Source organism: Typopeltis vanoorti, chromosome 12 (assembly GCF_054136105.1).
Source record: "Typopeltis vanoorti isolate ZY-2024b chromosome 12, IOZ_Tvanoo_1.0, whole genome shotgun sequence".
Classification (NCBI taxonomy): Eukaryota; Metazoa; Arthropoda; class Arachnida; order Uropygi; family Thelyphonidae; genus Typopeltis; species Typopeltis vanoorti.
Genome location: NC_143560.1, coordinates 105,130,686 through 105,374,478, shown reverse-complemented (window position 1 = coordinate 105,374,478; position 243,793 = coordinate 105,130,686). Strand labels below are relative to the sequence as shown.

Below are 243,793 nucleotides of genomic sequence, written 5' to 3'. Positions count from 1 at the left end.
TATTTTTTCAGATGTGCCATGGATGTAGGGTATGGTGATGGCATTTTTAAATTCTTGTTGATGAGGACAGGGAATGAGGGAGGAGCTGATTATTTTTTTGATACTGTGTTCTCTGTAGCAAATGGAGAGGAAAGTGCTGTGTATGTGTTAAGCTTAGTAGTGGGAGTGGTTCCACTGAAACAAAGATTGTGGGCTCTCTTGGTAAGAGTTTTAATAATGCCATATTGTTGAGAGGGGTGGTAGTGGGAGAGTTTGTGAATGTATCTGCCTGTGTGTGTGTGTGGGTTTTCTGTATACCGTGAAGGCAAGTGTATCATTAGGCAGGCGTGTGACTAAGGTGTCTAGGAAGGGTAAACAATTGTTCTTTTCCATAGTAAACTGGATTCTTGGATGTAGGCTATTGAGATGACTGAGGAATGAGTCTAACATGTCTGGGCCATGAGGCCAAATAGAGAACACATCATCTACATATCTTAGCCAGATAGAAGGTTTGAGTGGGGCTGAGTCTATGGCTCGTTTTTTGAAATCTTCCATATAGAAATTGGCAAGGGGGGTGAGAGGGGGGAACCCATGGCAGTTCCTTCTATCTGGTTGTAGATTTTGTTCTTCCAAGAGAAATACCCAGAGGTAATGGCAAAGGAAAAGAGATCTAAGATGCCAGAGGGAAAAACGTTTTTTTTTTTGTTGCTGTTGTTATATATTAATCTCATTATTCTTCTATTAAAAAAGAGATCATGGAACTATTAGTAATTATTATTATTATCCTAAGACTTCATTTTGTCATACACATAGCTCATCATACCATGCTTAAACATATTCAAATTCTCTGCAGACACCACACCCTCAAGCAATGCATTCCAATCATTCACAACTCTCCATGCAAAAAAAACCTGCTTCTCACTCCCTTGCTCACACCCTTTATACAGCTTCCAGGAATGATCTCTTGTTCTCCCTCCATCTCCCAATGTTTTATGAAAAACCTCTTCAACGTTAATCCTATAACAACACCTTACCAACTTGCATGTCTCTATCATATCAACCCTCTTCCTCCTATCCACTAGACTCTTTAAATTGCATCTTCTCAACCTTTCTTCATATTCAGAATTCCAGAGATCAAAAACTATTTTGATCAATCACCCTTCTCAATATCTCATCCTTTGAAAACCAGGTGACCAAATATAGGCACGATTAGTCCATACATGACCTAATCAAGGCCTCGAATAATGGAAACAGATTCTCCTTACAAGTTAGTGTCCTCTGCGTTATTGCCAGAATCTGTTGCATTGTGCTCAATTTTGGCAATGTGTCCTCTAAATTTTAGGTCCCTATCCACCATCACTCCAATGGCTCTGTTTTCCTCTGCCTGCAACAATATATTCCCATCCAGAGTAAATTCTACATCCCACCTTTGTTTTCCAAATCTTAAAATCTTACATTTTGCAACATTGAGAACTGTTATATGCACTCCCATGCCCATTAACTCTGTCTATTCAAGTCTTCTTGTAAGGCCACAACATCTACTCTACTCTACTCCTCATAGTTTGTCCTAACTTTGCATCATCTGCAAACAACTGAATATCTTAATTCAAATCCTTCCCAACATCATTAACATGATACCGGGAAGAATTCCAGTATCATGTTAATGATATTGTCATGGAAAAACAAGTTGTTTTTCCAAGACAACTATCAAAATGTTCCTGCTGTTACCATTTACAGATGTGCAATGCCTGATTTAGCTTTTGTTGCTCATTATTATCAATCCATTCCTGTACAATGCTATTACAATTGCAATAGCTTTCAACAGAAGGTAATAACATTTTCAAAGTAAGCTGACTGATTTCATATTAAGATGGAAAGGTCTTAAAAGCACATTGACCAGAAGAAAACATGCTATTAATGAGCACAATACACTGTCCTCAGCTGCTTCAATTGTAATCTGAGATAGCAAGATTTTCAGTTCTTTTGCTGTTTTCATCACTGAATCTTATTTTTTTGCTTGTTCTCATCACAGCTTTCATGTTAATCTTATAATGAACATAAGCAATCCGAGAAACTATGCCTGTTGGGTTAAATAAATTATAAAACATCAAAAAATAAAATCAAACGAAACCTTCCATAGTTTCTCTAAAATTCTATTCCTGTTGTCAACTCCTTCAGTAAGTGATAGCAGAATACGATTTCTTTTTCATTATTTTTGCAAGGGTGTGAAAAAAAGTATTTTTTTAACACGTTGTTCATAGATTAACAGTGAGGGGCATATGGTGGAAATAAGTGGGACTGTCGAAATCATTTGTAAGATTTGCTAAATTCAAATATTTAATCTTTTTGCTCTTCTATCATGTTAGTGACATGATTGCTTTCCTTTGTTGTTCTTTTCCTTTCATAATTTTTCAAGCAAAGGAGTAAAGTTATTATCGATCAGTTCTATAATCAGCAGTCATCTGTGCACTTTTTTGACCATTTGACAGTGCTATGTTGATTAAATTTTTGAAAAAGATTTGGATTTTCACATTTGCAAATTAAAGCATCAAGTTTAGCATGATTACTTGTAACATTACTGTAGGTAAGACTGGTCAGACTTGTTTACTATGTAACATGCTAGGTGGAAGATACAAAGCCAAACTCATTTTGTTTCAGGCTGCTGATTGAAAAAAACACTGCAGTTGAATTCTTTGCATTGGTTAAAATGTAGTGTTGGTGACTCTACTGTATTAGTACTGTAGCGGTACAGTACAGTAAATCATGCCATCTCAGCCACCCCTTTAACAATGTAGTATTTAATTGTTACTCCAAACCAGTCATCTCTGTGACTGATAATGATCTAGCAACATGCAACTCTAGATCATCAGTATTATCGTTTTTTTTTATATTGAAAATTCCATCCACAAAAGGCTGTAAACCTATTGCATATTAATAATGTGGGTAGATTAAGATAGCCCATAAGTTTAGATAATCCAGAAAGCCTACTCTAGATCTAGAAAAAACACGGTACTATTTAAATCCACTTTAGGCCACCAATAATTAGGGTGGAAGTCTCGCACCGGGCAAAGAGATTCATCTTCCACCAAAAGGAATTCATAAACATTCATGCTGGGAGTGAGAATTGAACAAACAAGCTGCTGGTTGGAGAGCAGAAGTGCACTATGCATTTAGTCAGCAAGGTTTGCAGAGATAGCCAGCCTGGTTAGCATATCTGCTCTCCAGCCAAAAGGCTGCAGGTTCGAATCCTGCCGTGGGCATGGATGTTTGTGATTGTCTGTGAAAATCTAGTGGTGGTTCTGGGCAGTAGATAGCATTGGTGTAGATGATGATGGTAGTTGTGGTTGGTGGAGACAGAGCATTGTAGAGTAAGTGCCTCCTTCGATGAGTCTTTGGACTCCATGGAGGTGTCATGTAATAATAATAATAATAATAATAATAATAATGATGATGACTAATTTGGAGAGCTAGTGAAAGTTTGATTTGTTGTATCATAAAAACTGTTTGGGTAGCATTTGCTATGCTTCAGAATAAGATCAATAAAACCTGAAAATGAGCAAACAAAAAAAAACCCTCTATTTATACACCATTTTACTCATGTAGTTGCTTACAAAGTATTATGACTTCAATGTTAAATTTAACTGCGGCAGTTTTTAGAGGAAATCTTTCAAATGTTTTATATCCTCATTAGCTTACTGATTTACATATGTTCAGAATTTCGAAAAACATACATGGTTTTAGGAACTGATCACTTAGCTGAAAAACATTACAAACAGCAAATGTACACCATTTTATGTACACCGTCACTTAAAAGCTATGCTGATCCTGAAAGTTTTCTTTCATTATATACATCACTACCTCACTAAGAACTACTTTTCCACCTTGTAATACAAAAAAATACATACAAAGAACGATCTTGATGGTCACAGATAAGTTGAGATATTTGAAAATGGTTGTTGGTTGGTTTTTAGCTATTGTTCTTATAACGCATACTGCGTAAATGATCATTAGACAAAAGATATCCATGGCAAGTTCTAGTTTCTACACATTCTTTCTTGTTAGCAATCCACCTGAGAAAAAAATTCATTTTCAGCATGAAAATATAACTTTTAGAAATGAAATTCAAAATTAGTTTTGATATATAGAAATCGTTCTAATATTAAGGAAACTAATATGGTTAACAATACATGTGGAACATACCAAAACTTATTTTGCTGAACATTAAACATGAATGCAAACACCAATCAATCAGGATATTTTTAATTTACATAACTTTTTATTTGTTGTTCAATGAACACTTTATTGGAATATTCCATCCTGGAAAAGTAAGTTTTAATACTAGAGGGATAGAGCAGGTTCGAGGTTTAGAGGAGGGTGTGTTCCAAATACTGAGTACTCTGGATGTCGGTAAAGCTGTGGGACTGGATGGTATTTTGCCACAGGTTTTGAGAGAATGTGCTAAAGAACTGACAGCTCCATTGACCTGGCTTTTCAATGAAAGTCTGGCTACAGGAAAGGTACCCAAGGAATGGAAGTAAGATAAAATAAAGTGACAAGAGCACTTGATGAGGGAAAGGCATATACTGCCATTTTTTTGGATTTTGCAAAAGTATTTGACAGGATGCCACATGATAAGCTGATATTTAAGTTGCAGCACATGGGTTTAGATGTCGGCTTAGTCATCTGGATTCGGGATTGGCTGTCTCATAGGTATCAGAGAGTTGTGTATGGTGGGCAATATCAAGGAGGCAGAAGTATTTGTCATTGACAATGTCATTGAATTGCAAGGAGATATTCAGTTGTTTGCAGATGATGTGAAGCTGGAAAGGGTTATCAGTATTAGTGCAGATGCGGCAGCCCTGCAAGTGGATTTGAATAAACTAGACAGATGGGCAAATGAATGGGGGATGTCGGTTTAATGCAGCAAAATGTAAAGTCTTGAAGTTTGGGAACCATTGATGGGAGGATGCATACTCGATTGGAGGAGCTATACTGGAGGAAGTAAGGGAGACAAGAGATCTGGGGGTGATAACTGATAGAAAACTGAAATTCAGGGAGCATATTGCAAAGGTGGTGAAGGTAACACAAAGGATTGCTGCAATAATGAGAAGGACGTTGACCTGCAGAAATAAAAGAGTTATCATTCCATTGTATAAGACCCCTGATCAGACCACACTTAGACTACTGTTTTCAAATTTGGTCCCCAGGATTTGCAGGGGATAAATTAATTTTGGAAAGGGTACAGAGGCAGATAACAAAGATGGTTTCAGGACTGTACAATGATAGTTATGAGGATCGGCTGAGGGAATGTGGACTGCAGAGTTTGGTGGATAGAAGGAGAGGTGATATGATTGAGACTTTTAAACTGTTGAGAGTTAGTTACAGGGTTAACACTGGGGACTTCTTTTACTTGGTGGAACAGCAGGAAGGAGCGATGACAAGGGGCCATCCCTGGAAGTTACGAAAGGAAGCTATGAGCAAGAGGGTGAGGAGTGGTTCCATTTCATGGAGGGTAGTTGAACCATGGAATGCATTGCCTGATAGAGTGGTGAGAGCAAGAACGGTCAATAAGTTCAAAGAGTGGTATGATATACTTTGTTTCCTAGGAAGGACCTCCCACGATGAGTATTTTGACTCCATGGAGGCCTTGAATAATAATAACTTTCAATTTTGAACATCACGTGAGCAATTTATTATTAACTGCTTACTGAGATAAAATTATAGTATTTTTATTTAGATTAGGGTGTGTGTTTTATTTTGATGTATATGCTAAATCTACAAGCAAAACAACAAGCTTAAATACATTTTTGATACCATTCCTACAGGTGTGAAAGTCCTGACATGCTTAATCAATCTATCCATCTATATATATATATATAGATGTGTGTGTGTGTGTTTCAAAATCATATTCTGTATTATATTATTGTTATTATTATTATATGGGCACCTCCATGGAGTCTGAGAACTCATCGTGGGAAACCCAATCTATCTACACAATCTATCATAACACTCCTTGAACCCATTAACAGGCAATGCACTCACAACTGACTCTGATAACCATTCCACTCATTCACAACTCTCCAAGCAAAAAATCTAGTCATCATACCTCTACTAACCACATCTTTACTCAACTTTCAGTGATGACCCCCCTTATTCAAAACATTTCCCCCTGCATCTATCCTATAAAACTCTTTAAGCAGCTTAAATGTTTCTATCATATCCCCCTCTTCTCCTCCTATCAACCAACTTGTGCAATCCACTTCAATCTATCCTCATAAGAAACATTCCACAGGCCACTCACCATCTCTGTCACATGCCACTGAATCACCTCAACCACTTCCTCATATCCAAGAAACCCTGGGGACCAGACTTGAGCACAGTAATCCATATGTGGGCATATCAAGGCATTATAAAGAGGAATGACAACTTTCTTAACTCTACTTGTTAATAATTATTATTATTATTTGACACCTCCAGGGAGTCCAAGGACTCATCGAGGGAGGGCACCTGCTCTACAACTGTCTCCGCTACTCAATCTACCAAATGACTGCAACTACACCAACGCCATCTACCGCTGACCACCACCACCACCATTACCATTTCCACAGACACTCACAAACATCCATGCCCATGGCGGGATTCGAACCCACAGCCTTTTGGCTGGAGAGCGGATAGGCTAACCACTCGGCCAGCCAAGGTGGCAAAATTAATGCACTGGGCTCGTCTGGGATGTGTTCTTCAATAGCCAAGTAATCTTATGGGCTACTTTAGCAACCTTACCAGTATATCTTCTGAAATTTAACTCTGTCTTCTATCACCATCCCTAAATCCCTAGTTTCATCTATTTCCTGGAGTACGGTGCCATCAGTGTGATACATGGCTTGTAATCTGTTTATCCCAAAATGCACAACTTTACATTTCTCGACATTAAACTGACACCCATTAACTTTTTTTTCAGAGTCTAGAAGATCCATCTGCAACCCATATTGCATTCAGGTATAGAATAAGAAGTCAAAACTCCAAAAACCTCTGAACCTGGTTAATGGACAAAAAAATAAAAAATAAAAAAATAGAATAATCACAATGAATTTCAAAATGGATTTAGAAAAGAATGCTTTACAATGGATGCAGCTTTTTGTTTAAAACTACTTATAGAAAGAAGATAATTTAATTTAGAAACTAATTTTTTGTTTATAGATTATGAAAAAGCATTTGACAAAGTAAAAAGATATATACTGTTTGATATATTACATACTGCAAAGAATAAATATACCTAATATTTTACTACACACAATATTGAAAATACACAAAGTTAATGAAATAAAAATCAATGAAAAAGCATGTCTGAAAAAAATCTGTAAACCAAGGAGTAAGACAATGATGACCTGTCTTCAACACTTTTTAATCTTGATATTAATGAAATAGTGATACAATGGAACACTTTAATTAACCCAAGTACAGAAATTTCCCAGAATAACAAAATAAATACACTATTACTTGCAGATGATCATGTAATAATATCAGATAAGGAAGACAATTCACAAAGAGATATTTGCTCATAATCAGCAATTTGCTCATATTATATAACAATGTTCGGAATGAAAATATCCATAGATAAAACTAAAACAATGGCATTTTCTGGACAAACACCAGTTAGAAGTAAAATAGCTATAATTAATAAAATAATAGAATAGGATAAGAAAAAGGATCAGAACAAGAACAGGCAAGAAAGTACTGAACTTGATAGTCAAAATATTAACAACAACAACAGTGGTGCACTCAGGATTTAATCTAGGGAGGAGGGCAAGTTTAGTATACGATTTGAGAATACACACTACACATTGCATACCACCTATGACTGAGCATCTGCAGTGATCGCCAGTACATGATACCTGTGATCTCCTTTGGCCCGGCTTGGGCAAACGAAGTAGTGCTCGGTCCGACGGAGCAATACTTCATTTGCCTCACGTTCAACAGTGGCCATGATTCCCGAGAGCTGTAGGGTATTCCCACCTTATGTGACCGCTAATTCATAAGTAGTATAGAAATAGAAGACATGGCACAATATAAATTAAAAAAAAAAAATTAATCAGGAAAAGATTTTTGGAAAATTTTCTAGTGTTTTTTCCTTTTTCTTTAGGGGGGGCCAGGGCCCCTGGCACCTTCCCTGGGTGCACCACTGAAAAACAAGGTAAGTCAGTTAAAATCTAAGAAAAAGGAGGCCATATGGTATGGTGACTCAATTTTAAAATTTGAGCTTGCCGAGGAAGTCACTCATCACTTCTAATTTCCCAGGAGCGAAAATTAAAAATATGACAAATGTAATTGAAAACCAAAAAAGAAAAGTAAAATAGATGGTATTTCTGGTAGGTACAAATAATTTAAGTAGTGACAAATATAGTATGAGAGAAGATATGAAAGGTCTGTTGGAAGGGGCGAGAAAGAAATGTGAGAGAGTAAAAATTGTTGGATAACTACCCAGATATGACAGTACTGAGTTTAGAAGGAGGATGATGATGGCAAACGATTTCATGCATAGGCCATGTAGAAGATATGGATGCAAGTTTTTAGATGTGTGGGTGTGTTTGATGGCAGAAAAGACTTGTATAAGAAGGATGGCCTGCACTTGAATTCATTTGGCATCAAAAGCCTGGAGAAATTACATAGTGGGTAAGCTATGGTATGCAAACATGATAAAGATATGAATGTCTTCGAACACGGTTATGTATATGGCCAAGAGGTGGAAAAATATGCTTTCGGTTTGGACGTTTTAAATATGTTCATTATTGTTTTGTATTTGGTCACTTAACATTAAAACTTGAGTTTTTTCTTAGTTTTATTCATTGATCATTTGTGTATATAATTTATTAATGTATGGTCAACAAATAAAACCAAGAAAAAACTCAAGTTTTAATGTTTTAAGTATGTCTGGGGAAATAAAAGAGGAAATTCTAGAACAAGACCAAATGGATAGCATATCTAATTATAAGAATAGGCCAGGTGGTAATTTATTATGTCTATACACAAATGTCAATATGGCTATTTTACCACCAACTGGTGACAGTGATCATGCTGTACTTTCTTGGGAAATATCTAATTGTATTAATGCTCCGATTAAAACAGGTTACATGCTGAACTACAAAACTGGAAATTGATCAACTTAGGAAAATACTATCTTTGATCCCATGGTATCAGTTACTGAATGGGAAAAATGTCAGCAATGCATGGGAAATTTTAAAAACGTGCTTAAATGAGGCGGTATCTGAATATCCCTAATGCTCGAAAAATAAATAGGTTGAGAGTGAAATGGATGACCAACGTTATTAAGCAAGAAATCCACAAGAAGATAATGTGGAAAGAATATCATGAGAATAAGAGTGAGAAGGTTATGAAATATATAAAGCTCAGTCCAGAAAAGTCACGCGTATTGTGAGCTAAGCTGAAATATAGTGGGAAAAGAAAATTGACCATGCAAGCTAAAGGCAATCCAAAAGAATTTTATTGTTATGCCACAAGTTAAAGAAAGAATGAATGTAGAAGAATAACTTTAATTATTGCAGATGGTACTCGAGTGAGAAGCTAATGAGATTGTTCAGTTAATGAGTGCTCACTTTGCTAAGATAAATCAACCATGTATGTAATATGGTGCACAGTGCTACCACTACATTGAATGAAGGGTTAGAGATTCATGAAAATGAGGTTGAAGACTTGTTGCATAACTTGACTAAAAATTTGTCTATAAGGACAGATGGAATATCAGCCTGTTTGCTAAAGGAATATTCAGCCGAATTGGCTATGCCTTTCACATGTTTGTAAAACTTGAGTCTCAGCTCAGGAAAGACACCACAGGAATGGAAGGAATGTATGATAATTCCTGTACAAAGGTTGTGCAAAAACTGATGTGTCTAACTACTGACCTATCAGTTTCTCTGCTGTGGTAGTGAAGATTTTAGAGAAGTTGGTAAGAACTTGCATACAGAAATGGGTAGACAAACATGTTATACTCTGCAAGGAACAGCATGGGTTTACTAAAGGAAAGTCATGTTTTAGCAATTTGCTCATATTTTATAACAATGTTACAGCCGAGTTGGATAAGGGGAATAGATACACTATGATAATGTTGGATTTTTCAAAGACATTTGATAGGATACCACATGAAAGGCTGTTGCATAAACTGGAGAATATATGATTGGAATATAAACTCTTGATTTGGATCAGGGGATGGTTGACAGAAGATATCAAAAAGTGGTATACAGTGGGTGTGAATCTGCCAGATTTAAGGTGACCAGTGGTGTACCTCATGGTTCGGTCCTTGGGCCATTATTGTTCAATCTATACATTAATGACATCAGGAAGGATCTAACATCAGATGTGCAATTGTTTGCCGATCGGGGATGTTACCGATATTCAGCAATTACAAAATGATTTGAATAGACTGGAAATTTGGACAAACAAAAATGGCTGGCAATTTAATGTTAGAAAGTGTAAAGTTATGCAATTTGGTGTGATTAGAGTTCCAGTGGCATATTGTATTATTGGGGTTATGCTACAAGAAACTGAAGAGGAAAGGGATCTTGGCATATTGGTGGATAGGTATTTAAAGTTCAAAGATCACATAGCAAAAGGTGCAAATACAACTCAGAGGATAATTGCGATGCTGAAGTGAACCTTTACATGTAAGGATAAGAAAGTCATTTTACCTCTTTATAAGGGTTTGATAAGGCCACACCTGGATTATTGTGTGCAGATTTAATCTCCCAGGTTCCAAAGGGATAAAGAAGCTGTGGAAGGGGTGCAAAGAAGAGTTACAAAGATTATATCTGGATTTTGGGATTTAGATTATGAGGACAGATTGTATGTGGATTGCAGACTCCGGTTAACAGGAGAAAAAGGGGGAATATGACAGAGGTCTATAAACTTTTGAATGGGTGTTATAGAATATCAACTGATGAAATGTTTCGTTATATGGAAGGTGGGGAGAGAACATGGTGGCATCCATGGAAGTTAAATTCATTTGCAGTCAAGAAAGGGATAAGAGCTAGGTTTTTCCTCCCAGAGAGCAGTGAGTGAGTTGAATAATTTGTGTGAATGAATTTAAGGGAAGGTATGATTGCTGGTTTGGGTGATTTACAGCCTCCTTTGATGAGTTCTTGACTCCCTGGAGGTCTCAGATAATAATAATACTTTCAGTTATCTGGGATATGAAATATCATATGAAGGAGAAAAAGACATAAAATTAAAAAGTTCAAAATTTTTACAGATTATAGGCCTGATAAATAGAACACTCAATCTAAATACTGTACAAAAAGAAACACGCTTGAAAATATACAATACTTTAGCACTGCTCACATTATTATATAGCAGTGAAATTTGGGCAGTAAACAAACAAGATAAATAAAGAATAAAAACAAGTGAAATGAGATTCATGAGAAGAACTGCAAAATACACATCAGACCAAAAAAGTAATGAAGATATTTTATAAGAACTAAAAATAAAATAAAATTTTAAAAATAATGATTTTCATTATTTTTAAAATTTTCTTCTAATGATTATTGATGATATAGAATATGTAAACCAAATGGCCAATAACCAATATCCTATACAAATAATAAAATATAAACCAATTAGAAAGAGAATATTAAATCTGGATAGACTTCAACAGAGGATTAAATTAAATTGAATTTTCATGTGATGATACAGTGAAATTTGTATCATCACAGTGCCTGTGAATCCATTTTACGGGAGGTAAGGCACCATCTTAATCCCCTTGAATTTTATCCAGGCTCGGAACCGGCATAGTTGATGAATCAGATCTATGGATGGGTCAGCATTCCTGACTGTAATCCGCGTGTGTTCACGATGCCAGTTTGCCTGCTTGCGGGAAGAAAAATCCCAGATAAACTGGTAGAAAAAATCCTGCTGTCCACGCCCAAGACTGGCTAACTTGATTATGGCTGAGGAAGATCCTTAAACTCCTTGTGTCGTCAATGGGAATCGAACCTAGGACACTCCTGAAAAGAGGATATTAGATGGATGAGACCGGACCAGATCAATATGCCTATATCCATAATTACATTATGATGACGATACTAAATTTTAAAAATAACAGGACTGTATAGAATTTTAACTACTAGCTGATGAATTTTTGAAATGTTGAATGTTATTCTTCTTAATTGCACTTGCACTTGGTCAAGTTCCTAAAGAGTGGAAGGAGGGCAAGATTGTGCAACTTCATAAAGGAGGTGATCGAACTCAAGCATCAAACTATAGGCCTATCTCTGTGTCAGGTGTTGTGGTTAAGTTGTTGGAGAAGCTTGTGAGAACTAGGATCCAGAGTTGGGCTGACAACAATGGTATAATCTTTGATGGACAGCATAGATTTGCTAAAGGGAGGTCATGTTTTAGTAATCTACTTACTTATTACAATAAAGTGACTGCTTCCTTGGACAGAGGAGAAGGATACACAGTAATATACTTGGATTTTGCAAAGGCTTTTGATAGAGTACCTCATGATAAGTTGACAGTCAAACTAGAGCAGATGGGGTTGGATATTAGATTAGTGCATTGGATTGGACACTGGCTATCTGATAGGTATCAACAAGTTGTGTATGGGGTGCGATATCCAGGAAAAGGAAAGTCACTAGTGGAGTGCCTCAGGGGTCTGTTTTAGGGCCATTACTGTTTAACTTGTATATTAATGATATTGGTGAAGATTTGGATGGAGATATTCAGTTGTTTGCAGATGATGCGCAGTTGGAACGAACCATAAAGAGTAGTGAAGATGTTGTGGCCTTGCAAGAAGACTTGAATAAATTGAGTGATTGGGCAAGCAAATGGGGATTTGAGTTCAATGTTGCAAAATGTAAGGTTTTAAAATTTGGAAAACAAAAAATGGGATGCAGAATTTATGCTTGGTGAGAATATATTGTTGGAAGTAGAGGAAATAAGAGATCTGGGGGTGATAGTGGATAAGGATATGAAATTTAGGAGACACATAGCCAAAATTGTGAAGACAACACAAAGACTTCTGGGAATGATGCGGAGGACACTGACGTGTAGAAGTAGGGAGATTCTTGTTCCATTGTATAAGGCTTTGATTAGGCCACACAGACTATTGTGTCCAGATTTGGTCACCGGGTTTTCAGAAGGATGAAGAGATGTTGGAAAGGGTCCAAAGGCGACTGACTAAGGTAGTTTCTGACCTCTGGAATGTCGAGTATGAGGAAAGATTCAGAAGATGTAATTTGCAGAGTCTAGTGGAGAGAAGGAAGAGGGAAGATATGATACAGACCTACAAGTTGGTAAGGGGTTGTTATAAGATCAATGGTGGAGAAGTTCTACAGAGAATAGTGGGAGATCAGGGGAGAACCAGAGGTAATCCCTGGAAACTGTATAAAGAGGGCGTGAGTAGGGGAGTGAGAGGCAGGTTTTTTACGTGTAGAGTTGTGAATGATTGGAATGCCTTGCCTGAGAGTGTGGTGTCTGCAAGGAGTTTGAGTGAGTTTAAACACAGTATGATGAGATGTGTGTGTGATAAATGGACCTCCCAGATGAGTCTTTGACTCCATGAGGTCTTGTTTAATAATAATAATAATAATTGTAAGTAATGTAATTGCCCTAACATTATTTTGTCTCCATAAATTCTATACACTGAACAGTAGCTTGATTTAGTTCCACTTTTAATGTATTTTTTTTTTTTAATTTTTTGTTTAATTTTTTTATATACAATATATGGCCCTGGATGGCCGAGTGGTTAGAGTATCTGCTCTCCAGCCAAAAGGCTGCAGGTTTGAATCCTACTGTGGGCATGGATGTTTGTGATTGTCTGTGAAAATACTAGTGGTGGTGGGCAGTAGATGTCATTGATGTAAATGATGGTGGTTGTTAGCTGTATTTAATGGATTGAGTGGTGAAGATGGAGAGCTGTAGAGTAGGTGCCCTCCCTCAATAAATCTTTGGACTTTTCGAGGTGTCACATAACAATAATAATATTTTATTTTAAGGATTTTTTAACCCTTAATCTCTTTCTTTCCTTCACTATAAGATCAGGCTAGGGTAAACAGTTTACAGAACAGTTATTATTATTATTATTAGCCAAGACCCCATGGAGTCAAAGACTCATCTAGGAGGTCCTTTTATCATACACACAACTCATCATACTGTACTTTAAACACATTTAAATTCTCTGCAGACCCCACACTCTCAGGCAAGGTATTCCAATCATTCCATCTTTCCTCATACTCGACATTCCAGAGGTTAGAAAATACCTTACTCAGTCACCTCTGGACTCTTTCTAACATCTCTTCATCCTTCTGAAAACCAGGTGACCAAATCTGGGCACAATAGTCCATGTGTGTGTGTGTGGCCTAATCAAAGCCTTATACAACAGAACAAGAATCTCCCTACTTTTACAAGTCAGTGTCCTCTGCATCATTCCCAGAAGCCTTTGTGTTGTCTTCACATTTTTGGCTATGTGTTCCCTAAATTTCAGATCCTTATCCACAGATCTCTTATTTCCTCCACCTCCGACAATATATCCTCACCAAGCATAAATTTTGCATCCCATTTTTGTTTTCAAAATTTTAAAATCTTACATTTTGCAACACTGAACTCACATCCCCATTCCCAGTCACTCAATTTATTCAAGTCTTCTTCTTTGCATCATCTGCAAACCACTGAATATCCCCATCCAAATCTTCCCCAATATCATTAACATATAGGTTAAACAGAAATGACCCTAAAACAAACCCACTAGTGACCTTCCTTTTCCTGCATATCGCTCCCCCATACACAACTTGTTAATACCTATCAGATAGTTAGTCTCTAATCCAATGCACCAATCTAATATCCAACCCCCATCCGATCTAGTTTGACTATCAATTTATCATGCGGTAATCTATCAAAAGCCTTTGCAAAATCTAAGTATATTACTGTGTATCCTTTTCCTCTGTCCATGGAAACAGCCACCTTATTGTAATAAGTAAGTTGATTACTAAAACATGACCTTCCTTTAGCAAATCCATGCTGTCCATCAAAGATAATACCATTGTTCTCAACCCAATTCTGGATCCTGGGTCTCACAAGCTTCTCCAACAACTTAACTACAACACCTGACACACATATAGGCCTATAATTTGAAGCTTGAGTTCTAGCACCTCCTTTATGAAGTGGCACAATCTTGCCCTCCTTAGGAACTTGACCCAGTGCAAGACTCATATTAAAAAAATATGTCAAGGCCGGTGTCCAACTCCCTGGCACATTCCTTCAGATTACGTGGTGATATATTATCACGTCCACAGCCTTATTTACATCTAGTTTGGTTAACCCACCATATGCCTCTTGTTCACTTACAGTCAGTCTCTCTTCCCCATCATCAACTGCTCTCAATCTCTCCATGAAGTCACATTCACAAGATTGAAAGACCTTTATGAACTGCTCATTAAGGATCTTCACCACACATTCTGCAACAGCTGTCTTTATACCATTTTCTCAAATCAATGTCATCCTTCCATAATCATTTTTTCTTTTGCTGGCTACATATTGAAATAACTGCTTAGGATTTTTTTTGGCTTCATTAGCTAACTGCTGTTCATACCTCTCTTTAGCTACCCTCACCAACCAAGTCACCTGCTTTGTCTGGTCTTTGTAGTCCTCATGGAATTGGTTATTTCCACTTCTCTTATGCTGCCTCCATAATGCCCTTTTTCTCTGTATCACATGCTTAATCTCTTTATTCATCCATTTCGCACCTACCTTAGTTAACCTTCTCACCCTTGGAATACATTTAGACATTGTATCTACTAGACAGTTTTTGAAAATCCCCCAAGCTTCATTGATCTCTTTTCCAGCTATCTCCTCATTTCATGCTACACCTGCTATGGCTTGTTGAAGTGTATTGTAACGCCACTTAATGTCGAACCATCAAATGTTATTTTCTCTTAGCATTAAGTAATTACACCAACACATGTGTTTTGCCTCCATAATTTGTACATAAGAAATACCATGTAACCATGAGAGAAAAGACTGATGATACCTCACCATAAACTCAACAAGTACTGGCACCCTGCTCAGGCAATCCATTCTATCCATTCACCACCTTCCAAAAAATATAGTCTTACTACACACAATTTCCACAGTTGACCTATTGCTCTCTTTCTAATTTCCCATGTGCTCTTGAACTTTGTTGTAATAAGCACATAAATAATGAGATCATGGTTGTAATGAGCAAAAGGCCATAATGATTTTAATTTACACATATTCCCATACAACTGCTCAATTTATAATGAGTGTACAACATTGATGTACTGTACAAATTTTGGTAACTATGCAAACATGCTTAATTGTTCTTGTAGTTCTTGAAATACAACAAAAATGAAAGGAGTGACTTAGCTTTTATAAACAGCTGCATTGAATTATGGGCCAGTTAATAACCTAATCTTGCCCTTGGGAACCATCCTCCATTCTACCAACCTCTCCAGTGTCTAGCCTCCAGACTTCCTCCCTCACTTTACTCAAACACTGCCATGACTATAAAATCAGTTTAAAATAAACCCTTAAACTGGAAATTTGTCTACTAAAAGAAAGTGTCTCTTGGTTTGTGAAAAAGTTGAAATTATTTGTGAGTTAAGAACGTGGTGTGAAAAATTTTGTCCTCTTCAACAGTATCAACACTGTGGAAGAATAAAAACGTTTATATATCAGCAATGGAAAACAACATAACCAAAAAAAAAAAAAATTTGAATATGCGAGCTTGCAAATGTTGATGAAGTTCAATAGTTCACTACAAAAGAAGCGAGTGCTGGATTCTCAATAAATGGTCTGATCTTGAAGGCTCAAATGGAAAAATTTGCTGAAAAATTTAGATGTGACAATTTTGTGTGTGACAACAGTTGGCTGGATAACTGATATCATGTTTATTATTAATTAGTATTATTTTAATTATGGAGAAATAAACTGTTTAGTATTAAATGCATAGTTTTAAAATTATAAACAAATAAATTGTGTTTAATATTAAGTGTATTTGTAGTTCATAGAATCATATTCATACAAATAATATCTAGGTATTTAATTATATTTTTTTTCTCTTTCATACGTCTTTTGTTTGTTTGTTTTTAATATATTTTTTTACTGAGTTATTGAGAATTTAAAAAAAAAATATGAGGTAGATTTACCTCATCACTGATAATAGTAATAGATAGTTCCTTTGGTTACAGCCCTAGTTTCTATAACACACACACATACCTTCAACTCTATCCTCATAGTAATCCTCATAAACATGCCACAATCTTGGTCACTCAGCTCTGAATCTGCATTCACTTCTTTTACCAAGGAATCTAAGCAACTAGATCTGCATACAATAGTGCAAGGAATAATAACCTGCCTATAACTGCTTGTCAGTGTGTTCCTCAACAAATAATCTGATGTGCTATTTTGCAATATGCCCTGTAAATTTCACCTCCATGTCCAGAATCACTTCCCAACTCCTGGCCTCAGTTTCTCACAGTTCATTCCATCAATGTTGTACAATGCTTGATCTCTTCATCTCAAAGTGCATGACCTACTTGGCAATGTTAAACCAGTAGAATGGGCAAAGTTGGGAAACATCGATGGGACACTGCATACTCTATGGGAGGAGTTATATTGGAGGAAGTATGGGAGACAAGAGATCTGGGGTTGATGATTGATAGAAACCTGAATAGGGGACATATTGCAAAAGGTGGTGAAGGTAACACAGAGGATTGCTGCAATAATGAGGACACTGACCTGCAGAGATAAAAGGGTTATCATTCCATTGTATAAGACCCTGATCAGACCGCACTTGGACTATTGTTCTCAGATTTGGTCCCCAGGATTTGTAAGGGATAAATTAACTGTGGAAAGAGTACAAAGGTGGATAACAAAGATGGTTTTTTCAGGACTGTACAATGATAATTATGAGGACTGGCTGAAGGAATGTGGACTGCAGAGTTTGGTGGATAGAAGAAGGAGAGGTGATAAGACTTTTAAGTTGATTGAGACTTTTAAACTGTTGAGAGGTGGTTACAGAGTTGACACTGGGGAGTTCTTTCACTTGGTTGAACAGCAGGAAGGAGTGATGATAAGAGGCCATCCCTGGAAGTTACGAAAGGAAACTGTTTGCAAGAGGGTGAGGAGTGGTTTCTTTGCATGGAGGGTGGTTGAACCATGGAATGCATTGCCTGATGGAGTGGTGAGAGCGAAAACGGTCAATGAGTTTAAAGAGTGGTATGATAGACTTTGTGTTTCTCAGGGGGAACCTCCCCTCGATGAGTCTTGATAGACTTTGTGTTTCTTAGGAAGGACCTCCCACGATGAGTCATTTGACTCCATGGATTCCTGAATAATAATAATCTATTTAAGTCATCATGCAGGATCTCTATACCATCTTCACTATCACTCTACTTGGTTTTGAATCATTATCAAATAACTGACGATTTCCTCTGAAATCATTTTTATATCATTGATGTATGAATTAAACAGAAGAAGACTAAAACTGAGTCTTGCAGAACATCACTACTCACCCCACCTTCTCCTGGATTCAATTCTTCCATTCATTGATGCTTGCTCATCAGCCATTCTCTTTTCCACATTACCAACTTCATATCCATCACCAATTGTTTCAATTTCTATGGCAAAGTTGTAGCAACATCCTGTCAAATGTATTTGCAAAGTCCAGCAATATCCATTTCCTTTAATCCATTTCAAGCATATATCCATTTCCTTTATCCAACTCAAATGTCACTATTATTAAAAGTGTAAGCAAATTACTAAAGCAAGAGCTATCTTTCACAAAACCACACTCCCTCCTATAGAGTATCATATTCCTGTATACCCATTCCTGAATTCTGCCTTTTACAGATTTAAAGTATACTTGCTAAGAAATTATATTCTTATTGAATTCTTTATTCAAGTGTAAGCAAACAAAATTTGCAGGTGAAGTATCTTTGCAACTAAGCTACTTATATACAGAGGCTGATAACTTCACATCAATGGTTGTAATATCCCAAAATGCAAAGCACACTTCCTTTTGGACATGCACGTTGCTATGCATTATGAGAGGGTCACTACCAAATGTAGTTTCAACTTTAAGGTCTTATCAGTGGGAGCCACCAAATTTGAGGGATTTGAATCAACTGGCATTGTAAGCAGATGAGGAAGATAACAATGAATGTATTATACATAAGGGCTGGTTTGTGTTTCTGGGCAGCTTGTCTCTGTTCTGAGGGATGAAAAACCCCACTTTCTAGGAGAATAATCTCTGCCACTTTTGTGAGATATTAGCTAATTGTTTTCAGATGAAAACCCATGTAAAGGTTCCATCTGTCCAATAGAATTCAAACCCATGCAGAGATGGATGGAAGGAAGCAAACATTAGAGGGATTGTGCAGAGGTGGTGGTGGTGAACAGGTGGAATTCAAAGGACATATTGGTGAAAATAATAGATTATAGCTATGATTAAGAGAATTTTAAAAATAGGGACAAAAAAAATGACCGTTTCTTAGCACTGAGTATCAAAATTGGTATAATTTAATTTAGTACGGTATAAATTAGTATAATTAGTATATAGCAGGAGTGGCCAACTACGCATCCTTTTGGAACCAAAATAATTCCGGTAAGACTTATAAGAGCTACAACCTTTGACCAATGCAATGGTACAGGAGTAAGTGTGTGTGCGTGTGTGTGTGTGTGTGTGTGTGTGCGCGCACATGGTGAGGTGGGGATGCAGAAGCTATGCCTGCCTGCCACAACATGTTAGTTATGCTTCTGGTGCTCATCTATCGGTATCGTTCAACATATTCTTGAGCGAGTCCATTGAGAGTGCTTGTTATCGTTGAACTCTTTTTGTGCTTAGAAATATTGCATAAAAAACGTAAATATGAAGAAGAACACCCAAGTTTTAGGCCAGAGCGGGAAGAGGAGTTTCTTTTTGTGAAATGACAGAGTAAACCAATGTGTGCCATATGCCAAATACCACTTGCGCAATTCAAAGTCAGCAATCTCAAGCATCATTATGACATGCAGCAGAGTAATTTTACTAAAGAATTTCCTCTTGGTTCTGATCTGAGGGGAACTAAACTTTCAACTTTGAAAAAACAACTCCATAGTCATAGTAAATTGATGTCCATGTTTATTAAAGAGGCTGATGTTAATACCGAGGCTGGTTTTATTTTAGCATTTAATATTGCACAGGCAAAATGTCTGTACACAGAAGAATTTGTCAAGAAGAATATTGCACAAATAATTTCAGTTTTAGACCTGGATAATAAAAAATTATTCAAAGTGATTGCACAGATGCCAGTCTCCGGGCATCTGTTCAATCAGTTTGAATAATTGTATGCCAGTCTCCACTCATACAACTGAAAGGAGAATTTCTGTTATCAGTGCAGACATTGTAAATAACTTACACCATAACATGGAAAACTGTGCTGCAATGAATCTGGCTTTGCACGAATCTACAAATATTCAGGACAAACCACAACTAGCTACATTTGTCCGCTTTGTATCTCACAACCTAGATGTCAAGGAAGAGCTATTGCACTTGATACCATTGAAAGATACAACATATGGCTCTGGCATCAAAGAATTCCCTATGTTGCACTTACAAAAGCTTCAGTATTGCAAGAAAAAATCATCAGCATTGCAACCAATGGTGCTCCAGCTGTGAGTGGTAAAATTAAAGGACTCCTTGAAAATGATGAATCATATCCAGCTTTCCCACCTGTATTATTCACAGGGAACATCTAGTTGCCAAGTGTTTTAAATTTGAACACATAATGGAAGTAGTTCTAAGAATTGTAAATTTTATTCCTTCAAGTGCACCACACCGACAATTCAAAAGCTTTCTCAATGAGATGAATTGTGACAAGATTCCTAATGATGTATCAGTGTTTTGCTTATGAGGGTGGTATGAAAAGTTCTCGGCCTTGAACATAGATGGCAACACTATCGGCAAGATTTTTTTTTCTTAGTTGGTACATCTGTCATAAGCATCCATGTGAAATTGCAAGTCATTCTATCAAGTAGTTTATTTTATACGGCTGTCTGAAGTAAAAGTGTTGTCTGTATCCCTTGAAATGGATAATATTGAGTATCGTACAGTTATAAAATTCTTTGTAAAAGAAGGTTAACGCCAAAGGAAATTCATTCAAAGTTCATAGAAGTTTATGGAAACTCTTCTCCTTCGATTTCAACAATTAAGAAATGGGCTGCCAAGTTTAAATGTGGCCTTGAAGATGATCCACACGAAGGACGTCGAAAAAGCGTAATAACACCAGAAATCATTGATCAAGTGCACGATATGGTATTGGATGACCGGCAAGTCAAAGTGTGTGAAATTGCTGAGACTATAGGCATTTCAAAAGAATGTGTGGATATATTTTGCATGAAGATTTGCAAATGAAAAAGCTTTGCGCAAGATGGGTGCTGCGCTTGCTCACAGCAGATCAAAAATGCACTTGCATGAAAATCTCTGAACAGTGCTTGGAGAGTTTTAACAAAAATAAAACTGATTTTGTGCATTGATTTATTACTATGGATGAGACTTGGATTCACCATTACACACCAGAATCTAAACAGCAGTCAAAACAGTGAACAGAAGCCGATTGTTCAGCACCAAAGAAGACAAAGTCGGTTCCATCAGCAGCAAAGATCATGGCATTTGGTGTTTTGGGATGCTAAAGGCATTTTGTTTATTAATTATCTTGAAAAGGGTAAAACAATAACCAGGGAATATTATTAAGATCTTTTAACCAGACTAGACGAAAAAATTCGTGAGAAAAGACCCAGTTTGCAGAAGAAAAAAAATCATCTTTCATCAGGACAATGCACCTGCCCACAAAGGTGTTTTGGCAATGGGAAAATTTGGGAAGATTTTGCTCCCTCTGACTTCTATCTTTTCCCAAAACTAAAACTCTTCCTCGCTGGTCAGTGTTTTTCTTCAAATCAAGAGGTGATTGCAGCTGTAGAGGGGTAATTTGCATATCTCCACTTCACTGAAAACCACTACAGGGACGGGATAACGGTGCTGGAGCATCGCTGGAAATAAATGTATTAGTCTTAAGGGAGATTATGTTGAAAAATAAAAATATTTTTGAAATTATAAATTCGTTTTTTCATTGTTAGGCTGAGAACTTTTCAGATCACCCTCATAGTAAGGTGGCTCTCAGTTAGCAATGTATTAAACAATTGTTGGTTTTTTGTTGTTAGACCAAATCAAACAGATGATATATATCCTCTTCTGAATATCATCTGATATTCAGAAGAGGGTAATTTGCTTAATAGATGACCCATCCCTCAGAGACTTCCTTCAGTCACTTTATCATAGGTGCTCTGTTTGAGTGCTGTGCTTGTTCTTATAGGTACTTTCATGTGCATTGCTCCTCTGAATTTGCTGCTACCACTCCACTTTCTTCTAACCACAGAAGAACTAGATCAGCCCCTGGCCAACAACATACACTGTTCAGCTTTGAACACACCGAAATAACTTCACATCAGTTTCCTTCATTCCATCCACTTCAATTCTTTGAAACAATCCCCCCCATACTGTTTTCCTACTGAGTACAACCTCCCGCATTTTAAGAAACATATCAACAGGCTACATTTTACTCCTTAATCACTTGCCCACACATGCCACTGTAGTGTTATAGGTCTTGTGGCCTTTCATGTGTGGGGTCATCATAAAAATCAGACTGCACCTAAACTAACATGCACAGACAGGTTAGCCTGAATTTATGTATACCGGAAACTTATAATTTGTGGATAAAAAGCATTGTTTTGGAATGTTATGAGTAAAAATTGAAGGAATGTGATCTGTAAATCAAGGAAGACTGGAAAAGAAGAGACAATCTGACTTAGACATTGCTAACTGAAAAGAGCTTGAAGACATTATTTCCATGCCTCTGTGGAATTGCTAGATTCATTACAGGAGCGCTTTCTATTTCACACATACAAACACTATCATACTTCACCTCAAATTCTTTCATTGACATCACACTGACCACCCACTCTGGAAATGCATTTTACTCTCCATATATAGAGGCTACTTTTTATTCACTTGCTCATAGCATCTTTACAACTTCAAAGTATAATCTTTTGCTCGCTCTCTCATAACTCACTTGTAAATCTCAGTCAACTCTTCTTTTGACCTCTTATTTGCCATACTCTGCAAATCACATTCTCTCAATTCATTTCATAGATTCCTTACTTCTGATATGATCTTAGTTAGCCTTCAATTCTCTCCAGCATTTATTGTCCAGATATTCATGAGACCCAGAATGGTGCACAATAGTTTAAATTCAGCCTGACTATTGCCTTATAGAACAGCAGTAACAACAATAGTACACTCGCATGAAAATTTGTCAACATCCATGAAGTGTGTCTCTTTTTCAAGCTTAATCCAACATTATTCCCTGGAAGTTACGAAAGGAAACTGTGAGCAAGAGGGTAAGGAGTAGTTTTTTTGTGTGGAGGGTGGATAAGCCGTGGAATGCATTGCTTGATGGAGTGGTGGGAGCGAGAATGGTCAGTGAGTTTAAAGAGTGGTATGATAGACTTTGTGTTTCTCAGGGGGTGACCTCCCCTCAATGAGTCTTTTGACTCCTTGGAGGCCTGAATAATAATAATAATATTCCCAGGTTGCCAAAAAACTATTTAACATTTTGAATGGTATGTTGGCAGAACATGGGAAGAGAAAGGGGTACAGTTTGCAAATGTGTGGACAAGTTTGAGGGATTAATGGCACTGTATAAGAGCGATGGACTGCATTTGAATGGTTTTGGAGTGAGTCATTTGGAAAGGCTGCAAGGAAGTGTAATGAGTGATTCAAACAAAGCATCAATGGAAATCAGAGATGATGTAAATGAGCAGGAGAATGGATCAGGTGAGACTGATGGAGTTGTGAGAATGTAGAGGAAAGTGTGAGAACAGGAATGCAAGTTGGACAGGAAAATGGAGTAAATCATGGGGTTTGAGTCGGGAGGGGGGGGGGGAGAGAAAAAGCGAGCAGACAGAAGCAAGTATGGAGAAGAGACAATGTAGAGCAGCATGAGTAGGACTGGTTATAAACCAAGAAATGAATCATTATGCTTATTTCTAAATGTCAGGAGTATCAGAAATAAGGGAGATGAAATTGTTCCATTGATTGAGTTTATTTGTACTAAAATAGTTGGAACAAGTGTAACATTGTTAGATGAGAATGACATTTTGAGAAGAATAGAAATGGAGGGACATGATGTTTTTCGTAAAGAAAGAAAGGCAAAAAGGGGAAGAGTGCTGCTGATGATAGCAGTGGAATTGACTGCACAAGGTTGAGATACATGGGAAAAAAAGTGGCAGTGGTTTTGGAGCAGTATGGTATGAAGTGTGGAGGTTGATGGAATGAGATATTTGGTTAGGTGTTGCTACAGGCCAGGGAATGTGGAAAAGAAGACAAAGAAATATATAGGCAATGTATCTTAGTAAGCAAACAAAGAGTAATCATTATGGATGATTTCAACTTTTTTTTTAATTTTATATTAACATAATAGATTAAAGATCAAGAGACCTATAAGCATATCAATGCAATGAGAACTGAGATAGAATTTTATTTATGTTTTTTTTTTTTTTTTGAAGAGCTGTAAGTTGTCATTGTTAGGGAATACTTCACGAGGAAGGCTGTTCCAGAGGACAGAGGTGGACGGAATATAAGAGGAAGAGGAGAAGCAGTTTCAGTGTGTTTGCAGCTACACAGTAAAGGAATAATAGCTGGAAATTCACAGGAGCAGTGACCATGGGAGAACCTGTAGAATAGACACAATGCTGAAACACTGAATCTGTGTGACAGATGTTGAAGTGAATCTGTAAGAGAGGAAATATCAGTGAGCTTAATTGCTTGCCTCTAGACAGCATCAAGGATTTTACGAGAAGTGTTAGGGTGCAATACCCCAAACATGTGAGTAGTATTCTAAGCATGGGAGGATTTGGGATTTGTATACAGTTAGGAGTTATTTGAGTGTAAAATAGCCTTCTGAACAAAAGAGAAAGCCTAGTTTCTTGGATGCTGAAGCAGCTATTGATCTGATGTTTATACCAGGAGATACTGGAAGTAAACATTAGTCCAGGCAGAGAGATCTGATCTTGTCTGGTGATTTGTGTGTTACTGAGAGTAAGCATAGGTGAGCTGAGATCTTTTGTGAGAGAAAAGGGAAGGCTATGTTTTGGTGGCACTGAACATGACAAGGTTGTCCTCGTCCCCATTAAAGGATAGTATGAAGATCAATGTTTAAGGCACTAGTTTGTAGATGATCTTGTAGCCTGGGATGTCAGAGTACTGCATGGTTTGCCAAATGAGTAGGATGAGTGGAGAATACTATTGTCAGGAAAGCTGTGGATAGAATTAGTAGTGATTGCGAGTAGGTATTTATAAACAAGAGAGTAGGTGTTTGGGCAAAGCCTTCAGGCACTCCAGCACTGATGGTGAAGCTCGAAGAGAGGAAGCCATCTATCATGACTTGCAGAGAATGACCAGAGAGAAAGCCGACTACTCAATTACAGAGTGTGGTAGGGAGACCAAAGGATGGTAATTTATTAAGCAGGCGAGAATGCCACACACACACACACACAGTCAAAGACTTGGAAATGTCAAGGACAACAGCACAAATTTCTCTGAACCTTTCCATGGAACATGTTCAGTGGTGGGTGATGTAAGCTACAAGGTCAGCTATGGATCTTTGAATAGCAGAATCCATACTGGTAATTGCTGATTAACTGGTGTTCCTCTAAGTATTGGAGGAGTTGGCTATTGATGACTTTCTCCATTATTTTCAAGAGGACTGATGTGATGACAATTAGTCAGTAGTTTGATGGTTGACTTCCATCACCCTTTTTAGGAATAGGATGGATATGAAATTGCTTCCATGCATTGAGATAAGTAGCAGATATGTATAATATTGTAGAGACGATGCAGGATAGGTGTTAATTCTAGAGCACAATGTTTAAGATCAGTTGGAGAGATGCCATCAAGACCAGAAGACTATCTAGTATCCAAGTTTTTAGTAGCTTCCCGATTTCTTTTTGTCCAAAAACTAAAAGGGAGCATACGATGCTTGGATTCCAGTATGGCAAGAGGTGATTTCCCCTTGTTATCAATGTAGAAGTTTGAGGAAAAGGGTGATGCCAGGAGATCAACTTTATCTTTGGTGTGAAGTAACAGTGGTGCCATCATAATGAGATAGAGATGGAAGTGCAGGAGAGCTGAAGTTGCATCCAATGGCCTTAGCAAGGGACCAGAAGGCACAGCTTCCATTTGAACAGGAGGCAAATTTTTTCTGGCCGACCTTTATGAAATCAGATTTGGATCTGCTGATGTATGTTGCATGCTTTAGTGTAGGCAGAGTATGAAGCTGGAGTTCTTGAAGTGAGCCACTTGTATAGGTTAAATTTCTTTCTTTGACTTCTTGGTACACTTTCTGTTAAACCAGAGCATAGAAAATGGATGAAGATTAGGCCTTGAATTGGGGATGAAGGTCTTCATGTCAGTGAGAATAATTTCTATAACTTGTTTATGGCAAGTGGTAGGGTCATATGAGCAGAAACAATAGTCAGACCAAGAAAAGGAGGAGTAGAAATTCTGGAAGTCATCCCAGATGTCTCCTTTGCAGTGCCAGAGGATGCAAGGTTGGGAGTTGATGAGGGGGGTGGGGGTATTCTATGACAGAGGAGACTTGTACAAGATTGTGGTCAGAGTTTCCGAGAAGAGAGGTGACCTCTACATTGTATCTGAAAAGAGATCCAGAGTATTTGGAGAGTGAAGTGGGTTATTAAGAATTCAAGTAGTTAGATGTATGATTTGTGTTAGGTCATTACTTACGACAACGACTTCTGTTTCTCATCCAGCTTGGTCAGTGGTGTTGGAATAGGGGAGCCATTTGGAATTGTGGACACTGAGGTCACCCAGGAAGATGTCTTCCTGGAAGATTATAGAGTTTCATGGAAAGAAATGAGATCAGAATCATGAAAAGAAAAGAGATCAGAATCATTAATAGTGTTTGTTGACTGGTAAATGTAACTAAATGCTACTAAATGGAGCAAGGAAATCTTGAGCCAGAGAATGTCAAAAGCAGGAGATTCTAAATTAGCCATTCTCTGGAAGAATATATCAATTTTCACAAAAGGCACAGGTGCCACTATTATGGCAAAAAAGGATTGTGAAGTGTGTAGTTTGGGCAGTGGATATGTACAGTAGAAGATGTAGTTGGAAATCTGTGTTTCTGTCAGGAATAGTATGTCTGGTCTGGAAGACTGCAAGTGATGGTGAATGTTTGTGTTTATGTCATGGTTGTTAGTAAAGTGGATGTGAACGTGAGTTTTTAGTGAATATATTCTGGCTTGGTTTGTGTGTTGTCTGTTTGTGAAGACTTTTTTTTTTTTTTTTTTGATAGGATTGGTTTATGAGGAAGAGTCATTTTTGTTGCAGTGTTAATGTTATGGTTTGTAGGAGCCTTCATAAGTTTAATTGTGATTAGCTGGAAAAATATAGTGGAGACATGGAATGAGAGAGAGAAAGAGAGAGAGATTCTCAGACATAACTTCCATACAGAAAGAAACCAGTTTCTGTACCATGGCATGGCCTCGACAGTACCCCCCCCACACACACACATTCCACTACTCGGACTCTCTCTACAGGCACAAGATGGGAGTATGTGGCAGCAAGATTATGCACAAACTGACTGGAAGACCTCCTGACTCGTTACTGACAGGTTCAGACCCATAAACTAATTGGTAGTTGGCCTGCAGCAGCACCACCATTTTAACTGTTGTACCCTCAAAATGGAGGAGGTTATGGGTCTCAAAGGAATGAAAGGTGGGAAAAATTGATCCACTTCACAAAGGGGGGGGGGGATAAAATTGGAGCTACAAATTATAGGCCAATCTGTGTATCTAGGGTTGTTAAGATTTTGCAGAAGTTGGTGAAGGATTCAGAAATGAGCTGATAATAACAGTATTCTTTATGATAGTCAGCATGGGTTTGTTATTGGGAGGTCATATTTTAGCAATCTGCTTATGTATTCTAACAAAGTGACATATTCACTTGATAAAGAAGATGCATATATGGTGGTGTACTTGGATTTTTCAAAGGCCTATAAAAAGCTACCATATGACAAACTAGTAGCTAAATTGAAGTAGATGGGATTAGATAACAGACTAGTGAATTGGATAGCTTTTTGATTCTCAGAAAGCTATCAGCAGGTTATATATGGAGGGGTGGTATCCAAAAAGAGGAAGATCACTACTGAAGTAACACAGAGACCATTTGGGACCATTATTGTTTAACTTGTATGTTAATGACACTGGGACCATCTTAACTGAAGATGTGCAGCTGTTTGATGTGCAGGAGAAGTAGAGCAGATGTTGTGGCCTTGTAGGAGGATCTGAATAGATTATGAGTAGGCAAATGAGTGGAGCCATCAATTTAATGTTGCAAAGTGCAAGATCTTGAAATTTGGTATGCAAATTTGGGAGGCAGAGTATACAATTAATGGAACATATTTGGAGGTAGAAAAGATAAGAGATCTGGAGATGGTGGATAGACTTGAAATTTAAGGGTTTCATTGCTAAAATGTAAGAACAGCACAGTGGATTATGGCAATAATGAGGAGCACAGTTACATGTAGAAGCAAAGAGGTTATGGTTCCCTTGTATAAGAACTGATCAGGAGCTATAGACTACTGTGTGCTGATTTAGTCACTTGATTTTCAGGGTAATGAGGATGTATTGGAGAGGATCCTGAGAAGTTTACTAAGCCAGTGTCAGGTCTATGGAATGTCACATATGAGGAGAGATTGAGGGAATGCAACTTACAGAACTCTGTGAATAGAAGAAAAGGGAGATAAGATTGAGACATAAGTTGGCGAGGGTTTTTTACCAAATTAATGTGGAGGAGATATTTCATAGAGTAGGAGGCAAAATAGACCTAGAGGCCTTCCCTGGAAGCTGTATAAGGAGGGTATGATCAATGGAATGAGAAGCAGGGTCTTTGCATGGAGAGTGATTGGTGAGTGGAATGCACTGCCTGAAAGTGTGGTGAGTGCAAAAACTGTGAATGGATTTAAGGCACAGTTTGCTGATCTTTATAATGAGAGAGTATAGACCTGGCACAATGATCCCTTTGACTTATTCAGTTTTGGTTCAGTGAAGTAACACAGTGTTCAGTTCAGTATTAACCAGTTCATGTTTTGGTTTCCTCTCCCACCCACCCTCAAAATTTTTTTTTTTTAGAGTGACAGTCTTGATAAGTGGTAAACATGCTGTCACTGGTGTCTTTGGCAACTGCCTCAATGACACAGCAAGCTTACTTAATATCTGAAACATCAATGTCAAGCTTATCTAATATCTGAAACATCAATGTTAAGCTTATCTAATATCTCAAGCATTTCAAATTCATCAACTTCCAATCTCCTTTCTTCTCTCTTTCTATTATAATTAATGCTATTTCCCCTATCCCAAACAAAATATCCTGATGAAATATTCATTAAATATTTCAACAATACTATCTGCTGCTGGCAGCCCAACAATATATCTTAAACAACTAAGATCATTTTCCATATTCACTCCTTTTACCAAACTACTACCTAGGACTATACCTGGCTTATTCAGTCAGCATCTTTTCATATTTCATTTTCTCCTTTCTTACCATATATCACTTTTCTTGTCTATGCTTCATTAGTTGATGTTTATCCTCCTAGTTCTAAGAATGCAGTCTGAGATAACTGCTTTCAAATGGTCTCCAACTACTTCCCAGTACTGTTGATTTCCTTCCCATCCAATTCCTCATGCTACCTCCTTATTCTATTGTAATCTTCTTCTGTGAAGTTCACATATCACTTCTCACAGGAGCATGCATCTGAGTTGCTGCTTTCCATGTTAGAACTGCATAATTACTCTCATCCCTAAACGTAACTTGGATAATACTTCATCTGCTACCATATACTGAAACACTATCATCAAGCCAGATGCTCATATATTCCTCTCACTCACTTTACTACATAACGTGATAGCAAATGATCCCTAAGCCCTAATGGTCACTTTACTTCCAGTTTTTTTTATCTTTTTTATTTTATATATCAAGTCTACACATAAAATGCTGCTAAGCCCTATAGCACCTGAATGCTGTCAGTGCCAAAAGGTGGTCAAGAAGAAAGTGGGGAAAACTGTGGGGATGACTGTTCCAAAGCACAAAAGCAGATGGAATGAAAGAGGAGATAAGAACTTGGTTCACAATGTTTGGAGCCGGACAATGAAACACATGCAGGCTTTAGGTAAAGTGGAGGGTAGCATCCAGTTCAGAGGAATAACACCCATGAAAATATCTGTAGAAGACACATAAGGTGGAAAGAGCATGTTTATGTAAAAGTAATGGAGCACACCATCTGCTAGAAGAATCACCAATTAAATTAATCATACTGCTGTATTCTAGAAAGCATCAAGCATTATTAGAGAGATTTGTGGGACACCAGTCCAAGCTTGCTTTGATGCTGATAATTTTTGATATGACTGCAATGATATCAATGCCAAACTCCTCTTCAATATTTCTAATATTTCTAGCATTTGAAAATAAATAAAACGTCTCCCTAATTGCAGATCTGTATGTGAAACAAATCTGGAGCTAGAGATGTCTTTACCTAGGCCATCATCAGCTTTAGTTAAGTCATCCAATCCCCATTCTTTATTACATTTTCTGTCCTTCCACTCGTGAAAGATACTTAAATTTGAATTCTTTTTAGGTCACTTCTGCGGTCATCTCTTCTTTCTACTTGCTTCACATTCCTCTAACACCATTTCTCTCACCCAATAACAATACCTCCAACCTCTCATTATCTATCAGGCTTAGATGCAAGCTTCTTCTATTACACATAGTAGTAGGAAAAAAAAAACTATATATGCATTTATTAAAAGAAAGAATAATAAAGACCTGTATATTTAACAGCCAAGTTACAAAACAATGTTTACTTCTGAAACTTAAACTCTCTTTTTGAAAAACTTAAAAAATTTTCAAAAAAGAGAGCTGAGAAAGTTTGTATTAAATACATTAGTACAATATACTGCCCTACTGTTACTTAAATGCAATTTAATTAATATAACTACTTAATACAAGCAGAGTTTATAATATTTTAAATAATGCAATGCTACTAAGGAAGCTTCATGCTGAAGATTGTATTCTCACAAGCTTTTGATCACTTCTGCAATTAAGTATCAAAAGCAAACATTGTTTTGCTTCTTGGATGTATAACATAATATATTTATCATCCTTTAATAGTAGTTTTATTATTTTTTTATACGAAATGAACCTTTTTAAACTCGTATTATATACAAAATATACTGCAGTGCAACTAATTAATAAAAAATGAAAAAAATTAAGAGGCAAAGAATGTCATGATATGAAGCAGTTTACGATCACAGGCATAGTCATTTATCATTAAAACACTGCAACTTACCTCGCAAAATAAGGAGAGGAAACTTTTCTTCTGTGTAATACAGTGTTATGGATAATAGGCGATCCTTGATGACTAATTAGATGTGGACTAGCTGTGCATGTTTCTGTATTTCCTCTTTGTAACTTATACCTATGGATACTCATATTTCTGGGAGAAGGCGTAACCACATTTCTCTGGCAATGAAATGACTCATTCTTTTCACCTGGTCTAAGTGACTGAATTCCAACATGAGTTGTGCTTCTTGCCTGTGTTGGTTTCCATTGCATATTAGCACCTTTTTTGCTATTTGTATAATTGGTTTTTTTTGACTGCGACCTGTTCTGTTCTTGAAATGAAGAACGCTGTGAAGTAGTATCCGTATCAGGAATAATCTCCGAATGTTCTTCATTCTTCAGATTATCTTCTGCGGTTAGCCTATTTTGTGATAATCCTTTTCTGCATGTTGCTTGTTTGAATGATGATGAATCAGTTAGTGAAGAATTCAGAAGTACCCTTCTATTTTGCCTTAACATTCTAGATTGAGAACAAAATGGCTTATCATTAATGTCTGCTGAAGGACTAGATGGCATTCTCACAGATGTGTGGCTAGGTATATTACATGATTCAACAGCTTGATTTAATGTTTTTATAACCCTTTTGCTTCCTGTTGCACTTTCTTTTGTATTTCCAACATATTTACTTGACTTAAATTTATTTTTAGACCCAATACTAGAAATTTTAGGATCTGGTAGTAATCTGTCACTTGTAGTTGAATTCTTATTTTGTAGCAATATTTTCTGTTTTCCTTTGAATGCAATTTCCTTTGCAGAATGAGCATTTTTAGATTCAAATGATGATTCTTTATTCTGACATTCAATTGTATTTTTTTCATTTTCATTTTCAGAATGGTTGTCAATCTGCTGAGATGAAGGTGATAAAGGAATGCTAACACTACTAAGTAACTCTGATCCTTGACAAAGTGCTGATATTGAACCATAAGTTGATCCAGCTTGGCTTGGATTTGATGATTTTCTCTCTCTCTCAGTATTTGACTTATGAATCCTAAAAGAATTTGTCATTTCCAATTGATTTACACTAGTATCTTTTTGTAAATTTATACACTTGTTAAACTGAGAAATGAGCTCTGAAGAACAAGGTAGTCTATCCTCATCTGCTGCTGTATAATAAGAAGATTCTGACCATTTTCCATCCAATTTGTATGAAGAATCAGAAGCAGAGCCACACTGCATAACTTGCTGACCATACCTTGATTCTTGTGAAGGAGTATTCTTTACTGAATATCTTTCAATATCTGGAGACCAGCATACAGATTTCTTTGCTGGTTTTTCTTTTCTCATCGAGTCAGTCAATAAATGATACATGGCATACACATGATCATATTTATTGTCATTACTTTTTAAACGCCTGTCCAAACTTTTTTGAGACATGCTTAGCAGTTCTGCCACTCGACTGATAGCCTGTTAAGGAATCAAGTTAAAACATATTGTATAGTATATAGTAATGTTAAATTGCATACTTAAATTTTGAATTAAACATTCTACATTATACTCAGGTTTTTCTTTTTTTTTTTTTTTTTTCCTCTCAGGAAGTACCATTCCAGAACTTTTTATTTTTGATTGGAAAAAATTACAATATAACATTAAAGTACCCATCATTTAAACCAGCACCTGCTAATTAGACTTCTTATGACTGCTGGAAAGTGTCAAGACTAACTCAGTTATAAAGCTGCACGGCCAGAACATTTCAGTCTTCTGAGGACTAGTTAGAGAAAGTATTCAGGACTCAGGACTTTTTCTTTCCAATTCAATAATTGGAACATTCATCCCCAAATACATGCAAATCTACCAATACAATGAAAACAGGACAAAGTATTCACATTTCTGTGAATAGGATACTTTGTCTTATTCTCAGAAATACATTATTAAGTTTAAAATCCTCATGTAGATCGGGCTGTTCTGGAAGTATGGATTACTAACTGAGTGAATGTTGTGCAATCTACTGATAATAAAACACCTAATTTGCTTCAACCCAGATATATTTTTCTCCTCCAAGCTTCCTCAGGTTATACTGGATGGAGTAAGCAAAAACATACTGAAAGAGAGAGAGAGAGAGAGTGTTCCTGGTAAGACTATCCCAGGCATGAAGATTGCTCTGCTCTGTCCAGCTTAAGCTTATGGTTGAAGAAAAAAGAGGTGACAGGTTATAAAACAAAATATTATCAAGTAGTTTGTTTTATACAGCTGTCAGAAGCAAAAGTGTAGTCAGCATCCCTTGAAATGGATAAAACTGAGTATCATGTGGTTATAAAATTCTTTGTAAAAGAAGGTTTAACACCAAAAGAAATTCATTCGAAGTTCATAAAACTTTATGGGCACTCTTCTCCTTTGTTTTCAACAATTAAGAAATGGGCTGCCGAGTTTAAACGTGGCTGTATCAGCCTTGAAGACGATCCACGTGAAGGACGTCCAAAAAGTGTAACAACACAAGAAATCATTGATCAAGTACACGATATGGTACTGAATGACGATGAGTCAAAGTGCATGAAATTGTTGAGACTACAGGCATTTCAAAAGAACGTGTGGGATATATTTTGCATGAAGAATTGCAAATGAAAAAGCTTTGTGCGAGATGGGTGCCGTGCTTGCTCACAGCAGATCAAAAATGCGCTCAGCAGATCAAAAATGCACTCGCATGAAAATCTCTGAACAGTGCTTGGAGTGTTTTAACAAGAATAAAACTGATTTTGTGTGTCAATTTATTACTATGGATGAGACTTTGATTCACCATTACACACCAGATCCAAACAGCAGTCAAAACAGTGGACAGAAACTGGTTGTTCAATGCCAAAGAAGACAAAGTCTGTTCCATCAGAAGGTCATGGCATTGGTGTTTTGGGATGCTAAAGGCATTTTATTTATCATGAAAAGAATAAAACAATAACTAGGGAATATTATTCCAATCTTTTAACCAGACTAGATGAAATAATTCATTAGAAAAGACCCGGTTTACAGAAGAAAAAAAATCATCTTTCATCAGGACAATGCACCTGCCCATAAAGGTGTTTTGGCAAAGAGAAAATTAAGGGATCTGCACTATGAATTGTTGGGACATCCACCCTATTCCCCCAGATTTGGCTCCCTCTGACTTCTATCTCTTCCCCAAACTAAAACTCTTCCTTGCTGGTATTTTTCTTCGAATCAAGAGGTGATTGCAGCTGTAGATGGGTATTTTGCAGATCTTACTGAGAACCACTACAAGGATGGGATAATGGTGCTGGAGCATCGCTGGAATAAATGTATTAGTGTCTTAAGGGAGATTATGTTGAAAAATAAAAATAATTTTGAAATTATAAATTCGTTTTTTCATTGTTAGGCCGAAAACTTTTCAGACCACCCTCGGAGATAAAATGAGAAGTTTGACTGAGAACTATGATTGGAATGTTAGATTATTATATCAAAGTGGTCAACTCAAGATATCACAACAGGAATTTGCATGCTACGAATGGTCTATCATTGGTATATACAAAACAGAATGGCCAGAATCTGGAGAACTGTAGTCACTCAGATGCTCAGTGATGTGCTACACCATCCATCTCACTGACAGTCTACCCCTTACCCTTTTTCCAGGAACTTTACCTTCTATTACTGATCTAAGAAGTCCTCCTTCCATCCTTTCAATGTGTACAAAGTATTTCAACTTTCTTCTGTGAATATCCTTAAGAAGCCTTAAAGTTCTACTGATCCTTTCTAGCACACATACATTTGTCTGCTTTTCAGTATACGACATCCTCAACACCTTCTGTAAACACCACATCTCAAAAGCAGCTATCCTTTTCCTATCAGACTTCTTTAGGTTCCAAATCTCACATCCATAAGTTTTTGTTGGAATAACAGCTGCATCTAAAATTCTCAACTTTATTCTCATGGAGACAGATTCATCCTTCCAAATTTTAGACAAGTCTCTGACTGTTGTTTTAGCCATTTCTAATCTTCTTCTGATGTCGTCTGATCAGTGGCGGGCCATACATAAACACTGCGACACTGCAGTACCCGCAAGGAAAAAATGAAAATTTTAAATTTTGTTTGTGTTTATGAATAATAACAATGCTTACAACATTATATAAATGCATTACAACATGTATTGCATTTACATAATGTAAATGCAATACATGTTGCATAAATACATAGTCTACAGCTTATGTTTTGACATTGAATAGTTAATAATTGGAATTGTTCGATTAACACTTAAGATTAAGAAACAAATGCACTGCGACCTAACACCGATATTCATTTGCACTTGTCACTGCAAGTTATGTCATTCAGACACTGACCAAACAGCATTGTATTTTTAGTATCCTTATGCAATTTATTTCTGTGAGATATGAAAAGTTTATTATTGGTGCATGTGCTTGGTGAACTACTTTTTGTCAATATTATTTTATTTTGTTAAAATAACAATTATTTATTTATTATAGATACAAGGCTTAATTATGACGAGTGTCACTGTTGAAAATATAAAAAGAATTATATTTTTTCAATTATTGTTACACGAAACAAGAGCACTGTGATCTAATGCCGATATTCGTTGGCGCTTGTCATTGCTATTGATACAAAACTTTTATTATTGGTGTTGTTTGTGGTGAGGATGAAATATTTTTAATAAAGCAATTTTTAATATGTAAATTTATTTATTAATAAATTCGTTACTGATTAGAATTTTTTTTTTTTTGTATATGCAGCACTCCCACTTAAAATTTTCACCGGCTGCCACTGCTTCTGATAGCAATTTTTCACATTAATAATAGATCCCAGGTACTCTAACTTGCTCACTTCTTCAATTCTTTCTCCATTAAGGTACCCTTGGTTTTCAGTATCTTCCTTGTCTGTATTTCTTTTGAGAACCATAATCTTTGTCTTGCTGGATTGAGCAGAAGTCCTCTGTTCTTACTAATGTCATTAACTTTGTTAAGAATTTGTCGTAGTTCTTCCTTGTCATTCTACCACCTATTCTAATTCCTATCTTGAGCTCATCCAATGCCACATACATGATGTCCTCAGCATAGATACTAAACAAGTAAGCAGAAAGTATAATTCCTTGCCTAACTCCTTTCCAAAGCCTGAAACCAATCAATTAATGCAACACCTGTTCTTACTGTGGTTTCTTGTTCCCTGAACAAGTTAGCTATCAGCCTGATAGTGTGTTGAGGAAAACCCATTCTTTTCATTACTTCCCACAGTTTCACATGCTGAACAAAGTCAAAAGCATTAAAGTAGTCTATGAAACACATTGCCATAGGGAGTCTAAATTCTTTATACTTTTCTATGATCTGTCTAAAGCAAAGGATCTGATCTCTGGTACCCTTACCTTTCCTAAAACTTGCTTGTTTGTCAGGCATCTCTGCTTCAATCCTATTTAGAATGATCTTTAATAAAAATATCGCTTGCATGAGATATTAAACTAATAGTTCTACAATTCTTGCAATCCTTCGTAGTTCCCTTCTTATGTAGTGGTATGAAAACCGACTTCTTCTAGTCTCTAGGCCATGATCCTGTCTCCAATATCCTTGTAATCAATCTATGAAACACTCTTATTCCTCCATCCCCTGTATCTTTAGTTAACTCTCTTGGGATTCCACCTGCATCAGAAACCTTATTGCTATTAAATTGTTCAACTGCTCTTTCATCCTCATGCTTAAGTGGAGGAGGTTCCAAATCAAAATTTTTCTGGTGAGAGAGCTCCTCCAAATTTTCTTTATCCTCTCTGTTATACAATTCCTCACAGTATTCTTTCCATCTGTGTTTGATTTCCAGTTCTTCTGTTCTCCATTCCTGTCTTTGATGACATTCAATTTGGGCTTAAACTTGTGCTTTAGGTCACAAAGTAAACAAAACATCCTTTTATAATTGTGCCTCCTCATTTGGAACTCTATCTCTTCACATTCATTAATATGAAACACCTTTCCTTGTCCTGCCTGATGGCTCTTCTGATTTCTCTATGTAATCTCTTATATTCTTCAGTCCCTGTGTTGGTTTTCCAACTGGCTTCTTTCGATTAGATACTATATTGAATCTGATATCCATGGGTATCTTGGTCTTCTAATGGGCTGAGTTCTTGGCTGAATCCCGTATTATGATCTCAATTCCTTCCCAAAACATTTCTAGTGAGTTCTCCTTACTAGTCTCCAAAAAATCATCCAACCAAGTTGATGTTTCTTCTGTGAACCCACTAGGAATTACTGACTTGGAAGGTTTCATACTCTTAGTCGTACTTTGGCTCTTACTAGCTGATGGTCTGTACCACAGTCTGCTCAAGGACAAATATGTACATCATAGATGCTTGTATTCCACCGTTGGAGAGCCAGGATGTAATCAATCTGGTGACTTGACCTACCAATGTTAGATATCCAAGTATAGGTTCATCATGGGTGTTTCTAAAAGCAGGTATTGGCAATAACTAGTCTATTAGCATGGTCAAATTCCAACATTCTTTCACCAACAGTGCTATGTTCACCACGACCAAACATGCCACACTCAGACATAACTTTCATACTCTTTTCCACTTTTGCATTAAAGTCCATCTCTCCTTGATAGGCAGTCCAAAACAATCCAAGCTTTCCTAGAATTCCTCACTCTCTTCATCAGGTCTATCTGTGTGGGGTGCATAAACTACATGATTGACACATTGGTATGATGAGCCTTAAGTCTAATGCAAAGTACCTGTCATTGATGGAAATATAACCAAGAAGGGTTCTTGCCTGAACTTTCTTCAGTATTGCAGCTACCCCATTATGCTTTGAGTCACATCCTGAATAAACAACTAGCTTACCACCCTGTCTTTAGAAGTAACCTTCTCCATCCCATCTCCCCATCTGTAGACCCCAAACATTCCATGTGACTATATAAAATTCTCCTCTAAGATTAATCCTATACCTTCTGTATTCCTCATTCACAATATCACTGACTTTTGTTGGAGACTGTAATATACTTCTCAAACAGAATCCTCTGCCTAAGCCCTGAATGCAGCTCTGATTATTCTGTGCAACAAGCCGATGCAACATGAAATGTATTATAAGGCACAACCATATTAGCATTTTGGAGTGAAGTCACTGCAGAAAATAAAAGTAGTATGGTTGCAGAGGTCCTTTCCACATATCTTGGAAGTTTTGTTCCCCAATTCATCCCACATTGGCCAGGTGGATTGGACTTCCACCTACTAGGCGAGGTACACTCCTAATGCATAAGTCGAAATAAAATAGCAAAACCTAGCCTCAAATATTCTAATAACATTGTGGGGAAGGAGCAAGAAGAAAAGAAAGAAGGGGAGGGACCAGTCTACAGATAATATAACAGATGTATATTACACGAAGAAAGGCATGGTCAAGCATCAGATACCTCGGATTTGCCAGCCATATTCACTAAAGGGGACCCTTGAGGTAAAAACAACAGATGGAGGAAATCTCTTTCTTAGGTAAGAAAGAGATTTCTGAAGGACATCAAGAAGTGATTGGATTTGTGATCCAAGGGAACATAAAGCAGTCACATACTTTAAATCTCTGAATAGTAGACTTGCTATGTTCAAATTAAAGGGTAAACTGAAATATATCTATAATACAAGTATATACAACCTCAATCTCTTATAATGATCAGGAAGTGGATCTGTTTATGACCAATATAACAGAATATAAAGAACATAAAGAACATAAAGCACTGTCATATACTTTAAATCTCTGAATAGCAGACTTGCAGTGTTCAAATTAAAGGGTAAACCGAAATATATCTATAATACAAGTATGTACAACCTCAATCTCTTAATATAATAACGGAGGATTCTCATAATAAAGATCAGGAAGTGGATCTGTTTATGACCAAATCAATAACCTGATCTATGAGACACCCAAGAAATATTTTCTAACAATGAAAAGGACTGGAAAGCAAAAACTGGAACAGATATAAGAAAAAATTTCTCCCCTTTATTAGCCATTTTGAACTAGGAGAAACAAATGCCAGGGGGTAAGAAAGTGATAAAAAATTTGTTTCAAAGAATGACCTTAACATAACTAACAAACTCTTTCCTGCATCAAAGGTCAGAGAAATGGACCTAGACCTAGATCTCCCAATATAAAACCTGTATAAACTCAGCGAGAACTAGATCCTTCCCAGGTGCTGATATTGGAAGTGACCATAATTTAATTAGCAACATTTTTGTTGAAATTAGGACTCATTCCACAAGAAAAATAAGATGGCAAAAGTTTAACTTTATGCAATTCGAATCAAATACCACTAAAGAACTGTTTAAAACAAATATTGCCTCCTCTCTATTCAAACTTCCTGCTGATTTTCTTGATTCTGATACATCTTACCAACAGTATTCCCAGACAATTCTTGAAGCAGCTGAAAATATTCTAAGAAGAGAATACAATGTCAATAAATCTTACCCAAGAAATACCAGATCTCTGGTGAGCAGCATAGAAAGCTAAGACCGATTCAGAACACTGAAAACAGCAATGAACAGTATAATTATCAGAACAGACTATTTAAAAGGATGACAAAGCTTGCAAAAAATAAGTGGTTGTCCAAAATATGTGAGGAAATTGAGAGTAATCTTCAAAAGGCTTACTCTACAAAAGCATACCAAGTAATTAACAAGTCAAGAAAGCCCTTTTGCTCATAAGAGCTGGATAATTGAGGATTAGAATGGAATTAATATGACTGATCATGAAAAAATATTGAAAAGATGATATGAATATTCAAAGTAAACTATTCAAATATGATAATAGTGTGGATGAGAAAAATTTAAAGAGAATTGTTCCAATGATAAGAGAGAACAGTGATTATTCTATACTTAGAGAAGAAGTAGAATTTTAAGATTTAAAAAAAAAAATAGGAAAAACATAGTGTACTAAACTTCACAAAACTTGTGAGCAGGTGTGGAATACAGAAATCTAGCTAAAAGACTGACACACAGTTCTTATTCCCATTCAAAAAAAGTCAATAATTTTAGAATAATTAGCCTTATCAATTATCCAAGAAAAACATTTTTGGACATCTTACCCTCATGAATTGAAACAAAAATGAAATCCAATTTCTCTGACTTTCAGGCTTGATTTAGGAGAACAGGCACACCAACAGTAACAGACCATATATTTGAATATACATATATATTTGAATATACATAGAACATAATAAAGTAATTATTATTATTATTATTCAGGCCTCCATGGAGTCAAAAGACTCATCGTGGGAGGTCCTTCCTAAGAACATAAAGTCTGTCAGGATTCATCGAGGGGAGGTCTTCCTTAAGAAACAAAGTCTATCACACCACTCCTTGATAATTTTGCATGATGCCCTCTGGAAAATTCTACAGAATTATCGAATAGATAGCAAACTAATATGGTTAATTGCATCCCTATAGTCATCTTCTGACATGAAGGGTGAAGGTCAAGGAGAACCATAGCAATCACTTTCCAATGGAGTGTGGAGTACAAAAGGGATGCAAACTATCATTGTTACTTTACTGCTTCCTTGAATATGTTGTAAATGAATACATATCTGGAGAACTGTGATATTGGAGTAACAGTAGGAGGAAGAAGAATACACATTCTAAAGTAAGATTATGATATTGATCTCCTAGTGGAAAACAAATCAAATCATACTTAAAAAAAAAAAAAATTACAATCATAAGTCATATGTTTGGTACTTATGAAATCATAAGTGGTTCTGGACAAGAGGGAAATGCTGTATCAGTGGCCTGAAAAAACTAACTCAAGGGTAAATTTACAAATGTTGATCAGTTCAAATATCTACGCAGTATCTTTAATAATGAAAGAAGATTAAGATAGGATATTAGGACAAAAACTGCAAAAGCAACAAAACTCCTTAAAACTAACACTATAATATCATACCGATTGTATTACAAATTCAGAAGCGAAGCAAAGAATCAATTCTTTTGCTGATCCAAGAAATAACATCATAAACATTCAAGGAAAACTCATCTGACTTGACCGTATTAGAAGATCTAATGGCCTCCCAATGCAAGTCCTTGAAGGACTTATTCCAGAAACATGGGTAGGAAGAATATAACAAACTGGAAGGCTTCAATTACAGAGTTGAAAGTTAAGTGTCGATCAAGAATTGACTGAGGACCTCTGTAAGGAATGTTTCCCGAGATCTGCCTAACAATCCCTTTATGGACTATGGGAAGAAGGAGATTTTTCTTTTATGTTAAAATATTTCACACAATTATTTTGCATTTCTTTTCCATTTTAATTTTCAGCAGTGATCTGATCATATGCTAAACAATTAAAATGACTTATGGAAAGTTAATATAAGTGACATGCTATAGTTAGCAAAAAATCTTATTTCTTTTCATCTCTATTATATTCAACCAAATGAAAATATTTGATTGTACTGACATCACTTCATGATGGCTTTTTTTTTTATACTGAGGATCTAACTATACATTACACAACTCAAAATATGGATCTACTAATTAAACCTACTAGTTATTTTGATTAATTTCTAACATATTGTGCAATGACTAATAAAAGTTCCCTAATACTCATAAGGCTTTAAAGTTGTAAAATAAAATTAAAAATGATGATATAATTTTTAATTGTATTTTACCCACCAGCTAAATGAGATCTCAATAAAGGTTGAAATCCACACAGATGACGACTCTTAAATATACTATAATGAAATGCAATATTATTATTATTACCCTAGCATCCAAAAGCTAAGAACAAACTACATTTTTACCTGTATATGAAAATATTTTCGTGACTGCAGTCAAATGTAGACAAATTTATTGCCAGCATACTAATAAATTATATTACACAAAAAATGTGTTACAAATTTCATATAAATTAAATTGCAATATGATTTTGGTAAAAGTTACAAATTTCCTAAGAACGTAGTTAAGGAATTAACTACGTCCTTCAGGATTTCTCGAGGCAAACTGGCCCACTCCTCCTTCAGAGCAAGGATAAGATCTTGTTTGTTTTCTGGAGGGGGGGGGGATTTTGAGCAGCAATGCATCTCCTTATTGTGTCCCAAACATGTTATATGGGGGTTCAGATCTGGAGAGCATGCTGACCACTTCCTAAGAGATTGGAAGTCCTCTTCTGTTAGTTTGTTTGTGGCTTCCTGTCATGGCTCTTTGGTTGTTTTCTACATATTTTTGTAGATAAGCTTATACGTTGGTGATACATAACTCTTAATTTTAAAGAAAGAACAACGTATATTATAATATTAAATAAATAACTTTAATTAATACTTCCAGTATTTCGGTAATGTTACATTACCATCTTCAGGGAACATAAAAATTAATGAAATGTGCACGCAGGCACTAACACTGAGCAAAATTGCTGAAGAAAACAACTGAAGTCAGTCCTAGAGTCCTAAAGGGTGCCACCTAGTGGGCCAAATTGGGTATTAATCTTAGCTATTTGGGTGATGATTATCTTGGCTGATGTTCTAAGAATGCAAGCCTCCAATATTTGGGATAAGCATTTATTGAGGTTTGGGGAGTTTTTTTAAGGTTGAGACTGATTCTAAGAATAATCTCTCATATTTAAACTTGCTGCGGTGTAGTAAGGAAGCTTTCTTCCAACGTATTTTATGGCAGGTGTCCAAGGCATGGTCAGCAAGTCCTGAGTGGCTATAACAGTGGAAACGGATATAATTCTTATGTTCAGATATCCTGATATTAGCAGTCCTGCCTGTTTGGCCATAGTAAGACAGTTTCTACATGATTTTCTACATGATTACTTTTTCTTCTTCAGCTTGAGAAAAAGAAAAAAAGTCACAAGGTGATAAGTTGGGAGAGTACAGTGGCTGTTCCAATACTGGAATTCCTTTTTTGGACTAAATACTCATGAATTGATAGGGCAGAATGAGAAGGCGCATTGTCGTTATGCAAGATCCAATCATTTGCAATCTTTTGACTAATAAAATATAAGAGGAAATTAGCAAAACAGACCAAAGGAAAGCCTAGAGTTCTTTCACTATGTGAAAGAACTCTAGGCTTTCCTTTGGTCTGTTTAGTAAAAAAACAGGTATAGTGAATAAATAAAAGGTATAGTGAAGCAGAAGAAATATTTCAATTACTAATGATTACTTTGAGAGGATGGTATCAACAAGGTGGAAATATTTATCCAATGATAGATGTGAAAACACAGGTACATGAACTGAAAGTGTTTATCACATTAAAAAAAAAGATGTTAAAAAATACAGAGAAATGCATGGATCCATGTTCCATCCATGAGAAACTGGATGGGATATGGGTCCAAGCATTTCAAGAATGTGCAACAGAACTGATGTATCCAAGCAATTAAATTCTTGGCACTGGCAGGATTGCACAGAAATTAAAAGAGGATAAGATAGTTCTACCTATGTAAAGAAGACTCCAAGACAGAGGTAGCAAATTATAGATCAATCAGTATTGGAAAAGTTTGTTATGGGTAAAATTCAGGAATCAGTAGGTAGGAATATGATATTCTATGGGAAGGACATGACTTTTATAAAGGATGCATCTTACCTTAGTTATTTCCTAACTTTCTATAATAGTGACAACTGAGTTGAAAAAGAAAATAGCTACAGCATAATACTGCTGGACTTTGCCAAGGTATATGACAGGATACCACACAAAATCCAACTAAATAAATTAGAGTGAATGGGAATGAAGATGGTGGCTGATGGATTAACATCACTGAGTCGCATATGATAAAGTAGATCAAGGAGATGGCATGCGACCAAAAATGTGCCACAGAACTTTGTGGGGAGAGGTAATAATTATTATTATTGTTGTTGTTGTTCCGGGCAACTCCAAGGAGTCGACAGACTCATCGAGGGAGGCCCTAACATCATGTCAAGAACAACTATTCGACATTCACACAGTATCTATCATACCTTGCCTTGAACTTATTCACGGTCGTAGCACCCACAACAGACTCTGGAAGCTTATTCCACTCATTCGCCACTCTCCAAGTAAAAAACCTAGCTCTAACTCCCTTGTCAACCACACTCTTGCCTAGCTTCCATGCATGGCCCCTAGTCCTCCCACCACTAGTCATATTTTCAAAAATATCTTCTGGATCAATCTTATAGAAACCCTTCAGTAATTTGAATGTCTCAATCATATCACCCCTCCTTCGCCTATCGTCCAATCTCTGCAATCCACAAATCTTCAACCTATTCTCATAAGGTTCATTCCACAGACCTTCTATCATCTTGGTCACTCGTCTCTGGATCCTCTCCCCTTCCTCCCCATCACGAAGAAACCCTGGTGCCCATAACTGGGCACAGTAGTCCAGATGGGGTCTTATCAAGGCTCGATACAGAGGAACAACAACTTGTTTGTCTCTGCATGTTAAAGTATTTTTCAGAAGGCAAGTGATTTGATGAGCTGATTTAGTCACTTTTGCAATGTGCCCTAGAAACTTCAATTCCCTATCCACCAACACTCCCAAATCCCTGGCCTCATCAATCTCCTGGAGTACGGGTCCACCAATGTGATATACTGTTGCTATTCTTTTCACCCCAAAGTGCATAACCTTACACTTTGACACATTAAATTGACATCCATTTTTCCTAACCCAGTCCTCCAAACTATCCAAATCATCCTGTAAAATTTTGACATCCTGTGCACTCACAATTGCTCTACCCAACTTTGCATCATCAGCAAACAAGTGAACACTTCCTCTCAAATCCTTTCCTATATCATTGATGAACAAATTGAAAAGCAGTGGTCCAAGAACAGAGCCCTGCGGCACACCACTAGTCACAAGCAGTCTTTTAGACTCCACTCCTACATAAACCACTCTCTGGTATCTCTCCTTCAACCACCCTCCTATCCATCTCACCAACCCTATATCTATCCCCATCTGCTCCAGTTTACTGATTAGGGTTCCATGTGGTATCCTGTCAAAGGCCTTGGCAAGGTCCAGTAGTATCACTGTAAACCCATTACCCTTATCCAGTTCAGCCGTCACTGTGTTATAAAACGTGAGCAAGTTACCGAGGCATGATTTACCCTTCACAAAACCATGTTGTCCCCCCTACAATATCCAATTTTCATCTATCCAAACCTGTATTCTTTTCTTGACTAATTTCTCTAAGACCTTGACAATGATTCCTGATATGCTAATTTGTCGGAAATTTACAACAGCAGTCTTGGAACCATCTTTATGCAGTGGAACTATTTTCCCCTCTTTCCACCCCCTTGGGACTAACCCAGACCCGAGACTCAAATTAAACAAAATGGTCAAGGGTACTGACAATTCTTTAGCTGCTTCTCGTATGACACGAGCTGGTATACCATCCAATCCCACGGATGTATTGACACCGAGGTTATGCAATAGACTACTCACCTCCACTTCATTCACCACAATTCCCATATTATTATTAATGTTCCAGGATACTCCAAGGAGTCGACAGACTCATCGAGGGAGGCCCTAACATCATGTCAAGAACAACTATTCAACATTCACACAGTATCTATCATACCTTGCCTTGAACTCATTCATGGTCGTAGCACCCACAACAGACTCTGGAAGATTATTCCACTCATTTACCACTCTCCAAGTAAAGAACCTAGCTCTAACAATCTTGTCAACCATGCTCTTGCCCAGCTTCCATGCATAGCCCCTAGTCCTCCCACCACCAGTCATATTTTCAAAAATATCTTCTGGATCAATCGTATAAAAACCCTTCAGTAATTTGAATGTCTCAATCATATCACCCGTCCTTCGCCTATCGTCCAATTTCTGCAACCCACAAATCTTCAACCTATTCTCATAAGGTTCATTCCACAGACATGCTATCATCTTGGTCACTCGCCTCTGGACCCTCTCCACTTCCTCCCCATCACGAAGAAACCCTGGTGCCCATAACTGGGCACAGTAATCCAGATGGGGTCTTATCAAGGCTCGATACACAGATACAACAACTTGTTTGTCTCTGCATGTTAAAGTATTTTTCAGAAGCCAAGTGATTTGGTGAGCTGTTTTAGTTACTTTTGCAATGTGCCCCCTAAACTTCAACTCCCTATCCACCAACACTCCCAAATCCCTGGCCTCATCAATCTCCTGGAGTATGTTTCCACCAATGCGATATACTGCTGCTATTCTTTTCACCCCAAAGTGCATAACCTTACATTTTGCCACATTAAATTGACATCCATTTTTCCTAGCCCAGTCCTCCAAACTATCCAAATCATCCTGTAAAATTTTGACATCCTGTGCACTCACAATTGCTCTACCCAACTTTGCATCATCAGCAAACAAGTGAACACTTTCTCTCAGATCCTTTCCAATATCATTGATGAACAAATTGAAAAGCAGTGGTCCAAGAACAGAGCCCTGTGGCACTCCACTAGTCACAAGACGTCTTTTAGACTCCACTCCTGAATAAACCACTCTTTGATATCTCTCCTTCAACCACCCTCCTATCCATCTCACCAACCCTATATCTATCCCCATCTGCTCCAGTTTACTGATTAGGGTTCCATGTGGTATCCTATCAAAGGCCTTGGCAAGGTCCAGTAGTATCACTGTAAACCCATTACCCCTATCGAGTTCAGCCGTCACTGTGTTATAAAACATGAGCAAGTTACTGAGGCATGATCTACCCTTTACAAAACCATGTTGTCCCCCCATACAATATCCCATTTTCATCTATCCAATCCTGTATTCTTTTCTTGACTAATTTCTCTAAGACCTTGACAATGATTCCTGATATGCTAATCGGTCGGTAATTTACAACAGCAGTCTTGGAACCACCTTTATGCATTGGAACTAACCCAGACCCGAGACTCAAATTAAACAAAATGGTCAAGGGTACTGACAATTCTTTAGCTGCTTCTCGTACAACACGAGCTGGTATACCATCCAATCCCACAGATGTATTGGCATTGAGGTTATGCAATAGACTACTCACCTCCACTTCATTAACCACAATTCCCGTATAATCTACTGGTTTATTCGTTTCTGCAATGTCACCACCTGGATGATATACTCTTGCAAAGTGCTCACTCAGTAACTCAACTATATCAACTGATTCAGTTACCTCCCTACCATCGGCATTCTTTAAAATCAATCTGCCATGTACATTTTTCCTTTTACTTGCTACATATCTAAAAAACTGTTTAGGATTCTCTTTAGCCTGCATGGCCAATGTTCTTTCGTAATCCTTTTTTGCTTTTCTTACCACACTCGTTACCCTTCTGGCCTGCGCTTTATACCGTTCATGTGCCTGCCGGTCACCCTTCTCCTTAAATTCCCTCCATAGTTGTTTCTTTTTTTGCAGCTCAAGCTTAATGGTGTTATTCATCCATTTAACCCCTACTTGATTTATTATTCAGACTCTAGGTATACAGTCAGCCATTGCTTCATGCAAGCACTTCTTAACTACCTCCTGTGCTCTATCAACTTCTAGTCCTTGCAGTTGTACATGCCATGGCACTGAACCAATCAAACTCCTAAGCTTGTCATACTTTCCAGCCCGATAATTCCACATGTACCCTGTCTTAATTGAAAATTCTACACCTTTAGCCACCTCCTAAGTTAAGACCCTATGATCACTCTCACCGATTGGTGGCAATGTGGTCATATTTGTTACAGCCAAATCCTCAGATGTAATTACTAGGTCAAGCACTCTCTGACCCCTAGTATTTTCCATTACATGCTGTCGCAGATAGTTACCCCTTAATAACCGCATAAAATCCAGTTCCTTCCTTCCGTGTGTCCTCTCCTCACTCCAATCAATGCGACCATAGTTGAAATCTCCCATAATAATCACTCTCCTTCCACCCATTTCTTCAATTTGCTTGTGCATAATACTGTCACCACCATCTTTTCCATCACCTGGTCTATAGCAGCATCCAATTGTATATTTAGTTCTGCTAGCCACAATCTCACACCAAATGGCCTCAAATGTGCTCTTTTCTCTATCCTGCAATTCAACTTCTATTCTCCTTGGCTGGAGCTCATCAGCTATCATCAACAATACTCCTCCCCCCATTTTATTCTCTCTGTTGTTCCTGAACACACTATACCCATCATATTCAATCCCACTAGTTATATCATCTACAGTCAGCCATGTTTCACTAATACCTATAACCTGTTGTCTGGAAATGCCAACCATGGCCAAAAACTCTTCCTTCTTGTTCCTAATACTCCTAGTATTAGTGTACATGAATTTAAGACCCCCATTAGCCTCAACCCTACCTTGATGCCTTATATTAACTATCCCACTCAGATTTGTTGTCCTTAGTTGCTCTGGCATATTATATTCATTCTTACATTCAACTGCCTCCATAAGGACTGTATATCTACTCCCCCCCCCTTAACAAATCTAGTTTCCCTGAATTTGCACATCCACTACATTCAGCAACACTTTCTCGAGTCTTCTTACACTGTAACCATTCAAATGCAAGCCATTCATCTTATATAGATCCTTTCGCCCATCAAACTCACTCCACACATCCACAAATTCCACACCCCTCGTCATACATAACCCACGCATAAAGTCATTAGCAATTATGGCCCTCCTTTTAAACATTTCACTGTCATACCATGGCAAAAGACTAATCATTCTAACTCTCTCACTCTTTTCTTTTGCTACCTCAAACAATTCATTCAGGTCTTCTATCATTTCCATTTTATCTCCTTTCAAATCATTCATACCTGCCACAACAATCAGTTCTTTCACCCTTTCCTTTTGCTCTCTAATAGACTCAGTTACATCCTTTATGGTCGCACCAGGTTGGTACGATTTTGTCAAATCCTCTACTAACACACCTCATGCTAACGAGTCTCCATACAGCACTCTATCCTTCATTTTGTTCATGTTCACATTCATACGTCTATTTTTCCTGTCATACCATTTATTATTGGTTGGTTCATTCAGTCTACTTTTGTTCATGCGCTCTAGCTGCTGTTTTGCTCTTTCTATCGCACTATTCAACAACGCGATCTCACTCAATGCATCTATCTCATCTTTTTTATTCTCTGAGAAACCATTTATACTATCATTCACACTCTCACAATTTTCATGTACAACCTTGCCGTTTCTTGTCATATCGCTATTTCCTTCATTCTGAAGGTTGACAAAAATATCACACCCACGATCCGAAATACACTTCAATTCCTCATTCTCCCTATATTTTCTACACATTCAATCCTTTATTATCATCTAACCACACTCCGACCGTACTCCGCAAAGCGTACATTTCACAGCTAGTACACCGACTCATTTCTTTTATACTACCGTTCTTTGATAAGGATGGCGAACCATCATTACTGGCCGCCATTTTCCTTCGCACAGGTGCCATACTTATTTGCAACGTGTTTTGTCAAATTATACGTTATAACACACCAAAAACAGACGCACTAAAATACGCAAGGCAAACAACAAAACTACTCAGTTATCGATACAAATTAAGTAATTTGTATCGATAACTGAAAATGATACTTATCTTATCTGGAGCTTGCACGAACACTACACATTACGAATTCATCTAGCGGCGACTACTGGTTTATTCGTTTCTGCAATGTCACCACCTGGATGATATATACTTGCAAAGTGCTCGCTCAGTAATTCAACTATATCAACTGATTCAGTTACCTCCCTACCATCGGCATTCTTTAAAATCATTCTGCCATGTACATTTTTTCTTTTACTTGCTACATATCTAAAAAACTGTTTAGGATTCTCTTTAGCCTGCATGGCCAATGTTCTTTCATAATCCTTTTTTGCTTTTCTTACCACACTCGTTACCCTTCTGGCCTGCGCTTTATACCGTTCATGTGCCTGCCGGTCACCTTTCTCCTTAAATTCCCTCCATAGTTGTTTCTTTTTTTGCAGCTCAAGCTTAATGGTGTTATTCATCCATTTAACCCCTACTTGATTTATTATTCGTACTCTAGGTATACAGTCAGCCATTGCTTCATGCAAACACTTCTTAACATAATAATGATAATAATGAGAGCGTGCAAGAGAGAGAGAGAGAGAGAGGGGGACAGTTATTAGTTCAATGTACCAGAGTGTAAGGTTCAACTTTGGGATGATAAGATTACAACGATCTATTACACTGATAAGAAATGGATTGCAAGAAATTGTTGAGACTCAAAACGCCCTTGCTAACTGAATCTGGGGATGGTGGTAGACAGAGAGTTGAACTTTATACAGACACTGCAAAAATGGGCAAACTAGCTGCTTAAAGGATCGTTTGAATATTGAAAATACACTGACTATTGTCTTCAAGAATTGAAGAATTCAAAATTGGCACTGTCAGAATAAGAAGCATCAACTGAAAAGAAATGGAAGTAATAGAAGAATTGGATAAGTCCTGGATTGACATAAATAGGCAGAAGTGAAACAAGGAAGGCAAAAACAGGTAAGATATTTCTAAGCAACAAATTCAAGGTATTATATTCGGGCCATGGTAATCAGGGAAAAGAAGTAGTAGCTATAGTATTTAACACTAAATACAAGTAAAATCTTCTTGAATGGCAGGCAATATCAAGTGGAGTGATGTGAACAAATATCAGAATAGGGAACTGGACAATAAGACTTATTGGTGCTTATGGTGCTGCAGAATATTCTGCTAAGGAAGAAATGGAGGAATTTTTCGAGGCATTAGAGAAGACAGCTGACATATGAAAAAAGGAAACATTGGTCCTTATTGGAGATCTAAACAGCAGAGTAAGAAATGATTATGAGGCATAAAGAAATATTCTGGAAAAGTTTGGAGAAAACAACAAAACTAACAATAATGGTAAATGCCTGCTAGATTTCTGTTCAGGACATGGACGTTATTACTAACAATGTTCCAACCTAAAAGAAGTGCACAAATTTACATGGAGATAAGATGCAAAAATAAGAAAGTTCCATTGACTATTTATTGTTGATAGAGATGTTTTTTCACTGGTTCAAGACACAAGAGCAGTGGTGACCACAACGTGGCTTGCAAGCTGCATGCGGCTCTTCACAATCTACCAGGAAAAAATAAAAAAAAGAGAAAAGAGAGAAAAAAAACAGGGTTAATAAAAATTACTGCAATAAAAAAGTTTAATTTGAAACACATTAAAGTCGAAACACAATAATTTTAGTTACTTATTTACTAGTAGAGGCCTTCCTTATATCCATTTTCTTAGTAAGCCTCTTAAAATTAGGTGTGTAATTAGTCAAAGCAGTTCTTATAACCTTGCCATGGCAACACTCACTCACTCCAGTACCACTGAATCGGTCAAAGGTTGAAAATACACTGACTATTGTCTTCAAGAATTGAAGAATTCAAAATTGGCACTGTCAGAATAAGAAGCATCAACTGAAAAGAAATGGAAGTAATAGAAGAATTGGATAAGTCCTGGATTGACATAAATAGGCAGAAGTGAAACAAGGAAGGCAAAAACAGGTAAGATATTTCTAAGCAACAAATTCAAGGTATTATATTCGGGCCATGGTAATCAGGGAAAAGAAGTAGTAGCTATAGTATTTAACACTAAATACAAGTAAAATCTTCTTGAATGGCAGGCAATATCAAGTGGAGTGATGTGAACAAATATCAGAATAGGGAACTGGACAATAAGACTTATTGGTGCTTATGGTGCTGCAGAATATTCTGCTAAGGAAGAAATGGAGGAATTTTTCGAGGCATTAGAGAAGACAGCTGACATATGAAAAAAGGAAACATTGGTCCTTATTGGAGATCTAAACAGCAGAGTAAGAAATGATTATGAGGCATAAAGAAATATTCTGGAAAAGTTTGGAGAAAACAACAAAACTAACAATAATGGTAAATGCCTGCTAGATTTCTGTTCAGGACATGGACGTTATTACTAACAATGTTCCAACCTAAAAGAAGTGCACAAATTTACATGGAGATAAGATGCAAAAATAAGAAAGTTCCATTGACTATTTATTGTTGATAGAGATGTTTTTTCACTGGTTCAAGACACAAGAGCAGTGGTGACCACAACGTGGCTTGCAAGCTGCATGCGGCTCTTCACAATCTACCAGGAAAAAATAAAAAAAAGAGAAAAGAGAGAAAAAAAACAGGGTTAATAAAAATTACTGCAATAAAAAAGTTTAATTTGAAACACATTAAAGTCGAAACACAATAATTTTAGTTACTTATTTACTAGTAGAGGCCTTCCTTATATCCATTTTCTTAGTAAGCCTCTTAAAATTAGGTGTGTAATTAGTCAAAGCAGTTCTTATAACCTTGCCATGGCAACACTCACTCACTCCAGTACCACTGAATCGGTCAAAGGTTGCGGTTCTTCTAAGTCTTGCTGAAATTATTTTGGCTAAAAAAGAACGCATAGTTGGCTACCCCTGCACAAGAGTATATAGAGGACTGCAAATTGAAAGTGATCGCCATTTAGTGTTGAGTAGGATAAAACTGAATTTCATATTGAAAAGAAGAGTGTTTAAGAAAGGTTGAAAATGAATCAAAGTTGAGCAACTTCAGAAGTGAACTGTGGTCTCAAATACACAAACATTATTTAAAAAAAAAAACGAGTTTGCAAACAAAAAACCAAACCTTGGAGATTCAGTGGCAAATGCTAAAGAAAACATTCATAAATTCAGCTAGAATTATGTGATGAGGTTGTCTGCGACAGAAAAATCAGAACTCCATGGTGGACTCGGGAAGTAAAGAGCCAGTAAAGAAAAGAAAACATATCAAAATTTCCTGGCAAGTAAGTCAGCTTGTGCTCTTAGAGAATACAGAGAAAAATTTAAGAAAGTGAAATACTGTATAAAACTCATGTTAGAGGATTAATGGAGGGAAACAGTACTGAGAAAGGATTAAAAATATCATTTAATCCTTCCAATATTTCTTCTTAGTCACTGAAACATCATCAGAGAATATAATATGAAACTGCTAACACACGGGCACACACACACACACACATATGCAAAGGCAACACAAAACTAAGTGAAACATGGATGAAAGACCAGAGTCCTAACTTCATGGGATGCCCTCTGTGGGCACCTATTGACAGCCTAGAATGTAAACTGGGATCTCAAAGTATTAGTGTTTCCCATATTTTGGGAAGTTTAATGCAACCATATTTATTTAAATTAGGCTGATTTCTGAGAGTAGCTGCATGTTCCAAAAATAGTCTTTCTCTTCTAAATCAACTGTGAAAGAGCATCATGGTGGTCTTTCACAGTAGATTTAGTTCGATTTATGCGGTTCATAGAATCAGTTTTCCAACTGATTCTATGAACCGCATCTGAAGCATGGTCCACAATGCCTGACTGCAAATGTATTTTTTGTGTTCTGCCATGTGGATGTTGGCTGATCTTATTTGTCTCCATAGTAGGCCAGCTTGCAGGAACAGGGCACTTTATATACTCCAGGCATGCGTGCACGCACACACACGCACACAGAGAGAGAGAGAGAGAGAAGGAAGCTGATCTTTAGTAGAATGTATATGGATAGAATACTTTTGGTAGGACTTGAAAGCCATGCAGAGATTGTATTCCTTTAAGACTGGCTACTTTTTCTATTTTTTTCTTTCCGTTAGCTATATCCGAAGCAACATTCATAACACCATTAGGCTTGATGTTTCCAGCATTCCTTCTAAATTTCACTTCTTAAAAGAAATCGCTATCTCCAACTCAGTACCTTCAAGAAACTATGCAAAGATAGCAGTGATCACCAGAGCTGATAAGGAGAGTGCTACTGTTATTCTTAATACCAGTGAATACAACAGAAAAATGGATCATTCTCAGAGACCACTCCACTTACAGCCCTTTAGATTACAATCAAATCAATTTAAAAAAATGATTTGATTAAAAAATTGAAAAGTCTGCTCAAAAAGGTTTTTCAGAGCCTCCTGAATTCACAAAAAAACTCAAACTTTTCAGTTCTCATCCCCCCCCCCTTTCCATGGATATATGGACTGCCAAAAAATACACAAATCCAATTTCCCCCTTAAGACCTATAGTAGATGCTACAGATTCTCCATAGTATAAATTAGCAAAACAATTAGCGCTCTTACCATTCTCACTGGTCGTACCACTTACTATATAAAAAAAACTATCCATTTTAAAACCTTGATTGAAAATCTAACTTTAAATAATACAGATATTTTGGTTAGTTTTGATATCACCTCCTCACTCTTCATCAATATTCCCTTCAAGGACACCTTATCACATAAAGTTTTTAACTCCTGATATTACTGATTTGTTTTCCTTTGCTATCCATTCTGGATATTTCTCTTCGAAGAATAAAATTTATCAACAGACCAAGGGTAGTATCTCTATGGGTTCTCCATCTTATCCCCCTTGCTAATTTTTTATAGAATATTTAGAAAGACAAGCCTTGACTCAGTCCCTCTCAAACCTTCTATCTGTTAAGAGATGTGGATGATGTGTTCTCCATTAGGTTTCATGGCCCAGACACATTAGACACTTTCCTTTCTCACCTGAATAATCTTCACCCTAGAATTCAGATTACATTGGAAAAATAAACTAATAATAGTTTAGCCTTTCTAGAAACCTTGGTAACACACCTAACCAATGGTAACGTGTCCTTTTCAGTATACAGGAAGCCCACCCACACAGGCAGATTCATTCACAAACTTTCCCATCATGCCCCCCCCCCCAACCTCAACAATATGGTATCATTAAACACTAACCAACAGAGTCCATAACTTTTGTTTTAATGAGTCCTCTCTTACAACAGAACTTAATCACATGCATCAAACCTTATCTAATGGCTATAATTTCCCCAGTATAAAAAAAAAAAAAAAAAAAAAAAAAAAATCGATCATTCCCACAGTCTTTCAGCCATATCCTCAGAAGAATTTAGTAATGCTATCATCATCATCCATATTATTATTATTATTTCCCAAGACCTCACGGAGTCAAAGCCTCATCTGGGAGGTCCTTTTATCACACACACACACATCTCATCATACCGTGTCTTAAACACACTCAAACTCCTTGCAGACACCACACTCTCCGGCAAGGCATTCCAATCATTCACAACTCTGCACGAAAAAAACCTGCCTCTCACTCCCCTACTCACACCCTCTTTATACAGTTTCAAGGGATGACCTCTGGTTCTCTCCCGATCTCCCACTATTCTCTGTAGAACTTCTCCACCATTGATCCTATAACAACCCCTTACCAACTTGTAGGTCTCTATCATATCTCCCCTCTTCCTCCTTCATACTCGACATTCCAGAGGTCAGAAACTACCTTAGTCAGTCACCTTTGGACCCTTTCCAACATCTCTTCATCCTTCTAAAAACCCGGCGACCAAATCTGGGCACAACAGTCCATGTGTGGCCTAATCAAAGCCTGATACAATGGAACAAGAATCTCCCTATTTTTTTTTTTTTCTTTTTTGCCTCTGCTTCTGCCTTAGTATCTCCACTCTGGGCCTGGCTCCTGCTGAAGAGACCTCAATAAAAGTCTAAACTAGTCTGGGTAGTGGCCCTTCCCTTAATGCATAACATTATACATATCCACAAGGAGATGTGTTTTACATTATGGGAGATACTGAGATAGGAGTGTTGGTAGCTTGCTCCACCTTTGCAAGGAATTGCCTGGTGTTGTACCACTTTACCCCAGTCCTGAAGATACTTTCAGGTGCAAACTTTGTTTGCACACACTTGGATAAAGGATTAAACTAAATTTATTATAGTGTGACCAAGTGAAAAATAAACTTTCAACATCTTTCTCTAAATCCAGCTGCCAAACGGTGTGCCCCTTTTAATATAAGGGGCACCCTGTTTGGCAGCTCCTATAGGAGGAGATGACCTCTCCTATTGCTTCTGCCTTAGTATCTCCACTCTGGGCCTGGCTCCTGCTGAAGAGACCTCAATAAAAGTCGAAACTAGTCTGGGTAGTGGCCCTTCCCTTAATGCATAACATTATACATATCCGCAAGGAGATGTGTTTTACATTATGGGAGATACTGAGATAGGAGTGTTGGTAGCTTGCTCCACCTTTGCAAGGAGTTGCCCGGTGTTGTACCACTTTATCCCAGTCCTGAAGATACTTTCAGGTGCAAACTTTGTTTGCACACACTTGGATAAAGGATTAAACTAAATTTATTATTAAGAATCTCCCTACTTCTACACGTCAGTGTCCTCCGCATCATTCCAAGAAGTCTCTGTGTTGTCTTCACAATTTTGGCGATGTGTCCCCTAAATTTTAGATCCTTATCCACTATCACCCCCAGATCTCTTATTTCCTCCACCTCCAACAATATATCCTCAACAAGTATAAATTCTGCATCCCATCTTTGTTTTCCAAATTTTAAAACCATACATTTTGCAACATTGAACTCACATCCCCATTTGCTTGCCCAATCACTCAATTTATTCAAGTCTTCTTGCAAGGCCACAACATCTTCACTACTCTTTATGGTTCATCCCAACTTTGCATCATCTGCAAACAACTGAATATCTCCATCCAAATCTTCGCCAATATCATTAATATACAAGTTAAATAGTAATGGCTCTAAAACAGACCCCTGAGGCACTCCACTAGTGACTTTCCTTTTCCTGGATATTGCACCCCAATACACAACTTGTTGATACCTATCAGATAGCCAGTCTCCAATCCAATATGTTTGAGACACTTCAGAAAAAAATAGACAGAATCTTAAAGAAATACAATCTCTGCACTGTATTTCAAGCCCCATCAAAAGCTTGCTACCCTTCTACATTCTACTAAAGATTAGCTTCACTTCTCTCTGTGCATGGAGTATATAAAGTACCCAGTTCCTGCAAGATGGCCTACTATGAACAGACAGGAAGATCAGCCAACATCTGCATGGAAGTATACAAAAAATACATTTGCAGTCATGACTATGATCATTGAGCCTTGCAGACCATGCTTTAGATGAGGCTCATAAAATCAGCTAGGAAAAGACCAGCATGCTCTATTGTAATAAATTTAGAAGAGAAGACTTTTTGGAATCTGCAACTATTCTCAGAAATCAGCCTGATTTAAATAAATACGGTTGCATTAAACTTACCAAAATAGGCCAATAGATGCCCACAGAGAGCATCCTACCCAGTTAAGACTCTAGTCTTTCATCCACTTGTTTCACTTAGTTCTGTGTTGTGTGTGTTGCAAGTCTCATATTGTACTCTCTGATAATGTTTCAGTGACAGACAAAATACTGGAAGAATTAAACAGTACTGTTTCACTTTGAATAGTCTTCCCAAGAAAAAAGTCTTGGGAAGACTATTGAAAAACTTAGAAATGGAGGAAAGACTACTGCAAATGAATCAGAGATGATTCCTATTGTTGTCCTGGTGACTATCTGGAATAATTACTTTAAAAGAATGCTAAACGAAACTAGCAGTGACAGAATGGTGGTAGAAAAGGAGGAATGCAATAAGGTATGTGTATCAATACTTGAAGTAGAAAAATCTATTATGATTATTATTATTGTTACATGATGCCTCCAAGGAGTCCAAAGACTCATCGAGAAGAGGGCATTTACAAGTCTCCATCTCCACCACTTAATCCACCAACCATATCAAACTGCCACTACCATCATCATCTACACCAATTTCATCTACTGCCCACTGCCACAGTAGTATTTATTTTTTTATCCATAAATTATGTGGGTTCTCAAGACCGATTTGTCTGTATTAAGAACCTGAAATGTGGGAAGGCAGCTAGAGTTGATGATATTATTATTAACACCAGACCTCCATGGAGTCAAACTCCATCTTGATATTTGACCCGAAAGGCTCAGATATGGAAATGTAAAAGTTTTGCAGTGAATGCACTTAATAATGAAAGTGAGAAGAATGATAGCGAACGTTGGATACATGTTAGACTGAAAGTACAGAAACAAAGAAAGATGAATGAGAGTGAAAGTGAGAAGAGGGGGTCGAGAGTTAGAAAGTTAAAAAGATTGAATGATAGAGAGAATGTGTCGCGTGATTCGGAAGATGAATTGGATTGCATGAGGCAAGAAATAAAATGGATGCAGAATGAAATTAAGAGAATTCAGGTTAAAACTATTAAAATACCTCATGATGGCATGAAAGAGTTAATGAAAGATGAACAAGTGGTGCTGTATGGCGACTCCATTATTAAAGGTGTGCTAGAGGATAGAATGCACAAGGTAGGTTTTCCAGGCGGTAAAATGAGTAGAGTGACCAAGGCATTTGATATGGGGCAGGAGCGAGCTAAAGAGTTAATAGTATTAATTGGTACAAATGATTTCAGAGAGGACAAAGAGCATGTCAGAATGGATATCAGGAGGCTGCTTGGAAGGGTAAAAGAGAATAGTGACAGGAAGGGTAGTCAGTGTGTTGCCTGTGGTATGACAGTAGGTATGACTGTGGTGACATGAGGCAGAGAGCAAGGATTATGAATGATATGGTGGCTGAAATGTATGAGGAGATGGGAGTACAGTTTGTTAATGTGTGGAATGAGTTTGAGGGACGAAATGAGCTGTATGGGAGCAATGGATTGCATTTGAGTGGTTATGGTGCGAGTCACTTGGAGAGACTGCTGCTGGAAGGTGGAGAAGTGAATAGAGAGAATGAATCAGATCAAGAGGGGAGTGATGTGGAAGAGCAGTAGAGTAAGACAGGAAAGATTGAAGAGGTGGATATGAATGGGGAAGTGAGTGGTATGAGTATAGAAAATGAGAGAATGGGTGTGCAAGAGGATACATGAGAAAGGTGGATGCTCCAAGAGGAGGTCAGAGCATGTGTAGGCAGGAAAGGAATGCGATGACCAGGGATCAAGAGGAAATAGTTGGAATTGAAAAGCGTTCTAAAATGAAGAAGCAGAAAGGGAAATGGCCCCAGTTGAGCATGGAGAGATCACATCGAATGAGTGGTATCAGTGGAACTAGCTGTAGAGCCAGAAATGAGCTGTTGTGTTTGTATACAAATGCTAGAAGTATAAGAAACAAGGCAGATGAAACGGTTGCACTAATTGAATCTGTTCACCCAAAGATTGTCGGAATAAGTGAGACATGGTTGGAAGAGGAGGACATCCTGACAGGAATAGAGATGGAAAGGTATGATGTGTTTCGTGAGGATAGAAGGTGTAAAAAAAGGGAGGGGGAGTGCTATTGATGATAGAGAAAGAGTTATGTCCACAAAAAGTAGAAAATATATGGAAATAACCAATTTCATGGTCCACAAAGACCAGGCAAAGCAGGTGACTTGGTTGGTGAGGGTAGCTAAAGAGAGGTATGAACAGCAGTTAGCTAATGAAGCCAAAAGCAATCCTAAGGAGTTCTTTCGATATTTAGCCAGCAAAAGAAAGAATGATTATGGAAGGATGACACTGATAGGAGAAAATGGTATAAAGACAGCTGTTACAGAAGGTGTGGTGGAGATACTTAATGAGCAGTTCATAAAGGTCTTTCAATCTTGTGAATGTGACTTCATGGAGAGATTGAGAGAGTTGATGATGGGGAGGAGAGATTGACTGTAAGTGAGCAAGAGGTGTTTGGGGGAGTTGAGTAAACTAGATGTCAATAAGGCTGTGGGACTTGATAATATATCACCACGTATTCTGAAAGAATGTGCCAGGAAGTTGACACCTGCCTGGACATATTTTTTTACTACGAATCTTGCACTCGGTTGAGTTCCTAAGGAGTAAGAGGACAATATTGTGCCACTGCATAAAGGAGGTGATAGAACTCAAGCATTAAATTATAGTCCTATCTGTGTGTCAGGTGTTGTGGTTAAGTTGTTGGAGAAGCTTGTGAGAACTAGGATCCAGAGTTGGGTTGACAACAATGGTATTATCTTTGATGGACAGCATGGATTTGCTAAAGGAGATCATGTTTTAGTAATCTATTTACTTATTATAATAAAGTGACTGCTTCCTTGGACAGAGGAGAAGGATACACAGTGATATACTTGGATTTCGCAAAGGCTTTTGATAGAGTACCTCATGATAAGTAGACAGTCAAACTAGAGCAGATGCGGTTGGATATTAGATTAGTACATTGGATTGGAGACTGACTATCTGATAGGTATCAACAAGTTATGTATTAGGATGTGATATCCAGGAAAAGGAAAGTCACTAATGGAGTGCCTCAGCGGTCTGTTTTAGGGCCATTACTGTTTAACTTGTATATTAATGATATTGGCGAACATTTGGATGGAGATATTCAGTGGTTTGCAGATGATGCAAAGTTGGGACGAACTATAAAGAGTAGTGAAGATGTTGTGGCCTTGCAAGAAAACTTGAATAAATTGAGTGATTGGGCAAGCAAATGGGGATGTGAGCAATGTTGCAAAATGTAAGGTTTTAAAATTTGGAAAACAAAGATGGGATGCAGAATTTATACTTCATGAGGATATACTGTTGGAGGTGGAGGAAATAAGAGATCTGGGGTGATAGTGGATAAGGATCTAAAATTTAGGGGACACATCACCAAAATTGTGAAGACAACACAAAGGCTTCTGAGAATGATGCAGAGGACACTGACGTGTAGAAGTAGGGAGATTCTTGTTCCATTGTATAAGGCTTTGATTAGGCCACACATGGACTATTGTGCCCAGATTTGGTCGCCGGGTTTTCAGAAGGATGAAGAGATGTTGGAAAGGGTCCAAAGGCGACTGACTAAGGTAGTTTCTGACCTCTGGAATGTCGAGTATGAGGAAAGATTGAGAAGATGTAATTTGCAGAGTCAGGTGGAAAGGTGGAAGAGGGGAGATATGATAGAGACCTACAAGTTGGTAAGGGGTTGTTATAGGATCAATGGTGGAGAAGTTCTACAGAGAATAGTGGGAGATCAGGGGAGAACCAGAGGTCATCCCTGGAAACTGTATAAAGAGGGTGTGAGTAGGGGAGTGAGAGGCAGGTTTTTTTCGTGCAGAGTTGTGAATGATTGGAATGCCTTGCCTGGGAGTGTGGTGCCTGCAAGGCGTTTGAGTGTGTTTAAGACATGGTATGTGAGATGTGTATGTGATAAAAGGACCTCCCAGATTAGTCTTTGACCCCATGAGGTCTTGGGGTAATAATAATAAATAATAATAATAATAATAATAATTCAGAAGTAATGGTCAGAGGGGTGAATACCAGATGATTGGTGTAGAGCTCTCATAGTGCCTATCTACAAAAAATGGAAATAAGGCTGAATGTGGGAATTTTAGAGGAATTTCCCTATTGAGTGTTCTGGTAAGATTTATGCAAGTATACTTGAGAAATAGCTGAGAAAAATTGTGGAAGGAAAGCTTTTAGAAGAACAGGCTGAATTCAGGCCAAATCGAGGTTGTCATGATTAGATTTTCACTTTAAGATAAACAGTTGTGAAATCATGGGAATATATACAGAAAGTAAGTTCCATTTTTAAATATTTTCACCGCAGGGCTGCGATCGCAATGGTGCGCATGCATGCTGTGTTTGTTGATTCTTTAGCAAGGTATTGGTTCCATTTTCAGACATTTTCGCACTGCATATGCTTCTTGGTGTGTGTTTATAATGTCTAAGAAAATCGAATCACCTGCCGCATGTGAAATTAGGTCAGTTATCCGTTTCTTGAATGCAAGGAATGTTAAAGTAGCTGTAATTCATCGGCAAATTATTGAGGTTTATGGAGAACATGCAATGAATGATTCAATGGTATGAAGATGGGTAAGACTTTTTAATGAAGGAAGGACAGGTGTGCACAATGATGAACGGAGCGAGGAACCATCTTTAGTGACTAATGATTTGGTGTGTTCAGTCGAAGAGAAGATTCGATAGAATAGGGGATTCACTATGACGTCACTCTCACTGCAATTTCCAGAAGTTTCACGCTCGTGTCTTCATGAAATTGTGTTAGAGAAACTGAATTATCAGAAATTGTGTACATGTTGGGTGCTCCCATATAGTCCTGACCTCGTGCCAAGCGACTTTCACCTGTTCAAACATCTGAAATCTTTACTTGGTGGGCGGCGGTTTCAAGATGACGACGACGAGGTCAAAGAAGCAGTCAATACGTGGTTTGCATCACAGGTGACAATCTTCTACAATGAAAGTATACAGCTCATGGTGCCCCATTATGACAAGTGCCTGAAATTATGTAGAAAAGTAGTGAAAGATGTCCACTTTAATTTCCAATAAAGATTTTTTTGTAAGTATATTTTTTGTTTCTCTGACAGCCCATCGGAACTTACTTTCTGGACGTCCTTCGTAATAAGGATCTGTATTTAAATTTGTAGATCTGGAAGATGCATATGACACGGTACCAAGAGAAAAGCTGTTCAAAATTCTAACATTTATATGGTGTATATGGTAAGTCAGCAGTTAGAAATGAAGGAAGTACAGGAAGATTGTATGATGTTAAATCAGGTGAGACAAGGTTGTTATTAAACCTGATATCAAAACTGGAAATTTTAATCTCAGCTCTTTACTTTATGTGGATGATGTTAGTTGTTAGATATTAGTGGTAAGCATATCCGCTCTCCAGCCAAAAGGCTGTGGGTTTGAATCCTGCTATGGACATGGATGTTTGTGATTGTCCTTGGAAATACTAGTGGTGGTCGGCAGTAGATGACCGTGTAATTGCGGTCAGTTGGTGGATTGAGTGGTGGAGGCCCTCCCTCAATGAGTCTTTGGACTCCCTAGAGGTGTCAAATAATATTAATAATAATAATAATAATAATAATGTTATACTTCTAAATAAATCCAGTACAAGTCTGCAGTATTCCCTAACTAAAGTAAATAACAGCTGTAATAAATTTGATATAATAATCAGCAATCAAAAGACAAAGACAATGAAAATAGGTAGAAACAATGAAAACATTAACTGCATCCTTAATGGAGAACCTATAGAACATGTAAAATATTCCAGCTATTTAGACACAGTTTTTAGTGAAGATGGCAAATTCAATATGGAAATCAGCAACAGAAGTGGCAAAGCTGGTACGGTATGGAATCAACTGAATTAATTTATATGGAATAAGTCACAGAAAATACTAAATTAGCTGTATAAAAGGCAGCATTCAAACCAATTTTAACTTATGGATCTGAGAACTGGTTTAGAAATAAAACACTTGATCAAAGACTGGAGATCATAGATATGAGAGTTCCGAGGAAGATTAAGGGAGTAAATAGATGGCAGGAGTCGCAGTATCATATTAAAAATGATGATATTAGGAAAGAGCCCGATATTGTTAGCATTTAGTAATGTGTCAGCACAGCTAATCTCAGGTGGTATAGTCACCTAAATAGAATGGGAGAGGAAAGATTAGCAAAACAAGCATTCTTTGCTAAGTTGGAAGGGGAAAAAAAACTTGAGGAAGACCAAGATCTAGGTGGATTAATATAGTAAAAAGTGCCTTAGAAGAAAGAATATAATATCTAATAATACTGGAGTCTTGATTGATAATAGATGAATTTGGAGGAAAATTGTTTTCTTTTAGGCTTACACGGTGATCCGAATGCATTTTTGAAAATTATGGAGACAACTACCGTTGTTTCAATAAAAACTTTAGTTTAATATAACTAAAATCTACATTCGACCTTTATGTCAAGGTCATCTTCTGGAGCATACAACTATACACAGGAAAAACAAGCTATACTACAATGTTTGTTAAAGACACTGACCAACCACTACAACAATTGTTGGCCTGACCTCTGGTGAGAATAAAATAAAATAAATAAATAAATTAAAAAAATATATATATAAAAAAATAAATAAATAAAATTAAAAAATTAAAAAAATATAAAAAAAATAAATAAAATAAAAAATTATACATCAATGCTAGAGTCCTATTATTAGTGTTCTACTATATACATATATTAATATCATTCCAGCCAGTTGGTATGGAATGGTTTCTAATACTAGCTAAGGATTGGCTAGAGTCCTGACTTATGCTGGATCTTTCATATTAGGATGGCACACATTCAGCCTGCCTAATATGAAAGATCCAGCATAAGTTCCATTCCATACCAACTGGCTGGAATGATGTTAATATATGTATATAGTAGACAACACTAATAATAGCACTCTCTAGCGTTGATGTATAATTTTTTTATTTTTTTATTTTATTTATTTTTTTTTTATATATATATTTTTTTAATTTATTTATTTATTTATTTTATTTTATTCTCACCAGAGGTCAGGCCAACAATTGTTGTAGCAGTTGGTCAGTGTCTTTAACAAACCAGTTTGATTGTAGTATAGCTTGTTTCCTGTGTATAGTTGTATGCTCCAGAAGATGACCTTGACATAATGGTCGAAACATCGAATGTAGATTTTAGTTATATTAAACTAAAGTTTTTATTCAAACACAGTAGTTGTCTCCATAAATCTCCATAGTTGTCTCCAAAAATGCATTGGAGGAAAATTGTTGATCAGAAGCTAGTAATGATGTAACTTTTTATGTAGTACTATCATAATATCGTGCAGGGCCTGAGGGTACACACCGGAAATCTGAAGGTGGCATTGGCGTTTTTTCTTTTTTTAAAGCAAAATTTAGGCCATAGTGTGAAATGTATTCCCTGTAGTGGGTCTTGATCAGAAAAGTTTGAAAAATACTGCATTAAATAGTCAGGTCAATGGCATGGTCAGTTCCTTATCATAATTTCTTAAAACTTGGTGAAATTACATGTAATCATACTGTTTTATCTTACTGATATCTAACGTTCTTAGTATTTGAAATATACCCTGTTTATTCACTTCTAAATCATTTACCTCCTCCCATCTCTCTAAGAACAAAACTTATTTTAGAAGGATTAAAAATCCTAATAAGTGATAATTAAACAGCTCTACTGTATCTGCATTGGTCATTAGAATACCATCTCCATCCAAGTTGAAGAGCCTGGTAAACAGAGAAGGAGTAACATAAATTGACATATATTTATCAGAGAAGATTACCAGACGATATCTTGAAAATTTTTCAAAATGCAAAGGAATAAGAACAAGAGGCTATCCCTCTAAGTTTCATAAAGATGTGGTGAATAAGAATGCAAAGATTTCTCTCTCTCTCTTTTTTTTTTTTTAACATGTAGAGTGATGAGTGATTAGAATGTCTAAGAGTATCCTGAATGCAAAGACTTTGAATGAATTTAAAAAGTGATAAGACAGGCATAATGCACCATTCACCCTTAATAAGTCTTGATGCCATGAAGGTAGGTTGTAGTAATAATAATAAAATGTATGGTGTAGTAATTGATGATATCAATTGCATTTTAGTAGAGTACTGTTTATTTTTATAGCTTAGTGTAACTGTGTGATTGTGGAGCTTTGTGGATGTTAATCATGTTTCTTTTGCTGACTTTTAAGCTTGCTTTGAATGAAACAAAATGGTAATATGAACAAGTGACAGCGAAACAAAATAGCAATACATGCAGTGCAAATAAAACTTAATTAATGATGTAGGTTTTTTTTTGAGAATGGTTTGATGTCATGAGTGCAACATACAGTGGTGCACTCAGGATTTAATCTTGGAGGGGACCGAGCACTCATGATTTAATCTCGAGGGGAAGGCCGAGTTGAGTAGACGATTTGAGAATACACACTCATTGCATACGACCTATGACTGAGCATCTGCAGTGATCGCTAATACATGATACCCGTGATCTCCTCTGGCCCAGCTCAGACAAATGAAGTAGCGCTCTGTCCGCCTTGCATTCACAGCGGCAGTGATTCCCGAGAGCTATAGGGTATTCCCACCTTATGTGACCACTAATTCATAAGTAGAAATAGAAGACACGACACGAGATAAATAAAAAAATGAATTTTAGTTAGGAAAAGATTTTTAAAAAATTTTCTAGTGTTTTCTTTCTTTTTTCTTTGGGAGGGGGGGATCAGTAGAGTTGAACAGTTGAGACTGAAGTACTTGTTAATAGAAATAGTAGTACTGTGAGAAATTAAGAGGGAACAGGAATACAAGAGAGACAGGAAAATGAGGGGAGTCAGGGTAGACAGGGAGACATGTCACAGGGGGAGTGGATGCTGAAAGCAGTAGTGAATGGGTGTATGGAGATGATCACCACTGAAATGGCCTGGGATCTGAATGGGGGTGAATAGTTGAGGAGATACACGACATAAGTAGTGATAAAAGTAACTGGGGAATCGGCAAGGTGTAGTGGGGAAATCACAACCAACAGATGGCATGAGTAGGTGTGGTTACAGACCTAAAAGTGAACCGATGTTTATTTATGAATACTATAAGCATCAGAGAACCTTCGTAGCTTAGTCAGTATAGACGAAGCCCTTTGGTCAGAAAGATCTGGATTCAATTCCTGTCGGTGATGTGAAGAACCATTATCTGGTCTCTTTCGATGAAAGATGAGTTAGCCAGTCTCATATGGAGGTAGGGTTTTTTCATCCAGAAACGTGGGTTTTTCATCCCCCCAGAACAGGCAAACCGACCCCATGAACACACACGTGGAGTACAGTCATGAATACTTCCCAGCCATATGCTGGTCCTAAGCCAGGATAAAATGGGGAGGGAGCAATGGTGAACTACCCTGTAAAAAAACTCACCAAGAACACTTTGTGGGCAAAGCCTAGAAAGTCACCTAGAGTTGGAAACGAATGAAAGAGAAAAATCACCACCACCACCATGAGCATCAGAAATAAGGGAAATCAAATTGTTTCACTGATTAAGTTTATATGCCCAAAAATTATTGGAATAAGTGAAACATAGTTGGATGAGGATTTTTTACAAAGATAGAAAGAACAAGAAAGGTGGGGAGGGGGGGAGGGACTGTTGATGACAGCAGGAGAATTATGTCCACATCAGGAAGAGATACAAGATGAAAATAATGGAAATGGTTTGAGGCAGTATGGTGTGAGGTAAGAGTTGACAGGAGGAGATATTTAGTTAGATGTCGCTACAGGTCAGAGAATGTAGACGATGATGATGATGAAGAAACGTATAAGTAATCTGGGTTAGTGAACAAGGAAGAGGTGATCATTATGGTGATATATATATATATACTGGAATGAATAGATAGCATTGCATTTGGGAATAAGGAAAATGAATTTCTACAGTTCTTGACAGACTATTATCTTATTATTATTATTACATCACACCTCCACGGAGTCCAAAGACTCATCGAGGGAGAGCATCTACTCTACAATTCTTCGTCTCACTACTCCACCAACCTTCATCATCTAACACCAACGCCATCTACTGCCAACTACCACGACTAGTACTTTCACAGACAACCACAACATCCATGCCAACAGCGGGATTCGAACCCGCAGCCTTTTGGCTGGAGAGCGGATACGCTAACCACTTGGCCAACCAGGCCGGCAATCTTATCTACTATCTTAAAATAATAAATGGAGAATTTCATTAAAAAAAAAAAAAGTGTGTTCTCTTTTTCATAGTAATTTTGATAAGTATTTTGCATTAAACATTATCAAGTAACCTTGCCACTTGCCATTCAAGAAAAAATACATTATGAGGTATAACCCAAATCTGATTTAACACAAATGAAAGTAGCTAAAAAGTTAACTTTTCATAGTTTTATACTTAAATTCCAATGTTTCATACTAGCTTGAATTAGATTTCTTCAAGGACCATTATTATTAGTATTATTCTCTGTGGAATCCCAAGTTAAGAACCTACCTAAACAGGTAGGTTCTTAACTTATCTACAGTAAAGTGCAAAATTTCATTAATGTCACTGAACTCATACCCATTTTTTGTGACTCCCATTCAAGAAAGGCTATAAAGCCTGCAGTATATTTAGTACCTGGGATGCTAAGGATTTTGTTTGTTTGTTTATTTATTACAATTTTTAAATTTATTTTTTTTACATATTGCTGGAAGCTCTAGAGACTAAACATGAAATTTTTTTAGCCCACTTCAGGCCATCAAATAACTAAAGCAGTGGTGTCACACCATGCAACGAAATGCATCGCCCACCTAAAGACAATCAAAAACATCCATGTTCACCTACAGCCTGCTGGTTGGACAGCAAGCATATTAGCCACTCTGCCAATGAGGTCAGTAAAAAAATGTGTTGGCAGAATGCATGCTTCTGATAATGCATCAGTCTCCAAACACACAAAAATTCTGCTCATCAGTCCCTTACTTACAGTCATGAGATACAATCCTCATGATCCCTTACTCAACAATCACCTACTGCCTTGTGGAATATATCTCTCCTATATATTTTAATGACAATCCCTTCTTCCCCATGAAAGTTTGCAAACCTATTACACATCAGTACTCTGGATATGTAGAGAAGAAATAATCAAGAAAGGGGTGCTCTTGTTTTAGCAATATGCTAGCCTTTTATAATAAAGTTACAAGAGCATCAGATGAGGGAGAGGCAAATACTGCCATTTTCTTAGACTTAGCGAAGGAATTTGACAGGGTGTCCCATGATAAGCTGATATTTAAGTTGCAGCATATGGGTCTGGATGTCAGATTGGTCAACTGGATTCAGGATTGGCTGTCCGATAGGTATCAGAGAGTTGTGTATGGTGGGGGATTTTCAAGGAGGCACAGGGTTACAAGTGAGTTCCCACAGGGCTCAGTACTGGGACTTATATTGTTTAACCTTTATATCAGTGACATCGTCAATGGATTGCAAGGGGATATTCAGTTGTTTGTGGATGATGTGAAGCTGGGAAGGATTATTAGTAATAGTGCAGATATGGCAGCCCTGCAAGATGATTTGAATAAGCTAGATAGATGGGCAAATGAATGAGGGTTTTGGTTTAATACAGCAAAATGTACAGTCTTGAGGTTTGGGAAACATCAATGGGACGCTGCATACCCTATGGGAGGAGTTATACTGGAGAAAGTAGGGGAGACAAGAGATCTGGGGTTGATGATTGATAGAAACATGAAATTTAGGGGACATATTGCAAAGGTGGTGAGGGTAACGCAGAGGATTGCTGCAATAATGAGAAGGACACTGACTTGCAGAGATAAAAGGGTTGTCATTTCATTGTATAAGACTCTGATCAGACCATACGTAGACTATTGTTCTCAGATTTGGTCCCCAGGATTTGAAGGGGATATATTAACTGTGGAGAGGGTACAAAGGTGGATAACAAAGATGGTTTCAGGACTATACCATGGTAGATATGAGGATCGGCTGAGGGAATGTGGACTGCAGAGTTTCGTGAATAGAAGGAGAGGTAGTATGATTGAAAGTTTTAAACTGTTGAAAGGTGGTTACACTGGGGGAGTTCCTTCACTTGGTTGAACAGAGGGAAGGAGCAATGACAAGAGGCCATCCCTGGAAGTTACGAAAGGAAACAGTGAGCAAGAGGGTGAGGAATGGTTTCTTTTCATGGAGGATGGTTGAACCATGGAATGCATTGCCTGATGGAGTGGTGAGAGTGAGAACAGTCAATGAGTTTAAGGAGTGGTATGATAGACTGTGTGTTTCTTGGGGGGGGGGGACCTCCCCTCGATGATCTTGATAGACTGTGTTTCTTAGGAAGGACCTCCCACGATGAGTCTTTTGACTCCATGGAGGCCTGGATAATAATAATAGTATTGCAATTATCTTTTGACTTGTATAGTGATACCTCGGGACCCTGCTAACGAATTTTTCAGCTCACGAAGATTTTTTTCGCTATTTTTTGGACTCGTCTAACGAATGTTTTAGTGGATGTGCACACTAATATAAAGCAGCAAACATGAACAGTCGGGCCATTCCAGGAGCTTATCTTTTCCATCTGTGTGTGTGTGAGACAAAGAAATGAGCTGACCACATCACATAGGGGAGACCCACCAACCCGATTGGGTTGTTTACGTTCAAAACAGCAAGAAGTGAGATGTCTCATACCAGTGTCAGTACCGTGCACGCTCCGTGTGGCTGGAATGCAAGAGGTAAGTATGATAGCATTTATTCTTTACTTGGCTAAATTCTACTATGGGAGATTAATTTAGAATTAGTAAATCTATTCTTATCTAATTAAATAAATAATATGCTATATGTCATATATCTTTTATATTTTTCAGAAAAAAATTTTAAAAGTGAAAAAAAATTTTCTTGACAATGGGTCCAAAAAAAGTAAGCGACAAACCCAAGGGAAGCAGAAAGTTGCTCACAATTGAGCAAAAGAAAGAAATAATTTCAGCATATGAAAGAGGAGTCAGAATTGTGAATTTAGCAGTCAAGCATGGCATAGCATCATCATCAATAGCTACAAGTTTGAAGAAGGAGGAGGAGATTAAGGCAGCTTCAGTTGCACCTGGTGTGAAGACCTTGGCCTCTCAATCCCAAAGAAGTTCTCTGAATGAAGAAATGGAAACGTTTCTGATGATCTGGATAAATGAGCGTCAAATGACTGGTGACACTATGACTCAAGAGATGATCTGCAGCAGAGCCAGAATGATTTATGAAAATTTGAAGAAAAATGTGGCAGGACACAGTACAGCAGAGGAAGAATTCAAAGGAAGCAGAGTATGGTTTGAGAAGTTCGAGAGAAGGTCAGGGACCCATAGTGTAATTAGAAATGGAGAAAGAGCCAGTGCAAATAAAGAGGAGGCTGAGAAGTTTGTTAGAGAATTTCAGGAGTGGACCATGGAATCAAGCCAGAACAAGTGTTTAATTGTGATGAAACTGGGTTATTCTGGAAGCAAATGCCTAAAAGAAGTGTATGGCAGGGTACAAACCTAAAAGATAGAATAACTCTTTTATTTTGTGCTAATGCAAATGGTGATCTCAAAATGTAACTAATGTTGGTCTACCACTCGGAGATGCCAAGAATTTTCAAGAGGGCGAATGTTTGCAAGCCCATACTTAGTGTTTATTGGAAATCAAACACCAAGACATGGGTAACAAGAAGCATATTCACAGAGTGGATCATGGAGGTGTTTGGATCCACGGTGAAAAAGTGCCTGAGAGAAAAAAACTTGCCTGAAAAAGCTGTGCTTCTTCTGGACAATACTCCAGGGCATCCACCTGGCTTGGAAAAAGATTTGGAAACAGAATTTAACTTCATCAAGATAAAATTTCTTCCTGCAAACACCACATCTATTTTGCAACCCATGGACCAACAGGTCATATCAAACTTTAAGAAATTGTATACAAAACACATGTTCCAAAGATGTTTTGATGCAACTTCATTTACCAGTCTGACTCTGAGGGAATTCTGGAAGGATCATTATCATATCCTTCATGCAATTCAAGTCATGGGACGAAGTGTCAGTTAGGACACTTAATGCTGCCTGGAAAAGGTTATGATCAGACTACTGCAAGATAAGAAGTGCTGTTTCCAGTGTTCAAGATGCTGCTGAAAATGCTGACATTGTAGATAAGATAGTCTCCTTGGGCAAAGCATTACATTTGGAGGTAAATGAAGAAGATGTAGAAGAATTAGCTGAAGAACACTCAAAAGATCTGACAACAGAAGATCTTGAAGAGTTGAAAAAGCAACTGAATCAGGAAAGAGACAAGGAAGATAAAGAGTGCTCATCAGAGGAGGAGGACAGCAATAAAATGGGAAGAGTGCCAACAGGTGACATTAAAAAAATGCTGCACTACTGGGAAGGGTTTCAGTCTTTGGCTACAAAGACAAACTCTTTGTGAAGTGGCATCCCAACAAAGCTGAAATGAACAAACTTTGTGCCTTGGTTGAAGACAAGTGTCTGAATCACTTCAAAAACATTCTGAAAAAGGAGAAGTTCAATAAACTTTGGACAGATTTTTGACTTCTCCTTTAGCAAAGAGACAGAGGCCAGCTACTGAAGAAGAAGAGACTTACGTTGAATAAACTTTGAAAATTTGGAAGAATAATAATAAAAACGTTGTGTATATATTTTCAGTTTAATAAAGTCTATATAATAGTGAAAAGATAGTCAGTTTTTCATTTTACTTTCCATTCTCCTTCATCTAATTGGGTAGCTGTTCATCTCAACCTTTGGTGAGTTTTTGCCCTTTTATTGTGTGTGCTTTTTATATTTTATAAAACTTATCTTTAAATAGTAGGCAGCATCCAGAACGAATTAAACGATTTTCTATAGAAACCTACGGGAAATCACGTTTCGGCTAACGAATGTGATTCCGGAACGAATTATCTTCATCAGCCTAGGTATCACTGTATTTGCAATCTTTGCTATATAGCCTTTGAACTTCAATTCCTATCTACTAACACCCCAATCAGTTTCTTCTAACATAATTCCAATAGTATAATATGACACTGGATATCTAATCATGCCAAAGTACATAACTTTACTTTTAGTGACATTGAACTGACATCCATTTTCCCATGTCCACAATTCCAGCCTATTCAAATCATTCTGCAAGTACTGCATATTAGAAACATTCCTGATTACCAAACCTATCTTCTCATCATCAGCAAATAGCTATATGTCGCTTGTCAAATCCTTCCCAATATCATTAATGTACAGATCGAATAACAGTGGAGTAAGCACTGATTCTTGTGGTACACCACTGGTTACCTTAAATCTTGCAGACCCCCATATACCACTTTTTGATATCTGTCAGTCAGTCATCCATCCTCTTATGGACGTTAATATTCTATACTACAAACCCATATTCCCAAATTTATGCAGCAATCTACCATGCTGTATTCTGTCAAAAGTCTTAGCAAAATCCAACAGTATCATGGTGTATCCATTCGCCTTGTTTAGTTCAATGGTAACATTGTTACAGACTGTGAGCAAGTTGTGAGCTAAAACATGACCTACCCTTAGTAAACCCATGTGCTCATTGCAAAGTAGAGATTCGCTGTCAACCTATTTCTGAATGCGAGCCCTAACCAATTTTTCCAAAATCTTCACCACCACCACTCGTGAGATAATAATTGATCGATAGTTGGATATATCGGTCATTGCACCATCCTTGTGCAATGGGATTACAATGCATTCCTTCCATCCCTGCGGAATCTTCCATGTTTTGAGACTCATATTCAAAACAGCCTGGTCAAACGAATAGCCAGTTCAGCTGAACACTCTTTTAGCACACGTCCTGATATCCCATCTGTCCGTATTGCTGAATTCTCATTCAGTTTTGTGGAACAGCTCTAACACCTCGTCCTCCCACCTGAATATCTTCATCTAGTGGAGAGGTAGCAGTCAGCTCAATATTGCGTAGACACGTTTGATAGCTTTTAACAAAATGAGCACTCAGTTGAGTAACCTATTCTGCATCTGTAACCCTCACGCCATCTGGATTTAGAAGAGTTATTCTTTCATATTCATTCTTCTTTTACTTGCAACATATTGATAGAGTTATTGTGGATTGTCTTCAGCACGAAAAGCCAGTTTCTTTTCATAATCAGACTTTGCTTTCCGTACAACTGTTGTGACTATTCTAGCCTGCTTGTCATAATTTTATAATGCACACCATCCTCATGTAGTATTCCTTATACTCATCCTTTTCTTACGCATCTCTCGCTTAATAAGATTACACATCTATTTGACCTCTACCCTATTTATTCTTCCGACTCTCGGGACACACTCAGATATCGCATCATTTAAGTATTATTTAAATGCTTCCCATGCACTGTCGATAATCTTCCCGTCCAGCAACCGATCTCATTCCACTGAACTCAGTATACTCCTCAGTTGGTCATCATTTCCTGCTTTGCAGTTCGGCATGTAACCTTTTCTGAGTGGAACATTCATAAACTTAGTCACTTCCCAAGTGAGTACTGCATGATCACTGTCACCAATCGGAGGAGAATAGTTATATTTTTAACTGAAACGCCCTCTGGTACTATAATCAAATCTAACACTCTTTGCCTTCGAGTTCCTTCTGTCATATGCTGCTTGAGGAAGTTGTCCCACAACAGCTCAATAAATGCATTTTCATTCTTCTCATGAGATTTTACTGCTACACAATGAATATTTGGATAATTAAAGTCTCCCATTATGATTACCCTTTTCACTCTCATCTTGTCTATATGTGGATGCATTTCTTCATCACTAGCAGCCGATCCACCAGGTCTGTAACAATATCCCACTATGTAATTGATCTTACTAGATTCCACCTCACACCAGATGACTTCAAACTCACTGCCACAGGAAATACTCTTAGTAGTATTACTTCAATCATAGGTTTCAACTCTAACAGGATTCAAGTCATCCGATATCATTAGAAGCACGCTCCTTCTTCCGCTATCGTCTCTATCCTTCCTAAAAATACTGTACCCTTGACACGCGATACCAGTTAGTATCTCTGACCTGATAGCCAGCTCTCACTAATGCCTGCAATCTGAAGTCCCAACATATTGACTAAGGCAACCAACTCTACTCCATTTTTGTGATACTCCTAGCATTCTTGTACGACATAATAATAAACCTGCATTTTCTTTTGTACACTCTTGTCTGTTGTCTGCATGACAAAGATGGACAAATTGCAGATCTCTATTCTTCTCTAATGCGTTACACATGTAGACATCTTTGCACACGTTTGATGGGTCCGAACCGGACGAACACAAAGTCGAAGTCGTTCTCTCCTCGTCAACATTTCTATGACAAAGCCCATTCGCATCATTAACACTGTTATAGAACATTGTCGCTCTTACACTCACCATTCCTCCCTTTATAATTTAGTTTCCCTCGCTCTCTGTGCTAGGTCTCATACCAGTTATCAGTTTTTCCAGACGCCTGATACCAAACCCCTTCAGGTTTAGGCGTCCCTCCTATACAAATCTACTCTTCCCTCAAACTCATTCCACACATACAAGAAACTCGCATCCATTCCTTCTGCATTAGTTTCTGAAATGAAGGAAAGAGTGTTGTATGGTGACTCGTTATTAAGAGGGGTGATAGATGGCAGTGTAACTAAATCGTACTTACTGGGTGCAAAATTTAAGGATGTAAGTGAGAGTATTAGAGTGCAAAAACAGAGGGTGAAAGAATTAATAATTGTGGCAGGTACGAATGAATTGAAAGGTGATAAATTTTTTATGAGAGAGGTCTTGAAAGTATTGTTAAAGGTAGCGAAAGAAAAGAGTGACAGAGTTAGAATGGTTAGTCTGTTGCCGCGGTATCACAGAGAGGAGTTCAGGAGGAGGGCCATAATTGCAAATGACATTATGTGTAGGTTATGCAGACGGTGTGGTGTGGAATTCGTGGACGTGTGGAATGAGTTTGAAGGGCGAAAGGACTTATACAAGATGGATGGCCTGCATCTGAATGGACTTGGTGTGCGGAGACTGGAAAGAGTGCTGAATGAATGGAAAATGGATGTGCAAAACCAGGGAAACTAGAACTACCAAGGAGGGGGGAGGGAAATGGATATGCAGACATCAGTGAGACAGATGAGTGTAAGAATGTATATAATGTACCCGAGCCAGCACTAAGGACAAAAAATGGGAATGGGTCGTTTAGAATAACGTATCAATATAGGGGTGGGACTAAGGGATCACTGCATTTCATGTATACTAATGCCAGGAGTATTAGGAACAAGAAGGAAGAATTTTTGGCCTTGATTGGCTCTTCCTGGCCACAGGTTATTGGCATTAGTGAAACATGGCTGACGGAAGAATATATAGTTAGTGGGATAGAATGTGTAGGTTATAGTGTGTTTAGGAGGGACAGAGAGAATAAAATGGGGGGAGGGGTATTATTGATGATAGCTGATGAACTGCAGCAAAGGAGAATTGAAGTTGTATCGCAGGATAGTGAAAGGAGCTCATTTGAAGCTATTTGGTGTGAGATTGAGACTGGCAGAATAAAATATACAGTTGGGTGCTGCTATAGACCAGGTGATGGAATAGATGGTGGAGATAGTATACATAGGGAAATTGATGAAATGAGTGGAAGGAGGGTAATTATTATGGAGGATTTCAACTATGGTAACATTGATTGGAAGGAGGAGAGGACACATGTGAGGAAGGGAAAGGATTTTATTCAATTATTAAGGGATAACTATCTGAGACAGCATGTAATTGAAAATACTAGGGGTGTGAGAGTGCTTGACCTGGTAATAGCATCTGAGAATTTGACTGTAATGAATATGACCATGTTCCCACCTATTGGTGAGAGTGATCATAAGGTGGCTGAAGGTGTGGAATTTTCGATTAAGACAGGGTATATGTGGAATTACCGTGCTGGCAAGTATGACAAGCTTAGGAGATTGCTTGGATCAGTGCCATGGCATACAACTGCAAGGGCTGGACGTCGATAGAGCATGGGAAGTGGTCAAGGAGCATTTACAGGAGGTTATGGCTGATTGTATACCTAGGGTCCGAATAGTAAAACAAGTAGGGGTTAAATGGATGAATAACACCATTAAGCTTGAGCTGCAAAAAAAGAAACAACTGTGGAGGGAATTTAAAGAAAGGGGTGACCTGCAGACACACGAACGGTATAAAGTGCAGGCCAGAAAGGTAACGAGCGTGGTAAAAAAAGCAAAAGCGGATTATGAAAGGAAACTAGCTTTGCAAGCAAAAGAGAATCCAAAACAGTTCTTTCAATATGCTGCAAGCAAGGAAAAAACTGTACACGGTAAAATGATTTTAAGGAATGACGATGGTAAGGAGGTCACTGAATCAGTCGATATAGTGGAGTTACTGAGCGCGCACTTTGCAAAAGCATATCATCCAGGTGGTGACATTGAAAAAATGAAGGAACCATTAGTTTATACAGGAATAGTGATGAATGAAGTGGAGGTGACTAGTCTATTACAGAACCTTAATGTGAACACATCTGTGGGATTGGATGGTATACTGGCACGGGTCTTGCGTGAAGCGGCTAAAGAATTATCAGTGCCCTTGACCATGTTGTTTAATCTGAGTCTCAGGTCTGGCTTAGTCCCGAAGGTGTGGAAAGAGGGGAAAATAGTTTCACTGCATAAAGGAGGATCCAAGACTACGGTTGCAAATTACCGACCGATCAGCATATCAGGAGTCGTTGTAAAGGTCTTAGAGAAAGTAATCAAGGGAAAAATACAGGAATGGATTGATGAAAACGAGATACTGTACAGGGGACAGCATGGCTTTGTGAAGGGTAGATCATGCTTCAGTAACTTGCTCAAGTTTTATAACAAGGTGACGGCTGAACTGGATAAGGGAAACAGGTTTACAGTGATACTGCTGGACCTGGCAAAGGCATTTGACAGGATACCACATGGAATACTAATCCGTAAACTACAACATATGGGAATGGATATAGGGTTGGTGAGGTGGATAGGTGGTTGGTTGATGGAGAGATATCAAAGAGTAGTTTATTCAGGAGTAGAGTCCAAAAGACGGCCTGTGACTAGTTTTGTGCCGCAGGGTTCTGTTCTTGGACCACTGCTGTTTAATCTGTTCATTAACGATATAGGGAAGGATCTAAGTGGAACAATTCATTTGTTCGCTGATGATGCAAAGTTGGGTAGGGCAATAGTGAATGCAGAAGATGTCAAAGTCTTGCAGGATGACTTAGATAGATTGGAGTTCTGGGCTAAGGAGAATGGATGTCAATTTAATGTGACAAAATGTAAGGTTATGCATTTTGGGGTGAAAAGATTAGCAGCAGTATACCACATTGGTGGAACTGTACTCCAAGAGATTGATGAGGCCAGGGACTTGGGAGTGTTGGTGGATAGGGAGATGAAGTTTAGGGGGCACACTGCAAAAGTAGCTAAATCAGCTCATCAACTCACTTGGTTGTTGAAAAATACCTGGACGAGCAGAGACAAGCAAGTTATTGTACCTCTGTACCGAGCCTTGATAAGATCTCATCTCGACTACTGTGCCCAGATTTGGTCACCTCGGTTCCTTCTTGATGGGGAGGAGGTGGAGAGGATCCAGAGGCGGGTGACAAAGATGATAACAGGTCTATGGAATGAACCATATGAGAACAGGTTGAAGATTTGTGGGTTGCAGAAACTAGTTGATAGGCAGAGGAAGGGAGATATGATCGAGACATTCAAATTGCTAAAGGGAATCTATAGGATTAATTCAGAGGATATTTTTGAGATCAGGACTGGTGGTGGGAGAACTAGGGGACACCTATGGAAGCTGGGCAAGAGTGTGGTTAGCAGGGGGTGTTAGAGCTGGGTTCTTTACTTTTAGAGTGGTAAATGAGTGGAATAAGCTGCCAGAGTCTGTTGTGGGTGCTATGACGGTGAACGAGTTCAAGACAAGGTATGATAGATACTGTGAGAATGTAATCGTATAGTTGTGTGGACATGATGTTTAGGGCCTCCCTCGATGAGTCTAAGGACTCCTGGAGTCGCCCGAAATAATAATAATAATAATAATAGCCTAAGCATCAAATCATTTGCCATCTTAGCCCTTCTTCTTAATTCATTTTAATCATATCAAGGTAAAATACTGACAATTTTCACTTTCTCACTCTTCACTTTTGGCTCTTCCAACAACCCTTTCATGTCCTCTCTCATACTGAACTTATCGCTAGTTTAATCGTTAGTACCTAGTACAATTATGATCTCATTTACATTTTTTTCCCTGTTTTTGAATTGCTTCCTTTATATTCTTAATTTTCACTCCGGGAAAACTTTCACTGCAATCTAAGGTCACAACTCGAAGTTTTAAGTCATTTATCAATAGCATGTTTTATTATAGTCATCATACCAAATAACTTCTTTCTTTTTACTAATCACTTATCTGATTTGCTTTTTCTTCCCTCTCAACACAACTTTCCTTTTCTTCTTGCTTCTCTTCTATCTCACTCTCTCCTGTGAAAGACCTCACTTGCATAAGCATGCTATTTCTCTCATGACAGCTACTTCATTTTCCTAATCTTCTACCACTTCTTGCAAATTATCATACATAATTTATATATATCCTCACTTCTGCAACTACACTCATATTTACATTTTCTCTGACACAGTTTTATACCTTTGTTAACAAGGTTTACCATTACTTTATTTAGCTTTGGACATGACTCACGTGTCTAGTATACACTTTTGGAACACTTGTTTGAAACTTTTCAGACTGTCTAACAATTATCCAAAATTTCTATTTCATTTAAAAAAAAAATGCCCTTATGAATCAGCATTCTAATTTCTTAATTTGTCAATAATTCTGTACACTATTTTTAATGTCATATTAAGAGTGTTTACAAAAAGATTTAAATACTTTTACATGCCATTATCTCCATTTCTACCAAAAACATGAAATTTTTATTATTATTATTATTAGGGGTATCTCCATGGAGTCAGTAGACTCATTGCGGGAGACCCAAACTAGCAAAACAATATCTGTCATATCTCTTCTTGAATTCATTTACAGACGAGCTCACAACTAAGTCAGGCAATGAATTCCATTCATTCACCACCCTCCAGGCAAAAAAACCTTGTTCTGACACCCTTGTTAACCACACTCTTCTTTAATTTCCAGGGATGACCTCTTGTTTTTCCATCACTATCAACACAGCTGAAACCTTTCCCCTGCATCAATCCTATAAAACCCTTTCAGTAATTTAAATGTTTCTATCATATCCCCCTCTTCTCTGCCTATTAACCAACCTCTGCAATCCACACGCTCTCAATCTATCAATGTAGGGAGCATTTTTTTTTACATCACTCACCAACTTAGTCACTCTTCTCTGAACCCTCTCCACAGCCTCCTCATCTCCAAGGAATCCAGGTGACCAGATCTGAGCACAGTAATCCAAATGTGGAAGTATCAATGCTTTATAAAGGGGAATAATAACCTCTTTATCTCTGGATGTCAGTGTGTGTTCTTCAACAACCAAGTAATCCTATGTGCCATCTTGGACCCCTTAGCAATGTGTCCTCTGAACTTCATCTCCCTATCTACTAACACCCCTAAGTCCCTAGCCTCATCAATCTCTTGGAGTACCGTTCCATCAATGTAGTACACAGCTGGTAATCTTTTAATCCCAAAATGCATGACTTAACACTTTTCCACATTGAACTGACATCCATTACCTTTTGCCCATTCTACCAGCTTATTTAAATCATCCTGCAAACTTTCAACATCGGCTTGATTTGTTATTGCACTACCCAACTTTGCATCATCAGCAAACAACTGAATATCTCCCTGTAAGCCATTTCCTATATCATTTATATACAAATTAAACAACATTGGCCCAAGTACAGAGCCCTGAGGCACACCACTGGTCACCTGCCTCATCCTGGACTCGGCTCCTCCATACACCACCTTCTGGTATCTCTCCCTGAGCCATTCTCCTATACATATCACCAATTTAGTATCCATTCCCATCTGCTCCAATTTGCGTAACAGTGTTCCATGGGGTATCCTGTCAAAAGCCTTAGCAAAATCCAAAAGTATCACTGTGTAGCCAGTTCCTTTGTCCAACTCAAATGTCATTCTATTATGAAAAGTTAATAGACTGCTAAGGCAGGATCTACCTTTAACAAAACCATGTTGGCCTCTATAGAGTATCATATTCTGATCCACCCATTCTTGAATTTTGTCTTTAACCAACCTTTCCAATACTTTTACCACTACTCCTGAGATGGTGATTGGTCTGTAATTAACTACTGCAGTTTTAGAGCCACTCTTATGCAAAGGAACCACTTTGCCTTACTTCCACTCCCTAGGGACCATCCAGAGTTCAAACTTAAATTAAATATCCAAGTAAGAGGGGCTGACAATTCATTTGCACATTCATGCAACACCCAAGCTGATATTCCATCTAAGCCTAGAGCTGTGTTTGCATTTAAATTTTGCAATATATTAAATACCACTGATTTCTTAGCTTCAATTCTCACATTAGTTATTGCTACAAGTACAGAGATATCCTCACTTGGGGTGATAGATTTTTGAAAAGTGATCACTCAGTAACTCGACTATTACATCTGTTTTTGTCACCTCAATACCATCAGCACCCACTAAAGTTATCCTTCCGAAGTCATTCTTCCTTTTACTTGCCACATAGTGGAAGAACTCTTTGGGATTATCCTTGATCTCTTTGGCTAAGGTCTTCTCATAATCTGATTTAGCTTTTCTTATTATGCTGGTAACCTTCCTAGCTTGAGCCTTGTACTGCTCATGGGTGTAATGATCGCCTTTCTCCTTGTAAATTCTCCATAACATTTTATTTTTTTGCAGATCAAGCTTGATACTAGTGCTCATCCATCTAACGCCTGCCATGTTTGACTTCCTGACCATGGGGACACAATCTGATATTGCTTTCCTCAGATACCCGCTGATTTTATCCAATGCACTGCTAACATCTTTCCCTTGCAATATGTTCTGCCATGGGATGGCTGCAAGCTCACTCCGAAGCTTGTTATAATTGCCTAACCTGCAGCTCCATATATACTTCTTCTTAACAGAAAAATCCACCGATTTTGCAACCTCCAAAGTCAATACCACATGATCGCTTTCACCAATTGGAGGTAACGAGGACACCTTACTTATGCATATAATCTCTGAACCAATAACCAGGTCCAACACTTTCACATCACGTGTGCCTTCAGTTATGTCCTGTTTGAAGTAATTATCTCGTAAAAGATGTATGAACTCCATTTCCTTTTTGCTACGTGATATTTCCTCCTTCCAATTGATATCACCATAATTAAAATCCCCCATAATAATCACTAAACCTGCACTCATTGCACTAATTTGCTGATGCATGAATTCAATATCTTCCCTTGTACTCCCTATACCAGCATCCAACTCTATATTTGGTTGCATTGGTCACTATTTTGCACCAGTGAATAAACTCAAATGAACTCTCATTCACATGTCTATCATCTTGATATACTACTTTCTTTGGCTGCAACACATCAGCTATCATCAATAGTACTCCTCCCCCTATTCTATCTTCTCTATCCTCCCTGAAAATACTGTACCCATCACAATCAATTCCAGTGACCACGTCTTCTACTGACAGCCAAGTTTCACTAATGCCTACAACTTTTGGTGAGATTGCACTGACTAATGCCAAAAATTCTTTTTTTTTATCTGAATGCTTCTTTAGTTTTAGCAATTAGTTAATTACTACATTATTCAAAGACTAGAAAAATCCTAAAAACCAGGAGTCTCTAGACTCCAGGCATCCCATGAAAGCCCACAAAGTTGAAAGAGTTACAAGTAAAATAAAAAAGTAAAAGATTGCAATAGAGATAATTAAATCAGAAAAATTTCACTTTGAAAAACTTGTCCAGGATGCAAAAAATCACATGTCGCTATATTTAAGATATTATGTAAAAAATTACTAACCTTAGAATGCAATAGATTTGTATTATCAGGATTATCTTCTATTATTAAATTTGTTAATCTCGAATCACTACCAAACCAAGAATGAGAAATGGCATCTATCAGAGTGAATCTTTTAGTTTGATCTGGTTGCAGAAGGCCATATAAAAGATTATGGCAATCTAAACCCAAAGGAAATGAACATAATTATTTATTTAAAGAAAAAAGAAATATGTATAATTTTATTCATATAATAAAAGACCAATATACTTAAATTACTTGAAATTATACAGCATGACTGATGGAAACTTCCCCAATTGCCGGCTCTTGCTTAGAATCAATGAAACTGATCTGTAACAAATCTTGCTCAGACGAAATGTTTTGTTTACATAATGTCTTGGTCAACATACGAGGCAAGATTTCTTTATAAGTCATGATAAACTACACATATATAGATAAGTATCTATCTATCTACTAATTGTATTTATACTGACACACACAAGAATTATTACCTGTGTTGTCAGGTGATTTGAATTTGCTGGATTTTGTGCAGTGTGTGTGAAATGTATTCATCGAGAACAACATTAAAGGATATGCGGAAGGAAATTGAAACTGGAGAGGGCATGTGTATTAAATGTTTCAAAAGCAAGTGCCTAATAGGTGACAAGCATGCAGCAAATGTTAGTAGAGTGGAGAGTTCTAATGGTAAGATGGAAAATGATGTTATTAATGCTGAACATGTGGCAGTGAAAATAGAGGAGAAGAAAATGGACATTAAGAAAGAAATAGCATGCTTGAATGTTATCCTTCACAGCACAAAGCATGAAATTAAAAAGCTGCAGAAGCAGGAAGAGATTAGCAGGGCTGAAAAGGGAAGGAAGGGTTGTCCAAAGTAATAATAAAGACAGAGAACAAACAAGAAAAACAAGTTAAGGATAAAATTATAGATGGAGACTCAATGCTTGAGGGAGAAATTAATGAATGTGTGACAAAATCGTGTTTCCCTGGTGCATAAATTCACAACATTAGTCATGCATTCTGGATACAAAAAGGCAAGTCAAAGGAAATGATCGTCTTGGCTGGCACAAATGATTTGAGAGGCGAGAAGTATTCTATGAAGGAGAATGTAAAGGAGTTGTTAGAAGAGCCAAAACTGAATAGCAAGACGGTGAAGATTATAAGTTTCCTACCATGCTATCATAGATATAAACTGGAGAGAGGCAATGCTAGCTAATGAGTCTATATGTAGATTGTGAAGAAGGAATGATAGGATTTGTGGATCTGTGGTCCGTGTTTGAGAGAAAGAAGGATTTGTATAATGTTAATGGACTCCACCTAAATGGTTTTGATGTTATGTGTCTAAAAGAGATAGCTTTGTTCAACGAGCATGCTAAAGCTCAAATTCAGGAAAACTTAAGCAATTAGGATGGAAGCAGGTGAGTTTGTGTGAAAGTGCCCATGAAGCGAGTGAGTGTGAGAATGACCAAATGAGGAATCTAGTCTCTCAATCAAAAATATTGAATAGAGTAGTCAATTCAGAAATAGCTACACAATGATTCTGCTGGATTGTGCAAAGGCATTTGCACAATCCACCCTCTTATCCACCAGTTAAGTGGATAAGAGGGTGGCTGCAGGACAAATATCAAAAAATGGTATATGGAGGGGCAGAATCAGGGTGAAAACAGGTGACTAGTGGTGTGCCACAAGGTTCGGTGTTGGGACCATTACTGCTTAATTTGTACATAAATAATCTAGGAATTAACCTGAAAGAAATATTCAGTTGTTTGCTGATGATGCAAAATTAGGTATAGTAATAGCTAATCAAGGCATTGTGTAAAGCTTGCAGAATGATTTAAACAGGTTGTCAGTATGGGCAAAATACAATGGATATAAGTTTAATGTGGAGAAATGTAAAGTTATGCATTTTGGGATAAACAGATTACAAGCTGTGTATCACACTGATGGCATTATACTCCAGGAAATAGATGAAGCTAGAGATTTAGGGGTGTGGTAAATAGAGAGTTATAGTTTAGAGGACATACTGCTAAGGTAGCCCATAAGATTACTTGGCTATTGAAGAACACATCAACAATAGATATAAGGAAGTTGTTATTCCTCTTTATAAGGCCTTGATATATCCACATCTGGATTACTGTGCTCAAATCTGGTCTCCTGGGTTTCTTGGGAATGAGGAAGTGGTGGAGAAGATTCAGAGGCAAGTGACCAAGATGGTGAATGGTCTGTGGAATGTTCCCTATGAAGATGGATTGAGGGTGTGTGTGTGGATTGCAGAAGTTGGTTAATAGGAGAAAAAGAGAGGATATGATATAAACATTTAAGTTGCTTAAAGTTTTATAGGATTGATGCAGGGGAAATGTTTCAGCACTTGGCTGGAGGAGCCAGAACAAGGAATCATTTCTGGAAGTTGAATAACGGTGTGATTAATAGGGATGTGAGGACTAGATTTTTTGCTTGAAGAGTTGTGAATGAGTAGAATGGGTTACCAGAGTCGGTTGTTAGTGCTTTACCTATTAATAAATTCAAGGAGAGGTATGATAGATTGTGTGGATAGTTTGGGTCTCTTGTGATGAGTCTTCAGACTCCATGGATGTACCCATACAATACAACCCCTGGAAAAAAACATCCGATCAATCGCTTATCACTGCGATGACTGTAATACATTTTCCCCATATATTTCTTGGAAAGTTTAACATACCAACATTTTAGCATGCAAAAAATGAAATCGCTCACTTTAAAATATAAAATGAAAAGAAAAATTTATATATGATTCAAAGATTTAAAGGTTAATTTAAAGAAAATAATTATCTGGGTTAGAAAAGAGTATCTAATTAAGTTGACAGTTTGAAAAAAGTAACCGATCGCTGAGGAAACAAATGCTTATCATTCCCCAATATGCAAATCTACAATTGTTTGTGCACACCTAAAGCATAGATAAAACATTTATAAGTAGCAGAATCGTGGCTGTGAAATCTGAATTCTCTCTCTATAGTGTTAAGGGATGGCTACTGTGAAAGAATTTTCCAGTAATTTAAAAAACAGAATGATTGCATATCTGAAAGACAGAATGTCTCAAAGACAAGTACCTAGATTACTAAAATGTGCTCAAAGTACTGTATGTGACATTTGCAAAAAATATCGTTCGACTAACAGTATAAAAGACATGCCTTGAAGTGGATGTCCACATGCCACCTCACGCAGACTGGACAGCTACATGGTCAAACAAGGTAAGTGACCGCACAGTATGAAATCAGCTGAATGGTCAAGGATTTCGCTTTTGCAAATCAAAAAGAAAACCTTTTTTGAGAAAGCAACACAAAAAAGGGCATTTCCAATGGTGTAAAAATCATGTAAATTGGGAATTTGATGACTGGAAAAAAAAAAGTCATTTTTAGTGCCAAATCTCAAATTTGCTTGGAACCAGTGATAACGGTACCTTTGTATGGAAAAGAGTTGGTGAAAAGTTCTTTGATAACTGCATTAATACCAAGGCTAAATTTTCTCCCTCATTTACCATTTGCGGTTTCATGACATCACAAAGTGTTGGAAAACTATGTATCGTGTTATGTACAGTCAACTTCAAAGTCAACAAAGAAATTTTAGACCATTTTTTGGTTCCTAGTATTGAAAAATCATTTCAGAATTCCAATGACTTCATTTTTCAAGATGCATCTTGTCACCACAGCAGACAAATCAAGAACTATCTGCAAAACAACGAAAACACTCCAATTAAAGCTATGACTTGGCCTTCGAATAGCCTAGATCTTAATCTGATTGAAAATGTTTGAAATATTTTAAATCAAAAAATTGACACAAGAGGCCGACAAATGTTGAATTACGTCAAGCAATTACAGAAAGCTGAAGTGAAATTCTGCCAACTGACTATTAAAAGCTTACTGAGTCCATGCAAGAGATGAAAGTCACTATTTGGCCTAAAGAAAGAATAACAAAATAGTGAGTTCGGTGATCAGATATATATTTCTCGATGAACCAATGATTGCATACTCTTTTCTTTAGTGTTTGATTTTCCATTCACCTAATTTCTGGTTAAAAGTAACTATAAAATATTTTTTGTAATAATTTTTTTCTTTTTTAACTAATAGTCTAAGACGTCAACTTGGAGAAGTTTCATGGAGGGAGGAATTGGAAGGCCAGGATATCATTAATACGTGGGAAATTGTGAAAGAATATTTGTTAGCAGCAATGGTAAGTTGTATACCACGAGTGAAAAAGAGGACGCAATTTGGAGTAAAGTGGATGACAAAAAATATTAAACAGGAATTGCATGCGAAAAAGAGGCTATGGAAGAGATATAAGGAGACAGGTGAAGAGAAGATGCATGAAGAATATAAGACACAGGACAGAAGAGTGACTAGTATGGTAAGGAAGGCAAAACTGGAATATGAGAGATTGGCCCTAAGATTCAAAGAAAATCCTAGGGAATTTTTTAGCTATGTGGCCAGCAGGAGGAGAAATGACTGTGGAAGAATGATATTGTGGGATAAAAATGGGAATAGAGTGACTGATGCAGAGGACGTAGTAGAATTGTTCAATGAACACTTTATTGGAATATTTCATCCTGGAGGAGTCAGTTTTAATACTAGAGGGATAGAGCAGGTTTGAGGTTTAGAGGTACAGGAGGAGAGTGTGTTTCAAATGCTGAGTACTCTGGATATCAGCAAAGCTGTGGGACTAGATGGTATTTCACCATGAGCTTTGAGAGAATGTGCCAGGGAACTGACAGTGCCTTTGACCTGACTTTTCAATGAAAGTCTGGCTGCAGGAAAGGTGCCCATGGAATGGAAGGAAGGTTAGTTTGTAGCAGACTGGAAGTGTTTAACTATAGGCCAGTTTGTGTCATCAGTAGTTGTTAAGATCTTGGAGAAAGTAGCGATGGACCATATACAGCATTGGGCAGACGAGGGTAATGTTATCTGTGAGAGTCAACATGGATTTGTAAAGGGGCGCTCTTGTTTTAGCAATATGCTAGCCTTTTATAAAGTTACAAGAGCATCAGATGAAGGAAAGGCATATACTGCCATTTTCTCAGACTTAGCGAAGGCATTTGACAGAGTGCCACATGATAAGCTGATATTTAAGTTACAGCACGTGGGCCTGGATGTCAGATTAGTCAACTGGATTCAGGATTGGCTATTCAATAGGTATCACAACTATTGGCTGTCCAATAGTTGATACTATTGGACAGCTGAAACTTCCCCCTGTTGGCTGTCCAATAGGGGGGAAGTTTCAAGGAGGCAGAGGATTACAAGTGGGGTCCCACAGGGCTCAGTATATACTGGGACCTATATTGTTTAACCTTTATATCAGTGACATTGTCAGTGAATTGCAAGGGGATATTCAGTTGTTTGTGGATGATGCGAAGCTGAGAAGGATTATTAGTAATAGTGCAGATATGGTAGCCCTGCAAGAGGATTTGAATAAGCTATATAGATGGGCAAATGAATGGCAGTTTTGGTTTAATGCAGCAAAATGTAAGGTCTTGAGGTTTGGGAAACATCAATGGGCTGCTGCATACTCTATGGGAGGAGTTATACTGGAGGAAGTAGAGGAGACAAGAGATCTGGGGTTGATGACTGATAGAAACCTGAAATTTAGGGGACATATTTAGCAGGGAAACAGGGAGGCTCAGGGTGGACAGGGGTATACACAGCATGAGAAAGGTGGATGCTCCAAGAGGAGGTCAGAGCATGTGTAGGCAGGAAAGGAATGGGATGACCAGGGATCAAGAGGAAACAGTTGAAATTGAAAAGGGTTCGAAAATGAAGAAGCAGAAAGGGAAATGGCTCCAGTTGAGCATGGAGAGATCACATTGAGTGAGTGGTATCAGTGGAACTAGCTGTAGATCCAAAAATGAGCTGTTATGTTTGTATACAAATGCTAAAAGTATAAGAAACAAGGCAGATGAAATGGTTGCACTAATTGCATCTGTTCAACCAAAGATTGTCGGAATAAGTGAGACATGGTTGGAAGAGGATCACATCCTGACAGGAATAGAGATGGAAGGGTATGATGTGTTTCATGAGGATAGAAAGGGTAAAAAGGGAGGGGAAGTGGTATTGATGATAGAGAAAGAGTTATGTCCACACAAAGTAGAGATGCAAGACGGAAATAGTGCCAGTGGTTTTGAGGCAGTATGTGAGATAGAGGTGAATCGAATCAAATACTTGGTGGTTTGTTGTTATAGACCAGGTAATGTGGATGGTGGTGATATTGAAATGTATAGTCAAATTAGCCAAGCAAATAAGAAAAGGGCGATCATTATGGGTGATTTTAATTATGGCAATATAGACTAGAATGATGAGATAGACTGGAAGTAAAGAAAATGAGTTTCTTGAGTTTTTGAGGGATAACTACTTCAGACAGTATGTAACAGAGAGCACACGAGGATAAAGGGTCATGGATTTGTGTTAAAGATGCCAAGCTATTTTAAACCTGGTTTTACTCCATTTCCCAAGTAAGCAAACAGACAAACAAGTCAAGTTTGCTCCTGCAAGTGTTGGAATTCTAGCTGACCCTGCACATAGTGCAAGAGCAAGGCAACTGATGGTAAAAGTAGAATAAGCTCTGATCACTAATCTTAATATTTACCCTTAATGCAAAGCACATCTCCAGGAGGAGATGTATGATGCTTTGTACTAAAGGCAAGGAGATGTGCTTTGCATTAAGGATAAATATTAAGATTAGTGATCAGAGCTTATTCTACTTTTACCACGAGTTGCCTTGGTCTTGCACTATGTGCAGGGTCAGCTAGACTTGCAGGTGCAAACTTGACTTGTTTGTCTGTTTGCTTACTTGGGAAATGGAATAAAACCAGATTTAAAATAGCTTGGTATCTTTAACATTTATTACACCCAAGGTAAAATACTTTCTACAGGTCTTGGATTTGGTCATCTCATCAGAGGATGTAATTATAAATGAGGTGTCAGATCATCCACCAATTGCTGAGAGTGACTATGAGGTGATTACCTGGATGGTTGCCAGCAGTGCGAGGACCCCTGTGAGTAAAGGGTATATGTGGAACTATAAGGGTGGGGGGTTGATTATGAAGTGCTCAGGAGACAGCTTGCGGGTGTAGCGTGGAATGAGGAGTTAGCTGGAAAAGAGATCAATGCAGCTTGGGGGATATTCAAAAACACTATCTAGTAGATGCAATGTCTAAATGTATTCCAAGGGTGAGAAGGTTAAACAAGGTAGGTGTGAGATGGATGAATAAAGAGATTAAGCATGTGATACTGAGAAAAAGGGCATTGTGGAGGCAGCATAAGAGAAGTGGAAATAATCAATTTCATGAGGTCTGCAAAGACCAGGCAACGAGGGTGACATGGTTGGTGAGAGTAGCTAAAGAGAGCTATGAACAGCAGTTAGCTAATGAAGCTAAAAAGAATCCTAGGGAGCTTTCGATATCTAGCCAGCAAAAGAAAGAATTATTATGGAAGGATGACATTGATAGGAGAAAATGGTATATAAAGACAGCTGTTGCAGAATGTGTGGTAGAGATACTTAATGAGCAGTTCATAAAGATCTTTCAATCTTGTGAATGTGACTTCATGGAGAGATTGAGAGGGTTGATGATGGGGAGGAGAGATTGACTGTAAGTGAGCAAGAGGTGTTTGGGGAGTTGAGTAAACTAGATGTAAATAAGGCTGTGGGACTTGATAATATATCACCACATATTCTGAAGGAATGTGCCAGGGAGCTGACACCTGCCTTGACATATTTTTTTAATACGAGTCTTGGTCAAGTTCCTAAGGAGGGGAAGGAGGGCAAGATTGTGACACTTCATAAAGGAGGTGATCGAACTCAAGCATTAAATTATAGTCCTATCTGTGTGTCAGGTGTTGTGGTTAAGTTGTTGGAGAAGCTTGTGAAAACTAGGATCCAGAGTTGGGTTGACAACAATGGTATTATCTTTGATGGAGAGCATGGATTTGCTAAAGAGAGGTCATGTTTTAGTAATCTACTTATTTATTACAATAAGGTGACTGTTTCCATGGACAGAGGAGAAGGATACACAGTAATATACTTAGATTTTGCAAAGGCTTTTGATAGATTACCGCATGATAAGTTGACAGTCAAACTAGAGCAGATGGGGTTGGATATTAGATTAGTGCATTGGATTGGAGACTGACTATCTGATAGGTAACAACAAGTTGTGTATTGGGGTGCGATATCCAGGAAAAGGAAAGTCACTAGTAGAGTGCCTCAGCGGTCTGTTTTAGGGCCATTACTGTTTAACTTGTATATTAATGATATTGGTGAAGATTTGGATGGAGATATTCAGTTGTTTGCAGATGATGCAAAGTTGGGATGAATCATAAAGCGTAGTGAAGATGTTGTGGCCTTACAAGAAAACTTGAATAAATTGAGTGATTGGGCACGGAAATGGGGATGTGAGCAATGTTGGAAAATGTAAGGTTTTAAAATTTGGAAAACAAAGATGGGATGGAGAATTTATGCTTGGTGAGAATATATTGTTGGAGGTAGAGAAAATAAGAGATCTGGGGTGATAGTGGATAAGGACCTAAAATTTAGGGGACACATCACCAAAATTGTGAAGACAACACAAAGGCTTCTGAGAATGATACGGAGGACACTGACGTGTAGAAGTAGGGAGATTCTTGTTCCATTGTATAAGGCTTTGATTAGGCCACACATGGACTATTGTGCCCAGATTTGGTCGCCGGGTTTTCAGAAGGATGAAGAGATGTTGGAAAGGGTCCAAAGGCGACTGACTAAGGTAGTTTCTGACCTCTGGAATGTCGAGTATGAGGAAAGATTGAGAAGATGTAAATGCAGAGTCTGGTGGACAGGAGGAAGATGGGAGATATGATAGAGACCTACAAGTTGGTAAACGGTTGTTATAGGATCAATGGTGGAGAAGTTCTACAGAGAATAGTGGGAGATCAGGGGAGAACCAGAGGTCATCCCTGGAAACTGTATAAAGAGGGTGTGAGTAGAGGAATGAGAGGCAGGTTTTTTCCATGCAGAGTTGTGAATGATTGGAATGCCTTACCTGAGAGTATGGTGTCTGCAAGGAGTTTGAGTTTGTTTAAGACACGGTATGATGAGATGTGTGTGTGTGTACGATAAAAGGACCTCCCAGATGAGTCTCTGACTCCATGAGGTCTTGGGGTAATAATAATATTGCAAAGGTGGTGAAGGTAACACAGAGGATTGCTGCAATAATGGGAAGGACACTGACCTGCAGAGATAAAAGATTTATCATTCCGTTGTATAAGACTCTGATCAGCCCACACTTAGACTATTGTTCTCGGATTTGGTCCCCAGGATTTGAAGGGGATAAATTAACTGTGGAAAGGATATAAAGACGGGTGACAAAGATGGTTTCAAGACTGTACAATGTTAGTTATGAGGTTCGGCTGAGGGAATGTGGACTGCAGAGTTTGGTGGATAGAAGAAGGAGAGGTGATATGATTGAGACTTTTAAACTGTTGAAAGGTGGTTACAGAGTTGACACTGGGGAGTTCTTTCACTTGGTTGAACAGCGGGAAGAAGTGATACAAGAGGCCATCCCTGGAAGTTACAAAAGGAAACCATGAGCAAGAGGGTGAGAAGTGGTTTCTTTGCATGGAGGGTGGTTGAACCATGGAATGCATTGCCTGATGGAGTAGTGAGAGCGAGAACGGTCAATCGATTTAAGGAGTGGTATGATAGACTTTGTGTTTCTTAGGGGGGACCTCCCCTCGATGAGTCTTGATAAACTTTGTGTTTCTTAGGAAGGATCTCCTACGATGAGTCTTTTGACTCCATGGAGGCCTGAATAATAATAATAATAAATTTATGTACTGAGGAGAAATCAATCCTAATATATGTAGGCTGTACAATAAGTAATAAGACTATATTTATACAGAAAACAGATTACCTTTAATCGTCATCATTTACATGGTCTTTTTCGAAGTAACTACCGTGAGACGCGATGCATTTGTCCCAACGTTGCGTCTTCTTAAACACTTCTTAAACACATGTGAAAGTCCGTTTTTTGAGAGTTCTTTCAAAAGTGCCTCTGCAGCTTTAACACATGCTTTGTTGCTCTTGAAATGGCGGCCTCTTAGTGGTTTCTTGAGCTGAGGAAATAGCTAGAAATCGCATGGTGCGAGATCAGGACTGTATGGAGGGTGTGGTAAGATATCTATGTTGTTCTTTTGCAAAACGTCCACTACACAACCAGCAATATGTGGCCTTGCATTATCGTAGTGCAATAAGAAGCCATTCTTCAGCAATGGATGCTTCCTTTTGACATGCTGTACCATTGTCCGTATAAACATCCGCATAGTATGAGCCATTTACAGTATTCCCGGGTTCTACAGCGTGTTGGTAAACAATGCCTTCGAAGTCAAAAAACATTATGGTCATAACTTTACCAGCCGATTTGACAGTTTTTGCTTTCTTGGGGATAGGCGAAGACGGATGGATGCTTCCATTCACTGCTTTGTTCTTTCATTGTAGGGTCATAGTGATACAACCATGCTTCATCTGCTGTAATGATGTGTTTTAAGAAGTTGTCACCTTCTTGTTCCAGTCTTTCTTTCCATTCTGTGCACACATCAACTCGATGCTGCATTTGCTCCGGTGTCAAGAGTTTGGGAATCATCAGTCGCAAACATGTTTCAGTCCCAAATGTTCCACAATGATTGAGTGAACACTTCGCACAGAAATATTCAGGACAACATGCAGCTGGCATACTGTAATTCTACGATCCTCCTTGATGATAATCGCTGCTGTGTTGATCATTGTCTCTGTGATGGACGTTGAAGGTCTTCCCTCGCATTCAAGGTCTTCCACATTTTGCCTTCCTTAAAAGTTTTATGCCAGCGAAAAACACTTGCCCTCGACATTGCTTCATCATGGAAAGCCTCATGTATCATGTTAAAAGTGTCCGATGCTGATTTTTGCAAACGCACACACAATTTAATCGCATAACGCTGTTCCAAGGACACTTCCATTTCGACAACTGGTCGCGGCTTGTAGGCGCACCGAAACAAGCTTGCGTTTAGTCACGTGACACTCTGGCACATCAGCCTGTATATGCCATCTATCAACCTCTTTTGTTAATACAGAAAGCAACATTTCTTTATCCCACAGAAATTAATATTGTGATGAGTGGTTTCACGACAGTAAAATTAGTCTTATTACTTACTGAACAGCCCTCGTACATACGATGTTAGTTTTACAGTTGTTGTTGTTGATCGTCTACTTTTTGCAAGGGGTTGTAATAATAATATGAGAAGAATTATTAACAAACCTCCATGGAATCAGACTCATTATGGAAAGGACTCACTATCATATACAAAGTTCATCAAACTGTGCTATTATTCTCATTCAATGATTATGCACTCACCAATACTGTCCATGCAAATACCACTTAGGCCTTCCCTATACAGTATGTATGGAATAACCTCTTGTTCTACCTCCATTCTATGGAAACTCTTCTACATTACCCTGGTAACAATTTCTTACTAACTTATGTCTGAAGTATATCACTTCTCCAAAGCCAGCAAGACTAAATTGCATTCCTTTAATACCTAATATTTCAGAGACCTGACAATATCTTCGTCACTCTTCTATAAGTATACCGCATTGGAAAACAACTGACCAGCAAAATAAGGTCCCTGCTGTTTTTTGTCAGGGAACCAGGATAGCCAATGTAAAATCAGTAAGAACAAAACTCATCCTCAGAAGAATTTGAAGATAAGCACTATCATTGTAAAAGAGCAACTGAAAAGAAACAGAACTAAACAGAAGAATTAGAGAAGTACAATTAACATAACTGGATTTATCAAGACAAAGAAGACTAAAACAGGCGAGATATTGACCAAATAGTTCCAAAATTCACCACCAGGGTGTGCTGTGAGCAACAAATGCACAGAATTAGCATATTATGCGACTCATCAGGTGCCAGGAGGGTTTAGAAAAATGGACAAGGGATTTTTCCCTTCATTCTGGTTATTAATATTGTCCACAGTGATGGCACTAACATTGTCCCAATGCTCACTGCTTGAGAAGCTATACTACCTAAACAAATGCAATGCTGTTACTGCACACTGCGAATTTCATTGCCTGAACAACGATTGATTAGCTGTATTGAAGAAACAGGATCGTTATGAGTAAGACTTGGCTCGCAAACTGGTCAGTTTACAAACAAACGAAGTTGCTGCATTGTGGAGCAGGCCATGAATAACAGTTGTTCAAGACACATGGATGTGTCTTGAACAACTGTCTGGAAAATACTATGGAAGATTCTGCATTTTCAGTCATTCAAGATAATAATCCTGACAAAAGAGTTGTGCTGCAGGACTTTTAAAGTCAACAACATTCACTTTAACATTCCTTGCTTAAGTGGAGTTGGATGCTGCATGGTCATGGTTGATTTTGTGGGGAGATTAGGCTTAGTTATGTTCACCTGAAAGGAGCTGTGAATATCCACAGTCAGTTGCTAGGTGTGGGCTATGCAAAATCCACATGCAATCCACCAAATTCCTTTGCATTCACCCAAAGTTACTGTCTGGTGCAGGTTTATTATTAGGCCATTGACCAGCAGGGTTCTGTGACTTGCTCAGTTACTGCAGAGATATATCACAATATGATAAACAATTTTGTTGTGTCACAGCTATGGCAGCACTTGTGCATGGATTCAGTCATTATCATGCAGGATGGCCTCTTCACACATCAGTGATCCCCCACAGGAAGTTCTTCGAGAACATTTCACAGAAGCCAGAATGATCAGCCATGCATTTCTCACTGCATGATCTGACCCCTGTGACTTCTGGCTCTGGGGATTTCTCAAAGACAGGGTTTATCAGGATCATCCTGATATCTTGCCAATGATGAAAGACAGCATGATGCAGGATGTGCTTAACATCAGTCCTGACCAGCTGCATTCTGCCATTGAACATACTATGCAAAAGATGCAGTTTGTGGCATACCAGGAAGGGCAGCACATTGAACAGTACGGCCCATGAATGCCTAATGAAAGTGAATAAAAATGGTGTTATTTATACTTGTGTCACTTTTCTCCTTACGTAAGTAAACACACAGAAAATTACTACATTTACATTATACAGTGCCCCTGGTGGTGAATTTTAGAACTACTTTTTTTTTCTCTCAGATATTGCTTCTGCATGATGCACAATATATTTGTGCAAAGTTTCACAGCATTTGGATCACTGGGTGATGCTCCACAAGGCCTTAAACAGGGATACTTTAATTTTGATCACCTGTATGATAAAAATAAAAGTTTGAAAACATGAAACAAACCTTGGATACTCAGTGGCAAAATCTGAAGAAAATATTGATTCAGCTAGGGAAGCATACAGTGAAGTTATCTGCAATGATAGAAAAATCAGTGTCCTAAGAGAATACAGAGAAAAATGCAAGTTAAGCAACCTGTAAAAGTAGCTAAAGAAAAAGCTAGTGGTTAGAGGCTATTGAAAAAAGCTTAGAAATGAAAAAAGGAATAATGTAAATGAAATCAGATATGATGATGAAAGTGACAAAAAATTAAAATATTTTGGGTGTGGGGTAATTATTATTTTCCTGACCTCCATGGAGTCACAAGACTCATCATAGGAGGTAAACACAAAGTCCATCATGCCACTCCTTAAACCCTTTTACTCACTCCCTTTTGCATGGGAAAGGAATGGACCCCTGTCCTTTCTCCTTCCACCATATCAAAAATCCCCTCAGTGTTAACACAATGATAACTCTTTAATAGCTTAAATGTCTGGATCATATCCCCCCTTTTGTCTTCTCTCCACCAAACTCTGCAGTCTGCATACTTTCAGTCTGTTCTCAATCAATATTGTACAGTCCTTATATCATTTTTGTTATCTGTCTCTGCAACCTCTCCAAGGTTACTTCATCCCCTTCCAAATCCCAGTACCTAGATCCAAGCACAGAAATCCAGATGCTTTCTGATCAAAGCTTTATACAATGGAATACTACACTTTTATCTCCTGTGGTCAATATCCTCCTCAGCAGCAATTCTCTGAAATGTCTTCGCAACCTTTGCAATATATCCTCAGAACTTCAGCCTGGTTAGCAGAGTGGTTAGCGTATCTGCTCTCCAGCCAAAAGGCTGCGGGTTCGAATCCCGCCGTGGGCATGGATGTTTGTCTCTGAAAATACTAGTGGTGGTGGTCAGTGGTAGATGGGGTTGGTGTAGATGATGAAGGTAGTTGCAGTTGGTGGAGATGGAGAGTTGTAAAGTAGGTACCCTCCCTCGATGAGTCCAAGGACTCCCTGGAGGTGTTATGTAATAATAAAACTTCAAATCTCTTCCCCAATCACTCCGAGATGCCTTCCATTTATTCGAGTATAACCCCACCAAGTGAGTATGATCCCTCTGTGGATCCCATTTTAATTACTTTAAAAGATTGTTAAATAAGATAAGCAGTGACAAAAGGTGGAAAATATTCAAGAGCAATGCAATCAGGAATACGTAACAATACTTGAGATGGAAAAAAGTGATCAGAAATATCAAATGTGGAAAGCAAGCTAGAGTAGATGATGTTCAACCAGAAATGCTCAAATATGGAGATAAAAAAGTTTTATGGCGATTACACTGCATATTTTGGAAGGGCAAGTCAGTATATTGAATTCTGGATGATTGCAGTAGAATTCTCACAGTACCCTCTATTTAAAAGAGAGAAATAAAACTGAGGTTTTATTTCTCTCTTTTAAATAAAAGTGAAACAACCACTTAAATATAAAGAGCTAATAAGCTTCATTTCAGCAATGAAAACATTACTTAAATTAAGGGGATTTAATATATTACTATATTTAATATTACTTAAATTGTGGGATTTAATATCCCCTTAATTTAAGTGAAACAACCACTATTTAACTAAACCCAGCTTAAGGAAAGAATAAGCTGGGTTTAGGCAAGTAGTGGTTGTTCAGATTACATTTTTTACTTTCTGGATAGACAGTTCAGTAATTATAGAAATATAACAAGAATCTACTTTTGTATTTAAGTTTTGTTCTTAAATGCATAGATCTTTTGGTCGATCTATGTATTTAAGTTCTGAATAGACATTCAGACATATCAAGGAGAAAGGAATGTATGTGGAATCATAAAGCACGCAGGGGAGAATGCTGGTCTTGAAATTCATGTTTGCTCTTGTTATCATTCAGGAAGTGAGAGGTGTGATTGAAGTCTGATTAGCAGAATAATGAATTACTCACTATTTAAAACTATATATTTAGAAATTTATGTACATTTAATCACACAAATACAACATTTATTTTACAAATGATATTCTATCTTTTCAAATTTAGCTACTTGAATACAAATTCTACCCTACGGTTCTTCTTTATGAACTGGTCAATAACATCGGCATAAAAAGTTGGTTGTAACTTAATTTTCCCAAGCAACATGCACACTTGTAAAGGCTAGCTGAAGCTCACTGGCTAGAGCTACTTTCACTGCGTATTTCCTGTGTTTAAGATGATGTGAAGGGAGCAGAAATGGCTATGTGTGCACATGAAATCACAGAACTGTAGCGAGGACCTGGAAGCTCCTACAACCAAGCAAGCCAAGATAGCTTTGACTAGACAAGCAAGCATACACAACGCAAAGCTCAATTATTGCTGCGCAAGCTTAAGACATCTTCTGCCTACAAAAATAAAAGCCTAAAGTTTATAAATGCATGCATTTATTAACAAATAAATATTACTTCTTTCTCAATTAATGAGCTTGTGCAGCAATGATAGCAAGCATGGAGAATTCGCCCCTAAAAGCAGGTGACAATAATAATCTAAGAAATCAGCCAGAAACAGTTCCATGGATGGAAGAATCTCAAGGGAGAGATATCAACAGTGTATATAAGTGTTTGAGAAACATTTCACAACAGCAATGGCAAATTGCATTCCTTAATTGAAAAAGATAACCCAATTTGTTGTGAAGTGGATGACTAATGAAATTGTGAAGGAATTCAGGTGAAAAAGAGGTCATGGAAAAAGTATAAAGAGAGGGAAGTGGAGATTAGTTATATGTGGACAAGCCAGGAAAGTGACTATACAGTAAGGAAGACGAAAATGAAATACGAGAAGGGATTAGGAATTCTTTTGTTATAAGGTCAGCAGGAGGAGAAATGCTTGTAGACGAATGACCCTATTAAATGAAAAAGGAGATCAAGCAATACAATACGGAAACGGTAGGAGAGATGGAATGAGAGAGAGGTATGGGAATGCTAGAAGATGAGCGGATGGAAACAGTAGTAGGAGAGACAGAATGAGAGAGGGATATGGAAGTGCTAGAAGTGGAGAAAATGGAAACAGGAGAGAGGGAATGAGAGAGATGTATGGGAGTGCTAGAAGAGGAGAGAATGGAAACAGTAGAAGAGAGAGGTATGGGAATGAAAGAAGGGGAGAGAATGGAAACAATAGGAGCGAGGGAATGGTAAGAGGTATAATGTATGGCAACTCAATGATCCGTGGTGTTCAAGATAGGATGCGTGAGGAGTGTTTGCCAGGAGGAACAATAGAAAGGGTGGCTATGGCAATTAAGAGAGGTGAAAGGGTGGATGAGATGATTGTGATGGTAGGAACGAATGACTTGAGTGGTAATGTAAGTCGGGCAGCGAGAGATATTAGATTTTTGCTTGAGACTGTACGGAAGAAGACAGAGAGAGGAAAAATAGTGTGCGTGTTGCCTAGGTATGATAATGATGAATGGCATAATAGCGAGAATGTGTGACAAGAGAGGACTGGTATATGTGGATGCTTGGAGTGCGTTTGAGGAAAGAGAGGAGTTGTATGCGAGAGACCGTTTACATTTGAATGAGGAAGGACGTAGGCATCTGGAGAGATTGCTGTTCTGAACGAGTCAGTGTGTCCCAGGGAGGATGATAGCAGGGGTGGCCTCTTGTGGGAATGGATACTTGGGAGAGGGGGGACAATGTCAGGTAACACTGAGCCCAGTGGAGTCTAGAAGGGATAAGGCTGGGTATAGAAACAATGGCATTTATATGCTGTATACTAATGCCAGGAGTATCCGGAATAAGGGAGAGGAATTGGTGGCGCAGATAGCATCAGCCTGGCCAAAAATTATTGCGATCACTGAGACGTGGTTGACAGAAGAGGATATAATAACAGGAATAGAAGTTGCTGGGTATAGCATTTTTCGTCAGGATAGGAGGGGAAAGCGTGGTGGTGGGGTGCTGCTTATGATAAGTGATGACCTATGTCCTCTAAGAGTGGAGAATTTGGAAGGAAGTGAGACAAATGATTTTGAGAGCGTATGGTGTGAGCTAGAGGTAGGCAAGACAGGATATTTAGTGGGGTGTTGCTACAGACCCAGGAGCACAGAGGATGGGGACCAGGAGATGTTTAGACAGCTAAGTTTGGCAAGTGCAAGAAGAATGATTGTTATGGGAGATTTTAACTTCAGTAGTATAAATTGGAGAGAGGAACATGCATGTAACAATAGGGGAATGGAATTTCTAGAATTCTTGAGGGACAAATGTCTTAGGCAACATGTAACAGAGGGAACAAGAGGTTCAAAAATTTTGGATTTGGTTATAGCATCAGAAGAGTTGATAATAACTGAGTTGACGTCTCTCCCACCAGTTGGAGAGAGTGACCATATGGTGTTGACATGGAAAATGAATAGACATGCAGGAGTATCAAAGAGACGGGAACTTATGTGGAATTATAAGGCAGGTGATTATAATAGTCTTAGACGTCAACTTCGAGAAGTTTCATGGAGGGAGGAATTGGACGGCCGGGATATCACCAGTGCGTGGAAAATTGTGAAAGAATATTTGTTATCAGCAATGGTAAGTTGTATACCACGAGTGAAGAAGAGGGCGCAATTTGGAGTAAAGTGGATGACAAACAACATTAAACAGGAACTGCATGTGAAAAAGAGGCTATGGAAGAGATATAAGGAGACAGGTGAAGAGAGGATGGGTGAAGAATATAAGACACAGGCCAGAAGAGTGACTCGTGTGGTAAGGAAAGCGAAACTGGAATATGAGAGGAGATTGGCCCTAAGATCCAAAGAAAATCCTAGGGAATTTTTTAGCTATGTGGCCAGTAGGAGGAGAAATGACTGTGGAAGAATGATATTGTGGGATAAAAATGGGAATAGAGTGACTGATGCAGAGGACATTGTGGAATTGTTCAATGAACACTTTATTGGAGTATTTCATCCTAGAGGAGTCAGTTTTAATGCTAGAGGGATAGGACTGGTACGAGGTCTGGAGGTACAGGAGGAGAGTGTGTTTCAGATACTGAGTACTCTGGATGTCAGTAAAGCTGTGGGACTGGATGGTATTTCACCACGAGTTTTGAGAGAATGTGCTAGCGAATTGACAATACCTTTAACGTGGCTTTACAATGCAAGTCTGGCTTTGGCAAAGGTGCCCAGGGAATGGAAGGAAGGTAAGATAGTGCCATTGCATAAGGGTGGTAACAGACTGGAAGTGTCTAATTATAGGCCAGTCTGTGTGTCATCAGTAGTTGTTAAGATCTTGGAGAAAGTAGTGAGGGACCATGTACAGCATTGGGCAGATGAGGGTAATGTTATCTGTGAGAATCAACATGGATTTGTGAAAGGACGATCTTGTTTTAGCAATATGCTAGCCTTTTATAATAAAGTTACAAGAGCATTAGATGAGGGAAAGGCATATACTGCAATTTTCTTAGACTTGGTGAAGGCATTTGACAGGGTGCCACATGATAAGCTGATATTTAAGTTGCAGCACATGGGTCTGGATGTCAGATTGGTCAACTGGATTCAGGATTGGCTCTCTGATAGGTATCAGAGAGTTGTGTATGGTGGAGCAGTTTCCAGGAGGCAGAGGGTTACAAGTGGGGTCCCACAGGGCTCAGTACTAGGACCTATATTGTTTAACCTTTATATCAATGACATAGCCAGTGGATTGCAGGGGGATATTCAGTTGTTTGCGGATGATGCGAAGCTGGGAAGGATTATTAGTAATAGCGCAGATGTGGTAGCCCTGCAAGAGGATTTAAATAAGCTAGATAGATGGGCAAATGAATGGGGGTGTCAGTTTAATGCAGCAAAATGTAAGGTCTTGAGGTTTGGGAAACATCGATGGGATGCTGCATACTCTATGGGAGGAGTTATACTGGAGGAAGTAGGGGAGACAAGAGATCTGGGGTTGATGATTGATAGAAACCTGAAGTTTAGGGGACATATTGCAAAGGTGGTGAAGGTAACACAGAGGATTGCTGCTATTATGAGAAGGACACTGACCTGCAGAGATAAGAGGGTTATCATTCCGTTGTATAAGTCTCTGATCAGACCACACTTGGACTATTGTTCTCAGATTTGGTCCCCAGGATTTGAAGGGGATAAATTAACTGTGGAAAGGATACAAAGACAGATGACAAAGATGGTTTCAGGACTGTACAAGGATAGTTATGAGGATCGGCTGAGAGAATGTGGACTGCAGAGTTTGGCGGATAGAAGAAGGAGAGGTGATATGATTGAGACTTTTAAACTGTTGAGGGGTGGTTAAAGGGTTGACACTGGGGAGTTCTTTCGCTTGGTTGATCAGCGGGAAGGAGTGATGACAAGAGGCCATCCCTGGAAGTTACGAAAGGAAACTGTGAGCAAGAGGGTAAGGAGTGGTTTCTTTGTGTGGAGGGTGGTTGAGCCGTGGAATGCATTGCCTGATGGAGTGGTGGGAGCGAGAACGGTCAGTGACTTTAAAGAGTGGTATGATAAACTTTGTGTTTCTCAGGGGGGGGACCTCCCCTCGATGAGTCTTGACAGACTTTATGTCTTAGGAAGGACCTCCCTCGATGAGTCTTTTGACTCCTTGGAGGCCTGAATAATAATAATAATAATAATAATAATAATAATAATACAAATGACATACTGGAACTGTTTAATGATTTCTTTATTGGGGCATTTCATCCTGGAAAAGCAGGTTTTATTCCTGGAAAGATGGGAAGGAATAAAGGTTTAGAAATGCATGTGGAGAATGTGTTTCAAATATCCTGGAAATCAATAAGGAAGTGGGAATGAATGAGATTTTGCTGAATGTTTTAAGAGAATGTGTTAAGGAACTGACAGCACCATTGACCTGGCTGTTCAATGTAAGTTTAGCTACTGGGGAAATTGCCCAATGAGTGTACCACTCTGCAAGGGTAGTAGTAGAATGCAGGCATCAAACTACAGAGTAGTTTGTATTTCTTCTGTAGCTGTTAAGATTTTGGATTATTATTAACATCTGCCTCCATGAAGTCAGAGACTCATCATGGAAGACGCCCACAAAAACTCATCCAACTGCCTTAAACAGATTCAATGTGACTATATTCACCACACATTCAGGCAATGCATTCCACTCACCAACCACTCTCCATTAAAAGAACAATCTCCTCACTCCTCTGCTCACATCCTCCTTATACAGTCTCCAGGGATGGCCACTTATTCTGTTTCCCCTGTCCCATTCTATGAAAAATGTCTTCCATGTCAACCTGATAACAACCGCTGACTAATTTACATGTCTCAATTGAGACATTACATATAGCACAATAAGTTGATATTTAAGTTGCAACATATGATGTTAGATAACAGGTTAGTGAAGTGGCTCAATTAAGTGCCTCTATAGCACAGTTGGAAGAACAGCAGAACATTGTGCTCTTTGATTGGAAAAGACCTGCTTTCAATTCTTGTCATGACAAGGGGAACCCTTATATGGACTTTTTCAATTGAAGGTGAGTTAGCCAATCTCATACAGAGGTAGCGGGATTTTTTCTCCTGGAAAACTTAATTTTTTCATCCCATGTACAAACAAATCAGCCTTCAGAACACATGCAATTTACAGACAAAAAAATACTGTTGTTGGTGATGATGGGCAGTAGATGGTAATAGTGTCATAGTAGGAGAATTAAGTAGAAGTGGAGAGGGCAAGATGCGTTTAGCAAAGTAGAGTAGATCGCCCTCCTGCGACGAGTCCTTGGACTCCATGGAGATGTCATGTAATAATAATAATTTAGATCATATTCCCCCCCCTCCTCCTATTCACTTTGCAATTTACATTCTCTCAATCTGTCCTCATACTCCACATTCCAAAGACCACTGACCACCTTTGTGAGTCTTCTCTAGATCCTTTCTAACATATCCTCATCACAATGAAAACCCAGTGACCAAATCTGTGCACAATAATCCATATGAGACCTGATCAAGGCCTTATACTATGGCACCATAACCTCTTTATTTCTGCATGTCAGGGTCCTCCACATCATTGCCCCTGCTATCATCAGCAGCACTCCTCCCCCTCCTCCCACCTTCTTGTCCTTTCTATCTCCTCCTGAAAAGAACTGTACTGTAACGTCTTCACATTCTCTTGTTTTATTATCTTTTATTGTTTCTTTCCTTCTCTTTATTTCTATCTTTAGTTTTATACCTTATGGTTACTTGTACCAGAAGTTAGCTTCCGACAAATTTATTTATTTTAGATCGACTGCGCCAGCTGGTAACTAGTTCCTGATACTTAAGCTTACTCTACTAACCATCTCGACAATATTATTTAGCATTGGGAATACGTGGTGTGCAGTCGCGGCTCCCCTCTTTATCTTACATCAAATCTCTCTTCCCCCCCACTTACACAGGTTCGAACTTTTATAAGTGGTAAGTCAGTCTCAAACAACAATACGTACAAACTTTGATTTAAAATAAGACATTCTAATACAACTAAAATTCATATACAGGAAATTATGTAATAATAATAAAAAAGAAAAAAGTTCATGCACAAATGCTCACGCAAATGCAATAAGCTCGCTCAATCCCTCTCACGTACTTCTTAATATGCAGGCTCATGCAATTATATTCAAGGGGCATCAGTTAATCAATCTTATTTCCGTGGTTTACGTTAAGATTAAATGATACTCGAGTGGTTATGCAAGCTCTGGCAATACAAAGTTAACTAGATTACACATGATATGTTCACTCAATCTTATCAACTACTATTTTTGTTAAAATAAACTCCTTGCTATAAATCTTATACAAGTCACAGGCTTTGCAATATGTCCCCAAAATTTCAGGTTTCTATCAATCATCAACCCCAGATCTCTTGTCTCCCCTACTTCCTCCAGTATAACTCCTCCCATAGAGTATGCAGCATCCCATCGATGTTTCCCAAAGCTCGAGACCTTACATTTTGCTGCATTAAACTGACACCCCCATTCATTTGCCCATCTATCTAGCTTATTCAAATCCTCTTGCAGGGCTACCACATCTGCACTATTACAAATAATCCTTCCCAGCTTCGCATCATCCACAAACAACTGAATATCCCCTTGCAATCGACTGGCAATGTCATTGATATAAAGGTTAAACAATATAGGTCCTAATACTGAGCCCTGTGGGACCTCACTTGTAACCCTCTGCCTCCTTGAAACTGCTCCACCATATACAACTCTCTGATACCTATCAGACAGCCAATCCTGAATCAAGTTGACCAATCTGACATCCAGACCCATGTGCTGCAACTTAAATATCAGCTTATCATGTGGCACTCTGTCAAATGCCTTCACTAAGTCTAAGAAAATTGCAGTATATGCTTTTCCCTCATCTAATGTTCTTGTAACTTTATTATAATTGCTAAAACAAGAGCGCCCTTTCACAAATCCATGTTGATTCTCACAGATAACATTACCCTCATCTTCCCAATGCTGTATACGGTCCCTCACTACTTTCTCCAAGTTCTTAACACCTACTGATGACACACAGACTGGCCTATAATTAAACACTTCCAGTCTGTTACCACCCTTATGCAATGGCACTATCTTACCTTCCTTCCATTCCCTGGGCACTTTGCCGAAGCCAGATTTTCAATGAAAAGCCAGGTTAAAGGCACTGTCAGTTCCCTAGCACATTCTCTCAAAACTCTGGTAAAATACCATCCAGTCCCTCCCAAAGTTTTACTGACATCCAGAGTACTCAGTATCTGAAACAAAAAAAAAAAAAAAAAAAGAAAAAAAAAAAAATGGCAGTATATGCCTTTCTCTCATCAACTGCTCTTGTCACTTTATTATAAAAGACAATCATATTACTAAAGCAAGAGCGCCCCTTAACAAATCCATGTTGATTCTCACAGATAACATTACCCTCATCTACCCAATGCTGTATATAGTCCCTCGCTAATTTCTCCAAGACCTTAACAACTACTGATGACACACAAACAGGCCAATAATTAGACACTTCCAGTCTGCTACCATCCTTATGCAGAGGCACTATCTTACCTTCCTTCCATTCCCTGGATACCTTTCCTTCAGCCAGACTTTTACTGAAAAGCCAGGTCAACTACAAGCACCAATATCATATCCTAATAGAGGCAGTCCCTAACTTATGTAAATTCAACTTACATGAATTCATACTTACACAAATTAAGCTAAAAGGGTTATGAAATAATTTGAGTTATAAAACTTTAACTTACCACACACATTACTCCCACACCATATAACAAATGTCATCCACAGGGCAGATATTCTATGTGGTACATAGATGTACATTCCTTTCTATTGAACATGGATGTATTGTGTATTTGTATTAAAACATTTAGAACCTCCATAGCTCAGTTAACATTGAAGTTTCCCTTTGGTAGGGAAAGACCTAGATTTGATTCCTGTCCATGATGTGAGGAACTTTTATCCAGTCTTTTTCAACTAAAGGTGAGTTAGCCAGTCTCATATGGAGGCAGACGTTTTTTTCACCCAGAAAATTGGGTTTTTCATCCCTCAGAACAGGCAAACCAGCCGGTGAACACATACAGATCTACAGTCAAAAATACATACTTAAAATCCCTCAATGGCAAGGCTCAGCTGGTCCTAAGGAATGGATGAGGAAAATTGGGAAAATCCCACACAACAACAACAACATTCAAACATTTTCATAATTATTAATGTTTGTGAATCCAATGCTTAAATGGACCAAAATTGATGAAAAAATTATCAATACTTATCTGATAATTATCTTTTAAAAAATTCTGTACCAGGTACATAATGTGTCCAACTGATTATTTAGAAGTTCTCAAAGATGATGTCTGTGCCACAGCCAGCATTAATGTCTTTACTGTAAGTTCCTCTTGCTTTGTGTTCCACACTTTATCAATGCAAATTTCTGGATCATACCAGTAAAGAATTTTTAACATCAGCATGAAGAAACATGTTATTGGAGGGTGGAGGCTTAGAAGTCTAAAGAGCAATAGATGATGCTTTTTTTAAACCTGTTATTAAGAGATTTATGAAGTCATCACTTGATAACAGCAATGTAGCTAGGCTTTTAGCATCCTTTGCGAATTCATAGCTAAGTGTCTTTTGTAGTGTGAAAATTTCATTAAATGGTAAAATATCCTGTGTGTGCCACTCTTCTGGCACTGCCTCCCCCCCTTGCCAAATGCCCACTGCAAAGTGTTTCTATGTCTCTGCTTGATAATTTCATACAGAAGGCAGAAATAAATTAATTTTTTTTCTATTTTTTCTCATTTATTGTTTATACTTTATTATACTACTTTGCATTAATAATTGCATACCGAATTTTAATTTGTGTGTGCATCCTATGAAAAAACTATCAGAAGTGTCCTTTAAAACACATTATTGCATTCTACATACCGATGCTGTAAACACAGAAGCAATAGGGTATGATTAATAGATGAAGGTATTAAATTTGACATATAAAATTCTAGTTACAAAGTTTGTGGATGCAACTCTTACATAAATCTAGAACTGCCCATAGTGTTATGTTTACATGACTGTACATGAAAAAGATATTCCGCATGCCGCTACTTTGTTGTTTTTTTGAATTTCTCATCATCTAGTCTGTTGCACTAATGATGGTTTAAAGATACTTAAACCAAAATATCTGTATGATTAATTACAGTTTATTAACTGAAATTAATTATATACTTTTATAATACTTCTTCAAGCTGGAAACATGATAAGTATAATAAGATAAGTGAATATTATTATAATTGTGTGACACCTTGAAGGAATCCAAGGACTCATTGCAGGAGGGCACTCTACTCTACTACACATCTCACCATTTCCTCTACTACTTAATCCTCCAACTATACATAGCTCATCAACTTTGCTACTTAACTCTCCAACTACACACAATGCCATCTACTGCCCACCACCACCACCACAACAATAGAATTTTTTGTAAATATTCTGTAAATTATTTGTTTTTTCATGGCCAATTTTGCCTGCATGTGGGACAAAAAACATATCAGCAAAATAACAGAATATAGAAGAAATGCAGCCAACATGAAGAGTAATGATTATAAATATATACCCTCATGAAGCATGTTTTAGTCCTAAAGCAAGGAGACTGATTGAAAATAAGTGAATGAAATGGATGTATTTAAATTATTAAACACTGGATGACAACAATTTGCTACATTGTTTAAGGGAATCTCCTGAAGAATTTATAGAGCCACTAACCTGACTGTTTAATATTAGTTTCACAATTGGTTGATTCCCCAAGAATATCATTGTAAATGCACATGATAAAGGTGATGCTAAAAATAGAAATACAGTATCAAATTATAGACCAGTTTGCATTTCTTCGTCAGTAGTTAATGATTTTGGAAACATTGGTAAGGACTCATATGCAGGAATGGATGGATGACTGACAAACTTCACAGAAGGCAGCACTTTAACAGATTAAGAGAAATTTCCTAACAGATTTGTTAGAACAGTCTTATTTTAGTAATCATTTTATATGGTTATAAATATAGCTGATGAGAGGAATGCACAGAATAATATTTATGGATTCACAACAGCATATGATAGTTTACCACATAAGTTGATATTTAAATAGGCTTAGAAAATCAACTAATGGAATGTATCAGCAGTAGAATCCAACTGCCAGTATCAATTGTACATGGAAAAGCACTGTATAGGGAAGCAGTGTCAAGGAGAAGATATGTAACAAGTGGGATTCCACAAGTTTAAAACTGACTCTTACAGTTCAATATTTGGTAAAGTAGATGCAATGTCTAAATGTATTCCAAGGGTGAGAAGGTTAAATAAGGTAGGTGTGAGATGGATGAATAAAGAGATTAAGCAGCATTCGATACAGAGAAAGAGGGCATTGTGGAGGCAGCATAAGCAAGATTCTATGAGGTCTACAAAGACCAGGCAAGGAGGATGACTTGGTTGGTGAGGGTAGCTAAAGAGAGGTATGAACAGCAGTTAGCTAATGAAGCCAAAAGCAATCCTAAGGAGTTCTTTCGATATTTAGCCAGCAAAAGAAAGAATGATTATGGAAGGATGACACTGATAGGAGAAAATGGTATAAAGACAGCTGTTACAGAAGGTATGGTGGAGATACTTAATGAGCAGTTCATAAAGGTCTTTCAATCTTGTGAATGTGACTTCATGGAGAGATTGAGAGAGTTGATGATGGGGAGGAGAGACTGACTGTAAGTGAGCAAGAGGTGTTTGGGGGAGTTGAGTAAACTAGATGTCAATAAGGCTGTGGGACTTGATAATATATCACCACGTATTCTGAAAGAATGTGCCAGGAAGTTGACACCTGCCTGGACATATTTTTTTACTACGAGTCTTGCACTCGGTTGAGTTCCTAAGGAGTAAGAGGACAATATTGTGCCACTGCATGAAGGAGGTGATAGAACTCAAGCATTAAATTATAGTCCTATCTGTGTGTCAGGTGTTGTGGTTAAGTTGTTGGAGAAGCTTGTGAGAACTAGGATCCAGAGTTGGTTTGACAACAATTGTGTCATCTTTGATGGACAGCATGGATTTGCTAAAGGGAGGTCATATTTTAGTAATCTACTTACTTATTACAATAAAGTGACTGCTTCCATGGACAGAGGAGGAGGATACACAGTAATATACTTAGATTTTGCAAAGGCTTTTGATAAAGTACCTCATGATAAATTGATAGTCAAACTAGAGCAGATGGGGTTGGATATTAGATTAGTGCATTGGATTGGAGATTGGCTATCTGATAGGTATCAACAAGCTGTGTAAAGGGGGAGTGATCTCCAGAAAAAGGAAAGTCAGTGGAGTGCTTCAGGGGTGTGTTTTAGGGCCATTACTGTTTAACTTGTATATTAATGATATAGGTGAAGATTTGGATGGAGATATTCAGTTGTTTGCAGATGATGCAAAGTTGGGATGAACCATGAAGAGTGGTGAAGATGTCGTGGCCTTGCAGGAAGACTTGAATAAATTGAAGTCTTATGAAAATGAGTGATTGGGCATGGAAATGGGGATGTGAGTTCAATGTTGCAAAATGTAAGGTTTTAAAATTTGGAATGCAGAATTTATGCTTAGTGAGGATATATTGTTGGAGGTGGAAGAAATAAGAGATCTGGGGGTGATAGTGGATAAGGATCTGAAATTTAGGGGACACATAGCCAAAATTGTGAAGACAACACAAAGGCTTCTGGGAATGATGTAGAGGACACTGACATGTAGAAGTAGGGAGATTCTTGTTCCTTTCTATGAGGCTTTGATTAGGCCACACATGGATATTGTGCCCAGCTTTGGTCACCTGGTTTTCAGAAGGATGAAGAGATGTTGGAAAAGGTCCAAAAGCGACTGACTAAGGTAGTTTCTGACCTCTGGAATGTCGAGTATGAGGAAAGATTGAGAAGATACAATTTACAGAGTCTGATGGACAGGAGGAAGAGGGGAGATATGATAGAGACCTACAAGTTGGTAAGGGGTTGTTATAGGATCAATGCTGGAGAAGTTCTACAGAAAATAGTGGGAGATCGAGGGAAGAACCAGAGGTCATCCCTAGAAACTGTATAAAAAAGGTGTAAGTAGGGGAGTGAGAGGCAGGTTTTTTCATGCAGAGTTGTAAATGATTGGAATGCCTTGTCTGAGAGTGTAGTGTCTGCAAGGAGTTTGAATGTTTCAAGGCACAGTATGATGAGCTATGTGTGTTATAAAAGGACCTCCCGGATGTGTCTTTGACTCCATGAGGTCTTGAGGTAATAATAATGATGATGATATTTTGAATATAACGTAGGACAATTGGACCGCGTTATGCATCACTTGACCAAACAGCAAATTGATATTTTTGAAAAAAAATATTTGAAAAAAATAAATTGATATTTTTGAAAAAAATATCAATTTGGCACTTGGTCAAAAGGAACTTATTCTGTTTGGTGTTTAGTTCTTTGAAACAAAACTGTGAAAATATAGACTCCTGCTCGGTCGCAATTATTTTATAGCTGGGTTACATCATTATACGTCAGATGGCAAACTAATCTCCAAAACATCAATTTGGCATTTGGTCAAGTAATGCATAACATGGTCCAATTGTTTGATTAGCTTTATTCGAATGATTTATTTGTTTTGCTTTCTTTGTATCTTCTATGGCCCTGAACCAGAATATAAATTGATTAGGAAAGTAGTCAGGGTAACTTGGGGACTAATAAAATTTTTCCTATTATTATTATTACATGGATATGAGGATGGCTGATGGGTAAATACCAAAACATGGTATATGGAGGAGCAAAATCCAAGAGAATACAGGTCACTAGTGGTGTGCAGCAAAGTTCTGTGGGGCACCACTGGTTAATTTGTACATAAATGAATGAAGAAACAATTTGAAGGGTATTCAGTTGTTTGTTGATGCTGCAAAATTGGGCAAACTAATGGTTAATCAAGATAATGTTGCGAGCTTGCAGGATGATTTAAATATGCTGACAGAATGGGTAAAATATAATGGATATCAATTTAATGTGGAAAAAATGTAAAGTTATGCATTTTGGGATAAATGGATTACAAGCTGTGTACCACATTCATCGAACTATTCCAGGAAACAGATGAGCAAGGGAATTAGGAATAATAGTAGACAGAGAGTTGAAATTTAGAAGGCAGCTCTCTACAGTTCTCCTATCTACTATTATTCCTCTTTATAAGGTATTGATACTTCTACATCAGGATTACTATGCTCAGGTCTGGTCACATGGTTTCTTGGGGATGAGAAAGTAGTTGGAGAGGATCCTGAGGTAAGTAACCAAGATTCTGAGTAGTCTGTGGAATGCTCTCCATGAGGACAGACTGAGGGGTTCAAGGTTGCAGAAGTTGTTTGATAGGTGAAAAAAGAGGGTATATGACAAAAACATCTGTTATTTAAACAGTTTTATAGGACTGATGAAAAGGGAATTGTGTTTCAGCATTTGGCTAGAGAAAGTTTTGTAAGTTTTTGCACTTGATTATACTATAACTTAAAGATACCAAGAAATTATATACTTGGTTTAATCCTATATCCAAGGGTAAACAAACAAATTTGCACTTGAAACTATTTTCATGGACTGGGGCAACTTGTATAAAAAAGCTAAGACTTCACATCACTTGCCTTAGTATCCCATAATGCAAAGCACATCTCCTTGCGGACATGTATAATGCTATACATTATGGGAAGGGTCACTATCCAGGATCGGTTTCAATCTTCATTGAGATATCATCAGTGGAAGCTAGACCCCAAGGTGATACTAAGGTTGAGGATTTGATTCAGTGTACCGTTTGCGAAATGTATGTATTGAGGAGAGCGGTTGGAGTCTGGTTATACAACGATAGTGGAGTGAATGTGTGCAGAAAATGTAGGGAATGTGAGGAGGATTTAAAGAGTGTTTCAGGTCACGAGTGTGATATCTTTGTTGAAAGTGAGAATGTAGAGAATAGTGATATGTGAGATATGAATGCGAGTGATATTTGCGAGGTAGTAATAGATAGCTGTGAGAGTGGCATTGAAAGTGAGAATGAAGGTAAACATACAGAACGAATGAATTAACGGAAAATAAAAATGATGAGACTGAGGCAATGAGTGAGATTGCACTGTTACGTGGAGCAATACACAAAGCAAATCGGCAGCTGGAGCGTTGGCAAAAATGTTTACCGAGCGTACCGACTAATAAGCTGCAAAAGTATGATAGTGAGTGTAAACAAAATGAAAGAGCGATTGTTGTAAGGAGATTCGTTAGTAAGAGGTGCGATAATTGAGAGTTCGACAAAATCTCGTTGAACATTAGGTGCGAACATTAAGGATGTAAGCGAGTCAATTAGAATGCAAAAGCAGTGGGTCAAAGAATTCATATTAGTAGCAGGTACAAATGATTTGAAAGGAGACGAAATGGTTATGAGAGAGGATTTGAAGGAATTGCTTGAGGGAGCAAAAGAGAAGAGTGAGAGAGTTAGGATGGTGAGTCTGTTGCCACGGTATGACAGTGAAGAGTATAGAAGGAGGGCCATAATTGCTAATGACGTTATGACTGAATTATGCAGGAGAAGTGGTGTGGAATTTGTAGCTGTGTGGAGTGAGTTTGATGGGCAAAAGGATTTATATAAGATGGATGGGTTTACATTTAAATGGATTTGGTGTACTGAGACTTGAAAAGGTGTTGAATGTAGTGGAAGTGGATGTGCAGAATCAGGGAAACTAGAGTTATTAAGGGGGGGGGGAGTAGATATGCAGACTTTGGGAGATAGTTGAGTGTATGAATGTGTGTAATATGCCCGAGTGAGTACGAAAGACAACAAATCAAAATGGGATAGTTAGTATAAGACATCAAATTACGGATGGGACAAATGGGCTTCTGCAATTCATGTATACTAATGCCAGAAGTATTAGGAACAAAAAGGAATAATTTTTGGCCTTGGTTGGCACTTCCATGCCACAGATTATTGGCATTAGTGAAACATGGCTGACAGAAGATGATATAGCTAATGGGATTGAATGTGAGGGGTATGGTGTGTTCAGGAATGACAGGGAGAATAAAATGGGGGGGGAGGAGTGTTATTGATGATAGCTGATGAGCTACAGCCAAGGAGAATAGTAGTGGAACTGCAGGATAGAGAAAAGAACACATTTGAGGCTATTTGGTGTGAGATTGAAACTAGCCAAACAAAATATACAGTTGGGTGCTGCTATAGACCAGGTGATGGAATAGATGGTGGAGATAGTATGCATTAGCAAATAGAAGCAATGAGTGGAAGGAGGGTAATTATTATGGGGGATTCCAACTATGGTAACATTGATTGGAAGGAGGAGAGGACACATGGGAAGAAGGAATTGGATTTTATGCGGTTATTAAGGGATAACTATCTGCGACAGCATGTAATGGAAAATACTAGGAGTCAGAGAGTGCTTGACCTAGTAATCGCATCTGAGAATTTGGCTGTAACGAATATGACCACGTTGCCACCAATTGATGAGAGTGATCATAGGGTTTTGACTTGGGAGGTGGCTAAAGGTGTGGAATTTACAATTAAGACAGGGTACATGTGGAATTATCAGGCTGGTAAGTATGACAAGCTTAGAAGTTTGATTGGTTCAGTGCCATGGCATGTAAAACTGCAAGGGCTAGATGATGATAGTGCATGGAAGGCAGTTAAGAAGTATTTGCATGAGGCAATGGCTGACTGCATACCTAGAGTCCAAATAATGAATCAAGTTCGGGTTAAATGGAATAACATTAAGTTTGAGCTACAAAAAAAGAAACAACTATAGAGGGAATTTAAGGAGAAAGGTAACCTGCAGACACATGAACGGTATAAAGCGCAGGCCAGGAGGGTAACGAGTGTGGTAAGAAAAGCAAAAACGGATTATGAAAGAACATTAGCCATGCAGGCTAAAGAGAATCCCAAACAGTTTTTTCGATATGTTGCAAGTATAAGAAAAAATGTATATGGCAAAATGATTTTGAAGAATGCCGATGGTAAGGAGGTAAGAGAATCAGTTGATATAGTTGAATTACTGAGCGAGCACTTTGCAAGAGTATATCATCTAGGTGGTGACATTGCAGGAATGAATGAACCAATAGATTATATGGGAATTGTGGTGAATGAAGTGAAGGTGAATAGACTATTACAAAACCTCAATGTCAATATATCTGTAAGATTAGATGGTATACCAGCTTGTGTCGTACGTAAAGTGGCTAAAGAATTATCAGTGCCCTTGACCATTTTGTTTAATTTGAGTCTCGGGTCTGGTTTAGTCCCAAGGGGGTGGAAAGAGGGGAAAATAGTTCCACTGCATAAAGGAAGTTCCAAGACTGCTGTTGTAAATTACCGACCGATTAGCATATCAGGAATCGTTGTCAAGGTCTTGGAGAAATTAGTCAAGAGAAAAATACAGGATTGGATAGACGAAAATGGGATACTGTATGGGGAACAACATGGTTTTGTGAAGCGTAAATCATGCATCAGTAACTTGCTCATGTTTTATAACACAGTGACGGCTGAACTTGATAAGGATAATGGGTTTACAATGATTCTACTGGACCTTGCTAAGGCCTTTGACAGGATACCATATGGGATTCTAATCAGTAAACTGTAGCATATGGGGATGTATATAGGGTTGGTGAGATGGACATGAGGGTGGTTGATGGAGAGATATCAGAGAGTGGTTTATTCAGGAGTAGAGTCCAAAAGATGGCCTGTGACTAGTGGTGTGCCGCAGGGTTCTGTTCTTGGACCACTACTTTTCAATTTGTTCATTAACGATATAGGAAAGGATCTGAGAAGAAGTGTTCACTTATTTGCTGATGATGCAAATTTGGGTAGAGCAATAGTGAGTGCACAGGATGTCAAAATTTTGCAAGATGATTTGGATAGTCTGGAGGACTGGGCTAAGGAAAATGGATGTCAATTTAATGTGGCAAAGTGTAAGGTTATGCATTTTGGGGTGAAAAGATTAGCAGCAGTATGTCACATTGGAACCATATTACAGGAGATTGATGAGGCCAGGGATTTGGGAGTGTTGGTGGATAGGGAGTTGAAGTTTAGGGGGCACATTGCAAAAGTGGCTAAATCAGCTCATCAAATCACTTGGTTGCTGAAAAATACTTTAACAAGCAGAGACAAACAAGTTATTGTTCCTCTGTATCGAGCCTTGATAAGACCCCATCTAGACTACTGTGCCCAGATATGGGTGCCAGGGTTTCTTCTTAATGGGCAGGAGGTGGAGAGGTTCCAAAGACGAGTGACCAAGATGATAGCAGGTCTATGGAATGAACCTTATCAGAACAGGTTGAAGATTTTTGGGTTGCAGAAACTAGTTGATAGGCAGAGGAGGGGAGATATGATCGAGACATTCAAATTACTGAAGGGTTTCTATAAGATTAATTCAGAAGATATTTTTGAGAATAGGATGGTGGTGGGAGAACTAGGGGACATACATGGAAGCTGGGCAAGAAAGTGGCAAGGGTGTTAGAGCTAGGTTTTTTACTTGGAGAGTGGTGAATGAGTGGAATAAGCTGCCAGAGTCTGTTGTGGGTGCCACGACTGTGAATGAGTTCAAGGCAAGGTATGATAGATACTGTGTGAATGTCAAATAGTTGTTCTTGACATGTTAGGGCCTCCCTCGATGAGTCTGTCGACTCCCTGGAGTTGCCCGTAATAATAATAATAATACTAAGGCAGGTGATGTGAAGTCTTAGCTTGTTTATACAAGTTGCCCCAGTCCTGAAAATAGTTCAGGCGCAAATTTGTTTGCTTACACTTCGACCAAGTATATAATTTCTTGGTATCTTTAATTTATAGCACTTGACTAGAGGGACAAAACAAGAGGTTATTCCTGGTAGTTAGGTAAGAGTGTAGTTAGTAGGAATGTAAAGACTAGATTTTTTGCTTGAAAAGTGGTGAATGAATAGAATGAATGAATTTCCAGAGTTATAGAGAGTGCTTTCTTATTATTATTATTACGGGTATCTCCATGGAGTCAGTAGACCCATCGCGGGAGACCCAAACTAGCAAAACAATATCTGTCATATCTCTTCTTGAATTCATTTACAGACGAAGAGCTCACAACTAAGTCAGGCAATGAATTCCACTCATTCACCACCCTCCAGGCAAAAAACCTTGTTCTGACACCTTTGTTAACTACACTCTTCTTTAATTTCCAAAGATGACCTCTTGTTCTTCCATCGCTATCACACAGCTGAAACATTTCCCCTGCATCAATCCTATAAAAACCTTTTAGTAATTTGAATGTTTCTATCATATCCCCTCTTCTTCGCCTATCAACTGATCTCTGCAATCCACAAGCTCTCAATCTATCAATGTAGGGAGCATTTTTTTTATATCACTCACCAACTTGGTCACTCTTCTCTGAACCCTCTCCACATCCTCCTCATATCCAAGGAATCCAGGTGACCAGACCTGAGCACAGTAATCCAAATGTGAAAGTATCAATGCTTTATAAAGGGGAATAATAACCTCTTTATCTCGGGATGTCAGTGTGTTCCTCAACAACCAAGTAATCCTATGCGCAATCTTGGACACCTTAGCAATGTGTCCTCTGAACTTCATCTCCCTATCTACCAATACCCCTAAGTCCCTAGCCTCATCAATCTCTTGGAGTACCTTTCCATCGATGTAGTACACAGCTAGTAATCTTTTAATCCCAAAATGCATGACTTTACACTTTTCCACATTGAACTGACATCCATTTTCTTAACAGCTTAGAGAAGTATGGTAAATATTGTGTGGACAGAATGGGTCTCCTATAATGGAAAGTCCGAAGACTATATCTCCTATAGTCTTCGGACTCCATAGAAGTGGCCATACAACAATGATAATAATATATAATTTACTCAGTGGCATAGCTGGGGGGGGGGGGTTCGGCCCCAGAGAGCACTTTTCACATGAGACACAATTTTATATTTTCACAATTCTTTTATTTATGTTAACTTAGTAATTTTTATTACTTAATTAATAATTAGTTTTTAACACTATACTTACAACTAAAATAAACATAATGTTTTAATTTATTTCCCTATATGTCGTTTTGACTTTTTGTAGTATTTTTGGTGTGTATTGAGAGGGCCGGAAAACTCAGGAACCACCCCTGGTGAGAAAGGCTCTAGCTATGCCACTGATTTTACTTATAAAATAACATTTAACATAAATTCTGTTTCATCATGTACTAGTACTGCTGGAAAAACTAGAAACTGGTACAAGAATTGAAAATGCATTGAAAACTAATATTAAGTTTATAAAAATAAACAATAAATTACCTTTTGTAAGATGTTTCATGGCTTCACAATGATCCTTATCCAAACCTTTTGATACTCTTTCCAGCAAAAGCTTTCTTCGTTCACGTAGTGTACTTGCCTCCCGACGTGGATAGCGAAATGGCAGAGTTCCTATTACCATAGCATACAGGATAACTCCTCTTAAAAAAACAAAAAAAAAAATAGTTATATTTCACCCTGTTATAAAATGAACTAAGTGACTATTATTAACAAACCTCCAGAAGTTAACAGATTCACTGCAAGAAGTCTCACTCAACTCACAACATCAGTGTACCTGAAACTCACTCAAACTCTCCACATTAACAACAGTTAACACATTACACTCAACAACAGTTCTCTCATGAAGAAATTATTTTCACTTCCTTGTTGACTGCATTCTTATACAACTTCCAGGGATGAAGAGAAGCTCTTCTTGCTAGACACAGAACTTGCATGGGAAGACTTCTTGTGTCATGCATTATAAAGTCAATCCACTGCATATAATCCTCTGTATTAATCTGCTAAACCCCTTGCTAAGTCTCTATCATATCATCTATTCTCTGCTTGTTGAGGTTTGCACTTTACATTTACTTAATTGATCCCTATCATAACCGAAATTACAGTCATGATATTGACTTATCTCTGGATCTCCTTTAGAGTTTCCTCATCAGATGGAAATCAGACAAACAAATTTGCACATAATAGTCCACAAATCTGATCAAGACCTTGTGCAATGATCACAATTATCATGTCCTACTACTTGTCATTGTCTTCCTTATTATTGCACGGTATGTTGTGTGGTCTTCATAATTCTTTCAGTGTGCTCCGTGAACTTGGGCTCTGCTATTATCATCCCTTGAGCATACTTTCACCAATATAGTACCCACTTTAAACTTCTTGCACTTCCAAAACCGTAAACGTTGAATCTATCAATATTTAAAGGACAAACCCACTTATATGTCCAAGCTAAAAGTATGTTATAATCTTCCTGAATGGGCCCAACATCACTCCTTATAATTCCTCCTCACTTTGCATCATCAGCAAATAATTGAATAATCCCTGTATTCTACATCAAATATCATTATCTGGTATCCAGACATCTCTATGGAGTCCTAAGATTCATGGCAGGAGGCCTGCACTAACATTATTCATGCAATATCATATTGCATGAATAATGCAATAGGATAATGTGTTTGAAACATGTTTCAAATGTTTATTACTCTTCAAGAAAAATAAATAAATAATATATATATATATATATATAAAATAAGTTTAATGACTATTACCGAGAGAAAAGATGGCAAGATATATTTAACAAGATACTACTAGTTTACTAGTTTCGTTACAAGAACATCGTCAGGTATCATACTCAAAGAAGTATATAAAAAATTACAGAGACTTAAAATTGTACTAACAGAACAAGTGAAAAACAGTAGCATGTTTGAAAAAATGCAAGTATGAGTTCCATACAAACGAATACTATGCGCTGTCGCGAGTGCGCCAGTACTGAACAGAAGCAACGTGTGCGTCCGAGAGATTGTAACTCAGGCTGTTGTTGATATGAGAGGAATCTAGAGAAATTTCTCTTGATTCAACAATCTTTCTTTCGAGTTCATCGTAGCACACATGGATATTAGCAGTTTGAGTCCAGTTTACAATGTGCTGGCGGCCTTCGTCTGAGTTAGCAGAAAAGAGAACGTGGCTAGAGAGAGCGCTAGCTCTAGTCCTGTTATAGGAGATATCTCTACGGTGTTCATCCAAACGTAGAATAATAGTAACATAGTTATCATTCCCACAGACAAAGGGAATGCAACTGTCATCTTAAACAAGTCTGATTACCATAATAAAATCTTGGAACTTTTAAATAGTGATACCTACTCAGAAATTGCTAATGACCCTACGATGGAACTACATAATAGAACTAATAATTTATTAAAATCCACCTTAGAGTTACAAAAAAACATTCGGCTTTCTCTTCGGTCGCTTCATCCCTTGATACCTCGACTGTATGGTCTCACCAAGATTCACAAAAATAACTGCCCACTCAGACCTATAGTTGAGGGCATACACTCTCCCACTTATAATCTCTCCAAATTTCTAGCGAGTTTTCTAAGAAATCTTTCTGGAATTTCTTCTTCACATATTAAAAACTCTGCAGATTTTGTTTCTAAAATCAAGGACATCAAACTTAAAAAAACAGATTTAATGGCCAGTTTTGATATTGTTTCTCTCTTTACAAATGTTCCTGCTCAAGAAGTCCTCTATCTTCTCAAGAATAAATTATCAAAAAAACTCTTTGCTGTTCTCTCCCATTGCATAAAGTCAGGATACTTCAAATATGATAACAAGATCTACTTACAAAACGCAGGTCTGGCTATGGGCAGCCCACTCTCTCCGATTCTTGCGGATATATTTCTCAACGAATTTGAAGGAAAAGCTATTAACTCCTTTCACTTTAAACCAAAAGTCTGGTACCGATATATTGATGATATTTTCCTCATCTGGGAAGACGGCGTCAATAACCTCTATTTATTTTTAGACCACCTAAACAAGTGCCACGAAAAAATCTCTTTCACCCTCGAACTGGAATCGGATGACTGTCTTCCCTTTTTAGACCTCAAACTTACCAGATGTGCTGAGAACATTAAAATCTCAATTTTTAGAAAGCCTACTCATACTGACAGATACCTTCATGTTTCCTCCCATCATTATCCTCCACAAAAATGTGGTATTATTTCCACTTTAGCCCACCGAGCCAAATTATTACTTACCGAAGAAACAGAAATTATAAATGAACTCAGTTTTCTCAAAAAAACGTTTATTAACAATGGCTTCTCTCCAAAGAAGATTGACAAATTTCTTTCCCCCAGGCACTCAACTACTGCTAAAGATCCCTCTCCTCCAAGAGCCTTCATCTCCTTACCTTACATCAGCTCTCTTTCACCAAAACTGGCAAAGATTCTAAAGAAATTTAACTTCAAAACGTGCTACACTACGCTTCCAAAACTTCGTTCATTACTTTGCAAACATAAACAGAAACATCTTCCTACTCAGTTTCCAGGAGTCTACAAGATTTTGTGTGATTGCGGAAAGCCATATTATGGACAGACTGCTAAATCCATCCTTCTACGTTTGGATGAACACCGTAGAGATATCTCCTATAACAGGACTAGAGCTAGCGCTCTCTCTAGCCACGTTCTCTTTTCTGCTAACTCAGACGAAGGCCGCCAGCACATTGTAAACTGGACTCAAACTGCTAATATCCATGTGTGCTACGATGAACTCGAAAGAAAGATTGTTGAATCAAGAGAAATTTCTCTAGATTCCTCTCATATCAACAACAGCCTGAGTTACAATCTCTCAGACGCACACGTTGCTTCTGTTCAGTACTGGCGCACTCGCGACAGCGTGTAGTATTCATTTGTATGGAACTCATACTTGCATTTTTTCAAACATGCTACTGTTTTTCACTTGTTCTGTTAGTACAATTTTAAGTCTCTGTAATTTTTTATATACTTCTTTGAGTATGATACCTGACGATGTTCTTGTAATGAAACTGGTAAACTAGTAGTATCTTGTTAAATATATCTTGCCATCTTTTCTCTCGGTAATAGTCATTAAACTTATTTTATAATATTCCAACCGAGTAAAAATGAATTCTCCTAATATATATATATATATATATATATATAATGGCACATCAGGGCATCCCCTTGGTGGTGGATGAGGGGAGATAATCAATGGCACTGCTTTGTAGGCCTCCCAGCTAGGTCCATGGGACCCGCTAACCAATGACAGCTGCGGTCCTCTATTCATATTGGGGGTTGGATGGTTCTGGCAGCCCATACACTAAAAAATGCTGCTATGTAAAGCATCATGTCTAAACAGAAAAGAAATAAAGCCCGAGTAGTCTCGATATGCCCAGAACAGTGGTGTCAGGGTGACATAGCAGGTCCTGCGGTATCGTCAGTCCGTGACTGCTATAAAGAAACTCAATGCAGAAATTGCTTGCATATTGCTACTTGGAATGTAAGAGGATTGAATAAATGTGGGAAATTGGCTAATATGATGAGAGAGATGGAGAGACTGAGTATTAGTATACTAGGAATAAGTGAAACCTTTTGGAAAGGCTCATCAGATTGAGTCAAAACTTCCAAATGGCAAAATATATAAAGTATATAGGTCAGGTGGTGAAATATCAAGGAGAAGTGTAGCATTCATTGTAGAGAAGAAAACTAATAAAAACATTATTCATGTCATCAAAAAATCAGATAGAGTAATGGCAATTCTAGTGAAGTCTAAACCTAGAGATATGGTGATCATTCAAATATATGCTACTGCAGAACAGAACGAGGAAGCAGAAATAGATAACATGTATGATGAAATAGAATGGTGTATAAAGGAAGTTGGAGACAAGGAAGATCAAGTTATTTGTGCTATGGGTGACTGGAACACAAAAGTTGGATCAGAGGGAACATCTACAGACGTGGGTCTATTTGGACTTGGAATTCGGAATGAGAGAAATCAATCAAAAACTGATTGATTTCTGTAACAAGCACAGTCTCATCATAACTAACACTTATTTTGAGAAAAAACCAACAGCAAGATACATATGGGAAAGTCCAGATGAAAGATACAAAAATCAGACTATATTGTAGTCAGTAAACATTACTTCAATGGCATATGGAGCTCAAAGGTGATGCCAAGTGCTGCTGTGGACCTGATCATAGTGAAAGAACTTGATGGAAAAGCAAAACGTACACAGTCTAATAACATCAAGGACAAAGATGGAAACATATCATTGATAAGGAAAAGATAAATGGAAGATGGGTGGAATACTTAGCAGATCTCTATGATGATGATAATGGTAACATGTTAGATGATTCACAACACCTTAAGCTAAACGTAACAACAGATACCACTCTTTATTTTTTTACTAAGTAATTTAAGGAAATTACAACGTCACTAGGATATACATTAAAATAAATTTTAATATACTTCAATATTTCAGCAATGTCATGTTGCCATTTTCAAGACACTTAAGAACAAGACGTGTACGCAGGCTCAACAGAAGCGGATACATTCTGGAAAAATAAAGATCTACTCAGAAGTTCTGTGCGTATCAAGACAAAGAAAAGAATGATAAGAACATTAGAACATAAGAAAATTTTGACATATGGAAGTGAGACCTGGATATTCAAGAAGAGAGTAAGGCAACAGATAATGGCCTTTGAAATGTGGTGCTATAGAAGAACTCTGAAAATCTCATGGACAGAAATGTGACAAATACAAATGTCCTATAGAGAATGAGAACACAGACATCTTTATTACAGAAAATGATCCAGAGAAAGATGAGATTGGCGAGACATGTACTGAGAGGTTCAGCAGGACAGAGGATACTAACAGTTTTAGATGGAAAAATTATAGGAAAAGGATCAAGAAGCAAAAAATGAAGGACATGGCTTGAAGATATAAAATCATGGACAGGATCACATGGCTCTGCAAAAACAAAAAGGAAAGCCACCAACAGAGAAAACTGGAAGGACATGGTGCTGCACTTTCTCACTAAGGAAGCTACATGAGGAAGAAAAAAAAATATATATATATATATATATATAATGCTTCGTATCCTTGACTATACAACTTCCATGGGGTGACCTCTTATTCTTTTCCCAGCTGTCATGTACTGAAAAATAACTTCTGCATCTAATTCTTATTCAACCATTTTGTATTCCAAAATCTTCAATCTAATGTTATGGAGAATATTCCACAAATCTGTCACTATTATAGTTGTCTGCCTCTAAATCTTCTCTCCTACTTTCATGTTCCAGAAACCCAGTGACCAAATCTATAAACAGTAAATGTGACAATATCAAAGTCTTGTAAAGACAGATAATAACTTTCTTATTGCTAGTTGTCAGTGTGTTCTTCAACATCAAAGTAATCCTTTGAATTTTTGTCAAAGGATTTCAATTTTTTACCTTTTGATTAAACTCCCATGATGAGTCTTTGGATGGAAGCTTGGAAGTGATATACCAGCTGAAATTCAACTCCCTGTCCACAATCACTCTCAAATTCCTAGTCTCATCAATTTCTAGCAGTGCAGTCTTTAAAAAAAAAGCAATCACACAGCCTTCACTCATGCACTGATGCTGCAGATAAAGGTTGCCAGTTCAATGTGGCAGACTGTTCAAATCATATTACAGAATCACTATATCACCTTTATTCACTATCCCCCCCTCTCGTTTAGCATCACCAGAAAATTATTTTTATTATTATTTTCGTGACACTCCCAAGGAGTTCGAAGACTCATCGCAGGAGGACACCTATTGTACAACTCTCCGTCTCCACCTCTACACCGAACCTCATCTAATCATCTAGATCAGCGCCATCTACTGCCCATCACCACCATCACCAGTATTTTTTGTCTGTAAATTGCTGTTCTGAAGGGCCGATTTGTCTGTATGTGGGATGAAAAACCAGAGTTTCCGGGAGAAGAAACTCTGCTACCTCTGTATGAGATCGGCTAACTCACCTTCGATTGAAAAAGTCCATATAAAGATTCCTCCTGTCATGACGAGACTCGAACTTAGGCCTTTTCCAATTGATATTCCCTCTAAAATCATCCCAATATCATTAATATAAGTTAAATGGCAGCAGCACAAGAATAAAGTCCTGTGTCACAACACTGGTCATCTGCCTTCATGATTCTGCTTTATCATATACTATGTTTTAATGTCTATTCACCCAGTTAACATAATTAACTAATAGGATGAACAGTCGTGGGCCAACTGCAATCCAAAAACTCTTTCCCCATCTCATCTCCCTCCCTCCCTCCCAGATCTGGCAGCTTGACTAGCATCTGATTAGCCCTTTGAAGATGCAATACAAGGATGTCTGTTAGCAGATGACAAGAAACTGAAACAAGCAGTTTGTGAATAGCTCTTACATCATATTATTATATCGATCATAATATTATATTACATAATTATATCCATCTCATTAATCACCAATACATGTCTCCATCTTTAACTTCTATGGTGGCCTGGTTGCTCAAAGTGGTCAGAGTATCCGCTCTCCAGTGGCTGTGGGTTCAAATCCTGCCATGGGCATGGATATTTGTGAATGTCTGTGAAAATACTAGTGGTGGTGGTGATGGGGGTAGATGGCATTGGTATAGATCAGGGGTCGCCAAACTTCTTTGACCATCGACCCCTTCAAGAGTTTGACTTTTTATCGATCCCCTCTATTTTTTATCCTATTATAATTATCCTATTATAATTACTATTATGTTGGTAAATACGTCATTTTGGCCTACTTGATTGGCCTCTGTAACTATTTTCATGACCTTGCACCATCTTACAGGTCCTATTCATGTCGCTGTTCCCACAATTCACTCTTAATTGCGGTCATTCAGGATGGAGATAATTCAAGCTAAGCGAATTAAATATTACCCGTACAACGATGTCTTATATTTTTCTATCGACCCCCAATCGATCACTGAGCCCGAATCGACCCCTAACAATGTTATATCAACTCCTGGGGTCAACAGACCACTTTGGCAACCACTGGTATAGATGATGATGGTAGTTGTGGTTCGTTATAGTTGGCACCTCCCTCAATGAGTCTTTGGATTCCTGGAGGTGTTATGTAATAATAATAATAAATTTTCCATGCAACAAATTGTCAAATGTCAGTTAAGTTCAAATTGGAGTCTGCACTTCAGTTCTAGCTACATTTATATGCGTGTGTGTGATCTCACTAGAACACCAGCACTGAACAGCAGAGCTATGCGAATCTGGCAAATTGTAGCTAAGGTCAGGTGGGTAGAATCGAGGGTGATCTCTTTTGACTCCAGGATACGTCTTCCAAGTTCATCGTAACATTTGTGAATATTAGAAGTTTGATTCCAGTCTATTTGATGTTGGCATCCTTCATCAAAGTTTACAGAGAACAAGATGTGGCTGACTTTTCTTCAGGAAACCAACACATACAGATAGATAGATACCTTCATGCATCCTCTCACCACTATCCTCCACAGAAATATGGCATTATATCTACTCTTGCACATCGGGCCAGATCCTTATTATCAGACGACAAAGAGTTTCAAAATGAACTTAATTTCCTCAAAAAAAGACCTTTGTCAATAATGGTTTCAGCCCAAAAAGTATTGAGAAACTTCTTTTTCACCGTCGTCAACAAACTAATGAAGAATCTACTACCCCCAAAGCATACATCTCTTTGCCTTACATTAGTTCCCTCTCCCCAAACTGACTAGAATTTTAAAAAAGTTTGACATCAAAATGTGCTTCTCTGCTTTACCTAAACTCCGATCTATCCTTAGTCAGTCAAAGAAAAACATCACCACCTTCAGTTCCCAGGAGTATACAGAATTATTTGTAGTTGTGGTAAACCTTGCTACGGACAAACTGATAAATCAATCTTTCTCCATCTTGAAGAGCACAAAAGAGACATCTCTTATAATAAAATCCAAGCAAGTACCCTCACCAGCCATGTCTTGCTCTCTGTAAACGCTGATGAAGGCTGCCAACACCAAATAGAGTGGAATCAAACTTCTAATATTCACAAATGTTACGATGAACTTGAAAGACATATCCTGGAGTCAAAAGAAATCACCCTCAATTCTACACACCTGAATAACAACCTTAGCTACAATTTGCCAGATTCGCATAGCTCTGCTGTTCAATGCTGTGCTCTCACGAGATCACATGCACGCGTATAAATATAGCTAGAACTGAAGTGCAGACTACAATTTGAACTTAACTGTAGTTTTTTTTTTTTTTTTTTGATAACTCTGTCATTGTTAGTATGTAATGTTTCTGTCGGACTTTTTTGTATATATCTTTGTACTTTGACACCTGACGAAGTTGGCATACCAACGAAACTAGTTGTGTCCGTATTAAACTTTTATTCTTAATTATCTTGGTTATTTAAGTCATTAAAATTATTGAACATGTTCATAAACTGAGTCAATCTACATACAAATATATATATATATACAAGGGGGGGCTCTTTTCCCCCCCTTTCTCTATGCTCTTTCATTTGATTTTCTCCTCTTCCTCTGTTTTCATAAAGTTGACTTACATATACTTCCCATCTCTATAATATCTTCTCTTTTTCTATCTGAATTTCACCTCATTCATTCTTAACTGCTCCAGTCCATTGCATCTTTCTCCTTCCTGTCATCATATTAATGTTTTTATAAACATATTTTGTCATTTCTTTCTGTCTTTGCTGTTGTATCTTTACTTATTTTATCTAATCTCTTCTCTCTTTCTTATCTCTCTTTGTATCTTCCTACTCAAGTCTTTATACTGCTTTTTTTTCTCTTCTGTTTTACTGTTAACTAACTTTCTTCTTTGTTACATTTTAGTTACATTATTTAACTCCTTTCTCTCATAAGGACATATACCAAGCAAATTTGTAGCAAGCCATACTGTCCTCATTCCTAAAACCTAATAGAGATCACATCTTAATCAGCAGCCAGAGACCTATTTCTCTATCTAATACTGACTACAGGATATTTTTCTGCATTATAAATAACAGGCTCAAAGTGGGAATGAGATAGATAATTAAAAGCACACAGGTGTATGGAGTACCAGGTGGAGCAGAAGAAGTTAATCTATTTCTGCTACATGATCCAGTCCGCTTAGTTAACAAGAAAAATCTGTCAATGGTGATGTTATCAGTAGACCTTACTCAAGCATTTGATAATGTCTGGCATCCCTTTCTATTCCATATCCTCCAGAAAATTGGTGTAGGTAAAAAACTGCTATTCATTATCAAAGGAGCCTATATCAATTCAACCACTCACCTCCTAGTTAATAGGTTCCTGTCAGACCTGGTAAAAATTCGAAAAGGAGTCAAGACAAGGTTGCCATCTCAGTCCACTACTCTTTGCATTGGTTCTTACCATTCTTATAAGAAGTCAACAATACATATGCCGTGCAAGGAATAACAGTTCCTTCAACAATAAAGGAAAATAAGGTATTAGCATATGCTGATGATGTAATGGGAACTTTGAAGGATAATGATTCCACACACACACACACACACACACACACACATATATATATATATATATATATATATATATATATATATATATGTAGAAAGTATTTTTACCTTGGCTATTTTACTTGGCTATTTTTACCTTGGCGAAATACTTACAAGCTCTGTATTACTAAATCTTGGTATTTCTAAGCCTAGCTCCCACTGACGAGACCTCAATAAAGGTCGAAACCGGTCTGGGTAGTGGCCCCTTGCCTTTAATACAAAACATCATACATCCCCTTCTTGGAGATGTGTTTTGGCATTAAAGGTAAATATTAAGATTAGTGATCGGAGCTTGTTCCACCTTTGCCACGAGTTGCCCTGTTCCTGCACTACCTGTGGGATCAGTTAGACTTGCATCAATTGCAGGCGCAAACTTGACTTTTAGTCTGTTTGCTTACTTGGGAAATGGAGTAAAACCAGGTTTAAATTTGCTTGGTATCTTTAACATATATTTATACCCAAGGTAAAAATACTTTCTACATTTATATCTCCTCCAGAGATTTTTATTTAATAAGGTTAAAACACCTTATGGTAACTTGTTTTGGCGAAATACTTACAAGCTCTGTATTACTAAATCTTGGTATTTCTAAGCCTAGCTCCCACTGACGAGACCTCAATAAAGGTCGAAACCGGTCTGGGTAGTGGCCCCTTGCCTTTAATACAAAACATCATACATCCCCTTCTTGGAGATGTGTTTTGGCATTAAAGGTAAATATTAAGATTAGTGATCGGAGCTTGTTCCACCTTTGCCACGAGTTGCCCTGTTCCTGCACTACCTGTGGGATCAGTTAGACTTGCATCAATTGCAGGCGCAAACTTGACTTTTAGTCTGTTTGCTTACTTGGGAAATGGAGTAAAACCAGGTTTAAATTTGCTTGGTATCTTTAACATATATATATATATATATATATATATATATATATATTGGTATTTTGGAAAAATTCAGCAAAAGCAGTGGATTAATTATAAATGCAGACAAGACAAAATTAAAAGATTATAGAAAGTGGAATGTTGGAGGCATTCCTTTGGACTAACCCCTAAGAGAGAAAGAGAGAGAGAGAGAACCCTCTCATTATACTTGGAATTCCATTTTCCACTTACCCAATATTACCAGTCCAAGAACTTATATACAAAAAGGAGAGTGGCCAAAAATGGCCACTCTCCTTTTCTTCTAAAGCTACTAAAGTACTCAAAACCATAATCTTTGCTGCTCAGTTGTACATAATGAATATTACAGACATCACAGAAGCTGAAGAAAAGTAATTATATATTAATTAAACCTCTGTTGAAAATTTATTTATCACTAGGTTAGACTATAATATAATAGATTTAGTTTAATCCTTTATCCCAGTGAGAGCAAACAAAGTTTGCGCCTGAAAATATCTTCAGGACTAAATATAGTGTTGTACTATCTTATCCAGTAAGTAGTGCAACACCAAGGCAACTCGTGGCAAAGGTGGAGCAAGCTACCAGGCACTTCTAACCCAGTATCTCCCAAAATGCAAAACACATTTCCTATGTGGATATGTATACTGTTATACTGTTATGCATTAAAGGGATTGGCCATCTACCCAGACTAGTTTCGACCTTTATTGAGGTCTCTTCAGTGGGAGCCAGGCCCAGAGCTGGAGATACCAGGCAGAAGCAGTAGCAAGTCATCTGTGCCTATGGGAGTTGCCAAAAGGTTTATCACCTTTTTTAAAAATTACTCTGGATTTAGAGAAAGATGTTGAAAATTTATTTATCACTAGGTTAGACTATAATAGATTTAGTTTAATCCTTTATCCCAGTGAGAGCAAACAAAGTTTGCGCCTGAAAATATCTTCAGGACTAAATATAGTGTTGTACTATCTTATCCAGTAAGTAGTGCAACACCAAGGCAACTCGTGGCAAAGGTGGAGCAAGCTACCAGGCACTTCTAACCCAGTATCTCCCAAAATGCAAAACACATTTCCTATTTTCAACATCTTTCTCTAAATCCAGAGTAATTTTTAAAAAAGGTGATAAACCTTTTGGCAACTCCCATAGGCACAGATGACTTGCTACTGCTTCTGCCTGGTATCTCCAGCTCTGAGCCTGGCTCCCACTGAAGAGACCTCAATAAAGGTCGAAACTAGTCTGGGTAGATGGCCAATCCCTTTAATGCATAACAGTATACATATCCACATAGGAAATGTGTTTTGCATTTTGGGAGATACTGGGTTAGAAGTGCCTGGTAGCTTGCTCCACCTTTGCCACGAGTTGCCTTGGTGTTGCACTACTTACTGGATAAGATAGTACAACACTATATTTAGTCCTGAAGATATTTTCAGGTGCAAACTTTGTTTGCTCTCACTGGGATAAAGGATTAAACTAAATCTATTATAGTCTAACCTAGCGATAAATAAATTTTCAACATCTTTCTCTAAATCCAGAGTAATTTCTCTAAATCCAGAGTAATTTTTAAAAAAGGTGATAAACCTTTTGGCAACTCCCATAGGCACAGATGACTTACTACTGCTTCTGCCTGGTATCTCCAGCTCTGGGCCTGGCTCCCACTGAAGAGACCTCAATAAAGGTCGAAACTAGTCTGGGTAGATGGCCAATCCCTTTAATGCATAACAGTATACATATCCACATAGGAAATGTGTTTTGCATTTTGGGAGATACTGGGTTAGAAGTGCCCGGTAGCTTGCTCCACCTTTGCCACGAGTTGCCTTGGTGTTGCACTACTTACTGGATAAGATAGTACAACACTATATAAGATAGTACAACACTATATATTTAGTCCTGAAGATATTTTCAGGTGCAAACTTTGTTTGCTCTCACTGGGATAAAGGATTAAACTAAATCTATTATATTAAACCTCTGCAATTTTTTTGGTCCAGTCGATACCAAGAAGTTTAAAAGGAATTTCTTCAACTATCAAAGAAGATGGAGGATTTGGACTTCCAGTCTTAAAATTCTGCAATTTAAGCAATACAGCTTCTAAAATCCATAAAATATTGCAGACTGATCACACATGTGCAGACCTTCTCCAGTACTACTTGGGTTTTCATCTTCCCCTTTTGAAGTTAATGATTATACAGGTCCAAAAGCTGAGATTGTTCCTGAATACTACAATACTCTGTGCTTAACTTTAAGACTGCTAAAACATTCTGGAATTGATATTCTTTCCATTAAAAAAAGTAAAATTTGGTATAAAGAAATCTTTAATCTCTTTCGCTGTGAAGTTCCACTGTTAGGTATGGACAACAATATTTTGTTTCATAACTTGATGGCGTTCCACGGGTACCCTAATAGGAGGGATCTTGCTTGTAGAATTGCATATGGCTGCCTTCCAGTCAATACCATTGAATGGAGGTACTTTAACATCGAAGATTCAATCTGTGAGATCTGTTACTGATTTGAAACAGTAGAACATGCATTCTGCAGCTGCCCCTCTTGCCCTGCGTATTTGGAACAGATTATGTAACGTGTTGGGCATTCCATTACTTACAAAAGAAGAGGTTATTTGTTTTTCAGTACCCATCAACTGTCAGCAATGGAAAGAGAATTTTGATTTTTATAATAAATGAATTAAAATACCATTTATAGAAGGTTAGAAAGAAACATAGATTTCAAAACCAACAATATGACATCCAAATGCTTTATAATATTGCATTGTGGGAATTTTATTGTTCTGTCAGACGATTTTTGTACTTGAAAGAAGCATTCCAGGAGATATTAAATTTATGACTAGGTGGTGTAGGCCACCCACATTATGCAATATTCACAGGGGGGGGGGGATAAAATGCTGTCTATTTTTGCTACGAAAGGGTTTTTAAATGGTTCCATCCTCTTAATTCAATGTGGTCTTATGGTCAATTGCAGGGATGACTGGAGAGCAATCCCGAGCAGAGAAGGCCAACTCAAGAAGCTCATATTTATAAATTTAGGGACACAAAAACACACGTGTTGAACAGAATATTTTATTAATTACTAATAAATTAATTACTAATAAAATAAAACTTGACGTTTCGACCCCTGTATCGAGGTCATCATTGGAAGAATACAAGTGTATAAGGAACCAAGCTACATGCTCATGCCATGTATACCGGTAAACTAAATCTGCGTAGTTAATAAATCCTTTTCCCTAGCCTGACCTCTAGTGATAAAAAAAATAAACAAATAAAAAATATAAAAAAAAATATATATATATATATATATATATATATATATATATAAAAAATAAAAAAAATACAACTACATTAAACTGCTAAAGTCCTCATGTATTAATATTCTTCTGGATAGTTCCGATTGTTATAATATGATTTCTTTCAGTTGCTGTTGAATGTTACACACACTTCACCAGGTTTTCTTCTTGTAATGGGATTTTTCTATGGCTAGTTTAGGTTGTAGATGGTTACAAACACTTCACTAGGTTGTCTTCTTGTAGTGGGATTTTTCTATGGCTAGTTTAGGTTGTAGATGGGTCCTCCACATTCTTGAAATGGTCAGGCCATCATTTTTGTTGCGATTTGGGTTGTTTGAGCATTTCACACGACTCTTTAAATTTTCTCTTAAACCAGGTTTTGGTGCGATGTAGGGACTTCGCATTTTTCCAATCAATTCTGTGGTATGTTTGGAGTGCGTGGTCAGAAAGGCCAGTTTTTCCAAAATGGAGGTATTTAATGTATCGTTTGTGTTCGTCTTGTCTGATTGGGATAGTTCGCCCTGTTTCCCCTATGGAAGGTATGTTACATGTGCATTGTATTTTGTATGGTAATAGCATTCCTGAAATCTTTTTTATTCTTACTGGTATCTTTATGGAGGATCTTGTGAACAGTTTTTTTACTGTATCCATTTTTTATAAATGTTTGGTTGATGATCTTGTATTCCTGGTTTAGAGCCTGTTCATTAGAACAAATAGTTCGGGCTCTGTGTTTAAGGGTGCTTATGACACCTAGTTTTTGTGTTGGGTGGTGGTAAGAATTTTTGTGTATGTATTGGCCTGTGTGTGTGTGTGTAGGTTTGTGGTAAACTGAGAAGGAGAGATAGTCAGAGGGAAGACGTGTGACAAGTGTGTCTAGGAAAGGAAGAGAGTTGTTTTTTTCCATTTCAATGGTGAATTGGATACGTTTGTGTTGTTTGTTTAGGTGGTTAAGGAATGTATTTAGAGCTTTGCAGCCGTGGGGCCAAATGGCGAAAATATCGTCGACGTATCTGAGCCAAATTTTGGACTTTAGACATGCTGTCTCTAGAGCACATTGCTCAAAGTCTTCCATATAAAAGTTAGCAATTGGGGGAGAAAGTGGTGAGCCCATGGCTGTATCTTCTTTTTGAAGGTAAAAATTGTTTTGCCACACGAAATATCTGGAGCGGAGTACATGAACAAAGAGGGCTGTGATGTCATGTGGAAATATGTTCTGTAGGAGCAAGATCGTGTCATTGATTGGGACATTGGTGAAAAGGGAAATAATGTCAAAGCTGACTAATAAATCTTGGTCGTTGAGTGTAATGTTTTTAATTTTATTAATGAAATGTTGTGTATTTTTTATGTAGAAAGGGGACTGACCTACCAATTCCTTGAGTGTGGCAGCTAATTTTTTGGCTAAGTGATAATTTGGGCTGCCAATTTCTTCAACAATCGGATGAAGCGGTGTGCCTGGTTTGTGTATTTTTGGCAGGCCATAAATTCTGGGCGCACAGGCATACTGAGGTATTAATTTTTTTGTTGTTTCTTCGGGCCATGTGTGGACAGATTTGATTAATTCAGTTGTTTTCTTTTTTGTTACGTTTTGTGGGGTTGTAGTTTACCATTTGGTAGGTGTTGTAGTCCGATATTAAATGGTTCATTTTTTCAATGTATGTTGTACGGTCTAAAAGGACAGTGGCATTGCCTTTATCTGCTTTCATGATTATAATGTCTTGGTTATTTTTTTTAAGGATTTAAGGGCTAGTTTTTTGGTTTTGTTTAAGTTGGTGCTTAGTTTTTTGTTTGAATTTGGTATACACGATGTTTCCATTTGTATTGTATCAGCCAAAATAGTGGGGGGAGATCTTAAACCTCTCTCAATATGATTCATGATATCAAGTTTGTTTACTGACCTCAGAGCAATGGCATAGTTCAAACCTTTCTTTAGCAGCGAGAGTTCACCTTGTGTGAGATTGTGGTTTGATTGGTTGATAACCAAGCAGTGATCTGATGGTGGTTGGTTGCTCCTAACATTGTTTGTGGGCGACTGGCTGCTCCTTATGATGTCAGTTTGTGATTGGCTGTTCCTTTCGTAATGGCGTCTTGAAGGTCTTGTGCTTTTCTGTTGTTGTAGGGCTTGAAATTTCATTACTAATTTTTCTTTGTTTTTCAGTAATGAATGCTTGGCCGAGTCGTCAGTGATCCTGTCTAGAATCTCCCAAATTTCTGGAATAACGTATTCGGATAACTCAAATTTAAGTTGTAGAACTTTGGCTTGGGTGGATGCTAGATTTTTATATGCCTCATGGATTTGTTCCCATAACAAGGCTTTTTCCAACCGGGCATAAATACGGAGCGCTTTGGCTGATTTAAACTCAAGACGGTTAACTCAGATAAGGCTAACCACCTGGGTATTAGTCATCTTTCTGCTTTAGTTTCAATTGGTCTTTTGGTCATTCATTTATATGAGATTGGTGAAAAAGGAAAACTGATAGCTTTTCGCTATATGATGATATAAAAGAGCTGTAGCCTTTTTTCTATCTCTCATGATATTTATCTGTTTTTCTTTCTCCTAATACTATCAGGCTCTCTTGCACCCTATACTAACTACTCTAGGCCTACGATGAGCAATCCTTTACTTTTTCACCTCAATATAGGTTGAAGCTGGTCTGGGTAGTGGCCCTTCCCATAATGCATGCTATTTTATTCCGTAAAGATATGTGTTTTGCATTATGGAATACTAAGGCAATTGATGTGAATGCATTAACCTCAATATACAAATAATCCAGTCATGAAGTGACTTCGTACACAAACTTTGTTTGCTTACACTTGGATAAGAGATAAAACTAAGAATATAATTTCTTGGCATCTTTAATTCAGTGATGGAGGATGATGTACTTATAGAATATAAAGAGCATTATATTTTCATTGAAGATAACGCACTGAGGAGGAGGTGGAATGTCTTGGGAATGAGATAAGAAGTATGAAAGATGAGATTAGGTGAATGGAAGAGACGAATGCAAGGCGAATCAGAATGAAAGTGAGAGAGTTAAGGGCACAATAGGAGAGAACAGAAATAGTAAAAGAGACGAAATGAGAGAGAAAGGTATGGGAATGATACACGAGCAGAGAATAGGAATAGTAGAAGAGAGGGAATGAGAGAGATGTATGGGAATGATAGAAGAGGAAGGAATGGAAACAGTCAGAGAAAGAGAATGAGAAGAATGCGAGGGAATGCTGGAACCAGGGATAGAATGATGCCAGGACAGCAGGTAAGTAGGGGAACACAGAGAGAAAGGGTTGGAGGAGGAGAGAGAGAGAGAGAGAGAGAGAGAGAGAGATGCAGGTGAGCAATCAAGGAACAGAGCAGTAAGAGGTGTGATGTATGAGACTTGATCTGTGGTGTGCAAGATAGTATGTCAGAGGAGTGTTTGCCTGAAGGAATGATAGAAAGTGGCTATGGCAATCAAGCAGGGTGAAAGGGTGGATGAGCTGATTGTGATGGAGGGCACGAATGACTTGGGAGGCAGTGTAAATCGGGTGGCGAGAGATCTGAGATTCATGCGTGAGGTTGTACAAAAGAAAATGCAGAGAGGAAAGATAGTGTGCGTGTGTTACCCAGATATGATAATGATGAGCTGAGCAGAAGAGCGGTAATAATGAATAGCATAATAGTCAGAATGTGTCAGAAGAGAGGATTGGAATGTGGATGTTTGGAGGGTATTTGAGGACAGAAAGGAACTGTATGCGAGAGACTGCTTGCATTTGAATGAGGAAGGATGTATACATCTGGAGAGATTGCTGTTTTATAAACGAGTCGGTGTGTCAATGCAGGGAAACTAGAATTCCCAGGGTGGATGGTATCAGGGGGTGTCCTCTTGTGGGAATGAGTGCTTGGGGGAAGGGGGACGAGTGTGATCTGGAGGGGATAATGATAAATATAGAAGCAGTGACATTTTTATGCTTTATACTAATAATGCCATGAGTATCCAGAATAAAGGAGATGAAATGGTGGTGCTTATAGCAAGCATCAGCCTGGGAAAAAATTGTTGGGATCTCTGAGAAATGGTTGACAGAAGATGATATAATAACAGGAATAGAAGTAGCAGGGTACAGCATTTTTCAGCAGGATAGGAAGGGAAAATGCGGTACTGCTTACCATAGGTGATGACATATGTCCTCTAAGAGTGGAGGCTTTGGAAGGCAGTGACACTAATGGTTTTTAAAACATATGGTGTAAGGTTGAGATGGGCAAGACAGGATATTTAGTGGGATGTTGCTACAAGCCAAGGAGCACAGAGGGTGGGAAACAGGAGATATTTAGGCAGTTGAGCTTGGCAAGTGCAAGAAGAATGATTGTTATTAGAGACTAACTACAGCAATATAAGTTGGGAAGAGGAAAACGCATGTAATAATAAGGGAATGGAATTTTAAGAATTCTTTAGGGACAAATGTCTTAGTCAATATGTAATAGAGAGAACAAGAGGTTCAAGAGTTTTGGATTTGATCATAGCATCAGAAGACTTGATAATAACTGAGATGACATCTCTCCTCCAGTTGGAGAGAGTGACCATGTGGTTTTGACTTGGAAGATGAATACACATGCAGGAGTATCAAAGAAAAGGGAATGTATGTGGAATTATAAGGCGGGTGATTATAATACTCTTAGATATCAACTTTGGACAGTTCCATGGAGGGCGGAATTGGAAAGCCAGGATAACATTAGTACTTGGGAAACTGTGAAGGAATATTTGTTAGCAGCAATAGCAAGCTGTATATCATGAGTGAAGAAGAGGACACAATTTGGTATGTAAAGTGGATGACAAACAATATCAAACAGGAACTGCAGGTGAAAAAAAGGATTATGGAAGAGATATAAGAAGAGGGGTGGAGAGCAGATGCATGAAGAATAAAAGACTAAAGCTAGGAGAGTAACTAATATGGTGAGGTAAAAGGCAAAACTGGAATATAAAGAGCGTGGCATGAGATCCAAAGAAAATCCTAGGGAATTTTTTTGCTATATAGCCACTAGGAGGAGAAATGATTGTGGAAGAATAACATTGTGTGATAAAAATGGGAATAGAGTGACTGATGTAGAGGACATAGTGGAGTTGTTCAATGAACACTTTATTGGAGTATTTCATCCTGAGAAGTAGGTTTCAATACTAGAGTGGATTGTGCAGGTTCGAGGTTTAGAGGTGCAAGAGGAGAGAGTGTTCCAAATACTCGGTACTCTAGATATCTGTAAAGCTGTGGGAATGGATGGTATTTCACCATGGGTTTTGAGAGAATGTGCTAAAGAACTGACAGCTCCATTGACCTGGCTTTTCAATGAAAGTCTGGCTACGGGAAAGGTACTCCAAGGAATGAAAGGAAGGTAAGATGGTGCCATTGCATAAGCGTGGTAGCAAACTGTGTCTAATTATAGGTCAGTATATGCGTCGGTCTTGGAGAAATTAGTGAGGGACCACATACAGCACTGGGCAGATCAGGCTAATGTTATCTGTATGAATCAACATGGATTTGTTAAGGGGCACACTTGCTTTAATAATATGATTGCCTATACTGCCATTTTTTTAGATTTTGCAAAGGCATTTGACAGGGTGCCACATGATAAGCTGATACTTAAGTGGCAGCACATGGGTTTAGATGCAGGTTAGTCAACCGGATTCAGGATTAGCTATCCTGATAGGTATCAGAGTCTTGTACGGTGGGGCAATATCAAAGAGGCATAAGGTTACAAGTGGGGTTCCACAAGGCTCAGTACTGGGACCTGTATTGTTCATATCACTTTATATCAATGACATTGTCAATGGATTGCATGGGGATATTCAGTTGTTTGCAGATGATGTGAAGCTGGGAAGGGTTATTAGTAATAGTTCAGATGTGGCAGCCCTGCAAGAGGATTTGAATAAACTAGACAGATGAGCAAATGAATGGGGGGGGGGGGTGTCGGTTTAATGCAGCAAAATATGAAGTCTTGAAGTTTGGGAACCATTGATGGGAGGATGTATACTCAATGGATGAGCTGCACTGGAAGAAGTAGGGGAGACAAGAGATCTGGTGGTGGTGATGATTAATAGAAAACTGAAATTCAGTGCACATATTGCAAAGGTGGTGAAGGGAACCCAGAGGATTGCTGCAATACTGAGAAGGATGCTGACCTGCATAGATAAAAGAGTGTCATTCCATTGTATGAAGCCCTGATCAGACCACACTTAGGCTACTGTTCTCATATATGGTCCCCAGGATTTGAAGGGGATAAATTATTTGTGGAAAGGATACAGAGGTCGATAACAAAGATGGTTTCAGGACTGTACAATGCTAGTTATGAGGATCGGCTGAGGGAATGTGGACTGCAGAGTTTGGTAAATAGCAGAAGGAGAGGTGATATGATCAAGACTTTTAAACTGTTGAGAGGCAGTTACAGGGTTGACACTGGGGAGTTCTTTCACTTGGTGGAACAGCAGGAAGGAGTGATGATAAGAGGCCATCCCTGGAAGTTACGAAAGGAAACTGTTTGCAAGAGGGTGAGGAGTGGTTTCTTTGCATGGAGGGTGGTTGAACCATGGAATGCATTGCCTGATGGAGTGGTGAGAGCGAAAACGGTCAATGAGTTCAAAGAGTGGTATGATAGACTGTGTTTTCTAGGACGGACTGCCTATGATGAACCACTTGACTGCATGGAGGCCTGAATAATAATAATTATTATGAAAACTTTGTATTCTTTCTCTTTTTTTCTAAACATTACTTCTCTTCTGCTTAACTTCTAACACTTATAAATCCCAAATACATTCACAACCTTAATTTATATTCTATATTTCTTAATCTATATCTCAATACTGTTGAACATATTGTTGATTGTAAAAAGGATATTATTTAGTATGAAAACTCTATAATGAAACATGCCATTAATGAGCAGGTTATATCTTCAAGTTTTTCTGGAGAAAAATTAAAAATATAGCACAAGGCAATTAAAAACAAAAAGACAAAACAAAAAGATTCCAGATATGATAGAAATAAATTAAGAAGAATGGCTATGATGGAAAATGATTCAATTTGTAGGCTGTGTAGAAAGAAATCATGCAAGTTTTGGATGTGTGGAGTGAATTTGAGAGAAGAATGATTTCGTATAAGAGGAATGGCCTACACTTGAATGTGTTTGACATCAAGAGTCTTGAAAAATTATTAATTGATATGAGATCTAACACAGAAAGTCATGGAAACTGAATTCTGATGAGAGGAATGGTGTGTCTGTGTGTAAGACTGACAATGTTATGTAATTGTGTTAATGATGGGAATGAGCATTATCATGGAAATGATTACGGGGAGAGAATGATTTTATGATCATCGAGTTTGACCTATCAAGCATGTGCAAGGATGTTTGCATAAGTAAGGCACTAGATACGAACAGAGATCTGCAAATTGTCCCACTGCTTCACACAGACTACAGACTAAAGTATACAAAAAAAAAAAAAAAAAAGAATTCAGGTAAGTTATGTCTGTGCCTGAATGCTAGGAGTATCACAGTGACAGTGAAGTACTCACTTGGGAAGTGAGTAAGTTTATGAATGCTCCATTCAGAAAAGGGTACATATTTAACTACAAAGCAGGAAATTATGACCAACCAAGGAGTATGCTGGGTTCTGCACCATGGTATCAGTTGATGAATAGGAAGGATTTAAAAAATACTTAAATGATGCAATATTGGAATGTGTCCCTAGAGTTCAAAGAATAAATAGGGTAGGAGTGAAATGTGATAATCTGATAATATTATTAATCAAGAGATTCATAAGAAAAGGATGCAGAAGGAATACAAAGATTATGCCCGTTATGAAAATTATAAGGAGCAGGCCAGAAGAGTCACAACTGTTGTACAGAAAGCTAAGTGTGCGTATGAAAAAGAAACTGGCTCTGCAATCTAAAGATGAACCAAAAGAATTCTATCATTATGCAGCAAATAAAAGAAAGAATGAACATGAAAGAATAACTATTGAATGTAGATGGTATGAGGGTGATAGATACAAAAGACATTGCTCAACTAATGAGTGCCCACTTTGCTAAAAGCTATCAACCTGGTGTATGCAACATTGCACTTGCTACTACTTCTTCACTGGATGAAGAAACTCATGTGTGTGATGAGGAGGAGATAATAGAGCTGTTATTCAAACTGAATAAGAATTCAGCAATACGGAATGATGGGAAATCAGCATGGATTCTAAAAGAATGTTCAGCTGAATTGGCTATTCCTTTGACCAAGTTATATAATTTAAGTCTCAAAACAGGGACGATTCCATAAGACTGGAGAGAATGTATGGTAATTCCATTAAACAAAGGTGGTGCAAAGACTGATGTATCCAACTACTGACCTATCAGTATCTCGGATGGTGTAGATTTTAGAAAAGTTGCTTAGGGCTTGAATTCAAAAATGAGTTGACAGAAAATCTCTACTTTGTAATGAACAGAATGGTTTACTAAAGGAAGGTCATGAATTATATTATTACAGAATGTAAGCAACTTGCTCACATTCTATAATAAGTTTCTTTGAGTTATACAAAGGGAATGGATACAGCATGATACTTTTGGATTCTGCTATGGATTTGACAGAATACAGCGTGGAGGACTATTGTATAAATTGGAGAATATGAGATTAGATTGTAAAATATTGGCACGGATAAGAGGATGGCTGAATATATCAACAAGTGGTATATGTATATGGGGATGTGAGTCTGCAAGATTGAAGGTAACCATCCTTGGATCCATTATTATTGAATAATCTGTGCAATAATTACACTGGAATGAATTTGACGGGTGACATACGGCTATTTACTGGTGATGCAAAGATGGCAGGGTAATCTAAATATGAGTTTAAACAGTTTAAATATGAGTAGTTGAAGAGTTGTGCAAATGTTCAGAAACTGTGTGAAGTGATAATGAGGAGAAGAGTTCAATTGATGATAAAGTAGACAATGATGTTTATAAACAGAATGAAATTAACAGTAAGGTGATGAGTGATTTGACTGGTGACAAAATAGTGAGTGAATGATAGTGAAAAAAAAGAAGCAAGATTTAAAAGCTGAGTTGATGGCAGTGAGGCAAGAGATGAGGTGGGTGCAGGGTGAAATGAAGAGAAATGGAGATATGCATGGAAGAGTGAAGTAGGTGAAAACAAATTATGCCAAAAACAAATGAAAACAAAAGACCCGTGAATGGTGAGGTATGGCAATTTGTTTATTAGAGGTGTGGTAAATAAGGAGAGACACAAGGTTTGTTTTTCAGGGGATAAAATGATTAGAGCGATCAAGGCGTTGGATATAAGGAGTAAGTGAGCAAAGGAGTTGGTAGTAGCAGTAGTAGAGACAAATGATTTGACTGGGAACAAAAAAGAATGTAAGATTAGATATCAGGAGGTTGTAGAGAAAGGATAAATGATAATAGTGCGATATGAGAAAAGACAGTCAGTATGTTGCCCAGATATCACAGTGATGAGATGAGGCAGAGAGCAAGAATTATGAATAATATATTAGTGGAAATGTGTGAATAGAAATAAGTGCACCTTGTTAATGTGTGGACTGAGTCTATCATAACTGTATAAGAGTGATGGACTACATTTCAATGGTTTTGGTATGAGTGATTTGGTGAGACTGCTGCTGGAAGGGAAAGTAATAAGTGCAGAGAATGAATTGGAGTGAGTAAGAAGTAATGTGAAAGAGCAGAAGTAAGGAAGGAGAGACTGTAATGAAGAAGTACATAGCCTGACATAGAGAAGTGTGCAAGACAAACAGGGACTCAGGTGGACAGGGGAACACAGTGTGAGAAAGGATGATGGTTGATGCTCAAAAAGGATGCGATTGTAAGTGTAGACAAGAAGGGGAATGAGATGGCCTGGGATGTAGAGAAAACAACTGAATTTGAAGAAGGTTATGGGATGAGTAAGGAGAAAAGAAATGGCTCGAGGAAGGTATAGAGAAGTCACATCTAATAAGTAGTATTAAGTGAAACTTCTTATAGATCCAGGAATGAGCTGTGATGTTTGTATATGAATGCTAGAAATATCAGGAACAAGGGAAATGAAATGGTTGCATTGATTCAGTTCATTTACCCAAGAATTGTTGGAATAAGTGAGACATGTTTGGATTCCAGACATCCTATCAGGAATAGAGATGGAAGGGTATGATGTATTTGGTGAAGATGGAAAGGGTAAAAGGGGAAGTGGGGTGCTACTGATCATAGAAAAAGAATTATGTCCATACAAGGTAGAGATGCAAGGGCAAAACAGTGGCAGTGGTCTTTGAAACAGTATGGTGTGAGATAGAAGTTAACAGAATGAAATACTTAGTCAGATGTTGCTATAGACCTGGTAATATAGAGTGCAGTGACCATGAAATGTATACAGAAATTAGCCAAGCAAATAAGAAAAAGGTGTTCATTATAGGTGATTTTAATTATGGCAATACAGACTGGGATACAAATAGCAATCAAAAGTAAAGAAAATGAGTTTCTCGAGTTTGTGAGAGACAGCTATCTCAGGCAGTAAGTAACAGAGGGCACACGAAGATTGAGAGTCTTGAATTTGATCATCTCATCAGAGGATGTTATTATACATGAGGTGTCAAATCACCCTCCAATTTGGTGAGAGTGACCATGAAATGATTACCTGGATTGTTGCCAACTGTATGAGGACTTCTATGAGGAAAGAGTATATGTGGAATTACAAGACTAATGATTATAAGAAGCTCAGGAGACAGCTTGCAGCTGTAGCATGGAATGAGGTGTTCGGGTGAAAAGAAGATAAGTGCTACTTGAGCGATATATAAGAACTGTCTTGTAAAAGCAATGTCTAAATGTATTAAAAAGATCAGAAGGTTAAATAAGGTAGGTGTGAAATGGATGAATTAAGAGATTAAGCATGAAATTACAGGGAAAAAAAGGAATTTTGGAAGCAACTTAGGTGGAGTGGTAATAATCGATTACATGAGGAATACCAAGAACAGGCAAGGATGGACTCAGTTGGTAACAGTAGCAAAAGTTCAGTATGGGCAGCAATTTGTTAATGAAGCTAAAAAAAAATCCTAGGTACAGGGAGTTCTTCCAAGTTGTATAAGGAAGATGTGAGCAGGAGAATAAGGAGTAGGTTCTTTGAATGTAAAGTGACTGGTCAGTGGAATGCTCTGCCTGACATTGTAGTGAATGTAGATACATTGAATGAGTTTAAAGTATGGTTTGATGAGCTTTGTATGTAACTATGTTTACCTCCCACGATGAGTCTTTGGACTACATGGAGGTCTGGTGTTGTTAATAATAATTCCAGAAATTTTCTTGATATCTGTTGCAGAGTGTAGCTGTTCCCCGCCTTTTCTAGATTCCTAGTGCTTAAGTAAATAATATTACTTATTAGTTTTTATATCAAGCTTACACATGACGGGTTGCAAAACCTAGACAGGAGGTTAAGAAGGACTCTACTAATGTGGTTCTTGAACAGCTGAAGAATGTTATCTTTAGGGGAAAACTGGAGAGAGCTATTCTAAATAAGAGAGGTGGATAAAGAAAGTGGAGGAATAATGGTGGTCAGTTCAGCAAAACATTGTCATGAAAATACTTATGGAAGAGACATAGGGTAGAAGCTGAACAGATAGAATCTATGAGAAAGAGAAAGGTCTCTCACACACACACCCACCCCTACCAAAAATCAGAATATACTGCTAGTTTGAGCACCGCTTAACCTACCTCCTCTAAAACAAGCAGTTTATTCTGATTTTTGGTAGGGGTGTGTTTACATTTATTAAACGGCATACGATTTGCATCTATGTTCCATTAAAAAGGCATTATTTGTGGTTTAAACGAATCAAGGAACCATTAAAAACTATTTTTATTTAAAGATTTATCTCTTTATATTTGCCAATGCTTACTATACAGAAATTACACATACAGGCTCCACAAATCAACACCAGGTCCATAAGTAGATCTTGGCATGAAGAGTTCTGGAGCTGCATACTCTGGAGAGCCACAGTGAGTTCTTAGAGGATGATCATAGAAGTTACTCAAACCAAAATCTAAAGGGAAAAAAACAACAATAGATATTAAAGAGGTATTGTAAACAATATCATAATATTCTTCAACTACTCTATAGCTATATAGTAAATAGGTCTTATAAAACTAGTGGCATGTAGGAAACATCACATACCACCCTAAACTTGTAACTAATGCAAGTTTATTTGAAACCAATATGAAGCTAAAGTTGTTTCCACATCTCGGCATACAAGAAATCAGGGTTGTTTTTTTTTTTTTTAATTGTGATCCAGTTAAGTAATGAACTTTTATTTAGACTTTTCTTGGTCATGAATATTCCTTTGATAGTTAATCACAGAAACATGCAATAAAGAAAAGAGTGCAAAATACTCAAAGTTGTGCTGATTACACACTCTAGATTATGCCCAGGATGAGGGACTTGGGCAGAATAGTTATCCACTACCAAAAATATAATGGATAACAATCCCCAAGACCTACGGAAGTTCTCTGTTAAGCAAATGCTGATTCCCAAAAATTTTGAAGATCAGTAATTTATTTATCAATGTCATAAATCACTGCAGAATAATTTCTGGCATCTATTTATAACACTGTTTATCTCCATGCCAAATGAATTTGTTCAGTCCATGATTCCTAATAATTAATGACTACTATCAATTTTTGTTAAAATAATCAGTAAATTAAGTTTTACAAGAAACTATAAAACGATTTTTACCTTTTTTTTTTTTATCTTTATAGTTCTTGTATTATCTTTTTTTTCACAAGTTAAAAGTTTGTGCATCTCAGCTAAAAACAGCAAAAAAACTGATGATTTACAACTCTCCATGGAAGAAAAAAAAAATCTAGTCCACACATCCCTATTAACCACACTATTACACTTCCTTTCCATCAATTTTATAAAACCCCTTTAATATCTTAAAAGTTTCTATCATGTCCCTTCTTTTCCACCTATCAACTAAACTTTGTAACTTACATACTTTCAACCTATCCTCACTGGGGACATTCCATATATCTGTCACCAGCTAAATTAATCATCTCTGAATCTTCTCTACCACCTCCTGATCCTCAAGAAATCCAGGTAACAAATCTGTACAGTGGTCAAGATGCAGTCAAATCATAGCCTTATAAAGAGAGATAATAATATCCCTATCTTTACTTGTTAGCATGTTTTTCAACATCCAAGTAATCCTATGAGCTCTTTCACCAACTTTTGCAATATGCCCTCTGAACTTCGACTCTCTGTCCACCATTATCCCTAAGTCCTAGCCTCATCAATTTCCTGCAATCCAGTACCATCAATATGATACACCATATGTAACCTTACAGTTTACAACACTAAAGTGAGAATCATTATCCTTTGCCCACAATGCCAAATTATTTAGATCATCCTGCAGGATATCTACATCATCTTTATCAACTATTGTTCTCCCCAGTTTTACACCATCAGTAAACAACTGAATATCTACCCTTAAATCTTTAGAGAAAGATTTAAGGGTAGATATTCAGTTGATATGCAAAACTCACTGATATGCAAATTAAAGAGCAGTAGCTCTAATACAGAACTCTGAGGTAATGCATTAGTCACCTTCATTCTCCTAGATTCCACTCCACCATATATTACTCCGGTATCTGTCTGTCAGCCACATTCTTATCTATGCTTCTAGCTTTGCATCATTTGTATTTGTTCCAACTTTTGTAATTATTTTCCAAGTGGTATTCTATCAAATGCCTTTGCAAAGTCTAGCAGTAACATGGTGTAGCCATTTCCTTTATTAAATTCTACTGTCACTTTATTATAAAATGTGAATAAATTACTAAGACAGGACCTACCCTTTAAAAAACCATGCTACCCACTATAGATTATCGCATTCCTATCCGCCCACTGTTAGATTTTACCTTAAACTAGCTTTTCCAATACTTTTAACAACCACTCCTGATATATTAATTGGTCTGTAGTCTGCTACCCCTGTCTTGGAGCCACCTTGATCCAATAGAACTATCTTACTCTCTTTCCACTCCTCTGGAACCCTGCCAGAGCCAAGACTTAAACAAACTCATCATAGGCAATGCCAATTTTCTTGCACATTTGCATAGTGCATGGGCTAATCCCATCCAGTCCCGCTGTTGAGTTCACAGTGATATTTTTCAATATTCTGAACACATCCTGTTCCTCTACCTCAATTTTGATACATGTCTCTGTCACATCAGCAACTGTGAAATCTCCACACCTTTGCAAAATTATCACTCAGCAACTCAACTATTTCTTTTGCCTCTGTCACTTTCCTACCATCAGCATTGTTTAAAATCATCCTACCGTAGTCATTTACCTCCTACTTGCTATGTAACGAAGTTATGCAAAGTAAACTCTTTTGGGTTTGCTTTGGCCTGATTAGCTAATTTTCTTTCATAATCTGATTTGGCACTAGTCACCTTTCATGCTTGCATTTTGCACTGCTTATGAGTGTGCTAATTACCTTTTTCTTTATATTCCCTCCACAGCATTTTCTTTCTTTCTTTTTTTTTTTTTTTTTCAATGATGCTATTCATCCATCTAACTCTTACTTGATTTATCCCTCTGATTCTGAGTATGCATCCTGATGATGCTTTCTTCAAACATTAGTTGACCATCAGCATAAAATTTGTTGCCTTAGCTTTATCACCACCTTTGTGAAGTGGAACAATTTTGCCTTCCTTCCACCCTTTTGAGACTTGTGCTGCCACAAGACAGATGTTAAAAAGGCAGGCCCAAGGCTGATGCTAATTCCTTGGAACATTCCCTTAAGACATGTGGTGAATGTTGTCAAGTCCTATTGCCTTACTGACATCTAGCTTACTTGACTCCTCATATACCTCTCCTTGCTTACTATGAAGTCTTCCCTAATTTCATTCTCTATACTTCAGCTTCACTGAGGAAGTATTACAAACATCTGCTGAACAGATTGCTGAAAGACTGTATCAACTATGGAATGAAAATCAACATAAGCAAAACAAAAGTAATGAAAATAACAAGGAAAGAGACAACTATGGATGTAAGAATAAATGGAGAAAAATTGAATCAAGTAAGGACATTTAAATATCTAGGAAGTGTGATTAGCAGTGATGGAAGATGTACAAGTGACATAAAAACAAGAATAGCAATGGGAAGAGATGCCTTTAACAGAAAATGGAATTTATTCAGAAGAAAAATGGATAGAAATTTAAAGAAAAGACTAATAAAATGTTATGTGTGGAGTGTTGTCTTTATATGTTGTTGAAACTTGGACACTGAGGAAAAAAGAAATTAAAATTTTGGAAAGCTTCGAGATGTGAATTTGGGGAAGGATAGAAAAAGATAAAATAAATAATGAAGAGGTCTTAAAAAGAGTTGAAGAAGAAAGGAATATGTTAAAAAGAATAAAAAAAAGAAGAAAAGGAAATTGGATTGGACATATCCTGAGAGGAAATGTAAAAGGAAATAGAGATGCCACTGAAGGTAAAACAGAAGGAAAAAGACCTAGAGGAAGAGTGAGGAAAACAGTGCTAGATGACATGCTGAATGGAGACAGATACACAACACTGAAAGAGAAGGCTCAGAGCAGAAGAAAGTGGAAGGAAAGTTTTTGCTACTAAAAGAAGAACCTGCTCAATTGCAGAATACTTAAGAGAGAGACTTCAGCTTCCAGTTTCATACTGAGGACACACCTTGAAGTGCTCACTGAATTCCACAACTATGTCCTCTGCAGCACTTACTAATCTCACACTTTTATCCATTAAAATCATCTTACCATAATCATTCTTCCTTCTACTTGCCACATATCGAAAAAACACATCAGGGTTTTTCGTGGCTTGATTTGCTCATTTCTGATCATACTGCACTTGGTCATCCTTACCAACTGAGTCATATCCTGGCCTGCTCTTTATACTCTTCATGCAACTGATTATTACCATTATTCATTTTGCACTGCCTCCAAAGTGCCTTCTCCCAGATTTCATGCTTAATCCTCTCATTCATATGTTTTACACCTACCTCATTCAGCCTTTTTGACCTTCAGAATACATTCACATATTGATGCTGTTATGTATTTCTTTGCTGATTCCCAAGCAACATTTATTTCCTTACCACTCAACTCCTCATTCCATGCTATAGCTCTAAGCTGTCTTCTAAACGTATCATGATCACCAGCCTTGTAATTCCATATATACTTTCCTCACAGAAATCTTCATATGCCTAGCCCACAACCTTGGTGGTCACTTCATGATCATTCTCACCAACAGGAGGAAAGTGCAAAATCCAAAGGTGCATCAGAGGATCACATTTAGATCCTCTGATGAAATTATCAGTTCTAAAACTTTCGATCCTTGTGTGCCATACTTTACATACTGCCTGAGATAGCTGTCTCTCAAGAACTCGAGAAATTCATTTTCCTTATTCCCAAATGCTATCTCTATGTTCCAATCTATACTGCTATAATTAAAATCACCATAATAACTTCTCTTGTTCACTAACCCAAATAGCTTATACATTTCATCACCACACTTCACATTGCTTGACCTATAGCAACATCCAACTAAATAACTCTTCCTCCACCTCACACCACACCACTGCCTCAAAACCATTGCCACAATTTCTCTCTTTCATGTCTACCTTATGTAGACATTATCACTACTTAGTAATAGCCAAAATTAAAAAACTACAATATCACTACTTAGTAATAGCCAAAATTAAAAAACTACATAAGATTTTAAAAAAATTATAAATCAAAATGGAAGAATAAAATATGTTATGTATAAATTAAAAATGAATGAAATTTTTCTTAATTTTTTTATTATGATAAAAAATCATTTTCATATATTGGAAAATTAGAAGATAGAAAGTGAGAAAATACAGAAGACATGATTGAAAAGCAATGGAAAAATTTTTAAATAGTATGTGACTGAAAGAGCCTGTTTGGGTGCTAAGAAAGGAAAAAATGACAGATTATCAGACAAGATCTGGTAACTCATAGAAGAAAGGCATAAAGATAAATTGGTTTGAAAATGCTAAATTCAGAGAGCTAAAGAAATTAATTTTAGCAGTTATAGAGAGAAAAACAAGTTAGTTAAAAGATCCACATAATAACATGAAAAGGAATTATGTGGACATTTTAGCAACAGCAGCATAAAAGGCTACAACATTAAGACACATTGGAAGACTGTATAAGATGACAAGGAAAATATGCTCTGAAGAAAAGAAGCAAGTTCTGTATGCCCACAGATGCGAGACCCTTCAACACTTTTGCGCATGTCAGAAGAAGGAGAATCCATTCTAATAATAGGGTAATCAATGCATTTTGTGGGATGAATGTTTATTTTTATACGTCAGAAAATTGGCTTTTCTTTTATGAAAATTATAATTTTAAAAATGGTAACTATTTTGCTTGTACAACAGCTGGAAAAAAATCACGCAACATGTGATTTTGCGTGTTGGTGACAAATTTGTACATCCTTTATTTCTTTCTCCCCTTCAGCATGAATTGACTATTCTTGACAATCTGCAAGATGGAAAAAATGCCTTCATGAGATTTTAAATGTACAAAACAATAAATTGACATGATTAGAAGGTCAATAATGGAAGAATCTCCTATAAGCATACATTTAAATATTACGTTACAAACTAAGATCTAAAAGTGAAATAATGATTATAACTGAGAAGGTGAAAAATGTAAAGTATTGGGCAATGATAATATAGTAAAAAGACTTAAGACAACTAAACAATCTGCTGCTAGTAAACTGCAACTGATCTTTAAAATATGCTAGAGACTGAAAATATACCATATCTAACCAGTGGAAAGAAGCAATGATAATTATAATTCCAAAGAAAGGAGATCTTACTAGATGTGAAAATTGGAAGGGAATTAGTCTACTGTCAGTACATGCAAAAAAATTCTGTAAAGCACTCGTGAGTCAAGTGTAGCGGACGTGTGTAAGAAGAGCTCTGGATTGAGATAAGTATTCTTGGAATAATTAAGTATATATGAATATTTGTTTGAGTAAGAGCTGCTGTAAAAGTTGTGCGTTAGCAGTATTATTAGTGTGGGGAATTTTCATTTGCCTAAACTTAATTACGAGTTCATTATTATTAGACCTAAGAGCAGTAACAGCAGTAATAGTGCTTAAAGGGTCAAAGCTGTATAACCGAGAGGACACCTCCACATAGCTTAAAAGGAATGCGGAGAACCGACCAGGACTTCTGACCTAATGTCCAATCCTCACCTTCTCGTGGTGCACCCTGTTGGGTATCTACTTGGATACTGAACGAGCGAGGATGGGCTGGCAATTTGGGATTTAGCCGACCAAATTGTATTCTTATTGGTTAAGCCAAAATAAAAAATGATGGTACAACATGACAAAATTTCATGATAGCTGGGGCATCGCCCGGTTAAACAAGGCCCCCGTTGTTTTCTCCAGGGAACCAGGGCGAACAGCGAAAAGTCAGCTACTGGAACAAATCTGAAAACAAACCCCAACTCAACATCACCAGAGTTAAAGATCGGTACTATCAACGTAAGAAGCCTGAATGGCAAAGAAATGGAGCTAGCTGAGGAATTAGATAAGTACCAGATCGACATAATAGGGGTGACTGAAACAAAAAAGTCCAAAACTGGTGAGATCTTTCTGAACAATAAATACAAAATGTTATATTCAGGCAATAACAATCAAGGAAAAGGAGTAGCCATAGTATTCAACACAAAATACGAGGCTAATCTTCTTGAATGGCAATCAGCCGCAAGTAGAGTTATGTGGGCAAATATGAGAATGGGGAACTGGACAATGAGACTTATTTGTGCCTATGGTCCCACAGAAGGTTCTACTAAGGTAAAAGTGGAGGAATTTTTTGAGGCTTTAGAAAAAGCAACGGACACAATGAAAAAGGAAAAGTTGGTCCTTGTTGGGGATCTAAATAGCAGAGTAGGAAATGATTGTGAGATATACAAAAATATTTTGGGAAAATTTGAAGAAAAGAGCAAAGCTAATAACAATGGCAAATATCTGTTGAATTTCTGCTCAGGACATCAACTGGTTATTACTAACACCATGTTCCAACATAAAAATGTGCACAAATTCACATGGAGAGAAGCGGCTAGGAATAAGAAAAGTCTCATTGACTATGTTATTGTTGATAGTGATGTTTTCTCCCTGGTGCAGGACACTAGAGTGTACAGAGGATTTGAAATTGGAAGTTATCACTATTTGGTCTTGAGCAGGATAAAATTGAATTTCATATTGAAAAGAATAACATGTAAGAAAGATTTAAAGCGAATAAAAGTTGAGCAGCTCTCAGATGTGAACTGTAGACTAAAATACACAAAGATTATTGAAGAAAAAATGAAAGAGTTTGAGAACAGGAATCAAACCTTGGAGATTCAGTGGCAAACTCTGAAGAAAACATTGATTGATTCCACAAGAGAGGCATGTGGTGAGGTTGTCTGCAAGGATAAAAAAATCAGAACTCCCTGGTGGACACAGGAAGTTAAAGAGGCAGTGAAGGAAAAGAAGAAAGCATACCAAAAGTTCCTGTCAAATAAGTCAGCTTGTGCTCTTAGAGAATATAGAGACAAATGCAAGAATGCTAAACACTGTGTAAACTAGCTAAACAAAAGTCATGGGAGAACTTTGGCAAGAATATAGAAAATAAATATCAAGAAGGTGGCAAAATATCCTGGAGGTTGTTGAAGAAGCTTAGAAATGGGGGAAAGAGTGCTGTAAAAGGAGTTAGAGATAATAAAGCTGACATGAAAACTGGAGAAAAAGATATCCTTGAAGTATGGAGTAATTACTTGAAAAACTGCTAAATGAAACAAGCAGTGATGACAGTACAGTGGTAAAAAACACTGACCAGGCATGCAGTCAGGAATACATATGCATACTTGAAGTAGAAAAAGCCATCAAAGGCTTGAAATGTGGAAAGGCAGCTGGAGTAGATGATATTTGACCAGAAATGCTGAAGTATGGTGGTATAAGAGTCTTAGAGTGGATGCACTGCATAGTTCAGAAAGCCTGGACAGAGGGACGAATTCCTGATGATTGGAGTAGAGCTCTCATAGTACCCATATATAAAAAGGGAAATAAAACTGAATGTGGGAATTACAGAGGTATTTCCCTAATGAGTGTTCCTGGCAAGATCTATGCAAGTATACTTGAGAAATGGTTGAGAAGAATTGTGGAAGAAAAGCTTGGTGAAGAACAAGCTGGATTCAGGCCAAACAGAGGCTGTCAGAATCAGATCTTCACTTTACGACAAATAGTCGAGAAAGCATGGGAATATAACAAAGATCTGTATTTAAGTTTTGTCGATTTGGAAAAGGCATATGACAAGGCACCAAGAGAGAAGCTATTCAATACGCTACAGTTATATGGTGTCAACGGGGCATTATATCAAGCAATACTTAGTCTTTATTTGAGTTGTAAGTCAGCAGTTAGAATTGAAGGAAGTACAGGAAGATGGTTTAATGTTAAATCTGGTGTGAGACTAGGGTGTACATTATCCCCTCTGTTATTCATTATCTATATGGATCACATTATGAAGGAAAGTGGTATTAAACATGATATCAAAATTGGAGATGTTAATGTCAGCTCTTTGCTTTATGCGGATGATGTACTTCTAAATAAATCCGCTACAAGTCTGCAAGATTCTCTGACTAAATTAAATGGCTGTTGTAATAGATATGGTATGAAGGTCAGCAATAAAAAGACAAAGACAATGAAAATAGGCAGAATCATTGAAAATGTCAACTGTGTTGTGAATGGAGAACCTGTGGAACAAGTAAAATTTTTCAGCTACTTAGGCATGATTTTTAGTGAAGATGGTAAATTAAATATAGAAATAGACAACAGAATCAGCAAAGCTGGTATGGTGGGAGGCCAATTGAATAAATTCATATGGAATAAGAGAGAAATTAGTCAGAACACTAAATTAGTATACAAGACAGTGTTCAAACCAGTTTTAATTTATGGATCTGAGAGCTGGGTCAGAAGTAAAACACTTGACCAAAGACTAGAGGCAGCAGATATGAGAGTCCTGAGAAAGATTATAGGCATGAACAGATGGCATCAATGGCAATATCATATTAAAAATGAGAATATTATGAAAGAACTTGACATTGTCAGCATCCAGGAATGCGTTAGCAGAGCTAATCTCAGGTGATATGGTCACCTAAAACAGAATGGGCGAGGAAAGATTAGCAAAACAAGTGCTCTCTGCCAGGTTGGCTGCAAAACGACCCAGAGGAAGACCAAGATATAGGTGGATTGATACGGTACAATGTGCCTTAGATGATAGAAATATAAGATCTGATAATGTTGGAGTCTTGACAAGTAACAGACTGATTTGGAGGAAAATTATAGATAGGAAGCTAGTAATGATATAATTTTTTCATGTAGTACTATCATATCCTGCACACCCCTTGTGGGTACATGGCAGGAATTTGATGATGATGATAGAGCAGTAACCGGCAGAGGAAACATGGAGGGGGCAGCTTTGTCATTCCATAAATTTAATTTAGACTTCAGTCGTTCTGTTAAGTGTGAGGTGTGCTATATGTATTCTTTCGATTACATAAATGATTTGTGGATGTTTAGGGAGGATGGAAGGAGAGTGTGTGCGAAGTGTGACCTGAACGAGGTGGTGAACGAGGAATTGATGAATGCAAATATGAAATTGATGACAGAAAGAGTTAGTAGCGAATATGTCATGGGGAAAATGAGTGCACGTTCGAAAGAGAAGGATGGTGTAAAAGAGAGGCGAAAGAATGTTAAAAAAATCAGTAAAAAAGAAAACGAATGATTTAAAAACTGCAACAGATGTTAAAAAGGATGAAAGTGAGGCTAGAGTGGCAGAAGGAAACGAAATTGAGATAAAGAATGATACTGGCATGATGCAGGAATCGAAAGTGGAAAAAAAATTGAAAGAATGAATAACAGCAAAAGTTGGATGCATGTTGGACCGAAAGTATTGGTATAGAAGCACAGAAGGATGAATGAGAGTGAAAGTGAGAAGAGGGGGGGTCGAAAGTTAGAAAATTAGAACGATTGAATGATAGAGAGAATGTGACAAGAGATTCAGAAGTTGAAATTGGATTGGACGAGGAAAGAGGTGAAATGGATGCGGAATGAAATTAAGAAAATTCAGGTAAAAAATATTAAAACAAATCATGATGGCACGAAAGAGTTAACAAAAGATGAGCCAGTAGCATTGTATGGCGACTCCATTTTAAAGGTGTGCTGGATGATAGGATGCACGAGGTATGTTTTCCAGGCAGTAAAATGAGTAGAGTGATTGAGACAATGGATATGAGGAGGGAACGAGCAAAGGAGTTGGTGGTTTTAATTGGTCAGAATGGATATCAGGAGGTTGTTTAGATGGATAAAAGAGAATAGTGTGACAGGAAGAGTAGTCAGCGTGTTGCCTAGGTATGACTGTGGTGAGATGAGACAAAGAACAAGGATTATGAATGATATGCTGGCTGAAATGTGTGAGGAGATGGGAGTACAGTTTGTTAATGTGTGGTATGAGTTTGAGGGACAAAGTGAACTATATGGGAGCAATGGGCTGCATTTAAGTGGTTATGGTGTGAGTAACTTGGAGAGACTGTTGCTGAACAGTAGAGAAGCAAGAAGAGCGAGAGAAAATGAATCAGATCAAGCAGGAAGTGATGTGGAAGAACAGGGGAGTAAGACAGGAGAGATTGAAGAGGTGGTTATGAATGAGGAAGTGAGTGGTATGAGTATAGAAAATGACAGAATGGGTGTGCAAGAGGAGCAGGGAAACAGGGAGGCTCAGGGTGGATGGGGATACACACCGTGAGAAAGGTGGATGCTCCGAGAGGAAGTGAGAGCATGTGTAGACAGGAAAAGAATGGGATGACCTGGGATCAAGAGGAAAGGGTTGGAATTGAAAAGGGTTTTAAAATGAATAAGCAGAAATGGAAATGGCCCCAGTCGAACATGGAGAGATCACATCAAGTGGGTGGTATCAGTGGAACTAGCTATAGATCAAGAAATGAGCTGTTGTGTTTGTATACAAATGCTAGAAGTATAAGAAACAAGGCAGATAAAATGGTTGCATTAATTGCGTCTGTTCACCCAAAGATTGTCGGAATAAGTGAGATATGGTTGGAAGAGGAGGACATCCTAACAGGAATAGAGATGGAAGGGTATGATGTGTTTCATGAGGATAGAAGGGGGTAAAAAGGGAGGGGGGAGTGCTATTGATGATAGAGAAAGAGTTATGTCCATACAAAATAGAGATGCAAGAGGGAAATAGTGCCAGTGGTTTTGAGGCAGTATGGTGTGAGATAGAGGTTGAAAGTTTATTTTTCACTTGGTTAGACTATAATAAATTTAGTTTAATTTTGTTTGCTCACACCTGGATAAAGGATTAAACTAAATTTATTATAGTCTAAAAAATGAAAAATAAACTTTCAACATCTTTCTCTAAATCCAGAGTAATTTAATAAAAAGATGGCACACTGTTCGGCAACTCCTATAGGTAAAGATGACCTGCCATTGCTTCTGCCTGGTATCTCCACCTCTGGGCCTGGTTCCCACTGAAAAGACCTCAATAAAAGTCGAAACTAGTCTGGGTAGTGGCCCTTCCCTTAATGTATAACATTATACATGTCTGCAAGGAGATGTCTTTTGCATTATGGGAGATAGGAGTAATGTTAGCTTCGTCCACCTTTGTGTGTCAGGTGTTGTGGTTAAGTTGTTGGAGAAGCTTGTGAGAACAAGGATACAGAGTTGGGTTGACAACAATGGTGTTATCTTTGATGGACAGCATGGATTTGCTAAAGGGGGGTCATGTTTTAATAATCTACTTACTTATTACAATAAAGTGACTGCTTCCTTGGACAGAAGAGAAGAATACACTTAATATACTTAAGTATATTAAATATAACAGTAATATACTTAGATTTCGCAAAGGCTTTTGATAAAGTACCTCATGATAAATTGATAGTCAAACTAGAGCAGATGGGGTTGGATATTAGATTAGATTAGATTGGAAACGAGATGCAAAATGTAGGGTTATAAAATTGGAAAACAAAGATGGAATGTAGAATTTACTCTTGTGGGGATATATTATTGTAGGTGAAGGAAATAAAAGATCTTGGAGTGATGGTGGATAAGGATCTAAAATTTAGAGGACACATTGCCAATCTGATAGGTATCAACAAGTTGTGTATGGGGGAGCGATATCCAGGAAAAGGAAAGTCACTAGTGGTCTGTCTCAGGAGTTTTAGGGCAATTTTTTTTTAATTTAACTTGTACGTTAATTATACTGGGGAAGATTTCAATTAAGACATTCAATTGTTTGCAGTTGATTAAAAGTTGGAATGAACTATGAGGAGCAGAGCAGATGTGTCCTTACAAGAAGACTTGAATAGACTGAGTGAATGGGCATGAGAACAGGAATGCCAGTTCGATGTTGCAAAATGTAAGGTTATAAAATTTGAAAACAAAGATGGGATGTAGAATTTACTCTTGTGGGGGATATATTATTGTAGGTGAAGGAAATAAAAGATCTTGGAGTGATGGTGGATAAGGATCTAAAATTTAGAGGACACATTTTCAAAATTGCGAGGACAACAAAAATTCTGGCAATGATGCAGAGGACACTGATTTGTAAAAGTAAAGAGATTCTTGTTCCATTGTATAAGGCTCTGATTAGGCCACATATGGACTATTGCACACAGATTTAGTCATCTGGTTTTCAGAAGGATGAAGAAATGTTGGAGAGGATCCAGAGACGATTGCCTAAAATAGTTTCTGATCTCTGGAATGTTGAATATGAAGAAAGGCTGAGACGATGCAATTCACACAGTCTAGTGATAGGAGGAAGAGGTGCGATATGATAGAGATGTACAAGTTGGTAAAGAATTATTAGAGGATTAACGTTGAGGAGGATTTTCATAAAATAGTGGGAGATCGGGGTAAAACAATCATCCCTGGAAGTCATCCCTGGAAGCTGTATAAGGAGGGTATGAACAAGGGAATAGGCAGCAAATTTTTTTGCATAAAAAGTTGTGAATATGTTTTAGGCACAGTATGAAGAGCTGTGTGTATGACAATAGAGACCTCCTAGAATGAGTACATGACTCCATGGGGTCTTAGGATAATAATAATACCTAAATTTTGCTAAAGCATTTAACAGTACTGATAGAGAAATTTTATGGTTAATTATTAGAAGTTATGGTATTCCTCGCAAATAAGTGAGAATAATCAAAGAAATGTATAAAGGAAGTAAAAGTTGTGTTATTGCACAGCAGACATCTAAATGTTTGCTATGCTGAATGAAAGTTACGAGTGTAAGAAGATGAACTAAATGGAATCATATGTAAGAGTTAGAACATCTAGATTATGTGGATGACCTAGTTTTGATATACAATGATATATAAAATTGGAAGATTTATATAAAACAGCTAATATGGTTGGTCTTAAAATAAATATGACTAAAGCAAAAGTTCTTAAATCGAATAGCAAATGCCACAAAGAAATTAAAATCAATCAACATGCAGTACAGGAAGTAAGAATGTTACATACTTGGGAGTAAATGTAGATACTGAAGGTGGAACTGAAAGTGCATAATGCAAAGACTGACAAAAAGTAATACTGCTGTCAGAAAATAAATAATATATGAAAATCATCCAAATATCATTATAAAATCAAAATAAAGATCTACAACCATTTTAATACATTAAGGGCATATTGTTATATGGATCAGAGATATGGGAACTAACCAGTGTGAGCTATGGAAATTTTAACAAAGGGCTTGCATCGTCAAGCAAAAAAAAAAAAAAAAAAAAAAAAAGCTAATTTAGCCCTTATAATACGTATATTGCGACTTTGTAGAGCTTCTGGCTTTTGAAAGATATGATAATTCCTGTAGGATATCAATCATTAATGCTAGATCTTTTAAAAATTCAAAATTGAGAAGTCAGTTTAAAAAGCCCTTATATTTATTTGATGCAAAATGCTTGCATAAAGCTGGGTAATTTCTCCACAAAGCAAGAGCCGTTTGTAAACTGCAAGCTGCTCATCGTGGTCCAAACACATGGCCGATCTTTTAAAATTACCAAGGTCTTTTGCAATCTTATTTAATTTTCGTTGCTTTTTGGTGATTAATGATAAAAAGCATATAATTTATCCATAAATATTTCAAAATTATTTATTTCTTTAAAGTTTTTTTATCGAATCGTCTAATGCTAATTGTAAACGATGAGCTACGTAATGCCAAATCACAATGTTGGGAAATTTTTGTAGAAGTTTGATTGCAACACCTGATTTGTTTCCTAACATTACACTATCTCAATGAGAATAAAATGCAATGAGATGATTTTTAAATAGTTATCAGAATAGTTTCCATTAAACATCTTTAATCCATATGAATTTAAAGTAGCAATTATAGTAGCATGTATACATTCCGTGGTGGTATTTTCTAGTTCTACAAGATGATTATATAAGAAGAACAAAGGCTCGCACGAGCCCCTTATAGCTCACCACTGGAACTAACCACTAAACAGGAAGCTAAATTAAATAGTTTTCAAAGAAAACATCTGCATAAATAAAACATTAAAAATATTTTGGCTCCAATGTATAACAAACAATGAGTTATATAAGCCAACTGAGCAAAAAAGTATTACTGATGAAATAAAAGAAATGCAGATAGAAATGGATTGGACACATACTGAGAATGGAGAGCAGAGAGAGATTCCTAGAGTAGTTTTGATATATATCCCAGAAGGAAAAAACCTAAATTAACTTGGAAGAGAATGACAGAACAGTAAAGAAGAATGACTGGGTAACAGATGTGGAGAGAAGTTGAACTAGTGGCTCAAGACAGAGGTATCTTGAAGAATGGATCTCAGCCTTATGTGCCATGAGTCATGAAGAGGATTAAATAAATAGAAAAAAATTCTGGAAAGACTTTTAATGGGATTATATTGATCAAGTGCATATAATAAACAACTATGTTATACCAACTAAGGCTGTTGGCATTTTCAGGGTACATAATTGATGTAAGGCACTAAAAAGTAAAAAACTGTTACAAACTATAATCAACCGATTCCAATTATGTTAAACAAAGAACAATAAGGACGTTATTTACATTTCACTTCCTGCCACCATATTTCTCAGAAACTTAGTATTGTACACATGTTGAAGAACCGTGCCTCTCTCCTTACAACAGATCAACAAGACCTCCAGGAAGAACTATCCCTGATATCCACCAACCTTACCATGAATGGATTTCCTCGAAGACTCGTCCACAAGATACTTTTCTCTGAACCCCAACAAAGACAGAAATATAACGTATATCATCTTGTTACCATCATCATTCCATACTTAGGGACAGTTTCCAATAAGATTGCTATACTCCTTAGATCACATAAAATCAGAGTGGCCTTTAAACCCACAGAAACGATTAGACAATTCTTAAGATCTCTAAAAGATAGCCATCCTTTCTCCAAATATGCTGGAGTTTATAACATGCCCTACTCATGCGACCAATTACATTGGCAAACTTCAAGGAGCATTGAAATTAGGCAAAAAAAAAAAAACACATAGGTGATGTCAATAATAACAGAGAAGAAAAATCGGGGTTAGCTTTTCATTTCTCAAGAACGAACCATACCATAGAGTGGGGTAGAAGCACAATTCCTTACATGGAGGAGGACTTCCGCTCCCGAATTTTTAAGGAAGCCACAACAGTTGCCAGCTGTATACAAAACCTTAACAGGAACCAAGGACTAATCTTGCCCATGATCTAGAACAGTGCTTCCCAAACTTCTGGATATCAGGGCCCCCTTTGCAAAAATGAAAATATTTCACGGCCCCCCCTCGAAAAAAAAATCGTAATACAGATATATTATTATAATATTTATTGTATTTATATTCAATACGAAACATACACAGCGAACATTGCAAAAATCAAATGCATATATTACATTTTTTGCCTCTTACCATTTGGTTCTGAAGACGATGCGGGCTGTTCTGGTAAAATATGAAATACTGTCCTTTTTTTTTAGTCTGTTTCTGCTTCTTCTGATTGTTCGCGGAATTTTTTTTTTTATTTTTTTTATCAACCACTTATCCATCTCAGGGTTAAATTTTTTTAACGTAGAATAGATCAAATAATATCACCACTTACCAATACTGGCACACCACAGACTGAAAACATGAAATTAGTGAATATTACCTGAATAAGGGAATCCCTGGACCAGGAACATTTTTCTCTTTCGTGACTTTTCTCCTTTTACGGTAATTAAGCCTAACGCGAAACAGACAGCAAAGGCAGTCTGTTTATTAAAACGTGCATATGACTGGTGCGGTATTAACAAAAGATCGCGCAACCGAAAGATAAAAGCATAGCTGACAGTTGAGTTGAAATGCTAACTCTCTTCAACCAAATTCCATATGTGAAACTGCCATAACATTCATTATATATGTGTGTGTGTGTGTGTTACTTAGTTTTAGCACTTTTACGAATTTTAACACGTTCGGTTGAATTTTATTGCTGCCTTGGGAAATCGGACTCAGACACATCTAATTAATAACAATAGTTTTTAGTTAGATACTGTGTTTGCCCATGCAACATATGGTTTTGTTTCAGTCTATACAGCATAGTTTCTGTATGAGGGGACATGTGATTCATTAATTAGTGTGTTTTTATCCCAGTTGTCTCTAATTGCACTATTTGTTGAGAAATATATTACACAGACTCCTCATACCTTATTCACTGGCATAATAAAAGTACTTCATTTTTATTGCCTCTGCAGTATAGTGGCTGTTAGGGAGGGTGTGTTGTTTACCACTGCAAGCGAGTTACTATCTCCCCACATGAATTTGTTTAAGCTTTTTTTTGTGAAGTATATGCGAAACTTTTATTGGTAACAGAAAACTAGCTCGGATGACAGTGATAATATAAAACAAGTTTTGATATGTATATAAAGTCAATATCAGCAGTCCCTGATTACGAACGTGTGATGAAAGGGACAGGAAGATTTGGAGCTTACCTGGAGAGCATTCGAAGTAAATACAATTAACCGCTGCTTTGAAATGAAACATATGAATAAGCAATATTTACTAATATTCATTAGGTGCCGAAATACGCAGGAAGCAAAGTTTGTGAACCAACACTAATGTGTGATTTTTTCCATTAAAATATAAAAAATAACAAAAAAGAAATAATAAATAAAAAAGTTAAATACGTTTCTTTTAAAATAAAAAATCTAGTTAGCCTTAAAACATTTTAAATTTGTTTTCATTATTTCACGGCCCCCACTCAACAAAACCTACGGCCCCCAAGGGGGCTGCGGCCCACAGTTTGGGAAGCACTGATCTAGAAGACCCTTATCAGATCCTTCAACTCGCCAGAACTGAATTATAGTGCCAACTATAGAACGTTCCTAAATAACAACAAGTGATATCATACACGCTCTATGCATGTATTGTATGCACTCTGTTCTTTGTTTAATATAATTGGAATTGGCTGATTATAGTTTGTAATAGTTTTTTACTTTTTTAGTGCCTTAAATCAGTTATGTACCCTGAAGATGCCAACAGCCTTAGTTGGTATAACATAGTTATTTATTATATGCACTTGATCAACATAATCTCATTAAAAGTCTTTCCAGAGCTTTTTGGTCAAGAAAATTAAACGTTTTTTTAACATGATTAGAAAAAAATTCCATTAAACATCTTTCATTTATTTATTTTTTATAAGGAGTAGGAAAGGCTGTTCTAGTGAAATGTAGAATCTGGAGACTGAGTGGGCTGTTCGACCTCCACCAGTAGTCAATCAGAGATAGTTGGCCCAAGTCTAATTTAAGTATCATCCAGTGAAGAGACGTCAGAAAAGTGGCACCATCTCGTGGCCCCCAACTAGATGTTATTGTCTGAAATAATGCGAGTTCTACAGTCAATTTTCTTGAACTTACAGGACCAAAATCCCATGTTTCCATACCACAGATAGACTAACTCAGGAACCAGTCAAAGAGAGGCTTTGAAAAATTTCCTCCAGTTGGTAACTAGTATTCAACTTAGGTCTTTCTTTAGATGGCCTAGAGCTGAGTAAGCAAATGCCATCTCCACTGAGTAAAGAAAGATATGGAAAATATATAACTTCTGCATTAATTCTACCATGATATGGGTCTGGCTTTCACTAATGAGACCTCCAACTAATGTCTAAACAAGTTTGAATAGTGATCCTTCCCTTAATGCATAGTTCACATCCACAATGAAGTGTGCTTTGCACTATGGGATACTAAGGCAATTGATGTGAAGTCAACAGCTTCTACAAACTTTTTTTGCTTACACTTCAATAAAGGATTAAACAAGAATATAATTTTTTGTCAAGTAAAATTTATTTTTTTAGACTGCAACCAAGAAAAAACTTCCTACAGACTCTAGAAGATTTTACAACTTTCATGATATTTATTTAACATATGACCTCCATGGAGTAAAAGGATTCATCATATATATATTTTCTACATTCTTTCCAAAGTGTTCTGTTTAGCTACTTTTTATATATAGCTTAGCTTTCTCACATTTTTCTCTGTATTCTCTCAATGAAAAATACATGCAGATATTTACTTACTTGCTGAAACTGTTCATATGATTTCTTATTTTCTACGACTGCTTTCTAACTTCTACTTCGAAATAAAGTTCTGATTTTTTCTGCCCTTGCAAATGACATTTACACATGCTTCACTTGCTGAATTAATATGTTTTTCATATTTTGCCAATCTTTACAAACAAATGTTTTCAGTTTTTCTACAATAAAATTTGTATATTTGAATCTACAATGCACTTTTGAAAGCTGCTTAACTTCGATTGTTTTTAAAACTTTCGCAAATTTTTTTCTTTTCAATGTGATATTCATTTTCATCCCACTAAACAAAAGGTGGTGGTGATGGTAGTCACTTCCTATTTCAAATCCTCTGCACATTTTTGTATTATTATATGGGCATTGCCATGAAGTACAAAGACACTTTGGCCAATTCGCAAACATCGCTATCAACAATAATGCAATTTAATTCAATGTGGTAATGTTATAAATAATCTCTAACAATTTCTACTTTCACTGCACAAAAGTAGAAATTGTTAAAACAATCTACTTTTATGTGCATATGTTCTCTCCGTGTGGAATTTATGTTTTTTTTTTGTTTTTTTTTGTTGGAACATTATGTTAATGATGAGAAAATCCTTTGTTTACACTTGAATAAAGGATGAAACCAATTACATAATTTCTTGGTATCTTTAATTTATAGTATAATCGAGTGAAAAACCTTTCAACATCTATCTCTAATCCAGAGCATTTTAGTAATAATGTGTGACACCTTTTGGCTACTTGTATATGGAAATATGATTTCTGTATTATTTCAACCTTGGTATCACTTTGGATTCTGGCTCCCATTGAACTGACTTCAATAAAGGTGATGTTGGTCTAGCTACTCACTGATGAAGCCTCAAAAAAGGCTGAAACCGGTCTGGGTAGTGACCTTCCACCATCATGTAATAACAGCATACATTTCCTAGGAAATGTGTTTTTACATTATGGGAAATACCTAAGAATAGCAATCAGAACTTCACCATCTTTGCTACGAGTTGTCCGGTATTGTACTACGTACTAGGGTCACTAGGGTCGGTTTTAAAACAATGTGGGATTTAATATCCCCTTAATTTAAATAAAAGAAATGATAATGTGATTATAGACAAGCAACTACAAAGGTTACATACGACGTATGGCTATTAAATAACAAGACTGGGTGCAAAAATGTGGTTTATTATTACAATTATACAACTTAATTGTTATCCCATTCAACATACTCTCCTCCTCTATCTATACACTGTTGCTTACGAATTTTCTATTGTTGGAAACAGTGCTGCAAGTCATCAGGTGTTGTCTGCTTCAGTAGTGCTGCAGTCTTCTCCTTTACCTCATCCACTGACTGAATGATTGAATGGATATCAGAGGGTCAGATAGTTAACCAACATTATTACCTTGAGGTTCTGGCCAAGCTGAGAGAACTAGTAAGAAAGAAGAGACCCGATCTGTGGAAGAACAATGCTTGGATTCTCCATCACGACAATGCTCCAGCCTACAGTGCACTGTCTGTAAAGCAGTATCCGGCTGATAAGAAGATCCCAGTGTTTGACCATCCACCTTACTCACCGGACTTAGCTCCATGTGACTTTTACCTTTTTCCAAAGTTGAAATCTGCATTAAAGGGCACCCATTTTCAATCACTGGATGAGATAAAGGAGAAAACAGCAGCACTACTGAAGCAGATAACACCTGATGACTTGCAGCACTGCTTCCAACAATGGAAAATTCATATACAACAGTGTATAGATAGAGGAGAATGTTGAAGGGAATAACAATTAAGTTGTACAATTGTAATAATAAACCACATTTTTGTAGCCATTTGTTATTTAATAGCCACACCTCATAAAGCCTCAAATCAGATAGCATTTAGACTGATGAGCCCAAATTTGGGGTTCTGTGACAAAACTGGTTTCTCTAACAGAGATTTTTGGGTATCAAAAAAAGAAAAGTAACACCTAAAGTAATAATAATAATAATTTTTATTATTACAACAAACTTCCATGCAATCAACTGACTAATTATGAAAGGTTACATTCAGCAAGCAATATATTGAACCTTAGCTCACACTGCTAACATTCATGACATATTCAAGCCATGCATTCCACTTAGCCACTACTCTCCATGTAAAAAAAAAATATATATATATATATATATATATATATATTTCTAAGTGCCCTCACACCTTTAAATAACATTCCAGAGATTGCTTCTCATTCTCCACCCTTCACTACGAGGGTGGTCTGAAAAGTTCTCAGCCTTGACCATACCATAAATAGCAACACTATCGGAAATTTTTTTTTCTAAGCTGGTACATCTGTCATAAGCATCCACGTGAAATTGCAAGTCATTCTATCAAGTAGCTTGTTTTATACAGCCATCTGAAGCTAAAGTGTTGTATCTTTTGAAATGGATAAAATTGAGTATCGTGCAGTTATAAAATTCTTTGTAAAAGAAGGTTTAATGACCAAAGAAATTCATTTGACATTCATAAAAGTTTATGGGCATTCTTCTCCTTCATTTTTGACAATTAAGAAATGGGCTGCCGAGTTCAAACATGGTCGTACCGGTATTGAAGATGATCCACGTGAAGGACGTCGAAAAAGTGTAAAACACCAGAAATCATTGATCAAGTGCACGATATGGTATTGGATGACCGGCGAGCCAAAGTGCATAAAAATGCTGAGACTATAGGCATTTCAAAAGAACATGTAGGATATATTTTGCATGAAGAATTGTAAATGAAAAAGCTATGCACAAAATGGGTGCCACGCTTGCTCACAGTAGAACAAAAATGCACTTGCATGAAAATCTCTCAACAGTGCTTGGAGTGTTTTAACAATTTTGTGCGTCGATTTATTACTATGGATGAGACTTGGATTCACTATTATACACCAGAATCCAAACAGCAGTCAAAACAGTGGACAGAAACCAGTAGTTCGGTGCCAAAGAAGACAGTCAGTTCCATCAGCAGGAAAGGTCATGGCATCGGTGTTTTTGGATGCTAAAGGCATTTTGTTTATTAATTATCTTGAAAAGGATAAAACAATAACTGGGGAATATTATTCCAATCTTTAAACCAGACTAGATGAAAAAATTCGTGAGAAAAGACCCGGTTTGCAGAAGAAAAAAATCATCTTTCATCAGGACAATGCACCTGCCCACAAAGGTGTTTTGGCAATGGGAAAATTAAGGAATCTGGGCTATGAATTGTTGGAACATCCACCTTATTCCCCAGGTTTGGCTTCCTCTGACTTCTATCTCTTCCTAAAACTCTTCCTCGCTGGTCAGCATTTTTCTTCGAATCAATAGGTAATTGCAGCTGTATTTTGGTATTTAGGGGTATTTTGCAGATCATACTGGGAACCATTACAGGGATGGGATAATGGCATTGGAGCATCGGTGGAATAAATGTATTAGTCTTAAGGGAGATTATGTTGAAAAATAAAAATAATTTTGAAATTATAAATTCATTTTTTTCATTGTTAGGCCGAGAACTTTTCAGACCACCCTCATATGTATAATCTCTTCTGTATTAATCTTGTAAATTTCCCTCATCAGCGGAACTATGTCTATCATATTACTTCCACTAAACTTGAATAGTTTAGTGGAAGTAATACGATAGACATTTCCTCAAACTTCTCTCATCACCAACATTTTGATCCCTGATATTCCCTTAGTCTCTCTCTTTCTCTAGTTTCCACAAAATTAGGTGACCATGTTTGGACACAACAGGTCCATGTGGCCTGACAAATGCCTTATCTCTACTTGTCAATATGCTCCTTACAACTAGAGATAAAGTGCTTATCATAGAGCGATGTGTTGTCTAGCTTTTACAAAGCATGCACAATGTGCCCTTGGAATTTAATTTCAGGCCTTGATATCATTCTTTACCAAGATCTCGCAATATACAACTTGTTGGCATCTTTCAGCAAATCGCTCTCCTGTCCATTCTCATCTTCTAACAGCTCGTAAACCATTTGTCATGTTGCAATCTATCAAATGCCTTTGCAGTCCAAAAACTATATAAGTCTCTCTTATCCAACACATTTGTCACTTTATCATAAAACAAGAATAAACTGCTCAAGCAAAACCTACCTTTCACAAACCCATTAAACAACCAGATCAAAATCGTAGCTAATTCTTTTGCACATTCTTTAAAAATACGTGGTGATGCATTATCCATTCCCACAGCCTTATTAACACCTAGTCCAATCAACAATTCGGATATTCAGATTTTTCACTTCATCCCTCTAACATTTATCTCCCTTCTGGATGATGGAGAAAGTTTTTTACCTTGGGTATAATATATGTTAAAGATACCAAGCTATTTTTAAACCTGGTTTTTTACTCCATTTCCCAAGTAAGCAAACAGACAAATAAGTCAAGTTTGCACCTGCACGTAAATGCAAGTCTAAGTGACTTATGAAGTAGTACAAGTCGAGGCAACTCGTGGTAAAGTCGGAATAAGCTCTGATCACTATTCTTAATATTTAGCCTTAATGCAAAGCCCATCTCCTTGAGGAGATGTATGATGCTATGCATTAAAGGCAAGCAGCCACTACCCAGACCGGTTTCCACCTTTATTGAGGTCTCATCAGTGGGAGCCAGGCTTAGAAATACCATGGTTAAGTAACACAGAGCTTATAAGTATTTTACTAAAACAAGTTACCAAAAGGTGCTTTGACCTTATTAAATAAAAATCTCAGGATGAGAGATAGATGTAGAAAGTTTTTTTACCTTGGGTATAATATATGTTAAAGATACCAAGCTATTTTTAAACCTGGTCAATGATGAAGAGAAGTGGAGCATGCTGTCATCAGCAAAACTATGAATAAAACTGGACGTTAGTGAAAGAGGATCATTGTTATAGAAGAAAGAGTGTACTGGAAGCACAGAGACTTGGGGTACTCTGGCAATGATGGTGAGATCAGATGAGAGGGAATTATCCACCATGACATACAATGAACAACCTTAGAGGAAGCTAGTAATCAACCCACAAAGATGGCAGTTGGGAAATGTCTTGGAAATATCATGAAATATGAGTGAACATGTGAGATTTTTATGTTCTTTCTATGGAAATTTTGATTTCTCTAAAAAAGATTTTTCTAGAGACTAAGCTTTTAGTACACTTAATACAATTAGAAGGATATAATCTAGGGCATAGATGGCGAACCTATGGCATGCCTGAGAATTTTGCGGGCACGTCAACGATATACAGGTGATATCCTTTTATATGCTTATAAATTATTTAACCTTTTTTAATTGTTAGAATATGTATAAGTTAAATTTTGTTTTACACCAGAGAGCAGCTATGAAGATGTGCATATTATTGGTGCAGTATTAACAAAAGGTAGTGCGACCCAAAGACAAAAGCAACCTACAATTGTTGAGTTGAAATGCTAATTCTCTTTAACCGAATTCCATAACATGTGAAACTCTTATAACAACATTCACTATATATTTCTTAGTTTTAACACATTCACGACGGGGTGTCGATAATCTTCCTGATGGAACTTCTCTTTATTGGTGGGCTCAACTAGCACAAAGTTTCAACCTTTGGTTGAATTTATTGCTGATTGTTTGCATTTGAGCAAGCACAGGAACTCACATATATGGCATATTTCAATTCATTTTAGACATTTATTTGAAGTCAGCCTTTGTGATCTGTCATAATGACATTGAGAATTTCAAATACAATAAAACCAACACTATTTCATATAATTTAAAAATTGGACAAGAGTTTTTAATTAGATACTGTGTTTCCCTCTGCAATATATGGTTTTGCTTCAGTCTATACATGATAGTTTCTGTGAGAGGGGAAATGTGATTCATTAGTTAGCGGCGTTTTTATTCCAGCTGTCTCTAATTGCACTATTTGTTGAGAAATATATTACACAGACTGCAAAAGCCTCTGTACCTTAATTAGGGATGCAATAAAACTACTTGTTTTTCTTGCGTCTGCAGTATAATGGCTGTTGGGGAGGGCGTGTTGTTAACCACAGGGAGCGAGTTATTATCGCCTCAACGTGAACATGTTTAAACATTTTTCATGTGCAAGGCATATGCAACACCTTTTATTGTCTTTTTTTGTAAAATAAAATCAAGGGTGCCAGTTATATGCGAGGGTGAGTTATTTTCGAGTAAATATGGTAAGCGTTTCTCCGACAAGTTGACATCTTTCTGCTGATTCCCTTGCTCAGCTAACTTCGATGGTGAGTTACAATGCATAAATATTTTTCTCACTAATGTTTTTTTTTTAAACCAACATAATGAAAATCAATTTAATAATACAATAATCAATTTTACACTTAATACCATTATAAATTTATATATAAATAAATATCATCATCATAACACTAATTACGGGTATAGACCATATTGGTCTGTTTCGGTCTCATTATCCATCCAGTATCCTTTTTTGAGGTCTACCCTGCCTTCTCTTTCCAATTGGCTTATATTTTAGTATTTGCTTAGGATGTTATAAATAAATACAGTGGTACCTTGGTTTGCAAGCATAATTCGTTCTGGAAACGTGCTCATAATCCAAAGCACTCGTATATCAAAGCAAATTTCCCCATAAGAAATAATAGAAACTCAAATGATTTGTTCCAAAACTCAAAAATATTCATATAAAAATGATTAATACAAAATCATAAAATAATCGAATTTATTAATTACATTACAATTACATATTACAGTAATTGAATTGGGTAGGACGACTTTCATTGTCACTAACGGAATCACTGCTATCTGATGACTCTTTTTCTTTTTGTGCGACTTTAACAAGGAACCTATCCAATGATGACACTTGCTTTTGCCTCCTTTTGAGGATTTCACGGAAATATGACATTGCATTGTCATTAAATAGATTCATTGCTTGCGCTGCCACAGCCTTACTCAGGTGGTACTTTTCTACAAAATTTTGCACTGTTTCCCACATTTTACACACCTCCCTAGACTTCTTAGATGTAGACTTCTCATAAAATCTTGCGATGGCGGCCACTTGCATACCTTGTTCGTGCTTCCCAATGATTTCCTTCTTAACTTCCACCATAATCATCTCCTTTTTACCGCCTTCCTTTTCAATCCTTTTCTTCATTGGGGCCATCGTTGTAGTACAATTAATAAAGAACAGTCACTAGGATACAAAATAAAAAAATGCTTTACACACACACACGCACATGGTCACAACTAGTACGAATGTTGACTATACGAATGAGGTATGCCGACTGAGACCACGCATGCGAAACGATTACCCACAATCCCAAGCGGCTTGTAATCACGTGACGCTCAGCAGACAAAGCGTATAGGTAATACAGTACTAGTATTGCAAGACATCGCTCGTTTATCAAGTTAAAATTTATTAAAAATTTTTGCTCATCTTGCAAAACACTCGCAGACCAAGTTACTCGCAATCCAAGGCACCACTATATTATAAATAAAATATTATTTATAAAATTTAATAAAAGAGTGGAAAGAGGGTAAAATTGTTCCAATTCATAAGGGAGGTGGTAAGAGTAAGACTTTGAATTATAGACCAGTCTGTGTATCTGGAGTTGTGGTCAAGGTATTAGAGAAGTTAGTTAGGACTTCAGAATTGGGTTGACAACATAAAAATACTCTTTGGTGGACAGCATGGATTTACTAAAGAAAGATTGTGCTTTAGCAATCTGCTTACTTTTTATAAAAAAGTGACAAATGCATTGGATAAGAGAGTTGCATATACAGTGGTATATTTAGATTTTGCAAAGGCGTTTGATAAACTACATGAGAAGCTGGTAATTAAATTGGAATGGATGGGACTGAACAGTAGATCGGTTCGCTGGAATGGAGATTGGCTGTCTGATAGGAATCAGACAGCCAATAGTTGTCTATGGAGGAGCGATATCCCAGAAGAGGAAAGTTACTAGTAATGTACCTCAAGGGGTCTGTTTTGGGTCCATTGCTGTTTAATTTGCATGTAAATGATATTTGGTGAGGTCTGAATGGTGATGTGCAGTTGTTTGCAGATGATGCAAAGTTGGGGAGAGCTATCAGGAGTAGAGCGGATGCTGTAACTTTGCAAGAGAACTTGAATGCACTGGCTGAATGGGTAAATGATTGGGGATGTCAATTCAATGTTTCAAAGTGTAAGGTTTTGAAATTTGGGAAGCAGAGATGAGATGTAAAGTACACAATCGGTGGAATTATCTTGGAAGAGGTAGAGGAGAAGAGAGATCTGAAAGTGATTGTAGATAAGGACCTAAAATTTCGGGGACATGTTACTAAAATTGTGAAGACAACACAGCAAATAATGGGAATGATGTGGAGGACATTGACTTGTAGAAGTAAGGATGTCATTGTTCCTTTGTATAAGGCTTTGATCAGGCCACATATAGATTACTGTGCACAGATCTGGTCACCTGGTTTTCAAAAAGGTGAAAATGCGTTGGAAAAGTTCAGAGGCGATTGACTAAGGTGCTTTCTGGTTTCTGGAATGTAGAGTAAGAAGACAGATGGACAAATTGCAATTTGCAGAAATTGGCAGATAGAAGGAGGGGGGGGGTATGACTGAGAGACATATAAGCTGTTAAGAGGTTATTACCAGATTAATGTCGAGGAGGTTTTGCACAGAATGGGTGAGGATAGTAGGAGAACAAGAGGTCATCCCTGGAAGCTGTATAAGGAGGGTGTGAGGAGCAGGTTTTTTGCATGGAGAGTGGCGAGTGATTGGAATGCATTGCCCAAGAGTGTGGTGAGTGCAGAGACGGTGAATATATTTAAGGAACGGTATAATAAACTGTGCGTATAACAGTGAACCTCCCACGATGAGTCTTTGACTCCATGGTTTTCATAATAATTCTTCTTCTTCACTTCACTGGGCATCTACAGATGCTGTATGGTTACTCTGATGCAGGCCTTGCCATGTAGTCCTGTTGTTTACTTTACTGGCGGCTTCAACTCTCTGAAGATCAGTCACTCCATACGCCATCCATCCATCTAATTGATGGTCTACCCCTGCCTCTTTTTCGAGGAACTTCACCTTCTATCACTGTTCTGAGAAGTCCTCCTTTCAACCTTTCTATGTGTCCAAAATATTTTAACTCTCTTCTGTCGATATCCTTAAGAAGCCTTAAAGTTCTGCTGATCTTTTCTAACACCCATTCATTTGTTTGCCTTTCAGTATATGATATCCTCAACAGCCTTCTGTAACACCGCATCTCAAAAGCAGATATCCGTTTCTTATCTGACTTCTTTAGGTTCCAAGTCTCACATCCATAAGACGCTGTTGGAAAAAAAACTGCATCCAAAATCCTTAACTTTGTTTCCATGGAGATAGATCCATCCATCCTTCCAGATTTTAGACAGGTCTCTGACTGTTGTTTTAGCCATTACTAACCTTTTTCTGACATCTTCTGAACAGCAATTCTTCACATTAATAATGGATCCCAGGTACTCAAACTTGCTGACTTCCTCAATTCTTTCTCCATTAAGGTACACTTGTTTCTCAAGAGATTCTGTTTGTATTTCCTTCGAGAACCATAATCTTTGTCTTGCTAGGATTGAGTTGAAGTCCTCTGTTATTACTGATCTTGTTAACTTTGTCAAGAATTAGTCCTAGTTCTTCCATGTCATTACAAAGGAGTAAATTGATCAGTAATCTGAAGTATACTGTATCATCAGTATACCTCAGATTACTGATCAATCTAACTCCTATCCTAATTCCTGTCCTGAGCTCATCCAATGCTTCACGCATGATGTCCTCCGTATGTATACTAAACAAGTGAGGAGAAAGTAAACATCCTTGCCTAACTCCTTTTCCAACTTGAAGCCAGTCAGTCAATCCAACACCTGTTCTTACCGTGGCTTGTTGCTCCTTATACAAGTTCGATATCAACCCAATAGTGTGTTGAGGAAAACCCATTCTTTTCATTACTTCCCACAGTTTCACATAATAATTTCATAATAATAATAATATATATATAAATAAATATCATAAATTAAATTAAATATTATTTATAAAATTATAAATAATTATTTATAAAATATTATAAATATATATATTACTGTAAAAGACCGATATCTGGCAAATGTTGACATTCTCCGGTGAATGTCAGCGTTCATATAGTCGCTTGGTGTAGTAATATATATTACTATGAAAGACCTATATCTGGCAAACTGATGGTGAGTGTTCAATAAAATATTTTTATTACGTAAGACAAAAATACAAATGATGGTTTGCCAGATATATCTGACAAACGTTAATCACATAAATTATGTGATTAACGTTATACAGACTTATTTATTACAACAACTGAATCTGTTATGACACTTTGCACAAGAGTCCCTTGCTTTTACAACTGCATTTAGTCGTGGAACACTTCTTTTTGCAATTACAGCGTGTATAGCCTTGCCCTCCACTTCTCGAATCAGTTGCAGCTGCTTCTCTCAGCGACATTTCTTGCGAATAAATCTCATCTATGGAAAGTAACTTTTCTTTACAAATTACGAACTGATTACGGGTATAAAGCTGCTTGAGGGTACCATTTTTGTTTGCTAATTTATAAAATTCAGAGTCTTCTATTCCAACAACAACCGCCAACACTTTTCGGACATCTGTACGACCACGGTCGACATTAGGGACTTATATTCGTACTACGGTATCACCAATTTGAGCAGAAGGAAATTCTTTTTGAGATTTGTAACATTTTCGTTTCTTGCAGTATAAGATTCTCTTTCGCGCCCGCTCTTTTTATAGAAATAAACTCATGTTGTTCAGTCAGGGCTTGATATGAAGACGTGGTAGGTTGCAGCACCTCTTCAATCTTTTCCTTTGAACCTAACCTAAACGTTGCACGCACTAGCAAACCTTGCATAAGACTGACAAACAGCACAGTGTTTGAGAGTCTAACAAATAGATGGCGTTTTTGTTGGTTTTCTCTGGCTGTGTCTTCTCGGCTTGTCGTTTCGACCCCCACCAAAGCTTATCTGTGCTTGTCGACATATACCGGCGATGGTTCGAATGTATAATAATATAACCAAATATTCGGTCTTTCACTGACGTATTTGGTATGTGTCGACATTCACCGGAGAATACTGACATTCTCTAATTTCGGTCTTTCACAGTAACACACACACACACACACACATATATATATATATATATATATATATATATGATGACTACTAATATTAACTCGGAGTTGGGATACGTTAATTTTTTTATATAAACTGACTAAAAATCGGAGAATTATAACAAATTGAGATTTATTGGATATGCAACATGTTTCGTCGGGATCGACTTTATCAGGCGTTAAGAACATAGAAAGCTATTAAGACACTGAAAAAAACATCGAGACACTCTAAAGCTATAAATTCGGCTGTAAATTATTATGAACTTGAGCTACAGACCGTGTTAAAGTTATATTGTTGTACACCTGTGCGTGTGTGGATCCACGAGATCACCAGTGTCTGATAGTAGAGCTGAAAGAGGCAGGCAAATTATAGCTGAGATTATTGTTCATATGAAGAGAGTCCAAGGTAATTTCTTTTGCTCGACAATGCGGCGTTCTACCTCATCGTGGCAAATGTGCAGGTTTGAAGTTGTCAATTTACTTCATGCTGGCGGCTTTAGTTATTTGTGTTTATTGAAAACAGGACATGGCCTGATAGGGCAGTAGCCCTGGTTCTCTTGTAAGCAATGGCTCGCTGGTGTTCCTCGAGACGTAGGAGGATATAGATTTCTCCATTTGGCCATAGTAAGGTTTTCCGCACTCGCATGTGATTTTATATACACCTGGGAATTTTAGAAGGTTGTGAGATTGTTTGTAATTGCTGAAACTTGATCTTATTTTTGGAAGAGTCGAGAAGCACATTTGTATGTTAAAGAAGTAAATAATTAGACTCTTCCAAAAATAAACCTGCTCATGCCCAATTGCCTTTATCACTACTTACCACATATATCTGCTCAGTCTCAACCCCCCCCCCCCCACACACACACACAACAATCTATTCCATTTCTACTCCATGGGGTCTTCGGGTAATAATAATACGGAGAAGGATGGTGACCTGCATAGATAAAAGAGCGTCAATCTATCATATGAAGCCTTGATCAGACCACACCTGGACTATTGTTCATAAATTTGATCCACAGGATTTGAAGAGGATAAATTAACTCTGGAAAGGGTGCAGAGGCAGATAACAAAGATGGTATCAAAGGCTGAGGAAATGTGGACTACAGTTTGGTGGACAGAAAGATAGGTGATATGACTGAGACTTTTAAACTGTTGAGGTGGTTACAGGGTTGACACTGGGGAGTTCTTTCACTTGGTAGAACAAAGGGAAGGAACGAAGACAAGGGCCATCGCTGGAAGTTACGAAAAGAAGTTGTGAGCAAGTGGGTGAGGAGCAGTTTCTTTGCATGGAGGGTGGTTGAACTGCGAAATGCAATGTCTGGCAGGCATGATGAGAGCATGAATGATCAATAGGTTGTTGAAGGAGTAGTATGATAGACTGTGTTTTCTAGGATGGGCCTCCCATGATGAGTCTTTTGACTCCATGGAGGCCGAATCATAATAATAATATAAAAGAGGGAATAATAGAAACATATTAAAAGTTTATTTTCCACTTGGTTAGAGTATAATAAATTTAGTTTAATCCTTTATCCAAGTGTGAGCAAACAAAGTTTGCGCCTGAAAGTATCTTCAGGACTGGGTTAAGATGGTACAACACCAGGGCAACTCGTTGCAAAGGTGGAGCAAGCTACCAACACTCCTATCTCAGTATCTCCTATAATGCAAAACTTGGATAAAGGATTTATCCAAGATTTATCCATCACACTTGGATAAAGGATTAAACTAAATTTATAATAGAAACATAAGTTAAAGGGGGGGGGGGGGGGGTTTCCACAGGTAGATGCAGAAAATAGTTTTGATACAAAAAGAGAATGAGAGGTCACACACTGGAAGTTGTGTAAGAATGTGATTAGTAATTGCATGAAATGAAAATTTTGGATTAAAGAGTATTGAATGGATTTCCAGAAGCAATCTTGAGTATTTTGCCTGTCACCGAATAAGTCCAAGAAGAGGTATAATAGGCTTGTGTGAATAATATCAGTGTGAGCCTCTCTAAATGAGTCATCTGACTCATTCCTTAGTTTGAAATTGTAGCTAAAGCTACTACAAGATCAATGTATTAGTCTCTTGACTGTGTTCACGTGTTCTCTGGCCGGTTTACATGTTTTACAGAATGGAAAATGAGTTTACAGGAGGAAAAATCTTACCACAATTCATATGAGACCAACAAACTCATCTCTGGCTATCCAGCTGTCCAATAATAATAACAATTTTACATATTGGTTAACTCATTTAATAGAATGCAAATCTGCTGAAGGGAAAAAACTTACCAACCAATTTCACTTTCAGGGAATCATCTAAGAGTACATTTTCCAATTTTAAGTCTCTATAAATAAATGATTATATCATGGTAAAAAAAAATTAAAAAACAAGTTAATTTCCATTGATTAACATTTATAAGAAATTAATTCCTAAACAAACTTAAACACATGATACAGTCTCAGATGCATGTATAAAGCTTTCACACTTGGTTACAATTTCACTTTCTTGGCAAGTAAATGATGCTTGCCAAGAAATTACAGTTGTGAAGATACTCATGGGCAAACTTTGTTTGCTTATGCTTGAATAAGGATTAAATTTATAAATTATAAATATAATGTAATATAATTTATTCTCAGATGAATGTATTCATATAGTTACCCTGTCAACAAAATTTATGTTTATTGAAAATTAATATGTAAAGTTACTGGTTAATAATAACTGATCCTTGTGTGATACTTTTTTTTGCTATTCTGACTAACTTTACAAGTTATGACCAAATACTCTGGAATAGAGGAATGTGGGGAACAATGAATGCATGCATACATTTATATATATATATATATATATATATATATATATATATATATTCCTTGATAAACAGTATACATTCATATATATATATATATATATATATATATATATATATATATATATATATATGAATGTATACTGTTTATCAAGGAAGAATTAATCTATAATCAATGATACATTGAATTCAAGGCAGAAATCTGAGATATATGGTACATAATAAGCATGAAATTTGTACATATAAAGGTGAAAGTATGTTACGTGATGGAGGAAGCAGTGATAATATTATGGGCCAGTTACTCAGCTACTTATTGAGATAATAAATTATTATCAATGGGATTTTAATATGAAAGACAGTGACTAGGAAAATGAAAAAAGGTGATAATAGAACTTAGTCATTTCTAAAGCAGCTTTGTGACAGTTATTTAAAGCAACATGTACGAATACCTATCACAGGATACAGAATTTAGGATTTCATAATAATATCAAGGAATGTGATGGACCATATTAAATTAACAGATTCCCCGTGAGAATAATAATTTGCTTGGAAATGAAATTAAAATTGAAAGGAGAAATGATAATTAGAAAGCATCAAGAGAGAGAGTTAGCTTTAGAAAAGCTAACTCTGAATGTACAATAAGGGAATTCAGAAATATAGACATTATTTAACAGATAAGATACTAATGTAAAATTGATGGTACTGAAGGACATCTTGCATAATTTAATGTTTCACTTATCTCTAGGAGGAAATTTGATAATAAACTTAGAGTAAGCTGGGTGAATAATCATGCTCTATCATATCAGTCTCTTCAATCTGATATCCAACTACAACAGTGTTTCTTAAACTTCTTCAGACAACAAGACATTTGAGGGTTATTAATGTTATAATATGATACTTCCAAGAAGTCCAAGGGCTCACTGCAGAATCCTTTAGAAAAATATTTCTTTTTTGTGGAACCCTTATGAAAATATTATTTAAATTAAGGGGATATTAAATCCCACATAGTTTTAAAACCGAATAAGAAACTCAAAGATTGGAATCAGAGAGTTTCTTGCCGAATATAGTAAACTATAAAGTATCGGCGACCACTGGCGTGAGCAAATGCAAGTGACCCTAGCACGTAGTGCAACACCGGACAACTCGTAGCAAAGGTGGTGAAGTTCTGATTGCTATTCTTAGGTATTTCCCATAATGTAAAAACACATTTCCTAGGAAACGTATGTGTTATTACATTATGGTGGAAGGTCACTACCCAGACCAGTTTTAGCCTTTTTTTTTTGAGGCTTCATCAGTGAGTAACTGATGTTGGTCTAGCTACTCACTGATGAAGCCTCAAAAAAGGCTGAAAGCGGTCTGGGTAGTGACCTCCCTCCCATAATGTAATAACAGCATACATTTCCTAGGAAATGTGTTTTTACATTATGGAAAATACCTAAGAATAGCAATCAGAATTTACCGACTTTGCTGCGAGACTTCCGGTATTGCACTACGTGCTAGGGTCACTTGCATTTGCTCACGCCAGTGGTCGCCGATACTTTATAGTTTACTATATTCGGCAAGAAACTCTGATTCCAATTTTGAGTTTCTTATTCGATTTTAAAACTATGTGGGATTTAATATCCCATTAATTTAAATAATGTTTTCATTGCCGAAATGAAGCTTATTAGCTCTTTATACTTAAGTAACCTTATGAAAATGTTCATAAAAATTTATCACAAAGGAAGCTTTCATGTTTAAACTGAAACCTTAGGAGATGGTGTATGTTCTCCAGACTTTTGGCTGCAACAGTTATGTTCATGCTTAGATCATTCACTGATGGTGTGTGCTCTTTGAAGTGTCAGTAGTAGTTCCACTAACTTTTGTTGTTTGAGAAAAAAAAAAAAAAAAAAAAAAAAATCTAACTTTTCTTGTTTACTCATATGGGTAATTAAATTTAATAACTACAATAGCATTAACACCTTCACTGTGCCCTAATAAATTATGAGCAATGCCTCCCCTAGCAATAATAGAGATCATATCGAACAAAGTTCTGCCAGATAACATTTTCTCCGTTCATGGGATTTTTGCCAGAAACTTCATCCAGTTCAAGTTATAAATGACTGTATTCTCTGGGGAACAACTAAAAGGTTTTACAAAATTATTATTATTATTCGTAACACCTCCAAGAAGTCCGAAGACTCATCACAAAAGAAGGACACTTACTGGACAACTCTCCGTCTCCACCACTACCGAACCTGTACTACCAATCAACTACATTGGCGCTATCTACCGATCACCACCACCACAACAAGTATTTTTTGTCTGTAAATTGCGTGTATTCTGAAGGGCCGATTTGTCTGTTTGTGGGATGAAAAACACGAGTTTCCGGGAGAAAAAAACCCTGCTATCTCTGTATGAGATCGGCTAACTCACCTTCAATTGAAAAAGTCCAAATAAAGATTTCTCCCATCACGATGGGAATCGAACTCAGGCCTTTTCCAATCAAAGGCCGAAATGCACCATCGTTCTTCCAATGGTGCTAAGTAACTTGAGTAACTTTTAATTAAAGCTTGTCAAGCAAAACAAATATGAAGTACAACTACCTAGGAAGTTTTTTCAAATACATAAAATGGAATAAGGATAACAGAAACAAATTAAATAATGAGTTTAACTGGAAAAAATTTGAATGGTCCCACTGTAACTGCCAAATAATTAAATAATTCTTCAAGTGTATATGTGAACACTGGTCAGTAAAAAAAAGAGAAAATCCTGCTTGAGGGAGAAAAGATTGATGTAATGATATAATACAGAAGGAGAAAATTGTTGATAGAAATCACTTGCAAATGATAAAGTTAGAGGTACAGACGATTGCTCAGCAACTGCTGAGATTAAGAATGGTACCTTATAATTAGAGGTTTGTAAGGGTTATTCTAATTCACAAGCATGGTTCATTATAAAGTGGAAAACTATACACAACTGAGTCTTCTTAGTGTATCTTTTTAGCAAAGTAACAAAGTAATGAAAAAATTAACAGCTGTGATGAATTTAGATTTGAGTAGCCTTTAATAGCATTCTACTTCAGAACAACTTATCAAAATTAAATTAGAATTTAATTACATTAAAATTAAATTACATCAGATTAACATGTGCTGGAGAGGTATTAATGATCACCTAGTGAAATGGAGAGGGAAATTTGTCTACAGACAAAGATGCAGGAAATATATAGTATTTAGAAAAGTCTTCACAAAACCTAAGTTCTTAGGAGCAAGGTACCACTGGGTTAAATGTTAGGACCTTTGTTGGTAAACATATTCAATAAATGATTTAGATTCAAAATACTAAAATGAAATTTCTCTCTCACCTGATGTAAAGTTGAGCATTTTAGAAGAGTGAATGGAGAAGTGGGAGATTAAACTTTAATGTGAACAACAAATGCAATTATATCCAACTCAGTAAGAAGATAAAATGATTAACATCAGACCTCAATGGAATCAAATGACTCATTGTGGGAGGTCCACACATCCATGCAAAAAAGATCAAATGTCTTAAACCTATTCACAGTTTCCGCACTCGCACTTTCAAGGCAAGGCATTCCACTCACCAACCACTCTTGATGCAAAGAGCCTGCTCCTCACCACCTTGCTCACACTCCTTCACATTAATCTGGTAATGTTGTTACAAGATGAATCATATCCTCAATCATATTCCCTCATTTTTTCTATTTATAAAGCTATGCAAGTTGCATTCCCTTGCGCTGTCCTGATATCCCACATTCCATAGATCAGATACCAACTAAGTGAACCTTCTCTAATGCATCCTCCTCCCAGTGAAAACCAGGAGACCAAATCTATGCACAGTAGTTCATATGCAGCCTGATTAAAGCCTTATACAAGGGAACCATAAACTCTTTGCTTATGCATATCAAGATGTTTCTCATCATTGCCATAGTATATTGCGATATCCTTATAATTTTAGCAATGCAAGTCCTGTTCCAAGACTCAAAACTTCGAGTCTCTGTCATCAGTTCTCTTATATCTTCCACCCTCTTCAAAATTTCCCCATTGATTGTATACTCTGCATCCCATCCTTGCCTGCAAAATTCAAATATGTTGCACTTTGCAACATTACACTAATAGCTCGACTCACTTGCCCACTCATACAGTTTACTGAGATCCTCTTGCAGGGCCATAACATATGCCCTGTTCCTCATAGTTCTTCCCAACTTTGCATCATCAGTTGTCAGAAGAAGTAAAACTGAAGAGCGACAAGGTGATGATTGTAAGTCTCCTGCCATGCTATGATAGAGGAAAATTGAGGTGGAGGGCGTTGGTAGCAAATGAATCAATACGTAGGTTGTGCAGAAGGAATTATTATTATTATTATTATTATTATTAAGAAAGACCTCCAGGGAGTCAGGGACTCATCAAGGGAGGCCACATACTACATGCACCAGCTATCATATTTATTCTTGAATTCATTCACACTACTTGCACTCACACATTCCACTGGCAATCCATTAAAATCTCACACCACCCTATGGGAGAAAAATCTAGCCCTCACCCCCCTTCTTAGCAGCATTCATTCTCAGCTTCCAAGGATACCACAGTTTTGTCCTTTCCCAACCCTCCATAAATTTAAAAATTCCATCAACTGAAATCCTGTATCACCCTTTCAGAAGTTTGTAAGTCTCAATCATATCACCCCTCTTTCTCCTGTTTGCTAGTGTCTGCGGCCTACAAATTCTCAATCTGTCTTCATAATCAGGATTCCTCAATCTTGATATCGTTTTTAACACTCTCCTTTGAACTCTCTCCACTGTATCAGATTCACAATGGAAACCAGGAGACCAGACCTGTGCAACCAGTCCAAGTAAGGTCTTATCAAGGCCTTGTAAAGAGGCAAAATGATATTCTTATCTTTACATGTGAACGTTCATTTCAACACTGCAGTTATCTTTTGAGTTGTATTTGCAGTCTTTGCTACATTTCCCTGAACTTCAACTTCCTATCTACTAACACTCCAAGATCACTAGCCTCATCAATTTCATCTAGCATAATTTCACCAATATAGGACACTGATGTGAAGAAGTAGGGAGATTCTTGTTCCATTGTATAAGGCTTTGATTAGGCCACACATGGACTATTGTGCCCAGATTTGGTTACCAGGTTTTCAGAAGGATGAAGAGATGTTGGAAAGGGTCCAAAGGCGACTGACTAAGGTAGTTTCTGACCTCTGGAATGTCGAGTATGAGGAAAGATTGAGAAGATGCAACTTGCAGAGTCTGGTGGACAGGAGGAAGAGGGGAGATATGATAGAGACCTACAAGTTATTAAGGGGTTGTTATAGGATCAATGCTGGAGAGGTTCTACAGAAAATAGTGGGAGATTGGGGAAGAACCAGAGGTCATCCCTGGAAACTGTATAAAGAGGGAGTGAGAGGCAGGTTTTTTTTGTGCAGAGTTGTGAATGATTGGAATGCCTTGCCTGAGAATATGGTGTCTGCAAAGAGTTTGAATGTGTTTAAAACATGGTATGATGAGCTGTGTGTGATAAAAGGCCCTCCCATATGAGTCTTTGACTCCATGAGGTCTTGGGGTGGTAATAATAATAATATGATATTAGTGATCTAATCGCACCAAAGTGAATGACTTTACATTTACTAAACATTGAACTGCCATCCATTTTCCCATGCCCACAATTCCAGCCTATTCAAATCATTCTGCAAGTACTGCATATCAGCAGATTCCTGATTACTCTACCTATCTTTGCATCATCAGCAAATAGCTGTATGTCGCTTGTCAAATTCTTCCCAGCATCATTAATGTACAGATTGAATAACAGTGTACCAAGTACTGATCCTTGTGGAACACCACTAGTTACCTTAAATCTTGCAGACTCACATCCCCCATATGCCACTTTTTGATATCTGTCAGTCAGCCATCCATTTATTCACACTAATATTCTATAATCCAACCCATATTCTCTAATTTATGCAACAGTCTACAATGTTGTATTCTGTCAAAACCTGTAGCAAAATCCAAAAGTTTCGTGACATATCCATTCCCCTTGTCTAGTTCAATAGTAACATTGTTATAGAATGCGAGTAAGTTGCTAAAACATGGCCTTCCCTTAGTAAACTCATGCTGCTCACCAATAGCATGTTTTGTTATAGAGTCATCCTAACAAATAACATCCTTCTTTTTCAAACAATGTCATCACTTACCTGATTGCTGTGCTTTGTTGTTTTTTTTTATTTTGCTGCTTAATTTTCTTTTCTTCCCTATATTCATTTAAACACCTCTCAAATTTTTGTAATTACGTCATCTCTCTGATTATCTGCTTTAATTTTGCTATTTTGGAATGTAATTAATTTCCAATAATTGTGAATTAATACCCATATCTCCATATCTCCAATAACCTCATTAGTGGAGCTAACCTTCTTGTTCTTAGCAGTAATTTTCTTATGTGTTTTCAGTGCCATTTTAAACTTATACTTATTACTGAAATATCATAATAAAAATATATTATAAAACAATAAAATCTGCACTAACACACTATAAAACATTAATTTTCTAAGGGAAAAACACGATAAAACAGATTGTGTTTTTACGTCCTTGTAAAATTGCCAATTTTACAAGGATGCACTGACCAATCACAATATATCCTCAAACCAAAATATCATGTAGGATTTGTGGATCTGTATTTTACTTAACTAAGAATTATAAACACATTAACACAAGAATATTTTAATGTTTGCCAAATATTTCAGTCTGAAACTAACAGACTATCCTCAGTGGACCAGTTTTTTCTTGTAAAAATTGTTCCTATTTCTTGATAGGAACTGTTTTTACAAGGTGTAATACAAACAATTGATCATTCAAAAGTAGAACGAGCCATGATGTTACATTGGTAAGCATTAAAGAGAGATAAATTTCATCAGAAAATGAATAAATTATAGGTATTAATTCACAATTTCATATAACAATTTTAATTTATAAATTCAATTAAAGATAACATTAGACTAATGTAAGAATTAAAGGCCTCAATTAAAAAAATAAATTTTTTTTTTTTTAGTGTGTTATTCGGATTAAACTTTCTCATATTTTTGACAAGGATATGCGATCATTTCGATTCAAGTTAGGGCTTTGAATAGGCATTCAAATTTATAGTGACATCTGTGTAGAAAGCGAGTCTTGGACAAGAGAATGTTGTGGCTTGTCTCTATCCCGTGCTGCGCCAATCCAGACTTATCAGATTTGTTGTAATTCTACTCCCCATGAATTACAGAAAGAACTTTCAACTATCACATCACATGAAATTAAATGGCTTCTCCAAAAAAACTACACAACATCTGTTCGATTCTTACAATCCAATCCAGAACAGCAAAAGAATCAATACGTCGAGTTCTAATTCTATATATTTCCGGGATTTCAGAACCAATTTCAAGAATTCTAAAGAAATATGATTTAACACCCACTTACATCCATATTAACAAAATATCCACCTATTTCCCCTCTTAAAGATAAACGCTCAACTATGTCTCTGCCTAGTGTTTATCAAGTTCCTTGTAACTTGAATCTGTCATACTTTGGACAAACCGGACGCGCTATAGAAAAAAGAATACAAGAACATCAATCATACATTCTTCATAACAAATCCGATAAGTATGGATTGGTGCAGCAAGGAATAGAGACGAGCCACAACATTCTCTGGTCCAAGACTCACCTTCTACACAGATGTTGCTATAAATTTGAACGCCTATTCATCAAAGTGTGCTGAGGCCGTACTTCAATGCCCTAACTTGAATTGAAATGATTGTATATCCTTGTCAAAAATATGGGAAAGTTTAATCAGGATAACACTAAAAAAAAATTTTTTTTTCATTCGAGACCTTTAATTCTTACATTAGTCTAATGTTATCTTTAATTGAATTTATAAATTAAGATTGTTATATGAAATTGTGAATTAATACCTATAATTTATTTATCACTCTGATGAAATTTACCTCTCTTTAATGCTTACCAATGTAACATCAACTCTGCCATTGGATCCTTAGGGGTCTCATGCCAGTCCCAAGCCTGGATAAAGGAGGAGGGTCGGTCAGATGAGTGTCGATGCTCTGACCATAAATAAAAAGCACGGTTGTTATCTGATGCCTATACAATCAACAGCTTCAACATGCCGGCTCGGGCGTCGCCCGGATAAACAAGGCCCGCGATACCAATCGAGCAATCGGGCTTGGATCGAAAAGTGGGATACCGAAAGGAAACAGAAACTGAAACTAACAGAACTGTTATCAGTAGGAACGTGGAATGTGCAGACACTCTGGATGTCAGGAAAATCAGATCTACTTCGTGAGGAAATGAAGAGATATCGGTGGGATATACTAGGATTGGCAGAGATGAGATGGACATCATCTGGAGAGATCAATGGATGCGAAGTAATATGGTCAGGACATGACACCATGCACGAAGCAGGAGTTGGCTTCCTTCTTAGCAAAAGAGCTCGAGAGGCACTGTTAGTCTACAAACCAGTTAATGAACGAATCATAGTAGCAAGATTTCAGGTAAAGCCATTCAACATATCAACAGTCCAGATATATGCACCCACATATGAGAGCACAGATGTGGATATTGACTTATTCTACAAAGATCTGATAGAGACAATAGAAACAATACCAAAGCAAGATGTGCTAATTATTGAAGGAGATTGGAATGCCAAAATTGGAATAGATAATGATGGTTGGGAAAGAGTCATGGGAAAATATGGTTACGGAGAAAGAAATGAACGAGGTGAAAAATTGTTAGAATTTGCTGTGAACCACGAGATGATGATCTGTAACACAAGATTCCAACAAAAGGAGTGTAGAAAATGGATGTGGCGATCAAATGATGGGAAAACCAAAAACATGATTGATATGATTATGATTAAAAGAAGATGGATAACATCAGTACAGCAATGTCGAACTTTTCAAGGAGCAGATATAGACTCGGAGCATAGTTTAGTGATTGCAAACATCAAGATGAAATTAAAAAAAGAAATATAAACCCCAACATCAGAATAGATGAGATACAGCACGAATAAGTGAAGCAGAAATAGGAAGAAGGTACAGAACAGTGTTAGAAGAGAAACTTAAAAGCGTGGAGAAAGAAAAAAACTCGAATTTAAGAGTGAAAAGAGTAATGAAGGCGATAGAAAATGCAGTTGAAGAAACAGTACCAGAAGAGAAGATCAAGAAGAAATGGATTACACAAGAAACACTGACGTTAGTACAGGAAAAAAGATTGTTGAAGATAAGAAGGGATACATCAGAACAAATAGAACAGCAATATAGAAGAAAGTGTAATGAGGTGAAAAAAGTAGTCAGAATGGATAAGATGAAATGGTTAGAAGCCCAATGCAATAATATAGAACAGTACTATGGAGAGCATAAAACAAGGGAGGTATACAAAATGATCAGAACCATTAATAGAAAGTGGCAACCAAAACAGACCACAATTAAAGATGAAAAAGGCAAAGTATTGATGAATAAAGAAAAAATTGTACAGCAGTAGACAAGATACCGTAGTGAGTTATATGAAGAAAAACTAGATTCAGATAGCGTTGGGAAACTGACTGAAGAATTGAAGCAGATATCACCACCAGGTAATGAGCATGATATGGACATTTTAAGAGGAGAGGTAGAAAAAGCAATAGCACAGCTAAAACACAACAAGAGTCCTGGTAACGATAACATTACTGGAGAAATGATTAAATACGGTGGTGAAAGTATAGTTACAGAAATGCACCAACTATGTAATATGGTATGGAAAGAAGGGAAAATGCCAGAGGAGTGGGTGAAATCAATATTAGTAACATTATACAAGAAAGGAAATAAGCTAGAATGTAAAAATTATAGAACAATTGCCTTGATAAGTCACCTTGGTAAAGTGATGATGATCATATTTTATATGATCATATAAATTATTATGGGGGATTTCAACTATGGTAACATTGATTGGAAGGAGGAGAGGACACATGTGAGGAAGGAAAAGGATTTTATTCAATTATTAAGGGATAACTATCTGAGACAGCATGTAATTGAAAATACTAGGGGTGTGAGAGTGCTTGACCTGGTAATAGCATCTGAAAATTTGACTGTAATGAATATGACCATGTTGCCACCTATTGGTGAGAGTGATCATAAGGTCTTGACCTGGGAGGTGGCTAAAGGTGTGGAATTTTCGATTAAGACAGGGTATATGTGGAATTACTGTGCTGGCAAGTATGACAAGCTTAGGAAATTGTTTGGATCAGTGCCATGGCATGTACAACTGCAAGGGCTGGACGTCGTTAGAGCATGGGAAGTGGTCAAGGAGCATTTACAGGAGGTTATGGCTGATTGTATACCTAGGGTCCGAATAGTAAAACAAGTAGGGGTTAAATGGATGAATAACACCATTAAGCTTGAGCTGCAAAAAGAGAAACAACTGTGGAGGGAATTTAAAGAAAGGGTGACCTGCAAGCACATGAACGGTATAAAGTGCAGGCCAGAAAGGTAACGAGTGTGGTAAAAAAAGCAAAAGCGGATTATGAAAGGAAACTAGCTTTGCAAGCAAAAGAGAATCCAAAACAGTTCTTTCAATATGCTGTGAGCAAGAAAAAAATTGCACACGGTAAAATGATTTTAAGGAATGACGATGGTAAGGAGGTCATTGAATCAGTCGATATAGTGGAGTTACTGAGCGCGCACTTTGCAAAAGCATATCATCCAGGTGGCAACATTGAAAAAATGAAGGAACCATTAGTTTATATGGGAATGGTGATGAATGAAGTGGAGGTGACTAGTCTATTACAGAACCTTAATGTGAACACATCTGTGGGATTGGATGGTATACCTGCACAGGTCTTGCGTGAAGTGGCTAAAGAATTATCAGTGCCCTTGACCATGTTGTTTAAATCTGAGTCTCAGGTCTGGCTTAGTCCCGAAGGTGTGGAAAGAGGGGAAAATAGTTTCACTGCATAAAGGAGGACCCAAGACTACGGTTGCAAATTACCGACCGATCAGCATATCAGGAGTCGTTGTCAAGGTCTTAGAGAAAGTAGTCAAGGGAAAAATACAGGAATGGATTGATGAAAACGATATACTGTACAGGGGACAGCATGGCTTTGTGAAGGGTAGATCATGCTTCAGTAACTTGCTCAAGTTTTATAACAAGGTGACGGATGAACTGGATAAGGGAAACGGGTTTACAGTGATACTGCTGGACCTGGCAAAGGCGTTTGACAGGATACCACATGGAATACTAATCCGTAAACTACAACATATTGGAATGGATATAGGGTTGGTGAGGTGGATAGGTGGTTGGTTGATGGAGAGATATCAAAGAGTAGTTTATTCAGGAGTAGAGTCCAAAAGACGGCCTGTGACTAGTGGTGTGTCGCAGGGTTCTGTTCTCGGACCACTGCTGTTTAATCTGTTCATTAACGATATAGGGAAGGATCTAAGTGGAACAATTCATTTGTTCGCTGATGATGCAAAGTTGGGGGGCAATAGTGACTGCAGAAGATGTCAAAGTCTTGCAGGATGACTTAGATAGATTGGAGTTCTGGACTAAGGAGAATGGATGTCAATTTAATGTGAAAAAATGTAAGGTTATGCATTTTGGGGTGAAAAGATTAGCAGCAGTATACCACATTGGTGGAACTGTACTCCAAGAGATTGATGAGACCAGGGACTTGGGAGTGTTGGTGGATAGGGAGATGAAGTTTAGGGGGCACACTGCAAAAGTAGCTAAATCAGCTCATCAACTCACTTGGTTGTTAAAAAATACCTTGACGAGCAGAGACAAGCAAGTTATTGTACCTCTGTACCGAGCCTTGATAAGACCTCATCTCGACTACTGTGCCCAGATTTGGTCACCTCGGTTCCTTCTTGATGGGGAGGAGGTGGAGAGGATCCAGAGGCGAGTGACTAAGATGATAACAGGTCTATGGAATGAACCATATGAGAACAGGTTGAAGATTTGTGGGTTGCAGAAACTAGTTGATAGGCGGAGGAGGAGAGATATGATTGAGACATTCAAATTGCTAAAGGGATTCTATAGGATTAATTCAGAGGATATTTTTGAGATCAGGACTGGTGGTGGGAGAACTAGGGGACACCTATGGAAGCTGGGCAAGAGTGTGGTTAGCAGGGGTGTTAGAGCTGGGTTCTTTACTTTTAGAGTGGTAAATGAGTGGAATAAGCTGCCAGAGTCTGTTGTGGGTGCTATGATGGTGAACAAGTTCAAGACAAGGTATGATAGATACTGTAAGAATGTAATAGCATAGTTGTGTGGACATGATGTTTAGGGCCTCCCTCGATGAGTCTAAGGACTCCTGGAGTCGCCTGAAATAATAATAATAATATTGACAGAAAGATTGAGAACACAATTGGAAGCATACCTTGCAGATGAGCAAGCAGGATTTAGGAAGGATAGAACTACAATTCAACAGATTTTGACAATGAGGTTAATAGCAGAGAAAGCTAGGAGAAAAAACAAAAACATATATACTTGCTTTGCTGATTTTCAGAAAGCATTTGACAGTATTGACCAGAAAGTGACATTAGCAGTTCTGGAATCCTATGGAATTGATAAAAAAACTAATAGCTATATTAAAAGATGTTTATCAGAATGCAGTTGCAGCAGTTAGAATAGGTAATGATTTGGGGAAATGGTTTAAAATAAGCAGAGGTACTAGACAGGGAGATCCAATATCACCAAGCATTTTCATCGCACATTTAGAAAGAGCAATGGATAAAATGAAAGAAGATGCCAAAGGAATATCTGTACACGGAATGAGAATTAACAATCTGAGATTTGCAGATGACATTGTTATTATTGAAGAAGATGAAAGAGAACTACAAAAAACACTGAAACTGTTAAATGAGGAAGGGAAGAGATTTGGACTTGTTATGAACTTTGAAAAAACAAAGACAATGGTATTTGGTGAGAAGAACATGAAACAAAAGATACAAGTGGATGGAACTGATATAAAAATGTAGAACAATTCACATATTTGGGAAGTAAACTGACATATGACTTGGACTGTAAAAAAGAAATAAAGATCAGGATTGCAAAGGGAAGAACAAATCTGAAGGCAATGGATAACATCTGGAAAAGTAAAGTGATCAGTCTGCAAACAAAAATAAGAGTATTGGAAACATGCATCTTCGGCGGTGTACTGTACTGTATGGATCTGAAATGTGGGTAATAAATAAGGAATCAAGAAAAAGAATTTTGACATTTGAAAGAACTTGTTACAGGAGATTCTAAGAATAGGATGGGTACAGAAAATCACCAATGAAGAGCTCTATCAGAAGATACAACCAAAACAGAATCTAATGCAGAAGATTATAAAACGGAAGCTGCAATTATTTGGACACATCTGTGGAATGAGTGAGGACTGGAAGATAAAGACATTTATGTTTGGTATTTTGGATGGTTTAAACAGAAGAGGTAGACCATACAGAGAATGGACAGACGATATAAAAGACTGGTGTGGAATGGGTGAACAAAAACTGCGACACTGTGCACTGGACAAAGAAAGGTGGAAGAAGATAGTGAAACAGGCATCAGACATCAACGGGCAGTGAGCCCGTGGTTCGGTGATGATGATGAATGTAACATCACACGGCTCGTTATACTTTTGAATGATCAATTGTTTGTATTACACCTTGTAAAAACTGTTCCTATCAAGCCACTGAAAATAGTCTGTTAGTTTCAGACTGAAATATTTGGCAAACATTAAAATATTCTTGTGTTAACGTGTTTATAATTCTTAATTTAATGTCACAAGTGTCTCAAAAATAGAAGTTTACTTAATGTCTTGGTCAACATATGAGACAAGATTTCTTTATTGATTGTATTTATACTGACATGCACATGCGTACACACAAAAATTATATGCATTGTCAGATGATTTAAATTTGAGGGATTTGGTGCAGCAGTGTGTGTGTGTGTGTGTGTGTGTGAAATGTATTCATCAAGAACATTAAAGTATATGTGGAAAGAAATTGAAATGTGAACGACAAGGCACCAAGTACAATTAAAAATGAAAAAATCAAAACTGTTTCACATTTTACATATCTCGGCAGTGTTTCATGTGCAGATGGAGAAGCAACTAGAGATTATTATTATTACTATGTGATCCCTCCAGGGAGTCCAAAGACTCGTCGAACAGGGTGCCTACTCTACAACTCTGTCTCCACCACTCAATCCACCAACTACAATGAACCATCATCATCATCTACACCAACGCCATCTACTGCCCACCACCACTACCACTGGTATTTTCACAGACGATCACAAACATCCATGCCCACAGCAGTATTCGAACCTACAGCCTTTTGGCTAGAGAGCGGACATGCTAACCACTCGTCCAGCCAGGCCAGCAAGAGATCATGACATAAGGATTCAAAAGGCAAGAAGTGTATGTGCTAAACTAGTATAGTATGGAAAATGAAAAATATTTGCACAGGTAAAAAATTAAAAATATTTAATAAATGTATTAAATCAGTTCTTTCATATGGATATGAAACATTGTTAGTTTCAAAGGAAATATAAAGAAAATTACAAACATTCATAAACCGATGTCTGCAGAGCATACTTCAAATTTGGTAGCCACAAATAATTATTACGTGATACCTCCAAGGAGTCCAACGACTCATCAAGGGAGGGTACCTACTCTACAACTCTCCATCTCCACCACTCGATCCTCCAACTACAGCGAACTTCATCATCTACACCAGGGGTGAGGAACCTTTTTCCTGCCAAGGGCTATTTGGATATTTATAACATCATTCGCAGGCCATACAAAATTATCAACTTAAAACTTAAAAATTAGCCTGCTATATTTGGTCAAACATTCAATTAACTCACCTCTAATGCGATGGCTGGAACTGCTTCTCTTTGGTGAGGCATGTAATGTTAGCTGGTATTCATGATGTTGCTACTCGCAACTGCTTTTCCAGGTTTGCGTCAGTCAGTCTGAAGTGCAGTTGACTCTTTGCAATAGTAAGTTTTGAAAAGAACTGCTCACAGCAGTAAGTTCCGAACACAGATGCATATTTCAATGCATATCTCCTCAAAGTGGAAAATTCATCTATGTTATGTAACATTTATAGAACTCAAGCAGTGGGAGGTTGTTGTACCTAGCTTTCAGCTCATCATCGCTTTGCAACTGAATAATTTCGTGTTGTAGGTTATCAGGCACATCAGTTGGTTTCACATTGAATGGTGTAGCAAAGATGTTGAATTCCATTTGTTTACTTTTCACATCCTTGAATCTTTCATTAAATGCCTCAATTAGTTTCACCAGCATATTCAAGTGTCATAGAAGGCTTTTGTCCTTCCAGAGTGGGGAAATGCACTGTGTTATTCCTTTCGAGTTGCACATTCCACAGCCTTAATTTAGCCTCAAATGATTTCATGTTTGAAAGCAGGGAGCTGAGAAGCTGATTGGGGCCCTGTAGCTTGACGTTCAGTTCTGAGAGGTACTTGGTAATGTCCACCATGAACGCTAGATCACACAGCCACTTGCTATCATTGAGTTCCCTGACAGGTTTTCCCTTCATCTCCATGAACTACTCGACTTCATCCCACAGTTCATAAAACCTCGTGAGCATGTTCTCATGACTCAGCCACCACACTTCACAGTGATAAACAAGATCACTGTACTCCAGTAGCGGCCAGTGAAAATTTTAAGTGGGGGTGCTGCATATACAAAAAAAAAAAAAAACTTTTTTTTCCTAATCAGTAACGAATTCATTAATAAATAAATTTACATATTAAAAATTGCTACCTATTAAAAATATTTCATCCTCACCATGAACAAACACCAATAATAAAAGTTTCGTATCAATAGCAATGAGAAGTGCAAACGAATAGTGGCGTTAGATCGCAGTGCATTTGTTTCGTACAACGATAATTGAAAATATATAATTATTTTCATATTTTCAACAGTAACATTTGTCATAATTCAGCCTTGTATATATAATAAAGAAATAATTATATGTTATTTTAAAAAATAAAATAAGATTTACAAAAAATAGTTCACCAGGCACACGCACCAATAATAAACGTTTCATATCTCACAGAAATAAGCGTGTAAGCTTACTAAAAATACACTGCTGTTTGAGCAGTTACAGTTGGGAATGACGTAACGTGCAATGACAAGAGCAAACAAATATCGGCGTTAGATCGCAGTGCATTTGTTTTGTAATCTAAAGCGTTAATCGAACAATTCCAATTATTAACTATTCAATCAATGTCAAAACATAAGCTGTAACCTTTAACATGTTGTACTGCATTTATATAATGTTTAAGCATTGTTATTATTTATAAACACAAACAAAATTTAATTTTTTCATTTTTTCCTTGGGGGTGCTGCAGTGTCACAGTGTTTATGTACTGGCCGGGCTGCCACTGTTGTACTCAGACTCAAGATCATTCAGTAACTCCTTAAACTGGCGGCTGTTAAACCGGCCTCTGTTGAGCCACAACGACTGTGCACAGAGATTTTTTGGTGTATGATGCAGTGGCATATAATTAAATTACTTGGATCAAGATGGAGACAATTCAGTTCTTTCTTGACAAATGCAATTAACCCTTTCTGCAAGCCAACCATTGCTGGAGCTCCATCTCTAGTAAGGCCACTGTTAGCTCAAGATTTTTCATTGATAAAAACAAGTCTCTCAATCAAGTCCTCACCTTTTGTAGTGCCATGCATGGTTTCCAGTGACAGCAGTTCCGCTTGCATGTCATATTCTGCATTTATCCCACAAACAAAAATGGCCAGTTGAGCAGTATTTGTTATGTCTATTGTCTCACCACAAGCCAGAGAAAAAAATTGGAAATCTCCTGCAGAATCCTTCAATGTTTTTTCAATATCTTGTGCTAAGTCAGTAATCCGATCTGAGATGGTTCTCCGAGACAAACTAACACTGTGGAACAATTTTACTTTGTCTGGTGCTAACAACTCCACAGCAGTGACCGTGCACTCTTTCACAAATTCTCCCTCTAAATGAGGCCTCAGCTTCTTTGTGATTAGCTCGCTCACTACATAACTCGTCTGAATAACGTTATCTCTGTCATAACAAGGCATAGTGAAAGCAGAACTGGCCTTCTCTATAAAGGGACCCGGGTGCAAGAAACCTTTTGGGGCCCTAAAATATTTTTCAAAGGTAAAAATTAAAGGATTCGAAATAAACGTATTGTAAAACCTCAAGTACAAATTTGCTTTTCCGCAAATGTGTACCGACTGTGCCCACTTGATCGTGGGGCCCGGGTACATTTGCACCCACTGCAACCCCGAGATGGCCGGCCCTGGTGAAAGCAGCTTGTTGTGAATCCAAACTCTGCTGAAGAGCATTGATTTTATCCAGATGCACTTGGCCTCCCAATTCATTAAGTTTAGCATGTTTTGAGCTGTAATGACGCTCCAGATTGGCTTCTTTCATTACTGCTAATGCATCGCCACAAACTAGGCATACAGGTTTGCCTTTGACTTCAACAAAAAAAAATAATCATTTGTCCATTTCTCTTAGAAAGATCGACACTCTGCATCAACTTTTCTTTGTAGTCGCCATTTGTATGATGTCACACCACTTAAGTTTTAATAACTATCCAGTGTGTGTGTGTCGCCAGCGACCGGTTATTTTGCTTTGATCGCTGTTCTAATCCTGCATCTTGGATTTGGAACACATCCAACGTTCGTACCACCGACTCTCGAGGTCTTCTCGTCAACTGCCACGGCAGCCGAAGACAAGGATACGTGTCGGTCCCCCTCATGTACTCGTATGTGTCTTGTCTATCCCATAATGGACATTCCTTGCTTATTCCTCAAAATTTACGGTTTTACAAATTTATGTTTCTATGAAAAAAGCTCCTAGATTTATTAAATTTCCAGTCCCGCCTGCAGTTGCCTTGACAGGGCCAGACCAAATGATTTCGCGGGCCTTATATGGTCCGCGGGTCGGATGTGCCCCATCCCTGATCTAATAGGAGAAATTTTGATAAACACGCCCAAAAAAACAGAAAAAACTCACATGGGTAAGACTGGTTCCTCTTCACTGCAGCAAACCAGTTTAACACATTTCAGTTACAGGTTAAGAAATTAACCTGTAGCAGAAATGTGTTAAATATACATATTAATATAATATTATTACAATTTCTTGAAAAATAGGGAGGACTGGTTTGATTAGAAGTACTATAGAGGAACCGAGACCGAAAGCTAATGCTCGGTTTGATTGGAATCACGGCCTCAAAAAAGTGATGAAGCCAGTACATTATATTTGCTAATTGCGCATGTTCTTCGCAATTAACAAATATCTGTTTTCTGAAAATAAAAACAAGAATTTCAGGTTTTTAATCTCACGGAAATCGTACTACTTTCATGCGATGCCAGCTATTCACCTTCAACGGAAAAGCTTTTATAAATGTTCCTTGCATTTCAGATGAAATTCGAACCCAAGTCCTTCCGAAATGATTTTTTCCTCCAGTTTTACTTAACCGAATCTGTTTCATATCTCGTCAACGCCACCGCAACAGAGTCGGAAGAACCGACGTCTCTTTGATTTGAAAGACAAGTTCAAATCCTATTTAGGAAATAAAAAGAAATCTATATTTTCAATTAGAGGTGAGTTAGCCAGTATCATATGAACATAAATTTTCCGCCAGCAAAACTCGCCAGAGAAAACACAGATATATTATAAACGTGACGCACATAGCTAACGACTATAGTTGCTTTAAGCAACTTTTTTAAACCCTTACTCCAGTGAATAGATCTGGTCATTACATCGGAGAACATATCAATAAGTAATTTAGTTACACTGTCTCCACTTGGGGAAAGCGATCATGTGGTCTAGACCTGGGAGATTGTAAGATGTGCTGAATATTCTGTTAAGAAGAGGTATATGCAGAGCCAATGCTAGGGTCTTTGTCGACCGCATGCAATGTCTATCTAAGCGCCCCTGTAACGATCTGGGCATGTGTGGTTCTTTTACAATAATAAAAATTTAAATTATTTGAAATTTCTTAAATTTTGACAGAACAGCAACACATTAGTTCGCTAAATGTAACGAACCGGCGTTGTTGACTAGGCAGAATAATCGTTTAAAACCCGAATATTCAAAAAAATTCTCAAAAGTTAAAGCAAATTTTGATAAAGCCACTTCACTTTAATCGTTGAATATGATGATACAAGGATTATAGCCTTCTCACCCACCCGAATCGCTAACAAAATTACTATTACTATTATTACGGGCAACTCCAGGGAGTCATTAGACTCATCGAGGGAGGCCCCAAATTATATTCATCACAACTATTTGACATTCACACAGTATTTATCATACCTCGCCTTAAACTCATTCACTGTCACAGCATCCACCACAGACTCAGGGAGCGCATTCCACTCATTCACTACTCTAAAAGTAAAGAACCCAGCTCTAACACCTTTACTAACCACACTTTTGCCCAGTTTCCATGGATGTCCCCTAGTCCTCCCACAACCAGCCCTGTTCTCAAAAATATCTTCTGAATTAATTTTATAGAAACCCTTCAGTAATTTGAATGTCTCAATCATATCTCCCCTCCTCCGCCTATCAACCAATTTTTGCAACCCACAAATCCTCAACCTGTTCTCATACGGTTCATTCCACAGATCTGCTATCATCTTGGTCACTCGCCTCTGGATCCTCTCCACCTCCTCCCCATCAAGAAGAAACCTAGGTGACCAAATCTGAGCACAGTAGTCTAGATGGGGTCTTTAATTAAAACGAATTTTAATTAAAGTTAAAATTTATTTGAATTAAAGTTTAAAAAATTCTTGCATTTTACAAGTTACTAAATTCTTAGTAACTTGTAAAAATATTTTAATAATTTTTATAAGTGGAACCATCTTTTAGGAAAATAAAAGAAACTCAAGATAGATGAGAAAATAAGAAAAGAATTCAGAAATAATTAGAACATTTAATATAAGTATTCAAAAAATAACATCTTTACAGAATAACAGAAAATAAATTAAATTACATAAATATACTTGACATTTTTTTAAACTGAAATTTTAGGGTTTTTGATTTCATATTCATAAAATTAGAAATAATGGTCTTAACGTCTAATTCCGCACATACATCATTTTCAATAGCTATTAACGCCAAACTAACAAGCCTTTTTTGTGACATACTTTTCTTTAGTAGGTTTTAATCAATTTCAACTTGGAAAAGGAACGTTCACCGCTCGCTACATTAACAGGTAAGGTTAATAGTATTCTTAAAGCAATTGAAAAGTTAGGGAAAGATAAATTATTGGACACAATAAAATTAAGAATATCGAAAGGGTTTTGAATATTTAAATTATCGTTCCAAAAAATATCCCGGAAAGCACATAACTCGTCATATAGTTCTATTGCATTTACGTCTTTATTGTCACAGTCCTACAAGAGAATCTCTAAATCGTCACAATATTTTCGTAAATCTTTTATTAATTTGTAGTAATCTATACAAGAAATTGAAATTATCATATCTCTTTAGTTGTTCAAAACGTTCTATTAACGAACACATTGCAACGTCTAGAAGTGTATAAAACACATTCACTCTAAATTTATTTTCTGGTGATTGTGGCGTTTCGTCATGATGCTCGTAGTCAAATTGTCGTGTCTTCTTTCGTCGTCGGACTTCCATACCAGTTTTAAATTCTTGTTCTCCGTTCACCTCTTCACTCAGTTCTTTTGCCGTTTTAGAACTTGTTTAAAATTTGTGTCTGATCGATACTCTTGTAAGAATATTTTTAAGTTTTCGATAGATTCTAAAGCAAGTGAAATGTTCATATTTTTATCTTGAAGCATTTTACTCACAGGGTTTATTCTATTAAGTAAATCATGCCCAGTTATAAGAGAGCAAATAAATTTGTAGTCCTTTATTTTAGCACATAATGTTTGTGCTTCATGCTGAGTTTCTTTATTAAAAATTTCAAAAAGTGCATCGTAAATTTCTCCTAACTGATATCGTAGAGGGCGGATTGCATTAATTTTACTTTCCCGTCGCGTTTCTGATGGCTGTTTCAATGTTAATTTTTTTACGAACTTTAAAAGGATTGCCCAACGTTTGTAAGAGAATGAAAAGAAATTGTATATTTCTTGAATAATTGCAAAGAAACTAATTGTATCTGCATTCATTTTGGCTGCATCGTTAATGATTAAATTTAGAGTTAGCAGCACATGGCACGTAAAAAGCTCAAGGATTTTTGTTCAAAAGCAAATTTTGGAGCCCATATTTTTTCCCTTTCATATTTTCCCCATTGTCATACCCTTGACCTCGCATGTCTTCAATGGGAATGTTCCATTTTTCCAGTTGTTCCATTATTGTTGCACATAAACCACGTCCTGTGGAATCTGATATATCTGCAAAACCTAAAAGGTTGTCCCTGATCTTGACAATTCCATTGTCACAGGAAACAAAGCGAATAATAATTGTCATTTGTTCTGTTTTACTTACATCAGGTGTGCAGTCTAAAATTATGGAATAATATTTAGATTTTCGAATAGATAATAAAATTGTATTCCTGATTGCGTTACTTAAAGTTACCAATATTTCATTTTGTCTGTCTTTACTCAAATAATGTACTCTATTATTTCCTTGCAGGCTCCTTTCAACATGATTTTCCATAACGGGATCAAACTTCGCAAACAGTTCGACTAATTTTAAAAAATTGCCATTATTCCTTTCATATAATTTATCAGATAATCCGCAAAAAAACTAAATTTTGGCTGCCAAGGAATTTTATAATTTCATCAAGCATTCTAAAACACTCGTCCAATGTTTATTTTCCATTGAGTCTGGCAATCAATAGTAGTTTTGTTTTTTAAATTTTTATCAACTTCCTTCCATTTCAAGAAATTTTTCATGTGAGTTAAACTAGTCTCATGTCTATGCAAAGTTGTACTTACATTTTCCCAATCGTTATAACCTTCTACAAGACTACTTGATTCGGTAGATGTGAAAGGTTTGCAACAAAAGCAAAAAACATAATTTAAAGTTTCGGAATAAATGAGCCATGTTCTTGGCACGAACTCACCGTTTTCGATTTTTCTATTATAATACGTGTCGCCAAATTTACGACCATATGTACCTCTGGGATATATTACATTTTTCTTTTGAACAGGCCCCATTTCAATTAAAACAACGCGTAATTTTTCATCACTATTTCCCCATTCACCTGGATCTTCTAAATTTACAGAGACTAACAATGTATTAGTTTCGTGGTCAACTACAACTAAATCTTCTCCTAACTGTTTTTCACTTAAATCATGCATCTTGTTATCTTGTTCAAAGTTGCAATAGTACTTTCATGAAAACTGGATGATGTGCACACGATTCTTCAACTCTGATTTCTGATGTATCGAGTTGGTTACAATCTGCATCAGAATATCTTAATATTTTAACAAATTTATTAAGAGCCCCAGTTTGTTTCTTAACATCTGCTTCTTTCGCAGCATGACGCTTACGATTTTGTGCACCGGATAACTTTTTTTTTAATTTTTGATTCCATTTCTATTTTATACACACAAGATATTATTACATAACACGACACAGAGACGAAATAATAGTCCTCACTGCGCTACTGTCAGTAGCCTACTGAGATGCGTACCATATGACTGGTTAACTAGCAACAAATGTTTTGTACGAAAATTCGTTTCTGCACATAAAAACCGTTCACTTTCACTTTAGATAGACTGCAGTAGACACAACATTCTGTAGACAAGCATTTAGTCTGCTCCCGCTGCAAAATTGTAAACAGCCGGCTGATCAAAGAGGCGGCAATATACAATTATTTTAAATTTTTATTCGGTGTATCCAGCCTTATTTATTTTAATATTGATCATTCTAAGAAATAAAATATAAAATATAATTTTGTTAAAAAATTTTGTTAATTAAAAAATTATGTTTCTTAAAAATTAACTTATGAACGGTTCTCCGGCGGCGGCGCCCCCTTCGTATAGGCGCCCGCATGCCCACTTCCACCGGCCGTGGGTATATATGGAATTATATGGAATTGCAAGACTGGTGATTATGACAAGCAGTAGAAGTCAGCTTTCAGCAGTAATATGGCATGAGAATTTGAAGGGAAGAGATGTTGATTGTGCGTGGGAGATTGTGAAGGAATATTAAAGAAAGCTGTACCAGACTGTATTCCCAGTGAGTCAGAAGGAGAAATCGAGTAAGCGTAAGATGGATGAATAATATTATTAAGCAGGAATTGCAGATAAAGAAAAGGTTGTGGAGAAAGTATAAAGAAAAAGGAGATGAGCGTTTCCATGAGCAGTACAAGGTACAAGCAAAGAGAGTAACCTGTATGGTAAGGAAAGCCAAAACTAATTATGAGAGGAAGCTAGCTGATGAATCCAAAAGAAACCCTAAGGAGTTCTTTCGCTATGCGGCAAGTAAAAGGAATAATAACCATGGAAAAATTACTTTAAAAAGTGTTGATAGCAGGGAAATTATTATTATTATTAAGGGCAACTCCAGGGAGTCGACAGACTCATCGAGGGAGGCCCTAAAATCATGTCAAGAACAACTATTCGACATTCACACAGTATCTATCATACCTCGCCTTGAACTCATTCACAGTCATGGCACCCACAACAGACTCTGGCAGCTTATTCCACTCATTCACCACTCTCCAAGTAAAAAAACCTAGCTCTAACACCCTTGCTAACCACATTTTTGCCCAGCTTCCATGTATGGCCCCTAGTCCTTCCACCACCAGTCCTATTCTCAAAAATATCTTCTGAATTAATCTTATAGAACCCTTCAGTAATTTGAATGTCTCAATCGTAACACCCCTTTTCCACCTATCAACCAATTTCTGCAACCAAAAATCTTCAACCTGTTCTCATAAGGTTCATTCCATAGACTTGTTATCATCTTGGTCACTCGTCTCTGGATCCTCTCCACCTCCTGCCCATTAAGAAGAAACCCTGGCACCCATATCTGGGCACAGTAGTCTAGATGGGGTCTTATCAAGGCTCGATACAGAGGACCAATAATAACTTGTTTGTCTCTGCTTGTTAAAGTATTTTTCAGCAACCAAGTGATTTGATGAGCTGATTTAGCCACTTTTGCAATGTGCCCCCTAAACTTCAACTCCCTATCCACCAACACTCCCAAATCCCTGGCCTCATCAATCTCCTGTAATATGGTTCCACCAATGTGACATACTGCTGCTAATCTTTTCACCCCAAAATGCATAACCTTACACTTTACCACATTAAATTGACATCCATTTTCCTTAGCCCAGTCCTCCAAACTACCCAAATCATCTTGCAAAATTTTGACATCCTGTGCACTCACTATTGCTCTACCCAACTTTGCATCATCAGCAAATAAGCGAACACTTCTTCTCAGATCCTTTCCTATATCGTTAATGAACAAATTGAAAAGTAGTGGTCCGAGAACAGAACCCTGCAGCACACCACTAGTCACAGGCCATCTTTTGGACTCTACTCCTGAATAAACCACTCTCTGATATCTCTCCATCGACCATCCTCCTATCCATCTCACCAACCTTATATACATCTCCATATGCGGCAGTTTACTGATTAGAATCCCATGTGGTATCCTGTCAAAGGCCTTAGCAAGGCCCAGTAGAATCATTGTAAACCCATTACCCTTATCAAGTTCAGCCGTCACTGTGTTATAAAACATGAGCAAGTTACTGATGCATGATTTACCCTTCACAAAATCATGTTGTCCCCCATACAGTATCCCATTTTCATCTATCCAATCCTGTATTTTTCTCTTGACTAATTTCTCTAAGACCTTGACAACGATTCCTGATATGTTAATCGGTCGGTAATTTACAACAGCAGTCTTGGAACTTCCTTTATCCAGTGGAACTATGTTCCCCTCTTTCCACCCCTCTGGACTAACCCAGACCCTAGAATCAAATTAAACAAAATAGTCAAGGGCACTGATAATTCTTTAGCCACTTTACGTACTACACGAGCTGGTATACCATCCAATCCTACAGATGTATTGACATTGAGGTTTTGTAATAGTCTATTCACCTCCACTTCATTCACCACAATTCCCGTATAATCTATTGGTTCATTCATTCCTGCAATGTCACCACCTGGATGATATAATCTTGTAAAGTACTCGCTCAGTAATTCAACTATATCAACTGATTAGGTTACCTCCCTAAAATCGGCATTCTTCAAAATCATTCTGCCATATACATTTTCTCTTTTACTTGCAACATATCGAAAAAACTGTTTGGGATTCTTTTTAGCATGCATAGCTAATGTTCTTTCATAATCCGTTTTTGCTTTTCTTACCACACTCGTTACCCTTCTGTCCTGCGCTTTATACCGTTCATGTGTCTGCAGGTTACCTTTCTCCTTAAATTCCCACCATGGTTGTTTCTTTTTTTGCAGCTCAAGCTTAATGGTGTTATTCATCCATTTAACCCCAACTTGATTTATTATTCGGACTCTAGGTGTACAGTCAGCCATTGCCTCATGCAAACACTTCTTAACTGCCTTCCATGCACTATCATCATCTAGCCCTTGCAGTTTTACATGCCATTGCACTGAACCAATAAAACTCCTAAGCTTGTCATACTTACCAGCCCGATAATTCCACATGTACCCTGTCTTAATTGTAAATTCCACACCTTTAGCCACCTCTCAAGTCAAGACCCTATGATCCCTCTCACCAAATGGTGCCAATGTGGTCATATTTGTTACAGTCAAATCCTCAGATGTAATTACTAAGTCAAGCAGTCTCTGACCCCTAGTATTTTCCATTACATGCTGTCGCAGATAGTTATCCCTTAATAACAGCATAAAATCCTATTCCTTACTCCCATGTGTCCTCTCCTTCTTACAATCAATGTTACCATAGTTGAAGTCTCCCATAATAATTACTCTCCTTCCACTCATTTCTTCTATTTGCTTATGCATACTATCTCCACTATCTGGTCTATAACAGCACCCAACAGTATATTTTGTTCGGCTAGTTTCAATCTCACGCCAAATAGCCTCAAATGTGTTCTTTTCTCTATCCTGCAGTTCCACTTCTATTCTCCTTGGTCGTAGCTCATCAGCTATCATCAGTAACACTCCTCTCCCCATTTTATTCTCCCTGTCACTCCTGAACACACCATACCCCTCATATTCAATCCCACTAGCTATATCATCTTCTGTCAGCCATGTTTCATTAATGCCAATAATCTGTGTCCTGGAAGTGGCAATCAAGGCCAAAAACTCTTCCTTCTTGTTCCTAATACTCCTGGCATTAGTGTACATGAATTGCAGAAGCCCATTAGTCCCACCCCTACTTTGATGCCTTATACTAACTATCCCATTTTGATTTGTTGTCTTTCGTACTCGCTCGGGCATATTACACACATTCATACACTCAACTATCTCCCTAAAGTCTGCATATCTACTCCCCCCCCCCCGTTAATAACTCTAATTTTCCTGATTCTGCACATCCACTTCCCCTACATTCAACACCTTTTCAAGTCTCAGTACACCAAATCCATTTAAATGTAAACCATCCATCTTATATAAATCCTTTCGCCCATCAAACTCACTCCACACATCCACAAATTCCACACCACTCCTCCTGCATAATTCACTCATAATGTCATTAGCAATTATGGTCCTCCCTCTATACTCTTCACTGTCATACCGCAGAAACAGACTCCCCATCCTAACTCTCTCACTCTTCTCTTTTGCTACCTCAAGCAATTCCTTCAAATCCTCTCTCGTAACCATTTTGTCTCCTTTCAAATCATTTGTACCTGCTACTACTATCAATTCTTTCACCCGCTGCTTTTGCATTCTAATTGCCTCGTTTACATCCTTAATGTTCTCAGCAGGTTGGTACGATTTTGCAGAAGCAAATCAAATAGTTGAGTTGCTTAGTGATCATTTTGCAAAGGTGTACCATCTTGGTTGTGATATTGCAGTGTGGAATGTGTCACTGACTAATGAGAGTCTAGAGATAGATGAAATGGAGGTGCTTAATATATTACAGAACCTTAATGCTAACACTGCAAGATGGCATATCGGCCCATGTGTTACGAGAATGTGCAAGAGAATTAGCACCTCCTCTAACCAGGCTGTTTAATTTAAGCCTCAGTTCTGGTAAAGTACCAACAGAGTTGAAAGAGGGGAAAATAATTCTATGGCATAAGGGAGGCAGGCTCCAAGAGAGAGAGATGTTGCAAATTATAGACCAATCAATATATGTGGAGTGGTGGTTAAGGTTTTGGAGAAATTGGTAAAAATTCGAATTCAGGACTGGGTGGACAGCAATGTGATACTTTATAAGGGGCAACATGGTTTTGTGAAGAGTGGGGCTTGCCTCAGTAACTTGCTTACTTTCTATAATAAAGTAACAGTGGAGCTGGATAAAGGAAATCTTACTCAGTGATATCGCTGGACTTTGCAAAGGCATTTGACAGGATTCCACATGGAACGCTGTTGCATAAATTAGAGCAACTGGGTAGATCCGAAGCTGATGGATAGATATCAAAGCAGTGGCGGCCCGTACATAAGCACTGCGACACTGCAGCACCCCCCCCCCCAAGTTAAAAATGAAAAATTTTAATTTTGCTTGTATTTATAAATAATAACAATGCTTACAACATTATATAAATGCAATACAACATGTTAAAGATAACAGCTTATGACAGTGATTGAATAGTTAATAACTGGAATTGTTCGATTAACGATTTAGATTACGAAACAAATACGCTGCGATCTAACGAAGTGTCGATATTATCACATTCGACAGTGTCGAATGTGATAATATTCGACAATTACACCCAGTCTCGATATTCGTTTGCGCTTGTGATTGCACGTTACAAGTCATTCCGTCACTGCTCATTTAAGCAGTGTATCGTATGCTTGTGCGTTATTTTTGTGATATACGAAACTTTTATTATTGGTGTTTGTTCGTGGTGAGGATGAAATATTTTTAAAAAATCAATTTTTTAACATGTAAATTTATTTAATAATAAATTGGTTACTGATTAGGAAAAAAAGAATATTTTTATTTTTTTTATTTTGTATATGCGGCACCCCCACTTCAAATTTTCACCGGCCGCCACTGTATCAAAGAGTAGTTTATGGAGGAGCTGAGTCCAGGAGAAGGCAGGTGACTAGTGGTACCTCAGGGCTCAGTGCTTGGTCCTCTATTGTTTAATTTGTACATCAATGATATTGGGAATACTTTGAAAGGAAATATTCACTTGTTTGCTGATGATGCAAAATCAGGAAGAGCGATAGTCAGATGATGTAGATATCTCGCAGGATGACTTAAATAGGCTGATGGTATGGACTAAGGTAAATGGCTGTCAGTTTAACATGGCTAAGTGTGAGGTGACGCACTTCGGGAGGATGAGATCATATGCAGTTTACTATATTAATGAACTGACCTGCAAGAAGTTGACGAGGCAAGGGACTTGGGAATTATTGTGAACAGAGAACTTACGTTTAAAGGGTATATTGCAAAGATTGCCAAAACATCACATCAAATTACATGGTTGTTGAAGAACACTCACAAGCAGGGATAAGGAAGTTATTGTTCCACTTTATAAGGCATTAATAAGACCGCATTTGGACTATTGCGCACAGATCTGGTCACCTGGATTTCTTCATGATGAAGAAATGGTGGAGAGGCTTCAGAGGCGAGTTACAAGGATTGTTGCAGGTTTGTGGGTGTTCCCTACGAGGATAGATTGAAGATCTGTGGGCTCCAAAAACTAGCTGATAGACGTAGGAGGAGATATGACAGAGGCATATAAATTATTAAAGGGGTTTTATAGGATTGATAATGATGACATTTATAAGACCAGTGCAGGAAGATAGAGAACAAGGGGCCATCCCTGGAGCCCTGGAGATTATGTAAGTGCGGTTAACCCTGCAGAGGTCGCAGCTGATCTGACAGATACAAACAAGTTGTTAATATAAATATTCTTACACATATCCAGTGTATATGTGTAAGAGGTCATGAGTAGCTGCACATGCGTATATTACGGGTGATATTCCACACTGTTTATATGGTCAGTTTTGGTTTAACACGTGTTATGTAAAAGGTGTGTGATATTTCATAGTAAATTGTATCTGAGAGATACCGCAACCTCCAATGTCAGTATAGTATTGGTGTAGGGTTTTTTTATTATTATTATTATTTACCATTGAAAATGGTTGAAAAAATATATCGATTGGTAATCGGGGGTGAATTCTCTATGCTTGCTACACGAGCTCATTAATTGAGAAAGTAATATTTATTTGTTAATAAATGCATGCATTTATAAGCATTTCATTTAGGCTTTTACTTTTGTAGACAAAAGACGTCATAAGCCTACGCGCAATAATTGAGCTTTGCGTTGTATATCGAAGAGGGAAGAAAATGGTGTCGGAATGAAGGGCGACGTACTGGAAGTTGGTAGGAGGAACGACAGGATCATGCGAATGAAACTAGGTCTTGGAGAAGAACAACTGATCGTCTTATGTGTATACGCCCCACAAGTTGGCTGCACAGCAGAGGAGAAAGATGAATTCTGGAACGTGCTAGATGAAGAAATGAGGGAACTGAAAGAAAACGAGATGGTGATTGTCGAAGGCGACTTGAACGGACACATAGGGAGACAAAATAGGGACTGTGAAAGGGTACATGGTGGCCATGGAGTGGAAATGATGAACCAGGAAGGAGAGAGAATTTTGGAGTTTGCAGTAGCGTTTGATCTGGGAGACAGAACATAGGGAGGCAATTGTGAACTCCTTTTTCTGTAAGAGAGAGAGAAGAGCATTTGATAACATTGTTGAAGTGGCAACAATAGTTCACGGATTGACTACATTTTGACTAGAAGAAAACATCTTAAGGCAGTAACAAATTGTAAGGTAATTCCAACAGATCAGGTGGCGCAGCAACACCGGCTGCTGTGCGCAGCCTTTATTTTAAAGGCAAAGATAAGAACCTTTGGAAGCCATGGGAGGAAGAAAATTAAGTGGTTTCGCTTAAAAGAAGAGGGTGTGAGAACTGTTTTAGGGAGAAGGTATTAGAGAGGATTTCGGATGGACTAGAAAGTGTACAAGACTGGTGGAGACATAATTCAAATGTAATTCTAAGCTGTGCAATTGAGACGTTTGGTGAAACATCTGGAAAGATTAGAGAGCACAAGGAGGGTTGGTGGTGGAATGATTATGTACAAGATGCAGTGACAGCTAACAGGAAGGCAAAGCAGAAGTGGGACAAGTCCAAAGTGGTAGAGGACAGAGAGGAATACAGATAGAAAAAGAGAGAAGCCAAGAGTTGTTGCACAGGCCATGGCGTATCAAGACCTTTAATGATCAATTAAGAACAAAGGAAGGACAGAGAAAGCTTTATCGTTTGGCAAAATGTAGAAATAAGGCATCAAAGGACATCGTACATGTGAGGCAGATAAAAGACTCTGGAGGAAGGGTATTAAGGAGGGACGTGGGTGGGAATTGACCTGCTGTGGGACCTGTTCATAAAATTTTGTCAACAGAAAAATATACCTGAGGAATGGAAGGAAAGTATTCTTGTGCCCATCTACAAGAGTAAAGGAGATGCCCAAGACTGTAAGAATTACTTGATGTCCCACACAAGTACAGATTACTTGTGTGGGACATCAAGGAATAAAGTTGATGTCCCACACAATGAAGATCCTAAAGAGGGTTCTTGATGGAAGACTGAGGAAGGAGGTGGAAGATTGCAAAGGAGCAATTTGGCTTCATGCCTGGTCGATCGACGGCAGATGCTATCTTTGGGTTACGACACATGATGGAAAAGTTTCGAGAGAAGCAACGGGAGCTACACCTGGTTTTTATTGATCTGGAGAAAGCGTATGATCGAGTGCCAAGGCAAGAAGTCTGGAGGTGTTTGAGGGAGAAGGAGGTACCGAAGAAATATGTCAGGTTGGTGCAGGAGATGTATAGAAATGTGAAGACAAAAGTTCGAACCTGCCTGGGAGAGAAAGTTTTCCAGTGACAGTTGGCTTGCATCAAAGGTCAGCATTAAGTCCGTTCCTGTTTAATATTGTGATGGGGGAGGTGAGAGAAGACGCACCTTGGACTATGTTGTATGCAGATGACATCGTGCTGTGTGCAGAATCAAGAGAAGAAGTGGCAGCTAAACTGGAAAGTTGGAGGAAAGTACTGGAAGAGAGAAGTATGAGATTGAGCAGAAGTAAGACAGAGTATATGTGTTGCAATGTGGATGGCAACCAGGAGACAGATCTAGAGCTGGAAGGAGATGTCATCAGGAAGATCAGTGACTTTAAATACTTAGGTTCAACAATGAAAGAGGATGGTGAGGCTGAGAAGGAAGTGAGATTCAGGATACAAACAGGATGGAAGAACTGGAGAGAGATGACTGGAGTGCTATGCGATAAGAGGATGCTGATCAATCTAAAAGGCAAAATCTACAGGACAGTAGTGAGACCAGCTATGACGTATGTTATGGATACTGTGGCCCTGAGGAAAAATAACATGCAGGATGGAGGTAGCGGAGATGAGAATGCTTAGGTGGATGTGCGGTGTGACCAGAAAAGATCGTCTGAGAAATGACTATGTAAGGGGAACGGTGAAAGTTACGAACTTAGGAGCAAAGATACAGGAGGCGAGATTGAGATGGTTTGGTCATGTGATGAGGGGGGAGGAAGAGCATGTGGGAAGAAAGGTTATGCAAATGGATGTGCAGGGGAGGAGGAAACGCGAACGGCCAAAGAAGAGATGGAGGGAGATGGTGGAGAACTTGAGAATGAAGAACTTGGATGTGGCTACAGCCCAAGACAGGAGGTTGTGGAGGAGACTCACCACAAACAGCGACCCTACTTAAGTGGGAAAAGCTGCAGAAGAAGGAGAGTTGTGTATCGAAGGCCGATGCTTGCTCGTCTAGTCAAAGCTATCTTGGCTTGCTCAGTTGTAGGAGCTTCCAGGTTCTGGCAGCAGTACTGTGATTTCATGCACGCGCATAGCCATTTCACGTCGTCTCACTCTGTTGCTTAAACACAGGCCATACGGAGTCAACGTAGCGCTAGCCAGTGAGCTTCAGCAAGCCCTTACAAGTGTGCATGTTGCTTGGGAAAATTACCGTAAGTTACAACCAACTTTTTATGACGATGTTATTGACCAGTTCATAAAGAAGAACCGTAGGGTAGAATTTGTATTCAAGTAGCTAAATTGAAAAAGATAGAATATCATTTGTAAAATAAATGTTGTATTTATATGATTAAATGTACATAAATTTCTAAATACTGTATATAGTTTTAAATAGTCAGTAATTCATTCTTCCGCTAATCAGACATCAATCACACCTCTCACTTCCTGAATGATAACAAGAGCAAGCGTGAATTTCAAGACCAGCATTCGCCCCTGTTAGTAATCCATCAGATGTTGAAGAGATTCAGCGATTTTGTTACTCGAGTCCGATGATGAGAGTCGAATGCGAAAGTGATATTTGATAGTAAATTGTATCTGAGATATACCGCGAACTCCGATGTCAGTATGGTACTGGTTTAGTTGTTTTTTTTATTTGTTCAATACTTTCTAGATTGTAACTGGAAATAAATAAACTATCATGTATTATATTTGCAGTGGTTTTTTTTTATGGCATTTTAGCACATACTAGTAATGAATATATCTCTCAGATACACGCGACCTCCGCATGGTAAACAAGGGTGTTAGACTAGATTTTGCTTGGAGGGTTTTCAATGGGTGGAATGCATTGCCAGAGTTAGTTGTGAATGCATCGTCTGTGAATGAATTTAAGGAGAAGTATGATAGGTATTGTGTAAATAATGGTTAGTGTGTCGATGTGGGGTCTCCCGCGATGAGTCTTTTGACTCCATAGATACACTGTTATAATAATCACCCTTCTTCGTCTAACTTAATCAGATCACTGAGTAGCATATTCATGGATTGCTAGGAGAATAATTCTCGATTAACAGAAGGAATCGGTAGCAGAACCCCTATCGGAAAAAAGTCAGCTAAGCCTTATTTAATTTATGACTTGTCTGTTGTGAGTAATAACAAAAAAAAAAAAAAAAAAAAAAAAAAAAAAAGGTTAATGATAAAGGAGTGAGGATGGGGGGGGGGGAATAAAGAATAAAGGTGAACGTATTCATCTTTTGATGATAATAACCGATGACTGAAGAGTCGCCGCAGTTTTTTGACAAAAGCTTCCAGCCTCTTTTGAGAGAGACTGCAAGGGATGCTAAAAACTGGTTATAGGCAGCGAATTCTTAGAATTCTCTTTCAGTCAAGTAATATGGGACATTAAGGAAATTCCTTTCTCACAGGCTTCAATGCGATATAAAAGAACAGTATGCTATATTCGTGCAATGGATGTGTTTAGAATTGTGAAAGTAAAATAGCAAAACATATTTTTTTGAAATGGATCTTAGTGCTTATTAACACTTTCATTGTCAAGCTGAAAATTGGAATTTCGTGTGGTGGCCAAATTTTTTTTAATTTTTTTATTTAGTTAGCGACGTCCACGCGATAACGCGTGATCGGCCGTTTGGTGAGAACTCGCATCGCGTGATTGGCAATGAACGTGTTAAAAGGTGAGCGAAAAACTTTTGAGGGATTGTTGCAAAATAATATTCGAATATCGTGTTTACAAGCGGTGCTCAAGGACACGAAGTAATTTCCGAAATTATCAGCCTGGCTGGCTGAGTGGTTAGCATATCTGCTATCCAGCCAAAGGGTTGTGAGCTCGAATCACATGTTTGTGATTGTTTGTGAAAATACTAGTAGTGGTGAGCAGTAGATGGCGTTGGTGTAGATGATGATGGTAGTTGTGATTCATTGTATAGTTGGTGGATTGAGTGGACAAATTCCCTTTCACTCTTGAAAAAACTATTATTATTACAATGATGTTAAACTGTAACTAGTTATATTAAAGCTGCTATTATCATGATTAATTTTTGCCAGCCTGGCTGGCAGTGGTTAGCGTGTCCGCTCTCCAGTCAAGAGGCTGCGGGCTCGAATCTCGCCGTGGGCATGGATGTTTGCGATTGTCTGTGGAAATACTAGTGGTGGTGGTCTGCGATAGATGGCGTTGGTGTAGTTGCGGTCGGTTGGTAGGTTGTGAGTGGTGGAATAAAGTTGTAGCGTAGATGCCCTCCCTTGGTAGGTCTTTGTACTCCCTGGAGGCAACAAATAATAATAAATAATATACGTTTAAAACTGAAAACTTGGCAAAGATGTATAAGTTAATTCTATGAAAATATAAAATTCGTGAACCTTATCTGTCTTACGTGAAATTGAAACCTGCCTATTAAAATAAAGATGCGCGCTCCACCGATAAAACGGACACATCAATCAATGCATATCCATATCATATGGCCTATCAGAGTAAAATACGATGACAGTTCCTATGCAGAGTCGAGCAAAAACAACCTTTGCCTCTTAAACAAATAACAACAGATAATAAATTCTATTCCCCATTTATTTATTTATCCAAGCATAAGCAAAGTTTGCGCATGAAGTATCTTCGCGACTAGATCACTTGTATATAGAGACTGTGGACTTCACATCAGTTGCCTTATCCCATAAAGCAAGCAAAGCACACTTCCTTTCGGACATGCACATTGCTATGTTATGCTTCCATAGCAAGGGTCGCTACCCAGACCCGTTTCGACCATTATTGAGGTCTCCTCAATAGGAGCTCGTCCCAAGAAGATACTGAAGTTGAAGTTATTATTTACCATATACAAGTGATAAAATGGTGTATCACCATATTTTTTAAGATACTATGGGCAACAGTTGTATTTTTTTTCTAATAGAAAAGAAATTCTTGTTTATTTTATATTATATTCTTGTTTTAATCCCATACCAAGGCGTTGTAGTTGGCAGATTGGATGGTGGAGACAGAGCTGTAGAACAGGTGCCCTCCCTCGATGAGTCTATGGACTCCCTAGAGATGTCACGTAATAATAATAATAAGAAGAAGAAACAGGCTGCTTGAAGATATGCGTCATGATTAAGATGATTTCTGAAAGTGAGCATTACAGAAGATTAGTACAGAGTAGAGCGAGTTAACGAGATCCTGCATGCCATAAGATTGAATAACTGTTGGAGTTTAAAATTGAAAAGAAAACTTCGAGAGACTGGGTGCAGAAAAGTAAATTACCATCAACTGCAGACAGATTTGGATACGCCAAAGGAGACCTACAGAAGTATCATTCAAGGGCATGCTTACTAGTTAATACTAGCTGGATCATCTACAACTAGTCTTGCTGGAAGAGCGTTGTGTGTGTGTCATGAGTTGTGGCTTTAATCACCAGGATCCCATTTCTGGAATGGTGACCGCTTGTAAAGCACGGCCCACATACGCCATTTGGATCTTCGCATTGATGGTCTGCGGATAAGAGAAATAAAATCAAGTAAAAAAAAAAAACTAGAGGCGCGAGAAAAAATAATCAGATGGTCAGAATATGGACTGTAACGAAAGGACTTCTCCACTACAAAGAGGTAGTTGGAGAAGTGAGCAGGAAAAAATTTATAGATCTCGATTTACTTCAAGGATATCCCAGTTTGTTCCAAAGAGAATATATCTGCTTGATACTGCATTATTTTATTTCTGTATTATAAACACAACAAGAATGTAATAAACTTTTGTATTTAATTGTACATCTAGCTAACAGAAACGAACGTTCTCTGTTATAACACGAAACATCATGGTCGTCCTTTCACAAGTGTAAGTATTATAACTTCATCCTTATTGCCAATAACCAGACATGTGCATGAATATTAAACTGCCCATATATAAATAAATCTGTAGTAAATGCTCTAGGAATATACTTTAATGCAATAAAATTTACAAATATTTTTGCAATCGAAGTACAGTATTAGATGTCCATGCTAAATGGAATTCACCAGTAGTCAGGCACCTACTATAAATAGGCTTCCAGGGAAATGAGCAAGTGCCTGAGATATACGCCCACTATATCGAGAATGGTGTAATAATAGAAAACATTAAATCAACTCCAGGCATGTAATCGGAAAAGATGACCGATGGAATGAGAGGATCTAACAGCTATCGCGTTCTAATTATTCAAACGACTACTCAGTAAAAGCAGGGAATGTACATGAATGCATCAGACACTTTCCCGAAGAGTGTACAGCAGCAGACAATTACTGAGGGTACTCTCTTAAACAAAAACGAGTAACTGGGTAAAAAAACACCAACATTTGGCACCAGAGGACCAGTAAAAGGTTGACTGGAGTGATGACTCCAGGTTCCTGTTATTTCATGTGGACGAAATTACAAAGTGTGAACAACAGCTCTACGGCATCACGCTGTTCTAGCACTTCTTAGGCTTCTTGAATACCAAAAGAACAAACGATGAAAGCGTGATCTACCGGAATATCGTTACTGACCACGTATCTTCATTCAGTGCTATAGATTCCTATAGCACTGAATGAATTTCCAGCTGGTCTCACCACAAGGTGAGCTGTTCTGTTCATCAGAGCCGGGACAAGGGTGAGGCAAACGAGGCACTTGCCTCAGGTGAACAATGGGAAAGGGCGACAAATTGGTGAAAAATTAAAATTAATAACTTGTAAAATAAAATAAAAAAAATAAAAAGCCAAATGTATCTTGCAATGTTCGTCAAATACTTGAAGCAAACTAACGATTTGCGTCGGACGCTCTCGCTCGATACACTCGTATGAAATCGCCCTAATAAGCGGTATGGTACGCGAGTTTGGGCATGTTCGTTGTACATTAATGTGCATTATTTGTGCAGTGTGCTAGTACGACAGTGAGCAGAAGGTATTATTTTAAATACGTTAAACTTAAGGTAAGTTTTCTATTATATAAATTTGTAAAAATGTTTCATTGTTATGTTACATTATATTACGACTGCAATATTATTTTCCATTTTTATTTGTAATGTAATCACTTTTGATTACATTACAAATATATAATTTTTCTTTTTCAGATGAACTAATGGCGTCAAGAAAACCCAGCGGTGCTGAATATAGGAAAAGAAGAAAATTGAGAAATGAAACAAATCAACATAGCGTAATACAGTTGCGAAATTGGCTAGAAAAACCGGAGTATTTCAAACAAGCAGCTCACTCGAGACAATACCGGACGAGGCTCAAGGAAAGATGATTGAATTTGAAGAAAACATTACCATTGAAGATCAAGAAAAAGACAGGGAAGTTGAAGAAGAAGAAGAAATTGAAATACGAGAAAATTGAATATTGAAAACAGAACAAGAAAAAGAGGTATTTAATTCTATTAATTTCAACGATCCTCCTTCATGGCCGCCTATTACGGAAAAAATTAGATGTGTTCTAATTGAACATGGACCAGAACAAGGAGAAGACGCAGATTTTAGGGAATCTGCTTCAGAGGATGGCAGGAGATTTTAAAAGGAATGGTTTTTTAAAAAATGTTCCAATGGAGAGCGAGTCCATCGTAACTGGCTCATTTTTTCAAAAATATCTATGTCGATATTTTGTTTTCCATGTATCTTTTTTGATAAAGGAGGTAAAACGGATTCTGCCATCCGCAATCAAAGCCGAGGGTTTAAAGATTGGAAAAATCTAAATCGAATTTCCGATCATGAAATTCTGTATTTCATCGCGACGCGTATCTCCATTGAAAATGCTTTGAAAAGAAACTTAAAACTGGTGGTTTTATAGACGATTTGTTGCAAAAAGCAATACAGACAGAAAAGGAAAGATGGCGAAATATTTTACGAAATAATTATTCTTTGCGCAAAATAAAATTACATCCAGCATGTAATTTTATTTTGTGCTGGATGTAATTTTATTTTGCGCAAAGAATAATTTACCTCTTAGAGGTACGCAGGAAATTATTGGGAATCCGAATGCAGGAATTTTTCTAAAGTTGATTGAATTAATAAGCCGATACAATATGACCATCGCAAAACATGTTGCTAATCATAAGAAGGGGTCTGTTTCATACTTATCTAATAAGATTCAAGACGAATTTCTTTTACTCTTAGGAAACCATGTTCGAACTGAAATTCTTTCTAGAATTAAAGAATCGAAATACTTTTCCTTGATGTTTGACTGTACACCTGATGTATCGCATCACGAACAAATGTGCCAAGTTATTCGATATGTAGTTATTAGGAGCGATTCTATTACGATTGAGGAAAGCTTTATGGATTTTATAGCGATAAAAGAAACAACTGATAGCCGTTTAGCCTGCGAAATTGTCAATAAAATAGAAAAGGATGGACTCGATATTCTAAACGTTAGAGGTCAAGTAACTGACAATGGGGCGAACATGGCGGGTGTTTATAATGGAGTACAAGCCATAATTTCTCAAAAAAATAAACACGCTATGTACATTCCTAGTGCGGCCAACAGCCTTAATTTGGTTTGTAAAAATGCTGCTTCTTCAAATACTAACATGATCACATTTTTTGGAATCGTTCAGAGACTTTATACGTGTTTTGTGAACTCAACGACTAGATGGGATAAACTAATGTCTGTATTAAAAACAACTTTAAAAGGTCATACAGACACACAATGGGCCTCAAGAGCAAATGCCATCAAGGAATTGCAACCAACAAATACCAAGTGTATAAGATATTAATTGATTTGAAAAATGAGCAATCATTGCAATGCGCTGAAATTAAAAGCATATTGAAACAAATAAATTTGAAATTCTTATGTACGTTATCTACATGGAATTTAATATTGCAAGTTGATAAAATAAACAAAGCTTTATCAAAAACGATAACTATAATTAAAGCTTCACGTTTAATAGAAGGATTATCTAATTCCTTGCAGCAAATGAGATACACCATATGGGGAAATATTTTTTCTAAGATTGAAAATTTGGCTTCAGAATTCGAATTGTCTACAGACTTTGAAAACAATCGAAGCCAAATTATTAAATTAGATGATCAATCTCAGCAATCAGTTCCTTATAATGATAAATATTTATTTACAGTAGAAATGAAAGGAGTAATAGATATTTTAATAACACAACTTAGATGAAGATATGAAAGCCTACATGGGATTTCGTCTGGCTTCGAATTTTTAACAGGTGAAAAATTAAAGTCGATGGATACAGAAAATTTTAAAAAAGCAGCTTGTGATTTATCTCTTAAATATCCAAACGATATAAATTCTGTAGAATTATTATCAGAAATAATCAGTTTCAAAAATCAGGCAATGACGTTAATTCCAGACCTTAAAGCAGCTACAAGTTTAGATCTTTTAAAAACGATTCATGAATATGAATCGTTTTAAAAAGCGCCTCCGTGGCGCAATTGGAAGAACGACGGTACATTTCGCCCTTCGATTGGAATAGGCCTAAGTTCGATTCTCGTCGCGACGGGAGAAATCTTTATCTGGACGATTTCAATCGAATGTGAGTTAGCCGATTCATACGGAGGTAGCATGGTTTTTTATCCCGGAAACTCGGGTTTTTCATCCCGCATACAGACAAATCGGCCCTTCAGAACACACGCAATTTACAGACAAAAAATACTAGTTGTAGTGGAGGTGGGCGGTAGATGGCGTTGATGGAGATGATTCGTAGTAGAGGCTCGGTGTAGTGGTTGAGATAGTTGTAGGTGTCCTCCCGTGATGAGTCTTCGGACTTCTTGGAGGTATCAGGAATAATAATATAGTTTAGTACTGTCCTATCCATATTTAGAAGTTGCATTGAGAATAGTCCTAACACTACCCGTTACTGTAGCTTCTGGTGAAAGAGGCTTCAGTAAACTAAAAATTATCAAAATATATTTAAGATTGTCACTTGCTCAGGAAAAATTGTTAAATATGGCAATTTTATCAATCGAACAGGAATTTACAAAACAAATTAATTTTGATAAAATAATTGATGAATTGGCTTCACTAAAAGCAAGAAAAGTAAAACTTTAAAAAAGATTTTATATTGGGAATTTATTTATATAATTATTGAGGCCTGTGTAGCTCAGTGGAAGTGGCGCTTGCGTCCTGTGTGCTTGGTCGCTCGAAGTCAGACTTAAGTTCAAGCCTAGTTGCCGACTGGAGGAACTTTTTCTAAGCCTTTCTTTGGCCGATTCCCAAGTTAGTCGATCACGGGCAAGCAGGTTTTTCGTCTCGTAAACTCAAGAAAATCGACCGTAGTACCCACAGTATTTCAGACAGTAACATATCTTGTTAGAGTTAGGTACCAAGAGATGGCAGCACTTGTCTGCCAGCCTCTTCATTGGTGGCTGCTGTAATTAGTGATAAATATGAGCCAGCTATCTCTGATTGGCTACCGGTGGAGATTGAACTGCCCACTCAGTCTCCAAAAGTTAGATAGGGTATAAAGGTCTCGCCTACTCCCTATCAGGGAATAAAAGGCGTTAGCTGATTTTTTTTAGAAGTATTATTAATATTATTTTGTCTCTATTATTAAATTAAATTACTGAAAAATTTGTAATATTCTAATTCATCTCATGTGTAACACTTATTTTGTTTTTCTTTTGTTAAGGTTGGTGCGATTTTATTTTTAATATGTGTAATTTTATGTTCCTACTAGTACTGTACTATTACTGCGTTCTGTGACTTTTTTATTTAATAATTAATAAATTTATTTTGTTCCCAAAATCATTTATTTATTTTTATTCAATACTTATTAGAAATAAAAAAACTATATACATAGGGTCGAAAATTTATCCTCCTGCCTCAGGTGAAAATACCTCTAGGCCAGGCTCTGGCTGTTAATTAAATTGCTGCTTTATTAGTAGAACACATTTTTCCTTTCACTTGCGTACACACAAGTAAAAATCACTTCGCTATCCCAATATTACAAATTAATGTACTTCTGTTAACGGACGTTTCTATTATACACCGTGTACGAATCCTACAAAGTGATACCTTTAATTTAGTATACAGTATTGAATATACAGTTATGTAGAGAAATAGCAAAAATGTATTATATTTCATATTCAATGCATAAATCCAATTCTAAATTCAAACTTAAAAAAAAAAATGTAGCAACGGAGAATCATTTATTACTGACTTAATTTACATATAATTGTCACTACCTTTTTTTTAAAACTATTATTACATATTATTTCACTCATTTTTTTTTAACTTACTTCATGATTTTATACCAATATATTATATCAATATATTTATTGCGAATATAAATTATTAGAATGCAAAAATTTTCGTTGAAATTAATTTTACATTTAAACGGAAGTTATTTTCTTCCAAATATGAAAACAACTAATAATTATTCACTGACCTATGAAGTATTCCGCGAGTATGCATGTGTTTAACAGCAGACAGTAACTGGAAGAACATTTGCCTCGTGATAGATTCTGGCAGTCGATGATCAGGTTTGGACTTAATATGCGAGCCTAAATCTCCTCCAGGAATATATTCCATTACCAAACAGTACATGTTGTTAGTCTAAATAATAATAATAATAATAATAATAAATTAAATTAAAAATAAAATATTCAACTCCTATATAACTAAATTGGGTCTCTTCGTATGAGACCCAATGTAGAGAGCCAGGGGAAACTAGATCATCAAGGGAGGAATGGGAAAAATATATGCAAACGTGATAAAGTTATGAATGCCTGTGAACATGGTTATGTATGTGGCGAAGGAGTGGAAAAAAATGCTTTGGGTTCGGACCTTTTAAGTATGACTGGGGAAGAAAAAGAGAAAATTCTAGAACAAGACCAAATAGATTGCATATTTAATTATAAGAATAGGCTAGGTCGTAATTTACTATGTCGATACACAAATGCCAGAAGCATTAGAAACAAAGGGGTTGAATTTGTTGCTTCATTGAATACGATGTGGCCTAAGATTGTTGGCATTAGTGAAACCTGGCTATCAGAATCAGATATGGTAAGTGGGATCAAGTGTAACGGATACACTATTTTTAGAAATGACAGAAGAGATAGGAGAAGAGGAGGAGTGCTACTAATATCAGATGACTTAAGTCCGGTTAGGGTAGAAATACAAGAAAACAATTATGGCAACAATGTCCCATGCAGCGATGAGTTTGAGTCTATCTGGTGTGAAGTGGAAGTTAACAGAATGCCATATATGGTGGGATGTTGCTACAGACATGGAGGTTCAGTTGTAGGGGACGAAGAAATGCATCGCCAATTTAGCCTTATGGGTACCAAGCGAATGATCATTATGGGTGACTTTAATTTTCCTAACATTGATTGGGTAGAGAGAAATCTCATGATAAGAAAGAACAGGAATTTATTGAATTGTTGCGAGACAACTTTCTCAAGCAGCATGTGCAAGAAGAAACTCGAGGTCAAAGAGTATTGGATTTGCTCATAGCGTCAAAAGGGATCTCTGTCAAGAATATGGCTATTTTATCACCAATTGGTGACATTGATGATGCTGTTCTTTCTTGGGAAGTATCTACTTGTATTGGAGCTCCGATTAAAAGAGGCTACATGCTGGAAATTATGATCAACTTAGAAGAATACTATCTTTGGTCCAATGGTATCAGTTACTGAATGGAAAAAATGTCAGCAATGTATGGGATTCTTTGAAAAAGTGCTTGAATGAAGCGGTATCTCAATGTATTCCTAGTGTTCGAAGAATAAATAGGTTGGGAGTGAAATGGATGTGCAGCCTTATTAAGCAAGAGATCCAAGAAGAAGATGATGTGGAAAGAATATCGTGAGAATAAGAGTGAGAGGAGTTATGAAATATATAAAGCTCAGGCCAGAAAAGTAAAGAGTATTGTGACAAAAGCTAAAACGGAGTATGAAAAGAAATTTGCCATGCAAGCTAAAGGCAATGCAAAAGAATTTCATCGTTATGCCGCAAGCAAAAGAAAGAATGAATGTGGAAAAATATCTTTATTGAATGTAGATGGTACACGAGTGTCAGAAGCTAAGGAGATTGTTCAGTTAATGAGTGCTCACTTTGCTAAGATATATCAACCATGTGTATGTAGCATGGTGCACAGTGCTACCGCTACGTTGGATGAAGAGTTACAGGTTCATAAAAATGAGGTTGAAGAGCTCTTGCATAACCTGGATAATAATTTGTCAATAGGGACAGATGGAATATCAGCCCGTTTGCTAAAGGAATGTTCAGCTAAACTGGTTAGGCCTTTCACACATTTGTATAACTTGAGTCTCAGCTCAGGAATGATACCACAGGAATGTATGATGGTTCCATTGCATAAGGGTAGTGCAAAAACTGATGTGTCTAACTACCAACCTATTAGTATCTCTGGTGTGGTAATGAAGATTTTAGAGAAGTTAGTAAGAACTCGCATACAAAAATGTAGACAAGCATTCTATACTCTGCAGGGAACAGCATGGGTTTACTAAAGGAAGGTCATGTTTTAGCAATTTGCTCATATTTTATAACAATGTTACGGCCGAGTTGGATAAAGGGAATTGATAATGTTGGATTTTTATAAGGCATTTGATAGGATACCACACGATAGGCAGTTGCGTAAACTGAAGAATATGAGATTGGAATATAATCTGTTGACTTGGATTAAGGGATGGTTGACAGACAGATAACAAAAAATGGTATACAGTGGGTGTGAATCTGTCAGATTTAATGTAACCAGTGGTGTACCTCAGGGTTCAGTCCTTGGGCCATTATTGTTCAATCTATACATTAATGACATCAAGCAGGGTCTATCATCAGATTTGCAATTGTTTGCTGATGATGCAAAGTTATGCACTTAGGTGTGATTAGAGTTCCAGCATATTATATTAGCGGGCTTATGCTACAAGAAACTGAAGAGGCAAGAGTGTATAAGAATTGTGGTCTTATCATAGCCTTATAAAGAGGCAAAATTACTTCCTTGATAATTTTGCCTCTTTAAAAGGCTATGATAAGACCACACCTGGATTACTGTGCGAAGATTTGGTCTCCCGGGTTCCAAGGGGATAAAGAAACTGTAGAAAGGGTGCAAAGAAGAGTTACAAAGATTATATCCGGATTATGGGATTTAGATTATGGGGACAGATTGCGAGTATGTGGATTGCGGACTCTTTCTCTTGGTTAACAGGAGAAAGAGTGGTGATATGATAGAGGTCTATAAACTTTTGAATTTTATAGAAATGTTATAGCATTTCAAATGATGAAATTTTTCGTTATATGGAAGGCGGGGAGAGATCACGGAGGGCATCCATGGAAGTTAAGGTTGTTCTCAGTCAAGAAAGGGGCAAGAGCTAGGTTTTTCTCCCAGAGAGCAGTGAGTGAGCAGAATAATTTGCCTTTAGGGGTAGTAAGTGCAGCTAGTGTAAATGAATTTAAGGGAAGGTATGATAACTGGGTTGGGTAATTTACAGTCTCCCTCGATGAGTCCTTGACTCCCTGGAAGTCTCATATAAAAATATTAATAATAATAATAATAATAATAATAATAATAACTGGATGAGGTCATATTTCATACCTGAATTTAAAAAGAAATATTTAATTTGGAGATAAATAAAAATAGGTTATTGTTTCACTTATAAATGCATAAGGGGCAACTGGTTTCTATAGTTTCCAGTTTATGCGAAAAACAAGATCAGAATACCCATAACAATGATTGTGAACAAGATGTAGCACATTAGCACCAAGTAGAAAAGCAAAGAATTAGATAAGACAGGAATCCTACTTTAGCAACTAAATTTTCTAAACAACAAAAGATCCATATTGTAGTTTAAAGCTGAGAGAAATTCATCTGTCGCATCTTTCGAATTTATTTGGAAGTCGTTCTAAAATTTAATAAACTTTGTTTTCAGATATTTGAAATTATTTTCCACATTTTAAAAGAAATGTATTTTTACCATTCTGCAGGATACTTGTTCACAAATAAACATTTATATTTATATACACAAACACATTCCAGCAGGTAATCATCGTCTAATAGTGAACTTTTTTTTATATTGGTCTCTACATAGAAAAAGTTCATTCGCAAAAGAATCAGGCTTCATGCAAATAAATAATTGTATACATGAATACATCAACAAAAAAAAATTTCAAATTCTCTTAAATACTCGATCAAAATCAACTGTTAGGAATTAACTTTCGCCCTAAATATCTAATCGCTACTATCCAATCATAGGCCGTCAGGTTTAAACCACACTGAGGACATGGTGAATGTTTTGAAAATCTTTAGATATTAGACAGCCTTCGTGAAGTGACTTGAAAAAGTTCCAAGTTTGGTCTCTAAAGCAAGACCTGTTGCTGTATTTAAATTACGGACACAGTAACTAAGCCTATGAGGCCAAAAAAAAAACCCTGCCACCTCCATATGAGACTAATTCATTTTTATTTGAAGAGTCCTTATAAAGAGCTTTACAATTTCTAGAACGCGATGACCTTTCGCGTCCTAAACGGGATTCGGACTCACGTTTTTACAACCATAGGGCACTGGAGCAGGAGAACAGAATTATCTCTGGCCGCCCACCGACAGAATAATGTACTACAAATGTACAGACTTCACTTTCCTAGATGAGACTTACATTATAAATGTGTGTGTGTAACACACACACACCTTTTTACAGTGGCTGCACTGAATAATTTAGGCCTCGTCGATGGATAATTAGAGTAGAGCTCTCATAGTTCCCATCCATAAAAAGGTTAATAAAACACGTGAGAATTACAGAGGAATTTCTCCTCTATTCGCCGACATACATACTGGAGCGTTTCTGGTCGAATATCGTACTTCAGCTCACATTTCACGCTTCTGATAAGTTTTTTTTTCTGCCACTGTTTGCTCCATTAAAGCAACTAAGCTTAAAGCAACTTAACTTATGAATCTGAGAGTTCAGTTAGAAATAAAACGCTTGATCCAAGACTGGACACCACAGATGTGAAAGTTCTGAGAAAAATTAGATGAGTGAACAGATGGCCTCATGCCAGAATCATATTAAAAATGACGATATTAGGAAAGATCTTGACATTGTTAGCACTCAAGGAATGGGGAGCTAATCTAAGCTGCAATAATCATTTAAACAAAACGAGAGAGGAAAGATTAGGAAAATAGACATTTGATGTCAAGATGGCACTGGAAAAAGATCCAGGAAATCCAAGATATAGACTGATGCCATCATAAATGTCCTAGAAGACAGAAATATACCATCCGATCTTCCCTTTCCTATTGGGCTCAATGGCCTATCACGGACAGGTAATTTGGCTTCTTAGAAACTTGCTTACTTATGATAAGACATAAATGTAAGATCTGATAATACTGGAGTGCTGAGAAGTATTAGACTAACTTGGAGGAAAAATTGTTGATAGGACATTATTATTATTACTATTATACGAGCACCTCCATGGAATCCAAAGACTCATCGCGGGACACCCAATCTATCATACCTCTCCTTGAACCCATTAACAGACAAAGCACTCACAACCGACTCTGGCAACCCATTCTCATTCACCACTCTCCAAGTAAAAAATCTAGTCCTCACACCCCTAATGACCATGCCTTTTTTCAACTTCCAGGGATGACCTCTTGTTCTGGTCCCTCTAGTCAAGTGCTGAAACATTTACCCTGCATCTATCCTATAAAATCCTTTAAGCGGCTTAAATGTTTTTACCATATCCCCTCTTTCTCCTATCAACCAACTTCTGCAATCCACACACCTTCAATCTATCCTCATAGGGAATATTCCACAGGACACTCATCATCTTGTTCACTCGCCTCTAAATCCTCCCCAACACTTCCTCATCCCCAAGAAACCCATGGGTTATTATTCATGTAAGCGTAATTGTGTGGCTATATTTTTATGAAGTTTTTTTTTCTCTTTTTTTTTTTTGTAAACTTATAGTACATTCGTTCCCTTGGTGGGATAAGGATTTTTCTTTTTATGAATTTTATAAATTTTTCATAGTTGTATTCATATTTTTACATAGTCGACACTCTGCTCTAGAACAAACATTGCACTTTTTTTCAAGCCACTTCATCATCATCAGTGGCTCTAAGACACTTAGTACCCACAACCCTCCAAGAATAAGGTGGTTAGTCCTATGCCCATAAGTATTCTTTATCTGTAAATTGCGTGTGTTCTACTGGCAGGGTTGCCTGTTTTGGGACGAAAAACCTACCACCACCACCGTATGAGACCAACTAACTCACTTTCATTTAAATGCCTTGATAAAGGTCCTTCGCATCCTAGAGGATTCGAACCCAGATCTTCATCTACACTGACTGAGCTACTGAGGCTTTTCACACTTCGGGCCTCCAATAAGCGGCCTCGTGTATATGAAATTCATCTCTCATCTAAAGAAAATTATAAACATTGAAGTTCAAACGCTTTTTTGCTAAGCTAAAAGGCAATGTCTTTTCAAAAGCATTCCTTGAGTAATGGGGGGACGCGTAGAAGAATCAGTCAATTACAACAGTTAATCGCCAGAACAATTAAAGGAATGAGGTAGTTTCTTGGTATGGAACTGCAGCAAAAATGAATATAGGAGATACCTCTTTGCTGTGTGGGAAGTTATAACAGCATGAGCTCAACTACTCAGTAGCTGAAGAAAGCGATAAATTGCCTATGCAAAGATATGAATAGCAAAGAAAAGATCGATAAATGAAGATGGGGGGGGGGTTACTAACTGGACGAATGATTACAGATACATATTTACATGTAGATTATACCAAAGCAACTAAGCCTGTGTTTTTCTGGATGAAAATAAAAAAATCTTTCCACCTCTGTAGAGAGGAGCTTACTCAGTTAAAAAATCCTTGTAATGATTGTTTTCGTTCTAGACCCAAGTATTTTCCAACCAAGAGAAATCGCCGTTTCGTTTGCATGTTACAGACGGAAGAAATGACAAAATAATAATAACAATTTGAAGCTGTGTAAATTTCCATGGTAGGATGGAAATTTAAAAGGGAGACAAAGCAGATAGCTTGGAGGTACGAGAAGATATGTTAGAGGAGGAATTCACTCAATATACTGAGGAAATCCCGAAGTGTAGAATTATATTCCCTCACACAAACCACTACGTAAATTAATGCATTTGATAATAATTATAATGCTAATAGTGTTGGAAGCTCAGAAGTGAAGCAGTAAATTTAAAAGGCATCGCAGGAAGGGAATGACAATAAAACCATCTTAAACGAATTATTTTCAATATACATATTTTTTTCTGTTTAATATTACTTTAGGATACAAAATGTACAGTTAAAATTAGATTCCTCTTCAGGAAGATCGATATCTTTTAAATATGGCCTCTTTGTTTGATCTATCACAACTCTCCTGACCTTTAGCACTTTCAGACAATGAATACAAAAATCCTGATAAGTGATTCTACTACTATTAACACAGAATTTCGTGCAAGTATTCATGCGAAAAGCTACTGGACGTTGTAGATTATATGACGTAACGAAAAGCCATTTTTCCTTTTTTCTTTCTGTACATTGCATAACATTTGCATATCACGTGAATCAACAGACAGCCTGATTGTTTCGTCTTCAAAAATGTAAGTATCCCGTTTTTCTTATCCTTGTTCTCCTGCTATTGCACTGGTGTACTATTGGTTTTTGGTATTATTAATTTTGTGAATTGCATACTTTTGTTTGATTCAGTGATTTGTGGATCCCACGGATTAAATACCATTCCATTATTTAGAAGATGTGATCAACTGAAAAGATTAAAGAACAGACCACGGGGAATATATATGTATTCAAGCTAGTTCGTTCCATTAATACTTGACAGTCTGCCTTTCATAGAGCTTATTCAGAGAAATAGTCAAAGCATCAAACTATTAGAAATAAGTCAGAATGTCAGTACAGATGTAGAAGAAATGATCCACGAACCTGATACTTTTAACAGTTCATCAGAATACGTTTGGAAACCGTGGTGTTAGTTTCGTCCAGTGGCGCACCCAGAGGGGGGGGGGAACCAAGGGACCCTGTTCCCCCCCAAGAAAAAGGAAAAAACACTAGAAAATTTTCCAAAAATCTTTTCCTAATTAATAAAATTCATTTTTTTATTTATGTTGTGTGGTGTCGCTCAGTCATAGGTCGTATGCGATGCGTAGTGTGTATTCTCAAATCGTCTACTCAACTCCGGCCCCTCCACCCAAGAGTAAACCCTAAGTGCGCTACTGGTTTCGTCAGACTATGAACACGTCTGTTTTGCGGAATGAATCTAAGAAATACTTGACTGCTGAAGAAGAAGAAAAAATACATTTAAAAATATTTCATTTACCATATTACTTAGAAACATGTACAAATCACATATGTAAATATCTCCATTGATATAAACAGAGAGAAAATAAGTTTTGCAAATTTTCAAAATGATCAAATCATTAATCAATTCAATAGGCTTGGGTCAGATGGTCGAATTGCGGATGATTCGAGTAGAGCTCTCGGAGTCATCATCTAATAAAAAGTGAAATAAAACTGAATGTCAGAGAGAAATTTCCAGGTGAGATTTACAGAGCATAGTTCAGAAAAGGCGAAGAAAAATTGTAGAAGAGAAACCTAGAGAAGAACAAGCTGGGTTCAGGCCAAACAGGGGCTGTTTGGCCTGAACCCAGATTTTCATTTTTAAGATGAATAGTCGAGAATTCATGGGAATATAAGAAAAAATCTGCATTTGAGTTTTGTAAATCTCGAAAAGGGTATGGAACAAGGTACCAAGAATAAAGCTATTTTCAAAACGCTACAATAATATGGTGTAAAGGGGACAATTATACCGAGAAATCTTAAAGAAGATGTAAAAATAAAAAAATAAAAAAATGTAAAATAAGATTTAAACACTGTGCGATTTCTGTTGCCACTGACTATATGCTTCCTGCGTACCAAAATAGATGAATCGGCGCACAAGCTTTTTATCGACCTCAACCAGCCTTTTTTCTGTTCGCTGTGCCTCCCTTCCGTAAAAGAGCTTCGGAACTTAGGCAAACGAGTCGAAAACCTCGAACAGCACCTTAATACTATGATCGAAACTTCTCTTCCAAAATCCGAACGCTGAGCTAAGCTCGAGCCGCTCGACAATCACCGCCGCAACGCAAATACAACCTAATCGCATCAACGGTACACGACTCGATCGAGGCCGAAAACAAAAGACGCCGTTATTTTGAGCTTTCCGACGGAAAACGGTAAATCACTGAAAGAAGACATAAGCAAATTAACGGGAGAATGCAAAATGCAAATTCGATCCCAGAAATAGCGTAAGGTGCCATCTTTTCGGACCTATAAATAAAAGGAAGGACGGAACGAACTTTCCACGTCTCGTGAAAGTGAAAGTGACCTGTGACACACCGACAAGCACATCCAAATTAATAATAGCGATTAATAACAAGTTAAAGGACACTTTCCCTCAATCGTGCATACGTGCTCGACCTGACTTAACATTTGCCCAGAGAGAGAGAGAGAACAAGGACGTCATCTTAAAAGATGACTTGAAGAAAAAATCCAAAATGGAGACAATAATTGGATCAACTACAAACAAGTTTAAATTAGTGCAAAAATCAAGTGACACACTAGTAGCCACCATAAAGAGCAGTATTCAGACACTGCATAGTGTCTTGCACATTTCCTATGCAGTATTCAGACAATGCATAGGAGACGTGCAAGACCCTTGCAGTCAAATATATGTCCCACAGAACCTTGCACATCCACTTCATTAACATCTGTGGACTCAACTCCAACCTTAGTAATGTCCACTACTATCTTCGGTCTATCAACCACTTACTCTTTTTTTTGCAAAAACTCAAATATCACCTCTCCCTAGCACTATTCATCTCAACCTTCCAAACTACACACACACACACACTCTAACTCCTTTCGACCCTGGGGTGGCGTCTTCACATATATCTGCTGTGACATATCTTGTCAAACAGCACCTAACTTAGAATCACTCTACAGTTGGATTGCGAGCTTTCTGTCTGGATGCACAATATGTGTGATGGTGGATGGTTCCTTATCCTCTCACCATCCAACTAATGCCAAGGTTCCACAAGGTTCTGTCCTCTTACCAACCCTCTTTCTTCTATATATCAGTGACCTACTTCAGTTGACCTCTAACCCAATACAGTTTTGTAGATGACAGCACATTGCACTACTCCCTTTAATTTGATTGACCTTACTCTAAACAACTCATCTCAACCTACAGAACATCCACTGCCCTCAATTCTGCTATGACGAGGTTATCTGAGCCCCATCAATTTCAATGCTAGTAAAACACAGATCTGTCTTATTTCTCACAAAAAAGAACCATTTTCTCCCAGTATTATATTTGACAACACTCAAATTTCCAGACAAGATGAGATTTCTTTAGCATTGTATCCTGCTAGGAGGATACATATCCGAAATTTGATTATTATGATGAATATGTAATATGAAAAACATAAAAAACATAATACACAATGAAATTTCATATGAAAGAATTTTAAGGTAGAGGACTTTGCTGTCACAAAACAGTAGTTCCCCCTCCTCGCCGGAGTCAAAAAATTATTTCTTCTTTGATTTTTTTTTCATTTCTAATGAACAATTATGAAAGTTTTTCTAACACTGATTTTTAAGAACAAAAGCTATTAAATCAAATAACAGGACTAATAAAAACTAAAGAAAAAAAGTACGTTTGTCTGATCTTGAATAGATATTCAGGTAAATTTTGAAATGCTCTACTCCTCCTTTTGCCGACGTATATGTGAAAAGAATAATATAAATAGTAAATGAAATAAAACTGTTCAGGTTTTCTCATGCTTCCTCCAACACCACAAACACAACATAATTAATTATGGGAAATGAGTGCTGTCTTATGTCCCAACGTGATTTTTATTTTATTAAATATTACATAGATCTTAATGCGTTTTATTCTTCCGAAGTCATATGAAATATAAATAAAGGCGAAAATAAAATACAAATCGAAACGATAGTTATCTTATTAAATAATTTTTAGTGATCAAAAATTTTCGGTTCAGTTGTAGCTTTAATAATAATAATCTCGAACTGAACACTATTTCACAGATACAACGTAATAGGGATGTATTAACATGGTCATTGAATTAATGTGGTCAATTATTTTCCCTCTATTCAGTATATGTACTGACAATTTCAATATTCTTTATTTTCTAGATATATTGTTTTCCTGAAATTTCAAAATAAATACTATCCTCTTTACCTGCTTTATTTGGTGAAATCTAGAGCTGATTTCATCCATTCCTCATTATCATTATATTTACAGAAAACAGACCATACCACTTGTTAAAACATCCGGAACTAATTGCGCATTTCCTAGTTCAATTTATTTAACGAGCTATAATGAGGGAGGACCAATTATTTCAAGGAAAAAGAAGCAACAGGAAATAGATGTAATCAGATTCCAATTTTTTTAATTTTTTTTTTACAAGATGACATAGGGAAGTGTTGCGTTAGGATGGTTATTACAAGTTTTCTTTTGCAGATTTTCAAAAGGAAAAAAAAGCAAATAAGTTCTTCAATACGTGGTAAATGCACAAAATAATTTTTAAAAAAACATCCGTATCACTTCTGATGTTTTTGGACACATTACCTTATTGCACATTAAGGCAATGTGTCCATTTTACCTAGTATGTTTTGTATGCAATTTTTCGCATACTTGAATAGCAAATAGCTTTCTACAGTTACGCTGGAAGTTATTAGGAATTTATATTCAACACTTCGAAATTATTTAAAGGAACTTCAGTCTCTAATTTAGTATATATATTTTTTCTTTATTTCGGAATAACATCAGTAAAGTGTGAGAACTATATATTGAGTACATAACATATTACTCTACACAATATTACAAATAATTACAGATAAAAATTCACTTACTCTGATTGTTTCATACAGACGGACAACATTAGGATGATTCAGCTTCGATAAAACACACTTCTCTCGTTCTAAATTCCGCATGACATAATCTTCACCTATCCTATCTAGATCAATTATTTTCACAGCTACCTGATTTTAAACAAAACGGAATAAAAACTTTAAAATTGTCTGCGGCAAAAAACAGGCAAAAGTATGCTAGTATACACTTATATTACTCTAAAAAATTATTCCATCTCTCCTTTCGTATTAGGTTCAATAGCCTATCACGGCCAAGTAACTTGGCATGTTTAGAGACTTGCTTATGATAGTCGGTTAATCCTGTCTGCATTGTCTGCTATGAATTGCGTGTGTTTTTCTGGCTAATTTGCCTGTTTTGCGGGATAAAAAAAAAAAAAGTTTCCCAGGAGGTGAATTTTTCGCATGAGACCAGCTACCTTACCTTCAACTGAAAAGGCTGATAAAGGTTTTTCGCATCCTAGACGAGATTCGAATGCAGATCTTTCCAGCCGAAGGTCATCGTCGATACTGATTAAGCTACGGAAACGCTTATAAGTTATTATATGTCCCAAAAAATACCAAAGTACAGTAGCGTGAAGTACGTTCGCTAACTAGATAGAGGTGTCCTCAGACAAGCATCATTAGCGAAATCAAAAATTACCATGTTTTTCTCTTCACATTTTTATGTATAAACGATGCCGCATTCAGCATCTTCAAACTTTGATTACAATTAATATTGCCTAGCATGGGCGCTCGCAGAAAATTTTCCTGGGGGGGGGGGGGTAAAGCTTGGAGACAAATAATTACATCAATAAATTTTTATTTAATTATTTAATTTTTTGAAGGTTTTTTTTTTCACAACTAGATCCGGGGGAAGGAGTGTCCCGTTTTCCCCCCTCTGCGGATGCCTATGTTGCGAAGAAAATTTAGGTGAAGTGGTATTATGTAAGACAGCAGTTCCTTATAATATTTATGTAAGAAGAGAGGGGAAATGATAGCAAGCACACAAGCTGTTTTTTGTTTTTTTTTCGTTATAATCCACCCAAAATAAGTTAGAAACCTTTGCCAAGAATGCCTAAATGAGCTGTGATTACAGTACAGTCCTCCACTTACAATGTTTGATCTGCGTTACCGCTATAGGCTTCGTACTCAAGATGGTAGTACTAAAAAAAAAAAAAAAAAAAAAAGTAGCACCATGTTGAGTACGAAAGTATTCCTTGAAATCAGGGGAGATGGAGCATTACATTGTTGGGTAACAAAATATTCCTTTCAGTGACTTCAAAATGTTCGATTAATCAGCCGAGAACTGCCTATCGGAATTGTATTTTATCTCTGGCTAGTGAATTGGGAATTATTGGGTATTATTTCTTATAATGAAGAGTGAGCGGGAAGTTTTTATTGCACGAGGACATGCTGTGGCTGATATAACAAACCATTATATTTATCCATTATGTGAGGTTGAGTTCATAATGAAGAAAGAATGCTAAAACGGGGTCTGCACTGTTTAATGGGAGCAATATTAACATTTATCAAACTATATTCCCTACCCTTCATTTAATGGTTTCTCAGCCGTTTAATAGTTATACATTAAATTAAAATCGACAATAAATTATCAATCGGAATTATCGACATTAAATTATCAAAGCGGAATTATCCGTATAATTCCGCTTTGATAATTTAATGTCCGTAGCGATAATTCCGCTTCTTTTGGATTCGAATCACTTCTAGGATAAGTGGAACATTCAGTTTGGTTTCGCCGATATTATGGAAGAAACAACTAAGGTTATGAAGCTACTCGTAGTATATTATGTCTATTAATTGTGTGTATTTTCCCCGGAATTTTCCTGTTTTGTGGGATGAAAAACACGTATATATGAAGCAAGCTAATTCACCTTCAGCTGGAAAAGAAAAAAAAAAAAAAAAAAAGAGTTCTTCACAATCCTAGATGGATTTGTACCCAGGTCTTTCCAAATGAAAGGAACTATGTCGTGTCATCCTAAGGAGATGCGAGGAACCTTTATAACGGTTTTACAGGAGAAGGCGAGCTATCCGTTTCACACGAAGGTCGGAGAATTTTTATTGCTCGGGAAAATAAGTTATTCAATCCTGCAAAAGAACAAACCAGCAAGCGAATATGCAATAGTAGATATAAATAAACTGGCGTCGTAGCCAACAATCTAACGCAACCGAACTTGGCCGTAAGAGGCTTCGTTTGGTTCGATTAGAATTAACAAACATCTAATACTGATGTTAAGTAGCTGCAGTTCATTGCACTTCATGATGTCAATTAAGAATATGAATTATAATGGCGAAGGGTTACTGAATGAAACTGAGAACGCTTGGAGATGACTCAGACGTCGTTCTTATTACTTTCTTTTCGTCAAGAATAATACAAAAATTTTTCATATGGAAAGAATGACTTATTCCCCACAAACAGCCACTCACACACCTTTCCAAAAGTGATTAGTATTACAACTAGAAGCAGATCAGTTCTTCGAATTCGTACTGTCAGTCGTTTTACCTAATTTCTCTCCTTCCTTATCAATTCCCTAGTCAAACAGATCTACAGATATATGAATAAGTCACATTCAAATTAACATTTTGATTTAAAATGCTCCAGTTTCTTCTTGTTAATTATATAATAAAATTAAGTGATTTGACCAGAGGTAACTGTTCCCTTTAAAAACTATCATTCATTTTGATATTTCAAAAAGCAGCATGTATCACAGATAAAATAACTTCTGTTCGATTGTTTTAGTAGTTCATGCATGAAACGCTCACTTACTTAGTTCATAAATGCTTCGTTTAAAAATCGAATAAAAACGGGAATATCTCGGCAACCGTGATATTATTTTGGACTAATAGTAAAAAAGCCAGGATCATATTATTGCTTCTTAGTCGGTTGTCAAGTTATTCCTTAAATTGCGTTACTTTTGAGGGAGGGCTTTAGCAACTTTCCTTCGTCACAAAGTATTCCAGAATTAAGAACCTCCTCCATATTGTGCGTGTGTGTGTATATATAATTTTGTTGAAGATTTCCGGATAACTTTCCTTTTCGTAACGTAACAATTAGGAATAATATAATAATATACCAATCTCCAGTATCATATTTTGAGATTAAATATATGGATATCTAGATTGTGTGCTTTCAGCAGTTTAATGTTTCGATGATTTTAAAATATATTACATTGCTGTGGTTCTGATCGGAGAAAATCAAAATTTCGATTTATTTGCGACTTGATATCGCTCCAGACATACCAATCACCTATTACAGAATCATGTTTTCCCGCCACCAAGAGTTTGACATTTAAGTATAATTTCCTAATCCTTACTCTGTGTAAGAATAAAATGAGCAGCTTAATTATTCATACGATGTATTTATAGAAAAGTTGTATAAATTTTCTATAAATGCAGCAGATTAATGAGCTATACATAAGTACTCAAGAGAAGAGAAAGAAGTGACTGTGTTGTTATTTGTCAGTATTATCATTATACTATTCGGTAAACATTAACAGTGTATTCCTTCACCACAAAGTACTGTAGTAGTAAGTTCTGGTTTAATCTAGATTGCGCAAAACTCCTATCGATCTTTAAGGACTCGGGAGGAAAATAGGCCGTCCTGATAGGTGTTACTTATACTTTGGATTATAATTAGTTGAAAGGCTTTGTTCCATAAATCACATCATTTTTAGACTGAGTTGCATATTATGTCTAAAATTATGTAATTTTAGACATAATATACTACCTTGTGGCAAAATAAAGGAACTTATAAAAATAAATTAAAAAAAGATTTAATTAATGGACGAGACCTAGCTGTATTCCAATATCAATCTAGATATGTGAAACATAAAAAAGAGAATGGGGGGGGGGAGATAGACAAAGTTACACCCTCTTAAGTAATACTGATTCTATATATCTTCATTATTAAAGCAATACTGTCCAACCACACATCCATTCAATACTGATATGAATAAAATACTTCCACACCATATTAATCTTACCTGAATCCGTAAGAGTTTGTGAGTAGCTAATTCCACTCTGGCAAAATTTCCTTTGCCAAGAGTCACATCTTCCAGTTTATAATTACCAATGGAACGGATGTGTAATTTCTTTTTTGTATTCGGTATCATATCGTGTCTTCTCTTTATTACACAATTTTGAATGTACTATAACCACTCGCACAACAGCATTTTGTACAGATCTGCCAAATTTCATATTCCCGTATATATTTGATTGAAAAAAACAAAATCACAATACTTATTCGTTGGGCTGTTCTGAATCATTTCCAGTTATAAAATCTACAGTTCAGAACGGACTTGCACGTACACAAGTTATGATATTCAACAGCGTCAAGTGGTATTGTTGCTTCCCAAAGCGCGAGCCAAATAATTGCAATATAACATTTACAAAAGCTTGTTTGTAAGGGCTGCTCACGAACTTCTATTTATATTCTGAACGATCTTTTTGGTGAATTTAGAATAAAAATGAGTAAAAGTCGAGATGTCTTTGATTGACGAAAGAAATAAGTAAACGCTCACCGCAACGTTATGGCACTGTGAAAACGCAGAAACTGAGATAGGAAGTTTGAAAAACTATCGTTAGGTAATCTTTTTCGCAGATAAAATTGAATCGAAAGATGTGAATACCGAAAAGTATAAAAAAGAAGAAAAAAACACTTAAACTAAGGATTAGAAATAAACAAATAAAATAAAATAAAAACTTGATACTTATGAAACGTATGTAAAAAATTATGGAGGGGGAGAAGGAACTCAGGATTGTGACCGAACAGAAAATAAAATTCTATGACTATTTATTTATTTTTATTTATTTTTTTTCCCAGTTTGGTCACAGTCTTCAGATCCATTCTAAAATGCAGCATCTCATAGTAAAAAAAAAAAAAAAAATTGAGTAACCCTGACCACAATTCAATCTATTCAACGTTTCATTCCTTCTGATCTTCTAAAAATCATAAGCGACAAAATTTTCTTTACCTGAAATTATTCTTATACAGAAATTGCTGGCCTAGTTAGCGTATCCACTCTCCAGCCAAAAGACTGTGGGCTCGAATCCCGCCGTGGGCATGGATGCATGTGATTGTCTGTGAAAATACTAGTGGTGGTGGTGCTGGCGTAGTTGATAGAGATAGAGAGTTGTAGAGTAGGTGCCCTTCCTCGATGAGTCTTTGGAGTCTCTGGAGGTATCGAGTAATAATAAAATTAAGATTCTTTCCTCTCGCATAAACAAACGAACTCAACAGGGTACTTATGCTCACTTATATTTTTGCTGCTTGGAGTAATCCTAAACAATAATAACAGCAACCCTCCTTTATTGTGCAAGGAACTGAATAACTGAATATGAATTGAACTGAACTGAATAATTCAAAGGGCAACGTTCTGGGAATATCATTTGCCACCCACTTTTTTTTTGGGGGGGGGGGGCTGCTATTCCATACAAACTCGCTAAAATTATCTAAACCACTAATTGATTTTAGAAAGATATTTTTCAAATATCTTTCTAAAATCCAAAACTGTCACATACAGCATATTAGAGAAATCATGGCATATTAAGGTTGCAAAGTCCTGAGACTTCAGCACCCTAAGGTTGCAAAATATAGGACAATTACTGACACAAATGGAAAATGAATAGATGCTACATAATATAGAGATTAATTCTTGAACTCTATTTTTGAGTACAAAGAAAGTTTTTGTTGTTGTTGCTTTTGTTATTCCATGCTGATCATAATTCGTCTTGTGCCATTCTAGCAGAGGCACATTGCTTTTGTTATATCGAAATTTGTCTAGATTATCAATGCAGAAGAGAACGATGGCAGGAATTCAGCGAGGTGATAGTGGTAATTGCATGTGCAAGAGACATAGATGAGGAAACAAGTAACAACAGATATCCTCTATTAGGAAGTAGGCCATTTTATACAGACGAATGTTCAAAATCCCATGGACAGCAAAAAAGTCCCATCAAGAAGTACTGGAACAAATGGAGAAATCACGTGAACTTTTAGATACCATAAAAAGAAGAAAAATTGCATGTCTTGGTCAGTCACCTGCTTCGTAATGAAAAATATAAGATACTTCAATTGATTATAAAAGGGAAGATAAATAGAAGAAAAGGACAAGGAAAACGAAGAAAATCTTGGCTGGCAGACATCAGACAGTGGACTGGCATGAGCTCTTAAGTACTGTTCAGAGTGGCTGAGGATCGCTCAAAATTTGCCAAGGTGGTCGCCGACCTCCGATAGGAGATGGCATTCAAAGAAGAATAATAATTTGGATTTGACTTGGTTGTTAGTACTTCCCCTCCTCAGTTGTTACTGTGATCTTTGGGATAAGCAGCGAAGGAAGCTGTGTTTTTATATGCAAGTTACAGCTTGTGTGTTATGTAATGTTACTATGTGTAAGATGCTTGCTGCATTTTGGGTTCTAAATTGCTAAGGACACGTCCCGTCTTGGACATGAGGAACCTTTACATAGCATTTTCAACTGAAAGTGAGTCAGCGAATCTCCTGCGATAGGGTTTTTTACCCCGTAACACAGGCAACCAGTCAGAAGAACACACGGAATTGACATAACAAGCTGTCCTCTCAAGGCTTAACTGCCTCAATAACCTTAATTAAAATAACCCTGGCATATTTGTTTTATAATTAAGATGCAGACAATGGATCTTTAAATGGAACGAGGAAATGCGAGTCTTTGTTAGCAAGAATTAATTCAGTAAATTCATCTGAGGAAGTATTCGGTTAGGACAATGAAAACTGTATTCCAGCCATGTAAAGGATAATGAGAAATTATAGAGATCATACAAATGACACAAGTCTACTTAATGCTGGAAAGCATGCTTCGGAAGTAATGATCTGAGTGGCCTAGTGGAGAATTCATAGTTATTGCGCACTTATAAACGTGGAAGGACCACTGATAAGGAGATCAAACATATTAGCAAAATCGAGAGGCTTTACCGGTGGTAAATACAGTTCGGGTTAAATCGTTGTTTATAGTAAGTATTCTGATCCCTTTCATTTGATCCACAAAACTGAAAATGGAAACTTTTATAGTTTTAGTTTGGTGTTTACAAATATGACCAAATAAACTAAGGCCACGAGGTCAGTGAATTATGCTCGTTTACTTGATTTATTTATTTTTTTATTTTAATAATGGAATTCCAGCCACGAAAGACCGACAGCCTAGTATATTAGTATTAGTATCGGGTTTGGTAATCCGGAAATCCAGTCACGTGAGATCCAACATGGAACGTTTGCAACGAAACTGTAGGAGGGAGATGAATTTCTCTCCAAAAGACTCACAAAACACTCATGCCCAGAAGAATATGAACCCACAGCCTTTTCGTTAGAGAGTGGATACGTTAACCACTAGGCCAATCGGGCATGCGTGTGTTCTCACACGGGTTTACCAATTATGCGGAAAATTGTTTTTTCCAAAGTGGAGAACCTTCTACATTCGCATGAGATTGAGTAACTCACTTTCGACTGAAAATTTCTCATAACGGTTCCTTGTGTCCTAGAAGGGATTCGGACCCAGTTCTTTTTTAAAAGAGAAGATGCCGCGTCATCTTCGTGACTACGTTAAGAAATGAACTGGGAAAGAAATTCCAGATCATTAGTTTTCTGGCACAGAATATCAATAGATATGTAAAGCTAAAGGATTCACACGAGTATGTGTCATTCAAGTGGTGGTGAGACTAGACACGTTTATGATTTAAAAGTTATTTTGATTTTTGTTGTTATTGTTCTTATACCATTTTTTACTAGAACATGTTAATTCAGTGAAATTAAGGTCAAGTCACTCAAAAAGCATCCAGACCTAGTAAGTAAAAATATACTGCGATGCAAATAGCCAATCCTAATTTACTGCTTATGGTTCGCAGTGCCAATATGTTCGTACTATTTTTGAAATTATTTTATATTTATTTGTGATTCAGTATTTTGTAAATATTTGTTAACGTCGCTGCATTCTTATCAATTTGCTTTGTGATGCAATATCAGATTTTAATTATTACCTCTCAGAAGTAGCGTGTGTGTTGCTTATTTTTATGTCAACCTCCACCTACCAAAGGTCGGAAACATGCAGCACATTTAACAAATAAGTGAGCTAATGGGATAATCTGAGCAAGTGCTCTAGAAATCAAACCTGATATTTTTCATGTTTCATTCTTTAATTATAAGCACAGTGGTGCTTAAAATAAACAATGAAATCATCTACCACCTAAAATCTTTCACAAACGAACATGCCACATCGGAATTTGAACCCATAGGTTGCAAAGAGGGAATTTATCCATTCGGCCAACTAAGGCTGTTCCATTTGGAATATACCATAACTACAGTCGTTTCAGTTTCTTGCGGAGGTTAACTTGGAAGGAATGCATGGCAAACCCCAACACTTGACATTTCGAGTGATAACATCATAATCCAGCTGGTATCAATGTCACCAGACGGCGATGCCATATGTTACACGTGATACCGTACATGTGATAGAATTTTAGTAAAGTCATACAGGACACGTTCAGAGAAAGAGACTGCAGTTATGTCGTGTTCCGTTTTCTTTCTTTCTTAACATTAAGAAAATCTTCTAATTTCTTACTCTGCGAGTGTTTGTGTTCCACAGATTTAAAAGATAGTTCTTCATTTCATTGTATGTAGCATATTTAACACGTAAATGAATGTTTTGTAAAAAAAATTAAAATTCAGTTTTAATACTTAAATTTCAGCGTCTCAGTCGAAGTGTGCTCGAAATGATGCTTATCCTATTGCCGTAGCGAGAAACATTATTATAATCGAACTCCGTTGCAATCAGAATTTTAATAACTATTTAATCCACGGGTTACGCTAGGCCAGGGGTCGGCAACCTTTTTGGAGTGAAGAGACATTTTTAAAATTATATCTGTTAAAAAAAAAAAAATTAGGGAGCCGCATTTTTTTTTTTTTACAGTAACACATTATCATACTACTTGTAAAACACAGGGGTGACATGTCACATGAAATTATATGATATTTTAAAATATTAAATAATAAAACAAGGATTTCCTTCTCCTTACAAAAGCATATGTATAAAATCCAATAACATACCTATTTCTTTAATTTTTTTTTTTTATTTAAAATATCTTCTTAGTGCGACCTTTGCTTTTGAACTTCGGATAGTTTCTCAATATACGGCGAATACGCCGTAATTTTCATTTTCAAACATGACGAAAGACTCACGTTGTTTAGTTGGTTTCTCAACTTACTTTTAATAAAATTCGTATTAGAAAATATTTGCTCACACAAATATGTCGATCCAAAAATCGATAGAAGTCCAAATGCGTATGTTTTTAACTGAATGTAAGTGTCCGGTAAACAATTCCACGTGTCAAATACAATCTTGCTTTTTAAGATCTTCTATTTCAGACTATTTGTGTTATATTGCAAGGGTAGATTTTTGTCTTTCCAACTCCTCCAGGTCAGCTTTAAGATTTCTAAATTTTGAATTCCACAAATCCTTGGTTTTCAGGTCCTCTAGCTCAACTTGAAATGCAGCCTCATCAATTCCAGCAAAAGGTGAAAAATTTAATTCGGCAGGATTAATTTCAAGTGGTCGCAATAAAAATGACAGTGTTGCCTTGTTCTTTCTAAACTTCTCAAATCTCCCATTAAATTCAGGTCGCATATTTACCACAGTTTCTTTGAAAAAAGGTTAAATTTATGGAATTATCTTGTTCTTGTTGATATTTCTTCAACGTAGGAAAATGTAATAATGTGCCTTTCTCTAAGTCTGTCGCAAACAAATATAATTTTTGTTCAAACGAAATCACTTCTTCTAAAAGCAAAACTGCTGTATTTCCCTTTCCCTGTAGTTTCTTATTTAGTCCGTTTAAATGGGACGTCATATCCACCATAAAGTAGAATTTTTGTAACCAATGAGTATCTTCTAACTGTGCATATTCAAGGTCCTTTTGCCTTAGAAACAACTTAACCTCTCCAAGGCAGGTGGCAAATCGCATCGACACACCGCACCTCTGGAAAGCCATCTTATTCTGTTATGCAAAAGAAGATCGGGATATTCGCAATAGATTTCTTTAAGAAGTTCACAAAGTTTAGAGTATCTCTTGATGGATTATGCAGTGAAAGGAAAACACGTCATGCAAAATTTGTTTTTTTAAATAAAGAAACAAAACCTTTTTTTGTACCTTTCATGCTCGGCGCCCCATCGGTCGAAATAGATATTATTTTGTTAATATTAATACCCTTACTTTACAAGCAAGTGGTAACAGCAGATTCAATGTCTTCTCCACGAGTTTGTCCTGTAAGTGGCAGTATATCGAGTAATTCTTCCTGAGGTCCTTGAGAGTTTATGTATCTACAAATACGTACAATCTGTGCAATGCCATCCACATCACATGATTCGTCACAGGCAATGGAGAATCCTAGTGTTGAATTTAGATCTGTAATCTGCTGATTTGTTATATCTTCTGCCATTCGTATAGTTCTGTCCCTTACAATCTTAGCAGATAATGGCATGTCTTTTATTTTTGTAATTATTTCCACTTTGTTTTTTTTTTAAATCGCTGAAAAAGATATTCGGACATTTTAATAAAACATTCTTTCACATATTCGCCGTCCGTAAAAGGTTTTCCTCGTTTAACAACTTCTTGAGCAGCCACAAAACTAGCAATAGTTGTATTTCTTGATTCTTTTATCCATTTGGAAAATGAACATTTAGTTAGATTTACTTTGCGTTGCAACTCTTCTACTGCCTTTTTCTTTAATCTCCCCGTGGATATGGTTTGTCAAATGTATCGTGTTTATTTTAAAAATGTCTTTGTATATTTGATTTTTTTATTATTTGAAAGCTTTTCATGGCATATTAAACACATTTGAAATCCTGCTATTTGCTACAAATGCGTAGGTTTTGGTCCATTCACTTTTAAACTCCCGATTTTCTTGTTCTATCTTTCTCTTCTTTGCTGCCATTTTAAATACTATAAAAATATTTTTATTTTGTTAATATTTAATTGAATGTTACAATATTCACGTTACCTAACACAATCACCAGTAAATAAAAGCTTGGCAACGTCCACTACTAAACCTTTACTTATTTTAACAAAGTGAGCAGTTTACAGACCACACCTGCACTATATGCGAAGACAATGGGCACGTTCAGACAGGCAAGCGCTACATGTGCTAGCCTAGCGTGACGTCATAAATGTGTCCGTGCCAACTGCTCGATCGTAGCGCTACCATAGCGATCGCCATTCGCTACAAATTAATTTAATTTGTAGCGATTAATTTTCGCTACAAAGTAGCGCTCTGCCTGGCTGATCGCTCCCAATGTAAACTGACGTTTTTTGAGTATCGACATATGGTTAGGGGTCATGATTTACTTCTATGTTTAGATAGATCGTTTAATAACGAAAAGAGCCGCAGGTTGCCGACCCCTGCGCTAGGCCATCGTGTTTGATGTCGAATCATAATCTGTCTACTACCTATTCTGGTCAATGATCCCACATAATTTCACAAGAAGTCTTCACATTCTGCAAGTTTTCTACATCTTTGAAAATCTACGGTACAGTGTAAGATCCTTTAAACGCCTTAGACTTTTTTTTTTTTTGAAATTTCTATATCATGCTAAATCAGCGATACTATTATGTAGTTTAACTATTCCTTTGAGGGAGTAGACGAGGTAAAGATTTCATACTGAAGAGAGACTGTCATATGATGCAGGATTGAGATGTGTTCATTCGGACAGCAGCGAATATACATGATCATCACATCATGTTATGTACGTTGCTATACAACACCATCTTCTAATGGTGCCCACTAAATACTGTCTCACATTCGAAAGTAGTAAGTACAAAAAATATTATGGGATAGGTTGATCGGTTCATTTTAAGTGTGTAATAAAGATACGTATTAGTGATATATACGACAATCCCACCCACGAAAAGATCTAAATAACACATTAGTACTGTGATAAACTGTTACCTGATCTCTAGTGACCAAAAATTGAACTTGCTCAAGCCTTCAGTGTTCTGACAGAATTGATTGTCTCACACACCAAATAATGAAAATCATCTAGCACCAAATTTGGTTTGCGTATAATTAAGACCAAAGCAACTGATATTATGTGACTGTCATTTAGGGTGTTTTCTGGCCAGCGAACACACGCAATTACGAGGGAGAGCTAAAAGTTCTGATAAACACCTAGAACAAAAATGATATTAAAGTAACTGATATAACCACAAGAAAGAGCATGTCTTAAAACCCTTTAATCCCCATGTTTCATCAAATTATAATAAGATGTTCTTTTTCTTTTAGGATGTATAAGAAGATACGGCAGAGGTTTTGAAGAAAGTCAAAGACAGAGAAGTGCGGACCGACATCAAATTTTTCGTGCTGCAAGAAAAGTCCAATTCACCAAACTTTGTGTGAGACTTTAGGGGACTGTGCCCCAGCATGTCCAACAGTTGCCAGATGGGTGGCCAAGTTTATAACTTGGCATCCTGAGACAACAGTTGCCCCCAGGTCAGGAAGGTCTTCCATAGCGATCACACCTGAAAACATTGTCTATCATCAAGGATCATTCCATGATCCTTGATGATAGACGAATACCAGCCAAAAAAAATTGCAAAGACTCTGGGGATATCCAGGGAACGAGTTGGGGTCATTATCCACCCTCTGGACACGCAGAAGCTCTCAGTGAAGTGGATCCTCAAATGTTTGAATGCCGACCAAAAAAGAGAACGTATGCTGTCATCTCAAGGGATTTTGGGTCATTTTGAGAAATCAGGTGCAAATTTTTGGCTCGTATTGTGACTGTTCATGAAACATGGCTTCATCACTATGACCCAGAGACCAAACAACAGTCAATGGATTAGAGACACAAAGGTTCTTACGGCTAAAGAAGTTCCGAACCCGAAAGTCAGCAGGGGCACTTGCCATTGTCTTTGGGGGTATGGATGTGTAATCCTTACTGATTAGCTCAAAACAGGTGAAATTATTACAGCAGCAGTTTATTCAACAGCTCTGAAGGATTGTAAGTACTGAAGGAAAAACGCCGAGGAAAACTGAGCAGAGTCCTGTTGCTTTTGAAGGACAATGCACCTGCTCACACTGCTCATGAAACTCAACAGACAATACACAACTTGGGCTTTCAACGTCTGCCTCACCCAACCTATTCGCCAGACCTGGAGCCATCTGACTATTTCCTATTCCCAAATTTAAAGAAACACTTGAAAAGAACAAAATTGACCACATATGATGAAGTCATATCTGCAGCTGAGGGCTGATTTGCGCAACAAGGGAAAGACGTTTTTCTCAGAGGATTGCAAATGATTCAGCAGTGTTGTAACAAGCGTATAACACTTCGTGGAGAATATGTAGAATAATGTGTAAATGACGTTGTTTTACCTCCTTCATGTTTTACCTCCTTCATGGTGATTATCACAACTTTTCAGCACACATTCGTAACAGAAGAAAGTTTTTTCTCTGCTGGCTGCCGGAAAGAAAAATCCTTCCACCTTTTGTATTAGATTGGCTATTCGGATGAAAAGTTCTTATAAAAGTTGTTAAAATATCCTATCGTAGACAGGATTAACTTAGGTGTCTCCAGCAGAAGGACAAATTATTAGGTTGTCCTAGCGACTACGCTACTGAGGCGTCCTCCATTGTCACAAATAATCATTCTCAAATCTATTTCCATAAAATCATTGGAATCAACCACCAGTAACCAGGTTAGCCAACGACGAACAGCCATTTAAAAATGTTTGCCTTAAAAGAATAGTTCAAATGCTGTACAATGCTTTGGAGGAGTAGATTTGGAAATCCTCAGTGAGTTGGTTTTGAAGAGGAGCTGCATTTAAAAGGCTTCGATTTACAAAAATTAATCAAAAGAAAAACTGATAAACTGATTTAATTTTAATAAAATATCAAAAGAACGTGAATTATTCTCTCTCTCGGATGTTTTGCATATTTACCGCCGATTCTGAGTATGCAGGAGTGAGGAAATTCGACTGTAAGCCTTTTTCACTTAATTTTCACTAAATCACTAAATTAAGAACATTTTTTCTTTCATTTTATTATATCATTCTTGTCGTGTTCGTTGCTGCTTTACTCGAACTTTCTGAATATATATATATATATTTAGAAATATATTGCAGTGTGACTTGTTCAGAGGAGTTGGATATTTTCCCCTTTCATAATAACTAAACATTTCACGAAAAATGCTTTATCGAAATCACCAAAGCTAGTCATCGTTATTATTTTTTTTTTTTTCCCACTTCTAGGTTTTGCTTTGCGTTCTCTCAATTTCAAATAGAGCCACTCCGTTTTGGCTTCACCTGAAAAACCCTAAAAATAATACTCCTATCTTGTTTTTATGCATTACCTTGCTACTGTTTTCAGTGCTACTCGTTATAGTTGACAAAATATTAAAGTATACATGTAATATATTTAGAGCATAATTTAAAATCTACTACACTATGTTAAATACATATACGATTAAATCCGAATACTACGCTCAACAGCATTTTCAATAGAAGAGACTGATATTATTATTATTATCACATAAACTTGCATGGAGCCCAAGACTCATCCAGGGAGGGAGACAAAAGTATATACTATTAACAATTACATGCAATATATATTATATTAACAGATCCATACGGCCTGTAAACGTTGTGTAACATTAACTAAAATAATAATGAACTAAAATTTTTAATTTTAATGTATTTTCAGAATAGGACTTAGAATT

General features: G+C 37.2%; 1 protein-coding gene across 1 annotated transcript; it reads right to left on the bottom strand.

The window, feature by feature from the left end:
* Positions 1-3,630: 3,630 nt before the first annotated feature.
* LOC150101106 (uncharacterized) lies at positions 3,631-233,297 on the bottom strand. Its single transcript, XM_090401962.1, has 9 exons — positions 233,045-233,297; positions 229,047-229,175; positions 217,539-217,705; positions 175,756-175,811; positions 143,652-143,775; positions 117,493-117,650; positions 82,478-82,635; positions 31,467-32,923; positions 3,631-4,049 (listed from the first exon to the last, which is right to left on the bottom strand). Exons 1-9 carry the CDS (start codon positions 233,171-233,173, stop codon positions 3,947-3,949), a joined length of 2,481 nt encoding a protein of 826 aa, XP_090258088.1. The 5' UTR covers positions 233,174-233,297; the 3' UTR covers positions 3,631-3,946.
* Between the last annotated feature and the right edge of the window lie 10,496 nt (positions 233,298-243,793).

Bases quoted from the DNA above. Each gene is read 5' to 3' on its own strand.
- LOC150101106 (XM_090401962.1), bottom strand. From the start codon at position 233,173: ATGATACCGAATACAAAAAAGAAATTACACATCCGTTCCATTGGTAAT. The intron at 217,706-229,046 runs GTAAGTGAATTT...ATTATTATTTAG, and splicing joins GTCTGTATGAAACAATCAGA to ACTAACAACATGTACTGTTT. The intron at 143,776-175,755 runs GTAAGTTTTTTC...TTTTCCCTTTAG, and splicing joins CCTGAAAGTGAAATTGGTTG to ATTTTGGTTTGAGTAACTTC.